Source organism: Heloderma suspectum, chromosome 2 (assembly GCF_057233095.1).
Source record: "Heloderma suspectum isolate Gila_16-S chromosome 2, 16-S_ref, whole genome shotgun sequence".
Classification (NCBI taxonomy): Eukaryota; Metazoa; Chordata; class Lepidosauria; order Squamata; family Helodermatidae; genus Heloderma; species Heloderma suspectum.
The window spans coordinates 102,830,311-103,049,224 of NC_139459.1; the positions used below are offsets into that span (position 1 = coordinate 102,830,311).

General features: G+C 43.3%; 1 protein-coding gene across 8 annotated transcripts; it reads left to right on the forward strand.

Annotated features, from left to right (window-relative positions):
• The first annotated feature begins 34,047 nt into the window (after window positions 1–34,047).
• KANK1 (KN motif and ankyrin repeat domains 1) lies at window positions 34,048–197,769 on the forward strand. Of its 8 annotated transcripts, XM_084834367.1 has the most exons (13): window positions 34,092–34,374; window positions 52,822–52,880; window positions 125,416–125,530; window positions 167,721–170,378; window positions 175,392–175,601; window positions 176,577–176,679; window positions 179,956–180,180; window positions 182,871–182,958; window positions 189,882–190,101; window positions 192,113–192,255; window positions 193,602–193,802; window positions 195,380–195,478; window positions 196,638–197,769. In XM_084834367.1, exons 3-13 carry the CDS (start codon window positions 125,494–125,496, stop codon window positions 196,701–196,703), a joined length of 4,050 nt encoding a protein of 1,349 aa, XP_084690493.1. In that variant the 5' UTR covers window positions 34,092–34,374; window positions 52,822–52,880; window positions 125,416–125,493; the 3' UTR covers window positions 196,704–197,769. The 8 variants fall into 8 exon arrangements, with proteins under 8 accessions (XP_084690492.1, XP_084690498.1, XP_084690493.1 ...); XM_084834366.1 differs by lacking the exon at window positions 52,822–52,880 and having other exon boundaries at window positions 34,048–34,374; XM_084834372.1 differs by lacking the exons at window positions 52,822–52,880; window positions 125,416–125,530 and having other exon boundaries at window positions 34,048–34,374.
• The last annotated feature ends 21,145 nt before the right edge of the window (window positions 197,770–218,914 follow it).

A 218,914-nucleotide genomic window follows, 5' to 3' on the forward strand; every position in this document is an offset into this window, starting at 1 on the left:
TGATGCTTGCAGTAAGGGTTTAAGGGCATAAGCCCTTATGTGCATAAGCGCTTAATCACAGTAGAGATCTACTGTGGTCTTGGGATCACAGGACCAGAGAAGCCTGTCATTGTGAGCAGGGAGAAGTCCAGAGAAGGAGTAACGGGGCTTGGAAGCTATAACTCCATGACAGTTTGCTGGAATGGGGAGAAATTGGGGTGGGATTCTCTCATGGAGAGCCTTCAGATGCTGCACTGGAAAACTGGGGATTTTGGCTTCTTCAAGGAAAAGTGAGTATTATCCCCCTGGTCCCCCTATTTCCTCCTGTTCTCCTCTTTCCTTTGGCATTAAACAAATTCACATAAGGGCTTTATTGCAGGAATAATCTACCACAGTCTTGGGATCCACAGGAGCAGAGAAGCCTGTCATTGCAAGCAGGGAGAAGTGGCCAGAGAAGGAGAAGGGGGGGTTGGAGCTAGAACTCCCTGACTGTTTGCTGGAATGGGGCTTATTTGCGCTAGTGGGGGGCTCTCATGGGGAGCCCGTATCTAGCCTTCTGTTTTAGCTCTGTTTCTAGCCTTCAGATTTATGAATTAGTTACTCTCCATTCATAATGTTGTAGCAGGGGGCAGCCTGGACAGGATGGGAAACAAGCCTCTCTCATTGGTTGAGCAGCCCCTGACGGGTTGATGATAGTAAGTTCTACTCCTCCCACTCAACCTGGAAGTATATTCCTCTCAAGCGCTGTGTGTATGGTACAGTACACTCAGCTTGTCTTGCTTTGAGTATCCCTGATGGACCAAAGCCGATTCCATGAAAATCTGGATAATGCTCCAACTCTCTTCTCATTGCATTGGTGTGAAGATCCCCCCCCCCCCCGTTCCAGTTACAATCTGCCCAATGAAGTGTGGAGACCTGCAATAGTGACTGAGCAGCACATTACACACAAGGTCATATTTAGTTCAAACTGATGATGCAGCAGAAAAGCTTGTCTCAAGGCAATGAAACAAACTGCTGCAGCCACAAAGTGCCAGTGAGACTTAAGACTTTTTGGACACTGAGATGGTGTGACTACATCAGGGACAAAATTATCAGAAATTCTACTGTTAACCCTATTAATCTTTTCAGAAAAAGAGATGTGATGATAGTAGGAAGTGAAATGTTCCATAAGTAGGTGTATGGAGGGAAGCAGATCTGGTGAAAACCAGTCAGGAACTGAGATTAGGCAGCCATTTTGGGATCAATCATAGTATGGGTGATGCCAAGTTTGTTCATGCTTCAGACACCTCTGACATTATTTTATAGTTTGTAGCAACAAATATGAGTAAGCTAGAATTTGCTGTGTATTACCTCTGTGGGTCCTTCTTTTGCATGGATGAAACTTTAGACAAAAAGCTCCTGCACAAGGCCCATCACCATAAACAAGAGCTGCGTTGCAGCCTTAAATGTAATGAAAAGTACTGTTAGAGGGGAACATTCTGTATGAGAACCTCGCCTAGAAAAAGGACATCCTGAAGAACTTTATTCTTTCATATCTTTACCATCCACTGGAAGCTGCAGCCAAATTGTTGAGAGCTCCCCTGCCCCCCCCTTTTTACTTTCAAAATATTAAGAACACTGAAGTGAAGATAACTTATAGCCTGCAAGGGACCCTAAACCGAAACCATCCCAACAACTTCAAAGTGCTTCTGGCTTTGATTGTGGGAATAAAAATAAAAGGCTGTTTATTTTGGATTCTTTACCATTTACTTTGGCACATGCTGAGGTTCTTAAATGTAAAAAAATTCAAGGATGCTTGAGAAGGCATCCTTCTCATGACGTGAAAACAAAAAAGGACACATATAGGAAGTGGAAAGAAGGCCAAGTAACAAAGGAAGAGTACAGGCAAATAGCACAGAATTGCAGGGATGGCGTCAGGAAGGCTAAAGCTGAGAACGAGCTGAGGTTAGCGAGGGATGCTAAAAACAAGAAAAAGGCTTTCTTCAGCTACGTGCACAGTAAAAGACAGAGGAAAGAAATGGTTGTTCAGCTATTAAATAAGGATGGCCAAATGATAACAAATGACAAAGAAAAGGCTGAGGTGCTCAATTCCTACTTTGGCTCAGTCGTCTCCCAAAAGAGGGTCTATGACCCCCCTGGCAAATGCAAAGTACAGGCTGAAGGGGCAGGATTGCAGCTTGAGATCAATAGGCATATGGTGAAGGAACACCTAATGACTTTGAATGGGTTCAAATCTCCAGGGCCAGATGAACTGTACCCTAGAGTAATAAAGGAACTGGCAGAAGAACTCTCAGAACCGCAGTCTATTCTCTTTGAGAAATCATGGAGGACGGGTGAAGTGCCAGATGACTGGAGGAGGACTCATATTGTCCCTATCTTCAAAAAGGGTAAAAAGGAGGAACCTGGAAACTACAGACCAGTCAGTCTGACAGCAATCCCTGGAAAATTCTGGAGCAGATGATAAAAGAAATCCATCTGTAAGCACCTTGAAAACGATGCAGTGATTACGCGAAGCCAACAGGGATTTGTCAAGAACAAATCCTGCCAGACAAATCTGATCTCATTTTTTGATCAAGTAACCTCCCTTGTGGACCATGGGAATGCTGTAGACATCATATACCTCGACTTCACCAAAGCTTTTGACAAACTGCCCCATGATATCCTGATGAGCAAACTAGCTCAAAGTGGGCTAGATGAAACAACGATCCAGTGGATCCACAGTTGGCTACAGAATCGGACTCAAAGAGTGCTTATCAATGGTATCTTCTCAAACTGGGGAGAGGTAACGAGTGGGGTACCGCAGGGCTCAGTCCTGGGCCCAGTGCTCTTCAACATTTTTATTAATGACTTGGAGGAGGAGGTGCAGGGAATGCTGATCCAATCTGCAGATGACACAAAATTGGGCGAGATAGCGAATACTTTGGAAGACAGAAACAAATTCAAAGTGATCTGGATAGACTGGAGTTCTGGGCAGAAAATAACAGAATGACATTTAATAGGAATAAATGCCAAGTTCTGCACCTAGGAAAAAGAAACCAAATGCACAGTTACAAGATGGGGGACACGTGGCTCAACAACACTACAAGCGAGAAGGATCTTGGAATTGTTGTCGATCACAAGCTGAATATGAGCCAACAATGTGATGTGGCTGCAAAAATGGCAAATGCTATTTTGGGCTGCATTAATAGAAGCATAGCTTCCAAATCCAGGGAAGTACTCATTCCCCTCTACGCAGCACTGGTTAGGCCTCATCTGGAGTACTGTGTCCAGTTCTGGGCACCACACATTAAGAAGGATGCAGACAAACTGGAAAGGGTTCAGAGGAGGGCAACAAAGATGATCAGGGGACTGGAAACAAAGCCCTATGAGGAGAGACTGAAAGAACTGGGCATGTTTAGCCTTGAGAAGAGAAGACTGAGGGGAGATAGGATAGCGCTCTTCAAGTACTTGAAAGGTTGTCACAGAGAGGAAGGCCAGGATCTCTCCTCGATCATCCCAGAGTTCAGGACACGGAATCATGGGCTCAAGTTACAGGAAGCCAGATTCTAGCTGAACATCAGGAGAAACTTCCTGACTGTTAGAGCAATACGACAATGGAACCAATTATCTAGGGAGGTGGTGGGCTCTTGCACATTGGTGACGTTCAAGATGAGGCTGGACAGCCATCTGTCAGGGATGCTCTGACTTGGATTCCTGCATTGAGCAGGGGGTTGGACTCAATGGCCTTGTAGAACCCTTCCAACCCTACTATTCTATGATTCTATAAGGGGAACACTTTCACCCTCAAAGACCTCTTTAGGGCAATTTTGCCTCAAAGCAAACAACAACTTCCTGTACTCCTAGCTGGCCTTGTCAGGCACTATTGAGGGCTCCTTCACACGAAGCTTTTATCCTGTGATTGAGATTACTCCTTCATGGAAGTTTGTAGGCTCTTTACATGACGCTGTGATCCTGCCATGATCCTCCAGGGTGTCTCCTGCACTAAATGCCCTTTGTTCCATTTTTAAATATATTGCAGATAATGAGCTATATCAAATTACCCCATTGTGTTCCGCTTTAGTTTCCTCCGTGAAAAGAGTTAAAGCGGCAAGACAAGGAGCAAGATCAATGAAAGATAATGAAAGACTCTGATAAAGGGGAGAAGGAGGGAGGAAGGGGAGGGGGAAAAGGAAACACGTGTAAAGGGAGTCAGTTGTGATCCTGCATTTAAAACAGAAGCAGAAAGCCCCGTTTTAAATGCAGGATTTTAGGCTGGTGTAAAGATGCTCCGAGATTATCAGGAGATTGATCCCTAGAAAAAAAAGGTACCATAGCCATCTGAATTAGACATGAAAATTGCACGGCCTGAGCAGGTCCAACAAAGACTCTTGTCAGCTTAGGTCATGGGTGCAGAAACTGAGGCCCTTTGGCCAATCTGGCTTTCTGGAGTTCTGTAGAGGGCCCAATCACCTTTCCCTGGCTCCACCTTCTTTCCCCTGACTGCAAGTCATGTTGTGGTTTCCTGGCTTTTTTGCAGTCTTTTCCCCATTCTAAAACAGTTGAAATGCCTCTCCTGGGGCTTAGTTAGTGACAGTAAGAGCTTAAGTTAAAATAGGCTGGCGTTTTTTGGTATTTTGGCCATTGGTCTCACCCCATTTTGTTTCAGCCCTGCCCAGAACTGGAATGTGGCCCTCAGGCTGAAAGTGGTTCATCCAAGTAAAGAGCTTTCCTATACTATGCCTTTATCATCTACGTATCATTCCCTACTCATGGTTCTTTACAGGTTCTTTAGATGATGTTGTTAGAAAAAAAAGGAGACTCCATAACCGTTGGCGTCTCAAGTTACGTAAGAGCCCGAGTGGCGGGAAAATATAGGCGAAGCAAAAAGGGAATCATACTGACGCGCTCATGACTAACAGCTTGGTAAGCGGATAGTGACTGTTTATTGGATATTGACTTAGTGAGCCGATGTACTAACTGTTTCATTGGTTACTGGTAAGAACAATAGAAGCGATATGATATAAAGGGCTTTTGCACACGTGTCTCGGGGTCCAGACTGCTCTGCACCCGTTTTGCAAAACGTTCAATAAAATAGTGTTGGATCCACTGCTGCCTGCCAGGCATCCTTTTCTTCTAAACCGAAAGCAAGGACTTTTTATCTAACAATTTGGTGCCGTGACTCGGATCCTGCTTCGGGGCGTGTCCCCTTCGCGCTGAGCCGAGGGGCCACGGAGGAGAAGTGGCCACAGGCGGTTGTTTTACACTGCCTTCTCCTCACGATGGTGGCAGCAGAGGCGCCTGGGGACCAACGCCAGAGGAAGAGGGAGACGTGATCACTCCTTTTAGGCACCGGCAGTGGATCAATAAGCAGCTGGACGCAGCTGCGGGCGGGACAGAAGAGGCTTTTGGGGTAAGTGAAACAGCTTACATTAGGGGATAAACGCGGGACGGTGGTGTGTTTGTGATTGTGTGAGACGCCTACGGGCGAAGCGAGTGGGGAGCCCCGATCTGCATTTCCTTACCCCGGAGACGGGCTAGGTCAGAGGAGGGCGAAGCGCAAGAATTGCTGACTGAAATTCCCACCGTCATGGGCGGGTCCCAATCTAAGTCTGCGAAGAAGTCCCATACGCCCTTGGAGTGTTGTTTGCGCAATTGGTCACATTTTAAGCAGGATTATGGAACTAAGATGATAAAGGATCGTCTTGTCTTTTTTTGCACCCGGGAATGGCCAATATTAGAACCCAAATGGCCACCCGAGGGGTCTTTTGACCCAACCTTTGTATCTGATGTGCAAACAATAATAGCACAGAGGGGAAGTTGGGACCAGTTCCCTTATATTGATTCGTGGGCAACTTGTGTGCCCCTTGGCGGCAGGCCCGCTCCGTGGGTTGTAAAATGCATGTCCCTTGCCCTTCCCATGGTGGTCAAAAGGAAACCACCAAAAGAAGGACCACCCAGGGTCGTGGCCATGGAACCGGAGGACCTACTGCTTCCTCCTCCCTACGGGACAGCCGTCGCAGGGCGACCACGCCCGTTGCAACCACCACCCTCTCCTGAGGGGCCCGCCCAGCGGTTAGATGCCCCCGAGAAGGACCCCTCTCACGAAATAGTACCGGAGGACCCCACCCCTCTAGTTGAACGCCGGGACACTCTCCAAGATCATCTATATTCCCTAGAGGAAAGATTGGAGGTCCTACAGAGAGAAGCAAAAGGGGGACCTAACTACAACCTGCGAAAGGACCCCCAACCACCGGTGAAGTTCACCTTCCCCATCAGAGAAGTCCCCGACCCTACCGCCCAACATCCTCAAGGGACGATGTTTGTTTATGTCCCATTCACAACATCTGATTTTTATAATTGGAAACAATTTAACCCCTCCTTTGAAGAGGATCCCGGGCCACTCCTGTCTCTGATGGAGAATGTGAGGCTTACTCACAACCCCACATGGGACGATACACAAATGCTATTGAACACTTGTTTTCTCAGCCAAAAGCCAACCATCCTTGTGGGGGCACGAGCCAAGTATAGGGAGGAAAATCCCCAGGCAACTGAGGAGGAGATGGCGGAGGTTCTGCCCACAGGGCGACCCAATTGGGGGGTGGCCACAGCGGCACATAGACGCTTACATGCTGACTATTTTCGACTCATTTTAGCAGGCATGAAGCAAGCCGCGAGAAGGGCCCCCAATTTGCAAAAAGTCCTGACTCTAAAGCAAGACAAAAACGAACCTCCTGCTGTGTTCCTCCAAAGGCTGAGGGAAGCCTTCGCTAAATATACTGACATTGACTTGAATGATCCAAATAATTTAAGGATCCTCACGACTCAGTTTGTGGGAAATAGCTGCCAGGACATCAGAAAGAAGTTGCAAAAAGTTGAAGGAGGGTTGGCAGCTGACCTAGGAGTTTTAGTTGACGTAGCTCAAAAGGTTTATGAGAGGCGAGAAGAAGAAGAAGAAGGAAAAGAAAAAGACAAGAGGCAGGCCAAGCTCCTTGCTGCGGTTCTTAAACCTGACAAAGAGGGAGCTAGAAAGGGGAGGAAAGGGGGAAGGAAAGGATCTCCCCTGGGGAAAGATCAATGTGCTTTTGTAAGAAAATGGGGCACTGGAAGCGTGACTGTGAGGCTTTGAAGCAGAAAGAGAGAGGGGAAAATACGGGAGGAGCAGAGAGAGTTCTCTATGAACAGGAAAGAGATTAGGACAGACCGGGGCCCAGCCCCCTCTTAGCCGTCTCTGAGGCAAGACGGGACCCCATGGTCAAAATAAAGGTTGGGGGCCGCTCCTACAAAGCCCTTGTGGACACAGGGGCCGCCCTGTCCGTCCTCCCCCTCAGTGAGCCCCCAATGGGAGGTGGGGGGTTCACCACCATAATGGGGGTCGAGGGAAGGGCAACCCAAGTGCCCCTCTCTTGTCCCCTGTTCACCAAGGTTGGGAAAACACACCTAGAACATGCATTTGTCTGTACCCCCTCCTGTCCGGTGGCATTGCTAGGGAGGGACTTATTGACTAAACTCCAAATTGAGATTGCTTTTACTCCTGACGGAAGGATGGAGATACGGCTCCCTAAACAGCAGAGTAGTAACTACCAAATGGCCCTTTTGAAGGTTGCAGAAGAATCCACCCCAGAGGCCACCGAGGACTGGAGCCTAATAGAAAACAGAGTCAACCCTCTAGCTTGGGCCGGGATTGGAGGGGCCTCTCGTGCCAAGTCGGCAGCACCATACAAAATTCCCCTCAAGGAGGGAGCAAGGCCTGTTCAAGTGAAACAGTATCCCCTTTCCCGCCAAGGAAAGGAGGGCCTACAACCAGTAATAACAAAGCTCCGAGAAGAAGGCCGGCTCATTGAGATAATGTCCCCCTATAACACGCCCATCATCGCTGTGCCAAAAAGGGGAGGGGGGGCAAGGGCTACCGCTTAGTGCAAGACCTCCGGCTCATTAATCAGCAGATCGAGGTCCCCCATCCTGTGGTCCCCAACCCACACACCTTCCTTGGAAGAGCACGCCTGGTTCACTGTCATAGACCTAAAAGACACCTTTTTCAGCATCCCCCTCCACCCTGATTCAAGGCCTTTGTTCGCCTTTGAATGGGAAAGCCCAGAGGGGGGGTCAAAAGTTCAATTAGCATGGACAGTCATCCCTCAGGGGCTCAATCTCTCACCGGTCGTCTTTGGCCAGCAGCTCCAAAAGGATCTCGAACCCTGGGTCCAGCAGCACTCAGAGGTGCATCTCCTCCAGTACTGTGATGACCTCCTGATTTCAGCCAAGGCCAAGAATGCGTGCCTGAGTGGGACGGTTTCCCTCCTCAACTATCTAGCGGGGGGGGGGGGTATAAAGTGTCAAAAGAAAAAGTACAGTTGGCCCAACCAACTGTAAAATTCCTAGGCTACCACATAACTAAAGGGACTCGGAGCCTAGGGCAAGAAAGAGTCGAAGTCATCCGTGACACTCCTGTCCCTAAGTCCCCCCGTGAATTGAGGGCCTACCTGGGGTTGACTGGATTCTGCCGACTATGGATAGCAAACTATGGGGAGACAGCGCGGCCGCTGTATGAGGCGCTGCAGAAAGATAGACTGGATAAATGGAAATGGACTAAGGAAATGAATAAGTCTTTTCTCAGTCTTAAAGCTGCTCTTGTGTCACCACCTGCTCTAGCCATACCAAATCCCAGCCGGCCATTTAGACTTTATGTGCATGAAAATAAGGGCATAGCTTCGGGAGTGCTTTGCCAGCGAAAAGGGCCCTCTTGAAGACCAGTGGGATATTATTCCAAGGTCCTAGATGTCGTAGCATGAGGATGGCCAAGTTGCCTGAGGGCAGTAGCGGCAACAGCTCTGATCTGTACCGAAGCCGAGAAAATGACGATGGGAGGACCCATTGAAGTTTGGGTGCCGCATGGAGTGCCACAAATTTTGGGATCAGGAGGAGGAAGCAAATTTCTCAACCCAGCCCGGCATTCCCGATATGAAATAGGTTTACTAACAAACGAAAACCTCACTTTTAAGGCTTGCTCTAGCTTTAATATCGCCACACTACTGCCAACATTACTGGGCACAAACGGATCAGGACTCCCAGATCATGACTGCCTTGAAGTATTAGACCTAGACACCAAAGGCCGACCGGACCTTGAGGATGAACCAATAGAGGGAGCCAGAGATCTGTTTGTAGATGGATCTAGCTATATGCTGGATGGAAGGCGCTATACAGGAGCGGCCGTCGTTACTCTAGACGAGAGTGTGTGCGAGGAAAGGCTGCCTCCTCATTTCTCCGCCCAATCCGCTGAACTGGTAGCCCTGACAAGAGCCCTGCAAGCCAGCAAGGGAAAGCGAGTAAATATTTATACCGATAGCAAAAATGCCTTCACCGTTGTGCATGCTCATGGGCAACTGTGGAAAGAGAGGGGATTCCTTCCAGCAAATGGATCTCCAGTGGCTAATGGCGGCCTAATAGTGGATCTTCTGGATGCCCTCCAGCTACCCTCACAAGTAGCTGTTGTCCACGTCTGAGCCCATGGGAAAGAAAAAGAGGAAAAATGGAGACAGGGAAACCAGAAGGCAGATGAGGCCGCAAAAAGAGCAGCCAGAGAGGGAATCCAAGGAACATTCCTCATTCTACCCAAAAGAAAAGAGCGCCCCACATACTCCCCTGCTGAGTTACAGATGGCACAAGAACATGGAATAAGTCCCTGCGACGACGGATGGATCCAGATGACAGATGGAAGACTGCTTCTTCCACAGACCCTGCAGAGGGTTGTTCTAGAGCAAGTTCACCATTCTCTTGCACACCCTGGAGCACCAGCCATGATCGACTATTGCAAGAGGCTGTTTGTCTCCCCTGGCTTAACTGTATGCGCCCACCGACTAGCCGCAACCTGTGAAGTCTGCCAGAAAACCAACCCTCCCAGGGCACCCCCTCCTCCAAACGGAGGGCGACCATGGGCCTACTATCCTTTCCAGAGGGTGCAGATTGATTTTGCTGAGATCCCACCATGTAGGGGTTACAGGTATTTGCTTGTAATAGTATGTCAAATGACGGGGTGGGTAGAGGCGTTTCCATGTAGGAACTGCCAAGCTAAAACTGTTGTTGCTAAATTGTTACAGGAGGTGGTGCCCCGGTTCTCCCTGCCCGAAGTTATAGAGTCCGATTAGGGCTCACATTTCACCTCAGTTATTACACGGGGGCTGGCACAAGCTCTGGGAGTAGAGTGGCATTTACATTGCCCCTGGAGGCCCCAGGCAAGTGGACAAGTTGAAAGAATCAATTGGAGCCTCAAGGAGACTTTAACCAAACTCCAACGAGGGGTGAAGCTCACTTGGGTTGAGGCTCTGCCAATAGCTTTAACGAAGCTTCGAAGGATGCCAAGAAAGGACATAAAATTGTCCCCCTTCGAACTGATGTTTGGGTTCCCGCCTCGGGTACACTGCGGAAGGAGGGAGGAAGTCAAGTGGGAGGTGGGTGATCAGATACTAAGGGATCAGTTGACTTCTCTACGGTCTGTTCTTTCACAGCTACGAGCTTATTCCGTTCCGTTTCAGAGACTGCCGTTAGATGCACCTATCCATCTCTTCCAGACGGGAGACGAGGTGTTGCTGAAAAAGTGGAATAAAGAAGCTTTAGAGGAAGGGTGGGAGGGGCCTTATTTGGTGGGACCAACCAGCCACTCGTGTGTAAAGCTTGTGGGTTCTAGTAAATGGACACATTGCAGCCGGATAAAGCCATTTAAGCGACCCTCGCTTCCTTCTGTCACCTGGAAAGAACAGGAGGATGCGGGCAACGGTCCTTTGCTCCCTGGCACCCCTCCGGAAGCTGCCAGGGACACAGGCGAAGAAGCCATCCAGGAGCCACAATCGCCTGTAATATACAAGTCACAACATCTGGGAAAAGCTCGGGTTCGAATTACAAAAAACTTGTAATATGAAGCAAGTATTGCGGGTGGTGTTGGTAATGTTAGTTAAAGAAATATTAACATGGATGGTGATACCTCAAGGACTTGGGCTTGACAGCTTTAAGATAAAATCCCGAAATGTCACACCAACACCCCTCAAACCACTTCTGGTACAGATCCCCGAGAAAGAGAGGCGTCCCTGGAGAACCAGGTTAGGAATCCCAATAACAGAGGAAACTGATAATGTGTGGTTAGAGTGGATAAAGTATACAGCCAAGTCTTTAAATAAGTCTGACTGTTTTGTTTGTGCCACAGGGAGATCTGTAGCAAAGGTGCTGCCCTTTCCACTGGGGTGGGACACTCCTTCCCTCCTCACCTGCGTGATCCGTTTGTTCCAACACCCTGATGCATGGGGAGAGGAGGAATGCCAAACCCTCAATAAATTATACCCCCCACTCAAATTAAAGGATCGTGTCAGACCTTCCACAGTCTTCCTGCAAAGAAGAAACCATACCGGATGCATACACCGAAACCTTGCAGACACAGAGGGGCGTATAGGGAACCTGACGAGTAAAGTAAGATGTGTTAATTCCACCCGCTTTAGGAATAATTCCCTTTCAATCCCACGAGCTGATCTCTGGTGGTATTGTGGTGGTCTAGAGTTGTATGAGGTATTGCCCTCCAATTGGTCCGGAGCTTGTGGGTTAGTTCAGTTGGCAGTCCCCTTTTCAATTGCATATCATCCAGCAGAGAAGACTGGCCAACCCCGGCAGAAACGATCAGTAACCCCTTTTGATGATCAAATATATATTGACTCCATAGGAGTACCAAGGGGAGTGCCAGACGAATTCAAAGGAGGAAATCAAATTTCTGCAGGATTTGAATCTACCCTGTTTTGGTGGGTGACCATTAACAAAAATGTAGATTGGATCAATTACATTTATTATAATCAACAGAGGTTTATAAACTATACTCGAGATGCTGTAAAAGGATTGGCTGAGCAGCTAGATGCCACCAGCCAAATAGGTTGGGAAAATCGACATGTTCTTGATATGATGTTAGCAGAAAAAGGAGGGGTTTGTGTCATGCTAGGTGGACGGTGTTGCACCTTCATCCCTAACAACACTGCCCCAGATGGCACAGTAACAAGGGCTTTGCAGGGCCTCACCGCCTTGTCTGAAGAATTAGCCGAGAATTCAGGGATTAACAACCCCGTGACTGCCTGGTTAGAGAGATGGTTTGGAAAATGGAAACACCTAGCAGCCTCAATCCTTATTTCGCTTGTAGTGATGATAGGAGTTTTAGTGTTATTTGGTTGTTGCATTATCCCCTGCGCTAGAGGCTTATCCCAGCGGTTAATTGAAACCGCTTTGTCAAAACAGATGCTCTTGCTTTATTGTGCTGATAAAGAAACTCCGTTTTAAATGCTTTAAGACGTGAATAAAGACTTAAAGGAGGGAATTGTTAGAAAAAAAAGGAGACTCCATAACCGTTGGCGTCTCAAGTTACATAAGAGCCCGAGTGGCGGGAAAATATAGGCGGAGCAAAAAGGGAATCATACTGACGCGCTCATGACTAACAGCTTGGTAAGCTGATAGTGACTGTTTATTGGATATTGACTTAGTGAGCCGATGTACTAACTGTTTCATTGGTTACTGGTAAGAACAATAGAAGCGATATGATATAAAGGGCTTTTGCACACGTGTCTCGGGGTCCAGACTGCTCTGCACCCGTTTTGCAAAACGTTCAATAAAATAGTGTTGGATCCACTGCTGCCTGCCTGGCATCCTTTTCTTCTAAACCGAAAGCAAGGACTTTTTATCTAACAATGTCATGACCCTACAGTTTTGCTTCTGTGTCTAACCAACTCTTTCAGTGGGTTTTTTAGAGGGGGGAAATGCAGTATTTAATTGTGAAAGCGAAGAAAGCACTATTTCTTCTTGTGTGTTTGCACGATGTCAGTATACCACAGTGCCACCTAGAAGTTATCTAGTGGAAAAGCAGGAAACTCTTCATGTGTAGTGCTCAGATTTCAATTTGTAATGAAACTGAAAATAGATACAGCCAATTAACAACCTTGTGCAGAAAAGCTCAAAGACTAAGAATGTCATTACGGCATAAGCTTTCATGGACTAGAGTCCATTTCATCAGATGCAAAAATTACATGGATTTTCCTTAGAGTGGCCTCAATTTTCAAATCTCAAAGACTTGGGGCTGTAAATCAGGGTGGGGAACCTATGGCCCTGAAGTTGTTCTTGGACTTCAACTCTCATTAACCCCAGCCAGCATGGCCAATTATCAGGGATGATGGGAGTTATAGTCCAACAAGATCTGGAAGCCCATCCCTGATGAAGATAAAGAAAAAGTGGCAGATGTTTTCTTGAAAGAGTATGATCACTCAATATCCAGTCTTTCTGAATGAAGGGCTACAGCTGGGTGTGTTGAACCTCAGGCCCATATACCGAATTGGGCCTGCCTGGGGCCCTAGTCTGGCCCTTTGGGGTTCCCCAGAAGGTCATGCTTCTTCCCATGGCCCCGCTCTCTTCCCCCAGACCACCAGTAATTTTGAAGTTTCCTGGCTTTTGCGTGGTTTTTATCCCCCATTCTAAAAGGTTGAAATGCCTCTACAAAGGCTTAGCTTTTGGCAGTAAGAGCTTTAAGTTAAAGTAGGCTGGCATTTTTGGCCCCGACCCTTTCTGCCTTCAGCCCTGCCCACCACTGGCATGCGGCCCCTAAGAGCTTCTCAGAAACTGAATTTGGCCCTTGGGCTGAACGTGGTTCAACGGCCCTGGGCTACAGAGACTTCCCTGTGTCACTTCCCTCTCTCTACTCCTAGCTATGCATATTTGAACTGGGAAAAGAAAAACAGGAAGGAATGGTGGAGGGGGAGGGATTACAACAGGTCCTAAAAATTAGAAACTGTTGGAGAAGGGAGAAAAAAGGAGTAAAAGTGCTGTTTTTTCTTGTGGCAAAATGAATGTTTTTGTTTGTAGCTTAGGTCAAATTTGGTTGCCCCCTTTCCCTGGGGCACAGGAGAACGAGCAGTGAGGTGAAGATTTGAAATGTTATTCAGACTGCTTAGAACATTGTGTTTGGTTTGCCTTTCTTGACAGCTAATTCAAATGTCTTGAGTACATCCTTGTAAAAGATTATAAATACTGCTTTAGAGAAAAGGCTCCTGCTCACATAGTTTAAAATTACCAGTAGTTCTGAGGTTAGAAGAACATGGCAAAACAAACATAACCTTTTAGGACTCCTTTGAATGGTACGAACACAGTGCTGAAGGCACAAAGCCAATTTTATTTTCCTCTGGCGGCCGTAAAGCTGAATAATCTTCATTCAGGTACTGAGACAGCCTGGAAATGTTCCCTGTGAATGTAGCATTCCTTGGTTTAACACATACTGTCCTCTGTTTGAAAATAAGGTGGCATCTTTCCCAGTGGACTGTACAGGAAGAATGAGAGGAACTGGCAGGGAGAACAGCCACCATCATTCTAAGCTGATGTCGCTTGCCTCAAAGGTTACAGATCTTTCAGCTGCCTGGAACTATGCCAGCCGCATGCTGACTGCTGACGGTTGGATCTTAAACCTCTGCAGAGTGATAAGAAAGGAGTTTAACATTTTTCAAAAAATGCTGCTTTATACAACAGTCTTGATATATGAAGTTAGCAGCCCCAGTGCGAGCAGTCTCGCTACCTGAGGCAGGAGAGAACACGAGCTGCCACAGCCTGATGCCCCCCGCCCACTTCCCCTCCCTTTTACTGTGTTGCGTGCCCCCCTACCCTCACCCCTTCCTCTTGCCTCATCGTCCCCCCACCCCTTATCTCGTCTGTGCCCCCCCCCTCACCTTTACTGCCACTGTGCTGGCATTCTGGAGAGCCATGCGGCTGGAAGAAGTGGCTGGCATGGCTCTTGCAAGAGCCTGCCATCCCGCCGACCTGCTATCTGGCTCTTGCTGAGAAGATCCCCACAGAGCAGAGCAGAGGGCAAGCAGCTGCTCCAGAGACTCTGCTGGTCACTTACTGTGGCATTTGCCACAGCAGGAGACTGGGACTGGCAGGGCTCTCCGGCACACCCACTGCAGGCAGTGGTGGCAGGCCCTCCTGGTGGGGGCAGGGGGGAGCGGCGTAGTTTGTCACTCTGCTGCCTGAAGTGGGGGCTTCACCCTGCCTCATGGGAGGGCTGTCCCGTGCAGTTAGCCAGGAAGAAATTGTTAACAGCCATGGCAGATTGATGAGAAAAAGCCAGCTTTATTCCTTTTGAGACTTAGGCTGAATCTACACATAGCAGTTTTACCATTATCATACTGCAGTGATAACTATTGATGCACATGACACCAATGAGCACCAATAGTTATCACTGCAGTATGATAGCGGTAAAACTGCTATGTGTAGATTCAGCCTTATTTGCCAGTGTATCCAGCCACAATCTATATTGTATCGTGTGTGTGGCTGTGGCAGTGAAGCCTCTCACATGGTTTGGATGAACGGCTGTGATGGCATGGACTGCTGTCCACAAATACTTCAGTTACTTGGGAAACAAAATGGTTAGAAGTTGTCATGCCCACTGGCCCCCCACCCTGACCTCTGTACGTTCAGTGGATGATATCAGAGGGAATCTATGTGCATACTGCTTGTATGCAAGAGGCTCTGTGCATGCAATTAGCAACCCTGATCATGCAGCATTCTTAATTGCGTGAACAGTTGCACATAGTTGTAGTTGTCACAGTCCATTTATCTGTATATGGCATTTTGCACAATACATTGTGCTCAAAGTGGTTCACAAAAACAAACAAATACAATAGCCGTAATTATAATACGCTATTAACTCAATTACAGTTCATTTTAAACCTATAAAAAATGTAAATAAGTACAAAACATATGAATAGGTCAGTTAACAATATCTAATACCAATAATATCAACATGATACACACATTAAACAATTAGCTAAACAGTTTATGTTAAAAAAAAAACCTAACAAAGTATTTCATCCACATCAAACTCACAGCAAAAAAGGGAAAGAAAAACACCCCACAAGGCACTTCAAACAACCCACCATCATGTAGCAGGAGGAGACCCTCTTCTCACCAGGGTCCCATGTCCTGATCCAAGAAAGGGCACCCTCATTCCTACAGTAAGGGCTTTTCCACACAGAGGCTTTTTATCCCATAATTTTATTGGGGCTTCTACTTCCAGATTCTTTGCAGGATTAAGGTTGGCCCTTTACATGTGCTTCCCCCTTCCCCCACTTTATCTGGGAATTCTATATGTTTCATTATACAGCCACTAGGTGGCACTGTGGTATAGCTCCTATTATTGTGCAACTTCCTCTTTTCACTCAGGAATTCAACAGGCTGTATTTTAATGGCTCATTATTGATCTTTAAAAAAAACGAGATAAAGGTCAGAAGACACGGGAGAGGCCCTGCAGGGTGACGACATCATGTAAAGGACCCGCAAACTTCCATGCGTAACCAATCTCAATCGCTGATCTAGCCCAATATTCTGTTTCCAAACAGTGGCTAGCCAGGTGCCTCTGGGAGGTTTATGAACAGGTCATGAAAGCAGGAGCCCTCCCTATTCTGCCTCCAGACAAGTCCGTTCTCTGTAGCTATCCTGGCTAATAGCCATTCATACACCTGGCCTCCATAACTTTGGTTCCCTTTAAATGTTGTCAGGAGTAGTAATCGGGTCAAAGGGGGAGGGGCTCAGAAGGTGTCGCCCTGAACCCTGCCATTGGTTGGTCGTATCCCTCTTCCTGGGTCCTGATATTTTGGGCTGGAGAGGATTCAGGTGCCAATTCAGTGATGTTATCAACGTCCAGGCTTGTCTGCCCATGACGATGCTGCTGCCCGATGAAACTACAACCACACCAGTGGATACTTAGGGCAGAATCCATTGGAGTACTTATACTCCATTCGATTCGCTTTCACTCTTCCAATACTCTTCTGCAAGTGGTGCCACTTCCGTGGACAAACGAACATGATCAAAACCACTTGTTTCTGGAATGGGGCAGGTTGGCAGAGCTTGCCTAAGGGAGCTCTGCTGACCTGATTGAAAACCGGGCGTTTTTCCCACGGTTTCCTCCAGGAGGTGCTAAATCTCTGTTGTGCAAGTGGTGGGTCCCACTTGCGCAACAGAATCTGCAGGGCACAAGAGAATCGGCAGGGGTGGGGTAAGTGCCCTGTTGGATTCTGGCTCTGCCCTTAGGAGGGAAGGCCTGATGGGTCTCAAGCGGCTACCGTTCTTGCTGCCACTCACGTTGTTCCTTCCTCGGGGTAGCTGTCTGTGCTGCTGCGCTGATTCTGAGCCAGGGTCCTGCTGCCACCTGCTGTGTTTGCAGCAGTGGCTTAAATGAGGGTGGGGGGTCGAGCCGAGCCCCGAGTCACTGGCCCTCTGTCACGTGAGGCTTGGCCATGCTTAGATCTGCCATTCGGTCTGCAAAGCCTCCAAAGGGCTTCTGGCAGTTGCATCAGCACCACAGGAGGCATGTTCCTGGATTCATCCCGTGGCACTGCTATGATCTGTCAAGGCTCCCAACTGTACGGACAGGGTCCTGTCACATGGGTCTTTCCTACAAAATCAGCCATCCAGTGGGAGGCTGATTTTGTGGGGAAAGTCCTTGTGAGGCAGTTTCCTGCACGATGTGCCTTGACCGTATAATGGCAGGCCTTCCAAACTGACTGTAGTGCCATTGGCTGAACCCGTGGGAAAGAGGCTTCCATAGCACTGTTGTAATGTTTAAAGGAGGTGCTTTGAACCTCAGGCCTGTGGGCCAAATCCAGTTTGCCTGGGGTCCCAAACCAGCCCTCCAGATTTCCTCAGATGGCCACACTTCCTTCCCCACATCACCAGGTGGTTCCTGCTTCCCCCGCCCAACTGATGGTCATTTGATCATTTCTGGCTTTTGTGTGGTGGGGGTCCCCATTCTGAAAGGTTGAAATGCCTTAGTGACTGGCCGTAAGAGCTTTACGCTAAAATATGCCCCACCCCTTTTGACTTTGGCATCACCTGCTATTGGAATGCAGCCCCCAAGAGCTTCTCTGGAACTTTAAGGGGGACTTTGTTTAGCCCTTCTTAAAAATCCATCTTAGATAGTGGAAGTGAATTCCATAAGTTATTCTGAGGATACCTTGCCTGAGGACTCCCCAAATCCCGGAGTTTGCACTGGAAGTGCGCAGGGAGAAGCCACAGCTGCCTCCTCATCTGATTCAGCAAGAAATTTAACAGCACAGAGGGAATCTTGGTGTTGTGACCACCGTAGAGTAACCCAGCTGTGGAGAAATGTTGAAGGAGCCCAATAAAGAACAAAAAATGTACATGCTTTCAGCAATGGAAAACTGCAGATAATAAGGCCATACAGTGTCCTCATTGTGGCTGGGTGTCTCTGCTTGCATATTTGGGTTTTATTGGCAAAGATCCTTTGCAGTCAATCATAGTTTGAAACGAAATATAATTATGTTGAAAGCCCAACGTATCTTCACAGAGCGGAGACAGAGAGAGAGAGAGAGAGGGAGAGGGAGAGAGCTTGGGAAACTCTGGTGTAGAAAGATGAATGATAATAGTTTGATCTGTCCAAAGAGTTGAAACTTCCCTCCTGCAGCCAAACTATCACTGCAGTTATTCAAAATCAATCTGCCTGACCTTTGTGGAGTTCCCAAGTGGTCTGAAGAACTCATTTTATTTATTAATATTTTAAAAGAACCAGAGTGCCAGAGGAAAAATGAAACTAACAGCATTGCATGCAGCTTATTTATGGAAAGCAAAACTCAAATGCACAGTGAAAGAAACAAACAAAACACACGCACATAAAGTGAATATATCAACCTGTAAGGCAGGGCTAGGAAAACTTTTGGGGCCTGTGGGCACATCTGACACTTTCAAAAAGTGTCCCAGGCACCCCATACATTGCTGTGAGATGTAAAAAGTTGTTAGCGCCCCGTTCTCTGGATTCACACTTTTCTTGCCACCCCCTTTCTGGATTAGAATGTAAATCCCATTGAACCTAGTGGGACTTTTTTGTTGTTGTTGTTCAGTCATTCAGTCGTGTCCGACTCTTCGTGACCCCATGAACCATAGCACGCCAGGCCTTCCTGTCCTCCGCTCTCTCCCAGAGTGTGCTCAAGTTCATATTCATTGCATCGGTTTTTTAAAAACAATATTGTTCTTTACAGCATCGGATTTCTTTTCACCACCAGACACATCCACAGCTGAGTGTCCTTTCGGCTTTGGCCCAGCCGCTTCACTCTTTCTGGCGCTACTTGGAAATACCCTCTGCTCTTCCCCAGTAGTATATTGGACACCTTCCGACCTGAGGGGCTCATCTTCCGGCGTCATATCTTTTAGCCTTGTGATACGTTCCATGGGGTTTTCTTGGCAAGAATACTGGAGTGGGTTGCCATTTCCTTCTCCAGTGGACCACATTTTGTCAGAACTCTCTGCCATGACCTGTCCGTCTTGGGTGGCCCTGCACGGCATAGCTTATGGCTTCACTGAGTTACGCAAGCCCCATCGCCACAACAAGGCAGTGATCCATGAAGGGGTAGTGGGACTTACTTCTGTGTAAACATGTTTTGGATTGCTCTGCTCATAAGACAGTAAGGCATATTTGCTGATTCTCTTGGGGTTCCCCTGAGCATGCTATATCCTCCTTGTTTGTGGGTGGTACTGGGCCGCGGTGGTACCGCGGTGGTACCGTGGCCACGGTGGCTTAGTGGTTAAGACGCTGAACTGCAGACTGGAAGGTCAGCAGGTCAGCAGTTCGAGACCCGAGTGCTGCGTGACGGAGTGAGCTCCCGTCTTCAGTCCCAGCTTCTGCCAACCTAGCAGTTCGAAAGCAAGAAATTGCAAGTAGATAAATAGGTACCGCCTCAGTGGGAAAGGTAACAGCGTTCCGTGCACCTCAGTGTTCAGTCATGCCGGCCACATGACCACGGAAGCGTCTTCGGACAGCGCTGGCTCTTCGGCTTAGAAACGGGGATGAGCACCACACCCTAGAGTCGGACACGACTGGTTGGGGACACCTTTTTTACTGCTTTGGCTACATCAGGATAAGCACTCAGAGAATGAGCTTGCTGTTACCATGCATGATTATGCCTTCCCCACCTGCTGCAACGAGCAGGGTCCAGGGACAGAAGAAAACTTCAGGTTGGAGTTGTTCTATCAAAGGCTAGACCCATTCCCTTTCTCTGCCTCGTTCACACTTCCCAGCCCCAATAGTGTTGTGGAGCACAGCCTTGCAGAGTAAAGTGCTGGGACTTTCTGGTTAGCAGGAACAATGATGTCATTTGCCAACCGGCTCGGGCTTTCCCGTTCCCACAATCCTCACAGTAGCGGGGGTGGGGTGGGGGTGGAATGGATTTTCCGAGCAACAGCATATTCTTGTGACCTAGCCCTGTTGTAATACAAGGTAGAGGGGGCGGCTTGGTCTTGATTAGGCTAGTAGGACCTATTAGAATTACAGAAGACCTGTTCCTGGTGCAGATTAAAACTGCTAGACCTGGTTTCTTGATGGTTAACAACAGCTAACTAGGGTTTTCATTAAACCAAGAGCTAAAATGCAGTTTCAAGTGGGTTTCAGATACTGGCTTTCTTCACACGGAGCTTTTATCCTGCAATTGAGATTGTTTCTTCATGGAAGTTTGAGGGCACTTTACATGACACTGTGTCCCTCCAGGGTGGCTCCTGCACGAAATGCCCTTTGTTCCATTTTTAAATAGATTGTAGATCATGAGCTGTCAAATTTCTCCATCGTGTTCTGCTTGAGTTCCCTCCGTGAAAAGAGGGAAAGCGGCAAGAAGAGGAGTGAGAACAATGAAAGATAATGGAAGACTCAGATACGAGGAGAAGGAGGGGGGAAGGGGAGGGGGGAAAGGAAACACGTATAAAGGGAGCCCATTGTGATCCTGCATTTAAAACGGAAGCAGAAAGCCCCATTTAAAATGCAGGATTTTACGCTGGTGTAGAGATGCCCACTAGGTTAGGGAATATCCCCACTGACAGTCCCATGGTAGTCCCCTTAGACACAACCCCAAGAGACAACCCAGAAATGCAGGCAGCTGTGTTGATCCATGCCATTCTAATGCCCATTCTCCCAGGTGGAGAGATCCTTTTGGAGCTCTTCACAATCTTTTTTGTTTTAACAGCCCTCAATAATTTGGTGTCATCTGCAAACTTGGCCACCTCACTGCTAATTCCAGACAATTTATGAACAAGTTAAAAGCACTAATCCCAATACAGGTGCTTGTGGGACACCCCTCCACTGTGAGAATTTACCATTTAATCCTCTGCTTTCTGATCTTTAATCAGTTACCAGTCCACAAGAGGTCCATTCCTCTTATTCCATGATGGCTGTGTTTGCTTAGCAGTCTTTGCTTTATTTATTCATTCATTCATTCATTCATTTCATTTCATTTCTATACTGCCCAATAGCCGAAGCTCTCTTTGATAAGGGACTTTGTCAAAAGCCTTTTGGAAGTCTAAGTAAACAATGACGTGGTTCACACATAACGACAGCCCATGGGTTAAACAACCCACGGGCTGTCGTGCACAAGTAGGAGGGAGTGGGCGTCCTGCCTTCCATGTGCCTACCACTTCAGCTTTTATTCAGCAACCCATGAGTGGCTCCATCGTAGGTTGCTGAGCAAGTTGTCTACACTCGGACTACTGGGTTGTTTAGTGATGTCTGGATTCGTATGTCATGCTCAGCAATCTACGAAGGGGCCGATCATAGGTTGTTAAGCAAAAGCAGAAGTGGCAGAAGTGCTGCAGACAGCACTTCCGTTCTCTCCCACTTGTCCCTGACAGCCTATGGGTGGTTGTGTCATGTGAACTGGCCCAATATCTACCAGATCACCCATGTCCACATGTTTATCAACACTGTCACTCCCAAAGAATTCTAAAGGATTAGTGAGACAGGACACACCATTGTGGAAGCCATGTTGATCCTTTTTCAGCAGGATTCTATATCCTTGATAGTTTTATCTTTGATAATGCTTTCCACCAGTTTACCCAGAACAGATGTTAAGCCAATTGGCCTGCACTTACTCGGCTTCCCCCAAATCCCTTTTTAAGAATTGGTGTTATATTTGCTACTCCCCAGTCCTCTGGTACAGAGGCTGACTTTAGGGATGTTACATATTTTTGTTAGATCAGAAATTTCACATTTGAGTTCTTTAAGAACTCTTGGATGGATACCACCTGGACCTGGTGATTTGTTAGCTTTCAATATGGCAATAAGGTCTAGACTTCACCACTATTTGCCTCAGTTCCTCAGATTCCTTTCCTGAAAACATTCGCCTTATGTCTTTTGCAGTTAACACAGATGAAAAGAACTAATTCAGCTTCACTGCAATCTTCTTATCCTCCTTTAGTACTCTTTTAATTCTGTTATCATCCAATGGTCCAACTGCCTTTCTAGCCAGTTTACTGTTTCTGATGTAGTTAAATAATTACTTATTGTTGACCTTGATGTTATTAGTAATGTGCTTCTGAAAATCCCTTTTCATATCCCTTATTGTCTGCTTGCATTTCCTTTGTGAGAGTTTGTGTTAATTTTAGTTCTAATTTGGGTGAGACTTCCTGTTTCTGAAGGAAGCCTTTTCTCGAATAGCTTCCTTCACACTGCTTGTTAACCATGCTTTTTTATATATATATATATCCCGCCTTTTTTCCTCTTCCAAAGGAACCCAAGGCGGCTTACATTATCCTCCTCCTCTCCGTTGTATCCTCACAACAACAACCCTGTGAGGTAGGTTGGGCTGAGAGTCTGTGACTGGCCCAAAGTCACCCAGTGAGCTTCAGTGGCTGAGTGGGGGCTAGAACCTGGAGCTCCCGGCTCCCAGTCCAGCACTCTAGCCACTACACCACACTGGCTCATATAGAAGAAATGTAGCATAGAACTTGACTACTTAGCTTGGATTTAATTACCATGGGGCTCATAACTTACTGGTACCATAATCAAGGCAGATCAAGCAGTCTAAAATGCCATTGATGGCATGGCTTCCAGGCTACCTCTGATCTGGAGCAGTTCCAGCCATGCCATGTGTTTTAGATATCAGACAGAATCCAAAAAAGAGACACAGTCTTTCAAGATTACGGAAAAGGTAACCACCAACCCACTGTGATGTAGACTAATCAAAATCTTAAAAGTTAGACTTTGAAGAGGTAGTGCTTTGGAAAAAGCCAATCTGAGAAGCCTTCAAATATGAGGTTCCCATATCCAACGGTAATTCAAATTAATAACTGTAGAAAGAATATCTAATTGCACCACTCTAGGATTAGTTTAACAGGGAACTGAGCAATTCTCCTAGCACATTCAGAATACTTAAGGGTGCTTCAGGGTGGGTTTCCCATGGGCAGCAGGTTGGCCACTGTGTGAACAGAATACTGGATTAGATAGACCCTTGGTCTGATCCAGCAGGGCTCCTCTAACGTTCTTATGTTCTTAAGGTGAACAAATATAATCATGTGGTGTATGTATATATAGGATGGAAATAGGGAAATCTGGGTGCTGATGTCCATGAAACAGACAGTGCACATAATAAGTTGGATGGATTCATCACCTGTGCATTGTTTCCCAATATGGAATTTGGGCACTTTAAAATGGAAGTAGCTTTGTCATGCAGGCCAGAATCACCAGGAAAAATGGAGAAATAGGAGAGAATATTAGGGTATCATCATCCAATTCAGTCCATTATACACCACATCAAAACCTGCAAAGATTGCAGCAGCTATCATAGAGTCAGGGCTGGTGTCAGAAGTTGACATAGTTGGGCACCTGCCAAGAGCCCGCTGGGCTCCTGCTGATGCTGCACCTCCGGACCATTCTCGCCTGCCTGCCATTTTCCCCTGGCCCAGAGTTGATGAGCAACGGTGGCAAGACAGAAGCCACCCCTGCTGCCTGCTCACTTGCTAGCTCTCCCCTGGCAAGCAAGCAGGCGGTGAGGAGAAGCACCGCAGCTGGTGACACCGCCGGAAAGGGGAAGGTGGGCTCACATTGAATGAGAGGGCCCACCTAGAGTGTCTTGCCCAAGATACTCTCAGTGGGTGTCTGGAGCTGGCAGTGCATAGCGTATTTCCTGTACCGAGACATGGTCATATTCTTCATGGAATATGCGGATGCAACATTGCAAAGATGGCCAGGAGACCAGGGAGAAGCTATACTGAACCCCCAAGGTCAGTTCTGCAGCAGCGTGTCAGGTTAAGTCGCTCCATGCTTATTCTTGACCTATTGTGCACTCGTTGCTTCCCGGGACACGGTTTGATGATTTCTAACTAACCTGCTTCCAGGTTAGAGATGTGTGAGAATTGCATTTTGATTTGTTTTTAACTTGAATTTGCCTTGTTCACAACCTGAGAAAATGCATACCGAAATGCGCACTCTTCCCATAGGGATGAAACGGGAAACAGATTGCAGTCAGAAACAGGAGCAAGGCGATCTGAGCTTCAAGGTGGGGTTTGGGGAATCTCTACAGGCTCAAACATTGCTGATTCTGCCATCCCTGTTCCAGACTGTTTTCTTTTTAAAAATGGGATCAGAGGCTCCAAATTGTCCTCAAAATTATAAAACGATGGCAAAAATGAAATAAGTGACACAAAGGGAGAAGTATTTAGTTTTGAAAGGGAGAAGTATTTAGTTTTGTGCATTTGCTCAATTTCTGTCATTTGTTCCAACTGAAGCATGAGTAGCATAGCACACAGTTTTATTCCCCCATTACCCATTGTGTAAATGCAAGTTCAGAAGCTGGACTTTGCTGTATAGATTCATATAATTCACACGCCCGTCTTCACAATGAGGTCTCTTTTCCCTGTGTCTCTCTGTGAAGCAGAAGAAAATATTCTCATTAATATAAACATCAAATTATAGCTTTTGAAAATAACATAGATGGGGAAAACCTGAAGGGCTCTCTCTCCATTCTATGACTTTTTATAGCTCAGGAATTATTATGGGTGTTCTGACAGCTATACCAAGTCTGCACTCTGACTCATGACTGTAATAATAACTCATTATAACCATTAGGAGAGGCCAGATCCCTGGAGACAGAAACTATTGACAAGGCCCTGTTAAATATAGTAAGGAAGGAGTTGCAGTCAGTCTAGTAAATTATTTCTGGACTGGCATTCTTGTGCATCCATGCACAAATCAAGCATATTGTTGGGGCATGGATGTAAATAGGCCTAGCGGTGGGATCTCAGATCAGAGCTAGCATGCAGGCAAACTACTCCACAAGCAGTGGAAAAGCAGATATTGGAGTGTCGGACACCTGGTGGGTAATTCCACATCATTTTTGCTCAAAGAACAGGAAGACATATGTTGCCCTTCCAAGTTAGCCCCAATGCAAATGCTGAAAGCAGTGCAGTCAGAATACACTGCCATCTTTTGTGCTTGTGAAATCTATCCTATTAAGTTCCCATTCAGAAACATAAACCCTGCAGAGTAAATTACCAGCAGAGTGCTGCACTGTGGCTGGAACACAAAGCAGGTTGACTGTAACACGTCCTTCCTATAGGAGGGAAAGAGACGATACATGGAAAACTGAAATGGGATGTAAAAGCTGATGCATGAAGCTTCAGGATTTCCACTCCTGGGAATGCAGCTAGGCATCTGAAAAATGTTCCTCTTGGTCCTTTGGCTCTGTCAAATAACTGTATAATGCTGTCATTTGGATATTTTGTTGTATCCCTCTTATCCAAAGAAATGACTTCAAGAGGGACAGGATCATGGCAGAGCCAACTTTACCATGTACCATGTAAGTGAGGGGGCAGTTCAGGAGAGGCAGCTGATCACATGCTCCCCAGTCCACTGCCTACAGCCACTGCCACTGCATCTGCGTCTCCCTGGCTGGCCACCACCACGTTTGCCTCTGCAGATTTACTGCTGCTACTACTGCTGCAAAAAAATATCAGCCAACTGGGCTTCTCCAGGACTCCCCAGAGGGCCCGCCCCTTGCCTCTGAGGGGCCCTTCCTCAGAGCAAGGCATTGTGGATGAGGTGGCCCCAGGCAATATCTGCATCTCCAGTATTTAGGCAAATGCTGTTTTACATTACTTTAAAAAAGTCACTTTAAACAGTATTTGCTGCTGTCATGGCAAGGCAACACAGGCGCTCTTCTCCCACAATGCCTTGCTCTGAGCCCTTCCTTAGAGCGTGGCATTAAAGGGCATGAGATCACCCGCATTGCCGCTAACTTGGTGGCAAAACAAAGAAGGCACGCTGGGAGGTTGCGGAAGAGGAGGCAGGTCAGACCGCCTCAGGTGGTGCCTTGTCTTGCACCAGCCCTATATCGCGGAGAACTAGGTCCTCAGATTCTTTTACTATTGTGTAATGCAGATTTGAAATCAAACTAGAATTTAAATGTATAACAACTGTGGCTGCTGTCTGGCTGATACAGGGGAAAACTGGGTCATCATCTTCCATTGGAGTAATTGCATTAATGCGTCCCTTGGTGTTTTTCCATTTTATGCTGCAGCCCAGCTCTGTCACAGACCAAGGTACTTTCTGTCACCTACTGATAGAAAACAAGATTGAATTCAGTTACCAAAAGGTGCACAATAGTAATTGCTGTACTGCAATTACTGTAGTACTGAGGATGCAGAAGTAACTGCAATGAAGTATGGGAAGGCGACTTGTTGTTGGGAATAGAATTTATTGAAGTAAAGGGTGACTCCCAGAAAGCAGTTCACATTGGACTGGTTCTGATACAGGGTTGGATTCAAAGTACGTCAGTTGCACTTAAGTCATTGAAATAATTGGGACTTAAGTTAGTAATTACTCACTTTTCACATTGATTTCAATGGGCCCCAACTGCAACGAACTCAATATGGATCCAACCCATGGGGTTGGAACCAATGTTAGTTTGCCTTAGAGTAAACCCATTGAAATGAATGGGACTGAAATTAGACTAACATTGGATACAACCCATAACACTTAACCCAAGTTAGCATTAACCATGGGCTTGGGTCCAGATTTATCCTGAATCAACTGAACTGACAGAAGTGGACTTTCCCACCCTCTCCTTCCCACTACAGCCCCTCCAACTCCCTGAAAATGCTACACAGAGAGTCAGGAGACCCTGCTGAATAGGGTGAGCTGTGGTGTGGGTGGGAGGGGGATCCCCCAAATTCAGATGGAGGGACCTCCTATGAATGAAGCCCTTTCTCTCACTGAAGCCAGATCCTGTATCCAACCCATGGTTGTTGTTGTTTTTGTTTTAGCGCTGGTTGAGATCCCAAACATGCAGTGACAGTTGGTGGAACCATGGTTTAACTTTGCAAAACCAAAGCCTGCCCTCAGAGGAAGTGTATGGCATTGTCAGGGCTCTGTCCTGCACAGATCTGGAACCCTGGGTCTCTTCAGAGGAGGAGCAGTGGGATCTCCCAACAGAATTCCACACCATGAGGAACCCTGAGGAGCTGTCGAATCCAGTCATCCGTGGCTCAGCATCGGAGATACCACACCAGTTGCCTGAATTCCTCCGCCCGCCCCCCCCCCCGACATCATATGCATGGAGGAGTAACAAATGGACAAGCCTTTTATGCCGTTTATTTGCCTGGGATGCACTGAGACGTTTTAGGGCACAATCCTATGAGTATTTAGACAGAAAAACGTCCTACAACTCCCAGCATTCCGCAGCCAGACTTTCCTGTCTAAACATGCATAGGCTTGCATCCGGAGGGAGCAATCCTATCCCACTTGACAACAGCTAGACGGCCATAGGCTATGTTGTTTTCTGGGAACCGACCTTGGAGCCCCCACTCCCACACTGCCTCTGAGGCAGTGCAGAACAGCCCTGTCCTCTGCGCTCGCAAGAGGAGCACAGAGCGGCCAAAAAGGGGTGTTCTGTGGGGCGTTGCGGGGTGGGGAGGGTGGAAATGCCTGTAGCCTCCTTTCCCGTTCCATCCTCCCATGGCTAGACAATTGGCTGTCTAGCTGAAAATGCAGAGCAGGAGGAGTGCGGAGGGAACTATCCCCTCCATGCTTCTGCCCTGCGTAGGATAGGTGGTCGCCTCCGAGTTCGGAGGCAGCAGCCTATCTGGATAGAATTGCGCCTTTAACCTCTCTGCTTTTTGGTATGCAGAAAAGCATTTAGGTGTTTGTGTGTGCGGGGGGGGGGTAGTGTTTTTTTCTGTAATTGTATATTAATGTATTGTTTTATTTTTAAAACCCATTTTAATTGTGCCTGTAAGTCGCCTTGAGTGCCATTTTTTGATAGAAAGGCAAGGTACAACTCAAATAAATAAATAGGACTGGGGTGCTTGGCTCCTCAGTCCCAGGAGCCAAATGCAGCCCTCCGGGACTCCCCAGAGGGCCATGCCCCCTTCCCCTGGCCCCACCCTATTCCCCCCAGCCACCAATCGTTTGGTGGTTTCCCACTTTTGTGCAGTTTTTCCCCAATCTAAAAGGCTGAAATGCCTCTCTTAAGCCTTCGTTACTGGCAGTAAGAGATTTAAACTAAAACATGCTGGTATTTGGGGGGGCTCCTTTTTGCACTTGGCCCCGACCCGTTTGCTCCAGTTACAGTTGGAATGTGGCCCCCAAGAGCTTCTCTGAAACGGAATTTGGCCCTGGTTATATGACCACTTCTCCTGTTCTGTTGGTACGTCCTTTATTGTATAAATGGGTTATAAATGTATTGTGTTGATTCTTTATGTTTTTATTCCTTGCTTCGTGCATTTTTTCCCAGAAAAGCGGGAAAGGAGTTTAAAAAACAAAAAGAAAAAGAATAACGCCAGTTTGTTAAAACATATTTGTTCATGTTGGCACAAGAGCGAAGCTTGTTCACGAAATGTTCACTAAACATTCCCGCAGGGCTCTGATATGATTCTGCATTCTTCAAGCATGTCATACTGCACTTAGAATTGCATTGTCTTTCTGTCATCAGTGTTCTAATGAATGAATCATGCACTTAAGCAGTCCATGCTTTCAGCCCTACGATTAAGGGATGCAGGGCTGTTTTCCTTGTTGTATGACGAAGCAGGACTTTTTAAAGTAAAGGAAACTTGAAAAAAATCAGTCACAAGCACCAGCTGTGACATGAATCAAACAAACCGCTGGAATTTCTCTTCAACACTAGGCCAGAGATCTGACATAGCTCATTTTGAAGATGTTGGCTGGGAGAAGATGGGAGTTGAAGTCCAATGCATCTGGAGGGCACCACGCTAGATAAAACAATGGTTTGGGCTGAGTATAATGCTGCTTTGTATGTTCATATTATAATGAAGAAGGAAATGCTAGTTCCCAAGCTTGCTTGTGATTGTGGATTCAAACAATTCTCAGTGATTATCAATTAGTTGAGTATATATTCCTCAGTTTGCATTGGACAGCAAAGCTGAATACCCTGTCTATATTAGGAACATCTAACCCCACCCAGCCACCCCCACACCTCCACTTGAAGCTTCTATACAGGGAATATTACCACTGATTTCTTTCTCAGTGCTGCCCACTGGAACTGTCACTGGTTGAAAGCTTCTGAATGAAAGGACTGAGCCAAAAACAAAGAGGGTCCTTTGTTTGCCTTGCTCTGCTCTTTATGATGTACTGAGTTCATCTGTTTATTTATTAGTCTTAGGGCCTGACCTTTGAGCTACTACTCACAGGCAGCTCTTATTCAGGTAGGTAAATAGTTCCAGTTATGCAACTGGTGGTCCTTTCATGAGACAACATCTGACCCTAAGCACTATTCCAGACCAGTCCTATGCCTATGTATTTGGAAGTAAGAAGTTTGCTGAGATTTATTTGCTAGTGTGTATCCTTACCAATAACTTATTTTGAAATAATTTTCATTAGAAATCAGAGGGTCTTGGGCCCAAGAAAATGCATGTAGGATTGAGAGGTGGTTTATTTTTAGTATATAAGTAAGTGGAATAGTAACACACGCATAAGCTGAACCGTTTTCCTGTTGATCAGGCTGCATTAGTAAGAGGAACGATTCTTCCTTTTCTCAGCAACTGAAAACTCCTGCATAAAATATTAAAACACTCTGAGCTTAAATACATCACAATAAGTGCTAATAACGACTTTTGTAAGCAAGCGTTGCAGAAGGGCGGGCAGCCAATGTTGCAGGCTAGAAGTGGTTTCTAAGAATATGAGCTCTTGATTAAAAAAATATAAATGCATTTCTTGTGATATTTTTAGTTTAAAGGCTGAATAAAGGCTGAAACAGGGCATTGCTGCACAAGCGGTTGGAAAAATAGCTTTCTGTCCCAACAGCACCATAATTACTTGATTTTAAAAACGTATTATGCAATTGAATCTCCTGAAATGAAATGAGGGTGGACAATGTTGCATTCTTTAGGCCCCTGGACCCTTGCTGATGCCGATGTGGCCCTTGGGGCAAAGAGGTTGTGCACGCCTGCTTCAGGGGCTTGGGAAATTTCTGTTTTTTAGAAGTAAAAAATTGGAACCAAAATAACCTAGTATGATCTAGGAACATAGGGAACTGCTTTCTACTGAGTCAGACCATCGGTTCATCTAGCTCAGTACTGTCAACACTGACTGGCAGCAGCTCTTGAAGGTTTCAGGCAGGATTCTTTCCTCGCCCTACCTGGAGAAGCCAGAGATCGAACCTGGGACCTGCTGCACGCAAAGCAGGTGCTCTGCCACACTGAGCTATGGCCCCTCCATCTGTATAAGGTTGGCTGAGATGAGACCATGCACTAGGGGTGGACAATTTGTGGCCCTCCAAATGTTTTAGTCAAGTCGCTAACCACTGCTATACACACACTGAAATGTTGCAATTTTTATTATATTTGAGTCTTTCAAATCCCAATAGATTTATTTAAACCAGAATTTTGTAATCGGGGAAATAAGAAGAGCTGGGTCTTTGTTGAGCTATTGAAAGTGTAGAAGAAGTTTAACGATGGCAAGTCCAGGAGAAGCCTCCTGTGGCAAAGGAAATAAAATGGAGAGACAATGAAGAGTTAGAGACGGTCACAAGATGTCAGTGACTGACAGTGAAATAGAGAGAGGAGCAGGGAGATGAGAGAGACCCTGAATGCAACAGCTGAGGCTTTGTCGGTAGCAGAACAATGTGCTTTGCCTGATCAACCAGCAACACTGAGCATCCAAATTAGAAAAGAAAGACCAAACCTACTCACACTGTGGGCATTTGTTGAGTCCATTGTGAGCCACTTGTTCTAGGCCCATGAATTCACTTGTTAACTACTTCCTAATGCAACTCTATACAAGGGGTTTGTAGAATCAAAACAGCAAAGTCAAATCTCTTAGCCATCACATGCACTTTTTGAAGCAATGATGCTTGGAAGGAAGGGGAAATTCAGCATGGCATCCAGATAAAAAATGAGGAACAGTAATTAATGTTTCTCATGCAAATTATATACATGTGTTTTAAAGGACCATACAACCTCATGTAGGGCAGACCCCAAGAATATCCCTCCACCAAGAACGACCCAGTTCACACAACAATTACCCATGGGTTGTTTAAACCAGGGTTGGGCTGAAGGTAGATTGCCAGATGTTTGGGACTTCAACTCCCAGAAGTCCTGGCCAGCAGTCGGGAATGCTGGGAGTTGAAGTTCAAAGTATCTCAAGATCTACTTTCTGCCCACCCCTAGTTTAAACCATGGGCAGCCGTGACTACACAGAAGCAAGCAAGTATGCTTGCTCCTGCCCACTTCGCAAAGCAACACTATTCGCCGTGATGTCCAAACTGGCACTCTGGGTTGCTAAGGGAGGAACAGCCCAGAGTTTTTACCTATTGTCTGTTGTTGGGTTAAAACTCTGGGTTGTTTCTCTCACAACAACCCAGAGTGCAGTGGTCAGGAAGCAGCTCTCTTGCTCACTCCTGTACGGTCATGACTAACCCATGATTTAAACAACCCATGGGAATCAGGACGTGTGAACTGGGTCATTTCCCTTTTCCCTTGATGGCCTAACAAATGGCATTGCAAATATTCATTTGATCCATACTCCAACTATGGGTTGGATCCAGGATCTGTTTTCCGTGAGAGGAAAGGCTCCAGTCGCAGATGGGCTCTCTGCCAAACTTGGGTGGATCTTCCCTCCCTCCCCATGCCACAGCTCACCCATTCAGCAGGGTCTCCTGACTCTCTGTGTGGCCTTTCAGGAGGCTGGAGGGGCTGCCGTCGGAAGGAGGGGGTAGGGAAGTCCACTTCTGCCAGTACAATTGATCCAGCATAAATCTAGATCCAGCCCAAGAAAGTGGATTAGAAGGAGAATGATAGTTCCTATAACATTATATGAATATTGTCAGTGCAGCTCTATACATGGCTATTTAGAACTAAGTCACATTGAGTTCAATGGGACTTATCCCCAAGTCAGCATGTATAGAATTGCAGCCTGAGCTTAGTGATGAATCAGAATGATTTTCCACAAGTGAAACTCTGTAATCTTTTGCCGGTTCTTCATATATATAATAATGTCTGTCAGCTTTCGCCACTGATCTTAATGTAAGAATACATTTTTGAGGTCAGCCAGCAGAATTGTGTCTGGAGAATCAACCTGTTGATGAGGCAAGTTAATATATGTCAGAAGAAGAAGGAGAGTCAAGCAGGCAAGTGAACAATCTGGCTTTCTTCCTAGCAATAGGCATTCTGTGGAATGTTCCAGGCTGGTGCTAATATGGCCCAGGAAGTTATAGATAGATATGTGGTGCATCCGTATCTCACATCCTGTAAACACTGGCCCAAAGATAGAAAGATTTTTAGAGTGGTGAGTAGCAGAGGCATATACCACTTGGCCCAGACTACAGATATGTTGATGCCTGCATCAGGGGGCAATTTCTGTTTTAGTGCAACAAACTGCAATGGAGGCCAACAAATACCTCTACTGATGTTCTGAACTGGTCCTATTTCTTTGCAAGCAACAGCGAGGGATGCAGCATTGCTCAGATACATCAGTTATAGAGACTACTGGAAAACATAGACATCTGTTGCACCCTATGGAAACAGGAACGTGGTGTTGATGTTGTCACAGAAACACAGCAGTTTCCCACCAAGGTCACTGCCAGTCAGAAACACTGGAGAGAGGGTGTGCAAGGGAGATGAGTCTGACCAATGGAAAAGCAGGTTTCCTTTTCTTAACAAAAGTTTACCAAAGAACACCTTCTTATCAGTGCAATATGAGCAACTTTAATTTTTCTGTTGTGGTGAATAGCAAAGGGAGAATGAGAGAGAGAGAGAGAGAGAGAGAGAGAGAATGCTGCTTGCTTAAACTCTTTGATGCTATATCTAGTAGACCAATTACATAAATTTAGAAAGGTTTGCTGGAAGTGTAAATCAAAAATTTCTTAGAGACATGATCCTGACCTCTTCCCCAAAGGGGGAAAAATGCAAGAGGCCATAACGCATGGATATGCTCAAGAAATATCTGACAAAGTGGGCTGTAGTCCACAAAAGCTTGAATCATAATAAATCTGTTTGCCTTTAAGGTGCCACAAGACTCTTGGTTGTTTTTGCTGCAACAGACTCACATGGCTATATTAACTCTGTGCCAGTATGAAGGGGTGTTTATTTTCCTTCTATAGAATATTGACCGCTGGATTGAGCGGCAAGGCTTGCTTTTGAGTGGAACAGGCACCAGGGTCAGCTTAGTAGCAAAAGCAATGCAAAGTGATCTCATGGGTCGGCAATATTTTTAGGGTTCCAGTGAAATTCTGTGCTGTCAGAGAGCTGTATCCCAGCATCTTCAGGGCAATTGCAATGGATAATTCCTGGGGTCAACTTTCAGGTCCTGTGGGGCAGCCAAATATGAGCAAAATATTTTTTTTTATCTAGCCCTGGTTCCTGCTGCACATCAGATATTTCGGAAGCGCTTACATTTTCATGCATTTTAATCTCAGGTCTTGTTTCAAAATAGGGCAGCTGATGGGGAGCAAAGACAATCTCTTTGTGTAAGAGTATGCCAGTTTTTGAGTCACACTGAACTTTTCAGCTGGCCGGAACATAAAGGTAGCCAATCGCCAGCAGCCGTTTGCTCGCTGTCTTTATTATGCCCATTTGCCCTGACGGATTCATCCCTAGCCTGGATGTGAATAACTTCCCCGTGAAAACAACTGCCCGTTCCGCGCCCTGGCGGCGTCCTCTGCGCTCTCCCAGGTCAGCGCCACCGCCGCCACCCCCCCCGGGGGGGGGCCGTGGGGTACCACGTGATTGGAGACTCCTGGTCTGTGGAATCCCTGACGCTGAGGGGGGCGGGAGAGCGCGCATTGTTGCTTCGGGGCAGCGGCGCGCAGCCGCAGTACGGGCGAGCGAGCCGGTGCGCGCGCCGGGGAGCTGCTCCGAGGAGGCGCGAGCGGAGTTTGCAGGGTAAACTCTGAGCCGGTCCCGGCGGCTGCTGCTCCTGCGGCGCACGGGGCAGTGCTCGTCGGCGCTGCCCTCTCCGCCTCCCGGCCCCGGCTGCCGCTCCCCGGCGGGCGCGCGCCGCGAGGAACAGCCGGAGCCTGGCACGACTTTCCCCCTCGAGAGCCGCCTGCTCGAGGACGCCTCCCCCGGCCCCCCCGCGTGCCGAGGCGTGCGGCTGCGCCCCTCCTCCCCGCCAGCAGGTTAAGGGCCGGCGAGGTGAGTCGAGCGCTCGTCCTCCGGCCCCGCTGCGCCCCGGGTCTCTTCCCCTTCTCTTCGCCTCTGAATGCAAGCGGGAGGCGGGCAGCCGGTCGCCTCGGGGAACGCCGGCCGGCCGGCGGGCGGAGGGAAACTTCGTGGAAGGCTGCTGCGAAGCGTGCGTGCGAGTGGACGCCCCCCTCACGCCCTTTCGCCCTTCCCGGGACCAAGCGGGAGGACCTCTTCGCCCCTGGGATCGTGGGCTGGCTGAGCCCTGGGGGGGGGTTGGCGAGGAGGGCGCCCCGGAGCGCCCTGCTGCTCGCTTGAGGTAGGGTTCGTGGGGCGGGGGGGTCTCCTCTCTCCTCTTCCCAGAGGGATCCTTCCCCTTCTGCGCCTCATCTCCTGCACTGGGGGCGGGGGGGCTGCCTGTGAGGGAGGGCGAAGCCGGACTGTTGCTTTTGGGTCGTCGTGTTGCTGCCTGCAGCGCCGCGGGCTGCAGCACGTTTCTGGCTTCGGGTTCCCCTTCACTTGACATTGCCACGGCCGGGGCCCTCGGGGAGCGGGGGGGGGGCGCGAGGTTTGAGGCTTCTCTTTGCACGCTTCTCCCCCCCCCCTTCCTTCTCCTTTTGTTGGCTCACCTCTCGCTCAGTTCTTTGGAACAGCAGGGATGAGGGAAGCTTTTGTTCTGGAAACATCAAAGGTATTTGAGAATGGGGGGGGAGGCAACACATAATTTTGGAGGCAAAAAGGTGATGCCTGTCAGCGCTCCATTGTGTTGGTTTTCTTTTCTTCTTTGCGGAAGGAGGAAAGAATGAAACTTTCTTTCCCTCCCTCCTGGCTGCTGTGCACGTGAATTAGCTAATGAAGCTGCATTTTATGCATAGCTGGAAGCTTATTGATCCACTGCTCACTGTTATTACTCAGAGGTCTGGCTTAAGCAGCCTGTTGGGAGCCTAAAGGAAAATTAAAATACGTTTGGTGCGGGGAGGTGTAACTTCATTATTTAATATTGTTTAATTTTACTTATAAAGATAGCGATTCACATGCTCACCAACTCAAACTCCACAAGTATTACCCAACTATGCAAACAGTTTTATGTGCACAGTGTGTTGGTGTATATAATCTGTTCATCATTTATATGAATAAAGAAACCATAGCACTGACAATCCTCCATAATTATTGGACAGGGGGAGAGGAAGTTGATCATTGTTGCACACATGCATCTGTAGGAAAAAGTAGCAAAACTGTAGTCTTTAGTATTTTGTGTGTGAACACACAGTACTACACTGATTACTGTCAAAGATTAAACTTTACGTAGTCTTGCTTGCATAAGGAAAGCTCTGTAATGCTAGCCGTTTTCCAAATACATTTATTTAGGGAGAAAGTTTCTTGGTCTACTTCTATAGTGAACTTTACTTCTGCAAAAGCCCTTCACTTCTGATCGGGGTGTTTGCCGGGACTGCCTCTGTGGAGTGAGTATGATCACTGTCCATTGTATTATGGTCCTGCTCCCCTCTTGAAATAGAGGATTAGAGGGGTGCCTTTCTGTTACCTCATGGCAGTTTTGCCCTTTTCAAGTACTGATAAACTTCCCTATTTGAGGGGAAATAGTATAATATTCAGGGCTTGCATAGAGGATTCCCCCTGCCTCAAACCTCCCACTAGGCAACTCCCCTTTTCCTTTTTGTGCTCTGTGCTGGGTTAGTTATAGGACTGATAGGTTCTTCCTTCTCCTCCTTTGCAAAAGCTCTTGACGATAAAGCTTCTTGGCGTGATGCATGGGCTTGCCAAAGTCTGTAAGGCCCTATATTCTGCACCATACTTGTGTTGGACATGAGGTCAGGTGGCCTACTTCTGGTGAGCCATATGAATCCTTGAGATTGTTCCCAATGTGTTGGGGAGTGTGTGATTTTCCCCCATCTAATCCTGTGGGGCATGCCTGTATTTCCCCAGACATAAGGAGAGGGGTAAGCATGCCACATCACCCTATCACATGCATCCTTGAAATGAGTGAGTAGTCATGGAGGGTGCTGTATCTGAAACTATCTGTTGTGGAGGTTAGAAGAAGTTTATTCTCTGATGGGCAGGTGTTGAAACTCTGGAACATCCTCACTGAGGAGATAACCTGTGCTTAGTGGGTTATAAAAAGTTCAAGCAAGCTTTTCATGTGTAATTGTCAGCTGCTTTAAAAAGTTTCTGCTTTTGAAAAAGCTGTTTTCTAAAACTGCTACTTTACTGTCTTTGGCATTGCTCTTTGTTTTTTTAATTATTGTGTATTTGCCATTATAACAAAAACAAAAGAAAAAGGGGAAAACAAAAACAGCAACAGAAAAAAGAGAAACAAACATAATAAACATAGCCATTTACAATAACCAAGAGGGAGGAGGGAAGGATTCAACAGTTCTATTTCAAATATGTACAATAATATAAGCAGTCTATATACATAACTAAATAAGCACCCAGATGAAATTGACGACTGTAGGATCTATGTTCAAATGCAGCAACAGCAGTAAGTTCTTCAGACCATTGAATGATATGTGGCAGGTGTTTAACTTTCCAAGACTGAAGTATGAATCTCTTTGCAACTGTAAGGGCTCTCAGAGTCTACTGTTGTTGTCCATCTGTTAATCCCCAGATCACAGGAATATAATTTAAAAGCGCATGAACATCTTTAATTATCACAGATTTTTTGAGAACAAAATTTTACAAGCAATTGTCAATTGTTCTATTGAATCTTACTTTTATGGTAACTTATATCTCACTTTTCTGAGATAATAGAATTAGTTTAATAATATCCTGAATTATAAAACCATCCACTATGCTATTTCTTTAATGCTAGTTTTCTTGGCAATTCTTCGAATGACTGCTGGATCATTTAGTGGTAACTAAATCAAATTTAATTGTGAACTACCACAGGAGAAGAGCAGACTCCAGTTTAGTTATACATCCATCAGAATTACTTTTCAAAAGGCCCTATATTAGACAGTTGACAAAAGCCAACTTCTTTTGACGTAATTGCTTTTCCTGGACTCTGAAGGCCTGATACCTCTGACGCTGGAGGCTGATGTTTCTTGTCGTTGAAAGGGCTGAGTTTCCTCTTTCCTAAAAATTTCCTTTAAACTGCTCTTTGTGGCACAAATCACAGCTGCTGTTCTCTCCCCCACACCCCGTGTGATAAATTTGACTTTTGAGACTGCAGTTCCCTTGAAAATCTGACCCTGCATCTACTGCTGCAGTGATCTTGGCTGATGGTGAACACAGGTTTGTTTGAACTGCCTTCTGCCCCAATCCTAAACATTCATTTGAAATAACAGATTCCAGTGACCACTTCTTACAGGCACGCAGCTTTGTGAGTAGCTGCTTGTGAAACTACTGTGTTGGTGGAGTTCCATGTACTATGTGGTTTGTGAGAATGGCTGCTTAACCGGTTTGGGTGGATTTTAACCACTTCAGTGCAACTCCTGGGGTTGGATCCAAGATTTCCTCTCCATGGATGGAAGAGCTCTGCTCATGGAAGGTGCTCCTGACCAATTTTCAGGGATCCCCCTTCCTCCCTACTCCATAGCTCACACCATTCAGCAGGGTCTCCTGACCCTCTGTGTAGCACTTTCAGGGGGCATGGGGAGAAAAGGGTGGGGAAGTCCATTTCTGCCAGCTCAGTTGCATATGCCTAAATCGGAAACCACCCCATTTTTCGGGAGATGTTGCACTGTAAAGTCTAAAAATTCACCCGAACCACATGGAGAGCTGCTCGTACAAAGTGCATATCATTTGGTGCTCTGGATTCCAGGAACTGCATACACATACATAGTGGTTGTGCTTATGAAGCAGTCATAAATCCCACTGACATGAATTAGCTCAACTCCTCCCACATCTCCATTCTATGACAGTATCAATCAGGAGTTGATATTAGTTATGGCTAAATGAGTGTGAAAAGAGGTCTACAATACCGGTTGAATGTATTCTAAACCTTATCTTGCTTTTTAGTCTTTGCTAGACTAATAATTCTAGGTCATATAGAGTAAAACCTGGGCTGCAGTCCTGTACACACATACCTGGGAATAACACAATGGGACCTCTGAGTAGCCATGTCCAGGATTGCACTGTTAGTAAACACTTGCTCAGCTGTAAGGCATAAGAGTGCTGCAGAATGCTTGACAGCTTTGCTTATTCTGGATGGCCTCCCTGACTATATTACAGGCTGGACTTGTGTCCTGCTATGGCTGGGTCATGCTCAGTATCAGGGCAAACTGTGGGGCAAATCTATTCAGCAAAGTCAGAAGTCAGGCAGAGATGAAGTCAAGCACAGGCAGCCCAAATTAGGGATGTCTGTTGCTGGGAAATCCAGCCTTTTTTGGGCTCGCCAGAGTTCCATGGCATGCCCAACTTGACTTGCATTTGCAAGCTGAGCCGTAGGTTCTCCCTGAACTCCAGGGACCTTTTGTGCGTGTGTGTTGGCCACAATTTGTGCAAATAGAGATTTGTGCAAATTACGTTCACAGTTTGGGCAAATTTGCATAAATTTCAGCTGCATTTTGCATAAGTTGTGCAATTTGTGGCCATAATTTGCGCAGTTTGCAGGTGCAATTTGCAAAAATTTAAAAAATACTGAAAATCAGCTCTCTGCCCAGACTCACTGCAGGCTGAGTCAGGCCAGCTAGTAGAAGATGAACTGAAGTCTGGGGGGCTGAGCCTATGAAAGCTCGTCAAGCTCCACCACCCAGCTGGATTTCTCCTACATCCCGAGTCCCTATCAAGCACAAACCAAAGAACAGGGCCTGATCAGGAGGCAGCAGCGAAAGAGACCAGTCCAAAGAATAAGCAGGGTCGAGAAAGTTAGGTTGCAAGGTAGTGGGAGCTGAAATAAAGGTGCTGTTCCACTAAGCAGCAGGTCTCAACTAAGAACTTACTTAGTCAAGTCTCCCAGTCCACACTCAGATACAGCTGGAAGTTGTTAGTCCTGGCTTCATAGTCTCCTTACTTCTGAGGTGACCCTTGCTCTTGAGTAAATCTTTACTCTCACCAAGCCTGGTTGCTGCAGGTCTTGAGGCGTGCGCTTTGCGTGGCAGTCTGTGCTTCCAGCTGATGATGCTAGTATGCTCTAGGGCTGGGTGGATGCTCAGCCTGCTCCTCTGACTTCATGGGCCCTGTCCGGGGGTTCTTCAAGGTTCACCACTTCTGAAGGGCCCTGATGCTGCCGGAGGTGCCTGGGTATCACTGGAGTCAGGGGTCCCACAGTGTCTTTAGGCTCTGCAATGTCAGGGTCTTCATCTGAACAATCATCCTGGCCTGGGTCTGGCTCAGGCATGGCAGCTTGCCCTTTACAAGGAGGACCAATTGGGTCACTGAGATATGGTAAAGCAGAGGCATGCTGATCTGTAGCAGTTACACTCCACATTTCAACGTCTGGTATCTTGGGATATGCTTTTCATTTCAGGGTTTGGAATATATGTGCACTTCAGTTCTACTGAACTTAGGGCTTAGCCAACTAAATAAACTCTTGGATAGCTCTGGGATAACCTCTTAAAAAGGTTCTTGCATATTTCTTGTACTCTTGACAGTGACATCCAATAGATAAAGCAGAACTGAGCACTGTTGTGGGGAATCATATGTCTCTAGGTAGATCTTGTCACTCATTGATACTTAACAGCTGTTAAGCTTGGAAATTAGTGACTTGGCCAGAGAAACAAAGCTGGATCCACAAGCACAACCAAGCTGTGAGCTTTAAGGAAGCATGACCACATCAAGAAAAGGCATATCCTCCATATCTGGATCAGTAGACTTATCTACCATCAGTGTAGCTTTTGTGTGTATTGAGCTCCAATTTATTCACCTTCCTCTGGTCCAATACTGACTTCAGGTAGTCACTCGTAGTCACTACCCTAATGCAGCTAATGCAAGGAGAAAGTAGAAATATTGCTGTGTGTCAACTGCACCTTGATTACACTATGCTCCAGACATATGAATGGCCTCATCCAGTGGCTTCATGTAGATGTTAAAAAGCATGGGAAATGAATTCTCATGAGAAGAGTCTCTCAGAACCACCTCCTGGTATACACCTGTGAGGTAGGATTAGAATTTTTGCAAAACAGTGCCACCTATTCCCAACCCATGTAACTGGTTCAGAAAGATACCGTGGTGTACAGCATCACACACTGCTGAGAGAGCCGGGGCATCAACAAGGTTACATACTTCTACTGGCTGGCTGTCCTGGGACCGGTTATCTACCAGGGTGGACAAGACAATTTCCGTTCTAGCTATCTTCCAGGAGCGGGTTGAAATGAGTCAGATAATCAGTGGAGCTGATGTGCTACTGTGTACTCAATCATCTTGTCTAGAGTGGAAGATCTGACCTTTGTCTTGGTCAAAATGGAAAACAAACAATATATGTGTTTCAAAAGTGGAATAAGTGAGTACTTTGGTACTTCGGTATGCAAATTAGAACTTTTTCCTAGGATATAGGAAAGCTTTTTGGTATTGGTCCATAGATATAATAATTGTGGTTATGGCTGTATAATTCAGAGGGGTTGTTGGGAATTCATACTCCCCTATAATGTCGGCATTGGGCCCTTATGTTAAAGCTGAAGCCATTGTTCAGCTTGTATCCTAGAGCACCTCAGTAAGCTTGGTATTGCAAGATCTATTCAGATGTGTTTGGTCTGACAGAAATTGCAAATGTGTCTCTGTGTTGTATTTATGAATGTCCTCTAAATGAAACAAAATACATAGTCAGCTTTCCTTTCTGCTTTCTAAACTGTAATACCTATTGGTCTTCCCATTCTTGCTGTGGATGGCCTATCTTAAATAATAGATGTAGGAAGTGAAATGAAACTCCCTGATGAAGGTTTTGCTTGGTAACTGACCCAAGCTTCTTTTTGCTGCTTGTAGGGTAGGTGGAGCTGTCAGAAATAGGCAATGGTCCATGCCTTTGGTTTAATAGAAACACAATCAGTTAATTGGGAACAGTTGTAAACTTCTGCAGTCAGCAGCACTCACTAGAGTGCAGTCATTTACTTAATGTAATTAAGTAATGGGATTTAATGAGAACTTGCACATATACTTTGATACTAACATTTTACACTTGCCTGTATTTTTAAAATAAGGTGGAAAATATAGTGTTTTCTGAAATTGGTATGTAAAGTCCAAGAAGGTGTGTGTAACTTTAATATTTTACCTCTTTATCAGTTAAAATCACTCTTGTATGATTTTTCCACGAAACAATAAACATTTGGGCTGGCTGTATATTTCTCTTAGGAGTAATAGAAAAACTATGGATGTGAACAGGTTCCAACTTTTGATATGGATTCCCCCATCCCATTATATGGTAAGAGGGCATTGTAAATTCAGTGCAGCATGTTGGCTAATTGACTTGGTGTTTGCTGTGTGTCCATGAAAATGATGTGTGAATTATAAATGCTAGGTGGGTAATTAAACAAAATCGTTAGGGCACTTCAGTTCCCTGAGCTGTCTTGAGTGCCATTTTTGGTAGAAAGATGGAATATAAATGTAATAAATAAATTAACAAATAAACTCATTATACATTCCTGATTTAGTTCTTATGGCTAAATTAACTGTTCCCAACTTGGCTATTCCTAAAACCAGCCACCTAAGAGAGTATCTTGCTGGACATAACTTCCATTTAGGATTGAAGTACCAGTTGGTGACTTCGATTTAACTCAAATGAAAACCATTGAGCCGTTGTTTCTCTTTACGTGATGTAGTTAATTTTAAGAACTGTGAGGTGTTAGTCCTCCAAATAAATGCAAATAAACAAAAAACCTATCCATGGAAGTGAAGAGGAATTTTCTCCATCGATCCCTGAAATTAGGATTGCAGCTGGAAAGCACAACAAAGCTCTTTTACATTTTGCTTTGTGGAAGCATCTGTGTTTAAGTCACAATTGTACATGTGCATTGAAGTGTTCAATATTCTTGCCTTGATTGATGCACTAGTGACTTCAAAGATTGGATTTTGTCTCTTTAAGTAATTGGCAATGATGTAGAGAAGCATTTAGATTTCCTATGGGGCATGAGGCAGAAATTAAGGAAGCCACTTATGGGTTTGGATCTCTAGTTACCTTTGTGTCTCCCACTTCAGATAGGATGTTTTCAGGATGATCTATATCAGCCTTCCTCAACCAGGTGCCCTCCAGATGTGTTGGACTACAACTCCTATTGTCCTCGGCTAGCATGGTCACATCTGGAGGGACACCATGTTGGGGAAGGCTGTGCATCAATAGCTTGAACATTGTATAAATGTAATGCAAGTTGGAGAGTCTTGCTGCAGTGGTAGCAAGCCTGTTTGCTTCATTTTATAATTTCAAAGTACAGCTTAGTTTCAGAGGGCATTTTAGTTGCTCTTACTTTGTACTCCCATAGGCCTAATCTGCCTAATAGGGAGAACTCTAACCTGGGCTCCATTTGCTTAGGAGGGGTCATTTGGAAGATGGTGCTTCCTTGAGTACGCTGTGTCTAGGCTGTTCAGGGTAAGATGCTACGATGTTTTGAATGAAATTGAATCTCATTGGCTGGGGGAGCTGCTGAGTGAAAAGTGCTCAGAAAACTCACTTTGGGCACAGATCTCTTAAAATGCACACAAACTGCAACTCTGGATTAGGGATGTCTTAGAAATTCATTTCAGTTTCTTTCTGATTAGGATTTACTCAGTTCACACCACACCGTACGTTTCAGAGCTTGCGATGGGATTCACGGACCAAAAAAAAAGTTCAACAGCATGTGTACATTTGAAAACCCATGAAAAAAAAATGTACTTTTGAAAAATGCGCACAAATACGCTTTTGTCAGTGGGAGAAGAATGGGGACATTTCAAAGATGTGCACAATTGATGTGTGCATTTGGAAAACTACACACGAAAATATGCATGGATTTTCATACAAAAAGAAAAAAACAAAGCTTGCAATCTGATAGGGACTTGAGTCGGAATGAGCTTTGAGATGTAATTTGGAGAACTTTGGTGAGCTCGAGTTTTGCTGACTCGCACATACCTACTCTGGATTGTAGCCCCGTAACTGGTGATGCTGCCGAAACCCTAAATTAGTTGGGTCATACGCTGAATCTAGTAGGTTCATAATTTTCCAATGTGTAATGAGCCCTGACTTTGAATGTAATGAGCATTTTTGTAATTCAAATCAAGAATGATTACGAGTTAACATATATTTTATGAGCTTGCATGACTAAGCAGCAGATCTCTGCCATCCTCCATTACGGTATTAGCAACATGCCAAGTCGAATGATGTGCAGGCATTTTTGTTGCTGCTTCCTTTGTTCTGCTTCTGCAGTTACTGCCTCTGCCTGTGGTCCATGATGATCTACTATTGTAAACAAAGCACATGTGTTAAGAACCAACTGGAGAAGGAATGTGTTGTGATGCATGATGCCATGGTACACAGGACAGAAAAGAACACCGGATGCCACATTCCCAGGATGCACTTTAGGGACTCACACGTGCAAAAATTGAAGACACTTTGAAATCTCAATTAACAGAGAACTTTCATACAAGTTTAAAATGCTGGATTCATAACTTGATGAGCATTTTATGATAGGGTCAGTTTGCCCATCACTGCTCACAACGTAGCTCCTCATTTGACTTGAGAAATGCATCTTTTATGGTATTCCAGCCTCATGTGGCGCAGAGTGGTAGGTGGCAGTATTGCAACCGAATTCTCCCCACGACCTGAGTTCGATCCCAGCAGAAGCTGGGTCTCGGGTAGCTGGCTCAGGTCGACTCAGCCTTCCATCCTTCCGAGGTCAGTAAAATGAGTACCCAGCTTGCTGGGGGAAAGGTAGTCACAACTGGGGAAGGCAATGGCAAACCACCCCACTATAGACTGCCATGAAAACGCCAGCGTAAGCGGCAACCCTCTAGGAGTCAGTAATGACCCGGTTCTTGCACCGTATTTTTCTCCCTTGCTCTTCTTGCATGCGTAGTATGCACAGTTACTGCTTTTTTCATAGATTAAAATGCTCTTGAGAAAACCAGTGATGTAGGAGTGCTTAGCCCTGAATATGCTGTGTATTTTTAGGGGTGGGTGGGTGAATTTGACGTAATAGCCTTTGAAAGAGAGAGAGAGCCATGTCTCAAGGGTCATCATGTTCTAGAGCAATTTCATCATTTTGTAGTAGAAAAAGAACCAGTTGATCGAATGAGGCTAAACCATTTTGATTATTTCACTTGCATGTGGAACAATTGCAGCAACAACAACAAAAATCTATCTTCGGGCTGTATAATTAGGAAAATTATATCGTATTTGCTCATGTAAGGAAAAGTCTTTAATGTACAACATGTATGTGACTTGATTTTCCCTAGCCAGGGTTAATTCTTCAGCTTTCTTCAACTCTCAGCTAGTTCTGCTTTCAAAAGTCACACTGCCTTATCACTCTTAAATCTGTCTGTAATGGTGATAGTCAACAAGTTTCTGATGGCATACTACAGCTGAGGAGAAGAATTGAGTTCTACATACATGCCTTGATGTTAGATATAGGAGTTCATACACTTCTAAAATTGTTCTTAGTTAAAGAAGTCATTCCTTTGTTTTTACCACAAAATGAGAATGGCTGATCTCTAGTGAAGAGAATGAAGCAAACATCTTCTTAGTGTCGTGTAAGGCTGTATTATGCCCCTTGGACTTAGACATTAACGTTTTTCTGGCCATTTCAGAGGGGTAAGAGCGTATGGTATCCTGGGAAGCTGCAAAACCCATATCACTGACTACTGACTACCAGTGTAGTTTCAGTGGGGAGCCATAGGTTTGATTGAATTCTTTTTTAGCATCTGTGGTGTGCTATGTGCCATAGAGGCCATTTTATCTCCCCCTGCAGCCCTCCGTGCCACCCCAAAATCTGCTCTGGAGGGTTTCTCAGACCTCTATAGCAGATTTTAATGGCACGTAGGGGGCTGCGGGGGAGAGGGAACTGCCCCTTCCCAGAATGGCTTCTGTCATCAGAATGACACAGTTGGATACAACCCATACGCTGTGTAGCATATATACATTTTTTAAGTAGCCATGTTTCTGGAAAGGGAGCATCTTGGTGTAGATGTTGGGAATTATACTAACACATTTTAGGAACTTCTGCTTTCAGAATTGGAATGCCAAAGCTGAAATTTGAGTTCATGACCTGTATGAGTGCTTTTGCCCAGGTCAACTTGTGCACCAACTCTGGGGAAGGCAGACTTAGCCATGGCCACACATCTTAAGGGAGGTTCACATGACACCCCCCCACACACACACACACATATCAAAAGTACATGTGAGAGGGTCGCAGGGTTGTGCTAGCTAGTCTTGTCTTGCCATGGATGCACCCATGGATGCAGTGGGCAATGCACCCACTGGCCCCAGAATTCTTTTTATAAAGGATCTGTATGTGCATATGCTTGGTCACATGGGCACTGAATGGTGGAGGTGGGGCTAATCAGTGCAAATCTGTGACTCCCCCTTGCATGTGCTTTGAACAAATCATGCATCCCTCTTATAATTACATCAAATGTGGGTAGTTGTAATGCACATTGTACATGGGGCTGCTTCAGGAACATCATATGATACAAAATGCAGCTGTTAGAGTTCTAGAGCATTCAACTCCTCCCTCTTACCATCTTATCTCTCCTATAGCCCTCCGTGCTACCTGAAAATTTGCTCTGGAGGGTTTCTCAGACCTCTGTAGCAGATTTTCAAGGTGCGCAGGGGGCTGTGGAGTAGTGGGAACTGCCCCCTCCCAGAATTGCTTCTGTCATCAGAATGACACAGTTGGATACAACCCATATGCTTCACTGGCTCCTGTTCTGTTTCTGGGCTCAGTTCAAAGTGCTGGTTATATTCCATTGAAAACTCTTAACGGTTTTAGATCAGAATACAATGGCTGGCTGGTTTTCCCTTCCCACTCCATTTCTTTAATATTGAGGCTGAGGCAGAGTTCTGTGAAACTTGAAAGCTAGCTCACTGGTTTTGACTTCTAAGTTGGGCCTAATAAAGGTATTATGTTACGATCCTTGTTCACGCTTTCAAGTGGTGAAAGTGAATCGTCCAACTTACTAGCCTATTTCCTGTGAGAGGAGGGGGAGCGTGGCAAGCATACCTAGGGATGTGAGAATCCACCTGGGTCCTGTCCAGGGGATTTCCATCGTAGCGAAATCTGGCTATCTTGGGGCTTGATGGATTTCCCTGGAGCCTCTGGCACAGCTTGTCTAAAATTTCCCCTTTAAAAATGGCAAGATATATAAATTGTGTAAGCAATTTGCATATCTTGGGCAAATTAAAGCTTTAATTAGCATATTTTACAAAAATTGCAGCTGTAAAATGCTTAGTTATGCGTAAATTGCAATTTACGCATAACTAAGCACTTTGTGGATGCAATTTCTGTAAAATATGCTAATTACAGACGTAATTTCCCAATATATGTAAATTACATAAGCAATCTTGCCATTTTTAAAGGGGAAAATTTTAGATGAAATCCTCAAGCATCGCACAACCCTCCCACTCTCTATAGCCGGTCAGTTGAGGATTTCAGAGGTGCATTCATTCCGTTCATTTTTTACATTTCTAAACTGCCCAATTGCCAGAGCTCTGTGGTCGGTGATATTACACATAATGTAAAAAACATTGATATACAGATATATAAACAGACACACACACACACGTGTGTGTATACAAGTTTAAACAATCAACAATAAGAAAATCCAAGAGTTGATTGAACCTTATCGTACACTGCCAAATGCCTGAGAATAGGGGAAGGTCTTAACTTGGTGCTAAAAAGATAACAATGTTGCTACCAGCAGGGCCTTGCTGGGGAGATCATTCCAGAATTGGGGGGCCACCACCAGGAAGGCCCTCTCCCTTGTTGCCACCTTCCTAGCCTCTCTCAAAGGAGGAACCAGGAGGAGGTCCTTAGATGATGAGCATAGTAATCGGTTAGGTTTGTGCCAGGAAACTACTTTGTACTGTGCCTAAAGCCAGTAGGCTCAAACTTTCTCCTACACAGAAGACAAACTTTTAAATTGGAACTGGTGCTGCAGGAATCCGCCAATTTATGCTCTACTAAAGATAAGCTTTCCCTACTAGGGGAGTCAGTGTATAATCCAAGCAAAGCCTCACATGTGACAAAATGCTTTTTCTAATCCTATTGCTGCATTAAGGTTACTGTTGATCATTAGAATAGATTCCATGAACTAAACCATGGCTAGACAACAAAATTCCTAGGTTTATTTGAAAAGAATAAGGCAACAATTACAGCAATGGGTTCATGTCGGCAGACATAAATTTAGCAAATACCAGCTTTTGCTGCCTTTCTCTGATATTAAGAAAATATTTTGGAATAACTGATGATCTGTTAGAGTACTAACCACCAGTGAAGGAGATGGACTCTCTCTCTCTCTCTCTCCCTCTCTCTCTCTCTGTGTGTGTGTGTGTGTGTGTGTGTGTGTGAGAGAGAGAGAGAGAGAGAGAGAGAGAGAGAACGAGTGAATAAATGAATGAATTGTCCTTACTGATGGGAATTATTTGGTAATGATGGCTCCTGTTAGAAAAGCAGTTAGCAGAGAAAAAAACAAAAGGCAGAACAGAATGAGCATTTACCAGTCCCACATGCACACAAGGCTAAAAAAGGAGACCACACCCTTCTTTAGTGAAGAACAATTAAAATGGTTTACTCACGATTTCTTGCATATACACGCAACTACAGCATATAGTTTCAGACAGTTTGTTCAGTCCATTTCTTTGTCTTCTATAATACCGCTGGGAGAGAGAGCAAGCACATCTGCTCTCAGCAATGGTGGAGGTCGGGGAAGGGGGAGGAGCAGGAAACCACACTATAGGCTATAGAGATCCTAAGGCTAGTTTTGCTCAAAGTCCCCATGCACTAACTAAATGCAACACTGTCTCGCTCCTGTAACTTGTTGACGAGGTTGCAATACTCCCAACAATTACTGGAGAAGGAGGTCCTGGAATAACTTCGTGAGAAATCCAAAAGGCAAAGAATACTTAAGCCAAGAAAAGAGAAGGTAAGGGGGATATGACTGGGAGAAGTAATATTATGAATGAGGTGGAAAATGAGCGGGAATTGAATGGAGAACAGCTGCTAAGTCTCTTGTGTAATACTAGGACTGGAAGTAACAAGAGATATGTGAGCAGCACATTTCAAACAAGTTGCCAACCAGCACCGTTGTTGCATTAAATACACTGCTATCAGAACTAAGTATAACTGAGATCAAATCAAGACTGAGCACAATGTAGTCAGTTACAAAGGAACAAAATACTGCAAGACTGCATGCCTGGCTTATGGCAATGCCCTACCATTCAAGAACATTCTAGTTCTTTCTTTCTGACTCTTATGAATGAAATGGACTATAGTTGGAGCTGCTTGCCATCCTGCACAGGAAACCTCACTACTTTAGCCTTGTCTGAAAGTAGGGAGAATTAGGAAAATTGAGCAAAAAATATTCCCCTTCTCCCTAATTTATGACAGTTGCAAACAAACTCTTGAGTGCATTTACATGGAAGTAAAACCTGTCAGTTCAAGCCCATATTGTGGTCCAATCTTCTAGCAAGGACTATTTTCCCATAACTGCCACTACCAACCGAAGATTACTTGGGTGCTGTAAAACCAATTTAAAGCAGTTCTTCCTCATGGTTTAAAGTCTGTCCCAGCCAAGTCTCTGTATTTCCTTTGCTAATCTCACATGAAGTCCTTCTCAAGAAAGTGTGTAAGTAAGCAGTCTTAGGTAGTCTTTGGTAAATGTTCAAGACTTTCATGTTTCAAAATAAAGTTGGGACTGATCACATGGCCTTGGAGCAGCTCACCTGTCTTCTGTACAGCTGACAGGTACAATGAGCACATATGCAACACGGCGTGAAAGAGTGCAAGCCAATTAGAAATGGGCAAGTTGTTAATGTCATTGTGCACTGGTGTTAAGTAACAGCACATCTCCTAGGTAACCAACTGATTAACACAAATTGAGAATGCTAGGAGGCCAGGCAAACTCAGTAAAATACACAAAACAGGTTTCCTGTGCCTACCTGCTTCAACACCTGCCTGCTTCATTGCTTCCTAAAATGGAGTTTAGGACCCTCTTAAAGAAAGAACGAAAGAAAGAAAGAAAAAGAAAGAAAGAAAGAAAGAAAGAAAGGCAGTAACTGTATCAAGTAGCTCAGAATTCTTGCTCGCTTCCCCTCCCCACATCAAATACACATAGTTATTGAGTGATGCATGCAGAGTCATGTCAAGTACAACAGTTGTGAGAGTGGTAAGACTTTATGAATTGGCTGAATCCTCCCTTTCAAGATATACTGAAGTGTAACAGAGCAACATGACAAGACAAACAGTTTCTTGTTAATGTATATACACTTAGAATACCTGTACTGTTAAAAGGAGGCATCTAGTAAAATTGACCATGCTCCTGATATCACATCTTACTCTATTACAAGTCTTTGTATTTTCTGATTTTAGAGGAATTTCATTGGCTGTCTTGCGACAGGCTGTTAGTGATGTCTCACTGGCTGACAATATTTTATTAATGTTACTACTTATTTAAACATCTCATAGTGCCATTTACTGTTTTCCTCCTCCTCTTTTCCCCCAACCCCATATACGTAGGAGTTGCTTTATGCCTTATGTGCACCTGACATAATATCCACAAAACTGTCTGGTAGCACTAGAGTTGCAGATTTCTCTTTAATTAGCAATAGCTAGATGCTAACAAATACACTGCTGGTGGGAGTAAGGAATGTTGTTTTCTGCCACCCACAACAAGGGAGTTCAGAAGAATGCTGTGAATAAAATGCTTTGCTTGTATGAAGCTCATGAGTTTCTACACTTTGTTTTCATTAACATTTTTTCATGTTAAATTAAAACAAAAAAGAAACCCCCACAAAAACAGAACCCCAATCCTGTGCTTCTAGACCTCAACATAGTCTGGAGTTGTGGTGATCTTTTGTGATAGCTGCTAGAGGCTCCTTTCTTATAAGGATTTATTATTATTTAGAATACATGTGATGCTGTTAAAAACAGTTTCTTGCCCTACCCTAGCTCTATGTTTCTAAGGGTGCAATCCTATGCATGTTTAGGCAGAAAAAAGTCCTACAATTCCCAGCATTCCCCAGCCAGCCTTGCATAGGCTTATGCCCTAAATTTCTAAGTAACCTTCCTATTCTAGCTCTAAGTTTCTGAATGAACCATTATTTTAGCAGACATTTGGCACTGTGGAGAAACTAGAAGCGGAACGCTGTGTCTGCAAGGGAAAAACTAAACAGCTTATAGTCAAGGGTGTGTGTGTGAGAGGAGGGGGGGATGTAAAATAAAAGGAATGCATGCCAGTTTTCTCTTGGCCCCTTCCCTATATATTCTGATGTCAGTCCTTACTGTTATGTATTACGCTAAGGGTGGGTCGGACAAATTGCATTTGGCCACTATAATCAGTAATTAAGGAGGCAGTTGGGTCTATTGCTTATACTTAGAAAACAGCTGAAAGGATTGATCTGAAACCTGGCAGTGTAGAAGAGCTTGGTTTGAGGATGGTCCATACTGATTTTGAGTTAGAAAGGGTAAAATGGCTTATTGATAGGAGTTTGAAGTTTGATGAATAGCCGCCAACTGTTTGACAGGTATTGTCTGTTTTCTTTTCATAGACTTTGCTGGGGTTATACTTTATGGGCTGATTTCTCTGTACAACATTTTTTGGAAAATTGTGTCAAGTCAGGGTCTAGAACATGCTGTGCCCTAGTAGTACCATAACATGTTTGCAGCTTTTCTTTAAAATGCAGTTTTTCAGACCGTCTATGACAGTTTCAGAGGCATAAACGCCATGTCCCTGTTCGAGTGAACAGACAAATCTGGAACTTAGGTCCACCGCTCTGCCACTGACGGCCATCCAGCCCTGGTAATGGTGAAGCGGGAACTGGACACAGCATAGTTACAGTAAAAAGGTAAAGGTAAAGGTGTCCCCAACCAGTCGTGTCCGACTCTAGGGTGTGGTGCTCATCCCCGTTTCTAAGCCGAAGAGCCAGCGCTGTCCGAAGACGCTTCCGTGGTCATGTGGCCGGCATGACTGAACACTGAGGTGCACGGAACGCTGTTACCTTTCCCACTGAGGCGGTACCTATTTATCTACTTGCAATTTCTTGCTTTCGAACTGCTAGGTTGGCAGAAGCTGGGACTGAAGACGGGAGCTCACTCCGTCACGCAGCACTCGGGTCTCGAACTGCTGACCTGCCAACCTTCCAGTCTGCAGTTCAGCGTCTTAACCACTAAGCCACCGCGGCCCCTTCTATAGTTACAGTACCATATCCATATTGCCTAAATCAGGTGGGGAATGTGTGGCCCTCCAAATGTTGTGGGATTGCAATTCCCATTGGCCCTAGCCAGCATTGCCAGTGGTGCGGGATGCTGGGAGTTCCAGTCCAGCAACATGTGGAAGTCTACACATTTCCTACCCCTGGCCTAAATAATGTGTCTGTTAATGGCATGGCCATTAACAGCTGTAATTTCCCAGCATTTTGGAGCTTGAGTGAGCGTGGGAAACCCTTAACAAAACATGTTAACCCAAAAGGTTATTTTTTTTGTTAATTGCATAGTGAAAGATCTTTACATGATCTTCTTGATCTACATTTTATAAGGAATGGGTGGTTCTCTGAAGGATTTCAAACCCATTTTGATCTGATGTTAACTTAAATAGCAAATTTTCAGTTTAAGCATGCGCGCACACACAGACACACACACACAGGCTATATCAGCACTATATCTAGTTGGTTCTAAAAGTGGGATGTAACTCACCTGCTATTATGCTTTCATCTTATTGAATTAATGAAAACAAAGTTTCTGGCATGCTGCCTGTAACTCTTGGAGGAGAAAGGATTATCCAATTCCCCCTGAAATGTGTGTCCTGTTGCACTTCAAAAGGGGTTCAGAAGGCGACGTGTGCATGTGTTCTCACCCTTTTTGAAAAGAAATGACTGGTTTACCCAAGTATTAGCATTCCTACTTTTGTAGGTGTAAATGTACTGGGTCTCTTTTCACTTTCTCCCCCCCCCCCTACTAAAGCTGAGTGCCAATTCCCAGGGCAACCGTGACAGCTGGTCGGTGTCCAGAGTCCTTGCCTGTTATTTAAACTTGTATCAGGAAATGATTTGTCAGAAGATCAAAGTCCTGGTAGGGTGAATGAACTGCCTTACCAAACCACAAGTTTGGCCTGAATGTAAATATTGTCTGACATATTTATGAGGCCTGTCAGGGCTCTTGACACACGAATGATTTTTGGCGTTCACACAAATCTTGACATCTCTAATTTCACACAACAGTTTATAGGGGCTAATCAAGCTTGTATTTGAGAGACACAGAATGGCAGGAGACGAATAGTATTTTTAAGAACTTCACCAACAAGTAACAAATTAAACACCATTGTAGGGGTGCAGGATTTCTTCATGTGATTTTTGTTTTACGCTGTCAAATACCTTCCTCTTTCCAGATAATCTCAGAAGTTCTCTGCAGGTAAACATCATAGCACTGATGTCTGCAACCATAATGGTAAGTGAGGCAATATTTATGGCAATACTTTAGATGAAAGGGAAATGGTCATAATTTATACATCAACAAATATAATTGTTCTGAGATATCATAATACGTATTATTCCATAAGTGCTTTTTTCCTGTGTTGTAGATGTAAATCATCTTCTCATTTCACTGTGTCTCCTACATTGAAGATTTGAAACATTCAAATCATGTTACTGCTAGGCTGTTCACTGTTACAATCTTTGGTAACATTTAAAAGCAGAGATACAAAGAAGAGTTTCTAGGCTTCATATAAGAACAAATTAGACTTGCAGACACCCATCAAGTATGCTACCAATATAGCAGTATTTGGGGGTGGGGGGAATGTCTGCATTAAATGCATGTTTTATGCTTTTCTTGGCACCTGGTGAGAAGGGCTGCGTGGCAGTCTAGGCTCTTTTTTGTATTTCTACAGAGACTGGGATGGGGTGGGAGCATTCAGCCTTCTTAATATTGTATTTAATTTAAAAGCTTGGATCCCTTTTCGATTGAACAACATTTTCAGAACCACTTAGACTTTATTTATTTATTTAATTAATTTCTGTACCACCCAATAGCCAAAGCTCTCTGGGTGGTTCACAAAAAATAAAACCACAAAGTACAACATAAAACAACATAAAATATGAAAGCTTAAAACTACAGTATAAAAGTACAACCAGAATAAAGCAATGGAGAGATTTAAAATACAGATTTAAAACTGCAAACCTAAAAGACTACAGTGCTGAAATGCTGGGAAAATAAAAAGGTCTTTACCTGGCGGTGAAAGGAGTGCAACGTAGGTGCCAGGCAAACCTCTCAAATATGCAGTAATCAAGCCAGGCAGTTTCATAACTCTGTGACTGCACTGTAACATGTTAAATGGAATATTTGTGCAATCCAGTGACAGAAGCAGTGCCAGTTATTCTAGTGTGGCTTGGTTGTGTTTATAGGCTGATCTGGTTTTTCATTACCTATGCAGAGAGAAAGATGTTTGGGTTGATGCCTTAGTCTTGAAGATGGGTTGTTTCTTAATTTATTGTAACCTGTATCAATTAAAATAATGCTGTTTATCTTTACTGTTTTGCCCAGAGATGAGAAGATAGCACAGGCACAGTTTTGAAATTTTGATAGCAAATCTTTAGGCTCTTTTAACTCTCCCCCTGCCATCTTATAAAAAATATTGTCTTCAAACTGTGTCTTATCTCAATCATCATAAGCCTTCAGTTGCTACACTCAGAAAATAATGGGATTATGAACTATCAAATCTCTCCTTATCCTCCAAGATAAAACTCCCAAGTTTTAAATACCTTCTAGTGCCCCAGACACCTTTCTTGGCACTCACTGAGGTGTCCTACCCCTCCTTCTCTTTTATTTTTTAAAGTTTCATTTTCTTACCTGCAGCTGGGATCACTTCAAAGCAAAGAGAGAGCCTCCTGCCGCTGTCATCTTCATCTCCCGTGAATGCCTCTGGGCCACACTTGGGGTTCAGAGTCATTGCTAGGAGATGAAGGTGGGGGTGGTTGTAGCCTGATATTTTCCTCCGCAGCACACCCAGCCACCAAGAAAAGGAAGGGGAAAAGAAAAAGGGACTCTTGCCATGTCTGTCTGGTAAGCTGCTGGAGGGGCTAAAGAGAACAGCGGGGGGGGGGGAGTGAGGGCTGTGAGGGGCTAGAAAAGGAAGTGCTAAGCCATCTTGGGGGTGTCAGGGAAACCAGTGGGGGGAGGGAAGAAAAACAGCAAGTAGTCAGAAACAGCTGGGGGAGCCAGTGGGGAACAAGCTGGGGGGTTGGGGAGGGTTGTGAGCTTGTATGTCTGAATGGATTGGGGCTGCTTGTGTGTAAGAAAGGGAGAGAGAAAAGGGTTGGGTGGATTTTGGAAGGATCCTGAAAAAGTGTGAATGTGCTGTTAGTGAGGAGGAGAAGAAGGGAGGGATATGTGTTTATGCATTTACGTATGCAAGCATGCATGCATGATGGATACACGGTGTACATGAGAATGGATAGAGAATGGATAGCTGGGAGTGTCCGGCGTGTGTGAGAGTGTGTGACTGTGGGTAAGAGAAAAAGAGATGGGGGAATGAGTTTGCTGACGTGGGTGGGTGGGGAGGTAGAAAACGAATTTGCCTTCTGTGAAAAAGGCTTTTGTTGGGATTCAAAACTGTGGGTTCAAAGGGATTGTCGAGGCTCAGACATCATCTCTGCCATATATACTGTCTTTTGGGCAGATTACTTGTCATGTGGTGGCCATTTTGTGGTGGTGCCCAAGACAGTTTCTCAAATTGTGGAATGTTCCCACTGGCCCCCAAAGTTCCTTATTCTTGTTTTAGTGAAACACTTGGATAACTATCCAGTCTTTGAATTTCCAGGAAAAGTGAGGCAATACTTTAATTTGGGCAAATTAGTGTTAAATTACTAGCAACAAGCTTTAGAGCAGGGGTGGGCAACTTTGGAGGATTGGGGGGCCACACTGCTGCCTTGGAACCCTGTGGGGGCTGCATTCCTCCCCTCCCAGAAATGGCTGCACTGCTGGAATCCCAGCAATTTTGCTGGGAAACAAAACACGCATAGAGCCATATGCCTTGTTTCCCAGGAGAATCTCTGGGATTTTGGTGGTGTGGCAACGACTGGCGGTGTGGCAACGACCAGCAGTGGGGTGCACAAATGGCTGTGGCAGTCCACATGCGGTCGAGGGTCTGCATCTTGCCCACCCCTGCTTTAGAGTCTCTCAGAATTTTTATTTGACTGGATATTGGAGGGTGGGAAATACGTAGAATTCTGGTCATTGTGCCTCAAAAGGGCTGATGTAGACAGTGGTGTACTGGAGGCAGGGCTCACAGAGATGCAGCCCCGGCACTTTTCCATGAGCAGGGACTCTGATGTCATTTGCCACCCCCCTTAGAATTCCCTCTTCTCTCTGAGCTTAGCTGTGATCCTCACTGTAGCTGTGGGGGGGATGAATTTTCCAAGCAACAATATATTGTTCCATGTTGGAATGCAAAGTATTTGGGATGACTTGGTCTGGAATGGGCAATGAAGACATATTCACTTTACCAAAGACATACTCCTGGTGGAGATGAAAATTCCTAGAACTGGTTTGTTGATATAGATTGACACAGCTGCCTGAAATTTTTGGACTGCCCTTGGAGACTGTCACAATGAGCTCCCGCATTTCCAAATTTACCACTACACCACTGTGTGTGTGGTGTGTGTGTGTAGTTCAATCCAGCTAGGGGTGTGGATGTTGCAGCTGGAAGGGGAGGGGGGAGATATAATGAAGGCGCTTAGGAGAGGCTAGTGGGTAATGTGGGGGCGCTAAGTGAGTGTGCAAAGAGTGTGCTGTTTAAATGAGAAGGGATCTGTCCATGAGGGCTGAGTTGAAAGGGTGAAGCTTCCATAGAATATCATATTTTGAAAACCTAAAATGTTTATGTTTGAGTGAGTGGGCGAAAAAGATTTTAATACCCCTGCATTTTTTCTCAGACATCCAGTTGAAATACCACCGCCTTACTCTCAGCTGCACTGTTTTTGGATCCCAGTTGAAGGCGGTATATCTTACAAGGTTGTATCATCTTAGAAGGGCGCGTTGCTGTGACTGTCACGAAGGGATCCTGCACTTCTGAATTTGCCACTACACTACTGGTTGTAGATCTGAGAAAGTGGCTGGAGGAACTCCCCATGAGGAAATATTTATGACTTCTTAGTTTAGAGAAAAGATGACTAAGGGGAACATGACAGAGGTGCATATAAATATGCATGATGTGGAGAAAATGGGCAGGGAGAGATTTTTCTCCATCACTCATAATACTAGAAACGTGGGTCATCCATGGATTTTGTTTGTTCTGAATGGTGATTCAGAACAAACAAAAGGAAGTACTTCTTCACATATCACGTGGTTAAAATATGGAATTTGCTATCGCAACGTGTACTAATGGACACCACCTTGGATGACTTTAAAAGGGAATTAGACAAATTCATGAAGGACAAAGCTATCGATGGCTACTAGTCAAGATATCTATATATATAACCTCCAGTATCAGAGGCAATATGAATACCAGATGCTGGGGAATATGAGCAGGAGGGTGCTATTGCGCTCATGTTCTGCTTGTTAGCTTCCGATAGTCCTCTGGCTGCTCACTGTGGAAACAGAATGTTGGATGATAGGTCTGATCCAGCAGGGCATGTTCTTATGCCATTCTGCATAATAGGTGTTCACTCCGCACACCCAACATCTTGGGGGGAGGGGAGGCTTTCTTGCCATTTGGGTGAGAGAGTAGTGATAGTGGTTGTGGTGGTGTGTTTTCAAAATGTGCACTTTAGCACACTGTCTTCTGTTTTAAATCAACATTTCAGAAGTATGCAAATATCTAGAAATTGTGGCATAATCAGACTGTTCCAGGAGATAAATAGCCCCATTGATTTTTCCCTGCTTAAGACGACTGTTAGAGACAGTGGTCTGGTTTAGACATCATAGTAACCCAGAATTGCTGGTTCATCCTGCTCGATTGCTCCCACTTGGCTCCTCCCAGGAAACCTCTGTCTGTGGTTTGCTTACTGTTGCATCCAAACTCGAATCTTTAGCTTTTTCCTGGTTTATATTTCTGGCTTGTTAGGAGAGGAACAAGCCAGACGTCCCTAACTGGATGTAATTCTGGCATACCATGACATGCAGACATGGCCAGTGTTGCGAACAGTTTTGTATTTCAGTCTGGGACTGTACAAAACATTTTCTTCAAATGCCTAAGCTGCATTTCTAGTGCTCTGGTGACAGCCCAGCAAAGTGGAGATCACATAGTGGCTTATACGGCTCGTGTAATATATATGAGCTAATATATGAGAGTGCTGGAAGGTTGAAAATGCAAGATTAAAAAATGTTCATATTTCCCCATTAAGCTTAATTCACATTCCCAACACGTTTATGGAGTTGAGTAGTCTTAACCTGAGAACTTGTCTCTTTAAGTTCCACAGTAGTACCAGATGTTTTGGCTTGTGGCTGCACCACCTTGTATCAGCTAGTCATGATATTATGAAACAATGAGTTAGGGTGTAACCCCTCATGTTTGTGCTTCTATAGCTTTTCAGTGTATGACAGATGTTAATGTGACTTTGCCTAGGCTTGCACTGGAATACAGAATATTTTTACAAGCCCTAAGGCAGAATATAAGGAATGCTTGAGGTGTTTTTTTCTGAACCAAAAAAGAGAAAAAACATAAAGAAAAATAAGGGAATTCCATTGAGAAGCCAAAAGCTCAGCGTTCTTTGGGTTTATTCAAAGGAAAATGCAGTCCATACAGGAATTCAGATTTGTGCTTTAACTGCAGAGGGGGGAGAAGGTAGATCAGGATCTACTGGTAGAGTTTGTGGTGTTTTGCAGTAGATCCTCAAGGGTTTCTGACTCCCAGTTTTTTTAACAATAGCGACAACAAAATGGCCTGGTTCTTGCGTAAGAACGACCAGAGTATGGGATGAGTATGGTCATTGCATGGGTTGTCGTTATGTGCAAACCCTGCAGTATGGCTTAACTATGGGTTGTTAACTATGAACATTCCAGGAAGAGAACCCATGCTTTGTTGGATTGTGAATTCTGGGTTGTTTGTAGTTAACCCATTGTTAAACCATACTGCGGTGTTTGTACATAACGACAACCACTCACACTTCAACAGCAACCCATACTGTGGGTTGTTGTTAAGTGCAAACCAGGCCAATGACTTCTCCCTGCTCTAAATTATACTGCTGAAATGAAGAAAGCTTGGAGTAACCAGGAATGGATTTTTTTGGTGGAAAAATGGCGAGCTCTCTTCAGCTGGGTTATTCAGAACAAATTTCTGAGCTCAGAATTCTTTAATTCTTAAGCATACCTTTTGCATCAGGCTTCAGTTGGTGACACTCGGGGTTTTAGTAAAAACCAAAGTAGACACCAGAAGCCTGAAGTCTGCCTGTGCTTGTTTTAAGATCTATTCCTTAAAGCAGGGGTCCCCAACCCTCAGGCCGTGGACCGGTACTGCTCCGTGGCCTGTCAGCAACCGGGCCTCAGGGGTGTGCAAAACCCCCTCACCTTGGGTCCTCAGGGGGGTGGGGAGGCGATCCGTCCCTCCCTTCACCCCAGAATCCTCGCCGGCCCTGGCCGGCTCTGCAGTGAGTCCGCAGAGCTGCTGGCTGGCTCCAGCTGCTGGCGGACTTCTGGCCGCTGGGACGCAAATAGCGTCTGCATCTGCGTCCCTGTTCTGCAGCTAATAGGCTATGTAAATCTTTACGTAGCCGATTACTGCAAAGAATAAGGACGCAAATGGCATCCCTCTAGCAGATGCCATTTGCATCCCAGTGGCCGGAAGTCTGCCAGCGGAACCCCTTTCCCCCGGTCCGTGGAAAAATTGGACCGGTCCCTGGCACCAAAAAGGTTGGGGACCGCTGCTTTAAAGGACAGCATGACTATTAACAACACTGTTATTTCTTATTCTATTCCTTTGCCTGGCTGATCATTCATCAGAATCTTCAGAAGATTCATCTGAATCTTCACTTCTGACCAATGTGGATAGGAAATGGAGAATTTATACTAGTAAACTTTATTTTGGTCACACAGTTCAGTTACATGTTGCACCTTGTTTAATGCTTATTGCAAACAGTTGCTATGTGGATAAAACATTTTTACTTATTAATCCTTTCCAAAAACGTCTGTGAAAGTGTCAGATGTATTCTTACATCACAGATCTATTTTATTTTTAAAAAATTTATATACTACTCATTAGGGATTCCAGACCATGCAGGTGCTTTGGCAATGCCATATATGCAAAACAACTACTTAAATATTGCCAAAATACTGTAGTTTGATTAAAATGGGTGCAAAGTCTTCCAGATCTTGAAATACCTATTGAGTGCTTGCCCTTGCTTTGGGCGAAAATTTAAGTATGAACATTTTCTATGAGAACAATATTGTTTAGGAACCTGGAATGTCAGATCAATGAATCAAGGTAAGCTGGAGGTGGTCAAACATGAGATGGCAAGATTGAACATCGACATCTTGGGAATCAGCGAACTAAAATGGACAGGCATGGGCGAATTTAATTCAGGTGACCATCATATCTACTATTGTGGGCAAGAATCCCTTAGAAGAAATGGAGTAGCACTCATAGTCAACAAAAGGGTGGGAAAAGCAGTACTGGGGTACAATCTTAAAAATGATAGAATGATCTCAGTACGAATCCAAGGCAAACCATTCAACATCACAGTAATTCAAGTCTATGCCCCAACCACTGAGGCCGAAGAAGCTGAGGTTGATCGGTTCTATGAAGACCTCCAACACCTTCTAGAACTAACACCAAAAAAAGACGTCCTCTTCATCATAGGGGATTGGAATGCTAAAGTAGGAAGTCAAGAAATCACCGGGATAACAGGCAAGCATGGCCTTGGTGTACAAAATGAAGCAGGACAAAAGCTAATAGAGTTTTGCCAAGAGAACACACTGATCATAGCAAACACTCTTTTCCAACAGCACAAAAGGCGACTCTACACATGGACATCACCAGATGGTCAATATCGAAATCAGATTGATTATGTCCTTTGCAGCCAAAGATGGAGAAGCTCCATACAGTCAGTAAAAACAAGACCTGGAGCTGACTGTGGCTCAGATCATGAGCTGCTTCTTGCAAAATTTCGGCTTAAATTGAAGAACGTCAGGAAAACCACTAAAGCGTTCAGGTATGACCTAAATCATATCCCTGATGAATATACAGTGGAGGTGAGGAATAGATTTCAGGGATTAGACCTGATAGACAGAGTGCCTGAGGAACTATGGACGGAGGTCCATAACATTGTTCAGGAGGCAGCAACGAAATCCATCCCAAAGAAAAAGAAATGCAAGAAAGCAAAGTGGCTGTCTGATGAGGCTTTACAAGTAGCTCACGAAAGAAGGGAAGCGAAAAGCAAGGGAGAAAGGGGAAGATATACCCAACTGAATGCAGAGTTCCAGAGAATAGCAAGGAGAGACAAGAAGGCCTTCTTAAATGAACAATGCAAAGAAATCGAGGAAAACAAAAGAATGGGAAAGACTAGAGATCTCTCCAAGAAAATCGGAGATCTCAAGGGAACGTTTTGTGCAAAGACGGGCATGATAAAGGACAAAGAAGGCAGTGACCTAACAGAAGCAGATGAGATTAAGAAGAGGTGGCAAGAATATACAGAAGAACTATACAGGAAAGATCTGAATGTCCCTGATAGCCATGATAGTGCGGTCACTGAACTTGAGCCGGACATCCTAGAGAGTGAAGTCAAGTGGGCCTTAGGAAGCATTAGTAACAATAAAGCTAGCGGAGATGACAGTATTCCAGCTGAGCTATTTAAAATCCTAAAAGATGATGCTGTTAAAGTGCTGCATTCAATATGCCAACAAATCTGGAACACTCAACAGTTGCCACAAGACTGGAAAAGGTCAGTTTACATTCCAATTCCAAAGAAGGGCAACGCCAAAGAGTGTTCAAACTACCGCACCATTGCGCTCATTTCACATGCCAGCAAGGTGATGCTCAAAATCCTACAAGCTAGGCTTCAGCAGTATGCGAACCGAGAACTACCGGAAGTACAAGCTGGGTTTAGAAGAGGCAGAGGAACTAGAGATCAAATCGCCAACATTCGCTGCATCATGGAGAAAGCAAGAGAATTCCAGAAAGACGTCTATTTCTGCTTCATTGACTATGCTAAAGCCTTTGATTGTGTGGATCACAACAAACTGTGGCAAATTCTTAAAGTGATGGGAGTACCAGACCACCTTACCTGTCTCCTGAGAAACCTGTACGAGGGTCAAGAAGCAACAGTAAGAACCAGACATGGAACAACCGAGTGGTTCAAAATTGGGAAAGGAGTACGACAAGGCTGCATATTGTCACCCTGCTTATTTAACTTATATGCAGAGTACATCATGAGAAATGCCGGGTTGGATGAATCAGAGGTCGGAATTAAGATTGCTGGGAGAATTATCAACAACCTCCGATATGCAGACGATACCACCCTAATGGCAGAAAGCGAAGAGGATCTAAAGAGCATCTTGTTGAGGGTGAAAGAGGAGAGTGCAAAAGCTGGTTTGAAACTCAACATTAAAAAAACGAAGATCATGGCATCTGGCCCCATCACTTCCTGGCATATAGAAGGGGAAGAAATGGAAGCAGTGACAGATTTTACTTTCTTGGGCTCCAAGATCACCGCAGACGGTGACTGTAGCCATGAAATTAAAAGACGCTTGCTCCTTGGGAGGAAAGCTATGGCCAACCTAGACAGCATAGTAAGAAGCAGAGACATCACCTTGCCGACAAAGGTCCGTCTAATCAAAGCTATGGTTTTCCCAGTAGAAATGTATGGCTGTGAGAGCTGGACTATAAGGAAGGCTGAGCGCCGAAGAATTGATGCTTTCGAACTGTGGTGCTGGAGAAGACTCTTACGAGTCCCCTGGACTGCAAGGAGGTCAAATCAGTCCATCCTAAAGGAAATCAACCCTGAGTGCTCATTGGAAGGACAGATAATGAAGGTGAAGCTCCAATATTTTGGCCACCTAATGCGAAGAGAAAACTCCCTGGAAAAGACCCTGATGCTGGGAAAGACTGAAGGCAAAAGGAGAAGGGGACGGCAGAGGATGAGATGGCTAGATAGCATCACGGATGCAATGAATATGAACTTGAGCACGCTCCGGGAGAGAGCGCAGGACAGGAAGGCCTGGCGTGCAATGGTCCATGGGGTCACGAAGAGTCGGACACGACTGAACGACTGAACAACAACAATTTTCTATGAATTTTTTTTTAAAAAGACACACTTGTCTTCTTTTGAATGTTGAATTAATGTCAAAGTAACTTTCTATTCGGACTATAATCATACTTTGTCCATGGATCAAAGAAGTGGGAAATGTCAGCTCATTATATGTTGGCTTTCTAGTGTTTCGGTCTATAAAATACCACCCACCTTCCCAGAGAGGTCAGATTACCACTTCAGGGAATACAGTAATACAGTCTGCTGTCTGTTAGAGACAGAGACTGCTTTTGTTGTTGTTTATTCGTTCAGTTGCTTCCAACTCTTCATGACTTCATGGACCAGCCCACGCCAGAGCTTCCTGTCGGCCGTCGCCACCCCCAGCTCCCCCAAGGTCAAGTCCATCACCTCCAGAATATCATCCATCCATCTTGCCCTTGGTCGGCCCCTCTTCCTTTTGCCTTCCACTTTCCCTAGCATTAGCATCTTCTCCAGGGTGTCCTGTCTTCTCATTATGTGGCCAAAGTACTTCAGTTTTGCCTTTAATATCATTCCCTCAAGTGAGCAGTCTGGCTTTATTTCCTGAAGTATGGATATAGAGGTTCTTTGGATGGTATTCCCAAGACATACAGATAACAATCTAACAATATGGGATCAATCTAACAGATATTGTATCATCCCCCCATTCTCTATGCCTTATTGTAACTAAACCAAAGTACTTGTAATCGATTCAATCACATCTTTCCCTGCGTGCCTGTGCCACCATTTCCCTTTCCTCGTGTGTGTATGTTACGGTAAGCTACTTGTGGTAGGGACTTACCATACCTGTACTTTTTAAAGCACCATGTACATTGTTGCTATATAAATAGTAATAAGTCCCTCTAAGGTCATGAACATGCCCAACTGGGCAACTTATAGTGTAGTGTTGAGAGAATGGAGCTGCTAATTAGTGGGTCTGAATTTGGTTTCTTGTTCCCAGTTCCTTATCCAGCACAAAGGTGCAGAACCAGCCTAAATAAGGAACTGAGGTAGTTCCTCTGTGAGACTCTCTCTCATTAGGGTTATATCCACTACAAGATGCCCTGGCATTGTAGAAGGGAGATAAAAGCCCAGCTACATTTGCCAAGGTAGTTTTGTACTTCTCTGGACCATGGTGCTACTAATAAAACTATCAGGCAACAGTTAACATGCATTTTTTGAAATAATACATTTTCTAAAAAGGTATTTAGCATAAAATGTGGTTACATATGCATACAGTGTTCTTGGGCAGGTCAAAAATCATATGACAACTCGATACTGTTTGGACAGATGATTTTGTGTAGCAAACTCCATATGAAATGGCCAGTCATGTGAATATCCCTCCTCTTTAAGCCTTTAAGGAACTTGAGGGATTCTGTTTTTATCCTTGATGTGAAGTGCTTAATAGTGTTGCCAACTTTGTCTACTACAGGTTGCTTTTGAGTTCTTCCATTAGCTGCTAGCAAATATGGGATTAGGTGAGGTTTTTCTATGTACGTGCAAGTGTTGAATTGCCTTTGGTCAAAGTAGTGTAGCTTTGTTTTTGTTTTTAAAAAGAGAATATATCATACATTACTCAACCTGTGCCTTCAAGGATCAGGTAGGTTAAATCCGAATAAATCAATACTATTGGGCAAATAACGACTGTTACTGTACTGTACCGTGACTGTTTCATTAAGGGATATTTGGCAATAAGGACTGGTAGGTGTAAAGAAACTGTATTTACCTGAAGTAAAAGTTATATATATTACTATGTTCTGTTATGGACAAGGGACTATTATGTGAATGGCTAACTGTGGGATGAAAAAAGAAAAATGGTAGAGTTAAACAAAGTGTAAAGGTTAGGATGGCAGTTTGCTGTCACTGTTGCTTATAGTTACCAAGGAGATGGCTAAGTCCATTGAGATTCCTTCCTTTTTATATGGGAGTAGTGGTATCCTAAAGTGGTCAATTTACAGTTGGTCAATTGTAGACATTCCATTTAAATCTGTTGGTCCATTAGTAGAGACCAGTGAGGGTGTGGAATTCCACCAAAAACAGATCAACTGTAAGTAACAAGATGGTTTATCACAGCTGAAGCAGGCAGGCAGGAACCAGCATACATGCTTGCGCCTGCTCATCTTCTCAACATCACACAGTTTGTTAGCTGTGGGCTGTGATGACGTGTGAACCGTGTCATCGTTCGCTATTGTGATTTGACCAAAAACACTTGTATATTTTTTATTTAAATTTAAAACCAGCCCTGTGTGGAAGAAAAGCCATTTTCATTTTGTATGGAATTGGGTTAGCTTACAAGAGGGATCTGATTCATTTTCTAGTACAAATTAAACTCTGCTCCCTCTTTCTGTCATAACAACCTTTAGAGTAAAAGGAGCGGGTAGGAACAAAATACTAATTCAGTTCACAATGGGGAAATAAATACCTTGACCCAAAGGGAAATTAAATTGCATTCTTACCTAACATATATTTTCAGTGCCTAGAGGAGTCTATTTTAGGAAGTGTTTAATAAATTAAAAACATTTAAAAAATACTCTGTATCCTTCTGGACATGGTGCATGGATCATTGAACGTTCTGAAATTGTTGTTCTTTAATGAGAAACAACTTGAGTTGGCCTTGGAACCAACTACATACACACAAGCATTGAAAACCATAACTTTCTGCTTCCTCAACATCTGACCCTCTAATGTTCTTTTTGCCATTTAATTTTTTCAATTATATTACTGTAGTCCTATGAGGAATTTTAGATTTAAAAAATATAACGGAGCTCATCTGGATTCTAAGAAGCCTCCAAAGCTTCCAGGAATGAGTAAGAGGAAGGAATGTCAGGAAAGCTGTATTCCTAAAGTGTTCTGAAGGTGCCTTTGGATGATTACAAATGATCAGCAGATGACATGTAATTCACACTTCCTGTTGCACATGTGAAGTGGAAATTAAGCATATCCATTATTATGTATGGTTGGCCAGTCATCACTTGTCCGAAGCCACTCGGTGTGTATTTGTTTACGCCATTACCAAAAGGTCACATTCTTAATTACTGCACAGCTTATTTTAAGCAAACTGTAAGCTGAGTTCTAGCTTTGGGGTATGTGATGAGCCAGCTATCCAGTTTCCCCAGCTGCACAAAAACAGGACATTACCAAGGTAATGGCCATCAATGATAGATGATCACACTAACTTACTCTACAGCTAAGCTCTTGGGTAGTCCAAAAACTGTGAGATATGTAAACTGGTGATGCAGTCCAATTTTGTTTTTGTTCAAACAGAATTATTTTGTTTGACCTCAAGTACAATATGACCAATAGTTAGGCAGACATTAAGGTGAGTTCTTGGCACTTCTAATTAAATGAAGAGAACGCAGCAGCATCAGGTGGTGGTTAGGATTAAAGAAGCTTGAGTTTTGACTAGCACCATCATGCACTTTCATTTAAATCAGGAATGCCTGTCAAGCCCAGTTCGCCTGTAATGCTAAGCCAAAATTTGGTGTTGCGTGCATGAATAGGAATGTTCTCTCGTAAAGCGTTGGGCTTGCTTGCTGTCCTCCTCCTGTACAGCTGGGAGGAGGAATAAACCAGAATTTAGTTTCACTTTAGCAAATGCGTATCTTGTTATGTGTGTACCAGAAATTGTGCTATAAAACTCTGGATTGCTTTTCTGGTTTGTTCAGCGAACTACAGTTTCTTTTAATGCACAATTTCAGGCTCACACATAATGATAAACCAGGAATCTTCTAAAGCAAAATTCTGGTTTACTCCTCCTTGTGGTCATGTGGGAGCAGGGGAGGGCAAGGGAGAGTGTGAGCCTGGCGCTTTGCACAGGTTCATTCCTGCTCACGCACATAATGCTAAACTATGATTTGGCATTAAGCGTGAACCAGCTGTGTGTGTTGAAAAAAAATGTGGGTTAGATGGTGCTGTACTATGATGTTAGATGTGTTGTATGCTAAGGACAAAACTAAGGATTCTAAACTTGAAACGGGTGATTGCAACAAAGTAGATGTATCAGTTGTGTAAGCCAAATCTAGAACCCAGTTCTTCTGAGTGGTGTTTTTCCCATTGTAGCCACTTCATTGTCTTCCTGTTAGTAACCTCTGAGATTTGCTTTTTTGTGAAGCCTTAAATCTTTTTTTATGAGATGCTGCTGCTTGTGATTATTGCATAATAAGCTTGCATGTTCAAAGTATGGGAGGGGGGAATTCTAAATCAGTTTTGAACAATAAAAATTATGCAAATCTAGAAAATATTGTCTTAAGTGCTGATGGAAGGCCTGTATTCACTATCATCTAAGTGGTGGTTGGCCCTGAGCAGCAGGCCTTGGGCAGCTTGGTGTGTCCAACACAGTGGCTGCTAAGTTTCTTTTGTTGAATCTCCTCCCCAAAGTCTGATCACACTAGAGCAGCCCTCCTCAACCTGGTGCCCTGCAGATGTTTTGGTCTTCAACTCCTAGCAGCCCCAGCAAGCATGGCAATGGTCAGGAAAGCTGGGAGTTGTTATCCAAGGCATTAGGAGTATTCCAGGTTCGGCAAGGCTGCACCAGATCATCTCAAGAGCTTTTATTTCTTTGTTTCAGCACACACAAGTGATGCTGGGAAAGGTGTACTGATACCTCTCCAGCTGAGTTAATGGAAGGAGGATACAGTAACAGCCTCCTAGCAGAATGATGAGGGAATGGCAGGCGAAGTTATCTAGGATCAAAGAGTCTTTTACCAGAAGTCTTCCTTCCTTGAATCAGGCCTGGCATTACCAGAGGCTACCTTAAAGATACCAGGTCATGGATTATGGTGTCTAACTCCATTCTTTAGAGCTATAATTTTGATTAAAATACAAATTTCAACATATGTCTGGATATCTGTGCTGGTCTGAGGTATATTGATAGGCTCATATTTCTCTTGAGGTTTATGAAAGGAAAGAAAGCACATGTTGCCTTTCACGCCTGCCCCGTTCGGAGCATATGAAATTAAAGAGGAAATGAATATATTTGAAGCTCTGTAGCATTAAAACAAATAGGGCTTAGTGCCAAGACAAGGACAGCAATTGGGAGCACCAGGATATGGCTTAATTTCAGTGTCCACTGGCTTGTTAAGAATTTTAATCTTGCCTGCATTCCATTATGGTTAGGTCATTCAGCTTTGTATACTAGTTAATGGTACCCATTGATGTTGTTTCCAGACTAAATAATTACTTGATAGACCAGAGAAGTTAAAAAACTAAAAAGCTCAGTCTTCATAATTTATACGCTGTCTTCACCTCCTAATTATTCAAATCTTCCCCCATTGCTTTGTTAACCCAGTTAATTCATGTTCATAGCAAGGAGGAGGAGAACATCACTTCCTGCAAAAAGGCCCTATGGCAGTGTTGAAAAGGCTTTGCAGAGAACCTTTCCACCAGGTGAACAATTAATCTAATTTATAGCACTCTGTTTTGTTTTTGAAAGTTGAATGTAAATGCAATTCTATGGGAGTAAAACCATGTTGTGAGCAACTTTGAAAATTTTACATACTTTTACATATACATAAGTGCATACATAAATACTTTCAGAACTCAACAAGTAAGTACTTTAATTCCAGTAAGTACAGCACTTCTATGCTGCTAGAAATGCACTCTGTTGGAAAGGGAGGGAGGGGAAACTTTTGCACGTGGGCTGCCTGATCCCATGAATTAAAATAAACATACAAGAACATTGTCAATTTTAAATCCATGTTATCTGTAAATACTTTAGTCAAAATACTCACTATACTTTTTTCTAAATCTTGTTGTAGTGGAATTGACTATAAATCTATAATTATAGGCCTTGAACATCAATTTTCTTATGGGCAACAAAATGGCAAATTACATTCAATGTAAATACATAAAAAGGTGGGACAAAAATCCACATTTCACATAGATGTTGACAGGATACGTACTGTTGGTGACTATGGGCAGTATTCTAGACGGCCGATGTGCTTGTGTTCATTCCGTTGCACAGTGGGACCCACCACTGGTGCAATAGGGCATTAGCAATTCCTAAAGTAATACCAGAAATGAGTGGAAACTCTCATTTCCAGATTGGGACAAGTCAGCAGAGCTCCCTTTAAGAATCAGCTCTCCGTTGTGCCAGTGGTGCATCCTACTGGCATGCGCGCAGCATTGGATACTGCCCATTGAAAAAGATTTTAGGATCTTGGCAGCGAAAAAGACAAATTCCTGTGCTGGAGTATTACAAGATATTCCTCTCCCAAATACTAATACTCGTGGTCACCCAGTGAAATTGATATGTTCAGGACAGATAAAAAGACATAAACCCTGTGTCACAGATTTGGAATATGATATTTTCAGAAATGGCAAATATTACACATTAAATCATATGTGTCACACCAGTATTGGCTTTATTAACGATATGGCAAGAACAAAATAGCGAGGTTTGGACGTAATGACAACCCAGATTATGAGTTGTCATTGAGTTGTGGGTTGTTGTTACGTGCGAGCCCTGCAGTATGGCTTAATGATAGGTTGTTAACTATGAAAAACCCAGGAAGAGAACCTATGGTTTGTTATTGGGTTATGAACTCTGGGTTGTTCATGGTTAATACTTCCATGAATTAAAACATCCCATGCTCAAGCCACGCTATGAGTTGTCATTATATGTGAATCAGGTCATAATGTCTGGGTTCGAACATCATGTAGCAACCCCTGATCAGGTGTTGAATATTCAAAATGGCTGCAGATTGCGCCTGGCACATGCAACGGCAAATCTTGGGTTAATTAACCCACAATTTGTCATCGTTAATCAGGTCACTATGTGTTTAGGTAGCCCTGCCTTAATTATTATGTGGGACCCATACACATAGCCATGGCTTAGGAAGGTCTTATAGGTTGCAGTGCAAAGCTTCCAAACTTTTTATAGAAAAGTAACTGAGGGAAGTTCTACATTATTATTTACTTGTAATTTTGTTAGCAGAATAAGATGAGGCAGGGGTAGGAGGGTAGGCAGAATATCAGATTGTTTTCGTTTTCTGTGTTCACTGGTAGAGGATGAATGTTCTTTTTGAAGACAAAAATACACACCTAATTAGCTCTGTCTCAAGATGCTAATAAAACTAAAAAAGCCTTTAAAATGTTAATTCAGAGTGGTATGCCTGGTTAATAGTAGCTGTGTGGGTGGACTGTCCTTGAATTTTGTAGACTTAATTTAGCACTGCACAGTACCCAGTGATGGAAAACAGCTATAAATTGTCTGTGTGCACCCATGCATTATTGATAAAGGGTAGAATAAAACTCCACAATTTCTTTATTTCATGTTGTCAGCACAACAGCTGGCTGATTATTTGCTTTGTTTTTTTCTTCCCTTCTCCCCCTCACTGTCCCGCATACGTAGGTTTTAAAGGATGAGGTCAGTTGTGAATTTTGCTCTCTGTTTATTGAAATATATAACCACTAAATATCAAGTTGGTAAAAACAAATAACTTACCCACACCCTAAATACTGAAGCTGGGGTGGAGGTGGGGGGATGGCGGCGGTATTTCAGTTTCTCTCAATGACCTAGTTCTCACATAACAGTGGAAAATTGTGGTTTAATTAACCCAAGATTTGCTGCAGCATGTTCCAGGTGCATTCTGTGGCCATTTTGAATATTCAGCCCCGAACAGGGTTGCTATGCAACGTTCGATCCAGGCACTATGGCCCTACTTGGACTTAACAGTGGTGTCTGATGGCAATTTGTGGATTAATTAACCCATGAATAGCTGCCAGATGTGCGTTGTGCGTGAGCTGCTTCCAGTTTCTGGGAACAATCTACAAATGCAGCATTCTTGGGTTGCTTCTGTGATGTCTGAACACAGGAACTTGGGGTTGTTTGTGGGTTAACCCAAGAACAAACCATGGGCTAATGCCTGGTTTCGGACATCATGGAAACAACCTACGAATGCCCCATTTGTAGGTTGTTCCTGGAAACCAGAAGCGCCTTGCATGCAGTGCACATCTCTGCAATTTATGAGTTAATTAATTAACCCACAAATTCCCACCAGATGCCACCTTTACATCTGAACAGGGACAATAGGTTAATTGTGGGCTAAACAACACAAGATTAAAGCACAATTAACCTTTGTCTCCACCCTATTCTTCTGCCATTTTCCTGAAGTGAAAGACCCACAACTGATAATCCTCCAGAACAGTGGTCTCCAAAGTGCGGTGTGTGAGCTGCCTGATAACTGAGCAGCCTCCTGCTGCCCCAGTGAACTGCCATTGAGTACAATGATGGTGGCGGTGGAGGCAGCAGGATGGGACGGGAGCTGAGAGGGAAGTGCCATGGCATTTCTCTCTTGGCTCTGGTCCTATCCTGCTTCTGCCGCGGCCACTGCAAGCAACTGCGCCAGTCTCTGCCAGGCATAGCAGAGGAAGGTGCAGTTGCTTGCTTGGCTGCGGCACCAGTAGGGGTGTACGAAACCTACTTACCCGTCCGCTGAAGGGGCCCGAGGCGGGGGGAGGCGATCCGTCCCTCCCCCCAGAATCCTCCCCAGCCGGCTCCACTCTGCGGCGAGTCCGCAGAGCTTCCGGCTGGGCCCGTCCGCAGCTGGACTTCCGGCCGCTGCCATGCAAATGGCGTCCGGCGTAGCCGACACCATTTGTGTCCCTGCCCTTGGCTGTGATAGGCTACGTAAATATTTACATAGCCTATCATGGCCAAGGGCAGGGACGCAAATGGTGTCAGCTATGCTGGACGCCATTTGCGTCCGCAGCCTGGCTGCGGAACGAAGATGACGGACCCAGACCAGCTGCCACCAGGTAGAGTCTGTCCCGACCGGCCTTCGCAGGGTGATGGGGGAGAGTAGTCCGTTCCGCTGTGGACTCTGGGGGGCCGGATTCTGAAGAATCCGGCCTCATTGGAGTCCGTGGTGGATTTCTCCGCCATCCCTAGGCACCAGAGCAGCTGCCATCCTGCCAAAGGAGAGCAAATGTGTTCCAAATTTGCTGATCTTTTCTATGATAACGAGTGGCTGTCAGTAGTATGCTACCTAGCAGTTATTTTTGAAAAAATAAACACACTTAATCTGTCCCTTCAAGGTTAAGGTGACTTTTTAATAATGAGTGAGAAAGTAACTGCTTTTTGGAAGAAACTCATGCTATGGAGAGAGCATTTTGAAAATGGATATTTGGAAATGTTTCCATCAGTATGTGATTTTGTTCCCCAAAAGATGTAAGTGTGTCACCTATAAAACCTCTCATATCTGCACACTTAAAAAACTTGGAAATGGAATTTTCTCACCTGTTTCAAAATCTTCCAAACCAAGAGTTTCAGTAGGTTTTGAACCTATTTGTTAAAAAAAATAAATGCAACACCTTCTGATTTGTTTGCAAGAACAACTGGTTGACATCAGGGAAGATGGAAATGTATTAGTTGAATTTCAACAAGAGCCTTTCCATAACTGGTGGATGGGATAGAAAATTAGTATCATGATTTAGTAAGTACAGCCAATAATGCACTTCTTCTATTTGGATCTGTGTATCTTTGTGAAGCCCCTTCATGGATCACAGCCTTGTTGTGGCGAAGGGGCTTGTGTAACTCAGTGAAGCCATAAGCTATGCCATGCAGGGCCACCCAAGATGGACAACTCATGGCAGAGAGTTCTGACAAAATGTGGTCCACTGGAGAAGGAAATGGCAACCCACTCCAGTATTCTGCCAAGAAAACCCCATGGAACATATCACAAGGCTAAAAGATATGACGCCGGAAGATGAGCCCCTCGGGTCGGAAGGTGTCCAATATACTACTGGGAAAGAGCAGAGGGTATTTCCAAGAAGCGCCAGAAAGAGTGAAGCGGCTGGGCCAAAGCCGAAAGGACAGTCAGCTGTGGATGTGTCTGGTGGTGAAAAGAAATTCCGATGCTGTAAAGAACAATATTGTTTAGGAACTTGGAATGTAAGATCAAGGTAAGCTGGAGGTGGTCAAACATGAGATGGCAAGATTGAACATTGACATCTTGAGAATCAGTGAACTAAAATGGACAGGCATGGGTGAATTTAATTCAGGTGACCATTATATCTACTACTGTGGGCAAGAATCCCTTAGAAGAAATGGAGTAGCACTCATCGTCAACAAAAGGGTGGGAAAAGCAGTACTGGGGTACAATCTCAAAAACGATAGAATGATCTCAGTACGAATCCAAGGCAAACCATTCAGCATCACGGTAATTCAAGTCTATGCCCCAACCACTGAGGCCGAAGAAGCTGAGGTTGATCGGTTCTATGAAGACCTACAACACCTTCTAGAACTAACACCAAAAAAAGATGTCCTCTTCATCATAGGGGATTGGAATGCTAAAGTAGGAAGTCAAGAAATCACCGGGATAACAGGCAAGCATGGCCTTGGTGTACAAAATGAAGCAGGACAAAGGCTAATAGAGTTTTTCCAAGAGAACACGCTGATCATAGCAAGCACTCCTTTCCAACAGCACAAGAGGCGACTCTACACATGGACATCACCAGATGGTCAATATCGAAATCAGATTGATTATGTCCTTTGCAGTCAAAGATGGAGAAGCTCTATACAGTCAGTCAAAACAAGACCTGGAGCTGACTGTGGCTCAGATCATGAGCTTCTTGTTGCAAAATTTCAGCTTAAATTGAAGAACGTAGGGAAAACCACTACACCATTCAGGTATGACCTAAATCATATCTCTTATGAATATACAGTGGAGGTGAGGAATAGATTTGAGGGATTAGACCTGATAGACAGAGTGCCTGAGGAACTATGGACGGAGGTCCGTAACATTGTTCAGGAGGCAGCAACGAAATCCATCCCAAAGAAAAAGAAATGCAAGAAAGCAAAGGGGCTGTCTGATAAGGCTTTACAAGTAGCTGAGGAAAGAAGGGAGCAAAAAGCAAGGGAGAAAGGGGAAGATATATCCAACTGAATGCAGCGTTCCAGAGAATAGCAAGGAGAGGCAAGAAGGCCTTCTTAAATGAACAATGCAAGGAAATCGAGGAAAACAACAGAATAGGAAAGACTAGAGATCTCTTCAAGAAAATCGGAGATCTCAAGGGAACATTTTGTACAAAGACGGGCATGATAAAGGACAAAGAAGGCAGGGACCTAACAGAAGCAGATGAGATTAAGAAGAGGTGGAAAGAATATACAGAAGAGCTATACAGGAAAGATCTGAATGTCCCTGATAGCCATGATAGTGCTGTCGCTGAACTTGAGCCGGACATCCTGGAGAGTGAAGTCAAGTGGGCCTTAGGAAGCATTACTAACAACAAAGCTGGTGGAGATGACAGTATTCCAGCTGAGCTATTTAAAATCCTAAAAGATGATGCTGTTAAAGTGCTGCACTCAATATGCCAACAAATTTGGAACACTCAGCAATGGCCACAAGACTGGAAAAGGTCAGTTTACATTCCAATTCCAAAGAAGGGCAACACCAAAGCGTGTTCAGTCAAAGAAGTTTGGAAACCACTGCTCTAGAAACATCTCCCTGATGTTTAGATTGTGCAGAAATCTTGGTGGCTCGTGCCAACAGTGGGGAAATCATGTAATGGATACTTTTCCCCTCAGCTTTCATAGATATTATCAAATGTTGCATTCTACACACTAAGAAGCTAGCTATGGCCCACACCTACCCAGCTCTGAATAAAACTTGGTTCAATAAGTTGATGAAAGTAGAAGGTAATTGGATGTCCTTTAGTCATATTGTGCTTCATTGTGTACCATAGTCACTGACGTGCTTTTAGTCAAACTTGGTATGCCTAATGTATGTGTCTAATATTGCCTGGTAATCTGCTTCCCTCATCAAACTGAAATACTCCAGAAATACAGTTAGCTTCCAGAAGTACAATTAGTCACTTCAGTGGTGGTACAAAAGCTGAATTTCCCTCCCAGGTTCAAGACCTGCTACAGCATTGTATCCTGAGCGAAGCAATCCCTATGCTTAATCTCTTACACTTGTAAGGCACTGCTATAGCTGTTACTTTGAACAGCATGCTGCTTTTAAGAACATAAGAAGAGTTATGCTGGATCAGCCCTAGGGTCCATCTAGTATGAATGTGATCAATTTTATTTAAAAGATTATAATCTGGTTTTTAGGGTATAGAGTGACGGGGAGGAACCCCCCCCCCCATTTATGAAGCAGAGCATTGAATTTTTGAAAATATTTGCCAGGTATAAATAGAGGAATTCCATATATAACATAACAGTCTGAAGTATAATATTCATCTTAAGTGTATTTACCTTACCCCACAAACTCAGCCTTAAAGATGCCCATCTATCTATGTCCCAAGAGATCTCATTCAAGTTTAGCTTGATCATTTGAGATACGTCTCTAGGAATAAGTATTCCCAATAAGAAATAAAATCTAGGCACCATCGAAATTGCCAGTTGGCCAATACACTATGAGAGCAATCCTGTGGCCCCTAGAGAGCATCTAAGGCCCCATAGGATAATTTGGATTCCTGGATCCGCGGTTGGAGACAGTGCTCCAACCCAGGAGTTCAGACCCAGGAGTCCAGGCTCCCTGCCCCTTCCCCTTTGCAGCTGGTGTGGAGAGAACCGTGCCGGCTGCCTTTCAAAAGGGACCTCAGGGAGGATGGAAAGGGGATGGTTTTGTGGGTGGAGAAGGGACTGGGGAAGCAGGGGCATGAGCTATCCCCAGCCTTCCCCAGCCCCCTTCCTTCCCCCTCTGCAGAGCCCTAGTTAGATGGGCAGAAACGCCCATCTAGAAAAAATGCAGAGTGGGAGAAGCATGAAGGCGACAATTGTCTTAGTGTTTCACCCACTCTGTGTAGGATACCCGTCAGCCTCTAAGTTCAGAGCCTGATGGGCATCCAGATAGGATTGCACCCTATGAGATACAGTATCTCTAATCAGCATCAATTCAGACTTTGAACAGTAAATTGAATAACGATGAAGAAGGGGGAGACAGGCTCTGGTGCTCAAGAAAATAAACTTTATTATGCTCTACGTGTTTTGGAATATTTCCTTCTTCAGAAGCTGTTAAAAGCCGTTTTGTCTCTTGTTCTGAAATACACAAATATTCTTTCCTCTGGATACTTGCACACACTATTCTTGAAGCCTATTCATGACATGAGAGGAATAGGCTTCAAGAGTAGCATGTGCAAGTATCCAGAGGAAAGAATATTTGTGTATTTCAGAACAAGAGACAAAACGGCTTTTAACAGCTCCTGAAGGAAATATTCTGAAATGCGTAGAGCACAATCAATTTTCTTTTCTTGAGCACTGGAGCCTGTCCCCCCTTTTTCATCGTTAGTCCACGGTGCTCTTTCCCTCTTCACTTCCAGTTCATTGAACAGCCACACAAATCACCAAAAGTTGATCAGTTGATGATCAACTGCATCAAAGTTGGAACAGCTGGGGTCTCGAAATAAACAATCAAAGATCATCAGCTTAATTTTAAATTCTGAATAATCATGCACAATCATGAATGCTACCATTCTGTCTAATAGCACACTAGAGGTTCTAAACAAAAATCAAATATCAATGGAGAAAGTGGACATCCCTGTCTCGTACCTCTCCCAAGTAAAAAGAAATCCAAAAAAAGACAATTAGTCATAGCTCTAGCTCTTGGGGTTAAATATAAAATTTTGACCCATTTCAGAAATTCTACAGAAAAGTCAAAGTTACTCAATGTAGCAAAAATAAATTTCCAATGATTAAATTCTATCTGGAGTTAGATGTAATTGGGGATGCATCCTTTGAAGAGCTGTATATGTTTCTGTCTGGGGATCTCCTGCCTCCTGTAGGAATGTCTTTCTGTCTCCGCTTCTGCTTGTGATTTGCAGATATTCCAAGATACTCTTAAATCTCCAGTGTGGCCTAATTCAAAAGAGACTAACAGTGCAATCCCATATATATCTACTCAGAAATAAGTCCCATTGAGTACAATGGTTCTTACTGCTGGGTAAGCGAGTACAGGATTGCAGCCTCAACCTGGCAGCTTTTCCCCTGGAACGTCTCACTGTGGCTGACAGGCAAGCAGTTTCTGTGAACTAGAAGATGGTTGACTGTTTCTTTCAGGCCATCAACCACCTTAAGTATGTGTAAATGCATGAGCAAGTAAAAATGTTGTGAGCTAATGACTTTTAGAAATGCATTTTATTTGCAAGGCTGATTATCAAAACTCGAGAGTTTTGCCAGGGCTTTGTACTTCAGAGATCTAGACCAGGAGGGCGCCTTAATGATTACTCCCCTGACCATTCCTAAAGCAGACACTTTTACAATAATCCTTTAAAAAAAAGAGGAAAGAATACCCATTCTTTCCATTAATATTAACATTTTCATATGCAAAACTATTTCTTCATAGTATATGAATACTTTGTGCAAGCTTATAGTTTCTCCACAAGCCATCTTGTAAGCATAAATGAAGCTGATGTCTATAACTGTGTGGGGTCTCCACTGTGGATTTCTTGCTGCTGCACTGCCTGAAGGAGCTACCTGGGGTTAAGTATTCACTTTTTAGCATTCCATATCTTACTGACTTTTAATATAAGTCACAAAGCAATTAAACTGGCTGTGTAGTTTCTGTCAGGAATAGCCCTTTCCTCAGTTAGCTATTATGATTGACAGAGGCTTGCTGGAGATTTACATTAAGAATAACTCATTCTTCAGAAGGTGTTTTTTTCATTTTCTACTGGGAGTTATGAGGGTAAATCAAATATAGTGGCTATGTATGATTAAAATGCAGAAGTTATGATTTCTTATTGACTTTGTAAATCTCTTAACAGGTTTACCCTTACCTAAACAGTTCTCTTGGTAGAATATAAAGGCACAGGGGGTTAAATAAATTATGAATGCTCTGAAGTATATTTATTTAAGCAAAGACTTTGAACTCAGTAGGAATGCATAAGGATAAACTTAAGAAAATATAGGACAAATGAAGCATGTGATAATTATTTCTTTTCCCTCCTCCCCACCCTTAGTCCTAGTCCTTTCTGCAGATAACTTTCTTTTAGAAGAAGAAATGCAAAATAAATCCGTTGCTGCTTCTACAAATGCCAAAATTACTAAAAGATCTGTCTTTGCTTCTAGGCATTATGAAACTTCATGAGCCCTTTTTAATTTCTGAAGAATAGATCACTTTGCTCTTGGCCAGTTCCTGACCAGCCCCAGCCTGGACAGCTTTTAAATAACATATAAATTAGGGCTAGATTTTTCTTGAAACAAAAATTACTGTATTACTTAAAGGGTTTGTTCTTGCATCAGATAAATCCATAAAAGGATATTTGCAGGAAGAATGGGAAAGTGAATGTGAAAATGGTATTGCAGCCTAAAACTCCACTTTGGAAAAAGTTTGATCCAAGATAGAGGTGAGCATTAATCTGGATGGCTGTCCTTCTATTTCTTGATGAGGGATTATAGTGGATGATTGGCCACGAGTGAACCGTAGGGCAGTATCCAGTGCTACTGCTCCGCTTACACCATTGACACAGAGATCACTTACTCTAGTCCTATTAAAATGCCAATAGCATATTTTAGGGTGACAGGCTTTCTGGGGAAACCTCTCACTCCAACATACTCGGTTGGTGTTGTGCTAGAGGTCACTTATCCTAGTGCTACGTAAGTGGTGTAAGCTGGTAGAGTTGGATCCTACCCATATGATGCACTCTTAAAAGCGTATCAAAGAATTGGGAAGTAATAGTACCACCACTGCCTTGTTGTAGCGAAGGGGCTTGCGTAACTCAGTGAAGCCATAAGCTATGCCGTGCAGGGCCACCCAAGACGGACAGGTCATGGCAGAGAGTTCTGACAAAATGTGGTCCACTGGAGAAGGAAATGGCAACCCACTCCAGTATTCTTGCCAAGACAACCCCAATGGAACATATCACAAGGCTAAAAGATATGACACCGGAAGATGAGCCCCTCAGGACGGAAGGTGTCCAATATACTACTGGGGAAGAGCAGAGGGTATTTGCAAGTAGCGCCAGAAAGAGTGAAGCGGCTGAGCCAAAGCTGAAAGGACAGTCAGCTGTGGATGTGTCTGGTGGTGAAAAGAAATTCCGATGCTGTAAAGAACAATATTGTTTAGGAACCTGGAATGTAAGATCAATGAATCAAGGTAAGCTAGAGGTGGTCAAACATGAGATGGCAAGATTGAACATCGACATCTTGGAAATCGGCGAACTAAAATGGACAGGCATGGGCGAATTTAATTCAGGTGACCATCATATCTACTACTGTGGGCAAGAATCCCTTAGAAGAAATGGAGTAGCACTCATCGTCAACAAAAGGGTGGGAAAAGCAGTACTGGGGTACAATCTTAAAAACGATCTCAGTACGAATCCAAGGCAAACCATTCAACATCACAGTAATTCAAGTCTATGCCCCAACCACTGATGCCGAAGAAGCTGTGGTTGATCGGTTCTATGAAGACCTACAACACCTTCTAGAACTAACACCAAAAAAAGATGTCCTCTTCATCATAGGGGATTGGAATGCTAAAGTAGGAAGTCAAGAAATCACCGGGATAACAGGCAAGCATGGCCTTGGTGTACAAAATGAAGCAGGACAAAGGCTAATAGAGTTTTTCCAAGAGAACACGCTGATCATAGCAAGCACTCCTTTCCAACAGCACAAGAGGCGACTCTACACATGGACATCACCAGATGGTCAATATCGAAATCAGATTGATTATGTCCTTTGCAGTCAAAGATGGAGAAGCTCTATACAGTCAGTCAAAACAAGACCTGGAGCTGACTGTGGCTCAGATCATGAGCTGCTTCTTGTAAAATTTCAGCTTAAATTGAAGAACGTAGGGAAAACCACTACATCATTCAGGTATGACCTAAATCATATCCCTTATGAATATACAGTAGAGGTGAGGAATAGATTTGAGGGATTAGACCTGATAGACAGAGTGCCTTAGGAACTATGGACAGAGGTCCATAACACTGTTCAGGAGGCAGCAACTCAATCCATCCCAAAGAAAAAGAAATGCAAGAAAGCCAAGTGGCTGTCTGATGAGGCTTTACAAGTAGCTCACGAAAGAAGGGAAGTGAAAAGCAAGGGAGAAAGGGGAAGATATATCCAACTGAATGCAGAGTTCCAGAGAATAGCAAGGAGAGACAAGAAGGCCTTCTTAAATGAACAATGCAAAGAAATCGAGGAAAACAATAGAATGGGAAAGACTAGAGATCTCTTCAAGAAAATCGGAGATCTCAAGGGAACGTTTTGTGCAAAGAAGGGCATGATAAAGGACAAAGAAGGCAGGGACCTAACAGAAGCAGATGAGATTAAGAAGAGGTGGAAAGAATACACAGAAGAACTATACAGGAAAGATCTGAATGTCCCTGATAGCCATGATAGTGCTGTCGCTGAACTTGAGCTGGACATCCTGGAGAGTGAAGTCAAGTGGGCCTTAGGAAGCATTACTAACAACAAAGCTGGTGGAGATGACAGTATTCCAGCTGAGCTATTTAAAATCCTAAAAGATGATGCTGTTAAAGTGCTGCACTCAATATGCCAACAAATTTGGAACACTCAACAGTGGCCACAAGATTGGAAAAGGTCAGTTTACATTCCAGTTCCGAAGAAGGGCAACGCCAAAGAGTGTTCAAACTACTGCACAATTGCGCTCATTTCACATGCCAGCAAGGTTGTGCTCAAAATCCTACAAGCTAGGCTTCAGCAGTATGCGAACCAAGAACTACCAGAAGTACAAGCTGGGTTTCAAAGAGGCAGAGGACCTAGAGATCAAATCGCCAATGTTCGCTGGATCATGGAGAAAGCAAGAGAATTCCAGAAAAACGTCTATTTCTGCTTCATTGACTACGCTAAAGCCTTTGATTGTGTGGATCACAACAAACTGTGGCAAATTCTGAAAGAGATGGGGGTACCAGACCACCTTACCTGTCTCCTGAGAAACTTGTATGAGGGTCAAGAAGCAACAGTAAGAACCGGACATGGAACAACCGATTGGTTCAAAATTGGGAAAGCAGTATGACAAGGCTGCATATTGTCGCCCTGCTTATTTAACTTATATGCAGAGTACATCATGAGAAACGCCAGGTTGAATGAATCACAGGTCGGAATTAAGATTGCCGGGAGAATTATCAACAACCTCAGATATGCAGATGATACCACCCTAATGGCAGAAAGTGAAGAGGATCTAAAGAGCCTCTTGTTGAGGGTGAAAGAGGAGAATGCAAAAGCTGGTTTGAAACTCAACATTAAAAAAACGAAGATCATGGCATCTGGCCCCATCACTTCCTGGCATATGGAAGGGGGAGAAATGGAAGCAGTGACAGATTTTATTTTCTTGGGCTCCAAGATCACCGCAGACGGTGACTGTAGCCATGAAATTAAAAGACGCTTGCTCCTTGGGACAAAAGCTATGGCAAACCTAGACAGCATAGTAAGAAGCAGAGACATCACCTTGCTGACAAAGGTCCGTAGAATCAAAGCTATGGTTCTCCCAGTAGTAATGTATGGCTGCGAGAGCTGGACTATAAGGAAGGCTGAGTGCTGAAGAATTGATGCTTTCGAACTGTGGTGGTGGAGAAGACTCTTACGAGTCCCCTGGACTGCAAGGAGGTCCAATCAGTCCATCCTAAAGGAAATCAACCCTGAGTGCTCATTGGAAGGACAGATACTGAAGCTGAAGCTCAAATATTTTGGCCACCTAATGTGAAGAGAAAAGTCACTGGAAAAGACCCTGATGCTGGGAAAGACTGAAGGCAAAAGGAGAAGGGGACGGCAGAGGATGAGATGGCTAGATAGTATCACCGATGCAATGAATATGGACTTGAGCACACTCCGGGAGAGAGCGGTGGACAGGAAGGCCTGGCGTGCTATGGTCCATGGGGTCACGAAGAGTCGGACACGACTGAACAACAAGTACCACTTGACTCAGCATTTGTAAGACATAATTTGGAATCCAGTTCTTCACACTAGGGTTGAAATGGATGACAACATTGGGGAGAGGCTCTTATTTTTTACCATTGTTCTTAGATACTTTATTGAAAGCTAAGTTACTACATAAAATGTAGTTTTGTAGCTAGGTCAAAATGGGTATTGGTCTGTGACTTCTTTAATTAGCTTCCTGTGAGTGGCAGAAACTCATTTACCTTGTACAGCTTACTCATGATGAAAATACACCATTCTGTGTCTTGATATGTACCCTCAAATTTTTTGTGTGACCTTCCCATTCACACCAAGCTGGCTGTTTCTCCTGCCTTTGCGAGCTATTCCTATTCTTAACAGCAGTTTCCTTTTCTATGAAGGAGCATATTTGTTCCCTTGCAGGCCAAACAATTTCTGGGGAAAGAAGAGGATTACTTTATTCACTGGATTAGTAATTTCTGCATCTTCTCCACTTGATATAATTGAACTAAATCATTCCTTACTAAAAATGGGCTGCCTTGCCCATGTTTGTAGCGCTTAACTGTTTGCCTGTGACAGAAGAAGAAAATGAGATGCATGCCTCAGGGTTGCTTTAGAAATTGTGGTGTTTGAACAGGGAGGAGTCTCGGTTAGGATGGGAAAAGAGAGAACACATTGGCATGCAAGGTGCTTGCAAGGTTCACTTTCTAGTCTGGTTGTTCAGATGAATCAGGTAAGTGTAGATTTATTATTATTTTAAACAATATAAAGCTGGCTGAATAGGTCATGCTTTTGGGATCTGTATTTAATGTGCAATAACTGAAGACAGAGGCAAAATGGCATTTTTTTTCAGACCTCAGTTTTTTATAACAAGAGAGCTCAGTTTTCTCATCTATAACTAACAGAGAGAATAATAGTTTCTTTAAAAAAAATTTAATGGCAACTTTAAATGTTCAAGTAGAATGAACACGATGGCATAAAGGTTGGTTCTGTTTGTGGTCTTTAGTCATAGAATCATAGAACAGTAGGGTTGGAAGGGGCCTATAAGACCATCAAGTCCAACCCCCTGCTTGGTGCATCCCTGACAGTTGGCTGTCCAGCCTCATCTTGAATGCGCCCAGCATGGGAGAGCCCACTACCTCCCTAGGTAATTGGTTCCATTGTCATATTGCTCAGTCAGGAAGTTTTTCCCGATGTTCAGCCGGAATCTGGCTTCCTGTAATTTGAGCCCATTATTCCGTGTCCTGCATTCTGGGATGATCGAGAAGAGATCCTGTCCCTCATACAGAGGCTGCAAGTCTGAGATGATTTCAAGCTGAAGGACCTTTTGCAGCGTTGGAAACTCTCTCTCTCTCTCTCTCTCTCTCTCTCTCTCTCTCTCAAAGTTTCAGGATTACAATGCACATTACTAATAGAAAAATACAAATAATAGCTCATAGGGCATACAAGACACCACACACACACACACACACACACACACACTCACCTTTCAGCTCATCTATAAGAGTATTCTTCACAATCAAATCTACAATAAAAATAATTTTACTAATAGGGTTTTTTTTAACATAAAACAAACTAGGGTGGGGAAAGGGTTTGGCGGGATGATGGAAAGATTGTGGGACATTTAAAAGAATAGTCTGGGAATTTTTTTATCTTGGATGTGTTGCCACAGGATCTTGTCTTTGGCAAAAAAAAGTCATTGTTTTTATCTTCAGTAGCACTATCTTAATGTGCTACCTGAAAGACATGGCAATTTTCACAGTAGCGTAGGTAGTATGTATCCAAATAATGTGTCAAGTATTCTTTTGCTGCTGCTGCAATTTTAAATCTGTTTCTCACAGTTGTGTTCTTCCTTCCCTTAGGGTTTTTATTTTAGAAAAGATAAAATACTTATAATATGTATGAATAGTGTCTGTACAGAAACAGTTGTTCCTTTCTCAGTGCTTGGGATCACCGAATGAAAATGACTGGTCTCTCGGGAAGAACATCGTAGCAAGTGGAAGACCAGCCTGATCCCATATGTCAGCCAAAAAAGGAGCTGCTGCTCCAGTGCTGGCTTTCTTCCTCCCTCCCTATTTCCCCTTCCTCTCGTCTTGTGATTATTAGATGGTGAGCCTGCGTGCAGGAACTGTCTTGTCTTTTAATCTCTGTAGAGTGCTTAGAAAAATGTAGGCACTTTATTATATGTGTTTAAATAATAGTACTATATAATTAATATAATATAATAAATTAGATTCGGATCAGACAAAGGAAAGCATTATGCACAGGACAGCATTAACACACGGAGTTCCCTGCTTCAAGACGTGGTGATGGCTACTTGTTTAGATAGCTTTAAAGGGGCTTCATCAAGGGCAGGGCTAACTGCCTTTTAGCATGATAGCAATATGGAATCTCCATGTTCAAGGGTAGTATAGTACTGAATGAGTAGCAGGCAGGGGGCAACACTGGGAGAGGGCTGTTGCCTTCACACCCTGCTTGTGAACTTCCTGGAAGTGCCTGGCTGGTCACTGCTAGAAACTGAATACTGGACTAGATGGACTTTTGGTCTGATCCAGTAAAGCTGACCTTGTGTTCCTCTTAGAGCTCAAAATGCTGCCAGACTGAAATGCTAATTCTTGTGAAATTAGGCTTGGAGAGTGATTTGCCCAAGGCAGCAGCATAATCTACATATTTGAGTGCAGGTTGGAACTTGGGATTTCCACATTCAAATCTATATTTAGCCATTGCTCCAAACGGAACCTCAAATTTGTACGTTTCAGAGGACAGTTTGCATGTGTTTGCTACACGGGGTGGAGGAGTACGAGAAGAGGAATTCTAGCATATGTTTGCTTAAAAGAGGAAGTTGGCTTATTTATTTTTTACATTTCTATACTGTCCAGTAGCTGAAACTGTTTTGGTGGTTCACAAAATAATGCTTGGAAAACCAAAATCATACAATACAACCCCCCCCCCAATTTAAAACCTAAACAAGTTTAAAACTTGTTTACTTTGGAATAAAACCAAGGTAAAACCCAGAAGCATTGAACATAGAGTTGGAAGGGGCCTACAAGGCCATCGGGTCCAACCCCCTGGTCAGTGCAGGAAGCCCAGGCAGTCTCCCATCCAAGTACTAACCAGGGTTGACCCTACTTAGCTTCTGAGATTAGACGAGATTGGGCACACTAGAAGCCAGTGCTTTTCCTTCCTGTTAAGTTAGCTTTTAAGCTAGCTACTCTTGAGTAGTTAGCTTAAAACCAACGTATTTGAAGACAGGGCTGGGCAAATTGTGGCCCTACAGATTTTTTTTGCCCTACAGTTCTCATCGTCCCTCATTAATTGGCTGTGTTGGCTAGGGCTGATGGGAGTTGTAGGCCAAACAAACAGTGTGGTATAATGGTTAGAGTGTTGGACTGGGATTCAAGAGACCCAGACTCTAGCCCCCCCCTTGGCCATGAACCTCACTGGGTGATTTTGGGCCAGTTACTGACTCAGCCTAACCTATCTCACAGGATTGTTGTGAGGATAAAATGGAGAGGAGGAAGGCTATGTAAGCTGCCTTGGGTTCCTTGAAAGAGGAGAAAAGGTGGGATATAAATGTAATAATAAATAAACATTGGGAGGGCCACAAGTTGCCCACCTCTGTTCTAAGATGTCTAAGGCTGCCTTTCTTATTACATTTTTAAAGAAATATAGGATGTTGCAGAAAATATGACTGGTCATGGTTTTCCAAGCATTTGCTGATGGATACCATGACCTGGTTTGCATGACACAGTATGGCTTGTCATGGGTTCCTTAACTCATGAGGAGCCACAGTGCCTGGGGGCACCACTTTGCATGTCCAAACCCTACTTCGGGGGTTGTTGCCTTGTGCGAACGATGGTCTGTTCTAGGGTTAAACAACCCTTGCATAACCCACACTTGCCAGATTCGCATGACAGAACAACCCCTGAGCAGGGGTTGGATATACAAAATGGTGGCCACATGTGCCACAGCCTCACCATGGATTCAGTAACCCACAGTGGGCTGTCATATCATGCGAATCGGGGTTATAATGGCCCTGTTCAGATGTAATGGTGGCATCTGGCAGCAGTTCATGGGTTCATTAATTACCCCATGAATTGTGGGGATGTGCATTGCATGCAAGCTGCTTCCAATTTCTTGGAATGCCCCATGAATACAGCATTTGTAGGTTGTTTCCGTGACTTCTGAACAGGGGCACCTGGGGTTGCTCGTCGTTTAAACAACCCCAATTTAACCCATGGTTTGTTCTTGGGTTAACTTGGGGTTGTTTAACCTAAGAACACAACCCCAAGTGCCCCTGTTTGGGTTTCACAAAAACAACGTACGAATGCTGCATTAAGTGGCTTCTGCACGTCCCTGCAATTCATGGGTTAATTAACCCACAAATTATTGGTGGACACTGCTTTTACATCCGAACAGGGTCATAGTCTAAAGACCAGTAGCGCCACACAATGTGAAGTAGTGTTTAGTGCTATCAATAATGGAAGTTAGACCAGAAATAAAGCATAAGTAGTCTGACTGATTAAAGTTTCCTCAAACTCTTTCTGTCTTTGATGAATATTAATCTGGACCTAAGTGAGGAGGGAGGGAAGGTGAAGCCATGGTATAGGAATGGGCTTTTAAAATTGAACAGTAACATTTAAATTTATTTAGTATTTATCTGGAGTCACATTTAAAAAATGTTTTTATACCACTGAATATCCAAGGACTTGTAGGCAGTTTACAGAAGTTAAAAATAACAGTAGAAACATAAAGACCTGGTTTGCAAGTAACAGCATTTTGTGGGTTGTTTAACTCATGAATAGTTGGAGCTACGCAGAAGCTGCCTCCTGCCTGCTCGCCACTTCCGCTTTACATTTACTTAGGGAAACAATCCAGGAGTCCCCTATTCCTGGGTTGTTAGTTGTGACATTCGAACCCAGCACTGGAACTGGGGAGCTGGTGGGAGACAGTGTGGTTGCTCGTTTGGAGCCCCATGGGTTGTTGTTACATGCGAAAGCATCAGATAAAAAGCACAGTTAAAAGTCAGAGTTTAAAATGATCAAAATAGGCAAAATGCCTAGCTGAACGATAGTAGTTCCTGCCTGGTGCCTAAGAGACAGTCAAGTTGGCACCAGATGGACTTCCCTAGGAAAGGTGTTTCCCAAGTGATGCACCACTGCTGAAAAAGCCCTCTCTCTTGCTGCAATGTACCTTACTTCTGATAGAGGTGGTAATAAAGTTAAGTGGTATTCTTAATCTCTTCTAGTAGCCACTGGTGTAATGAAAGCACTGACGTCCGTGGGTGTCCTAAGCTATTATGCAGATGGCAATAATTTTGATCAGGGTTATGTCAGGGTTGGATCCGAGCCACCCATAGAGTCCCAAAGCAGCTATGTTTCTGAGGAGGAGAGACAACTCTTGAGGGAGGAACGCTCTCAGATGTCAGAGGCACAGCTGGAGGGGGAGTCTCCCCCACATCTTTGGGAGTGACAGTGAACCAGGCGTGGAAAGGGAGGGACTACCTGAACTTCTAGACGCGAGGCGCAGATGCAGGCACAAGCGGGAGATTGCAGGAGCCGAGCTTTGGCGCTCAGCCCAATGGGCTGGACGTCAACAGCTGCGCCCAGAAGCATCATGGGAGAGGGGGAGATCTTCCCCTCCCACCCCTTAAGTTCAGAGAATTGCCGTGTTTTTCCCAAATGGAGATCAACTGACATCCTAACCCTTAGGAACCCCTAGATGGCTGTTCCTCTGTAGTTTCTCTGAGTCTCAAGCAATTAGCATCTGTATGCCTCATTAGGATAAATGGAATTAAAGCCTTGGAAAGCAGCCCTTTTGTCTGAGTGTTGATTCTGGCTATTGGAGAAGTCAGTGGGCAACAGGGGCACCCTGACAGGGTCTTGCCTGTAGATACGTCACTAGGCTTAGAATGAATAGTTCCTGCTTTGTGTCCCTTTCTTGATGAGAGGTGCTGACAAAACAGGGTAGGTTGATTATATCAAGACTATTAAAATCACCAAGGAAATGAACTTTCCAATCTTGAAACTATGTATTTCTTTCTGAACAAGCATGCATATTACCTCTTGTCATTAATAATTATTAAAACAGCCTGGTTTGTAACTCTTTAACACTTGGGAGTATTATCCAAAACCTTTGGTCATGCAGTCAATTGCAGAATTATATCTGTTCAAAGACAACAGACTATTTTCTGTTTGGCGTTCTCTCTACACATGCAAGAATATTAAGCAAGATCACGTATTGGAAAGCTAAGACTGTAGCCCTGTGCAGATGTATTTGGAATTTCCATGGGTCAAAGTGGGATGTGCTTCTGAATAAATATGGATAAGGCGAAAGTGTCCTAGACTTAAATAAGCAGGAGTTGGTAGTTACTGGGCAAAACTGTATTTCTCAGTGAGATGGAAAGTAAATCTATATTTGATTAGTAGTCATAAATATTTGGAATTCGACAACTGAACATATTACAGTGCTCAAATAGTTGAGAGGGCATAAAATATGACGATCAGATTATTGGATAATCATGATGTGATATAGGGTAGCACCCACCTGACTCCTAGCACCTGTGATGATTTTGTGGCCCCCTGGGTCCAGCGGGAAGCTCACACAATTGCATATTAAATATGTTAATTATATTTTTATTTTGCCTTTGCTTCAGGAAACTCAGCATACATTGTTCTCCCTACACTCCAGAGCCACTATAACTGAACATTTTAAAGAACGGATTTAATCAAATATTTTTTAAAAAACAAAACAAACTGAATCATCAACTGTAGCCACCCTGAGACAAAACTGTTCTTGATAGAATCATAGAATAGTAGGGGTGAAAGGGGCCTACAAGACCATTGAGTCCAACCCTCTGCTCATTGCAGGAAGCCTTATACCCAGGCAGTCTCCCATCCAAGTACTAGCCAGGGCTGACCTTGCTTAGCAACCAAGATCAGATGGGATCAGGCACATGTTGCTACTCAGAAGCTTCATGTTAAATACCATTTTAGCTGCTTGACTATGGCTTCTGCTTCCTATGAAATGGTATTTTTTTCTGTTTAACTTCCTTTCCATCTAGCAGAGCCACATAAAATGTGAGAGTGTTGGACTGGGAGCTGGGAGATCCGGGTTCTAGTCCCTGCTTGGCCATGGAAGCTCACTGGGTGACTTTGGGACAGTCACAGACTCTCAGCCCAACTTACCTCACAGGGTTGTTGTTGTGAGGATAAAATGGAGTGGAGGAGGATTATGTACGCTGCCTTGGGTTCTTTGCAAGAGGAAAAAAGGCGGGATATAAATGCAATAAAATAAAAGTGAGCTATATATTTTCAGTTAGTAATGAAGAAATTGGAATATAAGGGTCTCTTTGGTACATTCAGTAGTTTTTAGTGAGGATACATATGAGTGGTATGCAAATGAATATAAATAGTTTGTGTCCCATATGAGGTTGGAGGTGCATAACATGGCTATAAATGAAGAGTATGAACAAATAAATAGTGAAGTTCATCTGTTTGGATCTTTGTGGCTTAATGAAAGGTTTTGCTCGGTGCCTGGCATGCATAAACATTGCTCACAATGCCTGCTAGCAATCTAATTGGAAGTGGTTTCTGTCAGTCAAGGCAAGGATGGATTTTAAAAAGGCAAGAATGACCAGCTTGTTTGCTCGTTTTTGTAGTGCTTTATGCACAAAATAGAAAGAGGAGCAGGGGGTTTAATAGTGTGTGGAGAAGATGGAATTCTATATTAGGAGGAGGCAGGTGTGTGATCAACAATGTCTAACCAAGACATGTTTTGTTTTGCCTGAAGGCATGTTCTGAGGTATGGTGGGGTAGGTGTGTTGGAGAAAGTGATGTTAGAACCTCAGTAATTCTAGCTATACTATAGATCAAAGAAAGATGGGGGTGTGATTATGCTTCACCTTCATCAGCCAGAGAAAATCTTGCCAAAAGAACTATGAGAATGCTTAGGAAGCAGCTGAAAATGTGGATTAATGGGCAGGGGGTGGTGTGTGTGTGTGTGTGTGTATGTAGACAGCAGGACCCTGTGATTTTAGGATAAGGTTTACACATGATGATCTTGCTAAGGCAGACAATTAGCCTTCATACTATGGTGAGTTGGGCTCTCATATTTAAGCATTTTATATTGGGTAGGACAACTTAGAAAAATATGATACAGTGCTCTTATACTTCACATTGTCACATTACTTTTGTGTTCACAGTTGAGCTACCACTGTTATCTTACAAATTAAGGATTCATCTTGTTGTATCCAAAAGCTAGTTGTCAACTATACTAGCATTTGTCTGCACTGTCCCGAAATTCCCTATATAATTTGCAGTTTCAAAAATTATTTTTGACCAGTGATTTAGCTATGATGACTGAGTACAAGTTCCTGCCTGAGCTCCATAATCCAAATATGAATATGTATATTTGTGAGAGTATTAAGTTAGCTGCAACTTCTAAAGTACTGGAAGTTATGGGGCATAACCTTTGAGCTAGTAGTCAGGCAAATAAACATGTTTTTTTCCTAGTTTGTTCCACATGCACAGGTATTTGGCTCATTATATATGCTACTACACCCACGATGGCTAATTAGTGAATATTCCCTTAAGGTATTCCATACATACCTTAATTTTCTTGTCATAATTTATCTAACATCCTTCCAAAAATTTCTGTTGGGTGGAGTGTCACCTGGCTGTGAAATCCAAAGAGTCATAAACTGTTCCAAACACGTATGAAATTGAGACGTTTACCTGTACACTATTAGGGTGCAATCCTATGCATGTTTAGGCAGAAAAAAGTCCTACAGCTCCCAGCATTTCCCAGCCAGCCATGCTTGCACCCTAAGTGTTCTAAAACTGCATAGCATCTTCTGCAATTTGGACAGCTGTACTTGGACTAAGGCTACAATGCTATATTTGAAGTAAATTCCATTGAAATTTTTAGAACTTCCTTCAAAGTAAATCTCCTTTGATGGTCAGATGTGAGGCTAGCGTTATAGGTTCACATGTTTAAAAGTAATCATAGATTTGATTATGGTAACTTGTTCTATTCTAAACAACTGTTCACACAAAAAGTGTACATTTAAGCCTCTCTTGTCCTGTTCGTTGTTTTGAATGTACAGGATTTTTTTTTTAATATGTAGAATTGAAGGTCACCCAGGAAAGTGGATTTTTCTCCAGTCTTTGTGTACCACTCATTTTTCCAACTACTGCTATTACTATAGAACAGGCATAGCCAATGGAGAGGGATGATGGGAATTGTAGGCCAAAATATCTGGAGGGCTCCAACTTGCCAACTCCTTCTGTAGAAATTGTGTGCTATCCATTGAATGAAGCGTTTTTATGCACATTTCTGTGCACAAAAATGTACGCATTTTTATGCATGTTGTTGTTGTTGTTATTCCAAACCGCATCGCAAAGTTTGGGAAAGTATGGATTACAACAACTGTGTTCCAATTTGTTTTTGGGAAGTGCGAATCTGGTAAGTTGGCACTAAAATACCTGAAGGATCATTTCCTCTCATATATACCTGCCCAGATCCCAAGTTCATCTTCAGTGGTTCTTCTCCAGGAGCCCCCAGCAAAGGAAGTGAGGTGGGTGGGTACTAAGAAGAAGGTCTTTTCTGCTGTGGCACCTGGTTGTGAAATGAGCTTCCCAGAGAGGCTTGCCTGGTGCCTACATTATGCTCGTTCCGGTGCCAGGTGAAGACCTTTTTATTTTCCCAGGCATTTTAGTTTTTCAGTTTCTGTTTTAAATCTGATGCTGTATTTTAGATCTTTGCACTGTTGCAAGTTTCTATTTGGTTATTATTTTTTTATTTTTATATGGTAGTTTTAAGCTTTTAAACTTACATATAGCATTTTATCGTCTTTTATTTTATGGTTTTAACTGTTGTGATCTGCCCAGAGAGCTTCGGCTATTGGGTGGTATAGTAATGTAATAAATAAATATAAATAAATGCAAACCAAACAAATTTCTTAGCCATCTCCCCTGGTTATAGCAAAATATGTGAAGTGACCATGCTGAGAGTTTCTCTACTCTGTTTAATTGGCTGCTGTATGTGGGAGCAGAGTAACACTTAGTCCATCTGTGTAATATGTGTTTTACTGCTAGCCAGGGAAGAGTGAAGGAGGAGATCAGGAGCTGCTGTTTTAGGTGGCATCCATGCCTGTCATGCCTCATTCTGGCCTAACAATCTGTGGCAGTATAGCCAGGAAGGTTATTTCAGTAGAACTCTATACTCCTCATTATCCACTGGTAATAGGTTATGTTAACTCTATAAAACATTTTGCACTAGAACCTGGCAATTTCCTGCAAACTATAGTGGCCATGTGCTACTTTGTTCAACCTTCCAAAATAACTTAATTAAGGGTGCAATCCTATCGGGACAGGCAGCTGCCTCCGAACTCAGAGGCGACTGCCTATCCAATGCAGGGCAGGAGCAGTGCGGAGGGGATTGTCCTCTCCGCGCTTCAGCCACCCTGCGTTCGTGGCTAGGCAGCTGATTTCGGCTGTCTAGCCACGGGAAGTTGGCACGGGGGGGGGCAGATTCTGGACAACACATAGGGAGCATTGGAATGGCATTTCCACCCTCCCCGCCCTGCCCCCAAGAATGCCCCGTTTTCGCCTCTCCGTGTTCCTCTTATGAGCACGGAGCACAGGGCCGATACGTGCTGCCTATGAGGCAACGCGGGAGAGGTGGAGGTTGGTTCTCAGGGAACCTACCTCAGAGCATGGGCTCTGGGGTCAGTTCCAGGAAACCAACCTATTCTATCGCCGTCTAGCCACTGACTAGCAACCATAGGATTGTGCCCTAAGTTGGCTTTTTATTCTGTTGTGTGTGGGGAACCATATTTTATAACTGCATTTCAGTATGTACCTCTCTGTTGCCATGTGACTTGATGTTATTAATATTGATATTAAAGCAGCAAAAGAAGAAACCTGAAAGATGCACTAAAGTGTGTTTCACATTGGGCCCAAAAAACTGCAGGAACTTGGAGCCAGACCTATTTCCTCGTCTGCCATTTTTGTATTGGTCCTTTCCTTCCTTCTCGCCCTAGGCAGACACAACTGTCATGGACTTAATTTTTACAGGTGAAATCAAGCTTAATACTTGGAATTTTTACATTAATAGCTCTCTTCCAAAACAGTCCTATATATCTTTACTGGAAAATAATTTCCACTAAGTCCAGTGGAACTTACTGTTTAGTAAGAGGACTACGATTGCATCCTTAGACTCTTCTGTATTTTTTGCAAAGGTATTGATTTGATGGCCAATACCTAGCATGGTGTTATTATCAAAGCTGTAATATTGCCTCCCATCTCCCCAATGAGGCTGTTTTCACAGCCTTTTTCACACAAAACTTTTTCATAGCGTTGCCCAGATATAAATCCATCTGTTCTATCCATCAGCAATATCCATTTATGCAAACTGTGTGTTTTCCTTAGCATGCCATTCTTATAGGTCACACAATTAAAGGATGAATAAATCTTGTGTGTGTGCGTGCCCCCCCGTGCCTTTTAGGGTGTAGACGGGATCTTTGTTTCATCATTGTTCAGAATTTCTCAAGACACGTGTTTGTCTGTTTGGGGCATTTTGCCATGAAGTAACTTATCCAGGTGCAGAATAATAGTTCTCCCCAAATCAAGTGTCCCCTTGGGCCACACCCAAAAAGGGTGGTAGGCATGCCCCTGTAGTTCATCATATTTAGTCAGCAGGCAAGGATTCATTTAAGCAAGAGTGTATGCAGAGACTGGAAGCCGCCCACTTTCCTTTCAGTGCTGTTAGTTTGTAAGTAACAATGAGATCAATGGGATCTGTGTGCACTTATCTGTCTGCAGAATTACTACTATAGATTATTATGCTGCTCTTTTAAAACATCTTTAAACGGTTAGTGTGCCCACAAGAGGGCATAACTGAGACATGCCTTTCTGATTGCATATTTTATTTGTATACTTGCAGAATCTGACAGTTTGATCTTAGGTTGTGAATAGGCTAAAACAGTTTACAGTGTAGTTCTATACATGTCTGCTCACAAGTAAGTCCCACTGAGTTCAGAGGGACTTACTCCCAAGGTAGTGAGTATAGAATTGCAGCCGTAGTTATCTTGCATTGAACTTCATTTAAAGTTTATGTATTTATTCACTTACTAATAGGCTATTATATATTAATACAATTATATATTAATAATATATCTTATATTATTATTAATATAAGATATTATATTAATATAATATCTTATATTAATTATATTATATATAATTAATTATATTATTATATTATAAATACAATTAAAACCAAGAACACATCAAACAGCAATATAACAATTTAAAAACATAGGCCAGTTAAAAAATAAAATAAAGCACTCGCATAAAAAACCTAAACATTTCAAACCACTCCTTAATTTTAGACCTGTAGCAATTAGAAACTCAAGAGAAAGTGCCCCCAAAATTAATCTGGTGTTGTTGTTGGCACAGTTGATGTCATACACATCTCAGTGGACAGGGAGGATGCTGGCAACTCACTACAGGTAATAGTGAGATTATTTAGTGAAAGTAAGGTTGCCTAGGTTAAATGCTATAATTTGTTTTGTTTGAGGAAAATAATGTTAAATTCATAACCGGAATTGAGCAAAGCATTGTTCTTTAAAACAGTAAAATGAGCGCTGAAGTCCTTTCACATGGATGCTTCCTCTTAACATTCACTTATTTTAATCCTGATAGCACAATAATCACTTTTAGGTCAGGTTCTAATAACACATGAAGTTGAATCCCCTTACTTAGCAGAACTGACTGCTTACTAATCTTGTCTTTATGGGTAGCAACTACAGTGTGTTTCTCTTTATCTTTGTAAAATACAAATTGTATGTAGTGTGTTTTCATTTCAACATCTTATACATTTTTAGCTATAACGATAGTAAAAACCTATGGTATTTTTCATATCCCCCAAACATATATTGGTTTGTCTGCAATTAAACTGTTATTTAATTTCCATATCCTAACTTTAACATGCATCTTAGCTTACTGCAGAATTTTTTAATGTATGCAACAGCTGACTTGGAGACAGTGGTGGAGACCTAAAGTGGGCATTGGCTGTCTTGCTATGCTTGATATTATAAGCTATAGAAACTATAATAAGCAAAAACTAGGACTGTCTGAAGTGTCATGACATTGTTTTTATCAGCAAAGCTAACTATTGTCAATTTGCTTCTTTGAGCTATGATATCAGTGGTTTCCACAACAGACTTCAAGTAGCCTAAATTTCAGTATGAAAGAATGGATTTGAAGACAAGGGTTAAGTGCATCAGTTCTATTAAGCCACTTGTGAGTTGATACAACGGCGGGAGTTTGTGCTCATATAATGTCTATGTAATCTCAGCAGCCTGATGTTCAGGATCATTTTTTTTGTTTGCTCTTCAGGGAGACAGAAGATAGAAGATATAGTAGTATATCAAATATTTGGTACCACTAATTTATTTCGGGTTCAGAATTTCTCCCGTAGATGTACATGCAGCATGCCTAACGTTGTTGCATGTCTTAGAGCAGAGCCAGCCGTATCATTACATGGGCTCATGTGCCTGCATCAGGCAGCGGAGTGGGAAGAGTGGTTAATTATGACCCTCTCTCTCCCGTCCCTGCCAGGAGGACCCACTGCTGTCTCCCCACCTCCTCCAGAGGGAGCTGTGGACAGTCTAGTGAGCCGCTGTCTTGCTGTCTTCCAGGCAGGGGTCTCTGGAGCATCCTGCTAGGTGTGCTGCCGCATCTTCTTACTACGGGTGGCTGTTCCTGCTATGTGCCCCAGCTGCGGGGCTCCCACGAGGGGTCGGCCAACCTCTTGCGATAGTTTGGCCAAACACTTGTGGGAGCCCTGCAGCTAGGGTACAAGGTGGGCCAAGAGGGCGGGTGAGTGGGTGTGGCACTGCTGACTCACTTGAGGCGGCAAGATATGTTGGGCCAGGCCTGTCTTAGGGGATCAGTGTCTTTCAGAGTACTTGAACCATTGTGAAATCCTGTAAGACAAGCTTGCCCAGAGCATGCAGGCTAGGATGCAAAAACAGAAAGTGGACCACTGGCAATGTTGAATGTTTGTGCATGAGAGAGGCAGGGAAGAAATGGGATGGCAAAGAGAGCACCTTGTAATCTGGCAATGCTGAAAACCACACTTGCTATCAACTCTGGCATCACCTGCCATCAGCTACAGCCATCTGATAGACTTTTTCCTATGGATCAGTGGCCCTTCATAAGAAAAAGATTTCACTGATTACCGCACTTCTCCAAGGACGGTAGGCCTGATGTCAAGAATTCCCAAGGAAAACAAAACAAAATCCTACTAAAACACTAATTTTGTGCAGAGTACTATCACTTATTGTATAGGTAGAATGAACTGAATTAGCATGGGAGACCACAAACAGTATGACATCTTACATATAAAAAAGAAGAAGCCATCCTGATCTGGAATTATCACCATCAGTAGGCAAAGAAAATGAGCAAAAGAGAGCTGTCAACTCATCCTTTGTGCTCTGCATAGAGACAGCACTAAAACAAAGGAATCCTCAGTTTAAATGAGTACATCCTTAGTTTCCTCCTGTTAAGAAAAAGCATACTAGTGTATTATAAATAGAGCTTTGATCCTTACTGTAATACTGGTATGTACTTGTGATCAAGTTGATTGAGAACTTACCATAAACACAGACTGCTGGTGAAGCTGAGTTTTGAGTTGAGCTCACTAGGCTCAACAGGGACTTTGTAGTTAATCCTTCTGGAGACTGATTCACTGTCAACATGGCAAATCCAGTTTCTGATGGCTGCTATGTTGGTTCATCAGCCTCAGTGGGCCTTTAAGATTGAACGCCTAGTTATAATACAAAGAAGGTGGAGTTTCAAGATCTTTCTGCTGAATTACAGGATCCTGGGAATCTTTTATTCTTTATTCTTACTGTGTTTAAATCTTCCAAGTTGTCATCATTCACCCTTTAAAAAACTGATATGTATTTCCCACTTGCTTATAAATAATACTTTTTCTCTAGGAGCTAAAGAGAAACTATTCCAAACTCTAGGGTAGTATAACAAGTATAAATTGGGCATAGAATTTAGTCCAAATTCTACATTCAGTGTGTTCTGGTCAATAGTGAACATTGTATTGTCTATCCTATTCTGTATTCTCAGAACCACTTATAATAGCTTGGTTCCAAAGATGTCTATCCTATTCTGTATTCTCAGGACCACTTACAATGGCTTGGTTCCAAAGATGATTTTCTGCACGTGGAAGGTGTCTTCCGCTTCTGCTTTATACCTTGTGTTGGCTTGTTGCTCGAGGAAGGGAAACTAAATCTTAATGATGAGCTGCTTGCATGAAGGCTTGTGGGAACATCTGTTACAGAACCTGCCTATTATCACTGCATATAATCCTGCACAAATATTTGTGGAACAGTGCTAGCCGCTATTTTCCTTCTGCTCACAGTTCTTTGGGGGCTCCAACCTGTTGATGTTCTGTTTAATCTTTGCAAAGTACTGACTTTTCAGCTAAAAACAGCTTCTTGGTTATCTCCAGCCACCAAATGCTAGCCCTCTTTTGGAAGGGAAGTTCCAAAGCTCAAGGGCAGCCATTGAGAATTCTTCTCTGAGCCCTTGCTCTTCTCTTCCGACACTATGAAGAGGCTGTTTCTGATGGACTGTCACCTTGAAGTAGTGCCATTTGGGAAGTAGGAAGCAGCATCCTTGCAGTTCCCATGTAATCCGTTATCTCCTCCTTCCAGTTAAACTGGTGTGGTGTGGTGCTTCTGGACTTATCAGCATGGGTTGAAAATAGCCATTCTGTTCTTTTTCTGTGTACTGCGAAAGACGTGGAGACAGTATTATATAAGAAAGTATGACAACTTTAAATCGCAGACAGGCATGTAGACTGCCCTCTTTCTAAAGTAACCTGAACTTTAAATATATTAAACTCAAGTTGTTATGCCAACAGAACATGTAGGTTCAACTCAGATAACACACCAAACCATGCTTAGTGACTCTTAATAAGGTATAGTATGTCTAAATTGGCAAGCCAATGGCTGAAATCATGGTTTGAAGCTGGTTTGTGCTAATTACCATTAGGGATTATGCCTGAAACGACAAACCCTTTCCTTCATCTTTGGAGGACATTGTATGTAGAGACAGACTAGTAAGCAGACAGAAAATGAAAGATGAACAGCTCCAAGCTATGAATTGCTTGTACATCTGGAAACGCAAACCATAGTTTAGGTTCTAAACTACAGTTAGCACAAATTGTTGTTTGATGTAAATGTCTGAACTGAGCCACAGAACTACCAATGCTACTTGCTCTTGGAAGTCCTTCAGTTTTTCCTGCACTCTGTATATAACTGTTTCCATCTGATCGTATTCACTTTATCTGATGATAATCACAGCTAAAGATATTTTGCATTCAGATTAATCATAATTACTGATGTAATACCTAACCATAGTTGGAGCTTTGCATTTGCCATCCCATGAGGGTGAGGCAGCATGTTTTTCCTGTTGGCATACATAGGTTGGAAGAACTGCATTCTGTTCCCAGACACACCTTTTTGTTTTTAATTAGAGCTTATAAAAATAGTTTTTGTAGATTTAAGATGAAAAATGTTGCTTTGGGGCTTTTCCTCACTTACCCCAAATATTTACAGATTGTATATTTCAGAGTACAAGTGGGAAAAAAACATATGTTCAGAACTGATAAAGACGGAAAGTCAATATTTTTTAAATGATATGAATAGTTTGATGTCACTGTCTTTTTTTTTTTTTAAAGAACAATTTTATTCACTAGATGGCAGTGTGGATATTTAAAGATCATCTTAAGTATAACAATAGAAAACTGAATACTTTTCCTAAAAATATTCTAAGCAAGTAAGTGACCTCAGACTCTCTTCTGGATGCCCAAATCTCTTTCCTTAAATAATAAAAAGCCACATGCAGGGCATACTTAGGGCCATTTCATCGGCTACAAAATGGGAAATCCATAGTGTGTCTATGCTATGTACACGGTACTAGGAAACTACACTTGATATGAACAGAAGACATTCGGTTCAGACATAGATCTCAATCCGATAAAAAATGGGTTTGTCACGTGTGCTCCCTCTTCACCCCTCCCCTTGTGCGCTTGTTTCAAACGACGATTTCTTGATATCTTAACCAGCACGGGATCCTGTAATATATGAATCAGGAAACTGTGGCTTAGGGCTTCCTCCAAACTGGGATATAAAACCAGGATGTGATTGCAGGGAGCCCTTAAACCATAATTGCCTGGTTTGGACATCATGGGATAAATGAAGTTCAGCTGGATTTGAGTGCATGAGTGAAGGGGAGTGGAAGTGTGCATGCACATGACTTGTTCCAGGGCTGATAAATCATGACGTAATGGACAGGGTTTGTTGTCTGGACCCAGGCTTCCTGCTTTATCAGCTTCTATCATAGAATATTTTATCCCTCCTATTCTCTGAAATACAAAATTTAATTATAGGTGTTTACATGTATATATGGAACTAAAACCTGTGTGAGTTACGCTTGGGTTTCATGTTGATTCCTACATGGAAGTTGTCCTGGTTAGTTGGTTCCCTGCCTTCCAATTCACTTTATGACCCTTTAAACCAAAATAGTACCCCAGCTTCCCCAGCCACAAACATCTGGGAACTGGGTCTGGGTAGGTGGTTAGCTGCCTTGGAGTTGCTCTTTCAGTAAAGGGTTGGGGGTGGGGATTACCTCATGTAAATGTTTTAAATAAATAAATAATGTGAACTGTGGAATTTTTTTTTGCCATCCATCTATCTGGAATGAGTATTTCATCCATGGTGGAGGGGGTGGCAGAAGTAAAAGGACAATTGCTGTAAGTGGGAAGATACCTAGCACCAGTTAGTGTTTTCAAGGAATGTAATTAGGAAATATTTACAACTATTAGGATAGTGGCTTTATGTACTTCATATTGTACTCTGTCCCTTTTCTGCTTGTGACATTTAGGAATTCAGTGTGACTAATGGAGTCGTAAGAGCAGCACTGTTCCCAGGGCAGCCAATGTGGGGTGACATAAAATACCAGGGCTAAACTAACATCTGGCAAAAATTTGCCAAATTCTTGTGGGTTTCCTGGACTGCTATTCTTAAGTTCTATTTCTGTGTGCCTCTCTGCATGTTTTTTCCTGCATTTCTACCTCTATTATTTTTAAAGAAGGTGCATTGGATTTTTTTCTTCCTAGAGGTTTGGTCAAGGGTTATTTTATGATTAGTAGATTTGATAAAACAAAGCCATGAGAACATGCCACTTCATAGGAAAGTTCCGGTGTTACATGTGCACATTCAGGTCCCAATTTATTAAGCCCTTGATATTGTTTCAGTCATCTACTAGTTTTTAATAAAGGCTTTGCAAGTCTTGGAGTACCTCAGAAACTTTTTATGTGCCATAAACATTATTTAACTATTGAATGGTGTGTTCTGTTGCTGCATAGTAAAGCAGTACTACTATCCTAGGGCAGAAAGTTTATCTGGTCTTACACTCTGTTTTGAAGCTGGCAAATAATCTGATCTCCATAAAGTACTGGGTGGCAGTCTGTTTACTGAACAGTTCCTGATTCAACCTTAGTCTGAAGGTAATATTGTTGAAGTGTGGTATGCTTTTGGATATTGAATTATGTTCCTTCTCTCTGGATTGTAAAGATTTGTATGTGCAACTATTTTTTAAAAAATCCTCTAGTCTGTTTTTTAAGCCCTTGTAGATCTTTATTGCAGAACAGGAAAGAGTGACAGCTGACAGCAGCATATTTCCCTCAGTCTGCAGGTCATGAAATTTCCCTCAGCCTGCTGGGTATAAAAAGCAAGGAATTGTCATGAAAATCTGGGATTTGCCACCTTTCCACTCCCAAAGTAATAGAGTTTCTCAAAAGTGTCTTCACATGTACTCTAGAAGGCTGATGCAAAAACAGTTAGTTGGGACAGAGGTTCACTGATTAGAAATTGATCCTCACATATAATGGTCAGTGGATCTGATTTTTAAAAATGTGGATTAATTAATATGAAAGTGTAGGAACTCCAAAGTATCTTCAATAGTAAGAAACATCAAGCTAAAAATAATTGCCATACTTTAATCTGGAAGGGGACAGAAGTGTCGGTCTCTTCTAAAAGGCTATGTACAAAAGGACTGTCATCCGAAGCTCCATGAACCTTGCTAGAACTATTTTTATTAATAAAACCTTGTTTCCAAGAATCACAGCAGGTAGAAAATGAATGCACGTGCCCAATGATGTTCTTGCCACTTGGCTATACAGGTGCAAGATGAATTCCTCCTGCATGTTGCAGCTTATACACCTGAAGAAGTTGAGAGTGCCAGGAGGTTCCTTTCAAAATAGTTTGTCACACAACAGCAAACCCTAGACATTTGATCCAAACTGGAAAAGTTACAAACTAAAATAAGATGTTTATAGATTTGTACATAATTAATTGTTATGAAGCTTGAAATAGAAACAAGAAGGGAATCTTAAAAGAGAAAAACACGTTGAAACTTAAGAACTATAGTGTGTAAAGCAAGTCTTTCTAAATATATAATTTGTGCTTAGTTGCAGATAAATTTATCTTGCAGAGGAGTTTGTGGCACACTTAGATTGGAAGTCAAGTATTTGGCTGTAGCTTGTCAGTCCTTCACTCCTGCCTGCCTGTCCAGCACAGAATGATTTGCATTAACTCTGATTTAGTGGGCTAGAAGAAAAACCACTTCAGTGGAGCAAATAATTTCAGCCAAAAAACTGACACTTAGACAAGAAGATGACAACCAACTTCTTTGTTGGTTTAACGCCCCGCCCCCTCGTCCCAAATCCATTTCTTCCCTCTTGCTGGATCTTGTGTGAATTTGGATTCTTCATGATGAGTAAAGTTTGGCCTTGCATTTTGCCACAGGGATTCCAGGCTTGTGTGCCTCAAATTAATGAAACCGACAGACACTCGTATAAAAGTTTGGGTTTTTAAAAGATTGCTATATTTCCTCTTATAGATGTGGTCTGTGTACGGTGTATTTAAATTACAATCCAAAAAGTTGTTTGCAGATAAGAACATTTGCCTTTCTAATACTTAATAAAACTAGAAATTGCTATTGTTGTAACAGCAAGCAAGTATTGATGTAAGCATTGTATCCATTTTGCTGCATCTGTGTGCTCTCCATATCAGCAAAGCTTGACGATTAAGTTTATTTAAAAAGAGAAGGTTTCAACCTTATCACTAAGAAAATAGCTAATTGGTATTATTCTGGAGGCACAGATGTGTGTGTATTTATTGGTGTGTGTGTGACTGTGACCTCCCCCCACAAATACCATTTGTACACATTTGCATCCCTTGACTTGTGCCAAAAAAGTGATGTGCTATCATCTCTCTCCCATAGCTAGGAATCAAAAAGGTTCCTAGACACACACAAGCATTTCTGTGTATATGCTGGGGTTTCCGGCTTATTGTGCTGTGTACAGAATCTGCATCTGTGGCTTGCTGGATGCCGTTATTGGGTGGGGTCTCAGACCCCTCTGTGTACAGTGGAGTCCCATATATGACTCGGGATACTAACCAACAAGGCAATGTAAGAATGAAGCAGATTAGTTAGCTCCCTTCCCTTATGCTTGCACAAAGAGAAAAAAATCAGGAATGCTAGGTTTCTGCTATGACCTCTACTTCAGAACTGAAACCCAAACCAATGGATTGAGAGGAATGGTTATTACCACTGGGAGACTGTGTTTTTCTAGAAGTAGGCCCAAGGTGGAAAATATTTCCATTACTTTCATTGTAAATTGGCATCCGTTTCTTGGAAAGTATGCCGAGGAGACTTATTGCTTAGCTTATGCTTGACTTTATAGCTAACAATTTTTTTAGCAATTTCATCTGCAAATGTAGAAAGGAGAAAAACTATATTTGGGGGTAATTTAGGTAATGGGAGATGTGGGCAGAGCCTTAATTCTGAACAGCTGAACGGTGTGTTCACTGCATGTGTGGGGAAAAAGTAATTTCCTGAGGCAATTGCTTATCAGCTGGCTGGTGTTGGGTGTTTGTACTTTCAGTACACAGGAAACTGGGGTGTTCCTACATCCGGAACTTGCCTGGTATTAAATATAGTATATGAAAGAGATTTCTTTGGCATTAGTATCTGGACGTTTGGAATTTGGTGTTTTCCTGCTCCTTTGGGGCAATAAAGGGGCTTGCCAAATTGCGATGTATTTATTTGTTTGAAAGTTAGTTGTGTAGACACTTCAGTACTAGCCTTAATATTAGAACATTTCATTTCATTTCATTTCATTTCATTTCATTTCATGAGAGTGTTTGTTAAAACTAATGCAAAAAAGAAGGCTAGATTTCTAACGCCTAAAAGATTTGTTGCTAATTTCTTGTAATCATCAGCAAGATATGTAAAGTACAGTGGAGGGGAAAGGCAGTGCGCAACAAAAGACAGACTTGATAGAGAAATACAGGCTTGGATCTGGGAACTGCCTTCTGCAAGGGGAAGGGCTCTTCTTGTAGAAGGTCCTTCTGCCCGATTTTTGGGGATTTCCACCTACCCCATACACGTGACAGCCAGGGCATTTTAAAAGGAATTATTACTGAGTGTCTATTTTTTCATTCAAATGGCTTGCATGTGGAAGCCACTCTACCATGTATAAGCCTTGACATATGGATTGAGGCAAAAAACAAAACAGGGAGTGAACAGACTTGCAAATGCATTTACACAAGCTACTAGTCTAGCAAAATTCTTACTAGCCTGCCCATCTACCAGTAAATACATGAATTAAAAAGCAAAATCATCATCATCATCATCTAGAAAACTAATCGCACTTCAAAAAATTGGTTAGAATCACAGCTGTTCTGGTATTACAAAAATATATTTGGGGATAATTTTTGTTTTTTGTGCGAAAAAGGGGCTGGTAGGGTTTTTTTTGCATTTTCCCAGACCCATTTGTCATAGAGAGTGTTTTTCAAGTGGATCCAGTCATTTCCCAACCTTTCTCTCCAATTTCCACTAGCCATGACAGACTTTGAAAGCTCTGGCGTGGCTAACAGAAAAAGAGTGAAAACAAGGGGAAAGGGGGTGGAATGCACTTTTATATGAAAATGGGGTGCTGCCATCTTGGGATGGGATGGACTAGAAGGGAGGCACCCGCAAGGGTTGGGGTAAGACTTTAAATCCTGGGAGGCCCTTGGCTAACCAGGTGTCAGGGTGGAAACTGAGCCCATAGAGCCCCAGAGCAGTTCTGATTCTGAGGAAGAACAGCAATCTGTGGGAGGGGAGCTCGCTTATCTCTCACAAGTAGAGCAGCTGGCAGAGATTCCTCCTGCCAGCATTCCTGGGATAGATAGTGACCCTGGCAGTGAGAGAGCGCTGGAGGGGGGCTTGCTGGATGCTTGGCGCAGACGCAGGGAGCGATGACAGATGGAGGGCGCCGAAAGGAGGTGCTCCGCTCGTTTGGTGCTGAAACAACGGTCGCGTCCCAAGGACCCAAGGGAAAGAGGGAGGAACTCTCCCTAGCTCATAAGTTCAGGGTCTTCCCGCAATTCTCCTTCAAACAGGGAGCAACTGCCTTACCTGGAGCTTAGGCTACTCTGCTATCTATCCCTAGTGCAGCTCCTTGCTTAGTCGCTCGTGATTAGTATCTGAAAGAGTCATAAAATAATAAAGGAATAAAGCTTTGGAAAGAATCCTCATCGTCTGTGTCCTGAGTTGGCTATTGGTGGGGACTGCAAGAGGCAGCTAGGGCGCTCCTGACACCGGGTGATCTTGAGCACTTTCCCCACCTGTCAAATTGCCCAAGGTCACCCAGTTAGCTGAGTGACCCACAGGAGTTAAAGTGCTACCCTGACCCTTGGGGTTCCCTTCCTTCTAGTGAACCCCTCCCTGAGTTTGCAGCACCCCATTTGCATATAAAAGTGCATGGTATTCTCTTTTTATCTCTCCCAAATGCAGTAACTGCTACTATTTCAATAGTTATCAAACTAGAAGCAGTGAGTATGTTTAAGAGAGAAAAGGGTCGTGGTGTCTCAGGCACTGTAAAAACAGGTTGCTGGGGACTCGAGGAAGTGCAAATTCCTAGCAGGGCACCCCCAAGATTCATGGCAACACACTGAACCCTAGGGAGACCCTTGCTAGGGGGTAACCTACATCCCGTTTTCCCACCTGTCAACTGTGCAAGGCTGTCAAAACAGCCTTGCTGCAGTGTAGCCTTGACTATTACCCTTGTATGTTTGACAACTGCAACATACAAGGGATCAGCCAAGGCAAGCCCCTATATTTTGGACACCCACAACTGTGCAAATGCACAACTGTAAATAATCGAATAAAAAGTAATAATGATAAGGAAAATGCGAAAAAAATTCCCAGCCCCGTTTTTGCACAAATCCTTTAAAAAATTTTTTTAAATGCTCTGACTGTGATCAGGAGCGCGTATGGAGTGGGGAAGGGAGGCTTGGCGGGAGCCGGGGGCAGACAGTGACAGCCTCTCTGAAGCGCCGTTTGGGCACTCTGGAAGGGCTGCCATTGGCAAGGGGAAAGGGGCACTGGCAGCAGCTTGGCCATGATCACCAAACGGCTTGCTGCCCAGGGTCCTTTACCCACAATTCAGGGTTCAGATGACATGCCAACCCATTGTGGATAAAACAACCCCTAGAACAGACCATGGGTTATCAGGGTGGCTTGTCTGAGGAAAAACAAGCCACCCTGATAAAACCGGTCCAGGTTTGCACAACACGCTACCCACTGTGAGGTGTTCAAGAAAACAACCCATCGTGGGTTAGCGTGTCGTGCAAGCACATTCACAGTCTCCTCACCATATGTCCTTGCTGGAAGAATCTATGAATGCAAGACTGTTTGTTTCACTGAATGGCATAGGAACTGCTGCTTATGATCCATGTCCTGCTGTAGCAGAATTCTTACAAAAAAAGAGCAAAGATACAGAGAACTAAGCATCGCAGTGTACAAGGAGAGAGATTTTGTTAAGACGTTTTTCAGAAAGGCTGGTGGCTTGTATGAATCCTAAGAATTATTGTGTAATGTGCCCCTACGTTCTACTGTTTCTATTCAATTCATTAAAATTTCATACCTCTAGTCAGTGTTTCAGAGGCTTCCAATCAGAATTTGAGTTCTTGGTTACTTGATTAAATTTTATGTGTCCATTTGTGTCCACGGTGCATCCAAAAGCTAGGACTGGGTGTCCATTTGGATGTACAACTATTACTTGATGACAGCTTGCCTCATTCAGCAGGATCTCCTGACTCTGTGTAGCATTTTCAGGGAACTGGAGAAGCTGCCATGGGAAGAGGGAGCGGGGAAGTCCATTTCCACCAGGTCAGTTGATCTACCTTCAATCTGGATCCAACCCATAATATTTGATTCAATCTGTAGTGGCATTAGAAACATTGTTTCTGTTGAACAATATACGTTTTAAAGGTTGTTACCTGATAGTTATGTTCCCACATTTATAAAAGGCTGCCTATATAATCATATAATGGTGCAATCCTAGGCATGTTTAGACAGAAAAAAGTTTTACAACTCCCAGCATTCCCCTGCCAGCCATGTTGGCTAGGGAACGCTGGGAGTTGTAGGACTTTTTTTCTGTTTAAACATGCATGGGATTGTGCCCTAAATGTAGTTAGCACCTTTTAATAACTTGGTGCTGCTGTGTGTTTTTGACAATACAGTTGTTTCAAAGTAAGGCTGACATTATTGCTTTATAAGTGAGATCCCATGCACTTCAGTGTTTTGTTCCGTTCAGGATATTTTGATGTTCTTGATCCTGCATATTGAAGTAAAGTTTAAATTGCATGTACAAACAACAAGCAAACCTAACAGCAATGTTATCGTTGTCGTATTATCCTGTTATTTTCCTGATCAGAGAACTGTGAGAGAACTTTTCTTGAGAGAACAGTGTGTGGAGGACTAATAGAGGTAGCAATTAGTACTAGAAGATTTAAGCGATATTAATCCTGCTGTGAAATGACAAGTGAATAGGCAAAGGTATTATTGTGCTTTGCATACAGATGTGTTGACAGGAAGCAATTTTTAAACAAGTTTGGTGCTATTCTCCTGTCTTGCAAATCCTGACAGAGAGTGCTATGGGGTCGTAATGGTTTCCCTTTGTAGGTGTGTGTGTATGTTGTTGTTCAGTCAAGTCGTGTCCGACTCTTCGTGACCCCATGGACCATAGCACGCCAGGCCTTCCTGTCCACCGCTCTCTCCTGGAGTGTGCTCAAGTCCATATTCATTGCATCGGTGATGCTATCTAGCCATCTCATCCTCTGCTGTCCCCTTCTCCTTTTGCCTTCAATCTTTCCCAGCATCAGGGTCTTTTCCAGGGAGTTTTCTCTTCGCATTAGGTGGCCAAAATATTTGAGCTTCAGTATCTGTCCTTCCAATGAGCACTCAGGGTTGATTTCCTTTAGGACTGACTGATTGGACCTCCTTGCAGTCCAGGGGACTCGTAAGATTCTTCTCCAGCACCACAGTTCGAAAGCATCAGTTCTTCAGCGCTCAGCCTTCCTTATGGTCCAGCTCTCACAGCCATACATTACTACTGGGAAAACCATAGCTTTGATTCTGTGGACCTTTGTCAGCAAGGTGATGTCTCTGCTTCTTACTATGCTGTCTTGGTTTGCCATAGCTTTCGTCCCAAGGAGCAAGCGTCTTTTAATTTCATGGCTACAGTCACCGTCTGCGGTGATCTTGGAGCCCAGAAAATAAAATCCGTCACTGCTTCCATTTCTTCCCCTTCTATATGGCAGGAAGTGATGGGGCCAGATGCCATGATCTTAGTTTTTTTAATGTTGAGTTTCAAACCAGCTTTTGCACTCTCCTCTGTCACCCTCAAGAAGAGCCTGTTTATATCCTCTTCGCTTTCTGCCATTAGGGTGGTATCATCGGCGTATCTGAGGTTGTTGATAATTCTCCTGGCAATCTTAATTCCGACCTGTGATTCATTCAACCTGGCATTTCTCATGATGTACTCTGCATATAAGTTAAATAAGCAGGGCGACAATATGCAGCCTTGTCATACTGCTTTCCCAATTTTGAACCAATCGGTTGTTCCATGTCCGGTTCTTACTGTTGCTTCTTGACCCTCATACAAGTTTCTCAGGAGACAGGTAAGGTGGTCTGGTACCCCCATCTCTTTCAGAATTTGCCAGAGTTTGTTGTGATCCACACAATCAAAGTCTTTAGCACAGTCAATGAAGCAGAAATAGACGTTTTTCTGGAATTCTCTTGCTTTCTCCATGATCCAGTGAATGTTGGCGATTTGATCTCTAGGTCCTCTGCCTCTTCGAAATCCAGCTTGTACTTCCGGTAGTTCTCGGTTCGCATACTGCTGAAGCCTAGCTTGTAGGATTTTGAGCATAACCTTGCTGGCATGTGAAATGAGCGCAATTGGACGGTACTTTGAATACTCTTTGGCATATCCCTTCTTTGGAATTGGATCTGTTAGTTTTCTCAAATCTTCCAGTCACAAATCAGACTGGTTGGACATTCGTAATGTTTTATTAAGATTTTCTAAGGTGGCAGTTAAAATGGTTTGGATTGTAAGGTAAGTGAACCTTAGGAAGTTAACAGAAGCAAACTTTCCCTTTCTCCACTCTCCCTGGGTCCCCTGAAAATGGACTCGAGGGTGAGGATGGGTCATAGGAGGCTGCTGGTCGAAGGAGCACTGCTCAAAATCACCAAATCCTGTGTCTGATTTTGAGCAGTTTCCCCTCCCTCACACTACCTCCCACATTGTTCAGGAGGGACCCCAGACCTGCTGAAGCAGCTTGTCAGGAGCCCCAGGCAGTTGTGGGGGGAAGAGGGAGGGGTGGAAAACCTTGCTTCTGTGAACTTCCTCCTGGATACAAGCCAATGAAAATAAATTATAAAATGGTTGGTGTAATTATCATCGTTTTTAAAGTGCCCCTTCCCCTATACGAGGGTCCTGATCCAGATCAGGGGTCCTGCGGTTACTCTAGAGTAAAAGAAAAGAAAAGAAACGGCAGCACTACTTTTACATGTAATGTGTGCTTTGGGACTCTGCCTAGAATAAGTCCAAACCTTGGGTTTACCACTTTGCAGCTGAATCCATAACTGTCAACAACCTGTGCCCAAATAAGAAATGAAAGATCTTGTTATCAACTTGATGATCACTCTTGTCCATTTACACCTATTTCTTGGGCTTTTCACCTTGTGTGGATTACACTTGGTATTCCACTAACATAGGTGGAGTCTCTCTCTTTTTCAACTCTTGCTCAGTCAAAAGGTTGGTAAAACCGCTGTGGATTCTTAGGTGTGGTGACGTCTGAAACTATATCCTCCTTTGGGTGGGAGCTGTTTTTTGTCTTCTAGATCTAGATTAAAGTTTGTCTTTCAGCAAACTATTTGACATGATGTATGTCACTACACTTTTGACCTGCATTTTAGAAACCATTTTTTTCCTATAGCAAAGCAAAATATAATCACCAAGCTCCTTTAAAGGCTACAAAACGACTAAAATACTTGTCCAGGCTCCACTTTTCCTCCGGGTTACATTTTGTTCAATACTTTTGAGTATGAAAGGATCACTTTGAGTTTAATGCTCTTCTACAACTCTGAAATTATTTAAATTTTAAAAATTGTTCATACATACGTCTTAAGAACATAAGAAGAGCCCTGCTGGATCAGACCAAAGGTCCATCTCATCCAGCATTCTATTCTCACAGTAGTCACCAGCTGCCTGTGGGAAACCCACAAACAGGACATGAGTGCAATAGCACCTTCCTGCTCATGTTTCTCAGCAACTGGCGTACATAGGCATACTGCCTCTGATACTGGAGGTAGCATATTGCCATCTTGGCACTCCTTAAAACGTGTGTAACATAGCTCATATTATAGACAAAGCTGAGGTGGAGACATTACTTTATTCATGGCTAAGCTGAAATCTGAATAGTAGGCTTCCTGGCTTGGTGCAAATCTGTTTACAGCACAATCCTATACATATCTATTCCAAAGGAAGCTCTTTTCCAGGTAAGTGTGTATAGGATTTCAATCTTAACCACTACTATGCTATGCAGACAGCCCTCGAGTTATGTGAAGGTTGTTTGACCCTCGCATAAGCCACCTTCGCTGGGTTTGGATGATGCAATAAGCCTCAGCAACTGCCTGCCACAGCTTGAATATTCAAAATGGCCACTGGCATGCACTGCAACCCACCGTGGCTTCAATAAGCCGCCGTGGTCTGCAGCAATCATGTGAACCTGAGACAAGGTTTTTAAGATCTTCCTTACTCAGTGCTCTGCCTCTTCCCAGGCCAAAGGAAGTAGTTGTTGCTCTTAATTTGTTCCTCGAAGAAAGCACGACACCACTAGATTGCATCTGATGGCGCTTTCATATTGGTGCAGCCATGTTTGTATATGCATTTAGAATATTTTGGTGGACATCTTGATAATGTTTTTCAAAAAGTTATAACTTTATAACATTAATGGTTTGATTGCTCAATATTAGGAGGCAAAGTGATACATTGTGATGATTTTTTGTGAACCGCCCAGAGAGCTTTGGCTATTGGCCAGTACAGAAATGAAATAAATAAATAAAATAAAAATGATAAGGTGAGAAGAAAACTTTTTATTCCATGTGTTTGGTCAATGCATGGAGGGGAGCATGATTGCCCCAGCTGGCATCATCCCACAATCACTGCATTTTCAGCTGAAAATAATGAGCTCTATGTGCATTCAGTGGTGTAGTGTTTGTACATGCAATCAGGGACCGCAGTTATGCCAGTGAGGTAGGTGCTGGTGTGAGTGGACACGTGGAGGTTTGGGGAGAGCCAACTGGTGTGATCTACCTCCCCCTCCATATATTAACTGAACTCTTGGAAGAGTAGGTGAGAATAGGGTGTTAGAGAAGTGCTGACCTTCTCCAAATCTATGTTGCCAGACAACCATTATTCTACTGACATGTCCTGTAAAACTATGTCCTGGCTGGTAACTCAAATCATTGAATGAAATCCATAAATGTGAGAGCTAGCCTGACAAAGAATTGGGGCAGTGCTCTTGGCCATGCCCTGGAGGTTGGTATTTTTGAAATATAACATTGGCAACTAGTCTGGAAATGAGTGGCATTTCAATGATAATACAATGTACTAGAAGCATGAGTTCCTCCTGTCACTGATAAGTCTCTTTTGAGCTACAGTTGAGCATGGAGTGTGGGGAGAGGTTGTTCCAATATGATATGCACAATGTGGTCCTTCCTCTGGGTCATGAGGCAGCTCCCTGAAGTGGTATGAATTGCTGGTGATCACTTAAAAGTGAACTCTAACCCAGAACAAGAAAGAGGGACCCTTCTTTATTTTAATCCCTGGACATACTAAGAATCTGAGCTGCCATTCTCTTTCTCTGGGCTGAGGCTGCCTCACTCCAGGAACAAGACATAAGGTAAGAGATGTGGAACTGGCAAATTCTGATGAAACTACTCTGGGTTGTGACTTCCAAAATAATGTCATGAACAGCTGAAGACCGCAGCATATATATTATTTGGGGGCATAATTATGATTGTGCCTTGAAAGTGTGTGTTTCCGGATGGTATGGAAGACGTCATTTGTTTAAAGTGAACAAATTTTCAGTTAGTATAATTGCAAAAAGTGAACAAATTTTCAGTTAGTATAATTGCAAAAACCAATTCTTGTAATGTTTCAATTTGTATATAGAATTTCTGAGTAAATTGCGAACCCTGGCTAAACAAAGCCCAATTTAAAAAGACAAAGGAAAATGGTTACTCATACACAACCAACTTAGGATTCATAGAGCACAGAATCACAAAACCTTCACATTGTAATTATAAACTTTTAATAGGAGAGCAAGATCTTGCAATGATCTGGGGGTGGGGGTGTCTGGGATATATGATCAGCTTACCTCAAAATGACTGCCATATTGCATAGAACAGACTTCCACAACTGAGGGTCCTCTAGATGTGTTGGACTACTACAACTCCCATCATCCCAAGCCAGCATGGGATCAAGATGTTTTAGGCATTTTATAATGATAAAGAATTACAGTCCTGCATGTTATAGACTAAACTTAGAGCCACACTTTTAAAAACATGCAGCTTCAATATTTGCATTTCGATAACCTCCTAGATAGATTATTAGAATGGCAAGGAAATAGGGAATGGGAAATGTTAATTTTTAAATAGCTCTGATCTTCTTGCAATGCCATCTGCTGCCTCAACCTTGGTTTCTCATAAGGTGAATGAATTCCAAGTGCCTCATGGAAATAGCTCTTGTTAGTGTCTCCTAATAGGCCAGCTTGCTTTAGCTATCATATGATAACTTTTAGCTATACTTAGAAGAGAGTGAGTGCTACCGTTCTCAACATTCAAGAATTTTATTTGGGTGTGTTAACCTGCTGTCTGTCTCTCCTTCTAGCATTCTGTATTTTTCCCCAAATTTTTTTTTACCCAAGTTTCAGTGTGATGGCAGCAGGTAAGAAACTTAGTGAAGTCTGATCACAGCTTTCTAACTTTACAATCTTCATCAACTATATACAATTTTTGTAAACATTTGCACTTTGAGTTTTATATAACGTTCAGTAAATAAAGACTTAAAATTTACGATCTACTGTTTTATGCCAGGGAAAAGAGTATTTTAACTGCACATAGATTGTCTGGAGGTATTAAAAAAAACCTTCCCCATTTTTTAACGCGAAGTACAAAAATGAGAGATACAGAATTTAAAAGGTATGGTTAAGTCAGTTTAAGGTGCTAGTGTGGCTAATGTGTATGGGATGTATATTAATAGCTGCCCTATGGATTTTGATATACAGTAATTTCAGAAAGAAATGTATAACTAAATGTCAGCAAAAGAAAACTAGTCCACAGCAAATAACATAGTTTTCACATGTTCACACCTTGCTTTTTATCTTCTCATATCTATATGTACAATAAAGATAATAGTCCTCTAACCTGAGCTTCCATCATGGGAATATCTGATAATCTATAGAATGTCTTATACTTACGTTAAACAACCTGAATAGCAACTTCTAGGATTCCTAGACATCTGTCGTGCCATTCAGCCATGAGCTTTTAGTCTCTAATATAAATCTTGCAAATAAGTTCACAAAAACTGGTCCATCTGCCTTTGCATAGGTATGCTAGTCATTTGTAGCCTACAATGGAAAAAGTACAATTTTATAAAAGTTTCTCTACGTGATTTTTCTGGAGGCAGTTCTTTGTTCCCACAGATGACCAGGGGGGTGTCTCCACGAGTGATTTACTCCAAGCTGGCTACGTTTGGAGGTCATTAGGGATATATGATATTGTGGCCATCCAGCAGCCGCTCCAGAGCTTATCATGGAAAAACCGGATTTCCTGAGACTGCTTAAAGTCCGATTATTTTCCTTAAGTTGGGTTCTTCCCGGTATAGTTGTTGTGTGCCCCAACCCCCACGTTTACCTTGGGTACGCTCACCCTGCCCAGGGTGTGCCTTTCACCATGACCCTGGTCAAGGGGTGTTTCCTGTCTGCTGCCCCTGTGTTTCCCAGCACAAACCAAGTAGTGCCTACTCAGAAGTAACTCCCATTGTGCCCAATGAGGCTTGTCCCCTGAATGTGCACTTCAGAATGTACAGAGATACCCCTCAGTCGAAGCAGTGGTATAGAAATGAAATAAACGAAATAAAATAATTTTAAAGCACTAATTCCCTAAAGGCTGTAAGGCACTTTAGCAAGTTGTGATTCTCCATAGCTTGGTTTATTGCTTTTGGAAGTAACTAATTCATGCCTTTGTTACAGTGATCGTGCACACCACTGGGTTAGAAAGGGGACTGGTTTCCTCTGTGTGTCTTTCCCAGCACAAACATAAGTTACTCAGAAGTAACTCCCATTGTGCTCAATGAGCCTTGTAATTCAGAAGAAAAAGAAAGGGAGGGAGAGCCAGGGGGGAGCCCCTCTTATTGATTGAGCAGCCCTTGCCAGTCAGATGACGTTCACTCCAACCCCCCACCACACCCTACCAGGAAGTATGTTCTGTGAAGCGATTTAGAATGGTGCGATGCACTTGCTGGTGGAGCCCTACCCCGACCAAAACCAGCTCCTTGAAAAATGCAGGTAAGCCACTCCTTCCTTCTCTTTCCATTGTTGTGAAGGCACTGTCCAGGTGAGTGACTATGTGCAAAGGGTGCTTCAATACAAAAATCAAAATATTGTCAGCAGACCTATTCAGTTCTGGAAGATCAGATGCAAGTTGTCATTACTGATGGTTGCCAAACCTGCAACTTTCTATGTAGGTATTGCCAGGGAACAATAGCTATTCCTCTCCAAATTATAGACTAGTCAGCAACCCTTCTGCTCTTCATCCATGATATCAAGGCTCTGGACTGCTTCTCTCTCCCCACCTTTGGAATCTGTTAACCTAAGGTTACGCCCATGCCTATTTTCTTTCTGTTTCCCTGGCCATCTTATTCTTCCGTTGGACTGAGAACATTGGATATGCATCTTTTACATCAGGAGTGGGCAGACTTCAGGCTTACAGTATCTACTTTAGCCCTCTTCAGGAGTTTGCTTGAACATGTGGGGGCTCAAAGTGTGTACTGGGATGGCGCCAGTACACACTTTGTACTCCATGTGCTGGTCCCACCCCCCTTAGTTCAGATCTTGTTGGTTCAACACAGCAAAGTCTGAACCATCAAGATTGTTGAACTAGTGAAGTGTGAGCAGGAATTCTACTTGCATTCACTTGAATGTGAGTAGAAATCTCCATGTGATTGGGAACCCTGATAAGGGCATGCACAGGGATATAGGGGGCGGGGCCAGTGTGCACAGCCCCATCCCAGTACACACTTTGGTTCTTCATCTGTTCAAGTGAATGCCTGAATAGGGCTTATGTTTTATGCTAGAACCCCAAAATCCACCAACTGGACCCAAATGAAAAATAGTCACTTGGGGGCCAGTTGTTGTTCAGTCGTTAAGTCGTGTCCGACTCTTCGTGACCCCATGGATGCCAGGCCTTCCTGTCCTCCACTCTCTCCCGGAGTGTGCTCAAGTCCATATTCATTGCATCGGTGATGCTATCTAGCCATCTCATCCTCTGCCATCCCCTTCTCCTTTTGCCTTCAATCTTTCCCAGCATCAGGGTCTTTTCCAGGGAGTTTTCTCTTTGCATTTGGTGGCCAAAATATTTGAGCTTCAGCTTCAGTATCTGTCCTTCCAATGAGCAGTCAGGGTTGATTTCCTTTAGGACTGACTGATCGGACCTCCTTGCAGTCCAGGGGACTCGTAAGATTCTTCTCCAGCACCACAGTTTGAAAGCATCAATTCTTCGGCACTCAGCCTTCCTTATAGTCCAGCTCTCACAGCCATACGTTACTACTGGGAAAACCATAGCTTTGATTCTGTGGACCTTTGTCAGCAAGGTGATGTCTCTGCTTCTTACTATGCTGTCTTGGTTTGCCATAGCTTTCGTCCCAAGGAGCAAGCGTCTTTTAATTTCATGGCTACAGTCACCGTCTGCGGTGATCTTGGAGCCCAAGAAAATAAAATCTGTCACTGCTTCCATTTCTTCCCCTTCTGTATGCCAGGAAGTGATGGGGCCAGATGCCATGATCTTCGTTTTTTTAATGTTGAGTTTCAAACCAGCTTTTGCACTCTCCACTTGTACCCTCAACAAGAGGCTCTTTAGATCCTCTTCGCTTTCTGCCATTAGGGTGGTATCGTCTGCGTATCTGAGGTTGTTGATAATTCTCCCGGCAATCTTAATTCTGACCTGTGATTCATCCAACCCGGCATTTCTCATGATGTACTCTGCATATAAGTTAAATAAGCAGGGCGACAATATGCAGCCTTGTCGTACTCCTTTCCCAATTTTGAACCAATCGGTTGTTCCATGTCCGGTTCTTACTGTTGCTTCTTGTCCCTCCTTCAGGCTTCTCAGGACACAGGTAAGGTGGTCTGGTACTCCCATCTCTTTCAGAATTTGCCAGAGTTTGTTGTGATCCACACAATCAAAGGCATTAGCATAGTCAATGAAGCGGAAATAGACGTTTTTCTGGAATTCTCTTGCTTTCTCCATGATCCAGCGAATGTTGGCGATTTGATCTCTAGTTCCTCTGCCTCTTTGAAACCCAGCTTGTACTTCCGGTAGTTCTCGGTTCGCAGACTGCTGAATTGAGGGACATGGTATCTCTGAACACATGCTCAGCCGAGGAATTTGTTTTCAACACCAGAAATGAGCTCAGCACCAGAATTGAGCTCACAGTTCTTTTACTCACAAACTCATTCTCCCCCCCGCTCGCATTCTTCATCTGAACAGCCTAATTTGAGGTGGAGGAACCTTTTAAAGTTGCTGCTATTGTTAAACAATTGGGAGTCATGAACTGTTTTCCGATATGGTGCAAATCACCCAGAGATCTACCAGTAGCTCCTGATCTACCCGTTTTACTTAGCCCTTTGACTAGAACACTTGAAAGGGTGAACTAGTTGTTGTTGGCTAAGTTCTTTAGCTGTATGATGAGTAGGCTTTTGATCATGTTGAACGAGAAATGTGAAGTCCAAACCAAGATCAAGAAATTCAATCCAAGGCAAGCCCTTGAAAGCATTGGGAGTATCAAGTCTTTTTTGTTGAACAGGATTCTCCTCATGGAGAATGGAAAAGTAATGAAATCCTGAGTATATAGAGTACCAGGCTAGTTGTAAATACAGCATGCATGGGGTGGGGTGGGGACACAGTTTTCTGAAGCATCCAGTGTGTGCAGTAAGTTAACACTACAGTGAACTTTCAGACCTTAGCAAATCACCAAGCGAGCCTGTTCGGACATGACTTTACCCAATAGCTTCTACCACAGTGACATGGGGATGAGGAACAGGTTTAAACAGGGTGGAATTTATATAACAAGCACTTGCTGGAAAGCAAAGTATAACACAAGCTTTCCCACATATAGATGCTCATTAGACTGAATTTATGTTGCATACCCGTGTGATAACTTGCTGAAAAATAGTGCTCTATAATGGTTGGGGTTTTTCCTGCACCTTTCAGAAAATGTGAACAATTCAAACAACACACAAACAATAAGTTAGTACCATATTTAAGAGATGGTTGCCTGAATACCAAACCAGCTATTCCATAAAAATTAAAATTATTTTTCTAGGTATTTTTTTTCAGGCAAAGCTTTATGAACAGGGGTTTTGTATTGGTGAAAAAAACTAGACATTTTGATTTTTGTAGAGTAATTCACCTGGGAAAAAGAATGCTTTATATCCTTCATCTTCATTCCCTGAGCTCACCAAGAGAAATAGGTTTAATAAATGTTTTTCTAGTTATCAAATATTGGAAGTCATGCATCCAGACTCAGTAATTTACAGCAGTCTTCTGGATTTGGCCTTGGTCAGTATTGCAGTGCAATTAAATCTGACCTTTAGAGCTGAACTTTGGTTAGAAATAGGTGTCTGATTATAGCTTGGAATGTACACAAATATACAGGGCACTCTCTGAATAGTATGTTAGCTGATAGCATAGAGATGTAGCCTTGGCTCTTAAACAGTTTTCCTGAATGTAATTTGCTGAAACTTGAAATACTCCCTATATGGGTGAAAAAGCAGAACACTTTGGCCAGACTCAGGTATGTTTCATTGACATGCTCAGAGGCAGAGCGTTGCCTCCAGCGTTGCCTAACATTTAAAATATTGCAAACCAATAGTGGTGTAAGAGTAACCAACTTGTGTGGTATCAAGTGTCTCCGTGGAAATATATTCTGAGCTAGAAGGCTACAACTAATCTACATAATTTATTTTTTTTATGTGCATATTTTTATGAACATGGAAATGCTGAACTGTACTTTTTTAACAGTACTTAAACTTAGCCTGAAATTTGGACCTCCATATGTAGAAAAAAAATCCAGTCCAATACTTGAGAATGGTGGGGAATCATATATAATGGTCACCCAAGTGATTGCTTGGAAGACATACTTTGAGTTCATTATTATTTCCTCTTTGATCCTAGCCCTTAGCATTCATTCATTTCATTTATTACATTTCTGTAGCGCCCAATTGCTGAAGCTCTCTGGACAGTTTACAAAGATTAAAACCCTAAAAATACAGTGACATAATGTAAAACCATTAACATTCAAAAATATAAGAACAACTTTAAAAAATCAACAATAAAAGCCCAGGACCTGTTAAAAAGCCTTATCATGTACTGTCAAATGCCTGGGGAATAATAAGTAGAGGAATGTCTTAACCTGGCACCAAAAATGTTGGTGCCAGGAGAACCTTACTGGGGAGAGCGTCCCACAGTTGGGAGGCCACCACCAAGAACGCTCTCTCCCTTGTTACCATCCTCTGAACTTCCTTCGGAGGAGGCATTTAGAATAGAATAGAGTCATGGGGCTGGAAGGGATCTACAAGACCATCGAGTCCAACCCCCTGCTCAGTGCAGGAAGCCTGATTCCCAGAGTCTGCCATCCAAGTATTACCTAGGACTGACCCTGCTTAGCTTGGAGGAGGACCTCTGATGATCGTAGTGTATGGGTAGGTTCATACCAGGAAAGGTGCTCTGTCAAGTATTGCAGTCCCAAGCTGTGTTAAGGCTTTATAGGTCAAAACCTATAAACTGCTAGCACAGTGGGAATATAGAGGTTCCTGGAAATGCTCATTTCTGCAGTGGTACAGGTCAGCAGCAGGACCGGAAGGCCTGGCGTGCTCTGGTCCATGGGGTCACGAAGAGTCGGACACGACTGAACGACTGAACAACAACAACAGCAACAGGTCAGCAGAGCACATAGAAGAGAGCTCTGCTGACTAGTCCCATTTCTGGAAACGAGTATTTCTGTTTGTATTTGGGGTTCCTTTTGGAAAATTATACCTTTATAGTGTTGAAGTGCTAAAATACTTCATTAAAAACATAGTAGCTGGGAAAGTGTTTCTAGTGCTAATTGAAAGATTGCTATTTTATCACTTCATTATTTTTTAAATCAATCACAGGAAAGGTTGTAGTGAATATATGCTGAGCTGAGATAGGTCCACCTGCCCTCCTAAAAAGACAGAAGAGTAGCACTGAATGTATCTACATCTGTGGAGATCATGCACTCTTATGTTCTCTGAAAAAAGTCAGGCTTTCTGTGGTCTGAGAAGATGGAAAAACCACAGGGAAAATCCAGGATGGCAATGACTGGATGGCAGTATAGTGAGAATGCCCTGTAAAAAGTGAGTGAATGAAACATGGCAATTTCAAACTAAACGCCTAATGTAAAAGCGCCCTTGGTATTAGGAAGGAACAAGTGGGACCTGCTATACATCACCATAGTGTATCCCCACCCTCTAAGAGTAGTGCTCCCATTCAGGGCTCCAGACAACATTGAACTTGTAGTCCTGTTCAGGCCTTGGGGAGGAAGAGTTAAAGAACACTTTCCCCCCTCTCTTTTCTCCCCCCGCCCCAGGCCTTTCCTTGTTAGGCTGTATAGTGCTAGAAGTCTGCCAGACCCAAACCAGAGCATTTTATTGCTATATACCTCAGGGTTGGAAGGGAAAAATCTTTTTTCTTACTCCTGAAATAACTGTTATAGTGCAGGAAAGGGAGGCTTTTTAACCTCACATATTCATTCTGTCCCCCCGCCCCCCCCCCCCAAAACCTGTAACCTCCGTTCCAAGATACTTAAAACAAGCCCTTGGGTGTAATCAGACCAATGATATCTCCTCTTGCCCCACATTTTTCTTTTGCGGGTTGGGGTGTGTGTGTTTTCAGTTGAGACCATAACATCTGATGTCTAAACTTCACTGAACTGTAGATTTGATTGATAGCTTGCCTGATACCTGGTTTCTTTAGACACTTTACCCTGCTCTCTCCAAAGGCTCAATTGCCACCAAATCTGAACGCCCATGTCAGGCTGTTGTTTTTGTTAACTGAAGGGAAACAACATTACAATACTTCTGCATATGTAGGGGACCCCCCCCCCCAATTCGGTACATAGAAACCACTGCTGAATTTTTTGGGTGATCCTGTTTTGCTTCCAAACTGATAGACATTCAACCACCTGAGTTCATTATTAGAGAGAATAATTCCTAACCATCTGCAGCCAGGTACTAGAAAGCAACTTTCTGCTCTTCAGATTGCAGCCTTGGTGTACAATCCTACGTGGTGCTGGAGGAGAAAAATGCAGCTCACTGGTGTGTGTGTGTGTGTGTGTGTGTGTGTGTGTATGTATGTGTGCACGTGGTTTTAACTGCTTCCAGGACACCTGTGGTAAAACAGGTTAAAATGTTATATAATAGGGAGGGCACTATAACCTGTCTCACATGGATTAAGACAATCTAGAAAAGTGCCATGCAGCATCTGGCTGCCCGCTAAGCTAGGCTCTGTGCTTTGAGGTGAATGGAACAGAAAGAATTGCTCGGGGTTGGGTGGGGGGCATGGAGCAGCACCAGGTACCTTTTTGAATGAAAAGTGTGTGTGAGTGTAATGAAGTACAATGAACATCTCTTATTCTTTAGAAAATGAAGTTTGGCAGAAGAACAAGAAAGAAATTGCTTGTTTTTACTTCAAAATATAGGCAACGGCTGCTTTCACTTGGGCAAAAGGCTCTGGGTTGGAGTCAAAGAACTATGAGTAGAAGGAAGGTAGCAATTAGCACTGTTCCGGAAATGTTTGCACTCTGGTTCAGTTCTCATGCTTCTGCAAGACACTATTTCGGTGCACTTACATTTTCTTTGCACAAAAATCTAGCCAAGTTTAAAACTTGTTTTGTGGGCAGAAGACACTTTTTTCCCAGCTTGTAGAAAGGCACCTTTGAATGCAACCCAATGATAGGAAGAAAAAAACAGAATAATGTGGTCCTGATGTAGAAGAGTTTATGGGACCTTGTATTCTGAGTCATAGTCTCTGTCAATGCCACCTAACCCTAATTTAAATTAAAGTTAAAATGGCAACAAATATATTGTTCCTTTGGGGGTGGTATGTAACTATCAGGATTAAAAGGGGTGAAATACATAGAATGTTCCTGGGCAACTGCATTATAAAGACAAGATCTAAAGTTCATGGAGCACAGAAGCACAGGGAGTTTTATGGAATGAAAGGCGTTGACTGCCAGAAATCCTACTGGGAGCATGAACTGTTCTCCAAACTCTGTGTAGAAAGTTCCACAAATTTCTTCCTGAGTAAAGGCTAGAAACCTGCAGTTATTAACTAATGTTGAAATTGGTAAATGGTTTCAGGTGATCTAAGGAAGGCAATGACACACATTACTTTAGTGGTATCATTGGCTGGTCTGGCTATTTGGAGAATGCAATCCTCCTAGTACTAAAAGTAGTTGTAGTACCTAATCAGTGACAGGTGTGTTCTCATAGCTAATGAGACATGTTAAAACTTGTCTAGACACTTCATTTTAAAGGTCCAATAAACCTGATAAAATTGGGAAGGTAGAGCAGAGGCTATGGAGACTTGGAGAACTTCCATAGCAATTGTATTTTGAGGTTTGAAAATTACACTCCAGTCTATTCTTGATGTGCCTTGCTCATTTTGGTGCAATCCTTGCCTGTAGGAGTGACTTTTCATGCCATGATCTGGGTGATACATGAGCATGCCCACAAATACTGTTCACTTCGACGTGGTTTGTTTGAGGGAGCTTCTTGGAGAAATGTGCCATGTGATTACTTAACCTATGGAAGTGACTGTTTTTGTGTGAGTTTGTTTTTAACATCACTCAGGGTTGTGTTTAGTTTAAACATTGTACCTTGGCCAGCTGCCCAGTAAAACATTTTCATGCTGGGCACAGGAACTGGGTTGGCTCTGTACAGTTGAAATTGCCGATAAACTAAGAGTTCCCAGCACTTGAATGAGAGAACCATGTGAGAGCTTATATTGAACAAGTCTTCAGCATAAATGGAACCATTTCAATACTTGAGATTTTGCAGTCTTTCTCTCGAGATACTTCGTCTGTTTTAAACTTTATTCTTCATAAAGAATTATTCCATGTAGCGTTTGCATTGCCGTATAGGAGTAAAATATTAACTGCTAGTAGCGTAAGTGCTCTTTCACATTATATATGACAATAAGCACTTATGTAGTGCTTTCCCAAAGCACATCAAGTGTTATCCTCGTGATCCTTACAACAGCCCTGTAATGTAGATCCGTTGTGCCCTCACATTGCAGGTGGAGGGCTGAGGTGAAGAGATTGTTAGATTCTTGCTGAAGGCTACCTAGTGAATTTGTGTCTGAGAGCCATGGACTGGACAGCTTAAATTCACACAGATTGGCAGATATATTGAGCGTGTACCACATATAGCACAGCCTGTAGCGTGCAGCATGGATACATGCACTTTTATTTTATCTTATTACTGTGTGCACATGCTGAGGGGAGCCCCTCTGCCATGTGCATGTACACTTAGAAATCAGTGCATGAATTTATTTCACTAACTTCATAGGAGACAGTGCAGGTTAGCAATGTACTCACTAAATCTCATGTAAAGAAGCCCTATCGCAGCTTCTGCCTATGTCTCCACAAGGGTTTCAATGGCATCTGGTGGATGCAGGACAGAATAAGTATTCCTCCTCCCTCTGAAGGCTTTCATCAGCTTGGTTCATCGGTGAATAAACACTTGGCTGTACGTGAAAAAGGAATTTGTTCTAATGAGTGACAATTCACATGCTGCCAAGCAACGTAAATGCCAAGGCTTTTGGCACTGGAACTCTCTAGGTAAAGAAGAGGTTGAATACTGACTTAGAAATGCTTTCTCCCATCACAAGAGTAGCTTCTGTTAGCAAATAATACTTCTATCCAGTTTTTACTTGTTTTGCATTTGCCCTGAAGTCTTCAGAGCCCTGTAATCTTAGGCAGATATGAAACAAGCATGTAAAAACACAGGACTGGTAAGGGCAGAAGTCCTAAAGAATTGTCCTGAGAAAGTCTATCTTCTAATGTACCTGTTTTGTGACAATGTTTAAGCTCCAATATACACACAAGCAAATATCTGTGTAATAGGTACACACTCATGAGTAGATCACTAGCTTGAGTGTTGTCTGCAGATAATATGGGTTGTATTTTTTTTTTTTTTTTGCAGATCAGTTCTTCTTAAATCATCAGTGTTTGGTTTAAGTTACAGCCACCTACTATTAGCTTCAGTGCTGCTGAATGATGAAACAGGCTTCACACAGTTATTATTAGTAGTAGTAGTAGTAGTAGTAGTTATTACATTTCTGTACTGCCCGATACCCAGAGGTTTACAAAGATTAAAAACATTAAAAATACAATATACAGAGATTAAAAAACCATTTACATAAAAAACACATGAATACACAATATACACAAAGAAACATATATCTAAAACAACTTCAACAACAATCTCGAAAACAAACAACCATAACCATAAGAAATTCCAGGATGGATTAAACACTTATCATATATTGCTGAATGCCTGGGAGAAGAGAAAGGTCTTAACCTGGCGCCAAAAAGATAACGTTGGCGCCAGGTGGGCCTCGTCGAGGTGATCATAATGCTTTGGGGGCCACCACTGAAAAGGCCCTTTCCCTTGTTGTCATCTTCCGAGCTTCCCTTGGTGTAGACAGCCAGAGGAGGGCCTTAGATGTTGAGTGTAGTTTATGGGTAAGTTTGTGTTGGGAGAGGTGCTCCATCAGGTATTGTGGTCCCAAGCTGTGTAAGGCTTTATAAGTTAAAACCAGTACCTTGAATCTGGCTCGGAAACATACAGGCAACCAGTGCAAATGGGCCAGAGTAGGTCTTATATCAATCTGGCCGCTGCATTTTGCACAAGCTGCAGTTTCTGAACCGTCTTCAAAGGCAGCCCCATGTAGAGTACATTGCAGTAATCTAACTTGGAGATTATCAGAGCATAGACAACTGAAGCCAGGCTATTTCTGTCCAGATAGGAGCGTAGCTGGGCCACCAACCAAAGTTGGTAGAAGGCACTCCATGCCCCTGAGGCCACCTGAGCCTCAAGTGACAAAGATGGCTCAAGGAGAACCCCCAAGCTACGAACCTGCTTCTTCAGGGGGAGTGCAACCCCATCCAGAACAGGTTGAGCACCCTCCATCCAGTCAGAAGAACCACCCACCAACAGCATCTCAGACTTGTCTGGATTGAGTTTCAGTTTATTAGCCCTCATCCAGTCCATTGTCACAGCCAGGCACTGATTTAGCACATCCACAGCCATACCTGAAGAAGATGAAGAGGAGAAATAAAGCTGCGTGTCATCAGCATACTGATGACAACGTGCCTCCAAACTCCGGATGACCGCAGTCAGTGGTTTCATGTAGATGTTAAATAGCATGGGGGATAGAACTAACCCCTGGCACTCCATACTGGAGAATCCATGGGGCCAAGCATTATTCCCCAAGCACCACCTTCTGGAGCTGACCATCCAAGTAGGAACAAAACCATTGCAATGCAGTGCCTCCCACTCCCAGCTCAGACAATCATCCCAGAAGGATACCATGGTCGGTGGTATCGAAAGCCGCTGAGAGATCAAGGAGAATCAACAAGGTCACACTCTCCCTGTCTCTCTCCTGAGATAGGACATCATACAGGGCAACCAAGGCTGTTTCTGTGCCAAAACCCAGCCTGAACCCCAACTGAAATGGATCTAGATAATCGGTCTCATCCAAGAGAGTCTGGAGCTGGTTGGCAACCACAGTTGTATCCGTCAGTGTGAGAAAGATACCATGTCCTGCTGTTTTGCAGTTTCTGAAACTGCACTGAACATAGTGTTAGCATGCGGTTCTGTTCTGAGAAACACATCCAGTTGTGTCCAGAAGCTGTATAAGTGATTCAACCCATTCTTTATACTTGAAACAATAGTGGCATAACTTCACCCTCACAAGCAATATTAGTAAACCACGTTTTCATACTAGTATCTGGCAAGGGTAGCAGGTATCACCCATGGGTAGCAGGCAGGACCTGGGGACTTAAATAGTTGTGTGTGTACACAACTCCTCCTTGAACAACAAAGAATCTTGGGGCACTTTAAAGACCAATTAATGTATTATGGCATAGTTCATTTCATCAGATGCATCAATATATTCGTTAGTCTTTAACGCTCCAGCAAAGTCTTTGCTGGTTTTGGTGCAATAGTCTAGCATGGCTGCTCCTCTGAAAAATATATTTTTGAGTGTCTTTCCAATCTGTGATTTATCTCTTTTCTGCATTGCATTAAAAATAGCACATTTGTGTCAGGAAGATTCTGGACAGCAAGGCCTTTTGAACAACCCAGAGCCAAATAAACGAAGATTTATTTAGGAAAGCAGAACATAAATCGAAGTTCATAGTTCCTGCATACACATGAATCTATATTCAAAGGCTTTCCCCATTACATTCATTGTCTGAATGGTTTTCCCTCTAATCAAAGCTGTAGTTATTCTTGTACGGGCTTGCATATGTTGCATTAGTATTTGCAACAGAGGATTTGTGGAGTGAGGTGTTTACCACCAAAGTGTGGGTTATTTCTCTGGCTTGTTGGAGGAGAGGCAAACCAAAGTTTCTTGTTGGCATGTAATGTTAGTGGTGAAAAAGGGGGAGACAGGCTCCAGTGCTTGAGAAAACAAAATTTATTGTGCTTAACTCATTTGAATGCTTCCTTCTTCAGGAGCTATTAAGTGCCGTTTGATTTCTTGTTCTGAAATACTCAAGTGTTCTTTCCTCATGAGAGCACTGGAGCCTCTCTCTCCCCTTTTCACCATTATTCATGGTGTTCTTTCCCTCTTCACTTCTGCTTACTCGTCTGGCATGTAATGTTAACCAAACCATGGACAGAAGGGCCTATGGTTTGTTTAGTGTGTGAATTGGGCCATTGTCATCCTTCTAAGCCATTCCCACGATACACTGTCAGAAGAATAATGTTAATTCTCAGAGTTTATAAGGGGTTAAACTTCCAAAAATCAAGGCACTCTTTCTGTTAGTCACTTGACTTTCAAACATTCCCCTGTTTTTAATTTCATTTTCAAATTTTAGAAGACTAACATTGTGATCTTTATAATAAAGAAGAAAACTGATTTTTGAACTGAAATACTTTAATCACCTCCCTTTTTTTCTCTTTCAGGTTGCATGTCTGATTGGACTTGATGCTTGATTTGCATGACTCCTAACAATCAGTTTCTGGATTTGTCAGTGAGAAGGCATGGCCCACCCAGTGAATATTAATGGCAGTTCCACAGGTAATTTTCTGCCTTATTAGGAGCAATTCTCTTTTAAACGAGAGAGAGAAAGGGGGGGAGGGATGACAAACACACTTCCATTTTTAACAGCAACAAAGCCCAATGACTCTTAGGTCCTTAAAGAATTCCAGATGTGAGACTTATGGTATCATTATGATACCATACTTAAGTAGCCAGAGTTTGTTGGGTGGTGAAGTATTTTACATATTGCTTCATATAGGTTCTCCGTGAAAGATATTTGCATAGATTTGAGACTAATCCCCTTTATTCTCCTGTGTTCCACTCTTCTTACAGCTGAAAGAGTTACAGGGAATACATGTGTGCAATTATACTAAACCAGTTATAGACTGGTTGATTTTTATCCAGCTAAGGATTTGACCATTAGAATTTCCCTTAAGTCCACTCTGACATTCATAGATGTAGGTAGTCCTGTAGTACCTTGTAACAAGGCCACCTGTAGTGGCCTGGCTGGGACCAACTAAAACTTGGTTCCTCCACTATCAGAACCTATTAGCAACCATTTCACCTAGTCCTTAAAACACTTGTGTAACTTTATGAAGAATCGATGCCTGAATTCGCTTGTTTTCCCCTCCCTCCCTCCCTCCCTCCCTCCCTTCTTTCTGTATAGTGTATATTGGATCATAAGCCTCCAGGCACGGCCTGTGGTGTTTTTTAAAAAAAACAACAAGTGCACAGCGCCTAGAAAGTTCTAGGCTCTCTCTATAAATAATAAATAACAACTTAAGCTTGGTTGGGTATGGAACACTTAATGGCAGCACCATTGTGTACCAAGCTGGCAACTGGTTATGGCTATGAGAGAGTCAAATCTTGAGGAGGAAGCAAAGTAAGGTAGTCGGTGCTTTAGCTGTGAGACTAGGAAGATAACAAGCATGTAGATTTGACTCTTGGGCTCAGAGTGTGGAGGACTAGTTGGCCAGTTTGACTATATTCTGTACAAAAAGTCAGAGTCCAGGACACACAGGTTCACTAGCATAAATTGTAGCACTCATCTGTCTCTTCTAATAGGCAAATCACCACGTGTTGGCACAGTGCATACACCCATTCACTGTGTGTGCATCTGCCACACTAAAATGGAGCCATTACCTTGCACCTCCAGTGCTCACGCATGTGCTATAAAAGTGCACACATGCAGTAGTAGTGAAAAATATTAAACGTTACACAAAGCATATATGGCTTCTTATGTTCTCCTTGCCAGAAGGGAAATACTACAGCCAGGCCAGTACAATTCTAGGTGACTGGAAACCCTTTTGTTACTGTGGGATTTTTCCTCATTTGTGACAGCCTTTTGCAAAGGGCACAACCTTCTTCTTGGTGTCTTTGCATGTATTTATTGGCTCATGTATTTATTATGTATTTGGTTTATGGCTCCTCTTACAAAACTGGTAATACAGTGGGTGCCAATGGAGTCATTGTTCTGTTTTCCATGTGAACCTCATTCATGAATAAATAGAAGACTGAAGCCATACATCTTTGCACTTCACTTTGCTTCTGTCTGCCTTGGCACCAAATCAGAGAGAAAATTAAGCACCAGTTGCTGAATTGGCTGATTATATTTTTGTTGAACCTGAAAGAAGTTTGGTTTTAGGTTTTCCCCCTTGCTGCAGGAAAACTCACTTGGGGAAAATTGGTTTATCAAAATGTTCACGAGGCCTTCCTTGAAATATTTTACTATAAAGTATTTTGCATCTTTCTTTGAACAGGTGTGTGGGGTTTGAACCTGAAATTGATAATTAGTTGTAAATTAACTTTATTCCACTTTTAGACTGCCCAGTAACTGAAGTTTTCTATGCAGCGTACAGGTAAATTAAGAACATAAAATCCAAAATCACAATAAAATAATTGTAACAAAAAAGCACAAAATAAAACCAGCAGCAATGGGTCAAAACAGTGCAGCACATAATAAAAACAAAGTAAAACCAGCAGTAAAATTAAAACAGTGCAAAGATCTAAAAGCACTAAAACAGCTCTTAAGATGCCTGGGAGAATAAAAAGGTCTTCATCTGGTACTGAAAAGACTATAATGCAGATATCAGGCATGCTTCTTTGGGGAGGTCATTCCAAAGATGAGGTGTCACCACTAAAAAGGGCCTTTCTCTTGTAGCCACTTGCCTCACCTCATTTGGCGGGGTGCCTGGAGTTCAGCCTCAGGTGATTGCCTTAGAGTCTGGGGAGGTAAATAAAGGAGGATAATCCTTTAGGTACCATGCCTCCAAGTGGTTCAGTGCTTTAAATGTACTAGCATAATAAGATTGTATTCGCCAGTCTGAGTTATATACCAAGTTTCATTGCAGTATTTCACTCAAGGGAGATACTGCATTACACCGTGTTTTACATTTTTCCTGGCTCCTTCAAACATGGCTGTTCAGTGTTGACCTGATATTTGAACTCTTAAGTGTAGAACTTTGTCCTGAAAATATGTAACAAGTTCAGGACAAAATATGACAGTGGTCAAGAAAGGTTTAATATTAAACATATAAAACCAAATGGAGAAGGCCAGACTGATTTAACTCTTCTAATGCCTCGCTTCACTTAACCAATAATGCTCGCTATAGGACTTGAATACAGAGTATTAGGATGCATAGGACCCAACTTCCCACTTTGGAAAGGGAGAACATTTTAGGTGTGTTAACTTGGCAGAAGTTCCTTTTAAATTTTGGCATCCTGCTCAGAAAGCTGAGAATATTTTCTCTGTGATATGGAAGGAATTCTTCTCTTGGGAGGTAAAATGATTATTCATGGAATTTGTGGGTATGAATTTGCAGTGTAGCAGTAGTATTGTCTGCAGTGTGTTTCTGTTTTGGTCAGTGACATGAAATGTGCCATCTTCTCCTTGAATAATTCACACGGTAATACACTAAAGGCACCTTCACTGTTTAAGTCAGAGATGGGCAACACACGGGCCATGGGCTTCATGTGACCCCTGCACTCACACACCTCCCCCCAAAATTGCAAAAAAAGAAAAGCTTAATGAAAAAGGAAAAGGCACCCAGAGCAGCCATTTTGACAGGGTTTTTTTTAAAAAAAACCCTTTTAGTGCTCCACACAGAGCACCCAAAAGGTCAAAATTAGCTTGCAAGCAAACTAATTTTGAACCTTTTGGCTCTCTGTAGCTGCTCTGGACACCATTAAAAAAAATGTTACAATTAAAAAAAAAGCCAGAGATGCAGGCGAGTGGGGAAGGTGTGGTCCACAGGTGTGTGTCTCATGGTGAAAATGGCCCCTGGACCTCCCGAAGTGCCCACCCCTGGTTTAAAGTGATGACTGCGACTGCTGCATGTGCAATGATGTTACAGTGACCACAGGAATCATGTAAATGTTTTGGCCAGTTGGGGTTCTATGATGTATATCTGCGTTTTTAAAATGTGAGTATTTTTTGTGGTAAACACAGTTGCTGCTAGAAACATTTGTTTATGCAAGTTCACACTGCAGCAAAATGTGGATCTGTCATGAGCTAAGGCTTTGTCCAGAGGGAAGGCTACAATCATACCTGTCGTGCTTAGATTTTTACTGCACTGAAAATTAAGGCATAAGCAGGGTACTTCGGCATTGTTCTAGTTCGCTGCTTTTTCTTTATCCTGTGAAACTTGCTATAGGCAAGTGCATTATAATTAATTAAGAAGTCAAGTGGTTCGTCTGATTTTGTGACCCAGTGTGTAATTCAAATTGGCCCACATCTCACTGGGAGTGATGACTTTAAAAATCTGCCTACATGAAAAGTTTCACAGCGTGCTGTTAATTAGGGATTGTTGGGACTTGCTTTACTTTATCTAACGTGTTATGCTTGGTTTTGTGTGTGCCTGTTTGTTGAAATCATGAGCATTTCATAATAGCGCTGGACTCCCAGGCACATCTGGTATTGTTACTCTGCTGTGCTGGGTAAGGGAGTCTACTCTGGTAATAAGGAACAGTAAGGCGTTGAGAGCTTTGAAACAGGTTTCTTAATTGCACCGTGCTCAAGGAGTGGAAAGTTGAACCAGAGAGGTGGAGGATTTCCCCCCCATGTAGCACCCTCGGAATCCATCAGGAAGAAGAAAAGGACCAGAGTATTTGCTTACAGATTTCACTGCGGGAATGTATGCTGATCTGATACATTTTTGGTCTTCAAACATGAACCTAGGTGTAAGTTACCTGAAGGAACACTGCAGTGTTTGGCTGTTAGTTTTATAGTGGTGAAGGCTGAATCTTCCATTACAGGTTTGTGGGTGGCTTGCTCTGTTTTCTGTAATTTTGTGAAGTATTCTAGCCAGCCAAGAGCACACTGATTGGAATCTACAAACATAATGCTAGGAACTGCAGGATTTGATGTTGATTCTTGACTTCAGCATTCTTTACATGTATATGAAGGCACTGTGGGAGTATAAGAACATGGTGTGTGACTACTGGTAACTATAAGGCTATATGTGTCTCTGAGGTGGTGTTAACATCAATAATTTTATTGAGCAAGTAAGCCAAAAAAGAAGACGCTGTTAATAAATCAATTTTATGAGATCTGTGGTGATTTCATACATGTTTAATGAATGCGCTTGAAATAAGAGTCCATCCTTGTTAAGCTTTGTTGTTGAGCTGTAAAGATTTTTCAGTAATCTGTTTAAAGATTTTGATGTATGACTCGCAAACCAGTAATTTTGCTCTATTCTAAAGAAATTAACTTTAAAAACAAATCTTAATCTTAGTGTCATACACAGTGTAGTCTACAGTGGGCCATCTATTCAGAAGTCAGCTGTAATCTCCAAGTGGACTTACTCTGTTTTGGAAGGGAAAGACTCTTGCTTGGTTTGGCCACATAAAGCCTGTGAGGGAAGTCATGGATATTGCCATGCTTTCTGCTGTTTATGATTGGATTTGGATTTTGTTTAGAGGTGAGTTAAATCTCCACAATATTAGTGTTTTAGGCTAAGGTACCTTGGGCTCCCTTCTGCTTAAGTTAAGCTCCCTTCCGCTTTTTCAGATTTCTTCCCAAAACTCCATCTGTCCCCTCAGTTACTTTAAGTGCAAGTGCTCTTATTTAATACTTGGCCTGGCTCCATCTTATGCTGTACACCACATCTAAAGGGTAATGTACTACATTCAGTGAGGTGTTTCTTGTGTGTTTACGTGGGGGTATGTTCAAAACTGACATCTCATCTGCATTCTGAAGTAGCACAGCCCAGAATTCTGTCACCTCTTTTCAGTACAGATGTACTGAATGACTTTTAGATTCACACAATTATCTATGTTCATTCTAAAAGCTGCTCAATACATCTACATTGGAAGAGGTACAGAGTTCTGGACTGTACTACTTCAGAGTGCAGATGGGGTGTCATATTTGAACATGCTCCCATGTAAAAAAAACCCAACCCACCTACCTACATGTAGTAAATGAGAGGAGAGGGTGATGTTAAAACTTTGATATGCTAGTTTACTGCATTTTAGGAATTATTTTTAATGTGGAAGGGAATAGATTAAAAAAACACGGTACCCCTGACCTTCAGTTGGAAGGGTACAGTTTAGAATTTTGCTGTCTCATTCTACATAATACCTAGACTTATGCAGTCTAGTTAGGGACCATAGCTTAGTGGTAGAGCACATGCTTTGCATGCAGAAAGTCCCAGGTTCAATCACTGGCATCTCCAGGTAGGGCTAAGAAAGAATCCTGCCTGAAATCCTGGAGAGCTGCTGCAAGTCAGTGTCGACAGTATCAGGTTGGATGAACCAATGGTCCAACTCAGTGTAAAGCAGCTTCCTATGCTCCTATAGGCTCAAAGGGTTTTCATGACAGAACTTTAAAGGCAATTTGGAAAGCAAGCAGGAAGGAGCGCCATTTTCATTCTGTTCCTGCTAGCAGGAATAGTGCCAAGGACAGCCCCAAATCCAGATATTGCTGTTAAGAGTGCCTATAGGGGCAGAGGAGAGGGCAGGGACATAACAGAAAGCATTTACGCTTGGTTGAGGCATGCTGGCAAAGAGTGATTCAAGAGGGATGTTGTTAAACTGCCTGGCAGCAATATGTGGCTCTCAAAAATTATGGTGATTTCTTTTTATGAGATGCAGGATTGTATGGAAGCTCCTTGGCTTTGTTGTGGGCATCTGTATACATCTGCTGCCAATGCTAACCAAGTGCCCTGGTCAATTTGCTACTTGTTTTGACCTGTGTCCATAATATTGCTATAATTGGTATGAGGTATTAAGAAGTAACCAACAAATGCTCTTAAAATGCTCATACATACACACTGATCCGGTTCACATGATCACCATGGGTTACACAAGCCACGGTGGCTTGTTTAAACTGTGGCACATGCTGGGCACCATTTGCCAATCATCTGCCCGGGCACAACTTGTTATGTCCAAACACAGGAAACATAGCTTGTTGGAGGGGGAAAAACCTTCAGATAACCTATGGGTTGTTGTTGGCAAATGGTGCCCGGCATGCGCTGCACCTTAAACAAGCCACTGTGGCTTGTTTAATCCATGGTGACTGCGCAAAACAGCCCATTGTCTCTCACACATACATGTACATGTACATTGTTCAGATAATCAGCGGGGGACACAATGCAGCATCGGTTGTTTCTCCTGCATGCATCGGTCATGCGAGTGGGATTACCCTAATTACCCATGTCGTGTCACGGGTTGCTGTGTCGTCTGAGCCTGGCGTGGTGTGGGGCGTAGTGCATTTTCACCAAGCCATACTGCAAGCAGTGGGTTGTGGGATGAGTGAAAATGGCCTGTGCCCACGCTGAGTTTGGATGACATGGCAACCCGCAGTGCGAGTAATTGGGGTAATCCTGGTTGTGTGACTGGTGTGCGTGGGGGTGGGTGAAACAACCAACGCTGCATTGTTTCCTCCACTGATCACCTGAACCTGGATTCTCTCTCTCTCTCCAATAAATATCTTTAGTTTACCAATGCAATCTTGATTCTTTTCCAGGTTTTAACATCCCTGAAAATTGCTGAACACGCACTGCTCCCATGCCACTCAATCGTTGCCCAGTTACTGAAATCTGAACTGGCACTACTGCTCAAAGAGATGAGCAACAAAATAATAAAATTAAAATTAAAAAGACCAGTCTTTTTCATGAATAACATGCATGAAAATAAGTTTTACAGCATATAAAACCACAGCATTTTTAATAGTGCCCAAGGGACTGGTGGAACAAGTGTATTGCTTTCGGACCTTAAAGGGTAATGAATTTGCATGGCCCTACTATAAACCATATAGTGCACACCTCCTTAATAATAGGTGGGACCTGAATCAGGGTCTATCCAGTTAAGCTCCGACTGCCATGGGGTGGGTGTAGGCATACTCACCCCATGGTAGAAGGTGCTTTCTAAGATACATTAGATTCAGGACAAGGGAATGCAAGTTAGGAGCATGTAAATACATTTGTAATGTTCGTAAATGTTCCATGTAAGACATGATCTAATTGCTTTGCAAATTTGGACTTTATTTTTTAATTCTAGGACCATCTCCAAACAAAGTTGAAGATGTAAAGGGGACATAGTAAAAGACATGGTATATTATAGAAGCTATATTTTAAGTGGATTTGCCATCCTCTGAATAAATACCCTTTAAATCAAGTAATCAGACTGACAAATGAGCCATAATAGGCATGGAAACAATCCTGTAAAGCCCCTAACAGTGTCTCTTGTAGTGGAAAACCATGTTAACAAGATTATCTTCAGACAGAAATAATTGTGTGCAGTATTGTCTTTCAATTGTTTGCAGTATTTCTTTTATCCAAATTACTTTCTTTTTCCATAACTAAAGAAAACTATACTGCTGATATAACCATTTAATTTAGGAGATTAAGTTTGCACACACCAAAAAGTTAGAATCTTGTTCCCTGAAGAAAATGTTAAAGTGTGTAAAAGTGAGGGTTTGTCTCCTGCTTCATTCTATTGCCAAATTACTTTGGCAGTTTCACAGTTTTAGGTTTTAAAGGAACCATTTCCCCCATTTGGCTGCCTTCCCTCATCGTGCCATTCCCCCTTTCTTGCTGCTTTCATTTTCCGGTATCCCTGGGAATAGTTGCTGACTCACAAATACGCAGTACACACCCTCCTGTTTGTAAGGATTCCAAAAGCATGTAGGTGTGTTAATTAACTTGATACTGTCATTCTACAAATGGAGAAGGGAAGACAACTTTTGAAAATAAGCTTTGGGCCTCTTTCTAAACTCAGTTACAAAGAATAAAGAGATCCATAATTTTCGCTGCTTCCGTGCACATTCAGCTTGTTTGAAAGATTACCTTAAGTGGCTGTCAAATGGTTTAGAGATCCTTTAAGTTATATCCAGTGCTATTGACTATCATCAGAAGACTGTGGGTATACTGGGATTCTCTCTGTTATGGAATAACAGAGTTGTATAAGCTTATAGGCAATTTTCACACTCATGAGGAAAGCCTCAGTTGTACAAGCACACAATGCTACACTACTGGATTTTAGCCTTCGGAGTGAGTGTGCTACCTTGCTGCTTAAAACTCCATGTTACAAACTGTGGGCTAAATCCAATGTTACACTAGTGGACTAACATCTGTGCAACAAGAGTTTCCTTTCCCGTACATGCCCCCAAAATCTACTCTGGAAGTTCCCCCAACCCTCTGGAACAGACCTGGGGGCTGCAAGGGGGGAATTTGATCCACCATCAGTGTCCATCCCACTGGTGGAAGTACACAGTTGGATACAACCCTGTAAAGGCTGATAGTATCTTGCTTCATAACCCATTGTATAATCTGATGGATATAAATCTGTCCTTGCTTTTTTACTACCAAGACTGGAAAACTACCAGCCTTTTTAAAGTGCACGATCCATTTCCCATCAAGAGTCTTGTTACCTAATTGAGCAGTGGAGTGAGTCCTAGATTTGAGGAGGGGATCTGCAAGTGCATGAAGTAAATCTCTGTGTGAAAGATGTTCTGTAACACAGTGCTGTGAAGGAACATTAGCCTCTGAAATGCAGGATACCTTCTTCAAAACACTTGGTCAAATACAACTGAACACAAATTATAAGACTTTTTGTGGAATGTTAATACTTCCTTTGTACTTTCAGCCCTTCTTCCATTTGCTAGCTATTTCTTGGATCATATATTTAATTAGTTTTCTTGGAGAGCTTTTATTTGTTGTTTCCATTGTGTATAATTGCACAAATGTTTAATGTTTCACTACGTGTTTAATATTTACCATATCAGCAGGACTATTTCTATGAGCTAAATAATACAAGTCATAAATTCATGTATACCCTGAAACATTGTCTGGACAGACATTAATAACCATACAGCGGAGGTGCCAAATCTTCCATCAGGGTGATCCTAGTCACTTTGACATCATTACACTGAGAAGATGAAAGTAGATAAAAAGAGAGGGGCAGATCTTTAAAAATACAACTGTCAATTGTTGGATATTGTTTTGCTGACGTGCTACTGCTTTAAACTATCAGAGCCTTGCTTAAAGCCAGGAAAATACATCTACATCTTCAGGAAGGTGATATAATGGTCCTATATTGTTGGTATCAAACAACAGTTAATGCTACTTAACTGTTGATGGAAGGACAGGCAGGTGAATTCCCAGTACATTTGGGGCCTGTTTCAAAATGATGAACATTTTAACTATGTGGTTGACTTGGCACAATATGCAAGATGCATGGGAAAGAGAATCTGATAAAGACACCTGCTTTGCAATTATCCTCTGCTGTTGAAACAGCTTGTGATTCATTTGCCATTCACTCTACTTTGTTGACTTGGTGATATTCAGGTTTCTAAAACAAAGTACTAGTATTTTCCCAAGTGATGCTAAAACATTTTTGAGTCTTGACAATCTAGTAAATCACTTCTGCATGAGTGACTGTTCATAACTGAATGTACATCCTCATAAATATGGCCTTTAAAATATTTATTTACAAACACAGGGAATCCAAATACTTTGTAAAACCCAATTTTGGATGTGGAACTGAAATGTTTGTGACTGCCTCCATCTAGTCCAAGCCACATATACTATCATTTGTAAGGATACAATTGCTCCTGTTTCCTTTCCTTTTAGAAAGCTGCAAAATCTGTGGTGATGTATTTTTTTCATTGTAGTACTCTCAACCTGCCTCCAGAGGTGGAGATGAGCTAGTTAGAATACAGTTCTAAAAACGTGGCAGGATGCGAACAGCCAGTGCAGATATATGTGTCTTCACAGTATTAGAGTAACAGGTGAAATAAACAACCAAGAGGAGGTCCATTTTAGGAATGTTTGAGGATACAAGATATTCTTGTATTTTCTGCTGGAATTAAGTAATTATTAGAGTGTATGCCAGCAAGGTTATGCTCAAAATCCTACAAGCTAGGCTTCAGCAGCACGTGAACCGAGAACTACCGGAAGTACAAGCTGAGTTTCTTAGAGGCAGAGGAACTAGCGATCAAATCGCCAATTTATTTATTTTATTTATTTATTAAATTTATTAATCGCCCATCTGCCTGGTCACCCAGCCACTCTGGTTGATGTACAGCATATAATAAAACAGTTTAAAACTATAAACTTCTACAATAAAAACGTTTTCTAAAATACCCTAACCCACCCCAAATGCCTGCCTGAACAACCACGTTTTTAATGCACGGCAAAAGCTCATTAAAGAGGGGGCATGGTGGAGTTCCCTAGGGAGGTAGTTCCACAGAGTGGGGGCCACCACAGAAAAGGCCCTCTCCCTAGTTCCCACCAGTCTAGCTGTCCTGGCTGATGGGACAGAGAGAAGGCCATCCAAGGCTGATCTTGTTAAGCGGCCTGTCTGGTGTTGCTGGAGGCGCTGCTTAAGATAGGTTGGGCCGGAACCATATAGGGTTTTAAAGGTCAAAACCAACACCTTGAATTTGGCCTGGAAAACAACTGGTAACCAGTGCAACTCCTTCAGCACTGGAGTGATGTGATCTCGCCAGCAGCTGCCTTTAATCAGGCGAGCCACCACATTCTGTACCAGCTGCAGCTTCCGAACCATCTTCAGGGGTAACCTCACGTAGAGTGCATTACAGTAGTCTAAACAAGAGGAGACCAGGGCATGTACTACCGCTGGGAGCAGATGGTCGGGAAGGAATGGGCGCAGCCGCTGTATCAGATGGAGTTGATACAGCGCTGTCCAGCTCACAGCTGACACCTGAGCCTCCATGGACAGCTGTGAGTCCAAAATGACCCCCAGGCTGCGGACCTGGTCTTTCAAGGGTAGCCGTACCCCATTCAATGCCAGGTCAACATCCCCCAGCCTCCTCTTGTCTCCCACCAAAAGTACCTCGGTCTTGTCAAGGTTCAGCTTCAGCTTATTCCTCCCCATCCAGCCACTCACCGTCTCCAGACATTTGGACAGGGATTCTACGGCCAACCTTGGTGAAGATTTGAACGAGAGGTAGAGCTGTGTGTCATCCGCATACTGATGACACTGCACCCCAAACCTCCTGATGATAGCCCCCAGCGGCTTCACATAGATGTTAAATAGCAATGGGGAGAGGATGGAACTCTGTGGCACCCCACAAGTGAGCAGCCATGGGTCTGAAACCTCCTCTCCCAGTGCTACCCTCTGATACCTGCCGGAGAGGAAGGACCGGAACCACCGCAATACGGTGTCTCCAATGCCCAACCCCTCCAGGTGATCCAGGAGGATACTGTGGTCAATGGTATCAAAAGCCGCTGAGAGGTCAAGGAGAACAAGGAAGGAGCATCCGCCCTTATCCAGAGCCCTCCTCAAAGTATCCACCAAGGCGACCAAGGCCGTTTCTGTCCCATGCCCAAGCCTGAAGCCCGACTGAAATGGTTCTAGATAATCGGTTTCTTCCAAGTGTGCCTTCAACTGCATCACCACCACCCGCTCAATCCCCTTGCCCCAAAATGGCAGATTTGAGACTGGGCGAAAGTTATTCAGAACTTGGGGATCCAAGGAGGGCTTCTTTAAGAGCGGTCTTATCACTGCTTCCTTGAGGGCTGATGGCATCACCCCCTCCTCAAGGGAGGCGTTCACCACCGCCCTGATCCCCTCACCCAGTCTCTCTCTGCAGCCCATAATGAGCCAAGATGGGCAAGGATCAAGTAAGCAGGTGGTCGGCCTTACAGATGAAAGCACCTTGTCCACTTCATCAGAAGGAAGAAGCTGGAACCGATCCCACAAAACCGGTTTGCCACAGGCCGCCTCTTGCTCACTAACTGTATCCACAGCGTGTGGAGTAACACTCCTAATCTGATCAATTTTATCTGCCAAGTACCTTGCTAAAGCCTCACAGGAGGCCTTAGAATGCTCCAGTGGTTCTGGAGCCACAGGACCGACCAGGCTCCAGACCACTTGGAACAGCCTCCTGGGACAGCACTCTGCAGACGCGATAGAGGCAGCATAATATTCCTTTTTTGCTGCCTTCACCGCCACGTGATAGGCTGAAGATACAGCTCTAGCCCGTGTCCGATCGTCTTTGGAGTGAGACTTCCGCCACCGGCACTCTAGCCGTCTCACCTCCTGTTTCAGAGCTTGTAACTGCAGATTGAACCATGGTGCATTCCGAGCCCTGTTCAGGGGGAGGGGGCGTTACAGAGCTACCTGATCTAATGCCCCAGTGATTGCAGCATTCCAGCCACCCACCAGGTTCTCGACTGAGTGGCCGTTGGCGTGCCCCAGAGAATCCCCAAGCGTGTTCAGGAATCCATTCAGATCCATAAGACGCCTGGGGTGGACCATTTTAATGGGTCCTCCACCCCTGCGGAGGGGTTATGGAACCGAGAAGTCTAACGTCACCACATAGTGATCTGACCATGACAAGGGGTGGTGGATATACCCCAACTTCCAGATCACTCCCTGCTTCTTCGTTGGATCATGGAGAAAGCAAGAGAATGCCAGAAGAACGTCTATTTCTGCTTCATTGACTACGCTAAAGCCTTTGATTGTGTGGATTACAACAAACTGTGGCAAATTCTTAAAGAAGTGGGAGTACCAGACCACTTTACCTGTCTCCTGAGAAACCTGTATGAGGGTCAAGAAGCAACAGTAAGAACCAGACATGGAACAACCGATTGGTTCAAAACTGGGAAAGGAGTACGACAAGGCTGCATATTGTCGCCCTGCTTATTTATTTTATATGCAGAGTACATCATGAGAAACGCCAGGTTAGATGAATCACAGGTAGGAATTAAGATTGCCGGGAGAATTATCAACAACCTCAGATACGCAGACGATACCACCCTAATGGAGAAAGTGAAGAGGATCTAAAGAGCCTCTTGTTGAGGGTGCAAGTGGAGAGTGCAAAAGCTGGTTTGAAACTCAACATGAAAAAAACCAAGATCACGGCATCTGGTCCCATCACTTCCTGGCATAGAGAAGGGGAAGAAATGGAAGCAGTGAGAGATTTTATTTTCTTGGGCTCCAAGGTCACTGCAGACGGTGACTGTAGCCGTGAAATTAAAAGACGCTTGCTCCTTGGGAGGAAAGCTATGGCAAACCTAGACAGCATAGTAAGAAGCAGAGACATCACCTTGCCGACAAAGATTCATATAATCAAAGCTATGGTTTTCCCAGTAGTAATGTATGGCTGTGAGAGCTGGACTATAAGGAAGGCTGAGCGCCGAAGAATTGATGCTTTCGAACTGTGGTGCTGGAGAAGACTCTTAGAGTTCCCTGGACTGCAAGGAGGTCCAATCAGTCAGTCCTAAAGGAAATCATCCCTGACTGCTCATTGGAAGGACAGATACTGAAGCTGAAGCTCAAATATTTTGTCCACGTAATGCGAAGAGAAAACTCCCTGGAAAAGACCCTGATGCTGGGAAAGATTGAAGGCAAAAGGAGAAGGGGACAGCAGAGGATGAGATGGCTAGATAGCATCACCGATGCAATGATATGAATTTGAGCACACTCCGGGAGAGAGTGGAGGACAGGAAGGCCTGGTGTGCTATGGTCCATGGGGTCACAAAGAGTCGGACACGACTGAACAACAACAAATGAATCATTTAGATTTAGTGGCTCAGAATATTTTGGGTTGTTCAACCAGATACTGTGCATATTTATTTGGAAAAAGCCCCACTTACGGTTGGGCTTACTTCCCAAGTAAAAGTGCTCAAGATGGCAGTGTATATCTGGATAGTTGCCAGGGTACTGATGGAACTACTTCAAATGTACAGTGACTTTGTGGGTTATTGTAAAGAGAGATGAATGTTTGTATTGAAGCCTTTACTGGACAGTGATTTAGATGTGAGAATTTCTTAATAGTGACTAAGTTGACATCACCTAAAGGCAGCCCATGATATTCTAAAACATTATAGCTTTTCTTATGAAATATGGTGCATCTACCTTGCATACAGAGGTCAGGAAGCCTGCAAAAGTACTATGAATACAGAAACAATATGTAGCATATTATCCTAGGTCAGGGATCGGGAACGTGTGGGCCTCCAGGTGTTGTTAGACTGCAGCTTCCATCATCCCTCACCACTGGCTATGCTGGCTAGGGCTTTCTCTCTTTACCCCTCTTGAAATCCAGTTACTGTTCCCCATTTTACTTTAATTTGAGTGCTTCCAGACAGACGACTCTACCAGTCAGAAGACATTGTGCAGCTATTCCATCTTTTTCTCCTTAAGAGTGCAATCCTATGGCTGCTGGACAGTGGCTAGATGGCTGTAGGATTTTGTATTTCCTGGGAACTGAGCTCGGAGCCAGTGCTTCAAGGTCAGTTCCCAGAGAATTGCCTCCCCACCCCCTAGGGATGGGCAGATTCCCTACCTGCTGCTCCAGTGCGGAATCTGCCCTTGTGGGGAGGCAATCCATCCTTCCCCCCAGAATCCCCTTCAGACGACTCTGCACTGATTCCATGGAGCCGGCCACTGGCTTCGCATCACCAGCAATATGGCCACCATTGCCGTGCCGTATCACTGGCTGAGGCTGACTCGGGACTCAAATGGCATCCACTATGCCATTTGCGGCTGTAAAGGTCTTAGATTAAGCTAAATGCATCTGTAAATGGCTGCATTTAGCTTAAACTAAGGGCTTTACAGCCGCAAATGGCATCTGCTACGCCATTTGTGTCTGTTGTTTTTCACGCGATAGGCTAGCCTATCCATTCCACTCTCCCCCCATGCTGCATTGGATAGTCAGTCACCTCTGAGTTCAGAGGCGGCCAACTGTCCCCATAGGATTGCGCCCTAACAAATTTTCTGTGGCAACAAAAATGACAGAAAAAGCGGTGGGAAAACACAAGAGGGTTACAAATGGAAGATTATGTCATCTGGACCCCAATACAATTCTGTGAATGAGGCAGGAGGATTGCACAATAAAAGCCTTGTATGGAAGCACCCAAATGTGGCTTCTATCCAAAAGCTCAATAATGTGCAAGTCTATGAAGTCATTTTTGACCCAGTAGGAGCCAGGTTTAGGCTTATTCCAACTGTGAAAGTGAAATTAAGAGGAGAATGATCCTAGCTGAGCTAATGTAATTATTTACACTTTTCACTGCTTACTGTGTGAAGTTCATGGGTATTTAGATTATATAAAAGGAGTTCCTCTCATAAGCAAACTGCTCTTGTCTTTTACAGCAGTAATGGGAATAGAAGTTGTGCTGATGTTTCAGAAATGCCTGTGCCTTGAAATGCAGTTCTGCAGTTCATTTCACATTTAGATTTCTAATGCAGCTTTGCAAATAAGTGAACAGAACATATTGCTCCATAAATATTTTTTTCCTTCACCTTTTCTCCCACACACACCTATGATGGTCATTTATGATTGACTGGTGGCCTAAACAGAAAAGAAAAATTTGCCTTCTATTTTACAAAAAAGCTTTCCTTGCTAGTTAACTAGATTCATGTCTGACTTACTGCAGGAGATTAGGAGAGTGTATTTGCAAGCCTTTTCTAATGTGATTTCCCTTACCATATTCAGAAATTCAGCTAATACTTTTGCTTATGTATTTTCTTTTAAAAATTAAAATAATTTTAATTAAAAATGCAAAATAAATGTGCTATCATTGATCACTGTCTGAGGAAATGCGTGTTGCCCCAAAACGTGACTATCTCGCAGAGGCATTCAGTCACGAGGTACATGCCATGGGTCATAGTCAGGGCAACACCAAACATAAAATCTAGAATAGCTGTTAGTATGGTAATTCTCTCTTTTCCTTAACAATTGGAACTGGGCAAACATTTGATCACACCTTCTTGATTTCAGTCTGATAAGCGTAAGCCCACCAGGTGCTAGGTAAAATTGCTTAAGGAGAAGATCTAGCTTTGTCGACTGCTAGGTAGGCCTGTGCCTTGCCAACTCACAGGATAGGGCGTCATTGAGAGCTAGGTTTACAAAAACTTCCACTTCTGCTCTACCCATTAGTGCTCATCATTGTCTTACTGCCCTTTTGCTAGATTCTCTTCTCTTGGAGCAGCCAGCAACACCTTGGGGCTGTTCACGCAACATGCGAACCCACAGTCAGTGGTTGAGTGTGGGTTGTTTTGAACCATGGGTTGTTTGTTGAACCGTGGGTCAGTGAGTGTATTGTCTGAATGCAGCACGTTTTCCTCAGGGTGGGTTATCATGTTGTCTGAACACAGCCAGGGTGGCTTGTTAACCACCCTGAACAACCCAAAAACAAACCATGGGTTCTCAAGGAGGCTTGTTCAAGAAAAATAAGCCACACTGCATGGTTAACAAGCCACCCTGGCTGCATTCAGACAACATGCTAACCCACGGTTCAATGAACAACCCAAGGTTCAAAATAACCCACACTCAACCACTGAGTGTGGGTTAGCATGTTGTGTGAACAGCTCCATAGTGTACACTATCTTTGTGGCTTCTATCATCTGCTTTTAAGAAGGAGTAACATCACTTTAGGATATGTAGCAAACAATCTGGCACCATGTGGAAGACGTTGCTGTCTGGCATGTGACCACCCAGGTTTGCTTCAACCTGGCTATTTTGTATAGTATGTCCCGGTATCATAGTAGATTGTTCTGATCATAATAACTCTTAATATTACCATTCCTGTGAATGTTGTTGTGTGCTTGCATTTCTCCTGTTCAATACAGTGAGGAGATGAAAAGATATGGATCAGCTCTCTTGGAGTGGAATGTATCATTTAACTTTGTCCTTTTCTCTTTCCTTATGTTTCTCTGTATTTCATAGTTTGGTCTTGTTCTAGGAGATAGCTTAAAAATTAATCTGAGGATCAGATTAACCAAAGATTTGAAGAATGTGACCAGGGCCATTTTAGAGTGTGTTATAATGCAACATATTTACTCTCTTTCTTGTCCCTCCTAGCATACGGCATGACATATATTGCAAAATCAATTACAGCTTCTGAAATTGCACACAGAAGAACAGAAAGCAGGAGGACAAAGCCTGGTCTCTGCACCTTTTGGGTGCAGTAAGCATGAACTCAGTGGCCTGTAACGTGTCATGTTACTTGCTCATGACCCATCTCCCACTTCTTTATGGCTTCAGCTCTGCTTGCTTTGTTGGGTTCAAAGCAAGTTACTCTTGCTTCCTGACAGCTCCTCTAACTTCCGCCATACTAGGTAGCTTATCCTTGCCTAGCCTAGCACTCTTCTGCAGCTCCCTAATTATTTCTCTGCTTGTCTCTGTAAGCAACTCCGTAGTTCCTGGTCTTGAATTTTCTGGAAGGTTATCAGTATCTAGAGTGCTTGATGATCAGTAGATGCTGTGTGGGAGGGAAAAATTGAATGTGGGAATCCATTGCCCATTATTAATCTTCTCATCTGCATGTTAAGTGGATTTGTTAATCGGCAGCTATTCTTGCAGGAATGAAATCAGGAATAACCTGCTCTCCTATGCGTAAATGTACAGCTTTCATGTGAGATCATGGTTATATGACTTGTGAATTGCACAGGTTTCTCATGTCTTTGCTCCAGGCTAGTTACCCATACCATCCTTCTTATATTAACATTTGCATCACATGTTGAGGCTGGGAATCTTCCCCCGCTTCCTGTCAAAATCTATTAGGTCCATCAATTCAGCATCTGTCTGTACATTGAATTATTTGTTTACTGTAAGCAGATTAGATTCTCCATCCCAAAAGAGCTGTTCACTGTCTTAATTTTTGTTTTTTTATTGTAAATAGGAGCTGGCTATGTTTACTTGGCTGCAGTGTAGTCCTCAAGGTTACATGTTTCACCACATGGGGCAAAAATATGTGATCTGTATCAGTAGGCTTCAGTTCTTCATCTAGCCAAGTACTTGATCTTCAGTTTTAGTGATGGTACAGAAACCGCTTTGGTCACCCTGATTTTTTACCTATACAAGGAGAAATATGGGATGGGAGGATTTTGATTCTCATGGACCTCTTGAGCTTTCAATACCATTAACCATTTTATCCTTTGAGATTGTCTCTTTGAGTTAAGACTAGGGTATATTGAATTATGATTATTCCAGTCTTTCCTGAGAGGCAGGTTCTAGAGGGTGGAGCTGAAAAGACTAATGTTCTCTGTGGGAATTGTCTTAGGATTTCCTTAACTTCATTTTGTTTTTAAGCTCCTTCGTGAGAGCACTAAGTATGGAGCATGCTGGTGATATCCAGCTCTATTTCTCAGTGCCATCCCATCCAGCTGCAGCAGTAATCTTTTTGAACAATTTATTTATTTATTTATTTCATTTCTATACCGCCCAATAGCCGAAGCTCTCTGGGCGGGTCACAAAATTAAAACCAAACAACACACAATAAAACAATTTAAAATATATAGAACATTAAAACCACAATATAACAATACAACCACAATAAAACCTAGCAGCAGTGCAGGAGTTTAAAATACAGATTTAAAACAGCAAAGATAAAAATTTAGAAAGTTAAAATGCTAAAATGCCTGGGAAAATAAAAAGGTCTTCACCTGGCGCCGAAAGGAATACAATGTAGGCGCCAGGCGAACCTCACTAGGGAGTTCATTCCAGAGCCGGGGTGCCACAGCAGAAAAGCCCTCCTCCTAGTAGCCACCGCCTCACTTCCTTTGGCAGGGGCTCACGGAGAAGGGCCGCTGATGATGATCTTAAGGTCCGGGCAGGCACATATGGGAGGAGGCGATCCTTCAGGTAACCTGGCCCCATGCCGTTAAGGGCTTTGAATGTTAACACCAGCACTTTGAATCGGGCCTGGAAATGGACTGGCAGCCAGTGCAGCTGGAAAAGTACTGGCGTAATATGAGCTCGCAGGCCAGTCCCTGTTAACAATCTTGCTGCCCTATTTTGGACCAGCTGAAGTTTCCGGACCGTTTTCAAAGGCAGCCCCATGTATAACACATTGCAGTAATCCAGACGAGAAGTTATCAGAGCATGGATAACTGTAGCTAGGCTATCTCTGTCCAGATAAGGGCGTAGTTGGTATACCAGCCTAAGCTGATAAAAAGTGCTCCGTGCCACTGAGTTCACCTGTGCCTCCATTACTCTCTGAAAGCAGTAATGGAGTGTGTGAAAGCAAAGCAATTTAAGCGTACTCCAGACAAGAAAGAGGCAGGGAGAGTGGGGGACTCAATAGACTGGTTGACTGGGAAAATACTTTTCTGGGTGGGACCGTGCACACCCTGAAGGATGAGGCTCATGGCTTGGGGGTTACTCTTGGACCTGCCTTTACTTTTGGGGCCCCAGATACTGCCTGCGAGGTACCTTTTTCCTGCTTCAGCTGCCTTGCCAGTTACTGCCTCTATAGGAACATGATCACTGTCATTCATGCCTAAGTACTGTCAAGATTACACTAGCTTAATGCATTCTATGCAAATTGTCTTGGAAGTGCAGGAACTTCAACTACTTCAGAATGCTACCGATCAGCTTTTGACAGATAATGGGTTGATGGAAGCATATTGCACTGGTTTCCCAAAGTTTTTAGGGGCCCCGGTTCAAGGTGCTGGCTTTGACTAACTAAGGCTTAAATGATCCGGACCTAGAGCATCTCAGGACGTATCTTCTCCCATATAAGCACTTTCTCTCTCCCCCCCCCCCCCCCCCGGTCTTAAAAGATCTGGCAGTGAGTACCTGTGTATTATTTGGGAAGATTAGTGCCCAGCAGAAGTAGATTCTTCTTCAGTTGTCCCAAAGTTGTGAAATGCTTTCCTCTAGGAATCTAGTTTGTCCCCAGTGTCTGTCTCTTTTTAGAAATAAGTGGAAACATTCTTTTTCCACCAGCCCTTTTAACTGAGATTGTGGCTTGAGTTTTATCCTAGTGCTGCTCCATGTCAAGAGTGAGCTATGGGCAGCTGATTGGAGTGAGTCAGGAGCTGGAACAGTGTTTTTGAGGGCCCTTGAGCAAGATACCCTTCATGGGCCCCTTCCCTCAGTGAGTTTACCTTCTCAGTGTCATTGTCACCAGCTTCTATTGCTCCTCATCATTGCTACCACTTGCTAGAGACGTGACTGAAAGGTTGCCTGCACTCATAAAGCCCACTGACAGGTATCCCTTTCTTCTCATCCATGTGGGAACAAATGATACCGCTAAGCGGAGCTACGAAGAGATCACGTCAGACTTTGAAGCTTTGGGAAGGAAACTCAAGAACTTTGGGGCCCAGATAGTTTTCTCATCCATCCTTCCAGCAGTTAGAAGAGGGATAGAAAGGGAATGAAAAATACTCCGGGTGAATGACTGGCTACGAAGGTGGTGCCGACGAGAGAGATTTGGATTCTGGGACCACGGGCTATACTTCCTGGAAGATGGGCTGTTGGCTAGGGATGGATTGCACCTCACAAAGGATGGGAAGAATGTGTTTGGCCACAGCATGAAGAATTTCATCAGGAGGGCTTTAAACTGAATCCTACAGGGAAGGGAGATGTAATGTTGGGGGTAACAATGGACATAGGCGCATGCACTGCAACGGAGAGAACAGCTCTGATAGCGCCCAGTAATAGTCTTCAGACACATGTAGGAAGAAAGCCAGACTATGAAGCACATGGTCTTCGATGTCTATATACTAGTGCCCAGAGTATGGGAAACAAACAGAACGAACTTGAACTCTTAATACAAGAGGGAAATTATGACCTGATAGGTATAACTGAGACTTGGTGGGATGACTCTCATGACTGGAATACAGCAATTGAAAGATATAACTTGTTCAAAAAGAACAGGAGGAACAGAAAGGGAGGTGGGGTTGCACTGTGTGTGAAAAATATATATCTCTGCACAGAAATACAGGAGGAGGAGCTTGGTAGCCCCATCGAGAGCATCTGGGTTGAAATAAATGGAGCAAAGAATAAAAGGAACCTGGTGGTCGGAGTCTACTGCCAGCCACCCAATCAAGGAGAAGACAAGGATGAAACTTTTGAAAAGCAAATAGCCAATGTTTTAAGGAAGCATGATGTAGTAGTAATGGGGGACTTCAATTTCCCCGATATTTGTTGGGAGACAAATTCTGCAAAACATGGCCCCTCCAGGAAATTCCTGACTTGTGTGGTGGATAACTTCCTCGTACAGAAAGTAGAGGAAGGAACTAGAGGATCGGTTGTCCTTGACTTGATCCTAAGCAACAGAGATGACTTAGTGGATCAAGTAGCAGTTACAGGAACTCTGGGGGAAAGCGACCATGTTGTACTTGAGTTCTTGGTTCTAAGGGAAGCAAAAGCCGAGTGTAGTCAAACGCGTACCCTGGATTTTAGGAAAGCTGATTTTAATAAACTCAGAACAATGATCAGTACGGTCCCATGGCAAGCGATGCTAGCGAGAAAAGGAGTCCAAGATGGGTGGGAGCTTTTAAAAAAGGAAATTCTCAAGGCACAATCACAAGCAATTCCAACAAGAAGAAAAGGTGGAAGACAACAGAAGAAGCCAATGTAGCTTCACAAAAAGCTTAGGGATGACCTGAAAACAAAAAAGGACACATATAGGAAGTGGAAAGAAGGCCAAGTAACAAAGGAAGAGTACAGGCAGATAGCACAGAATTGCAGGGATGGCGTCAGGAAGGCTAAAGCTGAGAATGAGCTGAGGTTAGCAAGGGATGTTAAAAACAACAAGAAGGCTTTCTTCAGCTACGTGCATAGTAAAAGGCAGAGGAAAGAAATGGTGATTCAGCTATTAAATAAGGATGGCAAAACGATAACAGATGACAAAGAAAAGGCAGAGGTGCTCAATTCCTACTTTGGCTCAGTCTTCTCCCAAAAGAGGGTCTATGACCCCCCTGGCAAAGGTGAAGTACAGGCTGAAGGGGCAGGATTGCAGCTGGAGATCGACAGGCATATGGTCAAGGAACACCTAATGACTTTGAATGAGTTCAAATCTCCAGGGCCAGATGAACTGCATCCTAGAGTAATAAAGGAACTGGCAGAAGAACTCTCAGAACCGCTGTCTATTCTCTTTGAGAAATCATGGAGGATGGGGGAAGTGCCAGATGACTGGAGGAGGGCTAATGTCCCTATCTTCAAAAAGGGTAAAAAGGAGGAACCTGGGAACTACAGACCCGTCAGTCTGACATCAATCCCTGGGAAAATTCTGGAGCAGATGATAAAGGAATCCATCTGGAAGCACCTTGACAACAATGCCGTGATTACTCGAAGCCAACATGGATTTGTCAAAAACAAATCCTGCCAGACAAATCTGATCTCATTTTTTGATCAAGTAACCTCCCTTGTAGACCATGGGAATGCTGTAGACATCATATACCTTGACTTCAGCAAAGCTTTCAACAAAGTGCCCCATGATATCCTGATGAGCAAACTAGCTCAAAGTGGGCTAGATGAAACAACGATCCAGTGGATCCACAGTTGGCTACAGAATCGGACTCAAAGAGTGCTTATCAATGGTATCTTCTCAAACTGGGGAGAGGTAACGAGTGGGGTACCGCAGGGCTCAGTCCTGGGCCCAGTGCTTTTCAACATTTGTATTAATGACTTGGAGGAGGAGGTGCAGGGAATGCTGATCCAATCTGCAGATGACACAAAATTGGGTGGGATAGCGAATACTTTGGAAGACAGAAACAAAATTCAAAGTGATCTGGATAGACTGGAGCGCTGGGCAGAAAACAACAGAATGACATTTAATAGGGACAAATGCCAAGTTCTGCACCTAGGAAAAAGAAACCAAATGCACAGTTACAAGATGGGGGATACGTGGCTCAACCACACTACAAGCGAGAAGGATCTTGGAATTGTTGTCGATCACAAGCTGAATATGAGCCAACAATGTGATGGGGCTGCAAAAAAGGCAAATGCTGTTTTGGGCTGTATTCATAGAAAAATCGCTTCCAAATCCAGGGAAGTACTAGTTCCCCTCTACTCAGCACTGGTTAGGCCTCATCTGGAGTACTGTGTCCAGTTCTGGGCACCACACTTTAAGAAGGATGCAGACAAACTGGAGAGGGTTCAGAGGAGGGCAACAAAGATGATCAGGGGACTGGAAACAAAGCCCTATGAAGGGAGACTGAAAGAACTGGGCATGTTTAGCCTTGAGAAGAGAAGACTGAGGGGAGATATGATAGCACTCTTCAAGTACTTGAAAGGTTGTCACAGAGAAGAAGGCCAGGATCTCTTCTTGATCATCCCAGAGTGCAGGACACGGAATCATGGGCTGAAGTTACAGGAAGCCAGATTCCGGCTGAACATCAGGAAAAACTTCCTGACTGTAAGAGCAATATGACAATGGAACCAGTTACCTGGGGAGGTGGTGGGCTCTCCCACACTGGAGGCCTTCAAGACGAGGCTGGACAGCCATCTGTCAGGGATGCTCTGACTTGGATTCCTGCCTTGAGCAGGGGGTTGGACTCGATGGCCTTGTAGGCCCCTTCCAACCCTACTATTCTATGATTCTATGCTTGCTTGACAGGCAGACAGTCAGTGAGCAAGTAGAGAGTGGCATCTACTAGTCTTCCTTCTCACCACCATCATTGTCTGGGCCAGAGCAAGAGGTAGGTGAACAAGCAGGTTGCAACAGTGAGGAGGCTAGGGGGCCCGTGGCAGGTGCCTGACCATGCCTACCTTTGACGCCAGCATTGGCGAGGAACCAGGAGTTCTGACCAAAGAGCCATTGGGATCAGAGGGGAAACCAGAAGGCAGGACCAGAGAACAAGCCATGAGTTGTGACCAAAGAGCCAGACTACAAACACGAGACATGCTAGAGCTCAGATAAAACCTTGTTGCTCAAGCAAAGCTTTGCTAGAACAGGAAGCCCTTTATACTCCTTCCTGCCTAGAAGAATCCAAAGGCCAGCCTGGGTAGGCAGAGTCCATCCAAGTCTGGAAGGTACTTTGCTGAGAAGCTTCCCACCTGCAGTTCAGTGATTCACTACATGGGGCAGCTGCATGAAGTTCCTGACACTTCACTGAGAGACTGTAGTTCACCACATGGGGCAGTGGCAAGCAGTCCCAGACAGTCTGTTCTTGTTAAGCTTTTATTGATTTTAAATTGGTATTTTAACTGCATAATTACTATATTAGATGTTTTATGTTGTTAACCGCTCTGAAAACAGTTAACAAGCGGTGTGTGAGTTTAGTAAGTAAGTAAACGAGTATCTTGAGTGATGGGCCTTGTCAGAAAAAATATAAATGAGCAGGTGAGCATGACATACAACCCCTTCTGCTAACAGTACTGTGCAGTACTTGAGAATAGTTGCCTGAATTAATTAATTTGTTGGAACGACTGTTTAGTTTCTAATTCTGAATGCAAATAAGTTCAGCAGATAGTTTGTGACAGTTACTATCCTTCTACAGCTTGATGTTCATAATCTGATAGCATCTCTAGTTTATTCTTGAAAGCAATATCTCTCCTTTAAAATCACATCATGTATAATAATCAGGAACTCCTGTGTTTTCTCTTGGATGGGATACTTTTGAAGTCTTTTAATAAACCCTGCTATACCAGATTTTGCTTTCTTAGGCCCAGGCTATAAAGTAGGGGTCCCCAGCATGGCACCCGCAGGTGCCATGATACCTGTGAATGGGTCCCCAACGTGGTGCTCATGGGCACCCAGTTTTTTTAATCCCCATTTTTTAATCTGCATACATGGATTTGTATGAAATGCATACACTTTCTAGCAATTATATCTGGGCTCCAACAAAAGTGTATCAAATATCCAAATAAGCATCCATTTGAAGGTGGCATCTATATGCCACCCTTTCAAATACTGAAATCATTGTAAGGTCCTCAATCCAGTGTTTATCATAGGATTAGTGTTTATCCTTCCAATGTTGTAATATCAGTCATTTAGCTGTTAAAAAGGTGCAGAGAATCCATTTACCCTGACAATTTGTTAATTTCCATGAAGCAGGTAAAACAATTTAAAAGACTGTATGCAGCAGTGAATATTAAAGAATGTTCCAGTACAAAATTTATCTGTGTAATAACCCCCAACCAAAAAGAAGCAACTACTAGACATTGCTAAAATGTGTTTAAAAGAATCATTAGCTGTATTGAACTGCCAGCAATTAGCCAAATTAGACAATCCTTTATTCAAGAGATGCTGCGGTGTCCAATAGACTTTGGGCTCTATCACACAGGTGGAGAATTTCACATCAATGCTGGTTCTTTCCCCATCTGGTATCATTGCAGGACTGGGTCATTCTCTTTAGATGGCTGTCCCCTGTTGCGTTATTTTTCATTTCTTTCCTTCTCACGGGGGTGATAATGCCGGTTGGGGTGTAGCAATAATTCCTCCCTGGTTCCTGCCCCTTTTCCTCCTCATGCATGTTATTGGTGGATGGGGACTGACACGCTATAAGTCTGCAACCCTCGGCATACTTACTTGGGAGTAAGCCCCATTGAACTTAATGGAGTGTTCTGAATCAAATCTTTACGTAGACTACGGCGACCAAATAAGGAACGCGAATGGCGGCTCCCTATAGGGGCCGCCATTAGCGTACACGCTTTTTTTTTTTAAAGTCACCCGTGATAGGCTACATGACGATTGACGTAGCCTATCACGGCTGACTTTGCAGATCTAGCCGTGATAGGCTACGTTAATCGTCACGTAGCCTATCACGGGGGCGTTTGTTTGTTTTTTTTAAAACTTTCGGGTTCGCAGCCGGGCGAGGCGGGAAGCCTCCCCCCCGGCCTGAATTTCGGCCAGGGCGAGGCGGGAAGCCTCCCCCGCCGGCCTGAACTTCGCGGGGGGAGCAGCGAAGCGCCTCCCCCCCACCGCGAACAAGCTTCGAGGACAGGTAAGGGACGTTCGTCCACCCCTACATGTGGTTTGAGAGCAATGCACTTCTTTGGCGCCATCTGGTGCTGCTGTCGCGGAGCAGGTGGAGTGCTGCACTGCAGCCAAGGTTTGGGCAGTTTGACAGGTTCGCCTTGAAGCAAAGGGAAAAATCGCTGGCGAGGGGAGGATTGGGCACAGATCTTTCCTTCCTCAGCAAGACTTGAGTGGAGGCAGGAGTCACCCTCAAACCATGCGCCCTCCCATCCTTGCAAGGAAGGGAGAGAGCTCAAGCCCTCGTGCCTGTCAAATCTGCCCGCAGCCCTGCAGCCCATTGAGAAATGCCTTCGTCATCCTGACAGTGCCCCTAACAACTGAAAACAAATGCCCACAGCCGGTTTCTTCCGCTATTGGAGAATTTCACGGGGAGGTCATGGTACTCCTGTTCCAGGGGCTGGAAAAAACACCACATTTTTTATGTTTGGGGAAAACACAGGATAGGCTGGGGGAAATGGCGGGAGACACCCTGGAGGGTAATGGCTTCATCTAAAGAGCCTGCAAACTTCTGTGACAGAGCCATCTCAATAGCAGGCTAAAAATTCCGTGTGAGGAAGCCCATGAAACAAACATTTTTTCCTGAATAAGACATAGCTTATGATCCATAGATGCAACAAGTAGACACCAAAGCAGCGATCCACTGATTAGACATTTTCTGGTGGTGCCCACAGCATGGTCCCAAATATGCCCATGGGTCCAAAATGATTGATGGTGGCAGGGGGTTCTTCCTACCAAAGACCTGGTGTGTAGGGGCCCAAGTGTTTGAGATGGGTTGCAGACAGTCTGGAGCTATGGGCAGCATCAGTCTTACTAGTAGTCAGCAAACTGGGAACAATATGTTGGATTCTTACCAATGCAGACTGTGATAAGAGGTCACAGAACTGGTGATGACCTGGGATGTATTTATTTATTTATTGGATTTCTATACCACATTTCTGGAACCTACCAAAGCAGTTTACAAAAATTCAAAAAACAAAAATTATAAATAAATGAAGACATAATAGAACTTTAAAAACAACCTTTAAAACTATAATAACAATTTAAAAAATAAATTAAAGATGTGTCTGGACCCTCTTCCTGAATGCAGAGAGAGACCCAGTTTAGACGTAACATTGGCAGTTCTGGGGCCAAGTGAAGCACACAAGCCATTTGCTTGTCATTTCCACTTTTAATCAACAACTCAGGAATGATTTTCCGGGTTCGGATGTCATGAAACAACCCAAGAACAGGGCGTTCCTGAGTTATTAATTAAAAATGGCACTGACAAGTGAGTGGCTTGTGCGTTCTGTTAGTCCCTGCAGTTCCTGAGTTAAACCACCCAGGAATTACTGTTGTGACGTCCAAACTGACTCAGAGTGTACTACAGGAATTCATCCCAGCATGCTGCCTGGTGAGCCAGAAAATGCTAAATGGTACCACTCTTGGCAGTAAAATCACTGCTGCCATTCTGCTTTTCTTATTTTCTTATTCTTATTAAGATTAGTTTCTATCCTAGATGATAGAAGATCGTTCTGATAGTCAAAATTAGATAGTGTGCACTCTGATCCATTATTACAGCTCCATATATTTGCACCTTCAAGCAATAGCTGTGTGCTTATCCTGGTATAAACATCAATTTAGCTCGTGTGTGTGTGTGTGTGTGTGTGTGAGTGTGTGTGAGGGAGGAAGGGAATATATATTTATAGACACATGATTGGGGTTTGGTCTTGTGAAGCTATGATGCCCATTCAATTCCTTTTCCGACTACTTTTCATAACATAGTTTAGTTGAGCGTGATGTTCCTTGAAAGTAGAATTTAGACATGTTTCTCAAACCAAAGCCGCTACTTGTTACCAAATTCTCTAGTATTTTACCTGAGTCAGAGTATTGCTTGAAGCCTCTAGACTTTGGACTCTGTCATGACAGCTGACCTAAACGGTCAATTATCTACTAAAGCAAAACAGATGGTTACTTTTTGATCCTAATCTGCATAATGGACAAAAACATGAAAGATTTCATCCAGTTTTCAGTAATTGATTTATTATGATTCTTTGGATGCAGGATATCTGGGCCTGGATACACAATTAGACTGATAAATATAACAATGCTTATGATCTAAAAATATATGAATATGTTGCTAAGTCTTACAGCGGAGTGGGCTTGTCTTTTATTTCATGACTTCATTCCCTTTAGGAAGTGCACGTGCCACATTTTTGGTCACATTTTTAAGCAAAATCATTTATGTGTGTCCAAGCCACAATAAAGCCTTTATTTTTAGCCTTCAAATTACAAGCTGGGCTGGGCAAACGCAAGCAAAAGCAGACTGCATGTGGAAACCAGAATTATTCGAGGGCAGACCGCGGTATGGTTACAAGAGAGACAATTATCCTGACCAGATTATTTCAATGAATCTTTTTTTGCCTGTGATGGAAAGTGGGGTCAAGAAGGGCAGGAATGAGACGTGTGATGGAAGCCCTGCTGCCTTTCTTTCCCTCTTGTCTGATTTGGCTTGTTTGACATGTTCGGAGAAGTGTAACTTTTTTCATGGCTCACATGATGTGACCTTCTGCCATAGAGCTGTTTTTTCTGAAATTAGCTCCTCCTGACCAGTAATCAATGTTTGTGTACTGAATTGTATGAAGAAGGGAGAAAGAAGTGGACTTGAGCTCCATTAGCTGAGCCTGGCAGGCAGAAAAGAATTTTGCCAGGAAATTCCAAATGAGTATAAATAAATTCTCTGTAGCAAGCCCCGGGCTCCTTGCCTGCTTATGTGTCAGAAGTACATATTGCCTTTAAGGCTGAGGAAAATCTGCTTCAGACCTAACTTCCTGCAAGCAAAACATTGCAACCTTCTGTACTCTCTTCTTCACAGAACAGTAAGTAAAGCTGAAGAGATTTTAGGGGGAAGGGAGCAGGGCTCAATTTTAGGTAACTTTAAGTTCATAGTTTTAGTTCTGTTTGTTTTTAGTTCTGTTTAAGTGCCTAAAAAGAGAATGAGCTACTCATACCTGTGCTGGCTGATTACTTTCCTAGATGTGACTTTTTAACATAAAGATGCCCCTGTTCTCTCATACAAAGTAACATTCTGTTAGACTAATGACCAAGGAAAAGTTTCTATTTATAGTTTACCTCAGCTATGGCTAAGCGTGTCTTTGTTTTTAGCCTATTTCTCTCTTGCTTAACACAGCTTTCATCATTTAGATGAATAGTTGAGTGTGTGTGCACACACTTTTTAATGGCTTTCATTCCCTACATTATATACAGTGATGTGAATGCCATACTTGGATACAGCAAGGTCTTGGAAGTAGAGATGTAGTGGAATCTGTCTTCCAGAAGTCTGGAATGTGGTGATACAGATAAAATGTTTCTGCTCTGAAGCCTTTGTTGGAAGTCTGCACCTTCTTTAAATCTGTAGTGTGTGAGGAGACTTTTCTTTTAAATCAAGTTTTACAGAAAATGTTAAGTTATCTAAGCATAGAGGAACGAGTTGGATTTGTTTTCTTCACATTTTTCTTTTTAAGGTAAGTTGTTTTGGTACTGGCGTTTGCTTGGATAATGAATAGCTTGTGTTTTAAATTGCTAAACATTTCAACATAGCTAAACCCAAGTGAGGAATCTGTTTACATTTGTTCACCTTGGAGAGAAAGAGGGGTGGGCGAGGAGTTTGTTTTGAAATCGTAAAACGACTGACTCAGTTACTGGTATAAGCATATACCCAAATGAAGTGGCTCAGAGCACTTGTATGCTGCTTGGGTGGCCATAATATAATTAACCAAATGTGGTGCTCTGTTTAGGATATCTAGGTTCTCCTTACCTTGTGTGAGCATGTTTCAGACCTTGCTCTTTCCAAAGAGTACCCAGTCATGCAACATCACTCTCCCCACCCCCTCCTTAACAACTTTCCCTAATACAAAATTGAGTGGCAGGATTCCCACCGAAATGTGTTGACAGGTGTCTAGGTCACATCAGTGTTTCCTGGGAAGGAGAGATGCTAGTCTCAGGAATTTGTAGTTTCTGGAAATGGCCATGCCTATACCATTCCTATGGTTCATTTCCATGAGGGAGGAAGGTGATGTTTGTATGAGCCCTTCAAGTTGCTCTTGTACGGTGGTGGAACCATGTTGAATTTGCTTATGTGTGTTCCCCTCTGCAAAGTTAACCCTTCTATATTATGCCCCAAGGAATCTTTATTTCATTTTCTAGAGGGGTAGCTGTGTTCATCTGTTGCATCAAAAACAACAAAGAGTTTTGTGGCACCTTAACAACTAACAAATGTATTCTGGCATAAGATTTTGTGGACACTGTCCACTTCATCAGATGCATGAAGTACTAACCTAATTGGCTGATTTACATGCACATGTTGGGGTGGGGAGATGTAAACTGTGTTGTCAGAGGGAATTGAAATGTAGAAAGTACAGACAAAGATTACTGTAACAGTTGCTATTCGCAAAAGGTTGGGTGTTAGCACAGACATCATTGCAATGGTGACCTGATTAACATATATAGTGTGATTAAAAAAACCCACCTTTGTCCTTATTCAAACCACAGGAAATAGAGTTGAATCTTTTAATGAATTGTGCTTCAGCAATTTTGTGATATTTGTGTCTTTGTAATTCCTTTTTTCAAGAATGGCCATCTTAACATCATTGACAGGGTGTAATGAGAGGCTGAAATGTCCCCCTACTGGTTTCTGAATACTCACCAGCTGAATATTCATTTCTGTTTTCAGATTTGTGGCCATTTGTTCTTTTGTGTAGACTGGCCTGTTTGTCCTATGTAGAATGTAGTAGGACATTGCTGGCATATATCACACTGGAAGATGAGCAGGTGTATGAACCCCTGATGTTGTGGATGGCATTATTAGGTCTTGTAATAGGCTTGCCAGAGTAGATATGGGGACAGAGTTGGCATCTGTGTCTGTCAGAAGGTTTAGTTCCTGTGTCTGCATCTCTGTTGAGAGGTCTGTTGTTGCAGGTGAGTATCCTTTTTAGGTTGGGCAGCTATCTATAAGTAAGTACAGGCCTACTACCCTGGACCTGTGACATGGAAGTGTCATTGTTCAGGATGGGTTGTAGATAACTGATGATATGTTTGAGTGGTCTAAACTGGAAACGTAAGTGACAACAAGTGCTATTCTGTTTTCTCTTCTAATCCTGTCCGGTAGAAGATTACTCCTTGATACCAGTCTGGCCCTGTTGACCAGTTTTTTTTCACTTTGTTGGGTGGATATTGTCTGAAAAATGTCTGATTAAGGATCTAAACTTCAAACTGTGGTGTAATATCCTGGGTTATTCTGAAGCTGGTAAACGTAGTTGCTCAGTTTGTTTTCTGAATGGCAGCTGTTAAGGTAATAATCACTGTCTGTACTTTTGGGATTTCAATTCCCTCTGACAACACAGCTTAACATCTCCAACCCATCAGCACATGTATTTATATCTGCCAATTTGAGGTTATCGCATGCATCTGATGAAGTGGACAGTGTCCATGAAAGCTTATACCAGAATAAGCCTGCTACTCTTTAAGGTGCCACAAGACTATTTATTGTTTTTGTTTCATTTTTTGGGCAAGTCATTTCCACTTCCTGATGACACAGCTAAATTCTCACATTATTTGGTACCTAAATAGAAATGTGAAGGCCTGGGAAAAAATGGAAAAATTTGGAAACAGCCCCCCCCCCCCAGTTTTTTTTTTAATTTTTCCAAGGGCCATTTTTGTTTTTTTTCTGAAAAATTAAACATTTTGGATTATGAAATATTTTCTTTTAGAATTTAAGACAAAACATTTATATATTGTTACCAAGCCTTTACTCCCCCCTCAAATGATTTCTAAAAACTATTTAATAAGACTTTTATAGAAAGGCTTGAGATGTAAAATGCATGGAAATAATGTAGCCATTGGGAAAATGTTTTTTACTCCTTTCTGTAAGATTCTCAGCATAGTTATTTCTTCCATTTCTTATTAAAATTATTGATGCAGTGTATCTTTTACTGATAAACATTTTGGGATGCTCCAATTCATGCTTAGTTTCCCAACATGTGAATAGAGTCATCATATTGTAATATGGAAGAAAATGTACATTCGTGACTGTTTGGGTTTTGTTCTACAGAGTCCTGTGTTTCTGGACTTGTCTTCCTCTGCCTCCAGTTCTTCCTGCTTCTTCTGGCTTCTAGGATGAAGATGTTTCAGGGACTACTTGCTGAAGTTCCGTCTAGTCAGACATAAATTAGGAACCTAAAATATGTTATGTATAACTTGGTTTGCTCATAAAATTAATCATGTTTGGTATATTAAATTTTTAAAGTAGAGTTTATCCAGATAATAATTACAAATAATTAACTGAGTTCACTTTTTAAAGTTTTCTAATATAACAATAATTTTATGAGCAAACCAAGTTATACACAATACATTCCTTTACATTCCTTAAAGTGGCTTTCCTTAATCTGGTGTCCTACAGATACTTTGGACTACAGTGCCTAGCATTTCTGACCCTTGGCCATCCTGCCTGAGGCTGATAGGAGCTGAAGTCCAAAATATCTGGAGAGAACCAGGTTGGGAAAGGCTGTTCTAAAGCAACAAAGTGACTTTAGATCTGTAAAGAGTGCTAAAAAGAAAAGAAAAGTAAAAAGTATTGCTTATTTTATATCCCCCCCCCCCATTTTGGGGTTTTTTTTCCCATGGCTTCAACATTTCCAGAAATTTACATCTCTATACCTAAGTACAGCTGTGTGAGGAACTAGTATTGGGCAGGTCTCAGTACTGTATGGCCAAGCAAACTATATAAATAGTAGTGATGGTCCTGGGGGATCTCAACTTCCATGCCGAGGCCGCTGTATCCGGGGCGGCTCAGGACTTCATGGCCGCCATGACAACCATGGGGCTGTCCCAACATGTCATCGGCCCAACGCATATAAAAGGACACACGCTTGATCTGGTTTTCTCAACTGGGCAGGTGGATGGTGATCTGAAAGTGGAGGAATTAACATCTGTCCCTTTGTCATGGTCAGATCACTTCCTGCTGAGGTTTAGACTTCTGGCGGCCTTTCCCCTCTGCAAGGGTGGGGGACCTATTAAAATGGTCCGCCCCCGGAGATTAATGGATTCCGATGGATTCCAGAGGGCTCTGGGGGATTTTCCTGCTGGTATGGCTGGTGCTCCTGTCGAAGCCCAGGTCGCTCTGTGGAATGCAGAGATGACTCGGGCGGTTGACACGATCGCACCCAAGCGCCCTCTCCCTCTGAGCAGAGCCCGGCCAGCTCCTTGGTATACACCTGAGCTGAGGGCAATGAAGCAAGAGGGGAGACGGCTAGAACGCAGGTGGAGGAAAACTTGTGCTGAGTCTGACCGAACACAGGTAAGAGCCCACTATCGAGCCTACTCTGTGGCGGTGAGGGTGGCAAAGAGGCAGTTCTTTTCCACCAGCATTGCATCTTCTCAGTGTCGTCCAGCGGAGCTTTTCCGAGTGGTTCGCGGCCTGTTACATTCTGGGCCAGGGAGAGAGACGGTGGAACCCTCGGTAGCACACTGTGACAAGTTTGTGCGGCACTTTGAGGATAAAGTCACTCAGATTCGTCATGAATTGGACACCACCATTAATGCAGTTCCATTGGTAGAGGCGTTCAGAGCACCGTCTGGTCCAGTTTTATTGGATGAGTTTCAATTACTGAGGCCTGAGGATGCAGACAAGGTGCTTGGCCAAGTCCGATCGACCACTTGTGTGCTTGACCCTTGCCCTTCATGGCTTATTAAATCAAACAAGGAGGGGTTGTCCGGCTGGGTCCAGGAGGCTGTAAATTCCTCCTTGAGAGAGGGAGTGGTGCCTGCTGCTTTAAAAGAGGCAGTAATTAGACCACTCCTGAAAAAGCCTAACCTGGACCCAGAGGATGTTAACAATTATAGGCCAGTGGCCAACATCCCCTTCCTGGGCAAGGGGCTTGAGCGGGTGGTTGTAGGACAGCTCCAGGCACTCTTGAATGAAACGGATTATCTAGATCCATTTCAATTGGGCTTCAGGCTTGGTTTTGGAACGGAAACTGCCTTGGTCGCCCTGTGGGATGACCTCTGCTGGGAGAGGGACAGGGGGAGTGCGACCCTGTTGATTCTCCTGGACCTTTCAGCGGCTTTCGATACCATCGACCATGGTATCCTTCTGGATAGGTTGTCTGGGTTGGGAGTTGGAGGCACTGCACTACAGTGGTTCCGCTCCTACTTGGATGGCCGATTCCAGAAGGTGGTGCTGGGGGATTATTGCTCTGTGCCATGGCAATTGTGCCATGGGGTTCCACAGGGCTCTATTTTATCCCCCATGCTGTTTAACATCTACATGAAACCGCTGGGGGAGGTTATCCGGAGGTGTGGGCTGAGGTGCTATCAATATGCGGATGACACCCAGCTCTACCTCTCTTTCTCATCAAACCCAGGTGAGGCAGTGGCTGTTCTGAACCAGTGCCTGGGCACGGTAATGGACTGGATGAGGGCTAATAAACTGAAACTCAATCCAGACAAGACGGAGGTACTGTTAGTGGGTGGTTCGTCTGCCCGGCTAGGTGATATTCAACCTGTTCTGGAGGGGGTTGCACTCCCCCTAAAGGATCAGGTTCGTAGTTTGGGGGTGCTCTTGGATCCAGAACTGTCACTTGAGGCACAGGTGAACTCAGTGGCACGGAGCACATTTTATCAGCTTAGGCTGGTATACCAACTACGCCCTTATCTGGACAGAGATAGCCTAGCTACAGTTATCCATGCTCTGATAACTTCTCGTCTGGATTACTGCAATGCGTTATACGTGGGGCTGCCTTTGAAAACGGTCCGGAAACTTCAGCTGGTCCAAAATAGGGCAGCAAGATTGTTAACAGGGACTGGCCTGCGAGCTCATATTACGCCAGTACTTTTCCAGCTGCACTGGCTGCCAGTCCATTTCCGGGCCCAATTCAAAGTGCTGGTGTTAACATTCGAAGCCCTTAACGGCTTGGGGCCAGGTTACCTGAAGGATCGCCTCCTCCCATATGTGCCTGCCCGGACCTTAAGATCATCATCAGCGGCCCTTCTCCGTGAGCCCCTGCCAAAGGAAGTGAGGCGGTGGCTACTAGGAGGAGGGCTTTTTCTGCTGTGGCACCCCGGCTCTGGAATGAGCTCCCTAGTGAGGTTCGCCTGGCGCCTACATTGTACTCCTTTCGGCGCCAGGTGAAGACCTTTTTATTTTCCCAGGCTTTTTAGCTTTCTAAATTTTTATCTTTGCTGTTTTAAATCTGTATTTTAAATTCCTGTACTGCTGCTAGGTTTTATTGTGGTTGTATTGTTATATTGTGGTTTTAATGTTCTATATATTTTAAATTGTTTTATTGTGTGTTGTTTGGTTTTAATTTTTGTGAACCGCCCAGAGAGCTTCGGCTATTGGGCGGTATAGAAATGAAATAAATAAATAAATAAATATAAATAGTGGCTGGGCAGGTCTCAGGCCTTCAGTTATGCCGAATTTTGAAGGCTAAGGTGTTTCTCTTTTCATTAATCCTCTCTGTCTTCAGACAATTATATCTCAGTTTAATAAGTTTAGATAAAAACAATCGTCTTGCCCACGCACCTTCCTTTGCCCCTCCCTTTGTGGCATAAGCAATCAAACCCGTATACCTCTAACCACAATTTCCCATTCATCTGAACCAGGAAATTATGGTTAACAGTTTTGTAACAAGCTAGGATGTTAAACCAACTTGAAACCATGGTTTAATATCCTGACTTGTTCTGAAGCTGGTAACCGTAGTTTCCCGCTTCGGATAAAATGGGGAAATTATGGTTAATTAGAGGCACTCTAATTTGATAGCTTACACTGTGAAGGGCCTGCATTTGTGGGCAGAAAGTACAGTTATATCTCAGCTTATTAAGCTGAGGTATAATTGAACTGGGCCATGGCATGTCATGGAGACTCAAGCTGACCGGTTAAGTGTTGTGTGCTCCATTGTTGACCTTTGTTGATGACCTGACTCACACAGCTGCAGCTGCCCCCCTTAGCACCAACACGACAACTTGCATTGGCTTAAATATCTGGGAGTAAGTCCCACTGAATTCACTGGGGCTTCCTTCTGAGTAGACAAGCATATGATTGCACTGTTAAATTAGCACTAGGAGTTAGTAATGCACATGTTCAGTAGCTCGTATGCCAAGGAAGTGGATATGAAGAACTTGCTTGTGAAAATTATTTACTATGTTGCACTTGGGTTGGATCTGGAGAAAATGGAAATCTTAAGTGTTAGTTGTATAAATGTTCCATACGCTTGGTTTATACAGTGTTTTAATGCTGTGTGACAACCACAGAATATGGTGGTGTGAGAAAGGAGCAATGTCAAAAAGTGTATTGTTAAAGGGAGAGGCTGGGAAGAATTCATCACAGAGACATCTTATTAAAGGACCCATCAGTATTCTTTGAAGTTTTCTCATTCTTAAGGAACCACTATTTTTGTTAGAATCTGTAGAAGAGTCAAGGAACTGTTAACAGTTATTACTCCAGATACTAACCAACTGAATTTTATAGAGATGTAATGCTTTTCTGGATGGGTACTGATGAGTCTGTGTTTGTGTGAGTCTTGTCTGTCTGTCTGTGTGTGTGTGTGCGGGCGCGCATGCACGCACATGTGTTTGTTATACCAAGCAAGGAAAGTTCTGTCCAGCCTATAGGCTACTTTACAGTACTTTGCCTACATGTAGGCAGTCTAAGCTGCTTCAGTAGAGTCTTTTTATCTGGGGAATGGGTGAGGTGAGAACACATGATACAAATGCTGAAAATCTCCATGAACGAAAAACTAGTCTTTAACGTCAACTCATTTAAGCTTAGTCATGAGATGTTTGATTGACTCTGCTTAGCATTACCTCCTTGAATAACTCAACCTAGAGAAATTGTTCAATTCAAGTATCTGTTGAGAACTGCTTTACATGTTAAGAATTAAGAGGAACGCCATAAGAGCTACTGCATCTATTTTTTCAAATAATGTTGGTGTGCTGTTCATTATGCATGCATTCAGCACAACTACTGAATATTTATGATAAGTACATCCAAGGTGTTATCTGATTTTTAGTGCTTGAATTTCTTGATCCTGTAGAAATGTCTGTTTGCACCCTTGTAAGAAGAAACAGTACAGCTAATCCTAATATGGCTGAAGCTAAAGATAAACTCCTGAAGTATGAGAGAAAGGGAACATTTTATAGCCTTTTAAGCATTTAAGGAAAAAAACGGTGAAATAGACCTTGACAATAATTGCATCAAAATAGTTTTGACAAAGTGCAAGAAAAGCTGCCAAAAGCTCCAAGTCAAAAGAAATGGTGTCTGTTTGCCAACCTAAGTTCCTTTGCTGAAGAAACTCTCTTCCCAGACTTGGAAAGAAAGGTGGCAGCAAGTCCAAAAACTGGAATGCTTAACAATATTGCAGAAGAACCTGCTTTATATACACTGTGCTTATATAACTTAAAAGGCACTAGTATAAACTGAATGGATACTGTAAACCTTTTTATTTATAATTTATTTGGTTGTTAAATCTATATCCTGCCTTTATACCAAATGGCGGAACATTTTTGTCAATCTTACTTATTCTATGGTATACAGTATTTATTAGGCTTCTTGAAATGTTTCAGTGATTAGCTTCATCTAGTAATTGATGTTGCATTATCTGTGGTCTGTCAGTTTATGGTCCATTGCAAGGTAGGCTCCAAAAGTGCTTTGTTCTCTTCCGCATCATCTTTGCATTGAAGCATGTTTGCTTAAAGGTGCTGCTTGAGACCTGCTTTTGAGACTCATAGTTATGTGTCTCACTTAATTAAAAATATAAACATAAGAAAACCCCTGATGGATCAGACCAAGGGTCCGTCTAGTCCAGCATTTTACCTGTGGGAAATTCACAAGTAGGACATGAGTGCAATAGCATCCTCCCACTTGTGTTCCCCAGCAACTGATATACACAGGCATACTGCCTCTGATACTGGAGGCAGCATATACCCATCATGACTAGTAGCCATTGACAGCCTTATCCTCGATGAATTTGTCTAATCCCCCTTTAAAGCCATCCAGATTGGTGGCCATCACTACATCTTGTGGTAGCAACTTCCACAGTTTAACACTCTAGTGTCAGGCTTCACAGACTGTGAAATACACCTCCTAAAGAAGAGAAATGACTAGAAAATAAATTAATTCATTCTTGCTTTCTGTGTCTCTTCTCTCCCCCACCCCAGCATAATTTTTGTGCATCTTGACACTTAAAAGCCACATTATGCACAGTGTTTACAGGGTGCATTTGCATGTCTGCCACTGTGTATAGAAGCCAGTTATCCCAGACCAGGCCCCACGCCTCTCTAACTCAGTCAAGTCACTGCCTGCCATCTTGGTTTAGGTAATCTCTCAGCCAGTGTAACCCAGTAGACCACTGGAGCCATAGGCATCCAGGCTGAAGGTGAGACATGGGATACCAGTTTATATGGCAAGCAAGTCTGGAGAGCAAGAGGAACATATTCATCATAGGAAATGGATCTACATCTGCCCAGAGTACTTTGCCTCTTAGGCACAGAATACTTCTAATGCTGAAAAAGTTGCTTGTGTTCAAATACTTCTCCCCTCCCCTGGCACCAAAACGGTGTGTGTGATTTGGAAGGTTGGTGTAAAAGTGTAAAAAAAAAAAAAAAGCACTCTGTCATTACAAGTGGCATCTCCCTCCCACCCACTGTTAGGGGCATATCTTCTGCCACAGGTGCTGATTTGGTGCGGAACAACTGATGGCCTTGTACCCCAAGACTGATGAAAACCTGGATATAGTCCAGTTTTGAGGGAGGGAAGCTGCTATAGAAAACTAGAAACTTCAGGAAGATGTTCTGTGTGTATCAGATGGATGGTAGAAGAGCTGGTTACTTGCCGGAATGCAGTTTTACTGGTCAGACCAATACACTCTGTCTTACCCTTTCTAAAATGGAACTCGATCCATTAGCTTGCATTGGCCAAGTTATAAGCATGGTTTTTAAAAAATAAATCCAAGGTGTAGTAATATTGGTAGCAAAGATTGTATTATTGGCTGTGTTGTCATACATGTAGCACAATATAAGTTTAAGAGTTGGAGAATGTGACTCCTTCTCAATAATCCTGATGATTTATTCATGCCTTGTATGCCTTTCATGTTTGTTATACTATTTCTTGTTATGTAAAATGGAAAACTTCAAAATAAAGGGCTTTTTTTGTTTGGGTTTTAAAGAGAGAGGTGAATTTGTATTGCTACTTCACTGCTAGAACTGCTACAGAGTATATACCTTACTGCTGGAAAGTTTGAATTTGATGAGCAAATAATTCAAGGTTAAATTTAACGTTAGAAGATTCAGGACTAGTTTTCCTACTGTTTCCCATGGGCTTTTTGAAGGAGATAATGCAGATGTTTTGAAGTGTAACTATTTAAACTACTTATATACTGCTTGATATCATAAGATCTCTAAGCGGTTTACATAAAAAATACATAAAATGCAATTTAAAACCAATGTAAAAACAATATAAAATAATACATTAGAAACGTTACAAAAAGAGTAGAACAGGGCAGTGTGATTACAAGTCGGAGAAAGCTTGAGTACTACTGTCCTCCCACCCAAAACAACTGAGTTGAGCATATTCTTCAAAAGTAGCATTGCCCATATTCTGTCTCTCAGTTCAAGAGAATACAGAATAGCCCCTCCTTTACCTGTCAGTGTGGGGACAAAACAGAAGGGAGTTGTTTACTTCCCTACTGACATAGCAATGCAGACAGAACACTTCTATGCAATCTGCGGTGAAATGGCTTATGAAGGTTTTGTATGCAATACTTTCCCTTAATTTTCAACAGTTAAGATGCTGCTTTATACTGAGTGAGACCGTTGGTCCATCCAGCTTGGTAATGTCTTCACTGCAGCAGTCATCTAGGGTTTCAGACAGGGATCTTTGCCAGCCCTACCTGGAGATGCTGGGTATTGAACCTGGCACCTGCCACATGGTGCTGTGTCACTGAGGTACAGCCCAATGTTGCATTGTACCCTCACTTTCTAACAGTAGCCCACCTGTTTAGTGTACCAGCTAGACATGCCCTCCCCCAGGACACTCCATTCCACCCCCTGCCATTCACTGTCTTGGGCTGGGGGGATTTGTGTGGGGAGAGGAGTACTCCTTAGGTTTTATTTTTTAAGTGTGCCCTAGTATATTGATACCTCCCCCTTGTTTCCTAGTGGCTCCCTTTTGGCTCCATTTGTGTCAGCACTCACACTATGCACTATTAGAAGGAGTTACACCTGATGCGATTGTGTATCCCCCTCCCCCTTCTTGGTTTGTTGTTGGGTTAAAACTCTGTTTCTCCCTCAACAACCCAGAGTGCCAGATTTGGACATTACACCAAACAACGCAATTACAGGGCTTTCCTGGGTTGTTTCCTAAACTGGATGCAAAACTGTAGTGACAAGTGGGCAGGAGTCTGTGTGCTTGCTCCCTGCACTGATCAACCATGGGTTAATTAATTAAGTTGGACAGTATGTGTGAACTGTGTCACTGACTTTGAACCTGTCAGCTAAAGGAAAAGCATTAAACCTAAGTGCCTCCTATGGACTGCTGTACATAGCAGGTGGATGGATGGAGTATATACACTGTTCTGCTTGTAGAGGTATGGAAATTCAGCATGATTTTCACGTACACCATCATATATTGGTGTAGACTTTTCACTCTCTCACACACACACACTCTGGAGAAATATCATGTGAAGCAGACTTTTGTGTGTGTCAGTCTTCTTAAGGGATCATTGGCAGAGAGACTAACTTGTTTTTAAATGGCTGGCGTTAGATTATCTAGGAATGACACACAGAACTCAGGGTATATGTTTGTGCAGCTGGTTTTTCAGACATTCTGCACAGTAAAGGACAAAAAGAAAGTGCAAAAGTTATGTATCACTACCTGTTTTGTAGAAGTGTTAAGTATTAATGAAAAGAGTGGGAATGTGAACCTTTTAAGAGGCTGCCCTGTTAAAAGATCTGTGTGCACTGAAAAGGAGTGGAAAAAGGAAATATGTGTCACCGCCCCCGCCCAGTTCTGAGTTAAAACTGTGAGCCCAGTGGAAAAGGCACAGTCCATTAAACTTTGCAATCTCTTCTGCTTTGTTTATATCAACGCTGGGCACTTTTCCCCTTTATGGGGTGAAAAATGAGCAAGTTGAGAAGCAGGGTTTTGCAGGCGAAGAGCTTGTATGACGTATGAAGCGATGATTCCAGGAAATAGTCCAAGATCTGGTAGACTTTGGACAGAGTGTGCATGGATTTTTAGAAGCAGAGGAACCGTAAGGTAATGTAAATGAAATCATAAGGCTTTGGTGCTGGTATTCAGAAATTTTTACTGTGTCTCTCTGCCTTGGGGGTGGGAAGCAGGTTATACAGCAAGCATAGGTATAAATATTCTGCAGGCAGAAGCTCAGCAGATTTGTAGTTTTATTTAGAATGCTTTGGTGTGACATGCGTCTCCTGTGTCTGCAGGAAGCTGTGTTGTCCTGACATTTGAGCTGGCAGTTTCTCTTTCAGCTGAGATATTTTAGACTGCACTGGAAAAGGGTCTGCCTGAATAGTTCTTGGTATGCCAGCTCTGCACAGTATAGGAATTGTAAAAGAGGCTGTGTGAACAATCCCAAATGAATTGCTGCTACTTTAGACCACTTTGTTTTTAAAATCTGAACAACTCTATCTTTAAAACACCTCTGCTGACAGCTTAAGTTTTATTAAGTTTTTGTATCCCTTAGAAATCCTCTAAGCTATATTGACCTTCCTTATGGTATACTGCAGTACAACTCACCTTCTATAGTAGAACAGTATATGTAAAACATAGTAGTGATCTACTAGAAATACAGGATTGGATAGTAACTATAAACATTGTGTTTTGGTTTTTTAAAATGGCTTTATGCAAAACCTACCAGAAACGTATACACCTATGTTGTATTTTAAATTTCAGCTGAAACAATCTTAAAATGAAAAGTGCATGCTAAAAATTGAATCAAGAGAAATGTAATAGATTCTCCAGGATGGGACACGGATTCTGGTGTTTGAATAGTGTACCTAGAATTAAACTTTATGTGGGATTTTAAGCTTTAATGTGTGGTTGTGTTCTCTTACAGAAAAAGATGAAAATGCTCTGAATGGTGAAGATGACAGAGATCAGAAAGATCCATATTTTGTGGAAACCCCTTATGGTTACCAGCTTGACTTGGATTTTCTCAAGTATGTGGAAGATATTCAAAAGGGAAATACTATAAAAAAGTTGAACATACAGAAAAAGCAGAAAGTGACACTACCTTTTGCAGCTGTCAAAAACACCTCTAGCCAATACAGCGGATGGACATCAAATGAATCCCTTTCTTCATCCAATAGTGATGAAAACAAACATTCATCTTCACTCTTTGCAGCACGAAGCCCAGCAGGCGCCACCTCTGCAAGGCCATCCTTGTCCTTTGAAGCCTCTCCAAACTTCCTAACGATCCCTGAAAGCAAACAACTACTGCCTCCTTCACCACAGCTGCCTAGGCACAACCTTCGTGTCACAAAAACTCTAATGGAAACACGGAGAAGACTGGAGCAGGAAAAGATCGCAATGCAGGCCATCCCAGGAGAAACGCGAAGGCCTAGGCTTTCCAGTTTTGGAACCATGGGCTCGACAAGCTCCCTTCCTTCCTTTGTAGGATCCAGTGGACACAACCAGATGTCTCAGCAGTTTCAGAATGGATATCAGAGCAGTGGAGACTATAATCTTTACCTAGCATCCTCTTTAGGCAGTTCCATCCGGCATAGCCCCTTGAGTTCAGGTATATCGACACCTGTGACCAATGTGAGTCCAGTGCACCTACAGCACATCAGGGAACAAATGGCTATTGCTCTGAAACGCCTCAAGGAGCTTGAGGAGCAAGTAAAAACTATTCCTGTGCTCCAGGTTAAGATTTCAGTATTGCAGGAAGAGAAGAGGCAGATAATGGCAAAGCTCAAAAGCCAAAGAATAGTCAACCAGAATGACACAGGACATTTCAGAAAGAGATCTTACAGTGCGGGAAATGCAGAGCAGTGGAAGCATCTCTCTCCAGTCCGAGCGAGTGGGGAACTTTATATAGATTGTGAGGAAGACATGGGGAGTGCAGAGCATAGCCCAGAGAGGGTAGAAGAGTTTAGGCAGTTGACTGCTGAAATGCAAGCCTTGGAGAAGAAAATCCAGGACAGCAGTTATGATATTCCATCTAACCTGCGAGTGAACCGAGCAAGTGTAACAAAAGAAAACAGGTCAGTTGCTGTAGGTGCAGAGGAAAATATGAATGACATTGTTGTATACAACAAAGCTTTGAGAGCATGCAGGGATGTAGCAGTAGAAACAGAGCTCAAGACTAAAGATTCTATTGTTGGGGTGACGGAGGGAATGCTCGGTCTGTCTACGGAGGCCGAGAGGGAAATAGAGCTCCAGCATCAGACCATTGAAGCCCTTAAAGAGAAAATCTACCGGCTAGAGGTCCAGTTGAGGGAAGCCACTCATGACAGGGAGATGACCAAATTAAAACATGAGCTCCAGGCAGCTGGGTCCAGGAAAAAAATGGACAAGGCACTGATGGCACAGCCCCTTGTCTTCAGCAGAGCCGTTGAAGCAGTAGTACAAACCAGAGACCAAATGGCGGGAGATCACGTGGATGTTGTTGATTCGTGTGTAGGGAGCTGTCTTCAGATGAGTAGTGTTGGGGTATTGTGTCGGCCTATGTTGATGAGTTCAGCTGTGGGTCCAGATGTGCCCATGAATTGGTGGATTGTGAAGGAGAAAAAAGAAGTGTGTGACCGGTGCACTGGGAGCTCTGTTGAGATATGCAACAAGTGTGTGGGCACAGAAAGGAGCATCTGTGAAACTGGGGTCAATACAGAGGAGTCTGTGGACAATCTAAGACTGTGCAAGGCAAAACTGAAAATCAAGGAAGTGCGGTCAATAGGCTGTGGAGACTGCTTGGATATGACAGTCTATCCAGCAAACAAAACCATGTCCTGCAGCACACAAACAGAGCTTAACTGCAAGGCAGATTCTGGAATCATGGCAGTGCCTCATACAGCTTCCCAGGGAACCATTACAGTATTAGAAAAGACTGACCAATTCACCAACACGGAAATGGCTGCCTTGACAGATTCCAGCACCAACACTTTCCTGAGCACTTATGATAAACAGACGAACACTGTGATTGTGGAGATGAAGACTGTGGCTGTTGGAGATGGCAGGGTCAAGGATGTAAATATAGCTGCTAAATCCCGTTCCATTGGTGTGGGAACTCTGCTTTCTACCACTGCTAGCTTTGATAAATCGTCCCTAGCAAAGACCAAAGACTGTGGGGTGGGGCAGATCAGTATCAATGAGAACTATCTGGTTGGCCTGAAAATGAGAAACATTGCCTGTGGTCCCCCTCCAGTGTCCGTAGCACCACCCAGCACTAGAAGTATTGGTGTTGGGGATGAATCTGTGTATGAAGCAAGCAACCTTGTGGAGGGTAGTCCACTCCCTCTGCCTGAGATGAGAACTGGCTTGGATCACTACATTGAACAGGTTCAGAAGCTTGTTCAAGAACAGCAGATGCTTCTTGCTGAAAACTATTCGGAACTAGCAGATGCTTTTGGAGAGCCTCACGCACAAATTGGCTCTCTCAATTCTCAGCTCATCAGCACTCTGTCTTCCATCAACACTGTCATGAAATATGCGAGTACAGAGGAACTGCGTAACTTAGATATACCGAAGCAATGCATGGACAAAACTGCTGCAACAGGTATGTTGAAACAGACTTTCTCATTTGTCTAAGTTGGTGATGTCTTAAAGAGGCTCTTACAAAACTGCTTTATATTATTATTTGCTTCTCAATGGAATGAAAAGCCCAGGAAAGAGATTCCTGTCTTAATACTACAGATGACACTGAAGTGATGAGTGGTATCAGTGCTTGAATGCCTAAAATAGCTAAAAATACCCAGTGGCTGGGTAATGGTCTATTCTCTTTCCTGGGTATTTAACCTTTATATAGTTAAGATCTTAAGAGCTCAGACCCTCCTGAATGGCAGGATATGACTCTAAAATTATGACTAGAGGTATTTTATAGATTAGAATATCTATTACCATAAGTAGTTTCATTTTTGTGAACATTTCACAAGTGTTTTCTTTGCCTTTCTACTTTTTAATTTCCCATAACTGATTCTATTTCTTTTCATTGTTGCTTGCTTACAATAAACTAAGCAGATCTATCTTTAAACTCCTGCTCTAGATATAGCCTGTCATGCTAAATACTATTGACAATTGTGCAAGACATGGGGGATGTGAGCCACACCACATCTTGTAATCTAATCTGTCACTATTTGTGTTCTAATTACTGAAAGAGAAACTGCACAAAACCAATACTTCCTTAAAGGTGGTCTAGGTGTTTACAAGATTTGTCTGAACAGAGAGATCACATGCTTATCCCATCCTTCCATCATTATAAGAAGCCATTAACAATGAATTTGTACCATTGTATCCATTCACCTAGGCCTGCTTGTCACTGATGTGTTTGGGCTGCACCGCTTCAGACTGCAGGTGGGGGCTCACATGGCTTGAATGCACTTCCATTCCAAATATTCCAGCCATCTAAAAAAAGAAACTCGATGTCTGGGAGATGGATTCTACAGCAGTCCTGTCCCTGAAATACTAGCCTATGTGCAGGGATTTTTAACATTATTATTATTGATTTATATGAGCACCCACCTGCATTTTGAAGTGATACAGCCCATACATAGTTTTTGCTACCTCGGGGAGAACTAGGCCCTAGACAATTCTGTCTATGATTTGGTCTCAAAGTTCTCTCTCCCTGTTGTAGTGAACTGAATCAAATTTACTGAGGTGTATATGGGCACAAATATGCAATTTAGCATTCATTAAGAAAATAATATTAAAAACAAACCTGCAGTTCTGAGCAATGTGAGCAATTGCATAGTACAAGAAACAAATAAAGACTTGTTCCAGTCAGGAAACAGTCAGGAAACTGAAATGAAATGCAACTAGTACTGGTCTTGCCAATTATTTAACAGGTTTTCCCCCTAAGGGTAAATATAATCTGAATAGGATGCTTAATACATTGTTTCTCTTGTATGTAACTTGTTCTGTGCTCTGCTTCTAGATTTTAGCTGCTCAGTTGATACAGTTCCATAAACGTGATGGTAACTGAGTAAGAGTTATCCAGTGAGAGGAAGTTTCACTTAAAGGATCAGAATACTAAGGAGGTGTTAGTATGCCATTTTGTCCCTCCATTTTCCATATTATGTCATCCATGGAGATCAGAGAGTTCATAATACAGGTGGAGTCATGGATCAGCTGCTAATAAAGGCATTTTACTGGGACTTGTATTTCACATTCTTGCAAAAACTATTAAGGCATCATTTTGTTTTAACATATAATGCTGTCATATGTTGTGCAGGAAGCCTGCATAATTAATCACTTCAATATTATATGCCTGTATAACACCCCACTAGTATTCTCAGTTTTTTACTTTTTCCACTGCTCTTGAGTCTACACTTCCCTTAAAAAGCATAATTGCTTCCACAAAATAAGTTTTAAAGAACATGATGGGAAGTCACATAAAAGTTTTTGTTTTGTTAAAATAAAAGCAACATCAACAAAAAAGTTTGCATTCTTTGTTTTCATCAAATGTACCAGGCAGTAGCTTAATTCCTGTGGAGGGGTGCAGTTGTTTCATAGAATCATAGGGTTGGAACAGGTCTACAAGACCGTCGAGTCCAACCCCCTGTTCAGTGCAGGAACCTGATTCTCAGGCAGTCTCCCATCCAAGTACTAACCAGGGCTGACCAGGCTTCGCTTCCGAGATCAGACAAGATCAGGCGCATCCAGCCATTTGCTTGTTTGTGTGTGTGTGTGTGTGTGTGTGTGCGCGCGCATGCATGCACATATGTGTATATATGTAGGAATGAGGAAAGCAAAGCAGGCAAAGTACTGTGCCATTTACTAGTGGGGGGGAGGGGAGAGTGCAAGAAGAGATGCCAGTATCTCCCAGCTGCCCTTAGTGTCTTCTAAGGAGCGCTCTAAAACTTGGAGGTTGCGTTCTTCTACATTTCACAAGATGAATTCGTCATAATTCACTGACACCATAATCCTATGTATAATCCTATTCAGAAGTAAGCCCTATAAGGACTAAGTCAGTAGGACTTCCTCCTAGGTAAGTGTGCATAGGATTAGTATCTACTGGAAGAAACTAGAAATAATTCATTCTCAATATGTTGTAGGGCTATACCTGCTCTCTTTTTAATATTGTATGTTTTGCTTTGTAATCGACTCGGAAAGCCATGAGTCACTTTTCAGTGGCTAATAAATGTTTTAAATAAAATAAATTATGTCTGCCCACTCACCCCAGTTTTGGCAAATACCTGCAAAACATCCAGGCAAAATTATCATTTCTGGGAGGCAGAGAAGTGAGATACAGAAGTGACCTACAGCCTGGTTAAAGAGGGGCTCTGTTTCATCTCCAGATGTTTAGATTTGCCCTGTAGGAGGGATTATTGATAAATTTTAGTTTCAGTCAGAGAACAAATAGCATCTTCATATACAATTAGGAATTGTCTTTGAGTTCCTGTAAGAAATACAGGATAGTGATTTTAAAATAAATTAAATTGAATTAAAATATCTGCAAACGTTTTCAGTTAAAATTGTTTTGCATTCATAGGTTCTGGATTGATCTTAGTGGCTGATAATACATCTGATAGTATCAGTTCAGGAATTCATATTTCAGTTATTATTTTAATTGGCTTCTTTTTAACAACATCCAGCAGATTTTATTTTTGTAAAGTGTGTCATTTCATGTGCCTCATTGGTGGAGCAAAAAAGTTGACCTAACAGAATGAGAGTAACTGTGACCCAAGGGAGGCAGGAGTCTGGCTTAAAATACCATCCAACTCCCTGGTTTATATATTACAGCCTTCCCCAATGTGGTTGCCGTCTAGATGTTTTGCTCCCAGCATTTCTGACCAAGTCCAAAACATCTGGAGGGCACCACACTGGGGAAGGCTGATACATTATATCACTTGTAGGGGCCCTCTCTATTATCTATATTTCAAGACAAATTACCTATTGAATAAGATTATATTTTTCTTTTTAAAGAGGAAGTAAATCCAAATGCCATCTTACAATCAAATGACGAAGAAGGTTTTCTGTATGTATTCAGAGAAACATGAAAGAATAGCACAGCTTCAGTAGGAAGGGAAAGATTTGAGTCAATAGGTGCAAAATGAAATTGAACTCAAGAACTGGAACCCCCAAAGCATGTTGTGCATATGCTCATGATTTGAGGAGGGGAATGGATGGATGGATGATGCTGAAATAGCATCATCCATGCTTTGAGGTTCCTCCTCTTTGAAGGAATTCCATTGTGGTTGAGTAGATTTTTCTGGATGTATTCTATGTATGCATTCAGTCGATATAATATTGTTATTTACTTCAAATCAAATGTTTTCTTGAATAACTGCAGTGAGATAACAGCTACCATCTTAGACACACTTACCTGACAGTAAATCCCACTCAACTTAATAGGACTTCTGAAAAGACATGTATAATATTGTAATTCATTTATCTCTGCTAACATAGCACCACCAGTGCTATGTTAGTATTCAGGGTTGTATTCAGTGTTGCGCTAGTGGAAAAAATACAAGAAGTGTCATTATCCCATTAGAGGTTTGCAAGTTCTAGTGCAGGGGTGGGGAACATGTGGCCTTCCAGATGTTGTTGGACTGAAGCTGTCCAAGTTGCAATCCACATGTTCCCCATCCTTGCACTAACAGAACAGTGAGTGCAAGCAACGTCTAGCTAAATGAAAGTGAAATGTGTTGCGCAATGCCTTGTGCAAGCTGAATCAAAATATTGGATTTGGCACTTGTGCTCACCTGAAAATGATTTCTGCAAGAGTTTGAAGCTTTGCACTAGTGAAATGACATCATTGGATACAACCAATTTTTTGCTATCTAAACTTAGGCCTTTTTACTCAATACTTCCTGGGGAATAATTTCAGCCTGGCAAGAGCCTGGTGGGGTGAGTAACATGTAAGAGTGAGGAAGATCTCGTATTCAAATAAACTTAGTACAGCTCAGTTCATGTGTTACTTTACCTATACTGTAAGTGGGGTGCAGGAACGTGTATGCCCTTGTTTTAAGGAGACATGAATTGCATCTTTTCTTCATTTGATATTATAGCATCATTCAAGGCTATGAGCTGCTCAGCCTTTGAGGGGAAGCTTATGCCTCACAGTTTTAAGGACCTGGATATAAGAGTTAGAAACTCAAAACAGGAATGTGTGGCTTTACCTCTTCATCCTCAAAGATGCATCCTATATAATTTGTTATTGTATTGCGCAATTGGAGTGGAAGAGGTCAGTGGGGAGGGGAGATAGTGAAGAGAGGCTGACTGAATATACCAGCCTTCCCCAACCTGGTGCTCTCCAGATGTTTTGGACTCCTATCGGCCCCAGCCAGCATGTCCAATGGTCAGGAATGCTGGGAGTTGTAGTCCAAAATATCTGGAGGATACCAGGTTGGGGAAGGCTGGGATTTACTTTGTAACTTGTGAAAGTGATTGAACCACTTCAAGAATGTATTTTTAATAACAACAGTCCATTATTTATACTTGGTGATACACTGTTTTAGATTGTTATTCTGTGGATGAAACACCTGAAATTATGTGTAGAAGAAATATTAAGGAAAAGCATTTTAGTTTGGCAAAGCTTGGTTTAGTAACCTACTGTCTTCCTTGCTAACAGAAGAGAATTTGCTAAACGTTCCTCGTGGCCACACTGGTAGTTCCCATTTAGTTTCAAGCTCAGTGTTGAAACTGGGACAGGAGATTGGGACCATAAGTAAGAAGACTGCCATACTAGGAACAGCATCGGACCGAAAAGCTTCACCTTCCCAGGACGGCACAATGTCTCCAATTAATCTAACAGATGACCAGCTTGCCTCCGGGCTTTATGGTAAGTCTATGTTCAGATATATGTTTTCTTTTGTTGGCCTCCTTATAGCATAGTTCTCAAATGATACACGCAAAGGAGAAAATGTTATTAAGTTATGTAGGAGAAATATTCCCATTGGAAGGACAACGTGTACCCTTGCTCCATCAATATTTTTAACATTGCTTGTTGTTTACAATCCAAACAGTTGTTGAATACAAAATATAAGTATCTCAGCAGCCAAAACATAATAGTATCCTGTCTCTTATAGCACAAAAGAAAGGAAATGTATATGTCAAACTAAGCTGTAAAATGGACTGTCAGTTGTCTGACGCATCTCATCAAATTTCAATTTGCACTTAATAGCCTTTTGACACCATGAATTAGGATTTCCTTGGCAAGGAAAAATGGTCCAAGTGCAATCAAAGTAGTTGATTATTTTTTATGGGCTGTTTGCAAATAGATTAAAATATATATTTTTAATAAAGTTAGGCCAAGTTGTACAAGATTTTAGAAGACATCGTGGGGAGGGTCAGAGAACCTGCACACTTATTGAAAGAATGTATTTGGTTACGTGGGTTAGGCCTGTAACCAAAATACCTAGTGGTGATGCCACCCGTGCATTCAGCCAACATGTGAAGGGGTTCTGTATGTGTACGATGTATACATGTAGAACCCCACATGCAGGGGGCTGGCCCAATCAGGGGCCCCAGTCATGTGGAGGAGCTCTATACACACACACGCACACACCCCAATACACTAATATGCAGACAGTGGGAGGACGTGACTGCTGAGTGTAATGGGGATGTGGCTAGTCTGTTTAGCTCCAAATGCAGGGAGTGTTTTGGGCACATGAAGAACACAACTTTATGTGCCCATAAACACACAGTGTGCCTTAAATCTGTAGGTTAACCAGAACAGCTTAAGACCTGAAACAAGCTGCACGCACAATGGTGCAAAACCTTTACTAAAGTATGTTCTTGGCACTCTCTCTAACAGTATGTGCAAATGATGGCATGTTGAAGTCCATTATGAAGAAAAAGGATGGGAAAAAGGATGAGAATGCGAAGAAGAATCTGCAGTTTGTCGGTATAAATGGAGGGTAAGAAGTTCCAGCTCTGAAAGAAGTCCACGCCATCCATAAGGCTATAGAAACAAAACTTTAGACATTAACTGATGCCAAGACTTGGTTACAAGATCAAAGTATCACAAAATACAACTTTGTCCAGTTGAACAAACGCATAATTTCAGTGGGGAGAGAGAAAGAACCAGATTACTGAGACAACGTAAGGACTTTCCAGGCTGTTGGCTCTTCATGCAATAAACACACATTATTGCATGGGCTCCATATGTCTTTCTGAGGTACCAAAACTGTTGTGTGTAAATCCAATTTTTCTAGCATTTGAACAGCAATGTTTTGTTCCTGGGAAAATGTGTTTGTTTCTGTAGCTAACTTTTCTTGTTGAGATGTTTGGGAGTCCCATGGAATGTCCCTGCACTTCTCTACTTTTCCTTCTGCAACATGCCACCTCCCCCCGCCCCCCCTGCAAATAGATGGTGGAATAAGCACACAAGGCTCTCTGGCTCCCATGTAGCGATGTCCCACTGTTTCTTGAAACTTCTCACTTCCCCCACCTTCTTCCTTGAGCTGTGATGTCCTCCTTTTCAGAGGAAGAGTGCAGCATATATCTCCCATTATTTAACTGAAGAGGTAAACCAGTTTATTCTTTTTTCAGCAAAGCTACCCTCTAAAGCATTAAATAGAAACAGAATATTGCACTACTGGTGCTGGATCAAATCTAGTGTTAGTAAAACACTAAATCTGGAGACGTCCTAATTTTATTAAACAGTGTAGTTGTATTAAATAAAATTTGTATCTTCCTCCAATGTATGCAAACTGCTGGAGTGGAGAAGAGAATAAAATTCTTTTGATAGCTTTACACTAAAGTGTGCCATCCAGCAAGTACCAAAAACCACGCAGAGATCTTATTTAGCTTTGTTGGTTCTCAGTTTTCACCAGTCTGGTTCCTCATTGGTCAGTTCCTTGTACACAAAATGCCCACAAAAAATACCTTGCAGAATAACCCATTTTCTGTTCCTCCAAATCATGTGAATACAGCCATGGATTGGATTTTCTCCAAGCACATTTATCACTTCCTGTCAAAAATAATCCACAAGTTCATTCATTCATTCATTCATTCATTACATTTCTATACTGCCCACTAGCCAAAGCTCTCTGGGCAGTTCACAACAATTAAAACTATAAATAGAAGACAAAAAATAACAATATAAAAGTTTAGAAGTTTAAAACTACAGTATAAAAATAACAATAACAACCAAATAGAACCTAGCAGCAGTGCAAAGATTTAAAATACAACAACAGATTTAAAACAGAAACTGAAAAATGAAAATGCCTGGGAAAATAAAAAGGTCTTCATCTGGCACCAAAAAGAACACAATGTAGGCACCAGGGGAACCTCTCTGGGAAGCTTATCCACAACTGGGGTGCCACAGCAGAAAAGGCCCTCTTAGTAGCCATTCATCTTACTTCCTTTGGCGGGGTATCCTGGAGAAGGATCACTAAAGATGACCTTAGGGTATGGGCAGGCGTATATGGAAAGAGACGATTCTTCAGGTAACCTGGCTCCAAGCCATTTAGGGCTTTGGATGTTAATACTAGTGCTTTGAATCAGGCCTGGAAATGGACTGGCAGCCAGCGCAGATGGAAAAGTACTGCCATGATATGATCACGTTGGCCAGTCCCTGTTAATCTTTGGTGCTAGGTTAAGACCTATATCTTTTCCCAGGCATTTGGCACCGTATGATGAGTTTTTAAATCGGTCGTGGATCTGTCTTATAGTTAGGGTTGATTACTCAAAGTTGTTTTAGATATATGTTGTCTCTGTGTATGTTTGTTTGTGTGTTTTTCATGTAAATGGTTTTTAAATTTTGTATATTCTATTTTAATGTGTTTAATCTTTGTAAACCACCCAGAGGGCTTCGGCTATGGGGCGGTATAGAAATGCAATAAAAAATAATAATCTTGCTGCCCTATTTTGGACCAGCTGATGTTTCTGAACCATTTTCAGAGGCAGCCCCACATATAATGCAGTAATCCAGACAAGAGATTGAGCCTTTAGAGGGAGCGCAACCCTCTTTAGAACAGATTGAACATCACTTTGCTGGGCAGATAAACCATCCACTAACAGTACTTCCATCTTGTCTGGATTGAGTCTAAGTCCATTGGCCCTCATCCAGAACATTACCTCATCTAGGCACTGGTTCAGAACTCCCACTGCCTCACCTGGATTTGATGAAAAGGAAATATAGAGTTGGCTTCGACATCACCACCAGCCGAACTAGCAGGGAAATCCTTCAGAGACCTTTAGAATCCAACAGAATCCATTAGCCTCTGAGGGCAGACCATTTTAATGGGTCCCTCACCCTTGCAGAGGGTAAAGGCTGTCGAGAGTCTAAATCTCAATAGGAAGTGATCCGGCCATGACAGTGGGATAGATGTTAATTCCTCCACTTTTAGATCACCATCTTCCTGTGCAGTTTAGAAAACCAAATCAAGCATGTGTCCTCCTACGTGTATTGGACCAATAACATGTTGGGACAGCCCCATGATTGTCATGGTGGCCATGAAGTCCTGAGCTGCCCTGGTTCCAATGGTCTCAGCATGGAAGTTGAGATCCCCCAGAACCATCATCCTAGGGGTCCTCAACACCAAGTCCAAGACCATGATTTGTCTCTGCTTAAGATGACCTATGAGCTTTGCTTCTAATGGACGACATCCAACATTGTGCTTGTCAAAGGGCGTTCCTGGAAGGTAACTTCCCTCCCACACCAGCCCCTAGAGGCCCCCCCCCAATGCTATAAACAATGTGACGGGCCCCTTCTGAATGGGATGGGCTGTACAGGTGGCTGAAGGGGGATGGGGGGTCTCCAAAAATCAGACAAGATGACCCCCCATGGAAGGAGGCTCCACCGTATTGTTGAGGATCCCCGCTCCCTCAGCCCCCCATGCCACAGCCCACCTCAATCAGGAGGGTCCCCTAACCCTATCTGTTGATTTTGGGGGGGGCTCTGGATGCTGCTGGGGAAAGAAGGGGCGGGAAAGTTAACTTCCTGGAACACCCTTCTGCCAGTGAGACATTGGATATTGTGCAATATAACTTTTGAACACCATGTAGAGAAGTCACAAGGCTCTTCTGGAAATGGTTGTTTCTTCCCCATAATAATAATGTGCACACAATTGAAGTCACAAAGCTAAGTGATTATTGAGTGAAAGGATTTTATGTATAGCAAGCTGCTTACTTATCACTGAATAAATATTGAATGGAGCATTGGTAGACATCATAATTTTGTCACCTAGGTATGAAACAACTTCGAGTGATGATTCTAGTTCAGAAGAAAGTTCCTCGTCGGAGTCCGATGACGAGTGCGTTGGGAATGAATATGCTCAAATTGAGGAGAACATTAGCTTGCTTGAGGTGCAAGATCAGCATGTGCAGAACAACGAAGATGTTAAGTGTGTCAGAGGTGAAGAAGTAGTGCAGGTTCAAGAGCCTGATCCTGAAAAAGTGGAAATTCGTGAGAGGTATGGTGTATCTTCTGCATCTTTAAAATGTGTATCTTGGGTAAAGTAGACCCAAATTATGACCCCATATAGCAGCCTTTCCCCAAGCTGGTGACCTCCAGATGTTTTAGACTTCACCTCCCCTCAGCCCCAGTCTGCATGGCTAATGGCCAAGAATGCTGGGAATTGTAGTCCAAACTATTTGGAATGGCACCAGTTTGGGGAAGAATGATACATAGTAATGGATCTTGACAGTGTTCGAGCTACCTACATCCTTAATTTTTTGGTCCAAGCTTAAGATTTGTCTTTACAAACCAAAAGCTATATGCTTTGACTTCCTAATCAGTTGTTTGTGTATTATTTTAATGTACACCCCAGAGTCTCTTTGTAAAAGTAAGATTGATTGTAATTCTGAACTGCAGTAGCTTTAAGGTTCCCTAATTTTAAAAACATTATTTTTCAATTTTCCAGTTGCAGCATCTGGCATTTCTATCTACTTATCCTTTATTTCTTCCCTACTCCCCATATAAGAATTGTTCTCCAATACAGTCAAGTCATTGGCCTGGATGCAGAGATGTCTTGCACTAGTGGGAAAGCATTTTTGCTTTGTGTAAGGCAGCCCTACCAAATTCCTCCAATTTCTCCATCCTGCTGCAGGGGGCTGTAGTGGGAGATAGTGGGAGAAGCCAAGAAAGCCCCATTGCACTAATGGAGTTCCACTCAATCTTCCCTTGATCCCACCCATAACTTTTTAACACCAATCATCATGTACATCAAAGCCTCTGCTTGAACCGGAATATAGAAGTTTAGCCTGACTGTTACCACAACTTGAGAAATTTAGCTTAAGAGCCCCAAGAAATATTTTGAGCTGTTTATTCTTGGTCACTCTTAAGCTGAGAAAATGGATGCTAACAATCTGTGTTGTGATATGGGGTGGAGTACACTGGGTAGAGTTAAGTTTAGCCATGGAGTATTCACATTCACTAACTTGTTCTTTTACAATCAGTACAGCTTTGGGCATTACCCAGACTAAAGAGAAGCATAGAAGCCACTGTTGCTGCCCAGCTACTATTCCTCTCCAAATATTCAGTAACTTCTACTATCTGAGGAGGTTGTACCTCCTGCAGCTCTGCTCTTGGGATACCAAATTACATTTTAATGGATGCTTGAGCTTTTGGAGTTGTTTTTGGAGGTTCATATCAGCCTATGTATCAAGGTGATGTCACTGGCTGGAGCTCCTGTTGACCAATTATGGCTCTGGAAAAGACGGTCATTGCATCTGTGTCTTGCAAAATGACTTCTCACGTCTCTGCCAACCACCCACCGATGCATTTTCTCTTTATTCTCTCTTGATCGTTGCATGCCAGTGGCACAGTAACGCCATGAACTGTTACTATTCTGTTTGTGTGTGGGGGGGAACAGTAGGATTGGTTTCTAGTGGGTCTAAAATACTATGGGTGGGGGGCATTTTTGCCATCCGTAAGTGTAGAACCGCGTAGCTGCTCCAATCCAAAATGATGTCCTTGCAAAGCGATAGGATTCTCCCTCTTCTAACACTGCATCACTTACTTCCTAATGATGTCTCCTTCTGAAGTCTGTCAGCCTAGATGCCTCAGCTAAAATCTGTAGGCTGAGAAATATTCTGAGTGAGGCCTGTTAAACCAGGGAGAGAGAACCCAAACAACGTGATTGTCAAGTTGCTGTCACAAACCCTGTTTACACCTTTATTAAACGTGAAGTTTTAAAAATAATTTTGCAGTTGTAAATCATATTAAGTGAGCATTTGAGAGTTGAGTTGGGGAGTTTGTGCTAATATGTAGTGCATGTCAATATATTTAAATAAATGAGAAAGTTGCACAATAATGGCAGAAAACAAACCTCTAACAATTCGTATTTATTTAACAAGGAGCTCTTCTTAATTGCATGCCATTTATTAAATGTTTCCATCAGGACTTTTAATAAGACTTCCACTGTTTGATTACATGGCAAAACGTAATGTATTATACAGAGTTTATAGAACCAGAGAGTTGAAAATAATACCTGATTAATCCAGTGTAATGGAAAATAGAGACCTTTATACTGCACACTTCCTTTATGAATTAGTCCATGCCAAGATTATACAATTATGGCCTGAGTGACCTGAAGTACACCTTGCCAGAGATGCTGACAGTATAACAGATATGTTTGGTAATATACACTGGAAGGGCCAGCCAGATTTCTCATTGTACTGGGGTAGGTCTGAACCCTCACAATGTTGCACAATAGCCCCTGTGTTGATTTTGTTTGGTTTCACCCCTGTATCCAGTAATGCTGGATAAGGGCTTTCCGTTGGGAAAGCTTTGCATCCAGTTGCTGATTCTGAACAGATTTACAGTGGTTGAAAGGACTGGAAAATAGCGGTGGGAAGTTGTTGCAGCAATTCATAACAATGAAAAAGCTTTTCAGAAGCTTAGGATTCAGTGCATAGCCCCCATCTCTAGGTGGGTGGGACTGTTTCCCCAACTGATCATCCTACAGGATGTGTTATGTGTTCTTGATGTAAAACCATCATGGTGCATTTCTTTCGGACAGAGAATCCCCACTGACGTTTGTTGCAAAAACAGGTTTCAACATTCAGCAGCTGATGTGGAATTTGCTACTTTCTCTTTCCCCCCAGAACTTAGATGCCAAAAGAGAGGCATGCTTAGATGATCACCATTTTCTTTTCTCAGATATGAATTGAGTGAAAAGATGCTGTCTGCATGTCATCTTCTTAAAAGCGGCATTGACGATCCAAAGGCTATGATCAGCAAAGAGATAGTAAGTCTAGTATAGTTTGGAAATTGCTTATGCCTTAATTGTTTGTCACGTAAAAAGCTGCGGTTAATATTTTTTCATCTTTTTTATTTGCAAATATGACAAAGAAAAAGAAATAACAAAATTGGTAGCTGCTTATTTCATAGGCTGTAAGTAAAAAGGAGAGCAGAAAAAACTCAGTTGCTTCACATGTTGTAGCTTCCTACATTCCTGATCAGATGATGCATGACTAGGACCATACAGGGAAAATATCCCTGAAAATAACAGAAAACTTCTTTTCTTGAGGTTATTTCTGCTGTAAAGCTAGCTGTATATATCACTTAACCCACTATGGACACTCAGGAGACCACTGTGGAATGAAGTATGCTACATTTGTGTGCTAAGATGAGGAGACATGCTGAAGCCAAGTATTTAGTCCCTTAAATTAGAGCAGTGTGGACTTATCTCTGCAGTGCTAATTTTAGTCCTTTCTGAAAAGACTTTAGTCCACTTGCCTTCCCCAACTTTGCTGTGCTGGTAGCTACTGCAGCCAAAATATAAAAATAAAATATGCATTGAATAGTCTCGCTTAAAGCCTCACAGAGTATATTCATGTTGTTTAAAAGCAGCACTGCCATTCAGATAGTTATACCATTGATCTCCTAATGTGTATGGGAGAGTACACAGCATAGGGAGTTAGAGTTCCACTTGGTTACGATAGCATGATGTTTATGTTCTGATGTGGAATGTGTTCTGCCTCTTACCAAACATAGCAATGAATGTTCTTTTCATCTTTTTTGAAGTTGGCCTGAAGTGTGCTCCTTGCTATGCAAACAAGCAGAATCAAGTTGTTTGACTAATACTGCTCTTCAGTATCATGTGTTCTGAAATAACCTGGATTGTTTTTGGACATTCTGGAAAGCTTTTTTTCAGATTTGATTATGGCACCTTTTAATGAGAAACTGTTGTGTATGTACAGATAAACACTATAATGATGGAGGTGATGGTGATGAGCACTTGTTATTATTATTAAAATCAGTCCTTTTGCCTTGTAGGTTCTCAAGGCAGTGTACAATACCAACATTAAAACTTCACATAAAATCCAAAAAACAAAACCATACAATAAAATTTGCAAGCAGTATTAAAATTAAAGAGGGGCAAAACATTAAACATTAAAAGTTTGATGGAACAGGACAGTTTTTACTGCCTGTCTAAAGCAAAGCAATGAAGGAACTGATCTTGTCTCCCTTAGGAGGGAGTTCCACAATTGGGGTGCTGCTACTGAAAAGGCCCTGAGTACCCACAAGCTCACCTGTCTGGTGGAACATACAGTCAGGGCCAGAAATCGTGGAACAAGGATAACTGTTTTGGCAGTTGACCTCTGTACACCACCACATTGAAGTTGAAAGGAAACACACCCAGATGGGAGAGAAGTCAGGACTTTCAGCTGTAATTCAAGGGGTTTGACACAAGTGGGGCACTAACCATTCAGGAAGTACAGCCAGTGGCATACACCCCCCCCATCGTTGGTGGCTCATAAGTAATGGAACAAATGGCTGACAAGCAGCTGCATGGCCAGGTGTGGCCTGTTTCCTGGGTACCCCATGACCAATCAAGCAGATAAAAGGCTGGAGATGGTTCTGAGTGTTACATTTGCATTTGGTAGCTGTTCACTGGAACTCCCAACATGAGGTCCAAAGAGGTGTCCATGCGAGTGAAGGAGGCCATCATTAGGCTGAGGAAACAAAATAAACCCATCAGAGGGATAGCAAAAACATTGGAGTGGCCAATACAACAGTTTGGAACATCCTGAAAAAGAAGGAATTAACTGGCAAGCTCAGCAACAGCAAAAGGCCTGGAAGACCACAGAAGACAACTAAAGTGGATGACCGCAGAATTCTGCTCATGGTGAAGAGGAACCCTTTCACAACATCTAGCAAGATCAAGAACGCTCTTGAGGAGGTAGGCATGTCATTGTCAACATCTACAGTCAAGAGACGGCTTTATGAATGTAAATACAGAGGCTTCACAACAAGGTGCAAAGCACTGGTAACGCTCAAGAACAGAAAGGCCAGATTAGCCTTTGCCAGCAAACACCTAAAAAAGCCTGCCCAGTTCTGGAATAAGATTCTTTGGACTGATGAAACCAAGATTAACTCGTACCAGAATGATGGGAAGAGAAAAGTATGGAGCAGGAAAGGAACAGCTCATGATCCAAAGCATACCACATCATCTGTCAAACATGGTGGAGGCAGTGTTATGGCATGGGCATGTATGGCTGCCAATGGAGCCGGGTCACTGGTGTTTATTGATGTCCTGACCTCTGATAAAAGCAGTAGGATGAATTCTGAAGTGTATAGGGCTATACTTTCTGCTCACATTCAGCCGAATGCTGCCAAACTGATAGGACGCCGCTTCATATTGCAGATGGATCATGACCAAAAACATACAGCAAAAGCTACCCAAGAATTTCTCAAGGCAAAGAAGTGGGATGTTCTTCAATGGCCAAGTCAGTCACCTGATCTCAACCCAATAGAACATGCTTTTCACTTACTGAAGACAAGACTGAAGGCAGAAAGACCCACAAACAAGCAGCAGCTGAAGGCAGCTGCCTGCAGTAAAGGCCTGGCAAAGCATCTCGAGGGAGGAAACTCAGCATTTGGTCATGCCCATGGGTTCCAGACTTCAGGCAGTCATTGACTGCAAAGGATTTTCATCCAGGTATTAAAGACAATCCTTAAGTTTGAAATTATGTCGGTTTGTTCCATTACTTATGAGCCACTAACGATGGGTGTGTGTGTATGCCACTGGCTGTACTTCCTGAGTGCCCCACTTTTGTCACACCCCTTGAATTACAGCTGAAAGTCCTGACTTCACTCCCATCTGGGTGTGTTTCCTTTCAACTTTAATGTGGTGGTGTGCAGACTCCAACTGCCAAAACAGTTATCCTTGTTCCGATATTTCTGGCCCTGACTGTATAATAAGGACTATGATGATGATCAGAGGCAACATAGAGACAGATAATACTATTGGAGTCATTGTTACCATTGAGAATTGGGGGGTCTCTGAAAAGAAAGCTCAGTGTGTCTGTCTAATCCTGAGTCAGGCAGATCTCATGGGTTAAGGATATGTCATACACAGGTATGTTTGCACTGTCAGTTACCTTGTTTCTGTGTTATGCAGTGTTGGCTCATATTACTTACAGCACACTTGAGCTTGTGCTCTATCCACTGCTTCTGTACAGGGTGTATCCATACATACGCTGAAGCAGCTGAGCAGCCTCTAGAGATGTATGGTTGTGGTTTTTATTGTTCTTCTAGGTCCTCTCCATAAATATACTTCTTCTGCTTGCAAAAGAGATACTGGCTGGTTTCACACAACACAACAACCCACACTCAAGGTTTAGAGTAGGTTGTTGTCCAACTGTGAATTGTTGTTGAAATGTGAATCGTTGTATTGTGTGAACTCAGTTATACTAACAAACCATGGTTTGCTAACTACGAACAACCCATGGAGAGAACCCATGGTTATTGTTGGGTTGCGAACTGTAGGTTATTCATGGTTAACAAACTATGGTTTGTTAGTGTGGCTGGGTTTATGTAACACAGCAGCTCACATTTCACCACCCTGTGGTTCAGTGATAACCCACACTCAGCCATACTCAACCTTGAGTGTGGGTTGTTGTGTTGTGTTAACCCAGTCACTGTGTTGACACAGAGAGAGAGAGAGAGAGAACATGCTTTCCCCCACCCCCCTTTTTTCATCTATTTATTATTTATTTTAAAAGCTTATATCCCATTTATTTCCCAGAGAGGTAACGCAAGGCACTGAACAAACAAAATCAGCAATATTTAAAACAATCACTTCTCAGCCCTGACTCACACAACTATCTTAAAAACCCAGATTAATAGAACAACAATTTGAAAGAACAGTGGTTGACTATAAGCCGCCCCCTCCCAGCCCAAGAGTTATTCAAACATTTAATCAAATGCCACCTTAGAAGCAAGTGTTTACATTTCACCTAAAACAGTAGTGTTGGCACCTGACAGATCTCTGTTGGCAAAGTATTCCAAAGGTTAACCTAGGCACTTTGAATTGAATTCAGAAACAAGCTGGCAGCCAGTGCAATTTGATTAAAATAGGCATAACATGGTCAAAATGCGTAGCTCCCACCAGCAACCTATCTGTTACATTTTGCACCAGTTTCAGTTTCTGAATGCTTTTCAAAGGCAGTCCCACGTAGAACACATTACAGTAGTCTGTGTTGGTAGTAACTAGGACATAACGACTGTGGCAAAGTACACCTTTGTCAGGAATGGTTGAGGCTAGTCACCCAGAGCTGGAAAAAGATGCTGCTCGCAACCAGTGCCACCCACACATCTAGTCAGAGTGCCAAATCAAAGACTCCAAACTACGAGTCTTTCAGAGGGAGTTGTAACCCCATCCAAGACAGGTGGAACCCCTAATTCCAAATCACGTAATCCTTCTACCAACAATATTTCCATCTTCTCGGGATTATGTTTCAGCTTGTTTTGCCCCACCCAGTGACTCACAGCTACCAGACAGTGGTTCAGTATGTCTACTGCCTCTGTAGGATCAGATAAAAATGAGAGATAGAACTGGGTGTCATCCGCATAATGATGACTGTGCAGCACAAATCTCCAGATGACATCCCCCAGAGATTTCATGTAGATTAGTGGTGGGGGATTTGTGGCGTTCCAGATGTTGTTGGACTACAACTGCCACCATCCCTGACTCTTGGTCATGATGGCTGGGTTGGTGGGAGTTGGAGTCCATCAACATCTGGAGGGCCACAGGTTTCCTACTCCTGATGTAGATGTTGAATAGCATGGGACACAATATGGAACCCTGCAGAACCCCATAGGTAGGGATGTACAAAAAGTTTGTTTCAGTTTGCAAATCATCAGAACTTGCTCCATTTGCAACCCAGAATACAAACAGGAGTGCAGTTGTTGAAAAATGCTCGCACATCCCCAAGCTTCTGATTGCATTCAAAAAATTCATTTAAAAAAATGCATACTTTAAAATGCATATTTCTTTAAAAGGTACACATTTTCACACTTTAGTCAATGGGGGAAAGTGTGCACTTTAAAAAAATGTGCACAGAAAAGTACACTTTTCCTGTTTGAACTAAAAGGAAAACAGGTCACAAATGAAAATGGAAGCAAGGCAAAATGAGCTTTGAAGTTGAGTTTGGAGAATCACAAAGAGCTCAGGCAACCCTGGTTCTCCCATCCCTAGAGGGACGGAGGTCAAGAGGAGGAGCAGTAATCCTCCAGCACCACCTTCTGGGTCCTGTCAGTAATGAATGGAGCCAGCTCAGTACAGTTACCACCCATCCACTTGAGACAGCCCAGGAGGATACCATGGTCAATGGTATTGAATGCCACTGAGAGATCCAGGAGAATCAACTGGGTCAGTCACCAGCACGCTGTAATCAGAATGTCCATGAGCACATTTGGTTCAAAACTGTTTCCGGAGGGAGGTAAAGCCCCATTAAAGTGCTCAGTGCGCTTTGCATACAATGAAGCGTGCTCCTAAAACACTAGAGAAACATAACAAATTAAACTAAAGAAGTAGATATGAGTTTCAATGGGGAAAAAAACAGAAGTTTTTGATATGTGAAGGCGTAGGATATTTTGTCTACTTTTGATTTCAAGAAGAGACTGGTTTTCCTTTCATTTTGGTATGGGACTGAAATCTTCTATATATATAAAAGTCAAAAATTCTGTGTGGGCTTGTGGGTTTGTGGCTGGCTGCAGGGCCATCTTTCATTCTATTGGTCTCTCTCCCATTCACTCTGACTTCCTTCACCTTGGATTGGCTGGCCGCCATTTGTTCCCTCCCCTTTACTCATGGTTTCTTTTCTGTGCAGAGCATTTAGTTTCTCTCCCCTCTTCCTGCAATATCCAGCAAGCAAGCAAGTTAGTGTTAAATATCTTTACCCCTTTCAATGCCAGATGTATCTGTTAGTAGTGCGTGATTAACACTAATGTGAAATGTGGTGCGGTGTGTATTCACCTGTCTGAGGGGCTGGGATGACACAGTGGAGTCTCCAGACTTGGGGCTTTATTCATAAAAGAGTGAACTGGGGGGAACTGAGAAGGCAATTGCAAAATGAAGGGCAAAATAGCGGAGTTGTACGTGTGGCTGAATTGAAGATTTTTGGGTTTGTGTGTTGGTTGCTGGCTGCAGGGCCGTCTGCAAGACAGGGCATAAGGGGGAGCTGCCCTGGGCCTAATCACACTGCAGGGGCCACTGAGCCTGCTATTTGGGCCCTAGAGTTGCTGCCACTTTTAGTTCACATTCTGACTTGCTGGAGTGTATGACAGGAGTCACTGGGTTACATTATTACTTTGTTTATACTTTCCCTCACTAACAAGTATACCCTCTCAATCATGGTACAGGCCAGGTTTCTGATTTCAGCTACCAGCCATACTGTTGGCCATCTTTCATTCTTTTGGCCTCTCTCCCATTCGCTCTGACTTCCTTCACCTTGGATTGGCTGGCTGCCGTTTGTTCCCTTTACTCATGGCTTTTTTTCTGACTGTGGAGAGCATTTAGTTTCTCTCCCCTGTTCCTGCAATATCCAGCAAGGAAGCCTCTGCTGAACATTTTAATAGTGGTATGAGATTCGGTGTGGATTATATTGTAGTAGTACTTACAGATTCAGTCTCTTGCATTTTTAGTAATGTTTTTTATTTAATCTGCTCATTATAATTGTTGTGCTTTTTTAATCAAGTCTGGTGGATTCCACTTTTCACCTTGCTTATGGGGCCTTTCCTAGAAGCATAAACCTACCTCAATGTGTTTCTAACAAATAGTGCCTATGACAAAATTACATCCCGGGCAATGCCGGGTATATCAGCTAGTCACTTATAAATAGAACATCTCTTTGAAAGTGTGTGTGTGTGTGCTTTTGGCAGCGATTTTGTTTAAACACCATCCAGCACGAGTGGTTTCGTGTTTCGAGCCAAAAGTCGGCTGTTCCTGCAATGGTTGGGGACTACATCGCTGCTTTTGAAGAGGTTTCTCCTGCAGTCCTTAGACACGTCATCAACATGGCAGATGGAAATGGCAACACAGCTCTCCATTACAGCGTCTCCCACTCTAACTTTGAAATTGTGAAACTGCTTTTAGATGCAAGTAAGTTGGCTGTTCTGATTTTTGTGTGTGCCCATCTCCAGCAGAATGTTAGCTTAACTTCTGGGATACCACAGTGCAACAGTGCACACATGTTTAATATTTCTGTCTTTGTGTAGCCTTCTCCCTTCTGCAGCCATCTTCTTAGACATTGTCTGGTCTCTAGCATCCATGTTGCTCCTATCTTCTTCATTCCCAGGAAACAGCTTCACATAACCACTTCCTGAAGCCACCTGACCCTTCCTTGCAGTTTTGGCTTGGAATACTAGAGCTCTCATTAGTTGATGAATAGTGCTTTTGCAGGGGTTGCATTTGAAAAATGCCCTTTGTCACTTTGGATACAATCAGATGAGCTCTTAATAAAATAAATAGCCCAGACACTTGTTTTCAGAGTGTCTGTATGAGACAAAATTGCCATCTCTGGACATAAAGGGGCCTAATTTATTTCATTTTTATTTATCTGAGCTCTGAGCACCTGTGCCTTGATAGGGGGAACTCTTAGGTTCAAAATCTTTTACATCACCTTACAGGATTATTTCCCATATATGAACCAGCAGACTGCTGGATACTTCAGTGATGAGGGGCATATTGAATTAAAATGGAGATTACTTTAACTACTGTTATTTCAAGGCATAATACATAGTATTTTTTTTTTTTACTTCAATGTTAAATAGACTTTCACTTTTACTACTTTAATGTTTTGTTGGTAACTGAACATCTTAAGGATATGGTCTGCAGTGGAAACTGGGTTATAGCTGTGGTTCACAGTTCACTGCGAATAATAATACAATACAGCAATAATGCAATATGGCAATGGAACCAATTACCTAGGGAGGTAGTGGGCTCTCCCACGCTGGAGGCATTCAAGATGAAGCTAGACAGCCATCTGTCAGGAATGCTTTGACTTGGATTCCTGCATTGAGTAAGGTGTTGGACTCCATGGTCTTGTAGACCCCTTCCAACCCTACTATTCTATGATTCTATGATAATGGGATGTATCCAGTTGATGGCCCTCTGTTGATAGAAGCCTCTTTGATCCAGTGCAGGCTTCTAACAGCGGAACAGAAGGGAGGCAATTTTGGCTATTCCTTCTCCCCCCTGCAGCCAATTAGCTTAATCAGCTACTGTTACTTTAGGGAGGAGGGTATATGCTTTTCCTTCCCACCCAGTGTCCATTCTTGTCATAATGTCACTTTGTACATTCTTATCTTGGAGATAGCAGCCATTTCATTTTGAAGTTTGGTGCTGCTTTTTTTTACTTTGCTGGACATCTTATAGAAGTATGTGGGTTCCTTCCATCCAAGTATATTTTTTAATTAGCAGATAAGTACATCCCAGATCTACTAGATAGCAAATTAGTAAGCCCAGTGGTGGGCTCCTTTCAAGGACTCTTGGGAAAAGAAGTGATGAACAAAAGCAGTAGCTTCCTTGGTTTCTGGCTGTTCCTCAAAGGAATTAAATACATTTGGTCTCAAACACATACTATTTAGTGAAAGAAGCCATTTAACTGGCAAATCATGCCTGAAAGCTTTAGAAATGTAAAAAGTGTTGCTAAAGTATTTATGTAGTGGCGTAAAAGACAAATATAAAGGGGATAATGATGTAATATTTCAGCCAATATTTCACTGTTTTGTATGATGCTTCCCTCTGTAATTCTGAGGCTTTCCCACTACATACCTGAAATTCTGGCCAGAAGCTGGTACTGTCTGCAGTTCTGTTGATATAATTTTTAAACAATTGCCTTCAAGTGTCTTAACAATTGCATGAAATATGGCTTTGTGCCCTCTTTTGAGCAGTCCTGTCATGCATACAATAAAGAGAGAGTTGTTTTCTTTACTTGGCTCAAGAACCACCCCTGCCCCTCTTTTCCCCCTTGCAAGTTCTTCTGAATTATCTTCATTATGTAAGCAATTGCTGCACTTCCAAAAGACTGCTCTAATAACAGTTTATTCAGTTGTTTTGCACAATTGCTGATTCTAGGCTTCTCAACTTTCTCTCATCTATCCCTCTGCAGATGTCTGCAACGTAAATCACCAGAACAAGGCTGGTTATACCCCCATTATGCTGGCTGCTCTTGCAGCTGTAGAGGCTGAGAAAGACATGAGAATAGTGGAAGAGCTCTTTGCCTGTGGAGACGTGAATGCTAAAGCCAGTCAGGTTGGTAGTACTGTGTTCAGCTTCCATCATCCAAAGCAATGATAGACATTCAGAGAAAATTGAGATTCTGTGTTGCTTTCTGGTGTGGTCTGATGGCTAGCGGACATGCTCCACCTTGATCCATTTCCACCACCCTTCACTAGGTGACTTTGAACAAACTTCTTTTTTACCTTAGTGCCCCATTTTTAGATTTTAAAAAATGGCAGGAGCAATTTCCTGACCTATGTATATTGCTGGTAAATTGTGATGACCTGACACTAGTTTAGAACACTTAAAATTATAATTTAACTATTAGCAAATTCTGTGTGTTGTAGGAAGTGCCAGAAACTAACCAGCCCCTCTTTTGAAAGACTGATATATATATAGAGAGAGATGTATGTTTTTAATTATTGCTTTTAAAACAGAACTTTGATGAAAGGTGTGAGCATTAAATGCAAATTCCCTTCACTGTTTCAAAACGTGTTGGAGGGGAAAGGGAAATAACTATAACTAGTGAAATTGTTCATAGGTAAATTACTGCTTAAATTTGTGCTTCACCTTTTTGTGTTTATACTATTGGAGTTGGAGCTTCCACTGCTAAAACAATTCTAAGGGCAAGGAAAATGTAATGTCCTGTGGGGCCTCTCTGGAAGTGCCCTCACTACGTTCTATTCAAACATGCCTATTTCTCTCCAGGGCTGAACTCTGAACAAAACAGTTGTGCAAGTTGAAATCAAAAGCCAGCCATGCACAGCGATGATTGGCTGATGCCTATGTTATCACCAAGAAGCCTTCTTCAATCCTCATTTTGTATTTTAAAACAAGTTTTTCTTCAATGAGGTGACCAATGAAGAGACACACATAAGCATTCATATAATGCTTTTTATTTTTAAAAGTAGATTGCCTGTCTGAGGAGGGGGAAGACTGGCTGAGCCAGCATTTGATTTGCATGTCTAGTATGTCAGTTGCAAAGTTCAGTGGAAGTCGTGCTCACCCCATGATGAGCAATTTGATATTTCTTCACCCTAATAGGTTCAGATTTAAGAGAGGAAAAAACCCATTGACCTTCTTATTCTGTATGTGTGCATACAGATCAGCATTCCTTAACCTGGTGCCCTCCAGATGTGTTGGAATGCAATGGCCATAATTCCCAGCCAGCTTAACCACACTAGCTGGGAATTATGGGAGTTGCAGTCCAACACATCTGGACAGTGCCAGGTTGGAGAAGACTGATGTAGATGCTGGTACTCTGTTGTGTTGGACTATATGTAATAATTAATAGACTTCAGTCTCGGTAGGACTCATGGTATGGGTATACCCAGAGAATGGGTAGTGGGTATAATTTGTGTTCTTATGCATGCGTGCAGGCTGGCCAGACTGCTCTGATGCTCGCCGTGAGCCATGGGCGAATAGATATGGTGAAAGCGCTGCTGGCTTGTGGTGCAGATGTCAACATCCAGGATGATGAGGGCTCCACTGCTTTGATGTGTGCTAGCGAGCATGGACACGTTGAGATCGTCAAACTTTTGCTGGCTCAGTCTGGATGTAATGGCACCCTGCAGGACAATGTGAGTTACTCCCACAGACTGTCGCTACTTCATCAAATTCCGGATTCATTGGCTGAAATCTTCCTTAGGATAGAACAGGGAGTTCAGGGAATTGGCATAGTTTTAGAGCTGTGCAAAATCTAGCTGGCATTAAAATGCCCAGCTTCTGCTTAGGTGTAATTACACAGATATGGCTAATGTTAGTAGAAGAGCTACTGGGAGAGACAGTGTTCTTACTGTCTAACTTAGGTTCGAATGGGTTTGGTGGGTTAGTCACAGTGGCATACCACCTGTTCTAGTTATCTCTTAGTCTGGGAACTGAGGCATAATGCCTAAATGTGTACACATGCTGGGTTAGTATACTAATATCGGGTTGTAGTCAATATTAGTCTAACTTAAGTCTCATTTATTTTAATAGGTCTGCTCTGACTAGGACTAACATTGGATACAACCCATTGTTCGTAACTGCAGTTTCACCCCATCCTTTCCTGATGGACTTCATTAACTGTTCACTTAGTTTGACAGATTCCATACAGTAACTGTATTATTGGCCATTTCAAATGTATCATACTTGGGTGTCAGTAAAAAGGCAATTCTAATATTGGTTGCAGTCCTGCTCTTAAGTTATGCACACTTAAGTGCCATATTGCACAGCTCAAATCTGGATCTGCCAGTCCTTGCTCCTTGATTATAGTGCATGTATGATATTCATTTGTATGTCGCATTCAGACTTTGTATACTTTACACACTTAAAAATGTGAAGTATACACCTAAAACCGTGATGAAAGAAGAAGCCTTTAATTGCTCTGGGTTTTTGAGGTCTTATTTTGTATGCAGCTCTGCCTGAGATCAGTGCCACTATCTGTTTATGTGCTTTGATTACTAATGTTACTCTTGAAAAGGAAAGGCTTTTAAAGAAGAGCAGGGGTAGGATTAGGAGCTGGCAAACACTGACGCAAACAGCCCAAGGAATGTTTACTGTGGCTGAAATAAAGGTAAATCCTTAAGAATTTAATGTCAACAGTGTCCTCCTTCAGTGGAGCACTAAATACATTCTGCCATACTGTAATTCTGAAAGCAGTAGTCTTTGTTTTTTTGTGTCAGATTACACATGTAGGAAAATCATAGATTTAAAGAAAAACTTGCTGTTTGGGAGCATTTGAATTAAGAATGTAGTTAATTTAATGGGAGCTATCACAACTAATTCTCGTATTTGATTAATTTTTTGTCTCCTGTCCACATTTCTCCCCCTTTCACTTTCCTGAGTGATATAATTTTCTTTTCCCTGAAACAAAGTCACAGAAATATTTGCAGTGTTCTTTGGATAATGGTATGCTCAGCAATAATCCGACTCCCTTGTTGAGAGAAATTATGAGGCCCCTGACAATTGAATTGCCTCATAAAACAGAAGCACAACGCTTGTCACTTAATTATAATAAGTGAAATGTTTTTTTAAAAATGGATTCTGTACTCTTTTGGCTGGCTGAATAACAGGACCTGCATTTCAGTACCTTTTAGTATCGCAAGGCTGTTGTGTGTGTTTTAAGAGTTCTAGATAGGCATGGGGGCTTTACTTCTCTTTTCCTCTCTCCCCCAAGGATGGCAGCACAGCACTTTCAATAGCCCTTGAAGCAGGCCACAAGGATATTGCTGTTCTTCTCTATGCTCATGTAAACTTCTCCAAAACCCAGTCCCCGGTGAGTTATATTCCACACATTGTTTTGGGGGTTGTGTGGCCAGGATTGTTGAGAGGATTTCTGGGTTTTGGATCTAATGTGAGTCGGTGTCCCTCCCCAAGTTTAGAAACTGACCAGTGATGGCCTTGGTGTGTATCCTTCACTTTAGCCTTCTCCCTGCTGTCACTGTACCCCTCACAACTCTTCAGCATTTCTGCTTGTGATGTCTTGAATTTATCTGCCACATTTGCTAGAACTTACATTTAACTCAAGGGTCCCAAAACATTTTGGATCATTGACCACATTTGGACTGTTGAATACCATGGGCACTCTCACAAAATGGCTGCTGTGATGGAGTTGCCCATTCATAATATGGCTGCCATGGAGGTCATGACTAGTCACAAGACACCCAATTCCCAGAAGGCAAACTGGTGAGGCCAAAAGAAAAATAACTTGCCCAAAAACGAAGTAGAAGGCTGAGTTCCAAAACACAACCCTGTTCTTTTGAACCCACAGTTTTCTGCTCCAGCACTCATTTTGCAAAAGGCAAATTGGTGAGGCCCAGATGTGGTGCCCAAAAGCATTCGTGGAAATAAAGATGGTGCTGGAGGCTAACACTTTGCTTTGCAGCATGCCAACCTCCCAGCTATTTTTCAATATTTTTTAATACATAAAAATTAGGAGGAGCAAGAAGCCTGATGGGCAGCAAGAGAAGTGTCTGTGGGCACATTGGTGCCCACAAGCATCACAGTGGGGACCCCAGCATTAACTTGTTTGCAGAAAATCAGAAGCATGAGGAAGGTGTGTCCCCACTTAGCCCTATGTTGGACCCTCTTGTCTCCAGGGTGGAGTTTATGTGGCTCTCCAATCCAGGTTACTTCAATCCTGTTTCTTTTTGCTGCAGAAATACATCATTGTTCCCGCCCCTCACTTGTTTTCTTTTCCTCTTCCCACACTTCTGGCAGTTTGAGCTTCATTTGGGAGACATGTCCTATAGTCACCCTCTCATGAAAGCATTTGCTGTGTGTTTCAATGCTTCAGGCTTGTACTATATAGTTGGTGGATCTGCACTGATCCTCAGTTCAATAGGAGTATTCAAGTAAGCTGATGGGGTCAATGGCTTTCTGCAGAAGATTAATTATTTCCCATCTTTAACAGTCCTCTGCTTTTTCTTTTCCAGGGCACTCCGAGGCTTGGAAGGAAGCCATCTCCTAGTCCTACCCATAGAGGCCCATTTGATTGCTAATGCACAAATATTTGTAAACTCTAATGTCACCTCTCCTAAGCTGCTAGTGGTTACTGTTTTACAGTGACAGATATTGAATGTAATTGTCCTGTGCCTGAGCACACCAGCAAACTGAAAGCAGATGCCTAGAGCTAAAGATAGAGAAACGTTGACAAGAGAAGGGCCAGGATGGCATCCTTGCTAAGAATGTAACTTAGGGTTGGCATTGACGGTGTGGCTGACAGGATCTTACAGGTTTACAGCCAGTCGAAGGAAATGGACAGCATGGCAAGTTGTTGGATGCAAGCCTTGCAGTATGGGGACAGTTGCCATAAAGGAGTATTTATGTGCAGTCTCCATGTGGCACTGGTAGCCTTTTCAGTCCTCCTTTTGCTCATCTTTTCAGCCTCCAGGAAATGGCATAAAGTCTTTGCTGTTGAATATATCCTTCTGTTACCTTACGTAGTTTTAAGCTATCTGTCCAGTTACAGTTGTCCTCCCCCTTCCCCTGACAAATCTTTTTGGCTTTTTTTAAAGGCATGTTCTTTACAGATATTTATATTTGCTAAGATTGGAATTGTTTGTTGGCAAGAACCCTTTTATAAACGTCATTCCAAAATGGTTTTGAGTCTTGTTTTAATGCTTATTTTAAACATAAAAAGTGGCAATTGCTTATGTGGTTTGCTCTTTGGAATGTCAGCGGGTGGTTGAGGGCGTAATGATGGAAGACATTAAGATGGCTTGACAATATGGCCTGAAACTTGTTAATAAATTGTTGCTGCCGATTTGTATAGCTTTTATATAAAAGATTTAAGTCAGTATTTTGACACTTTTTATTCCATCGTAATTAAAATAATACTTTACACATAATTGTTACTAGATTTTTATTAAATGTCATCGACATGATCCCTGATACATGATGGAAGATGTTCATCCTTATTGGAATCAAATGTAGTTCTGGGCACATATATATGGAATGCTTATTTCCCTGTCATGTTCACTTCAGTCATATGCATTTAAATGTTTGAAGTGCCTTAGACTCTTGCCATATTTTCAAAATAAAAATTCGATGTTATTTTATTCCTACTTTTTGTTGTGTTTTGTGGAACTCGAGAAGCAAGGATATTGGGGTGCTTTTCACTTCCCTTAGGGCACAATCCTATGAGGATAATTGGCTGCCTCCGAACTCAGAGGCGGCCAACTATCCAATGCAGTGTGGGCAGAGCACGGAGGGGATCCTCCCCTCTGCGCTGGTTGTCTTGCATTTACAGCTATACAGCCAATCCTGGCTGTCTAGCCAGGGTGTGTTAGAGTGGGGGAGAAGAGGCCAGACAGCGCACAGGGAGTATCATAACGGTGCTTCCACAGTCTCCTCCCTGCCCCAGGAACGCCCCCTTTTTGCCCCCTCTATGCTGCTCTTACGAGTGCAGAGTTAAGGACAAACCGCGCCACCTATGAGTCAGGTTTCTGGGAACCGAAACTCGAAGCGGGGAGTCAGGTTTCTGGGAACTGAGCTCGGAGCCCTGGCTCTGAGCTCGGTTCCCAGAAACTGAAAAATCCTATGACCATTTAGAAGCTGTCTAGTGGCTGTAGGATTGTGCCCTTAGTTTTTCATGTGTATTAACCTGTAGCACACTTATTACATCTCCATTGCCCTTGGGTGCTAGAAACTTGAATTTAAAGGAAATATAAATAAAACATGCCTCCATGTTCTAGGAGGGTGTGCCATAGAACCTCTGTGGTGTCACTTTTCTGGAAAGGAGAATTAACTGCTGATTAAAAATAAAAGCTTTTCTTTGCAGTAACCCGAGTTAATTTTAATATACTTTTAGCAGCCCTTAACTGCCCTTTAGGGGGGCAGCACTAGAGAAGGGTGGGGGAAAGAGGCAGAGGATCAAAATGTTACTCAAAACTGTCGATACATAGTTCAAAACACTTTGATAATGTACAGTACTCCTGAACACCTAACATGTATAACATATACACATTACAATGAATGAAAAATACTGAAGAAAGTAAGTAATGTCTGATGTCAACTGAGGACAATCAGAAAATTGTCATAAAAATATATTCAATTTTAGTCACAGGTATGTCATTTTGATTGTAATAGAATTGACCGGTTCACTCTTACCCAGAACTATTTTAGGCAATTACAAATATTAAAGTACCGTATTGGTTGTTTTTTTTTAAAAAAACAAAACAAGGTGTAATGGCAAAAAAAACCCCACCTTGAAATAGAATACTCAAATAAGTTTCAAGTACCTCCATATAAGACTTAAATAGTTAGGCCCTCTTGTGCTTGTTGCTAAGAGAATAAAACCAACTTATGGGTGGGGTGGGGAGAGATCTGCCACATCCAAAGCTCTGCCAGTTCATGGTGGCTACTGTGGGTGAAGGACAGGGTTTTGCTGTTTTTTTAAACATTCTCCCTCCTACTGAAAGGAATGGAAGGGGATTAACTACACTGGTTCCAGTGCGGGTATAGTTATGGGGCTTGTTTGGGGGTACATGGGGGGAACACGGGGGCCTTGGATCTTCCAGAACCACTGCTTCTGATATGCCCCCGGAATGCTCCATTGTTAGCTACTGTGTGACTCCCAAGATGCTGTTTATATCTTTCCTTATTTTTGGTTTGCTCAAACATAACAAAACATGGGACTGTAGTAATGATGCTGCCAGGCCACAGCAGTTGTTTTTCTAAAAAGTTTTTAATCTTATACACAAGGCAATGGCAGGGAGCACATAGAGCTGCTTTCTGCAACAAAGACCATGTACGTATAAATGCTTCTATATGAGCATAAACCCATTACATTTAATATAAAAGAAAACACAAACGGAATGCCCCAGCTAAGTGGCAAAAAAAGGGGAGAAAAGTATTTGCTCACAAGAATCTTAATGTTTTCGGGTTGAACTACACACTTTGAAAAGCTATGAAAAGAAAAGCGGTGTCTTTTTGTTTCAATCAAAATTAAGCAAAGGGTACCCAATCTGGATCAGGACCCTAATGTGGGGGTAGTGGGGCTTTAACCCTTTGTCCCCCAACCTGTAATGTACATTGCCAAAAGCAAAAACTGGGATTCATTCAGACAAATGGCAGCATAAATTGCAGGCAAAGGTGGTGGTCGCCAGTCCCAGTCAAGACTGTAGTGCTGGTTGGGGCAAAGGGTTAAAGCCCCTTATCACCCCATACCCTGGGGTCCCAGTCTGGATCAGGTCTCCACTGCTTAATTTTGAGTAAATGCTGCTAGCTACATCTTTAAATGTGTTTACTGTTGACCTATTAAAGCAATTCTGTAATCTTATTGCATGGAGAGAGTCTATGGCTCAGTGGCAGAGCATATGCTTTGCATGCAGACAGTCCCAGGTTCAGTGCCCAACATCTCCAAGCAGGGCTGGAAAAATTCCTACCTGAAGCCCTGGAGAGCCGCAGCCAGCCAGCGTTGACAATGCTGGGCTAGATGGACCAATCATATAAGGCAGCTTCCTATGCTCCTAAGCACCTTCACAAGAGAAGGCAAAGTGAATGCAGCAACTACATAGCAGAAGACTAGAAGAATACCTGCAAGAATCTTTGGTGTGCGCTTGTCTAGTAAAGCAGCAAGAGAATCATAGAATCATATCATAGAATAGTAGGGTTAGAAGGGGCCTACAAGGCCATCGAGTCCAACCCCCTGCTCAGTGCAGGAATCCAAGTCAGAGCATCCCTGACAGATGGCTGTCCAGCCTCGTCTTGAAGGCCTCCAGTGTGGGAGAGCCCACCACCTCCCCAGGTAATTGGTTCCATTGTCGTATTGCTCTTAGAGTCAGGAATTTTTTCCTGAAGTTCAGCTGGAATCTGGCTTCTTGTAACTTGAGCCCATGATTCCGTGTCCTACACTCTGGGATGATCGAGAAGAGATCCTGGCCTTCCTCTCTGTGACAACCTTTCACCACTACACTACACTGGAGAGCCAGTGTAGTGTAGTGGTGAGAGTGACGGACTGGGAGCTGGGAGATCCGGGTTCTAGTCCCCACTTGGCCATGGCAGCTCACTGGGTGACTTTGGGCCAGTCACAGACTCTCAGCCCAACCTACCTCACAGGGTTGTTGTTGTGAGGATACAACGGTGAGGAGGAGGATAATGTAAGCCGCCTTGAGTTCCTTGCGAGAGGGAGAAAGGCGGGGTATAAATGCAATAAATAAATAAATAAATAAATAAAAGTACTTGAAGAATGCTATCATATCTCCCCTCAGTCTTCTCTTCTCAAGGCTAAACATGCCCAGTTCTTTCAGTCTCTCTTCATAGGGCTTTGTTTCCAGTCCCCTGATCATCTTTGTTGCCCTCCTCTGAACCCTCTCCAGTTTGTCTGCATCCTTCTTAAAGTGTGGTGCCCAGAACTGGACACAGTACTCCAGATGAGGCCTAACCAGTGCTGAGTAGAGGAGAACTAGTACTTCCCGGGATTTGGAAGCTATGCTTCTATTAATGCAGCCCAAAATAGCATTTGCCTTTTTTGCAGCCACATCACATTGTTGGCTCATATTCAGCTTGTGATCAACAACAATTCCAAGATCCTTCTCGCTTGTAGTGTGGTTGAGCCATGTATCCCCCACCTTGTAACTGTGCCTTTGGTTTCTTTTTCCTAGGTGCAGAACTTGGCATTTATCTCTATTAAATGTCATTCTGTTGTTTTCTGCCCAGTGCTCCAGTCTATCCAGATCACTTTGAATTTTGTTTCTGTCTTCCAAAGTATTAGCTATCCCTCCCAATTTTGTGTCATCTGCAAATTTGATCAGCATTCCCTGCACCTCCTCCTCCAAGTCATTAATATAAATGTTGAAAAGCACTGGGCCCAGGACTGAGCCCTGCGGTACCCCACTGTTACCTCTCCCCAGTTTGAGAAGGTCCCATTGATAAGCACTCTTTGAGTCCGATTCTGTAGCCAACTGTGGATCCACCAGATCGTTGTTTCATCTAGCCCACTTTGAGCTAGTTTGCTCATCAGGATATCATGGGGCACTTTGTCGAAAGCTTTGCTGAAGTCGAGGTATATGATGTCTACAGCATTCCCACGGTCTACAAGGGAGGTTACCTGATCAAAAAATGAGATCAGATTCGTCTGGCAAGACTTGTTTTTGACAAATCCATGTTGGCTTCGAGTAATCACGGCATTGTGGTCAAGGTGCTTCCAGATGGATTCCTTTATCATCTGCTCCAGAATTTTCCCAGGGGTTGATGTCAGACTGACAGGTCTGTAGTTCCCAGGTTCCTCCTTTTTACCCTTTTTGAAGATAGGGACAACGTTAGCCCTCCTCCAGTCATCTGGCACTTCCCCGTCCTCCATGATTTCTCAAAGAGAATAGACAGCGGTTCTGAGAGTTCTTCTGCCAGTTCCTTTATTACTCCTTTATTATAAGTTCCTTTATTGCAGTTCATCTGGCCCTGGAGATTTGAACTCATTCAAAGTCATTAGGTGTTCCTTGACCATATGCCTATCGATCTCAAGCTGCAATCCTGCCCCTTCAGCCTGTACTTCGCCTTTGCCAGGGGGGTCATAGACCCTCTTTTGGGAGAAGACTGAGCCAAAGTAGGAATTGAGCACCTCTGCCTTTTCTTTGTCTTCTGTTATCATTTTGCCATCCTTATTTAATAGCTGAACCACCATTTCTTTCCTCTGCCTTTTACTATGCACGTAGCTGAAGAAAGCCTTTTTGTTGTTTTTAGCATCACTTGCTAACCTCAGCTCATTCTCAGCTTTAGCCTTCCTGACGCCATCCCTGCAATTCTGTGCTATTTGCCTGTACTCTTCCTTTGTTACTTGGCCTTCTTTCCACTTCCTATATGTGTCCTTTTTTGTTTTCAGGTCATCCCTAAGCTTTTTGTGAAGCTACATTGGCTTCTTCTGTTGTCTTCCACCTTTTTTTCTTGTTGGAATTGTTTGTGATTGTGCCTTGAGAATTTCCTTTTTTAAAAGCTCCCACCCATCTTGGACTCCTTTTCTCGTTAGCGTCGCTTGCCATGGGACCTTACTGATCATTGTTCTGAGTTTATTAAAATCAGCTTTCCTAAAATCCAGGGTAAGCGTTTGACTACACTCAGCTTTTGCTTCCCTTAGAACCAAGAACTCAAGTACAACATGGTCGCTTTCCCCCAGAGTTCCTGTAACTGCTACTTAATCCACTAAGTCATCTCTGTTGCTTAGGATCAAGTCAAGGACAACCGATCCACTAGTTCCTTCCTCTACTTTCTGTACGAGGAAGTTATCCACCACACAAGTCAGGAATTTCCTGGAGGGGCCATGTTTTGCAGAATTTGTCTCCCAACAAATATCGGGGAAATTGAAGTCCCCCATTACTACTACATCATGCTTCCTTAAAACATTGGCTATTTGCTTTTCAAAAGTTTCATCCTTGTCTTCTCCTTGATTGGGTGGCTGGCAGTAGACTCCGACCACCAGGTTCCTTTTATTCTTTGCTCCATTTATTTCAACCCAGATGCTCTCGATGGGGCTACCAAGCTCCTCCTCCTGTATTTCTGTGCAGAGATATGTATTTTTCACATACAGTGCAACCCCACTTCCCTTTCTGTTCCTCCTGTTCTTTTTGAACAAGTTATATCCTTCAATTGCTGTATTCCAGTCATGAGAGTCATCCCACCAAGTCTCAGTTATACCTATCAGGTCATAATTTCCCTCTTGTATTAAGAGTTCAAGTTTGTTCTGTTTGTTTCCCATACTCTGGGCATTAGTATATAGACATCGAAGACCATGTGCTTCATAGTCTGGCTTTCTTCTTACATGTGTCTGAAGACTATTATTGGGCGCTATCAGAGCTGTTCTTTCCACTGCAGTGCATGCGCCTACGTCCATTACCCCCAACATTACATCTCCCTTCCCCGTAGGATTCAGTTTAAAGCCCTCCTGATGAAGTTCTTCATGCTGTGGCCAAACACATTCGTCCCATCCTTTGTGAGGTGCAACCCATCCCTAGCCAACAGCCCATCTTCCAGGAAGTATAGCCCATGGTCCCAGAATCGAAATCTCTCTCGTCGGCACCACCTTTGTAGCCAGTCATTCACCCGGAGTATTTTTCATTCCCTTTCTATCCCTCTTCTAACTGCTGGAAGGATGGATGAGAAAACTATCTGGGCCCCAAAGTTCTTGAGTTTCCTTCCCAAAGCTTCAAAGTTTGACATGATTTCTTCGTAGCTCCACTTGGTGGTATCATTTGTTCCCACACGGATGAGAAGAAAGGGATACCTGTCAGTGGGCTTTATGAGTGCAGGCCACCTTTCAGTCACATCTCTATTCTGTCCTCCCGGGACACAACATACCTGGCGAGTCCACGGGTCTTCGCGACATACTTGGGTCTCGATCCCACGCAGCAAGGAGTCTCCCACTACTACCACTCTTCTTCTTCTTGTAGGCCTGGGTTTCATCGCCTCTGCTTGACTGACCTTCAGCCTCTTGCTTACTCTCATGCAGGTTCCCCTGTGATTCTTCCTCTGCAGGCTGTCCTCCAGTTTCATCCGCAAGTACCTGGAATCGGTTCCACAGCTCCACTGCTTCCACTGGTGCAGAGTGGCATCTAGTTCTTCTTCTCCTAACGGTCACCCTTTTCCAAGGAGTATCCTCTACTCCATTTTTCTTCGCCTCAGCATTTCCCACTGCCTCATCTTGCTGTTGCTCTTCAAGCTTCTGGTCTTCCCTTTGCTGCTGTAGTTCCCCCATTCTGTCCAACAACTCTTCGTGTTCTCTTATTCCACGGAGGGTTGACAGTCGCCACTCCAGTCCACTTACTTTTTCTTCCAGCAGCTAGGGTTGGCGGAGAATTTCTCCCTGAAACTTCGGGGGGCTGAGCGCCAATGTGTTCGGCCCCCCGAACAAGTTTCGGGGAGAAATTCTCTGCCCCCCCGCCCCCCCCGGGACGGGACTTACCTTTGCCGAATGTCCCTCCCGGCGGTGGGTCCGGCCGGCGGTTCGGCGGTTGTTCATCCGGGGCAGGAGCGGCAGCCGGTCTTTTGACCGGCTGCCGCCGCCGCCATTCCAATAAAAGAAAAAAAAAACGCCCCCGTGATAAGCTACGTGACGATTAACGTAGCCTATCACGGCTAGATTTGCAAAGTCAGCCGTGATAGGCTACGTAAATCGTCACGTAGCCTATCACGGGTGACTTTTTTAAAAAAAGCGCGTACGGATAATGGCGGCCCCCATAGGGAGCCGCCATTCCCGTTCCTTATTTGGTCGCTGTAGTCTACGTAAAGATTAACGTAGACTACGGCAAAAATAAGGGCAACGCTATTTGCGTTGCCCTTATTTTTGCCGTAGTCTACGTAAAGATTTACGTAGACTACAGCGACCAAATAAGGAACGCGAATGGCGGCTCCCTATGGGGGCTGCCATTAGCATACGCACTTTTTTTTTTTTTTAAAGTCACCCGTGATAGGCTACGTGACGATTTACGTAGCCTATCACGGCTGACTTTGCAAATCTAGCCGTGATAGGCTACGTTAATCGTCACGTAGCCTATCATGGGGGCGTTTTTAAAAAAAAAAAAACTTTTGAGTTCGCGGCCGGGCGAGGCGGGAAGCCTCCTCCCCAGCCTGAATTTCGGCTGGGTGAGGCGGGAAGCCTCCCCCCCCAGCCTGAACTTCGCGGGGGGAGCAGCAAAGCACCTCCCCCCCACCGCGAACAAGCTTTGAGGACAGGTGACTTTCGTCCATCCCTACCAGCAGCGTGATCAACTTGCACTTGTTGCAGGTGTAGGCCATGTTGTTCTCAGGCAAGAAAACAAACATTGCACACACCTTGCAGGTCACCACCACTGGAGAGTCTTGTCCTTCCGTAGCCTCTTTTCCCTTTTTGTGTCTAGCTTTGTGATTGTTCTAGACTAGCCTGTGCCTGCTCCTCTACTCAGTAGAGGTTAAAAGCAGAGTCCCACTGGTGTGAAAGTGTGTGTTACAAGACCAATAAATGGAAAAAAGTTAGTTAAAAATAATAATAAAAAAAATGTTAGGGGCCTTCCCCTTGACCTCCCCTGGCCAACTCCTGTTTGCTCCCCCTGTCCGCTCGCTCTGGTCGCTCGCTCTCTGGGAGCTTGCCTGCTTCTGTAGTCCCTGGACCAGCTGGAGCAGCTTGCTCTGCTCTGCTCTGCTCAGCTGGGAGGCGGGAAACAGACTGAAGCTTCCCGCCCAGTCAGCTGCTGGGAGTACTCAGGCCACACCCCTCCAATTCAGTTGGAGCTCTCAGAAGCACCTGGTGAGCTCACAGCCAATCAGAAGGATAAAGGGCAGCCCCCTGGGCTTCCTGCAGCCCACTTACCTCTTAGCCTCTGTCTCTTCAACCACTGCAACTCCCCTGGCCAACTCCTGTTTGCTCCCCCTGTTCGCTCGCTCTCTGGGAGCTTGCCTGCTTCTGTAGTCCCTGGACCAGCTGGAGCAGCTTGCTCTGCTCTGCTCTGCTCTGCTCTGCTCAGCTGGGAGGCGGAAAACAGCTTACTCGGAATGCAGTGAACCAAGTAGTAAGTTACTTGGTAAACTAGTTGTTTGTATGTGCTGCCAAGTGATGGGCAGAATGTGTTGCCACACTTCAACCACTGAGAGGGAGTCTGAGAAAGCAGGGAAAGATCCTCATAACCACTTGTCAGGATGATACAGGCTTCCCAAGTAGCTACATGTACTTCCATGGTAACTTATTATATGGTAAATGGTTATCGGTATCCATCCTTAAGTAATTGTGTGTTAAGGGGATAAGAATTTCAGCCAAACAAGCATCTCAGTGCTGGTTCTCTATTAGATTACTTCAATGTATAGATTTCAGACCACCCTCTAACAAAACAGGTGCATGTGCACTATAATAGGGTGGGAAGCCTGGCGGCGTTTGAAACAGGGGAAGTGTTCTATTTTCTGTTTTACTGAGAAGCATAGTTTTATTTAGAATAGATTTGTGGCCAGAGGCCACTTAGCTGAGCTTCCTGCCATATGGAAATTGCTAATCATATGTTGGCCTCTTTGCTTATTTAGCATGGCAGCAATTTTCAAGCCTGCTGATCATATAAAAAAGCAGTTACCAAGGATTATAATGCAGAGATCTTACTAAACTGTATCTCCACAACGTTGGAGGACTGTATAGTCATCAGATGTAAGTGATACAGCCCACTTGCTGAACGACAAGGGGCTGCCAGATAGCGATTCTAAAATTGAGGAATACAGCCCAGAGTAGCGTTCAGAAATATGGGAAGACTCAGTTGATTGCTATTTGGAGCAGGGCACTTGAATGTAAACCTATGCCAAAACTTTGGCACATAAATCATGCACCCCCAGCCTTTGGTTTTGAAATAATGTTTAGGTTTTGCGAAAGTAAACCCTAATTGCAATTTGGTGGCTTGTCTGGAAGTTCAAGTAGCATATTTAAAGGCTAAGGGTCTAAGGATGGGCAACTTGTGGCCCTCCAGATGTTTTGGCCTATAACTCCCATTAGCCCTAATCAGCACCGTTAATGGTGAGGGATGATGGGAGTTGTAGGCCAAAACATCTGGAGGGCCACACATTGCCCACCCCTGGAGTTTGCAGAAGTATATATTCTTAGTAGTTTTAGTGATCCTTCAAATCTTGATAAATATTTGATGCTTGGGGGGGGCAGTAAAACATCAGCTGTTGCTACTGTGTCTGTCACTGCAAATATACTTATATAACAAGTTATTCAAATTCAGCTATCCACATTTTAGCCACATTTTAATGCAAAATCCAGCATGTATTGTATTTTCAATTACCAATAACACTTCTGCATGGACTAGTTGCTCCATGTCTTCATAGACTTTCATTCATGAAAATGATAGTTCTAGAAGCCTAGTAAGATGTAGATCTGATCATAAATCAATACTGCATTTATCATTCAGAGGGCAGGTATTGTTGCTCAGTCGACAGAAGAATTGGCTGTATCTGATCAAATTGTTGCATAAACATGAGGCTTTCTGGTGCAAACTTAAGCAGGAGAGTCTATCTGCCTATGCTACCTCACAAATGTCTTGTCAGGTGAAATGTTGAGGGATAACTAGAGTTTTAGGTATCCTGAAAAGTGCTTTAGAAATCATAATTAGTACTTCTCATTAATATAGTGCATTTACAACTTACACAGCTGAAAAAATTATAATGCTGTCAAGGAATTTGTGTGAGATAGAATGCCTAAAGTACAGTGACAGGATAGCAAGTGAAAGAAACTCATAGCCACAATCTGTCTGTCCCCAACAGTACAGTGGTGTAGATAGAAGTAGCCAGGTCTAGATAATTGCTACAAGATTTACCAAAAGGATATCACTGCATTTGGATTACTGGAAATCAGGAATGTTCTGGCAAAATGTGTTGAGGGGCGTTGTTGCGCATCCGCAATGTAACTCTTTTTAAAGTCTGGGCTGTTCTGTCTGTACATACAATTACGGTCACTCATGCAGCAGCATTTCCCCAAGGAGAAGGGAGACCCCTGCTGGTAGGATATACCAAAGACAGGGTATTAACAATCCTGTATTTTGAAAGAGGCATCATTCGTAGCCGATGGTCATATTGCTAGTTGGTGCGCATTACCTGTGAACTGCTGTGCCAAGAGATAACTGCTGCCTATCTCTCTCATAATGTGGGGACAAACAACTGATTTTGGGCCTGGAGTAAGTGCTGCAAAAAGCAAACTCCAGGTCGCCCTTGCTCAACCAGGAGCCCTCCAGATATTTTGGACTACACTTCTCAGTGTTCCTGACCATTGGTCATGCTGGTGGGGCTGATGGCGTTGAAGTCCAAAACATCTGGAGGGCACCAGGTTGGAGAAGGCTGACCTAGGTCTAGATTCAAGTAATGTCATCCAAGGCCCAGGCCGGCTCCTGCCATTGGTATATCTAATTGTTCTGGTACAAGCTCGGTTGTTTCTGGGGAATTATTTGAAAGCAAGTTTGGTTGGTGGTTATGTGTAATTTGTTTCCTCTTAAAAAAAAAAATAGTCCAATGATCTGTTCTGAGCATGAGAATGCTGACATTCATGTAGAACGCTACCACTCACAAAGCCTTCCTCATCTGGACACACCTTTCAGACCCTTTTTAAAAATAGGCTATTTAAAGGCCACCTCCATTTTTTCCTGTTTTAATGATTTTCTGTTTGATCTTATGTAAGCTCTGTGGCTGAAAAGCTTAAAAATTTGTTTCAGTTGAGGACTCTGGTCCACATACACAAGGAAGATTCCACATGTGCAATGCTAACCTTTTATTCATTTGTGTCTTTTCAGAGCCAATGGGTTTAGGGCAGCTAAGAGTAGGCTCCTATCTTTGGTGATATTGTTTGGTATCCCATATGCTGAGTATAATGTGATTCTATAGTAATTTCTGACAATCCTGTTTGTTCATCTTAATAGGGCACTACAGGTGATATCTCAGTGGAAGCCCGGCCTCTTCGGTACTCCGACAGGGCCTCCTTGGTGCTTAAAAGTTTGCATGCATGTAAACTAACATGACAAAACTAATCTCACAGGAGTGTATGAGATGAAAGTAAAGCTGGCTAAAATGTGCATTCTTAACACACTGTAGCACATCCATTCTAAGGCGGATGGCATAGGGGCATGTTAATACCCACTTAGGCAGTCATTAAAAGAGGCATCATTTGCTTGATAGAGGGCAGCAAGTTCTACAGAGAAGAATTAGGCTGGCTGTGCAAATAGACACTGGACCCATCTCCCTTTTATGTACTCTAAATAGCTACTGAGCCAAAAACCAAGGCCTGCTCTTTTCTACTTACAGCATCTCATTCTAAGAACAAATCATGGAAGTAGTTCACTACCCAATTCAGAGACAGCAAAGAGGAAAAGAGTGAGTAACATCCTAAGATCACCCAGGTATGGCATTGCCTTCCTGGACAGAACTTCTGTGCATTCAACTGCTGCACAATGAGCAAGAAATTAACCAAAGGCTGCGTTATGATTCATTATATCTTCAGGCCAAGAAAAGCTTTACTACTTGATTTCAGCTGTTAAAATGCCACCTTATCCATTAAAAAAAGACCATTCTAACCATACATGCATGAGCTGGGACTTGGAGCCAAGAGTCCTCGACCTTATTCTACAGCTGTGATTACACATTTACCCAAATCCCCAAATCCCACACTATGCAGTGAGTGGATTCAGTCTTTGACAGCTTGATTCCTCCTTGTGTGAAAAAGACTATAAATAAAATACATAAATACAAATAAATGCAATGACATTTCAGACAAATTAAAACAAAATGACAAACATCTGTTAATATTCACAGTGAGGCTGTGTACTCTCAATGGGAGAAAGCAAGTTCATAAATGTGAAATCTTGAACAATATATTGTTGCTGGGCACAACAAGGCCCTAATAATGGGGACTCCATTGTGGTGTCTATGGGCACCCATGGACACCTCTCTTGGTGTGCACCATGCTCTTGCCCCTCCTGATTTTGATTTGATTTCTTAAGATTAAAAAAAGCTTTTTTCTTAACTGGGAGGCTGACATGCAAGTGCATGCCTTCCAGCACCATTTTTATTTGGGTTCAAAAGAGCAGTTTTGTGTTTTCGAGCTCAGATTCCACCTCTGCCTTGTACTTAGGTTCTTCCATGGGTTATTTTTCTTTTAGTTTCACCAGTTTGTTTTTTGGTAAATGAGTTTTTTGTGACCATCCATGCCCACCAAGGCAGCCATTTTATGAATGGGCAAGGCCTGTCCCATGGCAGCCACTGTGTGAGAGCATCCACAACACTCTCAAAATGCCAAATGTGCCCGCTGACCCAAAAAGGTTGTGGACCCCTGCTAATGCATTATAGTTCTGTGCTCATATCAACACATATGAAGAAATTAGTTGATACAGGAGGAACTCTTGGTGCTGTTCTTATTGGTATTAACCTTCCTTGATGCAGAACTCTGAAAGGGGAAATAAATGGTACAGAATCATATCCCCTTTAGGTCCTGCTGCTGCATTCTTCTGCCGACTGGATGCAGCAATTCGTGAAGGGTTCATAGTGTAGGACATTACTGTTAGTAGCAATTACAGAATCATATGGGTAGAGGAATTCATATAACATTACAACAGCAAAGTCTAAATAGGTTACTAGGCAATAACCTGTTGCCAACTGAATAAACTATAAAAGAATGGTATTCCCAGTTGTTCGTGCAGAATTGCTTGTACTGTAGGCTTTGATTAATTGCTCTTTGTTCCCTGCACCTGAAAAGGAGATAACCAAAATGATAAAAGTTTTCAATTAATGCTTGTTGCTCTCTGAGAGGCTCTCAGCTGACTGGATTCCTATTTCCTACGTTTTCTTCCTGTATGGTAATTCCACACAACATTCTGGAATGCTCAGCCCCCTAGGGGATAAATGTGAGGCTCCACCGAAAGCCCAAACAGGGGAGGTGATGTTGGCGTTCCTCCAAGAGCGAACCAGTCTCAAGATGCTGGAAAAATAGTTTATGCTTTAAGAAGCCCAATGCATTTCAGCCCAATCTATTACTTGGGGCCTTCCTCAGGGGAGTTCTTCAAAAGCCTTCAGAAAGCTGTAACTTGCCTATATTCAAATGTATGGAACAGTCCTGACAGAGTTTTCGGAGTTTAGTTACGCTTTATAAGGAAGAACAAGAATAACTGACCACCAGTCCTCAAAAGAAAACTACAGCAGAGGGAGAAAAGGCTTTTACTATCCCATTTCTCTACACCATGTATATTTTTATAAACCTCTTATCTCTTCCCTTGGTCCTCTCTCTTTGGAACCAATGTCACAAACACTTTAGCTCAGGAAGTAGGCCGCCTGGCACCCTCCAGATGGTTTGAGACTACAACCCCCATCATCCCCAACCAGTATGACCAATGGTCTGGGGTTATGGGAGTTGGGTTGCCTAGCCCTTAGATAATTAGGTTCCTCCCATCACGCCCTAGCTTCTTTTCCTACTCGCATGGGCCACCTGGCCCTTCGGCTGCCTCTGCCACCTTCGCCTCCCACTGTTGCAAAATGGTAACAGATGACAAAGAAAAGGCAGAATTGCTCAGTTCCTACTTAGGCTCAGTCTTCTCCCCAAAGTGGGTCTATGACCCCCCTGGCAAAGGGGAAGTATAGGTTGAAGGGGCAGGATTGCAGCTTGAGATTGGTAGGCATCTGGTCAAGGAACACCTAATTGCTTTGAATGAATTCAAATCTCCAGGGTCACATGAACTGCACCCTAGAGTAATAAAGGAACTGGCAGAAGAACTCTCAGAAGCGCTGTCTATTCTCTTTGAGAAATCATGGAGGACGGGGGAAGTGCCAGATGACTGGAGGAGGGCTAACGTTGTCCCTATCTTCAAAAAGGGCAAAAAGGAGGAACCTGGGAACTACAGACCAGTCAGTCTGACATCAATCCCTGGGAAAATTCTGGAGCAGATTATAGAGGAATAAATCTGTAAGCACCTTGAAAACAATGCAGCGATTACACGAAGCCAACATGGATTTGTCAAGAACAAATCCTGCCAGATGAATCTGATCTCGTTTTTTGATCAGGTAACCTCCCTTGTAGACCGTGGGAATGCTGTAGACATCATATACCTCGACTTCACCAAAGCTTTTGACAAAGTGCCCCATGATATCCTGATGAGCAAACTAGCTCAAAGTGGGCTAGATGAAACAACGATCCAGTGGATCCACAGTTGGCTACAGAATCGGACTCAAAGAGTGCTTATCAATGGGATCTTCTCAAACTGGGGAGAGGTAACAAGCGGGGTACTGCAGGGCTCAGTCCTGGGCCCAGTGCTCTTCAACATTTGTATTAATGACTTGGAGGAGGAGGTGCAGGGAATGTTGATCAAATTTGCAGATGACACAAAATTAGGCAGGATAGCTAATACCTTGGAAGACAGAAACAAAATTCAAAGTGATCTTGATAGGCTGGAGAGCTGGGCAGAAAACAACAGAATGACATTTAATAGGATAAATGCCAAGTTCTGCACCTAGGAAAAAGAAAGCAAATGCAGTTAACAAGATGAGTGATATTTGGCTCAACAATACTACAAGCGAGAAGGATCTTGAAATTGTTGTTGATCACAAGCTGAATATGAGCCAACAATGTGATGTGGCTGCAAAAAAGACAAATGCTATTTTGGGCTGCATTGATAGAAGTATAGCTTCCAAATAACGTGAAGTACTAGTTCCCCTCTACTCAGCACTGGTTAGGCCTCATCTGGAGTAGTGTGTCCAGTTCTGTATGCCACATTTTAAGACGGATGCAGACAAACTGGAGAGGGTTCAAAGGAGGGCAACGAAGGTGATCGGGGGACTGGAAACAAAGCCCTGTGAGGAGAACTGTGCATGTTTAGCCTTGAGAAGACTGAGGGGAGATATGACACCGCTCTTCAAATACTTGAAAGGCTGTCACAGAGAGGAAGGCCGGGATCTCTTCTTGATCATCCCAGAGTGCAGGACACGGAATAATGGGCTCAAGTTACAGGAAGCCAGATTCCAGCTGAACATAGGAAAAACTTCCTGTTAGAGCAATATGACAATGGAACCAATGACCTAGGGAGGTAGTGGGCTCTCCCACACTGGAGGCATTCAAGACGAGGCTGGACAGCCATTTGTAGGGATGTCAGAGGATTCCGCCATGGACTCCAGCGAGGCCGGAATCCAGCCCCCTGGAATCCGTGGCGGAATGGCCTCCCCCCCCCCGCCACCCTGCAGAATCCCCCTGGGACACAGCTTACCTGGTGGCGGCTCCGGCAGGTCCGGCTAGTCTCCTGGCTGGCCGCTGCCGGGCTGCTGCGGCCGCAAATGGCGGCCATTGTAGCAGCCGCCATTTGCGTCCTTGCAGTCAGCCGTGATAGGCTATGTAAATACTTATGTAGCCTATCATGGTAAAGAGCAGGGGCGCAAATGGCGTAGCGGCCGCCATTTGCATCCCTGCTCTTTGCCGTGATAGGCTATGTAAATACTTACGTAGCCTATCACGGCTGACTGCAAGGACGCAAATGGCGGCCACTACGACAGTTCCAGCTGTGGCCGGAACTCCGGCTGCGGCTGGCCCCGGCCGGCAGCTCTGCGGAGCCGGCCGGGGAGGATTCCGAGGGGAGGGATGGAGCGCCTCCCCCCCACTGCGGATTGCCTGGCACGGAGCCAGTTAAGACTTTCGTACATCCCTAGCCATTTGTCAGGGATGCTTTGACTTGGATTCCTGCACAGAGCAGCAGGTTGGACTCGATGGTCTTATAGGCCCCGTCCAACCCTACTGTTCTATGCTTCTATGATCTTGTGTCAGGGGAAGGAGGGGTGCATACGCATACACTGAGGTGGGCAGGGGTGGGGTGGGGGAGAGACTTTAACCTCACCCTGTCCCAATTATCATGCACAAGATCACTGGGGTTTGTGGGAGGCTGCTTTGGGTCACTGAGGGAGGGGAGGCTAAAGCCTTCTCCCCTCCAGACAGACAACCATGCTGGCTGCTTCAGGGTTGGGGGCCGTAGGGAGAGGGGAGACATTGCTACTTCCACGCCACCATTTGCGGTGTGGGAGTAGAGACTCTGCTCGGTGGGGGCATGGGGGCTGCCCAACAGGCATCCAGGGGCCGCATGCGGCCTGAGCACCCTTGGCCTAAGGTGAGGGGTGACAACCCTAGTATTGTGGACTCCATTCTAAAGCTACCTGGACAATTAACCTGGGTTGCAGAGGTGAACTGCATACAGATAATTTATCCGTTCTAAAAACGCAATACCTTTCATTTCTCAGTAACAGAAGCAAACTTTTCCCATCCAAACAAGGAAGAAAAAAATTAAAATAAGTTTGCAGTGCATCCATACATTCTTGAGTGTGCCATTTTTCCTGGGAGTAGCTGGGGCAGTATGTGACTCATCCAAGAACTGCACAACTTCCAGGTTCCAGCAGCCCCTGAAAATGAGTCTCTAACTCCTGTTGTGAGGAACATCGAGTATCAAATCCATTCACAATGAGGAAGGCTATGGCAGGCTGCAGCCCTCACTCTCGCACAAAGACCCACACATGGAGAAGAGCTGTTTCGTGTGGCTGTTTCACCTGGCAGGCTGCAGCCCTCTGCCAACACAGCCCCTCTGGCAATGGGGCAGACCCTAACCTATACCCCACCACTGGACCACATGCAAGAAAGGGTTGCGCTCTGCTGAGAGCAGTAGCCGGCTACAGCTGCAACCCTCTATCTTGGCATCTTCAGCATGGTGCCCATGGCCCCAGTGTGCCCACAGAACCCTCTCTTGGTGCCCCACAATCTTCCTGCCCCTCCTGATTTTTGAGTTCTTAAAACTTTTTTTCAATTGGTAGGTTGATGCTGCAAAGCAAAGTGCTGCCCTCCGGTGCCACCTTACTTTGGTTCAATAGGATGGTTTTGTTTTGGAGCTCAGATCCCACCTCTGCCGTATATGTAGGTTGTTGGGGAAGTTACTTTTCTTTTAGTCTCACCAGCTTGCCCTCTGGGGATGAGTATCTTGTGACCAGCCATGCTCACCATGGCAGACATTTTGTGAGAGTGCCTATGACACTATCAAAATCCCAGATGTTCCCATCAACCCAAAAAGATTGGGGGCCCCTGCTATATGTGCTTCCTTGGAAATACAGCCCACCGAATGCTACGGGACTTACTTCTGAGTAGACATGTCTAGGACTGTGCTGAATCCCTTCCCTGGCAATGGCAATACCCTTAAAGGTGGCCTAAAAGTCATTTTAAATAAAAGAAATAAATAAAATTAGTAAGTGGACCAGGGGGGCAGTGGCACATGAGTAATTCCCCTGCTGCTCTTTGTGCATGAGGACTGCACACCCATGCGCGTGAGAGCACAGGAACTAAACAGGGCAAGGAAAACGCTAAAATGCACTCCTCCTTGTCTAGAAAACAAATTGACTGTTGCAGACACAGGCTGAGCTTCTTCATCCAGGAACATTCCATAATTAGACGAATACCATTAAAAAAATACAGAGAGCAAAGCATTTGCCTAATCACTTGAGGCAATCTACTTATTTCTGACCTTGTCCGCCACAGTGGAAAGCTGGCTGTATCCAATAAGAAATTAAATATCATAAATAAAAAGGTAGCAATTAATTGTGTAGCGTCTTTTAAGAGAGCCAAGCTTCCTTTGTCACACTCTGCCAGTTTATCAAATCTAGCTCCATTACGGTTGTCTTCTCTCTCAATTGATGGCGACATTCTAATCAGAAAGCCTTCTACGTGCTAGTGCTAGTCTATGATAAAAGAGCACAAACATATAGGGTGCATATAGGATTCTATCAGTCTTGTATTGTGAATTACAAATGTTCAGAATGTCAGTTTAATGAGTCATGCAGCGGCCCTCAATGTTCTAAGTCACTGGTCCAATTAATTTTTTTAGTGCACCTAAAATGAATTGGAGGATCAGTGTGGAGTAATACAGCGGTTGCTTCTGCCTGCCCCTCAACATCCCTTTTATAAATCAGGCCTAGCCAAGCTTTGGAAACACAATACAATTAACCAGCTTGATTAACTGAGTAATTATTTAATAGAAGATTCAAAATGTGGGTGTCTATTTTTAATAATAATGATTGAATGGTTGACTATTAAAGGTAGATATTTGACTAAAACTGACCTCACTGCTTTATAGTCAAATCTAGAATAGTTCAAAAATTCATTCACAGCACTAACATCTTGCAGGAAGCTCAAACCCATCTTCTGTACTTTTTATCTGAAATCAAATGGGATGCATAATGATGGGTTGGGGGACCATTCTGATCATTGGATTGTGATGTATAAATCACCATACAACTTCCTGAACACTGGGAAATATTACAAAGCAAAAAGAAAAAACGTGACAGTGGCCTAATCTACATGGGGCTTTTATTTTATTTATTTATTTAAAATATTTGTATCCCACCCTATATCATTAAGATCTCAGGGCGGCGTACATATAAAATCAATTTAAACAGTATAAAAAAGTAATTTAAACAGCTTAAAACATATAAACAAACGAATACCAGTTAAAATCTAAAACAATAAAACAGTGTGCTACTTTAGGAAATGCATTTAGTCCTCAAAGGCTTTGGTAAAAAGCCATGTTTTTACTTGGCACTGAAATGAAACCAATGTACATGCTAATTGGGCCGCCAAGGGGAGGGTGTTCCACAACGAGGGTGCCACAGCAGAGAAGGCCCTCTCCCACGTCCCACCATAGTGTATGTCTTGCACTGGTGGGACGCAGAGGAGGGCCCCTCCAACAGATCTCAGTCCTTAGGCAGGCATATAGAAGGAGAGGTGCTCCCTCAAATATCGAGGTCCCAAGCCGGTTAGGGCTTTAAATGTCATCACCAGAACCTTGAATTCCGACTGGAAGCGTATTGGCAGCCAGTGCAATTCCTTTAAAACTGGTGTTACATGACCTTTATGAGCTGTTCCGGTCAGCAGTCTAGCTGCTGGATTTTGCACTATCTGCAACTTCCAAGTCGTCTTCAAGGACAGCCCCATATAAAGTGCATTGCAGTAGTCTAGTGAGGAAGTTACCAGCACATGTACTACTGTGGCTAGGTTATCCCTGTCCAGGAAAGGCCGTAGCTGGCGGATCAGCTGAAGCTGGCCCCAAGTACTCTGAGCTTTTACTCCAGTTCTACTCCACCCCCAAATCGATAGCGTCAGATGACGCACACTGCTCTCTGTAGCTACCCCGGCGTTTCTGGCCCTAAATCCAGTTTTTTTTTAAACTCATTTTGTATTGGATTCTCCTGTCAAAGCAGCTTCAGTGCCATTTGGGAGTCCGTGTAACTTCAGCTGGGGGGGGGGGGGTAGCCAGCCCTGCTGTTTTGAAACTGCGCAGCTATGAAGGAGCACAGCTGAGAAATGGTGGATGCCTGTTGATTCGAAGCTCTGCAGCTAAGGGTGGATGGCAGGGCACATGATTTTCATGAACATGTACTCAGAAGCACTTCATTGAGCCCGTGGGGGGGGGGGTGTTGACCGGGCAGTTAATATACATCAAAGACAACGTGCTGTCCACTCTCCCTCCTCGCCGGCTCCGCACTCCCTGTTCTCAGTGCCTCTTGCACTCCTGCGCATTCTGCTGTCTCCAGGTGGCAGCAGCTGCCTGTCTGCCTCATAACTGTGTGTGTGTGTATGTGGAGCATGTCACGAACTTCTGTCAGTGTCAGTCGTATTAGCTGAAACAAGGATGACAAGATTTTGTAATGTTAATCTCTGGGTTAAACATCTTATCTGGGCTTTTTCCATAGTGGGTCTGAAATTGTTGTTGTTTATTCGTTCAGTCGCTCCCGACTCTTCGTGACTTCATGGACCAGCCCACGCCAGAGCTTCCTGTCGGCCGTCGCCACCCCCAGCTCCCCCAAGGTCGAGTCCGTCACCTCCAGAATATCATCCATCCATCTTGCCCTTGGTCGGCCTCTCTTCCTTTTGCCTTCCACTTTCCCTAGCATCAGCATCTTCTCCAGGGTGTCCTGTCTTCTCATTATGTGGCCAAAGTACTTCAGTTTTGCCTTTAATATCATTCCCAGGGTCTGAAATGCTGCAGTACAAAAACTGATTTATGTTCCAACGTCATCTGAACATATAGGTTTGGCAGGTCCTGAATGAGAGAAACTCCTGAGCCTTGTAGCAAGGTGGCAGCGAAAACGCTGGCAGCTGCAGCTTCCCTTCCCTTCCCCATTACCAGTGCAGATAGTGGGTGACAGAAGATGCCCTGCTTGGCAGAGATCACAGAGCTACTCAAGGCACACGATTCCCTTGAGCCAGGAACTGGCAACCCTATATGCCATGGGTGTTAATTTTCAGCCCAAGGGCCAAATTGAACATCAGTGAACCTCTCGGGGGCCATATTCCGGTGATGGGTGGTACAAAAACAAAAGAGGATGGGGCTCCAAATATCAGCATATTTGAGCTTAGAGGCAAAACTTGGGAGAAGCATTCCAACATTTTAGAATGGGGGGAAAACTGTGCAAAAGCTGGGAAACCACAAAGATTGGCAGTCGGGGGAAGTGGGTGGGGCCATCTGGGGAACTCTAGAAGGCTGAATTTGAGCCATGGGCATGAGGTTAAACACCCCAGCTATAGGCCTCCACTGGGTTTTTTCTCAGCCAAACTGTAGCATAGCGGGGCAAGGGGGGGGGGTTGCAGCTGGGGAGGGAAAGGTTAGCCCAACCTTCCCCATAGGCTGTGATGAGCGCTTGTTTCTTGGGAGCAACTGAACAAGGTGAGGTTAGTGTAGGTCTGCTCTAAGGAGGAGTTGATTTGTGGGTTTGAGCTGAG

What these genes read in the sequence shown, in the direction of transcription:
- KANK1 (XM_084834366.1), top strand. Translation starts at nt 125,494, where the DNA reads ATGGCCCACCCAGTGAATATTAATGGCAGTTCCACAG. An exon ending in GGACAAAACTGCTGCAACAG is followed by an intron (nt 170,379 to 175,391) that starts GTATGTTGAAAC and finishes CCTTGCTAACAG; the next exon opens with AAGAGAATTTGCTAAACGTT. An exon ending in TTTGTCGGTATAAATGGAGG is followed by an intron (nt 176,680 to 179,955) that starts GTAAGAAGTTCC and finishes TTTGTCACCTAG; the next exon opens with GTATGAAACAACTTCGAGTG.